General features: G+C 42.5%; 3 protein-coding genes and 1 long non-coding RNA gene across 11 annotated transcripts; 3 read left to right on the top strand and 1 right to left on the bottom strand.

Moving 5' to 3' along the window:
* The first annotated feature begins 4253 nt into the window (after window positions 1–4253).
* On the top strand, window positions 4254–42633 carry OTUD6B (OTU deubiquitinase 6B). Of its 5 annotated transcripts, XR_006278725.1 has the most exons (8): window positions 4318–4486; window positions 6589–6743; window positions 11557–11652; window positions 14057–14369; window positions 17969–18030; window positions 24387–26631; window positions 28817–28823; window positions 42620–42633. XR_006278725.1 is itself a non-coding variant. In XM_038392039.2 (7 exons), the coding sequence occupies exons 1-7, from the start codon at window positions 4396–4398 to the stop codon at window positions 20072–20074; spliced, it is 909 nt and encodes a 302-aa protein (XP_038247967.1). In that variant the 5' UTR covers window positions 4254–4395; the 3' UTR covers window positions 20075–22828. The 5 variants fall into 5 exon arrangements, 4 of the variants coding, with proteins under 4 accessions (XP_038247967.1, XP_043363564.1, XP_043363565.1 ...); XM_038392039.2 differs by lacking the exons at window positions 24387–26631; window positions 28817–28823; window positions 42620–42633 and adding exons at window positions 18883–18989; window positions 19990–22828 and having other exon boundaries at window positions 4254–4486; XM_043507629.1 differs by lacking the exons at window positions 28817–28823; window positions 42620–42633 and adding an exon at window positions 26987–27042 and having other exon boundaries at window positions 24387–24576.
* Window positions 23202–24393, bottom strand: LOC122458633. Its single transcript, XR_006278727.1, has 2 exons — window positions 24290–24393; window positions 23202–23312 (listed from the first exon to the last, which is right to left on the bottom strand). It is a non-coding gene; the product is annotated as an uncharacterized LOC122458633 (long non-coding RNA).
* On the top strand, window positions 31674–89581 carry LRRC69 (leucine rich repeat containing 69). 4 transcript variants are annotated; one of them, XM_038391102.2, is made up of 8 exons: window positions 31674–31888; window positions 35974–36100; window positions 43991–44063; window positions 49132–49327; window positions 54550–54621; window positions 63124–63225; window positions 71640–71819; window positions 89212–89581. In XM_038391102.2, the coding sequence occupies exons 1-8, from the start codon at window positions 31706–31708 to the stop codon at window positions 89320–89322; spliced, it is 1044 nt and encodes a 347-aa protein (XP_038247030.1). In that variant the 5' UTR covers window positions 31674–31705; the 3' UTR covers window positions 89323–89581. The 4 variants fall into 4 exon arrangements, with proteins under 4 accessions (XP_038247030.1, XP_043363562.1, XP_038247032.1 ...); XM_043507627.1 differs by lacking the exon at window positions 89212–89581 and adding an exon at window positions 73216–74210; XM_038391104.2 differs by lacking the exon at window positions 54550–54621.
* Window positions 89582–92971: 3390 nt separating this feature from the next.
* On the top strand, window positions 92972–240776 carry SLC26A7 (solute carrier family 26 member 7). Its single transcript, XM_038391099.2, has 20 exons — window positions 92972–93095; window positions 97553–97678; window positions 114314–114609; window positions 135102–135212; window positions 145137–145309; window positions 158144–158308; window positions 170625–170777; window positions 177950–178032; window positions 179830–179977; window positions 182446–182559; window positions 192846–192923; window positions 194395–194490; window positions 210034–210140; window positions 212941–213007; window positions 225181–225318; window positions 226819–226867; window positions 235415–235518; window positions 236559–236613; window positions 236701–236804; window positions 239988–240776. Exons 3-20 carry the CDS (start codon window positions 114417–114419, stop codon window positions 240021–240023), a joined length of 1974 nt encoding a protein of 657 aa, XP_038247027.1. The 5' UTR covers window positions 92972–93095; window positions 97553–97678; window positions 114314–114416; the 3' UTR covers window positions 240024–240776.
* Window positions 240777–243793: the final 3017 nt, after the last annotated feature.

Genomic DNA, 243793 nt, shown 5'->3' with positions numbered 1-243793 from the left:
CTCACACTTCATGCTCTGTTTCAGAGTAGCAGCCGTGTTAGTCTGTATTCGCAAAAAGAAAAGGAGTACTTGTGGCACCTTAGAGACTAACAAATTTATTTGAGCATAAGCTTTCGTGAGCTACAGCTCACTTCATCAGGGAACAGCAACAATTCCTGCATCAGCAGGATATCTCTGTGGCCCCTAAGCCTGATTCTCCGCTCCTAGACACGGAGCACTCACTGCTTGAACAGCAGCTCTCACCACCTTACCTGGATACTTTCACTGATAGTGAGAACGGCACACAGCAGCAGGCAGAGTTCTCCCTGCCTCAGTTTCCCTACTTTGTGCCCCAGTGGCCGGGACCCAACTTTTTCCTACCTGGTGCCCTGGCCTCAGTGGTACCCAGGGTTGGCTCCTGCCACCGCTCCTCCTTGCACCCCTTCTACTGGACCACAAGCTCGTACTACGCCTATATCCCCAGCTCTATCAACATCTAGAGCTCCTGAACCCCCTCCTGAAGACATGGGATATGAACCCTTCCTGGTTTTACCAGCTCCTGCCTCACCATCAGCCGCAGAAGTCGCCCTCATGTCTCCATCTCACAAAACGTGGACGACTTTAAGCAATTCCAAGAACTGTATGACACTGGGAAAAACCGCAACAGACCTCCTAGGAACAGGCAAAACCAGGTGAAACCAACTACTTCCCACCATCAGGTAACAAACAATTTTGAAGTGCTGGTCGGAGGTCTGCGCGACCACCCCTTGACTCCGCCGCCTATTTCCCCATTTGGCTACCGCCTCCAAGCTTTCCAGCATGTCTGGCAACAGATCACACAGGACCGCTGGGAAATAGCTCAATCAGGTTACTCCATCCCTTTCCTATCTTCCCACACCCACCCTACCTCTTCCCCTTCAGGACACTTCTCATGAGCACCTTCTCTACGTGGAGGTGGCTCATCTTCTCCACCTAAGGGCAGTCGAACATGTATCGATGCAACATCGGGGAAAAGGATTCTACTCCCACTACTTTCTAACCCAAAAGAAAGACAGGGATTAGAGACATATATTGGATCTACGCTGACTGAACAAGTTTGTACATGTACAAAAATTCAAGATGGTCACATTGGACACAATAATACCCATGCTGGAACAAGGGCACTGGTTCACAGACCTCGTCCTATAAGACGCCTATTTCCATATATCCATTCATCCAACCCAGCAGACATAGTTTCTGCATAACACTGACTCCGCCACCGAACGTATTGGGCTCCTACATTGGTGGAAAAAACCAGAGAACCTATACACAGGTGTTCCCCTCCATCCACACTCTCCAGTACTCATGCTCAATACGGACGCTTCCCAGATCGAAGTGCGCACTGCAATCTGAGACCACAAGGCATGGGGCCACTGGTCCCTATCAGAGACGCGTCTGCACATCAATCTCCTAGAACTCAGAGGTGTCAGGCACGGAAGGCACAATGTCACTCCCTATACACAGCAGCCATTAAACTATGGAATTGGTGCATACAACACCACATAAAAGTCACCTACTTGCCCGCGTGTCACAATACTACCACCGACACACTCAGCAGACACTTCTCGGAGGAACACGAATGGGAATTACATCCCACGATACTCCGACAGCTCTCCTCCCACTGGGGCACTCTGTTGATAGACCTGTTTGCCACTCCTCAAAACTGCAAATGCCATCTATTTCACTCCAGAGCGGGACTCAGAAACGCATCTCTAGAGGATGCATTCCTTGAAACAACTCCCTCATGTACGCTTTTTCACTGATTCCACTCATACACAGGGTTCTACACAACAGTGGACAAGGCCCATACTTATTGCCTCAGCTTGGCCCACGCAGACATGGTATCCTTACCTGCTATGCATGTCCATCCGTCCTCCCCGGACTCTCCCCAACAGACCAGATCTCCTCTCCCAGAACTGCGGTCGGCTTCTTCATCTGCAGCTCTGGAAACTCCATCTGACGGCGTGGTTCCTTCATGTTTTCAATCCCATGAATTAACCTGAACAGGTCCAACACGTCCTCCTGCACAGTAGAAAGGACTCTACTTCTAATACTTACCTGTAAAAGTGAAAACGCTTCTCCATCTGGAGCTTCCACAGAAGCCTAATATCCCAGACTGCAACCCTCCCTGACATCTTAGACTACCTTTTTGAACTAAACAGGACGGGCTTTCGCTCAGTTCTATCTATCAGAGTGCACCTCGCAGCCCTTACCACCTTCCATGACACTCTGGACGACTATTCACTTTCACCCACCTCACCATGAAACGCTTCCTCACGGGTCTGCAAAATCTCTACCCTGAGATTCATTTACCAGTAGCCTCCTGGAGTCTCAATCTAGTTCTCTGCGCTCTTATGAAACCTCCTTTCGAGCCCCTGGCCACTTCATCCCTGCTCCACATGTCCACGAAAGTGACTTTCTTGGTTGTCATAACGTGAACGAGAAGGGTTGGTGAAATAAGTGCCCTGATGGCCTACCCTCCCTACAGTATTTTCTCTAAACACAAGCTTACTATACAAACCCGCTCCAAATTCCTCCCCATGGTGGAATCTACCTTCCACCTTAATCAGTCAATACACTTACCTGTATTCCATCCCAAGCCTCACACAATTCCACAGGAAGCTGCATTATATACCTTCAACGTCTGACAGGCTCTTGCATTCTATCTTGAGAGAACTAAACCATTTCGTGAATCCCCTAGGCTATTTGTTTCTACTACCGAGAGATCAAAGGGTGGTGCTATCTCTAAGCAAAGTCTCTCCAAGGGGACCGCAGTCTGCATCAGATCCTGCTAGCAGATTCAGAATGTTCAACCACCAGAGGGTGTTAGGACTCATTTTACTAGAGCAATGTCAACATCCATTGCCATAACGTATCTGTTACAGACATATGCAAGGTGGCCACGTGGACATCTGACCACACATTTGCCAAACATTGTGCTATCACACAGGATACCATGGCAGACACCATAGTTGGCCATACGGTACTGTCTACCGTTGTCCCTCATACAACTCCAAAATCCCACCAACCATAGTGGGTACTGCTTCACATTCACCTAGAGTGGAGCACCCACAGGGACAGCACTCGAAGAAGAAGAGAAAGTTACTCACCTTGCAATAACTGAGGTTCTTAGAGATATGTTCCCCTGTGGGTGCTCCACTCCCCATCCTCCACCCCTCTACTTTGGAGTACTAGTATGATTTCTCCACGGTAGAGAAGGAACTGAGGAGGGTGCAGGAGGCACACGCTCAGGAAGATTCCAGCGAGACAGGAGATACCAACTGAGCGCGGGTGTCCAGACCAGGCACCGCTACCGAAGATCTCAGATCAATGGCGCCAGGACGCACCGTCACCTAGAGTGGAGCACCCACAGGGACACCCATCTTGAAGAACCTCAGTTATTGCAAGGTGAGTAACTTTCTCTTCTTAACTGTTTCCTTTCGGAGTCCCCACGCCCCCCAACATCTATAAAAACTTCAGTTGTGTGGGCAAACTCCACCTGTGCCGCAACAACTTCTGTATAGCCAGTAGATTAAAAGCCAGGGCAGGAGTAGCAAGCAGGGAAATTGCCTGGGGCCTTGTTGCTCCGGCTTCGGTTTCAGGCCCCGGCCATGAGCCTTGGGCTTTCTGCCTGGGGCCCCAACGAGTCTAATGGTGGCCCTAATCTCTGGTTCATTTTGGTGGACCCCCTGAAGCGTGATCGCGGTCCCCCCAGAGCCCTGGCTGAGAACCGCCTTTCTAGAACTGGTTGAACCCTTACAAACAAAATGAAGGGCTTTTTTTTTTTTTTTTGGTTGTTTTTCCCCCAGAGAAAAACGGCCCTTGCGGGCAAACAGAAATTTTTTTTTTGGGGGGGAGGGGTTAATCGTGGCTCTGACACGTCCCAGCACTTGCTAGGGGCGTTGATTATAATGCGTGTCTCCCCCGCACCCCCGATATCAGCGGCCAGGGGGCGGCGGCGGAGGGGGGGGGGCAGACCCAACAAACCCCGACCGAGTCTCACTGGCCTGCCCAACAGAGGCGGGTCGGGTCGGGTCTCTCCCGCTCTGAGCGACCCATCCCAGGCTCCGCGCCCGGGCAGACCAAGCGGCACAGCCTGGCGCCAGGCGCGGCGGGAGGCCGATAGAGCCGCCCCCAGGGGCAAAGGCACCCCCGCTGCACTGAACCCCGGTATTCGGCGGCGCTAGGACCGCCTGGGAACGATCCCTGCCCGTGGCTCTCCCGGCCGCGCGTCCCACGGGCAGCCTCCGAACGCGTGAGAGGCGCGCGCAGGGAGGAGCGGGCTGCGCGCGCGCGGGGCGTGTCTCCCTCTGACGTCGGGTGCGGTGCCGGGGACTGGGGGTGCGGTGCGGCCCGGCCCGGCTCGAGCTCGGAGTCATGGAGGGGCCCCGGGGGGAGGAGCCGGCGGCGGCGGGCGACTTGGAGCTGCTCGTGAGGAATCAGCGCAGGGAGAAGCGGGAGCTGCAGGGTGAGACGCGGCCGTGGGGCTTGAGGAGAGGGAGGGCCCAATGGCAGGGGTGCGTGTGCGGGGCGCGGGGGCGCAGCGGTGTCTGTGCGGGGCGTGGGGACAGGGAGGGCCCAGGGGTCGGGTGACTGCAGGGCGTGGGGTTGCGGGAAGGGTGTGTGCGGGGTGTTGGGGCAGGGGCGGTAGAAGGGGGGGCTGGTGGTGGGGAGGGGCAGAGGGATGTGTGCCGGACACGGAGTGAGAGAGGGCAGATGAGAGCTCATGGTCTGGCCTGGGAAGGGTGGCGGGCAACGTTCCCTCTAATTTTTGACAGGCTATGTGTGCAACAAATCCTTTCTGTGCAAATTTTTCACAGGCCGTGTGCGCAAAAAATTTCTTCTGTGCAAGTTGTTATGGTTCTGCGCAAATGTTTGTGAGCATGGTGTTTTGCCGTGTTTGGGGGGTTTAGGATCCGTGTGCGTGTGCACACGTGCATAGCTTAGAGGGAACAGTGGGGGCGGGCACCACGTCTGTGCTGGGACTCTGGGCTGTGCTGCTGCCAGAGCTAGCTTTCTCCGCAAGTAGCAGTGCAGCATGTATGTCGCACTTCAAAGCAGTCGATGAGTGTTAACTAAACGTTAAGACCCTTCTGGGAAGTAGGAAATGCTTCTTTTTACAGACGAAGATAGGGAAGCAAAGTGGTGAAGTGATTTCCCCACTTGGTGGATCATTTTGAGAGACAGGGTTAGGGCCCAGGAATTTGTCTCCCAGTCCATATCTCTGTAGCTTTTTTACTGCATTATGGACAACACTTAACTTGAATAAAAGGTACAAAAACTACTGCTGGTGCAGTTATGAACAATGAAACCCACAAGTATCAGGCCCCAGGCAATTTCCCTGCTTGCTACCCCTGCCCTGCACTTCATTTCTGTTTTTAATTTTAAAAAAAGAGAAAGTGAAGATGTCTGGTCTTCTATGCTATTCTAGGGTAAAGGGAGTTACAAAAAAAGTTCTAATGTCCACTGGCAAACATGCCAATCTTAAAATCTTATTCCTGCAAAGTTAATCAATTTTAAAAGAGTTAAGTATTATAGGGTACTACATCTGTCAGTGATTTTTATAGTCATATCATATTGTGTGAAAGACCACCCAAACCAAAGAGGAAACTAGCTAGCTGACCATACACAAAGTACTGTCAAAGGATCAAAGTCAATACTTAAATAAACCCCCAAACAAACCAAAACTGTTCATTTATAGTAATTTATTGTTATACTAGGTAGATTAAAACAAATCACAGATGTGTGATTTTTCTAAGTTGATTTCCATTTAAATATTAATAATAGAGTGGCTCAGATAGTAGGATTCACATCTAGATTTCAGAACTCCAAGATTTGTTCAAAACCTCAGCCCCACTCATTATAGTGCTCTGAATCTATCTACATAATTTTAATTTTGCGCATCCTTGAAGTATGGGGGTAATGGAATGCAGGGTTTTGATTTGAGCCTATCTGTAGACCTTCAATCCCGCAAACATGCACATATTTTAAGTTCTGATTGGATTCAATGGGGCTTCTCAGATGTGTGATGTTGAATGGTCTGTATTTTCAGAATCAGACCCATAGTTCATTATCTTAAAAATACTGAACTAACTTCCATAAGTCTTGAATATTTATCTTCTTCAATAGAGATTGTAAAACAGTCCAAATTCAGAGTTTCTGGTTCTAGACAATTGAGTTATGCAAACAAATTTCAACAGACTTTTCACTAGCTTTTCAAAATAAACAGTTTGCTGAAGCAAAGTATGGAAAATTTTAGCCCCATATAATTTTGAGAAGGCTATGGCTGAGTTCCATATAGGTAGCAAATACTTTAATAATGATGTGGCTGGAATATTTTCTTGCTTTCCCTGGGGTTGATAATTGTATCTTTCAGAATGTATAGCTATTTTAAAAGGTAGTAATCATGCCAGGCAGTCTCATAACCTAACTGTTATGACATACTAGTATGTCAAAATCTTGATTACCTTATTTATATAGCCCAATTTTAATCACATTTGCACCAATAAATTTAGTATATTTCATTTATTAGAGGTAAACCATTGATCATTCTACTGGGTGTTCCAACAGCCAAAATTCAAGGTATGAAAAATGCTGTTCCCAAGAATGACAAAAAGAGAAGAAAACAGTTGATTGATGATGTTGCCAAACTGGAGGCAGAAATGGAACAGAAGCACAAGGAAGAACTGAAGCAACTAAAGGAAACTTTGCCTGAGCAGAATAAGGTACTAGTCATGTTTAGCCTTATTTGTAAGGTTTTGGGAGCACATATTAACCTCAATCAGCTTTCATTGAAATTGTGTAACTGTATATATATGTAACTGAGGATAGAACTATTAAAGGGTTTAATCATAGATTAATAGATTTCATGTCTGAACCCAGTCATAGTCGTCGTCGTTGTCGTCCCCCTGCCGCCCCCTCTCAGGATTATGGTGATAATAAAGCTTGTGTGGTGTTCAGATACTGAGGGTAATGAGTGCTATAGAAAAAAACATAACAACAAATTATTTTTGAGAGAGTTTTAAGAGAAAAATCATATGTCCAATTAAGAGCGTTAGCAGCTCATTCATGTCTGTCTTTGCTTTTAAAAAAAAAATTTAACTTTTAGCTCCCATAGTATGTCTTCATGCTAAATACCTAATCTAGTTGTGTGTCAGTTTATTGATGCTGCTTTTGTGAGAGGTTCAGTGATGTGGTTCTTATATTGTGATTCTTGTCAAGAATTTGTGCCTGAACTCTGAGTACTTCCTATATCAGGGTGGGCAAACTACGGACTGGGGGCCGCATCCGGCCCTTCAGACATTTTAATCTGGCCCTTGAGATTCTGCCAGGGAGCAGGGTCCGGGGCTTGCCCGCTCTGACTCTCCAGCCAGGGAGCAGGGTTGAGGGCTTACCCCACTCCATGCATGCTGTGGCTCTGCGCGGCTCCTGGAAGCAGCGGCATGTCCCCCCTCTGGTTCCTACATGTAGCGGCAGCCAGGGGGCTGCGCACGCTGCCCCTGCCCCAAGCGCCACGCCCGCAGCTCCAATTGGCCGGGAGCCACAACCAGTGGGAACCACAGGAGTGACGCCTGCAGGTGGGGCAGCGCACAGAGCCATGGGGCAGTGCGCAGAGCCACCTGGCTACGCCGCCGCATAGGAGCCAGATGGGGGACATGCCCCTGCTTCCGGGAGCTGCTTGGGGTAAGTGCCGCCAGGAGCCTGCATCCCTCCCGCCCTCCAAACCCTTCGGTCCCAGCTGGGAGTACCCTCTTGCACCCCCAGCCGGAGCCCTCACTCCCCTTCCCCTCAACTCCAACCTCCCACCCGGAGCCCCCTCCTGCACCCTGAACTCCTCATTTCTGGCCCCATTCCACAGCCTGCACCCCTAGCCAGAGCCCACACCCCAACCCCGAATTTCATGAGCATTTATGGCCCACCATACAATTTCCATTCCCAGCTGTGGCCCAAAAGTTTGCCCACCCCTGTCCTATATGTTCTGTACCAAAAACATGAAAATTCTGTACACAATATTTTAAAGTTCTGCAAAATTCTTCGTATTTTATCTGTCAAAATAACACAAAATAATCATGCCTGTTTCAATTATTTTGGTAATTTATTTCAAAATATCTGTCTGCAAGTACATCTGTAACAAAACAGACAACAAAAAAGATTCAGGAAATGTGTTTTGGCCAATAGATTTCTTACTAGGCATATTAATACTGAACTTTGAGTAATAATTCATTTAAACTGCAATACAGACGTGTATTTCTTACACCCCTGAGAAGCAGTGCAAAGGCTCAGGGGAGTCAGAGGTAGTGGAGGAGCTGAGGGAGAGGGAAGTAATTCCTGGGAAGACGGAGTGAACCTGGAGGGTTGTTGGGTATGGGTGGGATAAATTTGGGGTGTGTGTGAGGGATTGTTAGGGATTTGTGGGAGTCTCCCCCTCACTGACCCCTAGCCCCTCTCATTCATTCAGATTGACAGACACATCTGTCCCTGCGCATCCTCATCTGTCCCCTCACCCACTCTCATTTAGCCCCTGACCCAGTCTGTCCCTACCCACTTGGCCTTCTGAAACCCAGTCTGTGATCTCCCAGCAGCCCCATGTGCCACACTTTGTCCATCCCTCCAATATCCCAAGCCTCCTGACCTGGCCCCATGGACAGGGTGCTGTGAGGAACACAGTTTCTTCTCTGCCCTATCTGTACCAGGCTGCTCCCACCCAGGAGCAGCTGCCCTCTGTTTTGGCACTAAGGCAGTCCCTGGTGGGCAAAAGATGTAACTGTAGCACCTTTCTGTGGAGAAAAAAAATCTGTGAGGGACTTGAATTCTGCGCATGCATAGTGGTGCAGAATTCCCCCAGGAGTAATCCTATCAATTTTTCCATTTTATGACCTTTATTTGTATCTATTTAAACACTTCCTTTCTGCTATTAAAACAGTTACGTTTGCAGTCATATAATCTTTACAACCTGGTGGTATACTTCTGGTCTTTTCAAAAGTAATTATATATTTTTTTGAAAAATGTGGACCTGTAGGGCAATCTTTCTACAATTACAATCTTTTGTGCTCTGTAAATAATTAAGTAAGTGTGTAACACTTTATAATCAAGTAGAAAAACAAAGTCCCTGCACTGAGGAGCTTACAGTCTCTGTGGGTGCTGTGATGCTGGTAATTCAAGTGTCAGCTCTGGCCAAGGCTGTGTGTCATTAGCTAAGAACTGACAAGCTCATAGCTGGAAACCAAAGCAGCTCATCTGTATGTTAGTTTTGTTCAAAACAAGTATTAGTCTTATAAGAATGTATTTAGTGTTTAGACTCAATGAAATGCTAAATTACTGCGTGCATTAATCTCACTTGTAATGACTGTATTCCATGCTATAAGGAAATATGTAAGTTTTACTTTGACTTTGAAAATGTTTGCTCTGAATGTGTGAACCCAGGCATGGGAATCATCACCCTCAACCAGAAGGACGATCAAAAAAATAAGTGGGCCATAGTAAGATAAAAGTCTTGTTAATTGCCCCATCCACTCATGGATAAGAACCTGCAGAAGGCCTTATCCCATTTTTTGAATGCCAGAAGAGGGAAATAAAAGTAGTGGATGTGAAGGCCTTGTCTACATTACAAAGTTTTATCGTCAAAAACTGGCTTTTGCTGATAAAACGGGTAATGTGTGCTCTACAAAGCTATTTTTGACAGCAAAACTATGCTGTTTTGCTGACAAAACAAAACCACCTTAATGAGAGGCATAAAGCTTTTGTGGCAAAATTAAAGCAAAAAAACATCAGTGTAGATACTGCTGTTGGTTTTGTCAACATAACTGGCTTCCACCAGTATCCCACAACGCCTGCCATGACCACTGGACTCACTGTTTTGATCTCTGCTGCCCTGCAGGCATGCACATCTCCCTTCCTTTCATAGCTCCTGGAAGTATCTGACAGATGAGCATGCTCCTTTTGGAGAACAAAGAGCAAATCATTAACCTGGAATGCTCCTGTTCTGCCCTTCACTAGGAACACAGGGGCAGGCAGACTGCTGCTATAGGGGGTGTGTGCGCGTGCACGTGTGTGTGTGTGTGTGTGTGTGTGTGTGTGTGTGAGACTCCTGTGCTACTTTGACATTCCTCAGCACTGAGAGCTCACAGAGCAGCTCAGGATGCTGCTGCTCCTCACTTGCTGGGCTGTGGGAGAATTTGGAGGGGATCACAGAACCATAGGCAGCCAGAGTGGGCTGCTTCAGGAGAGACTGCTGTGCCGAGCAGAGCGGGATGCACAGTTGCCAACTTTCACGTGGTAAATAAGCCCCCCGACTTTCACAATAAGCAAAAATCAAGCTAATTCCATTTCAAAGCAAGCCAGTCCCTAAGAAACCTGACACTCTGTGACTAGATTCCCCTGGTATGCAGTCTGGGACTGTGGTGGGACCACTGTGCACCCCTGACTCTCTCCCCCTCTGCTTGTCCCCCCCTTGCCTCTGCTTGCCAGGAGCAGATAAAAAAAAAAAAAGCAACAAGCTACAAGCCAAAAACTAGCCAACAAGCAACGCACAAGCCAATTAGCTAAAAACAAGCCCAATTTTTTTTTTTTTTTTTTTTTTTTTTTTTTTTTTTGCGAGTTTGTCATGTCTGAGCTGGAGGCTGATGTGCAGGGGGGAGGAGGGTGTCCCTGCTCGCACTACCTAAGGGTAGGTCAGTCAGCCTGCTGTCTTTCCTGCCAGTTATTGGTCCAATAATGCCTCACTCAGCTTGTCTCTCTAATATCCTGGGACCAGCCTGGCTACCACAACACTGCATACAATACTGAAAAATTTAGCAATTGTGCAATAAATGAGGTAGGGCTGTAGAGAGAAGGTAAAGCCTGCACCTTTTAATATATACAGGGAATTAGCTCAGTTTAGAGGACCTTGCAAAGCGTGGCAAAAACATTACACTTCCATCTGGCTTAATATGTCGTAATGATGATTTTATTTAAAAGAGTCTTAAGAGACTATTGGATTGCATGGTTAACATTCAGGAAAGTTGGATGCATAACTTGTAACCCTATCTTTTTGTGACATTTGGCAGATTTAATTATGTTGACTAACTGTCTCAAATTCTAAAGTTTTATGATATTGGATTATAAGGTGTTCAATTCAGGTGATCAGGTAAAGACTCCATTTATGCCTTAAGACTGAGTCTACTGTTGGAGGTTGTCTTTAGTGTAATTTTCACTACACATTATGCTATATGGTTCTCAATCAAAGTGTTTAAGTGGATTTGCTTAGCATTCCTGATAGTAAAGAATAAAAGGTTGGCGGGGAGGGTGTCTAGGTCAAGGAGTAAATATGGTAAGTTAATAGATAATAGAATAAAGCATTGGCTGCCTTCCTACAAATAAAAGTAAGCTAAAATGTTTGTTTTTTCTCAAAATATTTTAAACATTGATAATACTGTTCAGTATTTAAAAGTGTAACCTGGTATTGATTGAAACATATTTAAGAGACATTTCCAAGGATCTGTTGTAATTCTCCATTCCATTCATATTAACTAAAATGTTTAAAATTTTGTTTCTCTCTAGCTAGATTCTGTGGCTGATAGTATTGCAAGTTTTCAGCTTGAGGAAAGAGAGGAACAGATACAGCAACCTCGAATATCAAAAGCACAGAAAAGGCGGGTATGTCGCCAGTTTCAATGTTTTCTGCAAAGAAGTGCTGGCGTTTTCACACCAGAGTATACATTTACTAACACGTGTCTAGGCTCAATATCTTCTAGTTCCATTAAGTTTACTTAAAATCTCTAAAGAAATGCAGGCATCTTCCCAGTAGGCTCTACCAAGTCTAACACAGCTTTGGTGGTAGAGCTGATTGAAACTTTAGTCAGAAAATTCCCCTCAGAAAATGCTAATTCAACAAACGCATCTTGGATTTGACAAACATTAATTGAACCACAAGTTGGTTTCCTGGCAGGCTGCTGGTTGACCCCAGTATTCTAGGGTGATTTAAGGGCATCTGTGTCAGGGACCCCAGCACATCCAGGGTCAGTGGTTCCAGGGCAGCTATGCCATGCCAGAGCTTCAAGGGTCCCTATGTTGGAGCTAGGTGTCTGGAAACCCTGAGGACCATTAGGGCTCCCAGTCTTACTACCATGGAGCTGGAAGCCCTGGCTCTAGCCAATCTGTACTTTGGTCTGTTGCAAAGAACAAGGAAGCCCTGAGAGCTTCTACTTGAGCCAGGACTCTCTGGGCTTCTCAGCTTCTGGTTCTGCAGTAGGGAGCCTGGAAGTCCTGGGAAATCCAGCTGATGACTCCTCAGTGGGGTCATGGGAGCCAGTTGGCAGCTGCTGACTGAAATGAACAATTCTTGTCAGTTTCAACCTGCCAGAGTCCCAGTGAACAGACTCTATTTCAGAAACACCACATTTTGATGTTTCTGAAATGAAATTTTTCAGAATTTCTGGTTTGTGGGAAACTTCGAAAAAATTTGTTTCATTCTGATTTGGAATGAAACTAAATATCAAAATTTCCCACAAACCAGAATTCCTGAGTTTTAGCCAACTCTAATTGGTAGGTTACCTACATAGTTCTCAAAGCTCAGTAGTTCTGGGTAAAGGAAGTACCCCACAAGAATGAGTATGCAGAGGCAACACTTGGGTAGCCAGTATATTATCTCTGGAATTGGCCAGGACACTGAAATTTATCCATCTTTCTTTTCACACACAAAATATTTTGAGATTTTTAAGGACTACCGGTATTCAGAGCTCCCATTTTATAACTCCTCCAAAAGATGAATGACTTAGGAGAGTGCTATCTACTGAATTGCCAGTGCTTCTTTTTGCACTTCTTCTGAAGGTCTTCCATCAAAGTACTAACTTCTGAACTCACTTAACTTGAGATCAGATGGTAAAATAAAAATCTTGGAAATACCACACACAAAAATAAGTCCTCTAGTGAAAACAAAGTGAAACGTGTTTCACAGTATTTGCTCTACAAAATTCTTATGTTCCCAATTTGACTTCATGAACTGATCATAGAATATCAGGGTTGGAAGGGACTTCAGGAGGTCATCTAGTCCAACCCCCTGCTCAAAGCATGACCAGTCCCCAACTAAATCATCCCAGCCAGGGCTTTGTCAAGCCTGACCTTAAAAACCTCAAAGGAAGAAGATTCCACCACCTCCCTAGGTAATGCACTCCAGTGTTTCACCACCCTCCTAGTGAAAAAGTTTTTCCTAATATCCAACCTAAACCTCCCCCACTGCAACTTGAGACCATTACTCCTTGTTCTGTCATCTGCTACCACTGAAAACAGTCTAGATCCATCCTCTTTGGAACCCCCTTTCAGGTAGTTGAAAGCAGCTATCAAATCCCCCCTAATTCTTCTCTTCTGCAGACTAAACAATCCCTGTTCCCTTAGCCTCTCCTTATAAGTCATGTGTTCTAGTCCCCTAATCATTTTTGTTGCCCTCCGCTGGACGTTTTCCAATTTTTCCACATCCTTCTTGTAGTGTGGGGCCCAAAACTGGACACAGTACACCGGATGAGGCCTCACCAATGTCGAAGAGAGGGGAATGATCACATCCCTCGATCTGCGGGCAATGCCCCTACTTATACATCCCAAAATGCCATTGGCCGCCTTGGCAACAATGGCACACTGTTGACTCATATCCATATGATGCTTCAGTATAGAATGGCTTCAAGATAAACTCATAGGCCATAATTTTCAAATGTATGCCTAAAGTTAGGCACCTATATAAATGAGATACCTAACTTTAGGCACCAGCTTGGAAAACGTTAGTCTCATTTGCTAATTCTACTGTACAAAGGTGGTTATTTCCTAAAGGGTGAATTTCAGTATATTTATTAACTGGAAAGATACTGACCTTCCTTCTGTGGCGCAGTAGTAATGAATGCACAGACCTAAATCTGAGCAACAAAATTCTGAATTTCATAGGTCTGAGCAGCAAATCAACAATTGCACAGACACTTGGGACCTCTTGTAATCTTGAACATTATTTTTCATACAACTTTCATTTGAAATCAACATCCTCTTGTAGCATTCTTTATTGTGCTTTCCATCCAAGGAAAAGAAAGCTGCATTGGAGAAGGAAAGAGAAGAAAGGATCGCTGAAGCTGAGATAGAAAATTTAACAGGAGCCAGACATCTTGAAAGTCAAAGGCTTGCCCATATATTGGCAACAAGGCAGTTGGAGATGAAACAGATTCCATCAGATGGCCACTGCATGTACCGAGCTATTGAAGACCAGCTCAAGAATCAGCAAAACTCCTGGACTGTTGCAACCCTGAGAAGTCAAACTGCAGAGTATATGCAAAGTCATGTTGATGATTTCCTGCCATTTCTAACAAATCCCAACACAGGAGACATGTATAGCCGAGGTAAGAATTATAGTTTAATAAATGGTTCTTAAAAAGTGTCTTTTTACAAATGTTACCAGTAGTTCTGGAGCTTATCAGTATTGGTTATAGCTGACTTGTGACCAGTTACAGCATGGGTGTCCCCTGATCTGTATGTCATGCTTCTGTTTGGTAGTGTAGACAGGATCGTAATCTCCTCTGTAACTAAGCAAATGTCTTGAAGATATTTGTCTACATGTAGGAAAAGTAACTTCAGCCTGGTTATGTAACACAGTTAATCTCATCTATGATACAAAACGGAACTCTGTTACACCTTGACCAGGTAACAACGGTGCGGTAATCATGTTCCATGAGTGAGCTGAAATTGTAATGTAGATAGGACTGCTAAGGATAATCTTGTTTACAGTTGAAATCCTGCAGGGATCAAAGTTACTATTCTCTCTGTTGAATCTTGTTTTGGAAAAAAATATGCCTTTGATTAAACTGTCCGGGAGACATACACTGTAAATTGACTTTGGCATGAAATAATGAAGAAGATTTAGTTGGACAATGGCTTTCAAGTCATCTATGCCTCAAAAGCAAAATCGCTCTTCTTTAAAGATGCTCAGTGGTACTGTTCGTATCCTGTATCTAGAATAGGCATTTAGCAGAAGGGAGCCTTTAAGCATGTTTCAGTAGCCCCAACATTTTTTTCAATTAAAGCTTAAGCTTCTGTGGAACCATGATATAGGAAAGTGTGGTATGTTCTGCTGTTCCTGTTAACATGACAGTTAGTGAGTCCAGAGTCAAGTGTTGTTCACATAGTTACCACATGTACCGTAGAGCTGAATATTAGAACAGTATTTTGAAAGTTAGCTAGTCTTCATGTTCGCCTCTTGTGATGGCATCCTCATAGTCCCTGCCTCTTCATATTAGCTCCCTGAGAGAGAGACAATGTTACAGGTACTGCTGCAGTGTTATTAGGAGCACGGTAGCACTTCTGGCCGGCTCTGTCTTATCTTGTCTTGTCTTGTCTTAGGCAAAACTTCCTTTCTTAAATTTAAATTACCTTTCTAGTTTGAGGTCAATGGTAATTGGGACAAAATACAACAAAAGGTATTTTGTTGATTTTACAAAAGGTAGATCATGTCAAACCAACCTGATATACTTCTTTGAGAAGGTAACAGATTTTTTAGACAAAGGAAACACAGTGGATCTAATTTACCTCTATTTCAGTAAGGCATTTAATACAGTTCCACATGGAGAATTATTAGCTAAACTGGAAAAGATGGGGATCAATATGAAAATTGAAAGGTGGAAAAGAAACTGGTTAAAGGGGAGACTACAACGGGTCACATTGAAAGGTGAACTGTCAGGCTGAAAGGAGGTTACTAGTGGAGTTCCTCAGGGATCGGTTTTGGGACCAATCTTATTTAATCTTTCTATTACTGACCTTGGCACAAAAAGCGGGAATGTGCTAACAAAGTTTGTGGATGACACAAAGCTGGGAGGTATTGCCAATACAGAGAAGGACCCGGATATCGTACAGGAAGATCTGGATGACCTTTTAAACTGGAGAAATAGTAATAGGATGAAATTTAATAGTGAAAAGTGCAAGGTCATGCAATTAGGGATTAATAACAAGAATTTTTGTTATAAACTGGGGACGCAACATTTGGAAGTAACAGAGGAGGAGAAGGACCTCGGAGTATTGGTTGATCACAGGATGACTGAGCCGCCAAAGTGATATGGCTATGAAAAAAGCTAATGCAGTCTTGGGATGCATCAGGCGAGGTATTTCCAGTAAAGATAAGGAGGTGTTAGTACCGTTATACAAGGCAGTGGTGAGACCTCATCTGGAATATTGTGTGCAGTTTTGGTCTCCCATGTTTAAGAAAGATGAATTCAAACTGGAACAGGTACAGAGGAAGGCTACTAGGATGATCCAAGGAATGGAAAACCTTTCTTATGAAAGAAGACTCAAGGACCTTGGCTTGTTTAGCATAACCAAAAGAAGTTCTGAGGGGAGATATGATTGCTCTCTATAAGTATATCAGATGGACAAATACCATGGAGGGAGAAGAATTATTTAAGCTCAGTACCAGTGTGGACACAAGAACAAATGGATATAAACGGTCCATCAGGAAGTTTAGACTTGAAATTAGACGAAGGTTTCTAACCATCAGAGGAGTGAAGTTCTGGAACAGCTTTCCAAGGGAAGCAGTGGGGGCAAAAGACATATCTGGCTTCAGGACTAAGCTTGATAAGTTTATAGAAGGGATGATATGATGGGATAGCCTAATTTGGCAATTTAATTGATCTTCAACTATTAGCGATAGATATGCCCAATAGCTTGTGATGGATGGGATGTTAGATGGAGTGGGATCTGAGTTACTACAGAGAATTCTTTCCTGGGTGTCTGGCTGGTGAGTCTTGCCCACATGCTCAGGGTTTAGCTGATCACCATATTTGGGGTCGGGAAAGAATTTTCCTCCAGGACAGATTGGCAGAGGCCCTGGGAGGTTTTTCGACTTCCTCTGCAGTGTGGGGCACAGGTCACTTGCTGGAGGATTCTCTGCACCTCAAAGTCTTTAAACCATGATTTGCGGACTTCAATAGCTCAGACGTAGGTTAGAGGTTTGTTACAGGAGAAGGTGGGTGAGATTCTGTGGCCTGCATTATGGAGGAGGTCGGACTAGACGATCATAATGGTCCCTTCTGACCTTAAAGTCTATGATTCTATGATTTTATTGGTAGATTTATTTCCTGGGTATCAAAATAGATAAACCTTCAGTTTGCCTCATTAAATCTTTAACCATGATAGCCTTTTTGAAATCCAAACTGATTTTCTTTCATTTGTTGAGATGGGTGGTTTCTCCAAGAAATGCTTTTTGTCTTGGTGTATAATTTTGTTTAGTTTATTCTTCACACAGAACATATTTATTAGTGTTTTTTTATGAAGAGGTCAGCTAATTTTATTCTTTTAATTTATAAGAGCACAGATCTTCCTTGCAAGTAAGATTGGGGATTGCCTTAAAACTGTTTTCTGGAGACATGCGTAGAAGGGAATGTTCTCTGGATTCTAAATATTCCAGTTTACTGAGAAATAACAGTCAGTCTGGAGAAAAACATAGTAGAACTGCAGTTAGTTACAGGACCTGAAAAATTTATCTGACATCTATATTGCACAAGAGCCAAGCCTACTAATTAGATAGAAAGATACTTCCACTGCATGCTGTCTCCCAAAGCTATGACTCCTGCAGTTTAAAGCTATTATGTACCACTTATGGGGTACAGTATTTAATTAGATTATATTGTCCATAAAATTTATTCAAGAAGTACTTAAAATATAACTTGCTGTTTCCTGTATTTTTATTACACTATCTTTCCTGTCTTTGCTCTCCTTTTCCCTCTTTTCTTGTCAACAAGAGAACATACTATACTACTTCCTTTGTCGTAGGTGTCTGTTTGCTATTTGTTTTCTCTTTCACTGCACTTACATATTCGTATTCCCCTACATTATGTTCTACTTTTCCAGGCCAAAATTTATTTTTAATTTATCCCATCAATATCTTTCTCACCCACCCACATCCAGGAAAGAGATTTACTGAGAGGTTTACTCATTTATTTTTTTCCTGCAGGGGAGTTTGAAAAGTACTGTGATGATATAGTCAACACAGCTGCATGGGGTGGTCAGCTGGAAGTAAGTATGGTACTGTTTATTTCTGTTGATGAAACTCTGAAGTGATTGAAAACTAATGGATTTTTAGATACAAATTCTTAGAAATGCCCCTTCTCCACTTCAAAGAAGGGGATTTTCTGTAATAGAGAAATTTCTGGAGACCTAATCAAGCATGGTTGTAAAGAAATATAAAACTACCTAGTCTTATATAGTGTGTTTTATCAGTACATCTCAAAGCACTTTACAAAGAAAGTAAGTAAGTATCATTATTCCCATTTTTAACCTCTTGACAAACTTTACATTGTGGACATATGTTTTCTCAGAGCATTACCAGTTTTGTTTGTGTCTGTATTGCTCACAGCAGCTTAAGTCTTTAAAACTTGTAGAACAGGTGTTTCTAATATGATGGTTGACAACATGGAGGGAAAGAATAAAAAATAGAGACAGAAAGTTGGTTTATTTTCTTTGTTTAAACAGGGTCAACATACTTCACAGCACAGCAAGCTATCGTACAGCAAAGTGTAGTTAGAGAGTGAGATTTATAATTAAAACTGAAATAAAAAACTTTTTAGCACTTATGCTCTGTTTTTGCATTTCATTCCTCTTCAGCATTGAAAATAGACTAGTTGCTCTCTCAAGTTCTTGTAAACTAGTACTGTGCTGCATTGCTTTTATCAACAAAGCAAGAGATGATTCCTAGAAACTTTTCATAGGAATTTAAAAACTAACCACAGGAAGATTTTGTAAAATCTCACTTCTAAAAAAAACCCTAAATTTCAGGCCTAAACTGACCTAATGTTATGTGTATTAGAATTAAGTATTTTTCATGGTATTTAATTATACTTCTCAGTATATTGTTTTCCTGTCTTAAAGCTAAGGGCTCTATCACACATTTTGCAAAAACCAATTGAAGTAGTGCAAATGGATTCTCGTCCCATTATTGTTGGTGAAGAATATTCAAGCAAACCATTAATACTAGTGTAAGTAGATATTTTTATTCCTATGTTTTAATCATGTTTTTCCCACAGGAGAGTATTTAAGGACTGATAGTAAGTGATTGCAATAGTTCATCTAACTTATCTGACTAGAGAATGTTACAGAATGAGTTGGCTTGAAAATGCAAAATAGCCATCAATAAATCAGGTTAGGAAACTAAAGAAGCTTATTGTCAGTGTTCCCTCTAATTTTTTACATCCATGTGCAGAATGAATGTTATGTGCACCAATATGTAGGTGATGTGTGACAAAATTCATGTGATGGGGGTGGGACCGAAGAGTTTGAGGTGTGGGAGGGGGCTCAGGGCTGGGGCAGAGGGTTGGGGTGTGGGTTCTGGGGTAGGGCCGGGGATGACAGGTTTGGGGTGCAGGCTGTCTCGGGGTGCAGGCTCCCCCCAGCCCTCTCTCGCCACAGCAGCTCAGGGCTGAGGGAGGGCTCCTTTCCCCTGGCTGCAGCAAGTCCAGGGCAGGTCCATGCTGGGGCGGTGGAGAGGGACACCTCTCCCCCGGCCACGGCAAGTCTGTACTGGGGCCGGCGGGGAGCGGTGCCTCTCTTGGCTGCAGCCCTCAGCCCCTGTGTAGGGCTTAATAGGCAGCTGTAGGGCTATGCAGCTTAGAAGGAACTTAGATGTCCATCACTTTTCTGTCAGCTGACTGATTCATTAGCAGCCTTCCGTTATTCAACAAAAGCTATTTTAGTCACAATTATAAATGGATTTAACGTATTATTTTATATAAAAGCTCCATTAATGATGTGTTGGTTTTATCATTATTAGCAAAATTAAAGAAACACTCATGAAAACATGCAGTCAAACTTCCGTGGTTTCCAGGATAATACATTTTTCCATGCTGTCTTTAACTTTAATTGAATGTCTTTAAACTATCTGAGAGTAGAAAGTAGATATGTTTATACATGTGTATTATATATGTTTTAATTTTAGTTAAATATTAATTTTTTAAATGGCTTTTTTTGTTTTGTTTTTAGGTATATGAGACATGCATATGGATTAGGAGAGCATTATAATTCTGTAAAACTGCTAACAGACACTGCTACAGAAAATGGTAGCTAGTATACAAGTCATAAGTCCACATGGATAATCGGTGCCGCTTGACACTTTGGACTCTTCATCTGTGGACGGTTCCCAAGCAGACCTGGAAAACAAAAGTAACGGGAAGGAACTTTTAAGAGACGCAAAAGATTTGGCTACATATCAGAAATAGCAGTTTAAAACAGTACTTAGACTTTGCTGATTTAGATCATGTTTCAGAAAATATTCTATAAAATGTTGGCTATGTAAGCCAGAGTAACTTGCATAGTTTTGAGTATTTTGGTTTACATAGCATACTCTGCCACAGTGAAAAGATCAATAGTATATGTTTCAGGTAGCTTGTGGGTTTTTTTTTTTTTTTTTTTTTTAATTTCCTGCTTCTGTGCATTTCTACTGAAGAATTGACATGATTTGCAGGCTCTTTTAGGTCATTTCAAGTAGATTGTGATGATCATGGAGATTTTATTAAGGCATTTAAATGACTGTTGAATAATATTCTAGACTGGAGTGATGGTAAGATACTGCTTTAATAGTCCCAACAAGGCATAGCTAAAACATATTTAAACAATAGTAAGGACCCTCCTAATACTTCAGTTACATAAATACCAGAGGCAAAGCCAGTGATACTGAATATCTTATCCTTTTCTGACTCAAAACTTTCCAACCTAACTTCTGCTTTTATGGATTCTCCTCTTAATTTTTTAATCAGGTTTCGAAAACTGCCTTATCTTCTGCCACTGGCGTTTCTGCTTATGGCCATAGATGACAGAACAGGGGTGAGAATTGATAATGGGACTGCTGGTCCACATAGTCCCACCTGTAGAACAGGGGACATTCAACTTTTCGTTCTTTTGTAAGTTATTTTTCTTCATAATCGTTGTCATTTCAGATGAAGACTTAGTGAACTAGTCCAAACATACTGTTTATAGTACTGCCATTCCATCAGATCTGTGGTTTGAAATGCAGTTAACAATACTCTGATGTGGTCTGTACTTAAATTTAGGTCAATGTACTTATGGTGCTCAGCAGTGTGAAAAATCCACACTCCTGAGCACTGTAGCCATCCCGACCTGATCCCTGGTGTAGATGTAGCTAGATCGCTGGAAGAATGCTTCCATCAGCCTACTTATATCGTTTGGGGAGATGGTGTTCCTACAGCATTGGAAAAAACCCTTCTGTCGTAGGTTACATCTATGTTATGGGGTTATACCGGCAAAACTATGGCGCTGTAGTTAGGCCACTATAGTCCCTGTACTGTAGACGCTGCCTTATATAGCCATTTGAAAACAGTTGTAAAAATTGTGATCACTTAATTCTTGTAAGTAACTCTAAAGATGACCTGCAAAGAAATTTGGGTTTGCATTGTCTGCTTTGCTTCTTTATGACACACAGAGAAGACTTGAAATATATAAGGAAAGCCTGCTAATACCAGGAAATTATTTTTTTATATAGAATGTTTAAAACTTTTTTACACTGATTTTTTTTTTTTAACTGCCTACATAAACAGTTTGGGAGAAATGCAGTTGTTAAAGATGCAACAGTGCTGCCCCTCAGCTGAGGGCTGAGAGAGTTTATAGTCCACATCCAAGACAAATGAGTTGTACCGTAAAACCAGAAAACAAATGGACATTGATGGTATTTTTTCATACCTTCTTTATATATCTCAAAAAAGTAAGACACAAAACCAACTGTTTTTCTTCTGTGGGTCATTTAATGAAAGCACTTTGTGGTCTTGTGAAAGAGATGCAAATGAGGACTTCACAAATGCCATATTTATTTGTTTTATAGATAGTCTTCCCACAGAAAGAATGTTTGATTATGAATTTCACAGCATGGAGTCTGCCAGGCAAAACAGGTGTTAACTAAATATAACATCATGTGGCAATCTTTATTCGTTTGGTATTTATTGTAATAACTGGATGAACCCAATTGATGTCTTGATTGCAGGAGTCAGACTTTTTTTTTGCAATGCCTGTTACTAGAAATGGATGCATTAGTGAGAGAGAGTTAATAGAGAAATCTTCTTTACTGCCATAAAGATTTTCACCATAATATAATAATATACTGTTTTTAGTGTTACCGAAAATTGATGCATTTGGCAGTGCACTTGCTGATTTATGTAGCTGAATGGTGAATAATAGTCAGTTAATTGAGGCTTCATCAGAATTTATTCCTGGGTCACTAATTGAAAGGGGAAAAAGATTGATATTGGAATTCTGGAATATGTCTGTATCCAACAATTTGTCCAATTTAAGATGTTTTCAACTTGTACAAAGCAAAAGAATATTTAATTATAGTGAGCAAAGGACTTTGCTCGTGCTGTATGGGCCTTGAATTAAGAAGTTGGAAACTTATTTGTATTTATTGAATTAGATAAGATTTCCACTTATCAGTTTGTCCTGAAATAGATTATCTATCACAGAATTTCTCTGCAGTACTTCCTGTTCCCTCTGAAACTAGTGAATTTAATGATTTTCACGTTTGTCATGATCCTACAACATTGTCATGTCTTAGTCAACCACAAGTTCCATTCAAGAAGACAATTCTCTATTAAAGAAATAGAGATCCAAAAGCTCATTTTTCTCCTGTTTTTAAACCAATGTTATCTCTTAGCGTCACCAGTTGTACTTGCCATGGCCTTTTTCAGTAGCATCCACTCAGCGTATTATAGAATTTTCCCATCTTAAGTGAAATGTGGCCAGCTAGATACTACAAAAGCTCCCTGTTTCACTTTGCGTTTTAACATTTTGCTGCATATTAAAGCATGGCTTACATGATTTCCATTGACGCTTCTAAAATTATAGACCTCAACGCAGAACTTTCTTGCTATTCAGTTCAAATTTTTCATGTCTCAATTTTATCCCATTATTATAGTTATGTTCCTTGTGCCACAAAATATTCCTCCACTTTCTGATTGGTGTTTCACCCTTCAAATACTCATAGAAAGTTATCATATCTAGAACCCTATGCAGATATGCAATTTATAGCCGGCTCTGATCCGCGATGCCCAAAAATGGTCTGCGAATATCCATGGATTTGCAGGGCTCTAATCATGTCCCCTTTTTGCTATGTTTAGCCAAGCTGTAAACATTCACATAAATCAGTGCTTTTAGATTATTCCTGTTTTTTCCAGGCAAACATTTTTTTGCTTTTGATGAAGTAACAGAATTAGTGGCTGAAGGGATTGCCATACATCTGAACTTTAGTGAAGCATTTCAATGAAACATCGTATCAAACTTTCCCAGAATTAGTTCAGGCTCTCACTCCATCACTCTCACAGATCTTGGGAGACAGGCCAGTCCTTGCTTACAGACAGCCCCCCAATCTGAAGCAAATACTCACCAGCAACCACACACCACACAACAGAACACTAACCCAGGAACCTATCCTTGCAACAAAGCCCGTTGCCAACTCTGTCCACATATCTATTCAGGGGATACCATCATAGGGCCTAATCACATCAGCCACACTATCAGAGGCTCGTTCACCTGCACATCTACCAATGTGATATATGCCATCATGTGCCAGCAATGCTCCTCTGCCATGTACATTGGTCAAACTGGACAGTCTCTACGTAAAAGAATGAATGGACACAAATCAGACGTCAAGAATTATTCAAAAACCAGTTGGAGAACACTTCAATCTCTCTGGTCACTCGATCACAGACCTAAGAGTTTCAGAGTAGCAGCCGTGTTAGTCTGTATTCGCAAAAAGAAAAGACCTAAGAGTGGCTATCCTTCAACAAAAAAGCTTCAAAAACAGACTCCAACGAGAGACTGCTGAATTGGAATTAATTTGCAAACTGATACAATTAATTTAGGCTTGAATAGAGACTGGGAATGGATGAGTCATTACACAAAGTAAAACTATTTCCCCATGGTATTTCTCCCCCCCACCCCACCCCCCACTGTTCCTCAGATATTCTTGTTAACTGCTGGAAATAGCCTACCTTGCTTGTCACCATGAAAGGTTTTCCTCCTCCTCCCCCCCCCCCGCTGGTGATGGCTTATCTTAAGTGATCCCTCTCCTTACAAGTGTGTATGATAAAACCCATTGTTTCATGTTCTCTGTGTGTGAATATCAATCTCCCATCTGTATTTTCCACCAAATGCATCCGATGAAGTGAGCTGTAGCTCACGAAAGCTTATGCTCTAATAAATTTGTTAGTCTCTAAGGTGCCACAAATACTCCTTTTCTTTTTGCGAATACAGACTAACACGGCTGCTACTCTGAAACCTTGGTTCAGGCTGCACATTCATGTGTGTTGAAAACTGCAGCGGGGAGAGATGATCAGTGGGATACTAAACATGGGACATTAATCTCTTTATTACAGGTATTATCACTGAAAAACAGAGTGAACAGAACATTAATGAAATTCACAGTCAGCTCATCAAACAAGGCATTTCAATACTATCTGGCTCCAAACCTCCTCTTGCTACATTGTTGGCATGTTACCAATGACCTATGCTTCCTATTGCTGTTCATCTTTGTTACTTGATGCAAATAGGGTGACTTGACTATCGGTATGTAAAATGCTGTGATCATTACAGCCATGTTCTCTCTTTACATCGTATACTCTAAGGGGGCAGATCAAATATGAACTTCGGGTTTATAATGTTCTTAACCAAGGTGTAGGCCTTGGGTTATGTTTGAGAGTGCTCTGCCGAGATTAGGGCCCCATTGTCCTAGACACTGCACAACCAGGATCTGCTTGAGGAGTTTGTAGTCTGTATAGCGGAGTCACAATGGGTGGGACGGGGAATGTGTTTTGACACGAGCCTGATTCAGTTTACCTGGACTCTTAAACTTGCTGCTGTGTCCTCCCCCCCGCCTTGTAGACATACTCTGAGACGGACTGATGCACATGTGTGGCTGTTGATGCCCAAGATTTTAAGTGATGTTGGTTGCCCTCTGCTTTGGTTCTGCCAATGGGAGTGTGGGAGAGGTGGGGTCAGCCAAAGGCTCAGCAGCTAATGGCAGGATGGGGGTAGATTAGAAGTGCAGAGCTGAGATAGCACAAAGTCTTGCTAGCATGAGATAGAGGCAGGGGGTGTGAGTGGGTGGTGACCTTCACATACCAGCCATGCCCCATTTTCCACAGGCTGTGGCTGCAGCAGGGATCAAGGAACAGCCCCTTTTACCCCAGGACTCTGCAGCAGGGAGGGTTTGTGGAGCAGGCAGTGGGTTCATGCCCCATTCTCCCCCAACCTATGGGTGCAGTGGGAGAGTATTGCAGGGGGGGTAATGTGCCCGCTTCTGTCCTCAGACTTGGTGCATAAGGTAGATGGTGGGCCTGCATGGTTCTGTTCTGCAAACCACCTGCTGAGAGCAAATATTTTGTCTCTGCTTCCCCAGGTGGTGTTGCATCCCTATTTCCATAAATGCAAGCTTATCATAGCCCTGCTGGGTGGGGCCTAACCTCTGCTCTCCTTGTTAAGTGTTCTGTGGAGTACAAGGTGTGGAGGGTGAGCAGGGAGACTGAACTGGGTATTAGTGGGGGGGAAAGGGATGGCAGAAGACATGCTAAATCTGCAAAAAAAATCCCTGCAGAAATTGGGCTTGTTTTTGGCTTAATTGGCTTGTAAGTTGGCTAGTTTTTGGCTTGTAGCTTGTTGCTTCTTTTTTTGATCGGCTCATGGCAAGTAGGGGCAAGAGGTGGGGGAAGAGAATGAGGGGTTCACAGAGGGCCCACCACAGTCCCAGACTGCATGCCGGGGGGATCTAGTCACATAGAGTGTTGGGGTTCTTAGGGATTGGCATGTTTTGGCCTTGTTTTGAAATGGGATTAGCTTGATTTTTGGTTTATTGTGAAAGTCAGGGTGCTTATTTACCATGTGAAAGTTGACAACTGTGGATGGTAGTGGAGGTATTGGAGGGCAGTGGGGATGTTATGGGACTGGAGGGGGTGAGGTTTGTATTTGGGAATATTGGAGGAATATTGGGAAAATTACAGTAATTTGAAAACATTGGTCAGTATGGCTTTAAATATCCAGGGTGGTATGTGCACTTCACTTACTGGCTCAGCATGTCTCTTCTGCTTAACTTGTCATTAAGGTAACTCCATACAGCACCAGACCACCCTGTCACAGCCGCACATCGCTCACCTTCCCCTTAACTCTGCAACTCCTTACACTATCTTCAGTAGTAGCCAGCGTGGCACTGACTATCAGGCTCTGCTGCTCCCTCAGATGCACCCTTTTCCTTTGGGAGGTGGGGGCTCCTCCTGAGCCCCCAACTAGTGCTTCCCTGGCCACATCCATAGCATTGCACTGTGTGCACCATGTGCACATGGTCATGTGAGGGGTCTCCAAGGTCTGGGGCGGGGCTGGGTCCTGCCACTGTCTGCATGGTGAGGGGATCCCTGCCCAGCATAGTTACAAACTGCTATTGGCACAGTTTGCTAGTGGTAGCAGTTACTGACTTCTAGGTGTTCTCTTTTACTGGCCTGTCACAACTTACAGCCTCTCCCTTTCCCATTATCTAGTCCAGGGATAGTAAGTGGTGATGGTAGTGGATTCATCTGTCACAATTTACTATCTCTCATCGTTCCCAATCCTCTGATACAGGGGTAACAAATTGTGACAGATGGGGATCCATCTCACCACAGTTTGCTACCATTGTGAAATATCTCAGATTTGGACACAACGGTATTTTTGTAATCTAGAAAAACTTTCTACAGAGTTAAACCTCAGGCCTATTGTATGTAAAGCCCTGAATGAAAGTGTTGTTTCTTTTAGTCTTTCCATTGTATATTAGGCCATACTGTTTCTATAATAAACATTTAATGCACACAAGTGAAAATAATGTAAAACTTTAGAGCCTAAAAGTCCACTCAGTCTTACTTCTTGTTCAGTCAGTCATGCAGACAAACAAGTTTAATTACCTTTTCAGGAGAAGGTATTCAGGAGAATGCTGCCTGCTTCTTCTTTACAATGTCCTCCGGAACGGTGGCCAAAGTATGAAGGGGCATATGGATGTTTAGGAGACCTGGCATGTAAATACCTAACAATGCCAGCTACAACAATGCCATGCGAATACTTGTTCTCATTTTCAGGTGACATTGTAAATAAGAAGCGGGCAGTATTATTTCCCATAAATGTAAACAAACTTGTTTGTTTTAGTGGTTGTCTGAACAAGAAGTAGGACTGAGTGGATTTCTTGGGTCTTAAGTTTTACATTTTGTTTTTGAGTGCAATTATGTAACAATCTACATTTGTAAATTGCACTTTCATGATAGAGATTGCACGACAGTACTTGTATGAGGTGAACTGAAAAATACTATTTCTTTATCATTTTGACAGTGCAAATATTTAATGAAAAAATAAAGTGAGCACTATACACTTTGTATTCTGTTGTAAATTAAAATCAAATATTTTAGAATACAGAAAAATAACCCAAATATGTAATACATTTCAGTTGGTATTCTATTGTTTAACAGTGCGATTAAAGCTGTGATTAATCACAATTTTTTTTGTGTTAATCACATGAGTTAACTGCAATTAATCGACAGCCCTATTTTCAACACTAAATCTGTACTTTGGTGCGCGCGCACACACGTTCATTGCCCTCTGATTTTATTTCAGAAACATTGTCTCAGATCTCTTCCTGAGTGCTGAAACACAAGAGTTTCATCCTTACTGTATTTTTTACCTCAGAATAGCTCTTGCACCTTAGAAAAAGAGAAAAGGAGTACTTGTGGCACTTTAGAGACTAACAAATTTATTTGAGCATAAGCTTTCATGAGCTACAGCTCACTTCATCGGATGCAAGTGAGCTGTAGCTCACGAAAGCTTATGCTCTAATAAATTTGTTAGTCTCTAAGGTGCCACAAGTACTCCTTTTCTTTTTTGAATACAGACTAACACAGCTGCTATCTTGCACCTTAGTTATCCCACGGTTTTAAAAAAAAAAAATCACCATTTTAAGCTGTGAGGAAAAGCCCTAAAGGATAGATTTATAAAGAGACCTGGGCATTGTGATACTGAGCATCACAATGCCTTTTAGCTGCCTAGAAAGTCATAGGAATATCACTGTGATCCACAAAGCCTAAATTAGGTGCCTACGCTCCCTTTACAATGAATATATAAAGAAAAGTGCTTTAGAATGTGATCCACAAAAGCCTACATCCTTAGCGGGGAATTGCCTCAACTAATTAATGGGAGATGCCAACTAGAGCAGTGTCTTCAAAGTCCTGTCCCTCTTCAGAGTTCAGTGCCTAAATACCCGCTGCAGGTAGGTGCCTAGCGAACTCCTCCTGGAGTCAAATGGCATAGGTATGTAAGCTGTTTCTTGAGAGAAGGAGCTAGGCAGATGCCTGACTCCAAACAAAACAGCTGGATGAGATGTTCACTTTATAACTTCTAGCCCAGTATTAAAGCATTCACCTGGGATGTGGGAGACCCCTGTTCAAATCCCTTCTTTCCCTCTGCTTGTAGGGAGAATTGAATCTTAGTCTCCGACATGCCAAGCATCTGCTCTAATACTGGTTTGTAAAATGGTATTTATAAGGTGGATGATAACACTATATCCTCCTCTGGCCAGATTATGAATGGAACCCAATCCAGTCGGTGGCTTCTGAGCATGACTACCAGATCAAGCCCCACTTTCAAGATAGGCATTTGCCTGCATATTTTTCCTGGTTTGTGAATCACTCTGGGGCTTAGGTGGGAAACAGGCATTCAGGTTGTTAGAGTAAGGCAGGAGTACACATGCTCTGAGGCAGAAACTTAAGAGGCCTAAGGAGCTTTTACCCTGAAAGCATAGGTGCTGAGTTTAGGTGTCTAAAGCGTTTGGTGGGAGATTTGGAAATCACAGTGGAGACTATATCAGGGATTTAGGCACCTAAACCCAGACTTAGTTGCCTAAGTACCTTTGTGAATTTAGCCCCGAGTCTCTGTAATGTGGCCATAATATGTAGTGTACGTACCTGGCTTTGTTAGATCTTCATAAGAATGTCAGTGTTCTCCTTTTCAAAACATGTCTGTGTATTCTCAGCAAAATCATCCCTCACAGGAGCCACATGCCATGCTCTTGCGTTGATCGGCTACTGATGTAATACGTCTGTCTTCAGCAGATATATGTATAACGTTTTTCTCCTTGAGTTCCGATTGGTTCAGCTACCACGTGATGAAATAGGGAGCAACCTGCCAGGTCCCTGGCTTATAATGAAAACATCCTGTACAGCTTCAGAAACAAATACATAGCATGTGTAATAAATGCCACATCTTATTCCTGGATGTTTTTGGGCCAGGTGACCAACTTTGCATGTGTGCTGAGACACAACATTACAATGTTTTAAGTGAACTGAAAATGTTTTTGTTGCAACTTATCACACTGTGTCCTTGCAGCTTTGTGGACGTCAGAGTCGTGGACTCAATGATAATGCAAGAAAGATGTAAGAGACAATGTTGTGTTTGTAAGTTAAATTTTACTAGAGCATAGTTAGTAAAAGACTAGGTTTATATCACATGTGATTAGTGACTAGGTAGAAACTGAGTTCAAAGAGGGATCTTTACAGTTAAAGCACCAAAAATGTGGATCAGTTGGTTAATTATAATGGGAGAAGAGTGCCACTATTTTACATACATTGCTATACAGTGAGGCCACCATCCTCTAGCTGCACAGCAGGATCCACCATGACAGTCAGATTTTCATTCTCCTGCACACACACTGTGCAGCGGCAGTCAAAAAAAAAACAAACAAACGGGATGTTAGGAATCATTAAAACAGGGATAGAGAATAAGATGGAGAATATCTTATTGCCCTTATATAAATCTATGGTATGCCCACATCTTGAATACTGCATACAGATGTGGTCCCCTCAGCTCAAAAAAGATATACTGGCATTAGAAAAGGTTCAGAAAAGGGCAACTAAAATGATTAGGGATTAGGAATGGGTCCCATATGAGGAGAGATTAAAGAGGCTGGGACTTTTCAACTTGGAAAAGAAGAGACTAAGGGTAGATATGATAGAGGTATATAAAATCATGAGTGATGTGGAGAAAGTGAATAAGGAAAAGTTATTTACTTGTTCCCATAATATAAGAACTAGGGGCCACCAAATGAAATTAGTGGTTTAAAACAAATAAAAGGAAGTTCTTCAGTCAGCGTACAGTCAACCTGTGGAACTCCTTGCCTGAGGAGGTTGTGAAGGACTATAACAGGATTTAGAAGAGAACTGGATAAATTCATGGAGGTTAAGTCCATTAATGGCTATTAGCCAGGATGGGTAAGGAATGGTGGCCATAGCCTGTTTGTCAAGAGGGTGGAGATGGATGGCAGGAGAGAGATCACTTGATCATTACCTGTTAGGTTCACTCCCTCTGGGGCACCTGGTATTGGCCAATGTCGGTAGACCAGATCCTGGGCTGGCTGGACCTTTGGTCTGACCCAGTATGGCCATTCTTACTATCAGGAAATACGTCCTGAGTAGTGCAGGGCAGGGCAGAGAGAGAGAGCGAGCAAGATCACCTTAAATTTTAGGTCGCTAGTGGGATTTTCAAAAGCATCTAGCTGCTTTCAACCTTAAAAATCTGGCCTTTAGTTGAACCAAGTTGTACACAGATGTGGTGGTGTGAAAAAACACCAAGGTCCTGGGTAGAGAGGCAAAATAAGAGTTCACAAAGGCAATCCCCATTGGTGGATCAAAGGAAACTGGAGAAGTTTTGACCAGTCTAGGAAATCAGTCCTGAAGCCATGTAATCCCAATAAATTAAATTTATACACGAGAAAGAAACAAAAATTTAGAATTAAAAACTAATAGCCACACAAACAGGAAGTGTTATATTAGAAACATTGAGATGTGATTGCTGAAGCTACTAGCAACTATTATTTGCAATGATTATGTTATTAAAATGTAAATAGCGCAGTGAGAGCCCTCTGCACCCTGGTAATGGAGGTTAATGATAGAGTGCTAAGACTAGTGAAAATAACATTTTAAAAAGTAAATAATTTAAAGGCATGAAATTTGGATTACAAGAAAAAGTGTCCGATCCAGGCACTCAGAACAGCAGTCCGTTTGCAAGTTTATGAACAGCTGTGATGCTTCATGCAGACAAATAAATGGATAAGGGTTTGTTTTTAACCCTAAAAACGTGTCTGAGAATTATAATTTTTTTTGGGGGGGGGGGAAGAGGGAGGTCCAAATATTTCAGGGTCTCAAGTCTCCTGTGGCAGCTCAGTATATCTCCTCAGCCAGGGACGCGCTGCCTTGTATTGGGGATGCGGGGAGGGTCGTGCACGATGCCTTCGAGAACCCAGCCCGGGGAAGCGGGTGCGAAGAGATGCTGCCCTGCCAGGCGGGAGGACGCACAACTCTGCCCCCCTCACCCAATTTGTGCAGCCTCGGCCTCACCCTGTTTGGGGTCACCGGCCCCCTCCCCCACTGCCAGGCTGGGTCTCGACCCTGCTCTTCGCCCCGGCGCCTGCTCCCAGCCCGTGACTTCGCCCTTCTCCTTCCGATGCCTCCGGCTCGTGATCCGCCCGCGCACGCGCACTTTGGCCCCTGCGCCTCCCTCCGCCTTCGGCCCGGAGAGGGACCCGCTAAGTGGCGTGTTCGCCCGCCTGAGGGCAGCGGCTCGCCGTCCCGGAGCATGCGCGGCAGGGCGCTAGGTAACGGTCAAGCCGCGGTCGCCGCCGCCTGACGTTGGGGCCATGGCGGAGCGGCTGCTGCTGCGGGCGCGGCGCGGCGGTCCCGGGACCCGCGCGGTGTCGCTCCACGGGAGGCGGCTGCAGCGCGTACCCCGGGGCCTGGCGAGCCTCCCGGGGCTGCGGGCCCTGAGCCTGCGCGACAACGAGCTGCGCGGTCTGCCCGTGGAGCTGGGCGGCCTGAGCCGGGTGAGACCCCGCCGGCGGCTGCCGCCTGCCCGCCCTGGGCCCCAGCGTGTGGCCGGGTGGATGCGGCCCCAGGGCGGGCGGCGCTAGCAGGGGTCGCGGCCAGCTCGCTGGATGTACGGAGCGCTCCGGGCAAGGGCGCGCTTAGCCTCCTGCCGCCCCAGCCCGGTGTCTCAGGTGCGGAGGCTCCGCACAGCTCGCTCGGAGTCGCTCCTCGCCCGGACAGAGGCTGCCCCGCTGCGGTCCCGGAGGGCTGCAGTCACCCCCTCGAGCCCCAGGCGCGGCCTCTTAGCAGCTCCCATCGCTGCTGGCCTGCCCGGTGGTGCCTGTGCCGCTGCCCTTTCTCCTCTCTCCGCCCCACGCCTGCCGCGTCTCCCCATCGCATTGCTGATGCTGTGGTCCCTGGGCTGCTCCTCGCATTGGTGGCTCACGGGTAGAATTTTTGCCATGTGTGAGACCTGGCTTTGATTCCCTGCTCATAGAAAAGTTAGTTTTGAGGGCCATACTAGTTGATGATGTGGGGCCCCGTCCGGTTTTATAATCCATGCCCCTTTTTTGATCACTAAAAATGTCAAAAGCAGGGATGGGAGTTGTGGCAACTCCAGATGTGGAAAGAAGAGCTTATCTCAGACGTCAGGTGGTGCAGAGATCCTTTGACTGTAGCTGCTAGCTGACATCAAGGCCCCCCTCTATATGTACCCTATAAGAAAGAGCAGGACCTCTGGGGGGTCAGTCTTACTGCCATTTGCATCTCATTTTAATAAACTTTTTTCCTAACTTTAGCTGAAATAAGTGGTCAGTCCTGACAATATAACAGTAAGGTGCATACAGTTAGAAAAACATATTGTCTCAAAACCCTAGTTTTTAGTTGGTCATATTTTATTGTAGGTCCTCCTCGGTCTCTTTTTCCCTGATATTTCATTCAAAATTTTGAGCACCCTGGTTAATGGCAAATATCTATAATTAGTGACTGAATTGCCCAGTAATACCTGTCTAAGCTATCCAAAATTAATTGAGATGACATGTGGAGATGACCTGTATCTTTTTGCGGATACAGACCAACATGGCTGCAACTCTGAAACGTGGAAGCTGTATTTATAATACAAATGATTTGGTTCTTGAGGTTTGATCAGATTAAATAAGGACTAAATTAACCAGCTATTGAATCAAGTGGAAGGTGCAGAGTACAATGTATGTATATATGGTAGGAAATAGTCTCATACTGTTTATTACCTTATATGTAATTAGGGTGTGCCAACTTTTCCATTCTAAGATTGTGTTTTTAATGGATCGTAAACTCGATAGTAAAAAGAACGAGGAGTACTTGTGGCATTTTAGAGACTAATGAATTTATTTGAGCATAAGCTTTTGTGGGCTAAAACCCACTGTCTGATGAAGTGGGTTTTAGCCCATGAAAGCTTATGCTCAAATAAATTTGTTAGTCTCCAAGGTGCCACAGGTAGTCCTCGTTCTTTTTGCTCATACAGGCTAACATGGCTACCACTCTGAAACTTGATAGTGGAAGTTTGAATACAGGCTGAAATTTGGGTTTATCATGGTTCAGTGTGGGATTAATATACATTTCTTTAAACAAATTTCTTTTTTAACATTCTGGTAAAATTCAAACTACTTTATTTTAAAAATATTCAAAACCTGTAACTGTGGCAAGAAAACAAATGCATATATTTTCCCATTATTTTAAAAAGGATTTTTACTCTATACTGAGGGGACACAGGAAGTGCTGATCATCCCCCAGTGTAATCTGGAGATGTCCTGAGGCAGAGCCTTTGCTATTCAATGTGTGTGATTCTGGAAAAGTCTCTTCATTGTTGGGTTTATCTATGTCAGCCTCTGGATTTTAGATTTATTTTAGGGCTGTCAATCACAGTTAACTCACGTGATTAACTCAAAAAAATTAACTGTGATTAAAAAAATGAATCACGATTAATTGCACTGTTAATAGAATACCAATTGAAATGTATTAAATATTTTTGATGTTTTTCTACATTTTCAAATATATTGTTTTTTTTATTACAACACAGAATACAACGTGTACAGTGCTCACTTTATATTATTATTTTGATTACAAATATTTGCACTGTAAAAATAAACAGAAGCACCAAATGCATCCGATGAAGTGAGCTGTAGCTCACGAAAGCTTATGCTCTAATAAATTTGTTAGTCTCTAAGGTGCCACAAGTACTCCTTTTCTAAAAGCAATACTGTTCACCTCATACAAGTACTGTAGTGCAATGTCTGTCGGGAAAGTGCAATTTACAAATGAAGATTTTGTTACATAACTGCACTGAAAAACAAAACAAAATGTAAAACTTTAGAGCCTACAAGTCCACTGAGTCCTACTTCTTGTTCAGCCAATTGCTAAGACAAACAAGTTTGTTTAGATTTATGGGAGATACTGCTGACTGCTTCTTATTTACAATGTCACCTGAAAGTGAGAACAGGCGTTTGCATGGCACTTTTGTAGTCGGCATTGCAAGGTATTTACGTATCGATATGCTAAACATTCATATGCCCCTTCATGCTTTGGCAACCATTCCAGAGGATATGCTTCTATGCTGATGATGCTTGTTAAAAAAAAATGTGTTAATTAAATTTGTGACTGAACTTTTTGGGGAGAATTGTATGTCCCCTGCTCTGTTTTATCCATATTCTGCCATATATTTCATGTTATAGCAGTCTTGAATGATAACCCAGCACATGTTCATTTTAAGAACACTTTCACTGCAGATTTCACAAAACACAAAGAAGGTACCAGTGTGAGATTTCTAAAGATAGCTATGGCACTCGATCCAAGGTTTAAGAGTCTTCCAAAATCTGAGAGGGAAGAGGTGTGGAGCATGCTTTCAGAAGTCTTAAAAAGCAACACTCCAATGCGGAAACTACCACTAAACCCGAACTACTAAAAAAGAAAATCAACCTTCTGATGGTGGCATCTGACTCATGATGAAAATGAACATGCATCGATCCACTTTGCTTTGGATCATTATCAAGTAGAACCTGTCATCAGCATGGATGCATGTCTTCTGGAATGGTGGTTGAAGCATGAAGGAACACATGAATCTTTAGCTCATCTGGCACGTAAATATCTTGCGATGCCAGCTACAACAGTGCCATACAAAAACCTGTTCTCACTTTCAGGTGACATTGTAAACAAGCCGTGGGCAATATTATCTCCTGCAAAATGTAACCAAACTTGTTCGTCTGAGGGATTGGCTGAAGTAGGACTAAGTGGATTTGTAGGTTCTAAAGTTTTACATTGTTTTATTTTTTAATGCAGTTATTTTTTGTAAATTCAACTTTCATTATAAAGAGATTGCACTACAGTACTTGTATTAGGTTGTAATAAAAAAGAAATATGAGCACTGTACACTTTGTATTCTGTATTCTAATTGAAATAAATATATTTGAAAATGTAGAAAACATCCAAAATATTTAAATAAATGGTATTCTATTATTGTTTAACAGTGCGATTAATCACGATTAATTTTTTTAATCGCTTGACAGCCCTGATTTATTTATGTAATCTGTGTAAAATGTGTGAATTTTTCTGGGGTGTTGAGATTAGTTTTGAGTGTGCAAATATGTATGTGTACTAAATAAACTACACTAATTCCTAGATGTGATTGAGCATTCCTTCACCCTCATCCCTCCAGAAATTATTGAAATTCCAATGTAAAATTGTTCTTAGTTACACCAATAACTATTGATTTCAACAGAGTTATTCTGCATTTATATTTATGTAACAGGATCCAGCCCCTTTTCTTAGTATTGTTGGTTTGTTGTATATTTTGCTGGCAGTTTAATTAGTTATTTTATGTTAACTAGCTAGAAGAGTAAAATGGAATTTTCCTAAAACTAATCTTATGCTATATGAAATTTGTTTTATTATATGTACTTTGAATATATGCATTAATTTTCTGTAATATAGGGAGAATAGAAGGGAAATTTAATAAAGGTCTTAATTTCCTGGGCACTTGTGTTTAAAATGTGATCAGCTTATGTTTTTCAGTCTTTCTTTGCTAAGGAGGATACAATGTGAAAGAACATTTATAAATATCTCTTTATAGTTGAAGGAACTAAATTTGGGAAACAATATATTTGAGGAAGTTCCAGAACAGCTGAAATATCTCAGTTCACTGCAAAAGCTTCACTTGTTTGGAAATAAGATTACTACAATATCGCCCGCAATATTTGGTAAGTCAATGTCAAATCAAAACAGACAATTAAGTAATTAGTGTTTTTAGACTTAAACTATAATAATACTTTAGCTATTTTATATATTCAGACTGAACAGGATTGTTTGGTAAAGAGTGCAGTTTTTTTCATACCTGTTTTATAAACTTTTTATTACTCTGTATGGAAAATTGCAATGTTTGGAAGAAAAGGTTACATATTAATGAAGTATACAGTTTTCTTTATATGCCTTGTTAAATTAGTTATTTGACCAGTGGCAAGGGCGTCAGAGCTTTCCCAAAAGTGTGGGGGGGGCTGGGCCCCTGCCCAGGCTGGAAGTCGGAGCGGGGCTAGGAAGCCCCTCCCGGCCACGGTGGGGGTGGGGCCAAACCCGTCTGTGTCCTGGGCTCCCCACAGCTGCCCATGTGGCTCTCCCTGATCCAACTCTGTCCCGGGAGTGCCTTGGAACTGCAGCCTGGCCATGATAAGAGCCACGTGGGCAGCTGTGGAGAGCCATGACGGACCCTCCACCTGCCTGCGTATGGGGGGCCTGAGGAGAGCCGGTGGAGAATCCATTCCGCGGATCCCCACAGCTGCCCACGCGACCCTTACCACAGCTGGACTGCGGCTCTGAGGCAGGGTATTCCTCTCCCCCCTCCCCCCGCTGGAGCTAGGTTGGTGAGAGCCACGCAGGCAGCTGTGGGGAGCTGGTGGACCCTCCACCTCAATCTTCCCTGAGCCAGGCAGGGAGCCTGGTGAGCAGGAACATGGCCTGGTGGCTGCTTTCAGCCCCGCTGCACCATGGGCAGGTGGAGAGTCTGCGCAGCTCCCACAATTTGGCTGGGCTGGGCTCCATCGGCTGCTGGCCTGGCCGGGGGAGTGGGGTCTCAGGGGGGAGAGGAGGAGAAGGGGGCAGGGTTTGCCCTAGTGAGTGGGAGGGCCATGGCCCTCTGTTACCTGAAGTGGTAACAGTAAGCATTAGCAACAGTCTGACTAAATTCTCATTAACAACATTCTCTGTAATACCTACACACTTAAGCTTTTCCATCTCGGACAGAACTAGTGATGTTATGCCTTCAATAGTTGCCTATGGTAAATATTTCACAAGGAAGCAGAAATTTCCTGAAATGCAGCTACCTGGTTGTGCAGTATTGTATAATATGTGGGGGATTACCTCCTGCTTCTGCTTGAGATATTATTTTGGCATTTATAACTAAAAATATAAATGTGTTTGTTAATAAATGTTTCCAGCTTCTTTATTTTAAAAATCTGCCTGGTATTTGACTCCTTAACCAGACATCTGCTAAAAAAAATAACATTTATTTATTTATTAATTACCATATTTATTGCAGTAGCGCTTAGAGGCCCTTATCAGGATTGCAACCTTGTTGTGTTGGCTGATACAGAAACATTAACCATAGGAACAATTTACCAAGGACTGTGGTGGATTTTCCAACACTGGAAATTATTAAATCAAGATTGGCTATCTTTCTAAAAGATATGCTCTAGTTAAAATAAATTAATGTGGTGAAGTTCTCTGGTCTGTGTTATGCAGGAGGTTAGAGTAAATGATCACAGTGGTCCCTTCTTGGCTTATAACCTATGAAGGCAGAGCTGTACAACAAGTCAGAATGAAACCACCTATCATCATGGCAAGATTAAATAACTTCACAGCTCAGAAGTAAAGAAAATGTTCTCAAAAATCTGTGCAAAGCCAAAGTTTTCACACAGGTCTACATTATAGCTGAATGAATGAATGACAGCTATTATTAACCATTTGCAAAAAAAGCAAAAAAGAAACTAAGTCATAAAAAGAGGTACTTGCCATAAGTATGCTGTCTTTCTATGATGGAATAATTGCACCCCAAAGTCAGTATACTACATCAGTACCAGCATAAGTTATGAATGAGCAATGATTCATTATCCTTACCTTACCGTACCTTTCTTCAGAAAGAATATATATAAAAGAGTCAAATATTTATTTGTATCCAGTGGTGTTGTAGCCAAGTTTGTCCCAGGATGTGAGAGAGACAAGGGAGGTAAGGTAGTATCTTTTATTGGACCAGCTTCTGTTGGTGAAAGAGACAAGTATTCGTGCTACACAGAGCTTTTTTTCAGGTCTGGGAAAAGTATGCAAAGTGTCACAGCTAACAACAAGATGGAACAAATAGTTTAGTACACCTCTACCCCGATATAATGTGGTCCTCAGGAGACAAAAAATCTTGCCGCGTTATAGGTGAGACAGCATTATATTGAACTTGCTTTGCCCCCTCCACTCGCCCCCCCCGTTCCTTGTTCCCTGACTACCTCCTCCAGAGACCCCCATCCCTAATCACCCCCAGGACCCCACCCCCTGCTCCCTCTCCCCTGACTGCTCCGACCCCTATCCACACCCCGCCCCCTGACAGGCACTCACCGGCAGCGGCAGGAAGCGGAGCAACTTGGCCCCAGCTCACGCCACTCTGCCACCTCCCAGCCACGGTGCTCTGCTTCCTGCTGCCGGTGAGTGTGGGGAGGTTGGGGAAAGAACGCCCCCGCACTCACCTGCGTCGGGAAACGGAGTGCCGTGGCTGGGAGCTGGTGGAGTGGAGCGGGCTGGAGCCAGGCTGCTCTGCTTCCACCACTGCCGGTGAGTGCGGGGGGATCCCTTCCCCCAACCCCCCCCCCCGAGTGACACTGCTGGGGCCGGGGCAAGGGAAGCAGAGCGGGCTGCTCCTGGCCCCCAGCTAATCCCCTGGGCCACTCTGGGACTGTGGGGCCCCCAAAAGTGCCCCCTGCAGCTTCTGCCTCCCAGACCTTTGCAGGGGGGAGCTCCTGACTGCCCCTGAGACCCTCTGCCCCTTATCCAACCCCTCATCCCCATCCCTGCACCCTTAACATGCTGCTCAGGGCAGTGTGTCAGAGCTTTACTGCGTTGTATGCGAACCCGCATTATATCAGGGTAGAGATGTATAAGTAGTTAGTACATATTCTAAGGGACCATTCAGGGTGAAGTGGCCCGTTAACAGCTCTGTAGTCATAAAAGGGGGATTGCTGAGTTACGGATTGTTGCAATAGACCATAAATCCAGTGTCTTTATTAAGATCATGGTTTTTCAGATGTCTCGCAAAGTTATGAATTTAAGCTCCCAGGCTTATTTTTTGAAAGTGTTGGGCAAGTTTCCTTTAACGATGAGGACTGATAGGTCAGACAAAGTTATCACTTTGTGAAAAGTGTTCGCCCAGACATTATATGGTGTTTTTACCTTTAATCATTTTCTGGCGTGAGTTCATATGAGAGCATAGTGACTGTCCGGTTTTGCCCGCGTACTTGTTAATGAAGCATTTAGTGCACTGGATGAGGAACACCACATGTTGTGATAGGTATGTGTAGGACACAGGGATCTTGATAGGTGCATTGTGTGGGGTGTCATAACCATACAGCTAAGGATAGCCTAGTATTCCTCCTTACCTGTAAGGGGTTAAGAAACTCAGTTAACCTGGTTGGCACTTGACCAAAAGGACCATTGGGGAAAGAAGATGCTTTCAAATCTTGGGGGTGTGGGGAGAAGGCTTCGTATTGGTGTGTTCTCTTGGGAAGCAGAGAAGCATCAGGTCAGAAAACTCCTTCTTCTATAAACCATCCTCTGCTACCATGTCAGGGTTCCCTCCCCACTCTGAACTCTAGGGTACAGATGAGGGGACCTGCATGAAAAAACCCCAAGTTTATTTCTACCAGCTTAGGTTAAAATTTCCCCAAGGCACAAATTCTTTGCCCTGGGACAGTATGCTGCCACCACCAAGTGATTTAACAAAGAATCAGGGAAAGGACCACTTGGAGTTCCTATTCCCCCACAATATCCCCCCAAGTCCTTACACCCCCTTTCCTGGGGAGGCTTGAGAATAATATCCTAACCAGTTGCACTCCTGCTGTCACAGACGTTGGTATGGGGTCCGGTTCCACCACCTCAGTCTGGTCTCTGATTACACAGACTGGGCCCTTGTTGAAGGCTCAGGAACAGAGCTAGGTCTGACAGCTCGTTTAGCCTGGCTGCGGGTGACCATTCCCACCCTCTTGGCTAGCTGTATATGGTTGGCCAAGTCTTCCCCCGGCAGCATGGGAATGGGATAATTATCATAGACTGCAAAAGTCCACAATCCTGACCAGCCCTTGTACTGGACAGGCAACTCACCTGTAGGAAAGTTTAAAGATTTTGACATGAAGGGTTGAATCATCACTTGGGTCTCTGGGTTGATGAATTTGGGGTCCACTAAGGATTGGTGGATAGCTGATACGTGTGCTCCAGTGTCCCTTCACATGATAACCTTCTTCCCGCCCACACTCACAGTTTCCCTTTGCTCTGAGGGTACCTGGGAGGCATCTGAGCCTGAGGACCTTTGGTATGACTCCGATGTAATAAACTGCAGTCTGTTGGGTTTCTTGGGGCAGTTGGCCTTCACATGCCCCAGCTCATTACATTTAAAACATCGCCCAGCTGACTGGTCACTGGGTGAGGTGGGTTGCTGGAGACTGGTGTGGGGTGACAAGGTGTTTGGGTTTTTCCTTGGGAAGTAGGTGGGGCCCTGGGCTGCGCCCGGTGATAGGGTGTTGTCTTGGGTTACCCCTTCTAATTGCCACTCCAGCTGCTACTAGTTTTTTTCTTTTCCGCCACCTCAATCCATTTGGTTCCAATCTCCCCCGCCTCAATTACCGTTTTGGGCTTCCCATCTAGGATGTACCTTTCTATTTCTTCAGGAACACCCTCTAAGAACTGCTCCATTTGCATTAGGAAAGACACATCTTCCAGAGATTTTACGCTTGCTCCTGATATCCAGGCATTCAATTTTTCACAATGTGGTAGGCATGTAAGGAAAATGCCATGTCTGGTTTCCACTTTAAGGCTTTGAACCGCTGATGGGCATGCTCAGGTGTTAGCCCCATTCTGATTCTGGCCTGTTTTTTAAAAAGTTCATAACTGTTCATGTGTTCTTTAGGCATTTTAGCCGCCACCTCTGCTAAGGGTCCACTGAGCTGCAGCCTCAGCTCCACCATGTACTGGTCTGTAGAGATGATGTACCCAAGGCAGGCCCTTTCGAAATTTTCTAAGAAGGCCTCGGTATCATCACTTACCTTGTAGGTGGGGAATTTTCTGGGATGGGAAGCGGTACCTGGAGAAGGATTGCTATGGTTGTCTGGTATATTCTGCTTAACCTTTTCCATCTCTAAGCATTTTGTCTTTAACTCCAGTTCATGCTTCCTCTCTTTCTTTATCCTCCAGTTCATGCTTCCTCTCTTTTCCTCTCCTCCTGAGCATGCTTCTGGGCCTCCCACTGGCCTCCATAGCGCTCTCAATGGCAGCTTTTTCTGCCTCCATCCGTCTATCATGTTCTTTTTGTCTCTCATCAGCTTCGAATCTGGCTAATTCTAATTTCTTTTGGATGTCACTGTCTGTCATCCTAGCCTTTCTGTGTTTAATCTAGCCTACCCGTGAGCTAGAAAGAAAAAAGACTTGTGAATTCCCCTGCAAGAGGTTAACTACCTGCCCTCAGGCAGAGAAAAAAAACTCCAGCTGCTCACAGCTTAAAAATAAAAAAAATCCTAAAAAAAATAAAAACAAAAAACCCTCCCTGCTTTCCAAGCAGCCAAAAGGAAAAAAAAATTGTCCTTTTAAAATCTTATTGTGCTTTTGGTTCAAAATGATCCCACTGCGCTGCCACCACCAAGTGATTTAACAAAGAATCAGGGAAAGGACCCCTTGGAGTTCCTATTCCCCCAGAATATCCCCCCAAGACCTTATAGCCCATTTCCTGGGGAGTCTTGAGAATAATATCCTAACCAATTGGTTACAAAGTGATCACAAACCCAAACCCCTGGGTCTTAGGACAATAGAGAAATCAGTCAGGTTCTTTAAAAGAAGGATTTTATTTAAAAAAAAAAAGGTAAAAATCACCTCTATAAAATCAGGATGGTAAATAACTTTACAGGGTAGCAAAAGATTCAAAAACATAACAGAACTTCCTTTAGGCTTAGTTTCAAAATTACAAAAAACAGCAATAAACCTCCCTCCAGCAAAGGAAAAATTCATAAGAAAACAAAAGATAATTTAACACGCCTTGCCTGGCTTTTACTTACAATTATTGTAATATGAGAGACTTTTAGGGTGGTTTTATAGGAGAAGGAGTTTTCTGAGCTGATGCTTCTCTGCTTCCCAAGAGAACACACCAAAACAAAGTCTCCCCTGCCATCCCCCCCAAGATTTGAAAGTATCTTCTTTCCCCATTGGTTCTTTTAGTCAGGTGCCAACCAGGTTATTTGAGTTTCTTATTCCCTTACAGGTAAGGAGGAATTCTAGGCTACCTTTAGCTGTATGGTTGTGACAGGGATTGTTGATCATTATAGCAGTGGAAATATGTTTGCAGGTTTTGCATCTGTTCTCGCAGGGTCTGATGCTGCTTTGAGTTGGTGTGTCCTGGTCAGTGGGGAGCTTGTTTCTGATGATGATCTTGGAGAGATTGGGGCATTGTTTGAAGGCCAGAAGATGGGGTTCAGGAAAGATTTCAGGATGGGTCCCCATCGAGTATGGGTTGTAGATGTTTGTTGATACTAAGGATGACTTCCATTGTGGGGTGGTAAGTGACAGCTAGGGATGTGTGATCAGCAGGGGTTTCAGTTCTGTATTGAAGCAAGTTCTCTTGGGGTATTTGGGTGACCTGTTTCATGATGTCATCTACTTCTCTGGTGGAGTGTCCTTGTTTGGTGAAAGTGGTTTCGTGTGTGTTAAGATGTATATTCTGGGCTTTCTTCTTAGAGCATATTCTGTGGTATCTGAGTGTCTGGTTGTAGGTAAGGATTTCTTGGGTGTGTTTGGTATGGTTACTGGATCTATAAAGGTGTGTGAGGTGATCAGTGGCTTTCTTGTACATAGCTGTCTTCAGGGTTCTATTGCTGAAGCTGATTGTAGTATCCAGGTAGTTGATGTTAATGTGAAAGTGTTCTAGAGAGAGTTTAATGGATGGCTGGTGGTTGTTGAAGTTGTGGTGGAAATCTATGAGGGAGTTTAAATCTTTTGTTGAGAGGATGAAAATATTATCAGTGTGTCTCAGGTATATCATTGGTTTCATGGTACATTTGTCCAGAAATTCTTCTTCAAGGTGGCCCATGAGTGACCACTTTCAGTGTGACCTATGGATCACCACTCCTATCTTCGTAGATCCAGCAGTAACCACAAACACACCAAGAAAACTATTATTTACAGCCAAGCACTCAGATATCAGAGTATGCTCAAAGGATCTTGCATTTAGCTACAGCTCACTGTAGCTCACGAAAGCTTATGCTCAAATAAATTTGTTGGTCTCTAAGGTGCCACAAGTACCCCTTTTCTTTTTGCAAATACAGACTAACACGGCTGCTACTCTGAAACCTGTATTTAGCTGTGACACTGTGTATAGCTTTCCCAGACAGACCTGAAGAAGAGCTCTGTGTAGCTTGAAAGCTTCTCTCTCTCACTAATGGAAGTTGGTCCAATAAAAGATATTACCTCGCCTTCCCTTGTTTTTGTAATATTTTTTGTCATTCATACACCATAACAAAATCTTAATAATTTTACAATCCTTCCACATGCAAAGATCCCATTGACTTCAATATAAATTGTGCCTACTTGAAGTCTGCAGCATCTGTATGTTAATTTAGGGAAGTTAAACTTTACCTGTCAGATGATCTAGTAATTTGACAGGATATTCACCTGTTATAAATGCCTGCCTTTTAAGCAGTCTATAAGGCACAGAGGGGAAAGTAAAGAGAGCAGATTGTCAACCTGCCAGAGGAGGATCATTATGTGTGTGTCTAAGGAGAAAACCAAGAGAGAGTGAGTGTAAAGATGAATAAAAATTGTACATTTTATATTCATTTGGGTAAGAATGTATTTCTTAACAGATGGATTAGAAAAATTGATACTTCTCAATCTGAACAACAACAAGCTTAAATATCTTCCTCCAGAAATACACAGGTAATTTTGGTTATTATGTGGCTTACTCTGTGTTGGCTATATATTGTACATGTTATACTCGTGTACAGTTTTTGTGGACATTAGATGCAGTATTTTTCTATGGTTATCATTTTGACAAACAAGTAATTTCAACTGTTGGGAAAGCTTCTGCTACATTTTCATTTACAGTTGAGCACCAAGAAATAAAAACTGTATGTGTTTTTTGTTTTTAAAGTGCTCAGTTCCCTTTTATACTCACTCTTATACAGTCAGGTTACCTTTTTGATACTTTTCTTGAAAGGGATGCAATATGAAGTCCTCCTCATTCTCAGGAATGGAATATAATTGTCTCAAAATGCTTTTTTGTAAATCTTTTGAGAGTTGGGGTTCTGTCTTGGTTCCTACACACAGGTCTTCCAGCTAGCAATTCTGCTAAAGCCAATCTTTTTAATATTCTCTCTGAACAGTTTAGCTTTTGTGTGTTATCTTTTAAAATATGCTGAACTACAAAATCGGAACTTTGTACTGTTTCCTATTACCATATATATCTCATTTCTTGTGCTTTAGCGAATGAAACTACGTATAGCTATACTATTTCTTTCTAATTTTTATCCCAGTCTTTTTTTATAGCAAGGACTTTTCAAGAAAGCCTTAGCATGTAAAGTTGTTAATATTATTGCAAAAATTTAGCTTGTGAGATTAAAAAGCATAACCTGGGTTATGCTGCTATTGCGATTGTGCCACTTAGGCTAGATACTGCATAAGAGGACATCATGGTTTCTTCCCTGGAGTTTGCAGTCTTAACAAAAACAAAAGCCTGAAAATCCAGACTAAGGGTGGAAGTTCAGGTGGGCTGAACTCAATATAAAGAGTGGCCACAGGAGAAGAGTTGTGCAGGGTCTTAGTGGTAAGGACGAGAAGCTTGAATTTGATGTGATGTGGAAGGACAAACCAGCGCTTTAGGAAAGCAAAGATATGCTTTAGGAATTATTTTGGGGAAGTTATGAGGCCTGTGATATACAAGGGGTCAAGACTAGACGAACACAGTGGTCCTGTCTGGCCTTAGAATCTATGAGTCTTTGAAGTCGAGGGATTCAAGGACAGGGGATGACTTAGATGGGGCAAAGATGATGATTTAACTACGGTGGGGTTTTTTTATGCGCTTGAAGGATATTATGGATGTCAGAGAAGCTGGAGGGGATTAAGGAGGTCTTTTGTAGACAAAAAGTTAATCTCATAAATATTGTGGAGGATGAAGCCCCCTCTAGCCTCTAATTAGTCAAATTTTTCTGACCAAGAAGTTCATCCTGTCTGTTCTGTAGTTGGGTGAATATGTTGTGATCTTCCCAGTGTGGTGGTGTATATTTTCTTCAGTGCATTTTGAACAGAAGTTATTTTGCCAAGTAAGCACATCAAAAGTGTCTTAACTGCATAGAAGAAAATGTTCAGTATGTTCAAGCAGAATAACATTAAGTTGGAATGAAAAGTACAAAATCTTTACTAACATTTCAGTAATCTTAGCCTGTAAAAACATACCCTGTTTCAGACACACAGGCCCATGTTCATCCTTGGTTGTAATGCCATTGATTTCAATGTTGAATTTGGCTCATGATGTTTTCACATTGGAAAATGTTAAGAACCATTTTAGCACAAAAGCAGCAAATGATTTTAAAATAATCATGATTACATTCTGACATTTTTGTCTGATTTTCCTGTCCTCAGTTTCTTGGTTTGCTTTTTCTGACCCATACATGTAGTTTGTAATGAATGATTTTTGTACCTTCAAATGCAAAATGCTCCATGTTTTGTACTCAAAATGGGAAAAATCTACTGACAGAATATTTTTTTTTAAAATAAGTGGAAAGAGGAGTAAGAGGAAGAAAATATAAGTTTGGTTATATAAAGCTCTATGCACCGATAAGAACATAAGAATGGCCATATGGAGTCAGACCAAAGGTCCATCTAGCCCAGTATCCAGTCTTCTGACAGTGCCCAATGCCAGGTGCTCCAGAGGGAATGAACCCAACAGGGAATCATCAAGTGATCCATCCCCTGTCGCCCATTCCTAGCTTCTGGCAAACAGAGGCTATGGACACTGTACCTGCCTATTCTAGCTAATAGCCATTGATGGACCTATCCTCCATGAATTTATCTAGTTCTCTTTTGAACTCTGTTAAAGGCTTGGCCTTCACAACATCGTCTGGCAAGGAGTTCCACAGGTCGACTGTGCATTGTGTGAAAAAATACTTCCTTTTGTTTGTTTGAAACCTGCTGCATATTAATTTCATTTGGTAGCCCCTAGTTCTTGTGTTATGAGAAGGAGTAAATAACACTTCCTTATTTACTTTCTCCTCACAGTCATGATTTTATAGACCTCTATCATATCCTCCCTTAGGCATCTCTTTTGCAAGCTGAAAAGTCCCAGTCTTATTAATCTCTCCTCATACGGCAGCCGTTCCATAAATAAAATAGTAAATGGATGGTTAAACAGTAAGCATTAGTCTCACTGGTTAACTCCCCTAACTGTTAACCTTAGCTGTGCTGGCCAGCTGGTGGGCAGGCGGCCGGCCAGCCAGCCAGCCAGCCAGCCAGAGTGACCTCAGCCATGCTGATAGGCTGGCTGGAGCAACCCCAACTGGCCAGCTGGAGCAGCTCCAGTCTCAGACGTTAGCCGCTGGCTGGCGGTAGCAACCCCAGCCCCAGCCGCTGGTCAGCCGGTGGGAGTAGCCCTGGCTGCGCTGGCCCCCCAGAGCAACCCCGTCAGGCGGGTGGGCAGGAGCTGCCCCAGCCCCAGCTGCACCGGGCCAGCCGGCTGGCGGGAGCTGCCCCAGCCCCAGCTGCACCAGGCCAGCCGGCCGGAGCTGTCCCAGCCCCAGCCCGAGCTGCACCAGCTGGGGCTGGGGTTGCTCCCGCCAGCCAGTGGCTAACGTCTGGGACTGGAGCTTCTCCAGCTGGCTAGTTGGGGTTGCTCCAGCCAGCTTACCAGCATGGCTGAGGTCACTCTGGCTGGCTGGCATTCATGTACAAATTCATTGGAATGCATCCGATGAAGTGAGCTGAAGCTCACGAAAGCTTATGCTCAAATAAATTTGTTAGTCTCTAAGGTGCCACAAGTACTCCTTTCTTTTTTGTGAATACAGACTAACACGGCTGCTACTCTGAAACCTGTAGCACTTGTGTACTTTTCCATTGAGCATATGTTTTGTGCTACCTTTCAAATAGTGCTGAAGTCAACACAACAATTGACTGTGTGTTTCAGCATCCCATTTAATGTAGATCTGAGAAAATGTTTTTTCCTTTTTAAAAAAATGTTGATTTTGAGAGCGATGCCAGATGGACAGTACCAGAAAATTGAAACCCTTTACTTATAGAATAGATACACACAACAAGGAGCAGCAGTACAAGCTTTCTCTTACGGATTCTGCTGCAAAGTGTGTAAAAGCATGTTTTAGGAGGATCAGAGTTGAGAAAGGTACTTGACCTTCCTGTTGTGGCTGCTGATAAAGGTGCCATTTCACGTGATGCCCACCAAGACCATTAACTCATTTTTCATAGATCACCAGTTGTTGTAAGGACAATTTCTTGTTAGTATCCCAACACCCATACCCCATTGCAACCCCAGCTTGTCCCCAACGACTTGTTCATTGACTGCTGCAGGATGAGCATGTGTGTTTCGTGAACACACTAAGCCCTGGTCTACACAACAAATTTATGTTGGTATAACTACATCGCTCAGGGTGTGGATACTGACATAACTCCTAGTGTAGACAGCGCTATGTTGACAGGAGGGCTTCGTCCTTTGACATAGCTGCCGCCTCTTGGGGAGTTGGAGTACCTAAGCAGACAGGAGAAGCTCTCCCCTCGGCATAGGTAGTGTCTTCATTAAATGCTACAGCAGTACAGCTACAGCACTGTAAGTGTAGAAAAGCCCTAAATAGTTTATTTAATATGTATTAGTAGTATAGTGGATTTAAAAAATAATAAATGTTTGGAATTCAGACTGCAATTTCTTCTATGCTTTTAACATCTCTGGCCAATTCCTTTGTTTTTGGAGCCTTTAATAAAAGCAAGCAATTTGTGGTTAATCACTATATACATATGGATATTTTAAAAACATACTTAAAACATTTTGGGAAAGATGTGGACAAATGGAAGAAAGTCCAGAGAAGAGCAACAAAAATGATGAAAAGTCTAGAAAACATGACCTATGAGGAAAGATTGAAAAAATTGGGTTTGTTTAGTCTGCAGAAGAGAAGACTGTGTGGAGACATAACAGTTTTCAAGTACATAAAAGGTTGTTACAAGGAGGAGGGAGATAAATTGTTCTCCTTAACTTCTGAGGATAGGAAAAGAAACATTGGTCTTAAATTGCAGCAAAGGTTTAGGTTGAACATTAGGAAAAATGTCCTGTCAGGGTAGTTAAGCATTGGAATAAGTCACTTAGGGAGGTTGCGGAATCTCTGTGTTGGAGATTTTAAAGAGCAGATTAGACAAACATCTGTCAGGGATGGTCTAGATCAGTGGTTCTCAAAGCCGGTCCGCTGCTTGTTTAGGGAAAGCCCCTGCGGGCCTGGCCAGTTTACCTGCCACATCCACAAGTTCGGCCGATCGCGGCTCCTACTGGCTGCGGTTTGCCGCTCCAGGCCAATGGGGGCTGCAGGAAGGAGCGGTAAACCGCGGCCAGTGAGAGATGCAGTCAGCCGAACCTGCAGACACGGCAGGTAAACAAACCAGCCCGGCCCGCCATGGGCTTTTCCTGAACAAGCAGCAAACCAGCTTTGAGAACCACTGGTCTAGACAATACTTAGTCCTACCGTAAGTGCAGGACTAGATGACCTCTCGAGGTCCCTTCCAGTCCTATGATTCTGTGATTGTATGAAAACCCTTAACAATTATCCACTAGGGTTAGCTCTTAACAGTTGGCCAGCATAGAGTTCAGTTTATATAAATATGTTACTCAATATAAAAGTATATAATAAAAAACAGAAGTAATCCAGGTACAGCAAATTCTACAGTAAAAGTTAAAATAAATTGATACATATTGTAGGCTACCATGGCTGTACATTGAACTCCTTTATTAATTTTACAGGTTAGAAAATCTTAAAAACATGAATTTAAACAATAACCAGCTGGAAAGTATTCCCAAAGAGCTATGTTCCTTGCAAAAGCTCTCTGAACTCCATCTGTCTCACAATTGTCTCATCACAGTACCTGAAGAGATTGGATACATGACGAATCTCAGAATGCTGTGCCTGTCAAGAAATCAAATAGGAGTGCTCCCTGACGTGAGTAATGTTGTGCTTTCAAAGGTGATATTTTCTCTTTCAGTGAATATGGATATCTTAAGAAAGCATTTGAATAACGCATCTTTAAGGGTGGAATTTTCCAAAGTGGCTTAGTGATTTGGGTGCACATGTCGGACTTTTATGACTAAGGCAGATTTGATAATCCCATCCTTAGAGATATGTTGTTAAAATACTGTTTTCTTGAGGAATATGGAGATCTCAAATTTTATAAGGATTAATAGATTGGTTTTGTTATTACTCAAGATAGGACCAAAACCTCATTGGTTAAATTAGAAAAGTAGGGGTCAAATTTTCAAAGGACCCCAACTCGGCCTCTCTATCTTTGTGCACCTTGTGCAAGTTTTGGCCTTGCAACTTCGAGGAAATTCAAGAATTGAAATATTCATGCCCAGAGCAGGGGAATTAGTTGCTTGGCTGCCTTATTTATTCACACATGCCATGTGCATGTACCAATTTAGGTTTCATAAGCATGCAGAGTTAAACCATTTTTCAAAATTATCCTGTTAATTCTAGAAAATCTACAAAGAGGGCTATACTTTGAAACATACTAACTAGTGGCCTGCCGAGCAATGTGTGGTTGCTCCACTAATCTCATTTGAGAATCAAGAAGAGACACAGGTGTTTAGTGCCCTTGATATCTCAGGGCACATTTCTCTATAGTGGTCCTGGCTTGAATTGATAGAAAGGATTTGAAAGTAATTGTAAAAAAGAGTGAAATAGCATCCCTGACTGCAAGGAATCTCATTACATGAGTCTGAAGCAATAAAGAACCAGAAGCAACTTATAATGCAAATTCATTGTTTGCCTAGTATATCTCAAAAGACTTAAATAGACAATTTCGGCTTCATGATTCCTCAAAGTGACGCCTTTAAGAGAATATGTGGTAGCTCTGTCACAGCTGGAAAGGATTCTACATACACAGGTGGAGTATAAACACCTTCATAGTGTGTGTATTATAAAACAGAAACATAAATGAAAATACTGTTCTGCCTCTTAATGGGTCAAATACATACAACAGCATTTCTCTCAGTCACAGTTGGAAGGCTACGCTTGCTTTCAAATCTAAATAAAGGTCTAAAATGTGTTGGATATTAAATGACAGGTTTCAGAGTAGCAGCCGTGTTAGTCTGTATTCGCAAAAAGAAAAGGAGTACTTGTGGCACCTTAGAGACTAATAAATTTATTTGAGCATGAGCTTTAGTGAGCTACAGCTCACTTCATCAGATGCACTCAGTGGAAAATACAGTGGGGAGATTTCTGTTCACAAAGAACATGAAACAATGGGTGTTAACGTACACACTGTAAGGAGAGTGATCACTTAAGATGAGCTATTACCAGCAGGAGAGCGGGGGGGGGGACGGGGAGAAAACCTTTTGTAGCGATAATCAAGGTGGGCCATTTCCAGCAATTAACAAGAATGTCTGAGGAACGGTGGGGAATAAACATGGGGAAATAGTTCTTCTATGTGTAATGGCCCATCCACTCCCAGTCTCTATTCAAGCCTCAGTTAATTGTATCCAGTTTCCAAATTAATTCCAATTCAGCAGTCTCTCGTTGGAGTCTGTTTTTGAAGTTTTTTTTGTTGAAGAATTGCTGCTCTAAGGTCTGTAATAGAGTGACCAGAGAGATTGAAATGTTCTCCGACTGCCTTTTGAATGTTATAGTTCTTGACGTCTGATTTGTGTCCATTTATTTTTTTACGTAGAGACTGTCCAGTTTGACCAGTGTACATGGCAGAGGGGCATTGCTGGCACATGATGGCATATGTCACATTGGTAGATGTGCAGGTGAACGAGCCTCTGATAGTTTCGCTGATGTGATTAGGCCCTATGATGGTGTCCCCTGAATGGATATGTGGACAGAGTTGGCAACGGGCTTTGTTGCAAGGATAGGTTCCTGGGTTAGTGGTTCTGTTGTGTGGTGTGTGGTTGCTGGTGAGTATTTGCTTCAGGTTGGGGGGCTGTCTTATGGGTGAGGACAAAGTTCAAAATCCACACAGACACACACCCCTGGAATCCTGACCTGGGGTATTCTATTTGCTACCCAAGATCCATAAACCTGGAAATCCTGGATGCCCCATCATCTCAGGCATTGGCACCCTGACAGCAGGATTGTCTGGCTATGTAGACTTCCTCCTCAGGCCCTATGCTACCAACACTCCCAGCTCTCTTCAAGACACCACTGACTTCCTGAGGAAACTACAATCCATCAGCGATCTTCCTGAAAACACCATCCTAGCCACTGTGGATGTAGAAGCTCTCTACACCAACATTGCACACAAAGATGGACTACAGGCCATCAGGAACAGTATCCCTGATAATGTCACTGCAAACCTGGTGGCTGAACTTTGTGACTTTGTCCTCACCCATAACGATTTCACATTTGGGGACAATGTATACCTTCAAATCAGTGGCACTGTGATGGGTACCCGCATGGCCCAACAGTCTGCCAGCATTTTTATGGCTGACTTAGAACAAAGCTTCCTCAGCTCTCGTCCCCAATGCCCCTACTCTACTTGCGCTACATTGATGCCGTCTTCATCATCTGGACTCGTGGAAAAGAAGCCCTTGAGGAATTCCACCTTGATTTCAACAATTTCCATCCCACCATCAACCTCAGCCTGGACCAGTCCACTTCCTAGACACTATGGTGCTAATAAGCGATGGTCACATAAACACCATCCTATATCGGAAACCTACCTGACCGCTATTCCTACCTATATGCCTCCAGCTTTCATCCAGATCACACCACACGATGTATTGTCTACAGCCAAGCTCTGATGCAACTGCATTTGCTCCAACCCCTCAGACAGAGACAAACACCTACAAGATCTCTATCAAACATTCTTACAAGTACAATACCCACCTGCTGAAGTGAAGAAACAGATTGACAGAGCCAGAAGAGTACCCCGAAGTCACCTACTATAAGACAGGCCCAACAAAGAAAATAACAGAACGCCACTAGCCATCACCTTCAGCCTCGAACTAAAACCTCTCCAATCATCAAGGATCTACAATCTATCCTGAACGACAACCCATCACTCTCACAGATCTTGGGAGACAGGCCAGTCCTTGCTTACAGACAGCCCCCCAGTCTGAAGCAAATACTCACCAGCAACCACACACCAGAACCACTAACCCAGGAACCTATCCTTGCAACAAAGCCCGTTGCCAACTCTGTCCACATATCTATTCAGGGGACACCATCATAGGGCCTAATCACATCACAACATATCAGAGGCTCGTTCACCTGCACATCTACCAATGTGACATATGCCATCATGTGCCAGCAATGCCCCTCTGCCATGTACATTGGTCAAACTGGACAGTCTCTATGTAAAAGAGTAAATGGACACAAATCAGACGTCAAGAATTATAACATTCAAAAGCCAGTCGGAGAACACTTCAGTCTCTCTGGTCACTCGATTACAGACCTAAGAGTGGCAATTCTTCAACAAAAAAACTTTAAAAACAGACTCAAACAAGAGACTGCCGAATTGGAATTAATTTGGAAACTGGATACAATTAACTTAGGCTTGAATAGAGACTGGGAGTGGATGGGTCATTACACAAAGTAAAACTACTTCCCCATGTTTATTTTTCCCCCCCACCCTCACCCCCCACTGTTCCTCAGATGTTCTTGTCAACTGCTGGTAATGGCCCACCTTGATTATCACTACAAAAGGTTTCCCCCCGCCCCCCGCTCTCCTGCTGGTAATAGCTCATCTTAAGTGATCACTGTCCTTACAGTGTATACGGTAACACCCATTGTTTCATGTTCTCTGGGAATATAAATCTCCCCACTGTATTTTCCACTGAATGCATCCGATGAAGTGAGCTGTAGCTCACGAAAGCTTATGCTCAAATAAATTTGTTAGTCTCTAAGGTGCCACAAGTACTCCTTTTCTTTTTGTAGATATTAAATGTTAAAAGTCTAAACTCTGGCTCATTCTAGTCAGCTTCCACAGAAGAAAAGTAACCTCACATACTGGTTTTCCTCTTAACTCAAGCCCCCCTTTGCAGATACACTAAGCTCCATTGCCTTTTGAAAATTTGGCCCTAAATGCATATCCATTGAGAAATTTCATTTTGCACTTATTGTGCTTGTGCTCTAGCTTTCATTTGTCATCCTGTCAAGTTAGCAGAAAAGATAAAGGACATCTGTCAGTTTAAAATAATCAAAATAAATATGTTATAAATACATTTTTTGCCTAGCATTTTAATTACAAATTGCTGTATTATTTACGTCAGTAAGTGAGTGGTCTTCATTTTACATTCTCAGGAATATTGCATATACTAATCCTGCCTGTTTCTAGTAGATTGTTTTGTTTCTAATTGGAATTGTAAGACTTTTTCTATTACCCCTTGCTCAGCACCAGTGGACAATCAACAGTATGTGCATCAAGGAGGAGGAAATAAAATTTGGAACATTTAAAGCTTGTATGTGATGGAATTTGCTTTGTCTTGTTACAAAGAATACTGTAGTATTGGATGTACATTGCACAATGTTTGTCTTTGTATTCACTTTGTCATCTGTAAAAGCCAATCAATAAAATGAATTGAAGATGGCTGCCAGAAAAGAAAATGTTAAAAACATTTAATACCATTGTATCTTGGCAGCTGCTTTCAGCTACCGCTTAAGTTGACATTGAAAACACTTAAAAATACCAGCAGAAACTAAAATCTTATGTATTCACACAGATGCAAGCAATTATCTTAAGAAATGAAAATTGAGTTAGATATTGAGGGCTGGAAACCAATAGTAATTCTGAAAGTGAAGGAGCTCTATTTAAAAGTTTTTTTTTTTTAATTGGAGATAGGAGTCTGAGAAATGTGGATTCACATGCTGCTCAGTGTGGTAAACAGGAAAAGCCTTGATGTAGAGAAGATGATACTGGCATTATAAATAATTCAGAATGAGGTATGAGGGAGGATGTGTGGGAGGGGGATAAGAGATCCATGGGAATTTTGAATGATAAACGCAGGTGTTATTTTTATAATTCCAAAAGAATGGATACCTTCTTCCCTTTTGTAATTCATTTTCAGTTTTCCTCCTATTTTCTTTATCAGTCTCTCTTCGTCAGTACTGTTGCTTCCTGATACCTGAGACTGCTCTCTCGTCTCATGGGGATTTTAACTTCACATTCACTGTTGTTGATATTTTTTAATTTTTATTACGTTGTTTCCCCCCCTTCCATCTAGGGCCTTTGCAAATTGAGAAAACTAAGAATTCTAGATGTAGCAGGGAATAAAATTCAGATTTTCCCAATAGCAGTAAGTATTATTTTCTATATGTTATTCTCTAATATGAAATTTTGGCTGCAGATCTATTAAATGAATTATATTGGCAGCCTATGTAACTTGTAGGGATTGATAGCATGAGTTTCACAACACATTGAGTGAAAAGAAAAAAATATGTAGAGTAGTTGCATATAAACCAAACAAAATCCAGTTGGATCTAGCAAAGTTATGTAAACCACAGTAGCTGTGTCTTAAACATTCCATATAATAATAGCATTAATATAATTTTAATATTGCTAAATCAAGGAGCCAAAAGTTCCAAATTTAAAAATGTGCTTGGGAATGTCCAGTTGCTAAAGAATTTTTGTTTATGTCAAAATACAATCACACATTTCACCACAATTTGTAATAGTCTGCACAGTATTATGTTAGAAGTTTTACAAAAGGTCATGACTACAGTGTTTTGATTTTAATGTTGAGTGTATTTAATGTCATACCTGGACCAACTGGTCACTTAGAAAGGGGAATAAAGATTAATCTGTAACTAAAAAGATGTAGGAGAGTCCAAACAAAAATCCCACTGGGTTTGTAGACCACAATTTGTATGTTTTTTTTTTTTGTGTCCTTTGTTCTCTGAGAATTAAATAATTTGATATACTACTAACCAGTACATAAGCTCTTTCTGCTGCATTGCAATCTTTGTTTTTGGCATAGGAATCTTGTGTGTGTGCGTTCTTTCGTGGCTGTTTTGAGTCATGCTCTTCTTTAATAGTTTGGCTTCTGATTGTTCTGGCACTTATGAGATAGTGGGGGAATGAAATCCTTTGATTTCAACTACTCTAACTTTTCTAAGTTGCTTTACATTTTGTTATTGCTGTGTCTATAATATCTATTATTTGTGAGTGGTGACCTGTTTTCCAGAGGGCGTTGGAGAACATCTCCTTCCCACTAGTAGTCAAATTCTGTGCGTTGTCTACTGAAAGTTACTATGTTATATTGAAGTTATTGTAAATAAAGAAATTTTGCAAAAAACCAATAAATTTGGTAGTTTTTTTTCTTTTCAATTAATGTGTGTAGGTTTGAATGTACACATGCATTAACAGCAATAATCACTTAACGGCATGATTAAATTACTTTATTCTGCTCAGGCCACAAAGTAATTTAGGCGTACCCTCAGGTGATTATTATCAGAGGACCCATTTACAGCCTGGCACAGTTTTGAAACAGCAGGAAAGGTTATAACAAGAAACTGTGTTTTATACAGGACAAAACAAGATGGTTTGAGTTTATAAATTGGGGGCCTGATCCTGCAAACCCTCACATGAATTATTCTGTACTCATGCAGGAAGGCCTACTCATATATTGAATAAGCACTGCTTGTTTTGCAGCCAAGGCCAAAAATCATTTCAAAATTTTCCGAAAAAGCAATGCAAAGATGAGGGAGAAAAAGAATGGGGCACTGTAATAAATATGAGCCCTACTGTGGTTGTAGAATACTCCTGTTTCTAAGAGTGTAGCAGATTTAAATAGTAGCGTGCATTCTGTAACTAGGTGGTGCTTTATGTAACTATGTATATGTTCACTCTGGATGCTTATCTCAGACTGTACATAATTGTAGCTTAAATCTGCATCACTATAGTCTATTCTTACACATTTAATGCATATTTAGTGTTCAGTTGTGCCTGATAGTCACTGGCCCACTTTTTAGGCTAGGGTAGCGCCTACTCCAGAGGAAGTTCCAGGAGGGTTTGTACCTCAAGAACGCAAAATCAGAGCTCCCTGGCAAACAGGAGGGAGTGCGCTTAGTGCTATGCCCCTTTCAGGGATGCAGCCTATTCCACTCTACATTATCTGCCTAGGTTTCATTGGCCAGTGGTGTCGGGGTAGTTCAATAATCACAGTTCCTCCTTACCCTTTGGTGTGCTAGAACATTTCCTTTGTTTTAATCAGTTCATGGATTGCAGTTGTGCCTAACTGCTGCACAAGCGGGCAAGGAGGCTTCTCATACCTTTCCCCATATTTTGCTAACCTGCAGAGCAGCTGGGAACAATCTGGCGCTTTATCGACCTCTCTGGGTTGATTTTAATAGCAACCCTTTGGTAATCTGAATTTGTGAACATTTAGCAATCTAGCCTATCATCATGGATTTAGTTCTAGTTTTTGCTCTCTAGCTGATTTCTCTGCTGCAAGAATCGTTTAGATACTTCAGTATATTTTCCCACAACTCTCAGGTAATTTTCAGGGCTGCTGCACATTTTGCTGTTTCTGGAGTCTTGATTGATCCATCCAAGTTGAAGCTTGGCTAAGGACCTTTTGAAAAAACAGGGATGGAGCAAAGAGGGGAGAATGGAGTAAAAGGTTCAGGGTGGGGTTCTGTATTCTTAATTCAAAATGTAAATGTGATCCTCTTCAGTGGAAAAAATATCATTTTAAGGGAAATTATTTACTGACTATTTAAACTTAATTTTAAGAGTCTGAACAGTTTTAGTTTGGGTGACTATGATGCAACCATTTTTTTTATAGGACAGCACTAGTGCAGGAATCTCATTTCAGTTAGCATTTTCAGTACAGTATTCACAGACTAAATTACTTCTGCAACAAGGATAGCCCTCCTAGCAACAACAAGTAGCGCTCTTCCTCTATTACACGGATACAATTTATGTAACTGAACAAGGAATTCTGATAAAGCTGTAGCGTAAACATTAGCAGCAAAATTAATCTGGAATATATCAAGGCCTTTTTGTTTTCTTTTAAACTAAGTATATATAGGTATCAGAGTAGCAGCCGTGTTAGTCTGTATTCGCAAAAAGAAAAGGAGTACTTGTGGCACCTTAGAGACTAACAAATTTATTAGAGCATAAGCTTTCGTGAGCTACAGCTCACTTCATCGGATGCATTTGGTGGAAAAAACAGAGGAGAGATTTATATACACACACACAGAGAACACCATTGTTTCATGTTCTCTGTGTGTGTGTATATAAATCTCTCCTCTGTTTTTTCCACCAAATGCATCCGATGAAGTGAGCTGTAGCTCACGAAAGCTTATGCTCTAATAAATTTGTTAGTCTCTAAGGTGCCACAAGTACTCCTTTTCTTTTTATATATAGGTAGAAATCTTTAGTGTATAAACATTCATTTTGTGTGGCAATATCCATTTCAGAACTTTATGACAAGGATCTTTAGCAAAGTTCTTCAGCCACTGTAGTATACTTTCGTAACGAAATTGAGAAGCGATGTGTCAGAGGAAACAATAAGCCCATACTAGGAATTCTTAAAAAGGAGATGCTCTATATCAGAGGTTCTCAACCTTTTTCTTTCTGAAGTCCCCCCTCCCCATGCTATAAAAACTGCATGGCCCACCTGTGCCACAGTAACTGGTTTTCTGCATATAAAAGCCAGGGCCGGCGTTAAGGGGTAGCAAGCAGGGCAATTTCCTGGGGCCCCATGCCACAGGGGCCCCTACACAGCTACATTGCTCAGGCTTCAGCTTCAGCCCTGAGTGGTGGGGCTCAGGGTCCTGGACTTCAGCCCCATGTGGTGGGGCTTCAGCTTTCTGCCCTGGGCCCCAGTGAGTCTAATGCTGGGTCTGCTTGGAGGCCCCCCTGAAACCTGCTCGAGGCCCCCTTAGGGGCCCTGGACGTCTGGTTGAGAACTACTACTCTATATAACCTGAATCAGGATGGTTTGCTAGGCTCTATGGGACCATACGTGATCAGAGTATGCAGTTTATTTTAACAGATATACAGATGAGCTGTTCTTGTTTTCTCATGCCAAATTGAAATTTGAATGGCTCTAAAATCACCAAGAAAGAGCTGTTTCAGCTGTGCTTGTCAGAGTTCTATCCCTGGAATTCAAGAGGGATTCTCATTACGTCACGTGATATGAGATCAGACTTGGTGACATCTGTGTTCTGGTAGTTTAATTCTAGTGCAGCAAAATAAGATATAAAAGCTTTATTTATTAATGGAGCAAGTGGGAAAAAGGTAAAATAATAAGTATCTAATGATTGAAATGTTGATGAATTCCAGCAATTTTGAGGGAAGTCTTCTCTTTTTCTCATTATCCATGTTCAGTCTATATCTATTTCAAAATGCAACACAAGAGAGAGGTGAGTTTTCTGTAGAGCAGAACAGAAACCTGACAGCCTTTTGTTTACTCTGTAAGAATCATAGAATCATAGAATATCAGGGTTGGAAGGGACCCCAGAAGGTCATCTAGTCCAACCCCCTGCTCAAAGCAGGACCAAGTCCCAGTTAAATCATCCCAGCCAGGGCTTTGTCAAGCCTGACCTTAAAAACCTCTAAGGAAGGAGATTCTACCACCTCCCTAGGTAACGCATTCCAGTGTTTCACCACCCTCTTAGTGAAAAAGTTTTTCCTAATATCCAATCTAAACCTCCCCCATTGCAACTTGAGACCATTACTCCTCGTTCTGTCATCTGCCACCATTGAGAACAGTCTAGAGCCATCCTCTTTGAAACCCCCTTTCAGGTAGTTGAAAGCAGCTATCAAATCCCCCCTCATTCTTCTCTTCTGCAGACTAAACAATCCCAGCTCCCTCAGCCTCTCCTCATAAGTCATGTGCTCTAGACCCCTAATCATTTTCGTTGCCCTTCGTTGTACTCTTTCCAATTTATCCACATCCTTCCTGTAGTGTGGGGCCCAAAACTGGACACAGTACTCCAGATGAGGCCTCACCAGTGTCGAATAGAGGGGAACGATCACGTCCCTCGATCTGCTCGCTATGCCCCTACTTATACATCCCAAAATGCCATTGGCCTTCTTGGCAACAAGGGCACACTGCTGACTCATATCCAGCTTCTCGTCCACTGTCACCCCTAGGTCCTTTTCCGCAGAACTGCTGCCGAGCCATTCGGTCCCTAGTCTGTAGCGGTGCATTGGATTCTTCCATCCTAAGTGCAGGACCCTGCACTTATCCTTATTGAACCTCATTAGATTTCTTTTGGCCCAATCCTCCAATTTGTCTAGGTCCTTCTGTATCCTATCCCTCCCCTCCAGCGTATCTACCACTCCTCCCAGTTTAGTATCATCCGCAAATTTGCTGAGAGTGCAATCCACACCATCCTCCAGATCATTTATGAAGATATTGAACAAAACGGGCCCCAGGACCGACCCCTGGGGCACTCCACTTGACACCGGCTGCCAACTAGACATGGAGCCATTGATCACTACCCGTTGAGCCCGACAATCTAGCCAGCTTTCTACCCACCTTATAGTGCATTCATCCAGCCCATACTTCCTTAACTTGCTGACAAGAATGCTGTGGGAGACCGTGTCAAAAGCTTTGCTAAAGTCAAGAAACAATACATCCACTGCTTTCCCTTCATCCACAGAACCAGTAATCTCATCATAAAAGGCGATTAGATTAGTCAGGCATGACCTTCCCTTGGTGAATCCATGCTGACTGTTCCTGATCACTTTCCTCTCCTCTAAGTGCTTCAGGATTGATTCTTTGAGGACCTGCTCCATGATTTTTCCAGGGACTGAGGTGAGGCTGACTGGCCTGTAGTTCCCAGGATCCTCCTTCTTCCCTTTTTTAAAGATGGGCACTACATTAGCCTTTTTCCAGTCATCCGGGACTTCCCCCGTTCGCCACGAGTTTTCAAAGATAATGGCCAAGGGCTCTGCAATCACAGCCGCCAATTCCTTCAGCACTCTCGGATGCAATTCGTCCGGCCCCATGGACTTGTGCACGTCCAGCTTTTCTAAATAGTCCCTAACCACCTCTATCTCTACAGAGGGCTGGCCATCTCTTCCCCATTTTGTGTTGCCCAGCACAGCAGTCTGGGAGCTGACCTTGTTAGTGAAAACAGAGGCAAAAAAAGCATTGAGTACATTAGCTTTTTCCACATCCTCTGTCACTAGCTTGCCTCCCTCATTCAGTAAGGGGCCCACACTTTCCTTGGCTTTCTTCTTGTTGCCAACATACCTGAAGAAACCCTTCTTGTTACTCTTGACATCTCTTGCTAGCTGCAGCTCCAGGTGCGATTTGGCCCTCCTGATATCTTTCCTACATGCCCGAGCAATATTTTTATAGAAAACAAAGACAAAACTCTAGAAAGTGCCTTTTTCCCCCGCTGGGAGAAATGTTGAATCTTTTCTCTTCTATACGTTTATTTGGCTACAAAAACCCATTAAAAGAGTGTTTGCCCAGGAATAGTTTTGGCCAAGAGAGAGATTGTTTAGCTTTCCTCTAGGTTTACTTGGTGAGCCATAATTCTCATGTCAGTGTGTACCGTGTTTGTTAATGTAGGACATTTGCAACTTTCAGTATTTCAACTTTTCTAATTATCCTTTATATAGCAAGATAGTTCCAAAAGGGTTTATTGTCCAAAATCTAAGTATTTTCATAAATTTGTTCATGTTTTCATAATTGTCCTTCTCTGGATTTTTGTTCAGTAGTCACTGGAATAGAACTCAATTTTTCAGCTTTGTAGGACGTTTCTTCTAAAGTTTCTCTGACAATGATTATTGATTTTCATGAAATACGTAAACCAGCGGTTCTCAAACTTTAGCAACCCGAGGACCCCCATTTTGATTTAAATTTTTTCGAGGACCCCGCAAGCCCCTCACTCTGCCTCAGTCCCTGCCTCCACTCCACCCCTTCCCCCAAGGTCCCACCCCACCTCTTCCTGCCCCTGCTCCATTCCTGCCCCTCCTCTTCCCCACCTCTTTCTGCCTCCTCCCCTGAGCACGCCCCATCCCCACTCCTCACCCTCCCTCCCAGTGCTTCCTGTATATCGCTGAACAGCTGTTCCATGGCGTGCAGGAGGCACTGGGAGGGAGGGGAAGGAGTTGAGGGAGGGAGGAGTTGATCAAAGGAGCCCACGGACTCCAGTTTGAGAAATCCTGACCTAAACAATTTCAGCACCATTTTCGGTGGCTGCGTTTTTAGTAAGCTTTCTTTGTCCTGGGATATCTACAAATTGTCCAAATTAAGGCCCCTTGCAGACAACTTTTTCTTAAATGCCTGCACTTTATATGTAGGCTTGGCAGAATATTTTTTTTTCTTTAAAAAATTAATGGATCATATTGATTTTGATCAATTTCAATTTTCTCAGTTGCAGGAAAATAGGGGGTTCAGACATTTATTTACTGACAATAGACATTGAGATTAAAAAAGTTAAAGGCTTTATAAATTGTTAAAACACAAATTATCAACACCACGTATCAAAATATACAAAGTAAATATCCTTAAATCAGCAAATCATATCTGTTTTGACTATTCATTTGCTAGATCATTTGTAACAAGTCTTGTTCAAAATAAGGCTTGCCCTGAAATAAGGCTTTATATTTTTCTTAAAATAAAGTCATTACTCTTAGAAAAGGAAACAAGAATGAGTACCACTGATCTTATAATAGACTTTCAGATACTCTGTTAAATTGTCTTTGAAGCTATTAGCCGAGGGAACAGATTATGTGCATTATTCCAGTGTGCCTATTATATGTTCCAACTATGATTCAAGAAAAGTATTTGTGTATGCGCTGTTCTATTTTACTGGACAAAATGAATTAGAGAGATAAGAGCAGTACAATTTTAAAAAAAAAAATATAAGATTGGCAGATTGTTCCATTTTTGTTGGTGAGGGAGCCAGAAACAGAATCTTTAGTTTTACATGTTTTCTTTATACACAGTGAGTTAAATTATGTCATGCTTTTGTTGACCTCCATGCATTTTTCCACAGCACTGTATACTTCAGAAACAAGAATTTGTTAGGCATACCGTAAAACAATTGAACATTGAACTTAAGTTTTCATGTTTGATTAAGCCTATTTCACTTAGGCTTTCTTAGAATCCTAGACTACTTCTGAATAGTATATATGGGAGTGATTTGTCCAGTCTCATTTAATTTTTTAACAATTTATTTAGAATTTTTTAACAGATTTATAAATCTTGCCATATAAATAAATATCAAAGACCAAACAATAATCATTACAATAGCCAACTTGTGCTTAGAGAAACTTTATACAGATCTCTCTATTTAATAGGGAGTTACTTTATTTTAGAATGATCATCTTTACACTGTACGTGACCTCAGTCACATTCCAAGCAAAGGGCCTTTCACTTTCCTCCTTACCTTGATAGGGTATTCCATTGGGATTGTAGAGTTGAATACAGGAGCGTCAGAATTTAATGCATGTGGAGAAAATCATTCCTGTTTAACAATAGAGGACAGGTTTTTTAATCATTATTTTAATAGTTTCTACTGTGTTAAATGCAGAGATTTTGATAATCTGTAACTATCGTGTGATTTTAAATAATACTCTAGGCACAAGACCTCTCTTGTAGAACAACCAGTCTTGTCTGATTTACATTTTTATACTGTTTATTAGCAAGAATAATGGAATATGTGTTTCACTTAAATCTTGTATATTTTTTCCAGCAGATGCGTATATCTTCTGCTTTTTTTACATTCATATTTGTTAATTTGTTTTCCTTGTTTAAATAAAAATAGCATTTGAGATTTTTGTTATCTTTTCTGACATAATTACACTATTTATTTTATTCAAATAGATGGAGGACCTTATGCTGATGGAACTTTACTGTGAAGATAATCCATTGCTGCAGAAACAGCCTCTTTCTGCCATACAAGAGGAAGAAGTTTGGTCTCTTAAGGTGAGCAATGAGAGAATTCAACTAATAACTTCATAATTTTAAAAATTCAAGTTTTAAAATAAAAATCAAGATTGAATAGTATTCTTGTCAATCTAACAATTCTAAACAGTTTCTGAATCTTTGTTCAGGTTATTCCTTCATGAACTACATGGTTTGGTCAAATTTTCTTTTGCCTATAAGATTGTTTGATAATAGCTGATTATAACCATTGTGCTGAAGAATGTAGGAGAGGTGGAGGTGAAAAGTTTGAAGGAGAACAGATGAGGGCATCGGCATTTACTTAGCAACATTCCATTTACGTTTTTGTATTGCTAAAAAACAAAATTCTGCCCTGACCAAGGGTTTTATGATGGCAGCCTGGGAGTAGCAGTTTAGGCAGTAACAGTAGATGATCGTAATGGTCAGTTCTGGCCTTAAAAATCTGCTTCCAGTTTGCTGTTATATGATCCTTGGTTATTTGACTCAAATGCAGGCAAGGTACTGAGCTTTAATCCATAGCAGGTGTAACTCACTGTTTGACAGCATCATTCATCCTTTTTTTGTCAGCTTATTTTTTTCTTTGGAATTGTAAGGCTGCTGAAGAATGTTAAATGATAATATTGAAGCTGCTAATTCCACCAATTACCCAGATTCCGTTCCCTCCTCTCGGAAGAAAACTTGGCTGTAGTGATTCATGTGTTAATCATCTCAGATAAAAATTTTTATAAGCAACTTGGGCATAATTCATTTTCATTGAAAATGGGAATTAAGTTCCACTTAGGCACTTATGAACGTTTTACCGATCCAGGCGAAAGTACTGTAATTCTTTCTCAACATGGACATGAGAGTGACAAAAGTTGCGGGTAGTACACAATTTGATGGCTCTTCTCTGAAGTTTTATGTTACTAGCATTCTTCAGGAAATCACTCTCCATTTTACTACCACTGTTGCAGTTTCACCACTAGTAATTGGTATAAACAATCTGCAGGCATTTTTGTCACTCATTTCTACCTGCTCTGAGGTACACTGGAAGTAGTGCAATGGAATGAGATCTCTTGAAAAATCTGGTGTAGATGCAGCCAAAGGTCCTATGCCAGTGCTCCATAACCTGTCCTGGCACTCTGTGCACTACTGGGTCTAATTCATTGTTCTAATGTATAAAATCCTCAGTAGGCTACACCCAGGTTAACTCAGACTGCTTGTTGGTCAGGAACCCTACACTATAGCTACCCCTCACCAGTTATCAGAACGTTGATACAGATTTGAGAAAGTAAAAGGCAAAGCCTTCTTAACCTCGGGTTCAGGACTATAGGACACCCACTTAAAGGAGATCAGAGAATGCCAACTCCAGGTTACACTGCAAGGCACATCTCTTTGCAATATAACCCCTCTAAAACCAGAACAATAGAAAAGTTTGTGATGTACTCAAAACTAGCAGCTCAAGATCAAGCAGAACAGAGAGATGACATCATGCTCATGGGAGGAGGCTTGAGAACATCTAGTTTAAGTTGGAGTACTTATTGCCCCAGGCAGCTCTTAACTGCATTTTTAATACTTTTATGCTGCTTAGATAAGGCAGTGCTAAGCAGCTTATGAATGCTGGTAAATAACCCTGAGCCAGCTTCAATGTGTTGGTACTAAATCTAAGTCAGAGATGTTTGCTGTGACAAGTATCTTCTTGTTTTAAAAGCTATTTGTAAAATCTGTTTAAAATACAAGAACATATTAAAATAATTTTAATGAATTGTCAGTCTTTTTTGTTCTCAAGGATGGGGGAGGTTCTTACTTGGCATGTATTCCAACAAACTCCCATTGATATCAGTGAGAGTTTTGCTTTAGTAAGAACTGAATGAAAACAGAGCCAACACCTTGGGATTTGGCCCCAGTGGTACCTGTTACACAGCCAGGAGTTTGTTTTGGATGAAAGCACAATATGCTCAAGGCTAAAGCACGTACATGATTTACATCCATACTCTTCTTGTAGGTAAGATAAGATTAATTAGTTTTTACCTCCAACAAGAGCAGGTTCTTTGCAGTGGAACTGGTTAATAGAACTGTAGAGTTCTTTGGCTGTGTCACTGAGCAGCCAATCCTACATATTTTTCAATTTCTTAATTTAATTTCTATCTAAGTACAGTATGTAAAAGTTAATAATTTACTGTTTTATCAGGCAAACTGTGGTGGACCTGAGGTTTTTATGTAATAACTTGGGCTGTTGATTAATCGCAGTTAACTCACACGATTAACTCAAAAAAATTAATTGTGATTAATCGCAGTTTTATTCACACTGTTAAACAATAGAATACCAATTGAAATGTATTAAATATTTTGGATGTTTTTGTACATTTTCATATATATTGTATTCTATGTTGTAACTGAAATCAAAGTATATATTTGATTATAAATATTTGCACTGTAAAAATGATGATAAATAGTATTTTTCAGTTCCTCTCATATAAGTACTGTAGTGCAATCTGTCATGAAAATGCAGTTTACAAATGTAGATTATTTTTGTTACATGACTGCACTCAAAAAAAAAAACAATGTAAAACTTCAGAGCCTACAAGTTCACTCAGTCCTACTTGTTTTTCAGCCAATCAACAGAGACAAACAAGTTTGCTTACATTTACAGGAGATAATGCTGCCCTCTTCTTATTTACAGTGTCACCAGAAAGTGAGAACAGGCATTTGCTTGGCACTTTTGTAGCCAGCATTGCAAGGTATTTACGTGCCAGATATCCTAAACAGAAGTCTTAAAAGAGCAACACTCTGATGCAGAAACTACTGATCCCGAGCCACCAAAAAAGAAAAACAACCTTCTGCTGGTGACATCTGACTCAGATAATGAAAATGAACAGGCATCGGTCCGTACTGCTTTGGATTGTTATCAGGAAGAACCCGTCATCAGCATGGACCCATGTCCGCTGAAATGGTGGTTGAAGCATGAAGGGACATATGAATCTTTAGTGCATCTTGTGATGCTTGCTACAACAGTGCCATGCGAACACCTGTTCTCACTTTCAGGTGACATTGTAAACAAGAAGCGGGCAGCATTATCTCCTGCAAATGTAAACAAACTTGTTTGTCTGAGTGATTGGCTGAACAAGAAGTTGGACTGAATGGACTTGCAGCCTCTAAAATTTTACATTGTTTTGTTTTTAAGTGCAGTTTTTTTGGCACATAGTTCTATATTTGTAAGTTCAAATTTCATGATAAATCAGTTGCACTACTGTACTTGTAGTAAGTGAACTGAAAAATACTTTTTCTTTTGTTTTTTTTACAATGCAAAAACTTGTAATCAAAAATAAATATAAAGTGAGCACTGTACACTTTGTATTTTGTGTTGTAATTGAAATCAATATATTTGAAAATGTAGAAGACACCCCAAAATATTTAAGTAAATTGTATTCTATTAATGGTTGACCGTATGATTAATCAAACGATTAATCGTGATTAATTTTTTTAATCGCTTCACAGCCCTATTGATAATTGTATGATGTACATACAATAATGTGAAGTACTTAGTGAATGAGTCACTATATAGCTGTATTGGGTTGTTGAGTTTTCCCATATGAATGTATTGGTCTAGTTTAATAGAGGCCGTTGGAAAAAATGAGCAGGAAGTGTTAGAGAAGTAGCCTCAACAAACACTTGTGGGCTATTACAAGACAATGGTTGAGCTATTAGGACTGAAGTGGCTACTTTATGTCAAAATCACATGGCTGTTTTGCCAATGCTGGGAGCCTAGAGATCAAAGGAATATTACACATTTAGAAAACCTGGAAAAAGGGAAGGAGTTGTCAGTGAGCGACTCCTGCTGGGAACAGACTGACAGACAGGTCCTTGCAGGCATGTCTGAAGGCTTGGGGCCCTCCCAAGCTTCTAGGGAATGGTAAGCCTTAGGGAGACGCCATATGTATAGACTGTTTATTGTTTTAAGATCTTTTTCTCTGAAATGCTTTGGTTATAAATAAACAATACTTTGTTATAAGAAGGCTTTCTGGTCCCTGGGTGCCACTGATCATAGCTCCCAAGGAATAGAATCACAGAAGAGCAAGTCAGGCTTCCAGAGGTGGTAATGGTTTCACCACACAGGGAAGAGAAATAAAGCTTCAGTCATTAGTCTTTTAAGATCCTTTCCTCTGGGCATGTTTTATTGTCCACAAAACAATATCAACTGAGAAACACTGTGCAGTAATTCCCATAGGCTTTTTCTGCTTTAACCACCCAGGAGGAGAGAGGACACAACCTTCCAAGTTCCCCTTTGACCCAGTTTCTCCTTCCTGTTATACTCCCCTCCCCACTCCCTGCGGCCATATGCCAGCAGGAAGACTATAATATCATTGTCATTATGGCCTTTGCTCGATATGATATATTTGCATATTCTTTTTTTTGTACATGAGGTCTCCCTTGGTCTTAATAAGGAAATTTAGGAATATATTTAGTAATACAAATATTAATTGTTATATAAAGAAAGCATTGCAATGCACTAGCCAAAAAGAGTAATTGTTTATCTCTTGGAGACTTACTAAGTTTGCTTATGTGAAAATGTTAACTTTAAAAAAAAATCTAGTGGAGGATATATCAAGAATAAGCTGGGCTTCTGAGGTGCAACAGACAGATGACAACTGTTTTTTGTAGCTTTTATAAAATTGCTATTGTAAGCAGGGTCTGAATGAGCTCTCTTCTGACACCTAGTGATGAGCTTGGGGAAAAGACTTCAGGAACAGACTGTATTTGCATAAACACAACTACTCTGCCTAGATGTGCAACAGAGGGAACAGCTCTGCCAAAATGATCACTTGTGGCTGGTGTTGGGTTACAAATCACTTTTAGTACTGAGTGTAGGGGTAATGGAATATTGTTATCCTGATTGTTTGAGTAAGGGGCAGCAGAACTTTACTTAGCCTGCTCTGATTGAGGGGGTCACTCTCAACTAAACCTTACTAGCTAAGAACGGGATAGGGATGCCAAATCCCAGTTGAAGGTGTAGGCCTGTCTTGTCATAAGTAACTTGCCTCATTTCTTAGTAGGCTTGATAGTGAATCTGAATGGAAGTTGTAAATAGGGGCTAGACAAGCAGTATGCTGGAGTCAAAATGTCTGTTCTAGCTAAGATAAGCAGTAACAATCTGATAGGCATAATAATATACTTCCTGTAAAGTAACCAATCCAATCCAAAACGATGTGATGTAATGTATAGCAAATGCAATATCGTGTATAAATGTATATAAAGGAAGAGGTTTTCTGTTTAATTTTGGATGTGTGGTATGGCCTATACCCATCCCCCCTTATGCTTGAGTCTGATCAACTCAATCAATTTTGCTGTATGCCAAATAAAGTAACCTGAGTAACAAAATCTCGAGTTGAACTGAGAATTTTGGATCCCAGAGAACTGGATAAAGTGTTCTCCCGGAACTGGACAATGTGTTCTGGCTAAACCAAGTGGAAAAGGTCTTGGAGGGAATCCCAACAAAAGGTAGAATTGATTAGACTCAGTTGAGAGTTTTTGTTTTGTTAAGTGATTAGTAGACCTGAAATCACTGTTAATCAGGTCTAGCTGCTGAACCTTAGAGCTGCTGAGGGACAGTGTTTCGGTGAAAGAGACAACCCATCCTGCAGTGAGGTTCACCACTGCCTCCTGAAATCACTGAGAGCTGGGTTAACTGGTGGAACCAGTAAAGAATGGCAGCAGCAGTGACAGAGTGAATGGCAGCAACTGTGAGTCAGTGGCAGAGGCGGCAGCAGTAGCTCAGGCAACACTGGCCCCCGGGAGAGAGGTGAACTCACTCTCTGAACTCTGGGCCTTTGCTGACCACGGACAGCAACTGTGAGCAGGGTGCAGTGGAGGGAGAGTGCAATGGCAGATTAAAGGAAGATTTGTTGGACTTTTACACCACAAGGTGAGAAACTGAGGCAAAGGACACTGCCTAATATACTTTGGGGTGGGTGTTTGTTCATGGTCACGTGCTTTTGAATTGTGGATGTGGTGTTTTCCCAAATTAATGCCAAGTTCCTTTTCCCTTTTTATTAAAAGTTTTCTTTTGTTATACCCAGACTCAGTGTTTGCGAGAAGGGAAGTATTGCCTCTTAGAGGCATCCAGGGTGGTGGTAAATTTTCTCAGATTACAGAGTCTGGAGCCAGTTCTGTTTTGTATTGTTAAGAGGAACTGCTAGATATTGAACCCAGACCTTGGGACTGCCAACTCCACCCGACAGAAGAGTTACACTACAAATATATTAGCTTACCCTTTCAGTTTAGTAGCAAAATAATTTTCATCATCAAGGATTTCAAAGACTAACAGAACATTAACAAAGGCCTATAAATCAAAGTAATTAAGCTGCAATGATTAACTTCAGTAAAAGTTTCAAGGACTTGAACAATCTAGACTATTGAGTAGCTGTGCCACCCTTGCCCTGCAACCTTGGCTGCCTTATGATGCTTTGATGAAGGAATTCCCATGTGGGCTGCTCACGCACAGCCTTCCATCATGCAAGCCACACCCTGAGTGTTTGCGAGTAACTGCATCTTGCCAGCCACATTTAAATTACTCTCTGGCTCTCACCAGCCTTTGTTATACTGCAGTTGTCCCCAAACTTTTGAGGGTTGTGCCTCTCCTTACTCCTGTCGGTGCCGGCCAGGGCCGGGAGCAGGGCCGCAGCTCAGGGGCAAAGAGGCTGAGGCTGGGGCCATAACTGGGAGTGGGGCTGGGGACAGATCCAAGGGTGGGGATGGGAGCGGACCCACGCCGAGACTGGGGCGGGCCAGGAGCTGGGGATGTGAGAGCAAAACCGGAGCAGAGCTGGGGATGGGGAGGGGCTGGGTGGTACTTCCTCCCACCATCCATGGAGGCTAGCCCAGGACCTGCTGCGCACCTCCGAAGGTTTCTCTGAGTCCCACTAGGGGACCTGTGGTCTAAGGAAGTCTTAAGATAGTTTTAGTCCATTCATAAAATAACCATAATTTTCCAAAATCCTGCTTTCTCAAATACTAAATCTGAAACACAGGGAGGGAGGCCATGTATTCTCAGAATACATTATTTCTTGATAATGCTCATTTTGCTTTTCGATTATCAGGATTCTAATACTTGAATTGTACTTCCTCTTCATAATGACGGATTGAAATGCTCTTGTGTCCCTAAAATTCATGATTTTATGAGATGGTGCTGAAAAGGCATGTATGCCGTCCATTCAGTGGCACTAAGAATATTAATGATGCATGAATAGTTGGGAAATTATAAGTTACATTAAAATCAAGTTGTATAAGAATTTTATAGAAGTCTATTTCTTGGAAAATAAACAAGTGTACTTTTGTCTTAAAGGCACAGCTATAAAGAGAATGATCTTATGAGGACTGGCCAGTTAGACTTTCAAGTCCACATTAATATCTGCACAGGACAAATATGCTGTAGTTTTGGTCAGATTTCTTCTTTGATACACTTGTATATGAGTATCTAGAAAGTCCTTTTAGATTGAGCATTATATGAACAAAGTAATCATTTAAAGCTTGGTCTAGTATACTTTGCTCCACCAGAATCCCCACTGAAATTCAGTGAGAGTTCTGCCTATGTCCAGATTGCTGCATTAGTCTAAGAATGCAATACTTGAACAAAATTTATGAAGTATTTTAAGCATATAACATACCCATTACATTTAAGTTGAATATTAGGTGATGAATGTAGATAATAAAAAAATATAGTAAGTTAAGTGGTGATTTATACAGTGCCATAGATGTGCATGACCACATGTGGAACAATAAAACAGTCCTTGCCCAGAAAAATGTGCAATCTAAATTTTAAAATAATCATGATGACAAAGGGATTTGGGGGAAGGGAGGAAGCTAGGAAAAGAGAGGACAAGAGCAATGTGAATAAGATGAAGCAGTTGCTTGATGGCTTTGGTGGGAGTGTTTTTTGTAGATTTTCTTTGCTGTTTATAAACAATTTTTTTTAAATAATCATAGTAATTTTTTTAAAAATTCCTTAATTCCTTTTTGTGCAAAACTGAGTTGACTGTGCTAATGGAGGTGGAAGGGTCATGCATGTGAGAACACAGCAGGATGTAAGAGGGATTTGTGGTGTGGGAAAGAAGAAAAAGATGAAAAGGGGAGAGGGAGAAAGTGAGAAACGTGAAGACAAGTTCAGGTGGCAGCAAATTGACTGAGCAGCATAGAGTTAATGAACTGAATAGCAATGGCAAAGCTGCAGTGCAATAATGGCAATGACATTATGGACAGTGCAATTAATGGCAGCAGCAGTACATGTAGTTCACCATTGTTCTAACTGCTAATTGGTATTTAGGTGCATAACGTGATTTCCAGTGTTGGGATTAGTCATCATTCAGTTAGAGGTGGCAAAATAGTATTTATTTTGACCTTATACCACATATTGTGAATATATTTCAAGAGTTGTATTCTGTATCTGTTAAATTATCCAGGAAATAGTGGCAAGATTTATTTTCAGTCAGTTAACCAAAGAGGACTCCATTCTACATACTTCAGTAAAACAGAACTTGGAAGCATGCAATATACTTTCCAAAAAACAAGAGTGTGCTCAGTGTGGGCAAGGATTCCTGAATATATGGCTGGAATGTGTACGTTTTGTGAATGTCAGACAGGTAAATCACCTTTTTATGAATTTCTCCTAAAATTATAGTTTTTTTTCCTTCCTGAAGATGCATAGTAGCATAAAATAAACTCATGTGCAGTTGTTTCCTCTTCACTTGAAGATCTCTGAGCTGAAAAACATGTAAGAATGGGTTCACAAGCACAGGAAATGATCCCTTTACAAAGATGGTGTAGAGCTGCATATTTGTAGACAGCACTGAATTCATAGTCTAACACATTGCTCCGAAGGAATACATTGCTCCAAAGTGATTTGGTCATTTGAAGATAAGAGTCTTTGTGGATACTGTTATACATATAAAGGGAAGGGTAACTACCTTTATGTATGCAGTAACATAAAATCCCTCCTGGCCAGAGGTACAGATAGAGGTACAGACTCATTTTACATGTAAGGGATTAAGAAAATCAAATAACCTGGTTGGCACCTGACCAAAAGGACCAATAAGGAAAGAAGATACTTTCAAATCTGGGGGTGGGGAGAGGTTTTGTTTGTGCTCTCTTTGTTTTGTTCCCTCTCAGGACAAAGAGAGAGACCAAGCAGGTAAACCAGCTCCTAAAAAGATACCTGAAATGATGCATCTAAAATTACAGAAATTGTAAGTAAAGGCAAGGAAATGCGTTAGAGTATCTTTTGTTTTAACTTGTAAATTTTCCCTATGCTAAGAGGCAGTTTTATTCCTATTTTTTGGAACTGTGAAGTTGTGTCCAGAGGGGAGTCCTCTGTGTTTTAAATCTTTTATTACCCTGTAAAGTTACCTTCCATCCTGATTTTGCAGGTGTGATTCTTTTACTTTTTTTGGTATAATAAAGTTCTTCTTTTAAGAATCTGATTGATTTTAGTGTCCTAAAGATAAAGAGTCTAGTCTGTACTTTTATTAAAGGCAATTGGTTGGTATATTATTCTCAAGTCTCCCCAGGAAAGGGGGCGAAGGAGTTTGGGGGGATATTTTGGGGAAATAGGGACTCCAAGTGGTCTTTTTCCTGAATCTTTGTCTAAATCACTTGGTGGTGGCAGCAATACCATCCAAGGACAATGAAGAGATTTGTTCCTTGGAGAAGTTTTTAACCTAAGCTGGTACTTATAAGTTTAGGGGGTCTTTCATGCGGGTCCCCACATCTGTACCCCAGAGTTCAGAGTGGGGAGGGAACCCTGACATGGTGGCAGTGCAGTGGGATCATTTTGAACCAGAAGCACAGACCTCAGGATTTTAAAAAGGAAACATTTCTTTCCTTTTAGCTGCTTGAAAACCAGGGAGGTTTTTTTTTTTTAAAGGACACTTTTTTTTTTTTAAACTGAGAGTAGCAGGAGGTTTTTTTTTTCCTTTGCCTATAGGCAGAGGAGTTAAGCTACAGCAAGAGCATTCACAGGCTGTTTTTTTTCTTTTCTAGCTCTCGGGCTAGGCTGAGGTAAGGTCAGGAAGGTAGGCAAATATGACAGAAAGCGAGGTCCAGAAAAAACTGGAATTAGCCAGACTGGAAGCTGAGGAAAGAAAGAAGGAACATGAAAGACGTCTGGAATTCAAACGGATGGAAATTGTTGCACAAGTGGCCAGAGAAAAAGCTGCTAGGGAAGAGAGGGAAAGAGAGAGGTAGAATGAACTGGATGAGAAGGAAAGAGAGAGGCAGCATGCTCAGAAGGAGAGAGAAAGAGAGAGGAAGTATGAACTGGAGGTGATGGAGTGGAAATGACGGAACCCTTCAGCAGCTGGCTCCACTTCCCCAAAAATCCACAAATGAAAGCGACTATGTCCACAGTATAAGGAATCCAGTGATATTGCTGAATATTTCATCACCTTTGAGAGACTGTGCACCCACCATGCAATTCCTGAAGATCAAAAAATGACCACATTGACTGGGTACAGCAAAATTGACTGGAAGAGCTCTGGACATAGTCAACAAGATGCTATTGAAGATGCTTCTGACTATGGTAAATTTAAAGATTTGGTTTTAAAACAATTTCAAATTACACCTGAAACTTGCAGAGTAAAATTTAGAGCCCTTAAGAGGGACTTAGTAATGTGGCTTATGTAAACCAGATGAAAGATCTGTTAGATAAATGGATCAAAGGAAGGGGCGTAACTATCTTTGAAGGAATATGTGATTTGGTTGTACAGGAGCAGTTCCTGACTATGACCAATGATGATGTAAAACAGTGTTTATGGGATAAGAAAATGGACTCAGCAGAAAGTCTTGCTTCTTATGCTGATCAATACAAGAAGTCCCAGACCACCAGAGAGGCGGGGCAAATCGGAACAAAACGGGTAGAGGTAGCAGAGAGGAACAACCCTGGTTGCAGTTTGGGCGGATACCAGAAAGGACACCTTGAGACCATACAATACCACCAGGGGCAGCCCAAGGCCCCACCTACACTCCAAAGAAAATCCCAGACACCCTATCATCCCACCACACCATTCTTCAGCAACCCACCTCACCCCAGTGACCAGTCAGCTGGGTGATTTAGATGCAACGAGCTGGGGCATGTAAAGGCCAACTGCCCCAAGAACCCCAACAAATTGCAGTTCATTGCACCGGGGTCACACCAAAGGTCCTCAGACTCAGATGCCTCCCAGATACCCTCAGAGCGAAGGGAAACTGTGAGTGTGGGCGGGAAGAAGGTTATCGCATGAAGGGACACTGGAGCACAGGTGTCAGCTATCCACCAATCTTTAGAGGATCCCAAATTCATCAACCCAGAGACCAAAGTGACAATTCAACCCTTCAAGTCAAACTCTTTTGACTTGCCTACAGCCAAGTTGCCTGTCCAGTACAAGGGCTGGTCAGGAATATGGACTTTTGCAGTCTATGATGATTATCCCATTCCTATGCTGGGAGAAGACTTGGCCAGCCATGTGAAGCTAGCCAAGAGGGTGGGAATGGTCACCCACAACCAGGCTAAGCAAGCCTTCACACCTAGCTCTGTTCTTGAGCCTTCTACAAGGGCCTCGTCTGTGTTACCAGAGACCCAGACTGAGGTGGTGGAACTGGACCCCATGCCAATGTGTGTGACAGACGTAGCGGATCCAATCGCAGAGACCCAGCCAGAGCCTGTCCCAAAACCGGAATTGACAGAGCACCAGCACCAGAACCATTGCCGCACTGAATCCATCTCTTGCAACCCTGTCTGCCACCCCAACACCAGAGTGCACCACCGAGCCTGCACTGGCAGCAGCTGCTAAACCTGTGCGAGAGGCTCAGCCGGAGCCTAAATTACAACATAGCGCACCAGCGGAAAGCGGTTCACAGAGAACGGAAACAGCCCCATCCCCTGCATCGCTTCCAGAGGAGCCAAGCCCAGGTCCATAATCCAGTGAGGAACTGATATCTCCAGCATCAAGGGAACAGTTCCAGGCAGAGCAGGAATCAGATGAAAGCCTCCAGAGAGCTTGGATGGCGGGCTAGAGCAACCCACCGCCTCTCAGCTCTTCTAATTGATCCCGGTTTGTTGTAGAAAGAGGACTTTTATACAAGGAAACTCTTTCTGGTGGGCACCAGGAGGACTGGCATCCTCAAAGACAGTTGGTATTTCCAACTAAGTACTGGATAAAGCTCTTAAGCTTAGCCCACGATCATCCTAGTGACCATGCTGGGGTGAACAGGACCAAAGATGGTTTGGGGAGGTCATTTCACTGGGAGGGAATGGGCAAAGACGTTTCTTCCTATGTCTGCTCTTGTGAGGTGTGTCAAAGAGTGGGAAAACCCCAAGACCAGGTCAAAGCCCCTTTCCAGCCATTCCCCATAATGTAGGTTCCATTTCAGCGAGTAGCTGTGGATATTCTGGGTCCTTTCCTGAAAAAGACACCCAGAGGAAAGCAGTACTTACTGACTTTCATAGATTTTTGCCACCCGATGTCTGAAGCAGTAGCTCTAAGCAACATAGGGCTAAAAGTGTGTGTGAGGCATTAACAGACATTTTTGCTAGGGTAGTTTGGCCCTCTGACATCCTTATGGATTCAAGAACTCATTTCATGGCAGGGATCATGAAAAGCTTTTGGGAAGCTCATGCAGTGAACCACTTGGTTGCCACCCCTTACCACCATCAAACAAATGGTCAGGTGGAAAAGTTTAATGGAACTCTGGGGGCCATGATACATAAATTCATAAATGAGGACTCCAACGATTGGGACCTAGAGTTTCAGCAGTTGCTCTTTGCCTACAGGGCTGTATCACATCCCAGTTTAGGTTTTCACTATTTGAACTTGTGTATGGCCGCGAGGTTAAGGGGCCATTACAGTTGGTGAAGCAGCAATGGGAGGAGTTTATGCCTTCTCCAGGAACTAACATTCTGGACTTTGTAAGCAACCTGCAAAACACCCTCTGAGACTCTTTAGCCCTTGCTACAGAAAACCTAAAAGATGGTCAGGAAGAACAAAAGGCCTGGTATGTTAAACATGCCAGAGCGCGTTCCTTCAAAGGAGGGGGCCAGGTCATGGTCTTGAAGGCGCTCCAGGCCTTCGTGGTAAGGGCCATTCATGATCCAAGAGCGCCTGGGAGCTGTTAACTATCTCATAGCATCTTCCACCTAAAGCCTAAAGTGTACCCTGTTAATTCTCTAAAGCCCTTGAAAGTATTCCAGAAAGTTAAAGGTTCTTCAGTTTGCAGCCCAGGGAGGAGATGACGCTGAGTGACCTGAAGGTGTCTACTATGAAGGAAAAAGTGATGGTGATGTGGAAGAGGTGAACCTCTCCATGAACCTCGAACGTATGCAGCGACGGCAGATCAAGGAGCTGTGCACTAGCTTCTCACCGATTGTCTCAGCCACCCCAGGACGGACTAAACGGGCATACCACTCCATTGACACAGGTAATGCTCGCACAATTAGAGTCCAGCCTTACCGGGTGGCTCCTCAAGCGAAAACTGCTATAGAATGGGAGATCCAGAACATGTTACAGATGGGTGTAATCCACCCCTCTGAAAGTGCATGGGTATCTCCAGTGGTTCTAGTTCCCAAACCAGATGGGAAAATACACTTTTGTGTGGACTATCATAAGCTAAGTGCTGTAACTCGCCCAGACAACTATCCAATGCCACACACAGATGAGCTATGACAGGTACCATTTCAACTCTTACATTATGAGTATCATCCTTCAGTGTGCTAAGCACTGCCAGAAGAAGATGAAGGGGCTCAGAACCTTGCAGTGTCGGCTCTCTGTGAAATCTCTTTCACTGTAAACTTTTCTGCATTTCCTGATGCCGTAATGAACTCCCCCAACAACTACAGACCATCACAAACCTTGCTACTTTCCATTCCAAATGCAAGCAGCATTTGTTTGACGATGCGCCTTCTCTAATATAAACACAGAACAACTGGTATATTTATATTTAAAAAAAAACAAAAACAAAAAACCCAAACTAAAAAATAAAACCCGACTTACCAAACTAAAAGAGTCCACTGCATATGCATCTCCCTCTGGGGAGAGGACAACAGAACAAACAACATGTGACAGATGTGTAATGCGCTACTGGAAGGCACTCGGATCCTACAGTATGAGCATGGTATAAGAACCTGTATAGAATAGAATAGAAAATAGATACCAGGAAGAGACACGCTTTAGGGAAGACTGTGGTTAAATGAAAAAACCTGTAGATGTTTTATGACGCAACAATAGTATTCTAAGGGATTTGAGGTAATGTCTTCATTTTAATTAAAGATAATCCAGAATTCCAGATTTTCTCATTTGTTCTGATCTGGCAGTTCAAAGTGACCACGAAACCACCAAATCTGTTGGAGGATTCCCCCAACTGAAGTAGAATTGCTGTAGCTGGCTGCCATCCCCCCTTCTATTGCAAGTCCTGGTGAAGTGCAGGAGTATGTCCAGGGTTGTTCTCTTGTCCTTCAGTCCCTGGCTGCTGGATGGCCTTTGAGTTCCACAGTGACCCAGCATATATAGCCCCAGGAATATTCCCTTTTGTACTATATTCAGTAATACTTAATCAGCTCTGTGTTGATTCACTTTGAATATTTGAAAAGGCTTGTGTGTTCCATGCTTAACCTCTCTAATTCATTTCTTAGCAAAGATATAATATTTAGCTCTTTGAATCTTTGCACATAAATCATTTTACTGCAAAACATTTCCACTAATCTACAGCAGTTGGTTGTCTCGTGTCTGCACTGGACCTCGCGTCTGCATTCTCTGTCCATTCAGTCCTCAGCCTCTCTGCTTAGACTGCCTGCAAGAGTTACAACCATATGATTTTTTTTAAAAAATAGACCTTTTCCATTAGGAACAGGACTTGGACCAACAAACTGATTTCACATAGGCCAACACCTTCGTTGTAGTAACAGCTTTCAGTTATTACTGACTTTGGCCGTCATGAAGCTAGTGACTGAGAAGTAAAAGGTTTCAGAGTAGCAGCCGTGTTAGTCTGTATTTGCAAAAAGAAAAGGAGTACTTGTGGCACCTTAGAGACTAACAAATTTGATTGATACAGTGGAAAGCCAATTCTGGGCCTGGCAAACAAGCACAGACTGGTGGGACCGCATAGTGTTGCAGGTATGGGATGATTCACAGTGGCTGCAAAACTTTCGCATGCATAAGGCCACTTTCCTTGAACTTTGTGGGTTGCTTTCCCCTGCCTTGAAACACAGGAATAGCAAGATGAGAGGTGCTCTGACAGTTGAGAAGTGAGTAGCGATAGCTCAGTGAAAGCTTGCAACGCCTGACTGCTACCGGTCAGTCAGGAATCAATTTGGAGTGGGCAAATGTACTGAGGGGGCTGCTGTGATCGAAGTAGCCAGTGCAATCACTGACCTTCTGCTAGCAAGGATAGTGACTCTGGGAAATGTGCAGCTCATAGCTTTGCTGCAATGGGTTTCCCTAACTGTGGTGGGGCGATAGATGGAACGCATATCCCTATCTTGGCACCAGACCACCTTGCCAACAGTATAGAAACCGCAAAGGGTATTTCTCAATGGTGCTTCAAGCACTGGTGGATCGCAAGGGACATTTCACCGACATCAGTATGGGATGGCTCGGAAAGGTGCATGACGCTCGCATCTTTAGGAACTCCGTGCTGTTCGAGCAGCTGCAAGAAAGGACGTACTTCCCAGACCAGAAAATTACCCTTGGGATGAAGAAATGCCAATAGTTATCCTTGGGGACCCAGCCTAACCATGCTCCGATGGCTCATGAAGCCATACACAGGCAGCCTGGACTGTAGTAAGGAGCAGTTCAACTATAGGCTGAGCAAGTGCAGAATGGTGGTAGAATGTGCCTTTGGACGTTCAAAAGGTCGCTGACGCTGTTTACTGACTATGTTAAACCTCAGCGCAACCAACATTCCCATTGTTATTGTTGCTTGCTGTGTGATCCATAATATCTGTTAGAGTAAGGGGGAGACAGTTATGGTGGGGTGGGAGGTTGAGGCAAATCACTTGGTGGACGATTTTGAGCAGCCAGACACCAGGGTGATGAGAAGAGCACAGCTAGGCGCGCTGTGCATCAGAAAGGCTTTGAAAACCAGTTTTATGACTGACCAGGCTATGGTGTGACGGTTGTGTGTTTCTCCTTGTTGCAAACCCGCCCCCTTTGTTGATTTTAATTCCCTGTAAGCCAATCACCCTCCCCCCTTCGATCACAGGTGGCAAAGGAAATAAAGTAACTAACTATTATAAAGTAACTATTGTTTTGAAACCATGCATTCTTTCTTTATTAATTAAAAAAAAATGTGAGATAACTGACAAGGTAGCCTGGTTGGGTGGGGGAGGAGGGGAGGAGGGAAGGACAAGGCCACATTTTTGATTTGCAGCCACACTACAAATCAAAACTGTTTGAACAAAAGCCTTCTGTTGCTTGGGCCATCCTCTGGAGTGGCTCGGTGCCCGGAGCCTCCCGCCCCTCCCCCCCTGCCATATTGAAGAGCAAATTTATCAGTGCTTATTTGAGTGTCCCAGATATGGGATTTGGACATCTCATTAGGGCGTCCAGTTTTGAACAATGGAAAGATGTTTGAAATCAACAAGCACAATCTTCATGCTCATTAGGTTCCCACCAAAGAAATTCTTTGCATGTATAGGACTTCAGTCAAGATTTATTTAATTTTGCATTGAGAATAGTGGATTGTGAGAGATTTGCAAAAGTCACAAGGTTCATTGTAGACCTGAGATACTGTCTTCTTGTTTTCCTTGTTCTGGGATAATATTTTTATCTTGTGTACCATGATGCCAAAAAGATATGGTGTAACCTTTCTGTCTGAATAGCCATATTTTCAGATGCATATATCCAGATCTGGGAAATTAACTGTAATTCTGACTAATCTGACCCTAATTTGCATCTTTGGTGACCCTGCATTACTGTCATAGTGGTAGTTTGGAACTGGCACATTCAATAGTAATTCTCAAGCCAGGTTAAGATTCAGGACTTAGTAACTTTTCTTGTTTGCACCCAAGTTTATTATTCTATAGCTATCTGCGTTTGCCATCTCCCTGCAGTCCACACGTCACTAGCTTGTCCAGTGTAGCATACCATGTGATTTGTCACAAAGCCCAGTGATAGCCAGAGACCTCCATTTTAAAAGAAACCCTGGCACATAATGTTATCTTCTGATAATGAGTTAACTAAAGCATGCCACCACAGTATTTATATATTGTATCTGAACCTATTGTTCATTCCTTATTTGCAGTTCTTTATGTTGGAATAGCCATTCTTTCTTGAAAGCCTTACTTTCACGGCCATGTGGTTCTCCTTCCTTAAAAATAAGGAGGAGCTGGAGTCTGCATTCTTAATTACTTTTCAGTGTGAAGAAGTGCAATACAATAGTACTATTACCATTTGTTTCCTGCCTTTTGACTACTTTTTGAACCCAACGAATGTATTGTAACAAAGTTGAACCTGAAAAACTAAAATCAGTGAGCAAAATCAAACCATCCTCTCCTCTGTTTGTTAATAAAATGGTTGGAACTTTTATAATACCTTACATCTGAGGATTTCATGCTTAAGAGGGACTTATTAAACTTTATGACACCCTTCTGATGATATCCATTGCACAGATGGGTAAACTGAAATGTGCAGTTTGTCTGAAACCATAAAAAATCAGTGGCAGAGCCAGGAATAGAATCTAGGATTTCTGAGTCCTGGTGATCTGTCCTAACCACTAGACAGCACTGTCTCATTGTTTTCTAGGTAACATAGAAGGAATGAGAAACTACTTTTGGAAACTAAATGGACATAACAGGACAGAATTCAAAAACAAAACACAAAGGACTGAATTATACATACATTGTGCCCCTGCATATAGGGGTGTGAAAAGCACTGCCAGCAGCAGCAGCTCCCTGAGACAGGTGGAATTCCTCCTGGGATACTGGGTATGTGTCGGTCAAAGTGGCCCCCACGATAGCATTTCCAGAGTTCAGTGCGGACTCTGTTTGTGTGGGCCATCTCTGTTGAGCAGTGAGGAGGGGATGGGTTATGGCTCTTGTTTTTGCTGAATGCTAAGCAACTAAGGGTATGTCTACATTACAAAATTAGGTCGATTTTATAGAAGTCGATTTTTAGAAATTGATTTTATGCAGTCGATTGTGCATGTCCTCACTAAGCGCATTAAGTCGGCGGAGTGTGTCCTTAATACCATGGCTAGCATTGACATACGGAGCGGTGCACTGTGGGTAGCTGTCCCACAGTTCCCACAGTCTCCACTGCCCATTGGAATTCTGGGTTAAGCTCCCAATGCCTGATGGGGCAAAAGCATTCTTGAGGGTGGTTTTAGGTACATGTCTTCAGTCAACCCTCCCTCCGTGAAAGCAATGGCAGACAATTGTTTTGTTCCTTTTTTCCTGGGTTACCCATGTGGACGCCATACCACGGCAAGAATGGAGCCTGTTCAGCTCTCCGCTGCTGTTGTGAGCATTGTAAACACCTTGCACATTATCGTGGAGTATGTGCAGAACCAGGCTAAGAGACGCCAGCACGAGGAAGATTGTGATGAGGACATGGACACAGACGTTCCTGAAAGCATGGGCTGTGGCAACTTGGACATCATGGTGGCAGTGGGGCCGGTTCATACAGTGGAACACCAATTCTGGGCCTGGCAAACAAGCACAGACTGGTGGGACCGCATAGTGTTGCAGGTATGGGATGATTCACAGTGGCTGCAAAACTTTCGCATGCGTAAGGCCACTTTCCTTGAACTTCATGAGTTGCTTTCCCCTGCCCTGAAACACAGGAATACTAAGATGATAGGTGCCCTGACAGTGGAGAAGCGATTGGCGATAGCCCTGTGGAAGCTTGCAACACCTGATTGCTACCGGTCAGTTGGGAATCAACTTGTAGTGGGCAAGTCTATTGTGGGGACTGCTGTGATCCAAGTAGCCAATGCAATCACTGACATTCTGCCATCAAGGATAGTGATTCTGGCAAATGTGCAGCTCCTAGTGGATGGCTTTGCTACAATTGGGTTTCCTAATTGTGGTGGGACGATAGACGGAACACATATCCCTATCTTGGCACCGGACCACCTTTCCGACCAGTACGTAAACCACAAGGGGTACTTCTAAATGGTGCTGCAAGCACTGGTGGATCAAAAGGGATATTTCACCTACCATCAACATGGGATGGCTGGGAAAGGTGCATGACGCTCACATCTTTAGGAACTCCCGGCTGTTCGAGCAGTTGCAAGCAGGGACTTAATTCCCAGACCAGAAAATTACCGTTGGGGATGTTGAAATGCCAATAGTTATCCTTGGGGACCCAGTCTACCCCTTGCTCCCAAGGCTCATGAAGCCGTACACAGGCAGCCTGGACAGTAGTAAGGAGCAATTCAACTATAGACTGAGCAAGTGCAGAATGGTGGTAGAATGTGCCTTTGGACGTTTAAAAGCTCGCTGGCGCTGTTTGCTGAGTAGGTTAGACCTCAGTGCAACCAACATTCTCATTGTTACTGCTGCTTGCTGTATGCTCCATCTGTGAGAGTATGGGGGAGAAGTTTATGGTGGGGTGGGAAGTTGAGGCAAATCTCCTGGTGGTCGAGTTTGAGCAGCCAGACACCAGGGCGATTAGAAGAGCACAGCTAGGCGCGCTGCTCATCAGAAAGGCTTTGAAAACCAGTTTCACGACTGGCCAGGCTACGGTGTGACAGTTGTATGCGTTTCTTGTTGCTGCAAACCCGCCCCCTTTGTTGACTTTAATTCCCTGTAAGCCAACCACCCTCCCCCCTTCGATCACAGGTGGCAAAGGAAATAAAGTAACTATTGTTTTGAAACCATGCATTCTTTCTTTATTAATTAAAAAAAAGTGAGATAACTGACAAGGTAGTCTGGGTGCTGTGGGGTACAGGAGGAGGGAAGGACAAGGTCACATTGCTTATTGTCGCCACACTACAAATCAAAACTGTTTGAATGACAGCCTTCTCTTGCTTGTGCCGTTTTCTGGAGTGGAGAGGCTGGGTGCCCAGAGCCTCCCCAGCCCCACATTCTTGGGCATCTGGGTAGGAGGATATGGAACTTGGGGAGGAGGGCAAGTTATACAATGGATGCAGTGGGGGTTTGTGCTCTTGTTGGCTTTCCTGCAGCTCCAACAGACGCTTCATCATGTCAGTTTCTCCCCCATTAGCCTCAGCATCACCTCTTGCCTCTGCTCTTTGCACTTACTTAATGCTTTCCTGGCCTCTACCACTGAATGCCTCATGCATTAAGCTGTGTCCTGTCAGCGTGGGAGGACTGCATGAGCTCGGAAAACATGTCATTGCAAGTGAATTTTTTTTGCCTTCTTATCTGTGATAACTTCAGGGATGGAGATGATAAGGGGAGCATAGAAACATTTACACCTGGGGGAAAATAAAAAGGGAGAGTATAATTTAAGATGATACATTTCTGAGAACAAAAGGGAGACTCTTTCACAGTGAATCAAGCAATTAACAGCAGACAGCACATATACTTTAGGTACAAGGTCGCATTTTGCCTTTTATATTGAGCGCCTACCAGTATGGTGATACATCACAACTGGCTGGGCAACAGTATTTGGTTTCCAGGCAGCCATGGTAAGCCTTTTGGTACACGGGGTTGGTTAACATCTGGGAATGGTTTCAAACTGCAGCGCCATCCTTTCCCATAGTAAGCAATTCCGGTTGGGTTTCACGTTTAAAAGGAGGGGTTACAGTTTTCGGATGGATGTGCAGTACACACCTCTCCCCACCCCACCGCGTGATTGTTCTCTGCGATGATCCCTTCACCCCTCCTCCTGCTGCGTGGCTATTCTCCGGGATGATCCCTTTTAGCCAACCTCAAACCACCTAGCATGAACGTGGTCCTTTTACTGTTCCCTTACAAAAATTCCTCTATTTCAACCAGGTGACTGTGAATGATACCACTCTCCTGAGATTAACATAGAAAGATAAAGACCGAATGTTGCTTGAATGCGACCAAAACCCAGGACCATTCACTGCCATGCTTTGTGCTGCAATGATTCCAGACTACTTGTTACTGGCTTGGCATGGTAAAGTGTCCTACCGTGGAGGATGAAATAAGGCAGCCCTCCCCAGAAACCTTCTGCAAAGGCTTTCAGAGTACCTCCAGGAGAGCTTGATCGAGATGTCTCTGGAGGATTCCTGCTCCATCCCCAGACACTTTAACAGACTTTTCCAGTAGCTGTACTGGCTACGAATACATCCCAATTCTTCAGTGCAAATCAAACATTAAATACAATTGCTTTTAAATCCTGTAGTGTAGTTACAAATGTGCACTCACCAGAGGTGCCTTCTCTTGCTTCAGGGTCCAGAAACCCACCTTGGGAGGGCATTGGCTCCAGGATGATGAAAAGGTCCTGGCTGCTGGGGAGAACGGATTCACTGCTTGCCTGCTGCGCATTCTCCTCCTCCTTTTCCTCTTCCTCATCCACAAAATCCTCCTCCCTGTTGTGTGAGACTCCTCTCTTGCAGGTGTCCATGGACAGTGGTAGGGTCCCCCCCTAGAATTCCATGCAGCTGATCATAGAAGCGGCATGTACGGGGCTCTGACCCTGAGCAACTGTTTTCCTCCTTTGTCTTTTGGTAGGCTTTCCTGAGCTTCTTATCTTTGACGTGGCATTGTTGTGTGTCCCTGTTGTAGCCTCTCTCCACCATGCCCTGTGTGATTTTGGCAAATATATTGGCATTTCTTCTTTTTGATCAGAATTCGACCTGCACAGATTCTTCTCCCCGTACAGCAGTCAGATCCAATGTCTCTTCTTTTGTCCATATTGGAGCTTGTTTCCGATTCTAGGACTGCATGGTCACCTGTGCTGCTGAGCTCGACACGCTCAGGAAATGAAATTCAAAATTTCCTGGGGCTTTTCCTGTTTACATCAGAGTTCAAAGTGCTGTCCAGAATGGTCACATTGGAGTACCTTGGGATAGCTCCTGGAGGCCAATACCATCGAATTGCATCTGTACAACCCCAAATTCAACCCAGCAAAGTCTATTTTAGCGCTCCTCCCCTCAGTGGGGAAGAGTACAGCATTCAATTTTAAGAGCCCTTTAGGTACACGGAACGGGGTTGTTTGTGTAGACGCATTTGTTATAAAATCAACCTAACACAGCTAAATTCGACCTCGCCTCATAGTGTGGGCTAGGGCTAAGCCTTGTAAGTCTTTGGTAACTTCTCAAATACTCTGCTCTTCTGCTTTACATCTATTGGTCTTTTTAACTCTATTACCATTTTATTTTTCTAGTTTTCCTGGTCAGATGATAGTATTCATGGACATGTAAGAGATGGGATTCTGCTGTAGTATGAAAATCAACTTCTGTCACAATGTGCCTCTTTACCACAACAAGTATTATTCTAAATTGTCTCCTTACAAGATATTTATTACTTAAGAGGATAAGTTGTCTTTGTCTTGTCTTTTAGACCAAAATGAAGTCGTTTTATTACACCAGCAAACAGGAAGGACCCAGTGTGGTGTTCTCTTTGCTCTGCAGGATGTGATTTGTGCACTGTTAGTGCAGAAAATATATGCATGCTTGTTGATAGATTAAACTTCCTAAAGCAGACCCTTGTGAATGAGCAGCTGCATATAAGATGGGAATAGCAACTCAGATCTAAACTTTGGGGAAAAAAAGAATCCAGTTGACCTTTTAAAGGGATGTTGGTTGGCATGAATAGTATCCTAATGCAAATTTTCAAATGGAACTCTGTCTCTTAATTACACGAATGCAATCATTTGTGAGTGTGGTAGCATTTGAACCTAGAACTGATAGTGGAGATAGATGTAAGTATAAAGCCCCTATTTTGATAATTTGACCCTCTGTTTAGAAGCAAGCCTGCCAAGTATCATATGTCATCATCTTTTTATTCTTTATTTCTGAGTGAGGAATAACGTGTATGCCCATGTTCAAGCCTGATTGTCATAGCATGCTGTAAAAAATCCTTGAGATTTGTCCACACTAGCAGTTTAGGAATATGGGTACTAATTTTACTAGAGCAGATAAGTCCAGAAAGACTAGTCTGATGAGTTGTACTGGAGAAAGAGAGAATTGGGTTTCAGGAGGAACTAGAAGCTGGGGTGAGAGTGTAAGTCTGTATGTTGCTCCTGCATGTGGTATAGACAGAAACAGTAAAATCCTGAGCATGTTTTCTTGGAAACAGCTTTATTAAATGTACTGCTTTTCTGACAGCTCTTCCTCCTTGTTGCATCATGTATTGCTAATGAACCATTGTCTATATCAGGGGTGGGCAAACTTTTTGGCCCAATGGCCACATCGGGGTTCCGAAACTATATGGGATGCTGGACGTAGTGTATTAAATTGATCCCCGTAGGAATGAGCTACTTACCGTGTACTATTTAACGGTTGCCAGTCTTTGTGCTCTGAGCAGCGTGGTAAGGGGGCGGGGAGCAGGCGGGTTGGATAAGGGGCGGGGGTGTGGATAGGGGTCGGGGCTGACAGGGAGCAGGGGTTGGTGTCTTGGGGGGGTGGTTAGGGGCAGGAGGTCCTGGGAGGGGGCAGTAAGGGGACAAGGAGTAGGGGGGGTTGGACAGGTCTGGGATTCTGAGGGGGGCAGTCAGGGGATGAGAAGTGGAAGGGGGCGGATAGGGGGTGGCAGCCAGGCTGTTTCGGGAGGCACAGCTTTCCCTACGTGGGTGTAGTGTATTTAATTGCTCCGTGTAGGAATGTGCCACTTATGGTGTACTACTAATGGCTGTCAGTCCTGGTGCTCGGTAGGTCGCACGTTCCTATGGGGAGCAATTTAATATGCTACACCTGTCAGCTGATGCAACTGCACTGCCTTGCACGAGGTCGCAGCCCCGCCGCCCAGAGCGCTGGTGGCATGGCACACTGAGGCTGCAGGGGAGGGGTGAGGGGCTAGCTTCCCCGGCCGGGAGCTCGAGGGCTGGGCAGGACGGTCCCGCGGTCCATAGTTTGCCCACCTCTAGTCTAAAGTTACACAGCACATCACTGGCAATGATAGGGAAGGATATAGTCAGCTCACCAGATACCCAGTCCCTTGCTCAAAGCCACTAGAGCATACTGTCTCTGAACTCCTTGTTGGAGTTCAGATTTGGGATCCCATGAATACATATGGATTATTATGTATATGTAACTAAACTGCTGAGCTCTATTTGTTTGGGTTTTTGAATCCATTAAGCTTCCAGTCAAACTGTATGAAGGTAAAACTACAAGGACCAGATTTTTCGATTCATGCTTGATACAGTACTTGAACCTGCAGACCCCTGCATTTGTATTGGCAAACTGTTTCATTCATTCTGTTTGTTCCCTCTGGGTGACCTGACATTGGCCGCTGTCGGAAGACAGGAAGACTTGGGTCTGACCCAGTATGGCCATTCTTACGTTGGTTTACTTCCACACAGTTTAGTGTCTGATATGAAAATTTGGCCCTACAGATAAATTCAGACAGCACAAGTATATAGCTCTAAAAAAACTCAATTCCCCACAAAAAACTTAAGATTCTGGAATAGAGAAATAAAACTCATTTAGCTGGAGCGTTCATTATGGGCCTTATTAAAGTAGACATCGGGTTGGTTGGCTTCTTGTACAACTACCCAGGACAGGGTTGTTTAACCGATTTAAGGTACACTCTTTCATCTCATAATTTATTTAACTAATTTCTGTAGGAATGAACATGACTTGAAAAACTACAATAGAATTATTAGAATTTTATTAAGCTGCCAATTCAGAGCTGTCATGGCCATTTTACAAATAACTACACACTTTAGGATCCAAAAAGCTATTGAAGTCTATGAATGTATTAACTATTCTAAAGGGCAGGGGAAAAAAGGTTTACAATTAAAATGAATATTGCAAATGAAATAACGTTGTAAAATTAATTTAAATTTTTAAAAGAGAAACTCTTGTGCCCTGGATGGTCTTCCAATGGATGGGGCTATGGACTGGGACTCGGGAGGTTCTGCCACTGACCTGCTGTGTGACTTGGATAAGTCACTGTGCCTCAGTTTCCCCTCCTATCCGTTGTCTGTTTAGATTTGTATGCTGTTCCAAGCGGGGACTATATTTTACTTTGTGTACAGACAGTGCCTGGCACAGTGAGGTCCAATCTCATTGGGGGCCTCTATGTAATACTGTAATATGACACTTCAAGAAACATATTAGTAGTAAATCCCTGTATTTCTCAAGTTGTTGAACTTCCAGAGGTCTGCGGATAACCAGTATAGCTCCATTTCTTAAGTGCTTGCTTAATTTAGACAGGATGGAAGAGGCAAAGCTCTCAGTGTGTTTTATCACCTCATTTTCTTGGTGTAGTATCTTGATTTTCAAGTATATTTAAAAAACAAAACCAAAAAATCAGTAAATTTTCCACAGCCTCCTCCTTTTGATCCATTTTCATGCTAGATTATACATATTAGACTTGCATTAGCACCCAGTCTTGCTGTTTTTACACTGGCAAAACTCCTGTTCATTTGTTTTTATTAATGTGCTCAGTGCTGCATCAGGCACAAAAGATGGCCCCAAGGATATCTATTTTAATATTACTCTTCAAGCTAAAACTATAATGTGATTTTGCCTGTAGAAGGCCTGCAGTATCAGACCTTAGAAGAATTACTTACTTCATTTACAGGCAGAAAAGGAGTACTTGTGGCACCTTAGAGACTAACAAATTTATTTGAGCATAAGCTTTCGTGAACTATAGCTCACTTCATCGGATGCATTCAGTGGAGCTATAGCTCACGAAAGCTTATGCTCAAATAAATTTGTTAGTCTCTAAGGTGCCGCAAGTACTCCTTTTCTTTTTGCTAATACAGACTAACACGGCTGCTACTCTGAAACCTTAATTTACAGGGTGTTCAGAAAATTGGGGGTTATTAGTTTCTTATGAGACAACTTTATTGAGAGTAATATCAAACACCAATGTTACAGCTCTGTCTTAATTGTGTATGTAGTGTAGAAATATTTTCTATTTTTGCAATTTTTTACATTAAATTTTGTGTTTTTTTTTTTTAAAAGAAAATGAAGATAAGCAAAAACGTGCACCTCTTGCCTGTAAGGACATTGCTGTGCTCTTACAAATGCTTTAACCATCCTGGCCATGGAGTCTTTGGAATCGCTGTACCATAGAGCAGGCAAGGAATTCACTCAGTACATCAGTCAGATTGCCCTCTTTGGTATTGTTTACCCTTACCCGAGAGCTAGTTCTTAGAATTCAGTATTGTGTCTGTTCTCAATGTAAAATATATATTATGGAGAGATAATGAATTACAAAGAAATGAGCTCCATATACATAATTATTCCATTCAACTGTGTGATGCTGATGTTTTTTGGCAGACTTAACACAGCTTCTAAAAGTGGATGAATTAAACCAATGACATTGTTTAAATATGACGCAGAGTTTTATAGTGTAAATTGTAAACAGACATTGTATTGTGGCTTCGTTGACAGATGTCTTGTTATGTTCTAATGTGAAATTATTATGAAAATTTGTTTTTCTGAGAATTTAGGATCAAATTTTAAAGCTTCAAAGAAATATATGGAGAGGTGTCAAAGTGATTCTTTATATATTCTTTCATTGCCATTATACTTTTTAGAAACTTTTAGTAGTTTGTAACTTGGCACACAAATGTCTTAGCACAGGAGCAAATATGTATGAGTGCTTTAAAAATGTAAAAGAAAGATTACCAGTTTTAAGATTTTTTTTTGCATAAAACAATTTTAATTTTTAAAGAGGCACGTATACCTCATGGAAAACTTTGAGAGAACATTCTATACAGAAACAATTCTTAGATGTTTTATTTTTGTGGTTTCTTTTCTTCCCTGCTTTCTGATCCCTTTGGATGTTTTTAGATTGAAACAGGCATTTTTAAATCTTCCTCCCCTAAATTTATAATCCTCTGTTAAGGTCATAAACCTGTCCTTTGCAACTAATCATAATGTTACAAACAGGGACCCTTGTTCTGGAAAGTGCTCAAGCAATATAAGCACGAGCAGTCCTATTGATTTCAATGGGACTGTTCATGTGTTGAAAGTTAAGAATGTGGTTAAGTACCTTTCTGCATTGGATCCAGAATGATTTCAGGTAAGAATAATAAACAGGAACAGTCACATATTTAAAGAGCAAAGACTGTTTTAATACAATATGTTTCCTACCAGTAAAGAACAAGTTAACAAATGCCAAAAAACTCAAGCAGAATTTTCTCTAAATAGAATATTTTTGTGATTTTTACATTTCCATGAGGCATCAGTGGAGCACCAAAAAACATTGCTCAAGAACTTTATCTCATAATATGGTGTACTCACTTCAAGTGAAATTCATTGCAGACAGAGGGCGTGACATGGAACCAGTATGGTAATGCTGTGCAGATAGTAGTGGGTGCAGGCTCAGTGAAGAGGGGATTCACCATACCTCTCTAAAAGTACAGACAAGAAGGAGGGCATTGAGGATAGGCTAGGGAACAAACTACCAGTTCTGTGCATATGCAGATTCAGTGACTAGGAACCCCATACAGGGGGCATGGAGTAGAAGCTGCAAAAGGTCTCCATCCTCCACAGTTTCCAGGTAGGACAGTCTTATAGAATGTGACCACTCAAGCTGTGAGAGAATCCCACTTTTATTACATTATCAAAAATGAAGAAACAGATGTAGATGGAACATTGGATGCTGACATTCTGCTCTTTCACATGGATAGGACCATCTGCTTTGCATTGCACACACTTGGTATACATACTAAATATGTTCTAAATACACATTTACATCATAGGTCTCATTCAGGGCATTACATAACTAATGCCCTGAATGAATAACTGCCTGCATAATACAATCTTTCTGTTGTATTTTCTCAGTTAATAGGCACTTCAGAGAGACGTTTGGTTAGTTTGGTTTTAAAATAATTTGTTTTTAAAATAATTCAGTTTGACGCAAATTTTCTGAAGCAAGAAAAGTTAGATTCAAAGCTGCCTTAGCCGCCTCCTTTTATTGAGTGGAGTTATTTATACTTGGCTTCTAATACAATATGTGCTGCATTTTTTCCTTTTTGGCTAAGGTCCAGACTAATATTGATTTAATATCTGTAAACATCCTCTTTTGGGGAACACTACATAAAGTTTCCAACAGGATGGATTCAGTGAGCTAATAGATTTGTCCTGTCTTTAATTACAATGGTTGTATTGCCAAGGCATAAGAAGATGAGTTAAGCAGTATCAGCCTTAACTTTGAAAAGCCTTGCCTGTATCAGATGTGTCACAACCTGACTGTCACTCAGTGCCTTGTGTGTTAATTTCTTTGTGCAACTATCTGTGAAATACATAATAAGATGAACAGAACACTTCCACAACCTAGAAATGCCCTCCAGTGAAACTGCAGCTTCAAGAAACTAAAAATGCTGCATTTTTGGCCTCCCGTCATCTCCAGGGAGGGGAGTGAGACACCAGTGACCTTCATGAAGATCTTGTTTGGGTGTTAATGAGATTGCATAGTCCTTGGGAACACACTTTCCCTTTAGAGAGAGAAGGACTCCATTGGTGGTGTCCATTTGATTCATTGTGTAATCATGCTGCAGGGCAGAATCACTGACTGCTCCTGAACACCCTCTTCTGCTTAAATCAGCGTGACTAATACATGCTGTGCTTATGCTAATGTCTGTGATGTGTGGAATCACGCTCCATGCCACCAGATGAAACAGGAGAAGAATACTTTTGTGTATTTTTGTAAAGATTCATCTGAAGATGATGATAGTGACCATGACACAGAATATTCCATGGGGATTAATAGGATTTAGGGCCATCTACAACTCTCAGCTAGTCCTAGACTCCCAAATAGCATTTGTTATTACAGTGTCTGTCTCCCAGCAATGTTTTTGCCTGGAATATCTGTGGGTGTCACAAATCACAAACATCCTGCACAGTAGTGAGCTATCTGTTAAACTCCCATTTAAATCCAGTAAAAACTCCCTTGTATTCAGTGAGAGCAGGTTCTTCGTACCCAAGTCGTGAGTCCTGTGGAAGTAATATTTGCTTCCACCTTAACTCAAAAAGAAAAGGAGTACTTGTGGCACCTTAGAGACTAACAAATTTAGAATCTCAAACTACTACTATAGGTAAGTGAAATCCAGCAGGTCTGATGTAAACTGATGGGGAGTGTGAAAAATCACCTGATATTTAAGTTCCAAAGGGTATTTTACTTTCTTTGATGTTTTTCCCAGATGTCTTTCTGATATGCAGGCCTCATGTAGCACAGAAGGATTTTCAATAATCTTGCTGTTCCTGCTAGCAGGAATTAATAAAAAAGGAATGAACCAAGATGGATTACCATTGTTCTTTTCATTGTGCAGTTTATATGGCTAACTAATTATGCTTGTATACCAATGCCTGTGTGATGCTACTTATGTAACCTCCATGTTCCAACAGGCAAAGAAAATAAAAAAGTTGTAAATACCTAAGCACACTGAAGTGTCACCACTGTGATGTCATCAGAGGGCCCCTGGACATTGATCAAAGGGCCTTCATAGGACTATTAGTAAGAAGTATAGTTTCACATAATTACCAAGGAAGGACAGACTGAAAAGATTTTCAGAGTTAAATTTACATTAATCTATAATTGTGAACAAAATATTTATGCATAAATAAAATATTTGATATATGGATTTTTACAATACTAGCCTGAGTTGCAGCTTGAACACCCCTTAAAAAGGCTACTCTGCCACCGCAAAATTCTTCACATACGATACAGTCCCTGGAAGCTCCAGTGAAGTGATACCACTACAGCTGTGATATAGGCAGATGTTTGAAGACTTGGGAAACATGAAGACAGCCTGATAAGGAAGGTTGTGCAGGGGACGTAAAAACTCGGTCTATGGAGAACAAGGAAGGATCCATCCAAAGCAGATAATGGTAGTTGGGTGGGTACAGGGGTGATCTGAGTGAAGAAGCAGTAAATATCCAAGTCAATGAGGAAGAATGCCAGGCTGGTAATAGCTGGGTGGAAGGGAGATTGGTCACCAGGAATAAAGGGAGCCAATGGTAGTAAAAGAATCCCCCAAATATAAATTTGCTTCAATTTTAAATCAATCAATTGAATCTGTCATGCCTGTAGATTCTCTAATTCAAGTTGTTTACTGTATCTGGGATAGGTTGAAAAGGGACCCTATGCAAGGGGGATTTCAAGACAGCAGGCACAGAATGCTGTACTGTCTGAGCTCAGACCATGCTAGAACACTGGTGATACTTTAAAAATAGTTGATAATGTCTGACGTAACAATTGGTCACTTGAGAATGCCTTTAATGCATTTGAAGGTATGTACCAATTCTAAGGTTATAGAAATATGTTGTACTTGTATAGATTGTGACATATATTGCAGCCTATCTTTGGGACCATATGGTATTAAGTTCATGTATCACGGTGGGCCAGGGATTGTGTGCAGGTCCAGTGAGGACAGTTCCCACAGCTTCAGGAACAAAAAACAGTGGGGGTTGATTAAGGTGAATCAGCTAGGTTGTAAACACCTCCAGAGAGGAACCCTCCCAGGGAGGCTTGCGTATACTGGTTTAAACTGGGTTTTCCAGAAACTAACAGACAAAGAAAAGGGCTTTTATTGTTAAAAAAAGAAAAGAAAAGAAAAAAGCTGGGTTTAAATTGACTTGGGGCCATCTGTCTGACTCAGCAAATGGACAGGACATTCTGTCTCAGGGGTGGGGGTACTAACCCTTGAAGTGGGGTTGGAAAGACATTGGCTTTCTAGGGCCCCATAAGATTAATAGGTGACCTGTGGTAAGTATTTAGCATGAATGGACCCCAGTCAGACCTGCTGGGAAATAGCAGTGAAGTGCAGAGTGACAGCAAACCCAAATCTCTGGTCTGAAGGGAGAGAGATGTGGGTCTCTGCCCCCTAAGAGGTGATAGTTGAGAAGCCTAAACCTTGAGTGGGTACCCTCAAGGAAGAACAGGAGGGGGTCAGTTAAACCTGGAACTGTGACATACATAAGCACTTTTAAAACCAGAATATTAAAGCATTTTACAAATAATTAAACCACATAACATATATGTGAGGTAATGATGAATTAACCATTTCATTTGCACTGGGCCAAGACTGAAAATCTTGGCCCCAGCCCATAAGTCCTCCTAACAGAATTTCAAACTGTATATCCCAACATAAGTACATGTGATGGGATAGTGTGCGAAGGAGGCTAGTGGCTTCTATTGTCAGCCCACCCAGCCACCTGGTGTGGCCCTTTAAGGGCTTGGAAGGGTCCAGTAAATATACAGGGAGACCTTAGAGTCCCAGGAATGGATGATGCTTGAGGAAGGAATCTTGACACTGTATCTTTAAGGGCCTGAAGCCTTGCAGAGAGGGCAGGGCAAGGATCCTCTCACCCCATCAGTTGGGGAGGAGTCAGGAGAAGGGGACCAGTATAAAGGCTGCCTTCTCCCTCACAGCAGGGCCATGCTGTCCAGAGAAGGCGGCTGACTGACCCCTCCAGAGTGACAGGCTAACTGGAGAGAGTGTTCAGTTGAAGGGCGCTGGATAAAGCCTTGCAGCTGCCTATTCCAAGCCAGAGGCCTAAGTCACAAACCCCAGCTCAAAGAAGAGGGCTGAGGGGGAACTCCTGCCTGGAGCAGGGCGATATTGACTGCTGTAACGGTGTGAGACGAGGGACTGCTCACACACAGCCCAGCTGCTTCAGAGGAGGGCTGGGAATGGTCTTAGAGAAAGTACCTTCATGACTCAGTAAGGAGAAGCTATGAGGAATCGGCTCCAGGCAGGGATAGTAGAGACCTGGTGAAGACATCGTCAAGCCACGTGACAGTAGGGGCAGTTCAGGGAAGAAATAGAGGGATCAAAAACACCCACAGTCCTTATCTGTCTAAAACAGGGTCCTTGGGCTGGAACACAGAGGAGAAGGTGGGCTTGCATTCCCCTACCGCTCTCCCAGACCAGGAAGGGGTGAATGGGTGTTAAGAGTAAAAGGCCAAGAATGATAAGTTGCAGATAGATGCTGGAAGATGGGCTTGAAGGATTTAGATTTTGAATTTCCTATTTGGGGCTTTTTTGTTTATCCCTGCAAGGGAAATGGACTGAGCAGTGACCTGACTGGAGGGCTAAGCCAAGTATATCAACAGACCATTATTGCACAAGAACAACTAAAGAGGGTGCTAGACTGAGAGAACCCCTGCAATTGTGTACTTGGATGCTAGGAGGCACTCTGGAGGTCAGAGGTGCGATTACATACAGCTATGCCATTTAATAGACCTCTAATCAGAAAATCAGGAGCATCAAAAATTTAAAACCTCCCTCCTACATGAACAATTTCCCACCCTTACAATTCTCCATTTTCAAATGTGTGGGGGGAAAAGATGAGCTTTTCAGTATGTCATGAAGATCATCAGACTTGAGGTATTTTGGAACAAGGGAATGTATGAATTCCAAAGCCATGGGGTCCTCACAGAGTATCTGGCTGTCAGCATCTTTGCATTTAGAGCAATGGAACTTCAGCTCAAATGTTTCTGCTGATCTCATCCATGGCAGCGAGGCACAGAGAGAGTGAGAGAGGGTCTCTCAGGCAGGAAGGTCCTAAGCAATTACTTACTTAAAATGAAAATGTGTAAATGTAAAGCTAATAGATGGACTAATTTAGATACTAAATTGTTTGTAGCAAGCAAGAAATTGATTTAATGTAGCAAGGAATGATGGATCTTTGCAAAAACTGTTCTTCCCAAAAGAGTGTTAACAAGCGAGGGGTGAAAGAACTGAAGTGCATCTTTAAATATATATACCAAGGAAGAAAGCACTGGGAAGAAGTTTTACTTTGTTAGATGCACAATTACTTGTGCAAAATGCACACACAGTTCTGTGCCTATATTTGTACATGCAATTACAATGATTAAATGCACAAAAGATAATTTAGATAATTTGTGCATACTGTTAGCCTGTTGTGCAATAATTTTTTGTACAAATTAGGTATGTATTTTGACTGTGCATCTATTTTATGTGTAATCAGGCCATTTAAAAAAAATGGCTAAAATGTGAAAAAAGTTAATGCGGTTTTGGGATGCATCAGGAGAGGCATTTCCAGTAGGGATAAGGAGGTTTTAGTACCATTATACAAGGCACTGGTGAGACCTCACCTAGAATACTGTGTGCAGTTCTGGTCTCCCATGTTTAAAAAGGATGAATTCAAACTGGAGCAGGTACAGAGAAGGGCTACAAGGATGATCCGAGGAATGGAAAACTTGTCTTATGAAAGGAGACTTAAGGAGCTTGGCTTGTTTAGCCTAACTAAAAAGAAGGTTGAGGGGAGATATGATTGCTCTCTATAAATATATCAGAGGGATAAATACAGGAGAGGGAGAGGAATTATTTCAGCTCAGCACCAATGTGGACACAAGAACAAATGGGTATAAACTGGCCACCAGGAAGTTTAGACTTGAAATTAGACGAAGGTTTCTAACCATCAGAGGAGTGAAGTTTTGGAAGTTTCCCCTTCCAAGGGAAGCAGTGGGGGCAAAAGATCTATCTGGTTTTAAGATTCTACTTGATAAGTTTATGGAGGAGATGGTATGATGGGATAATGGGATTTTGGTAAGTAATTGATCTTTAAATATTCAGGGTAAATAAGACTAATCCCCTGAGATGGGATATTAGATGGATGAGATCTGAGTTACTATAGAAAATTCTTTCCTGGGTATCTGGCTGGTGAATCTTGCCCATATGCTCAGGGTTTAGCTGATCACCATATTTGGGGTCGGGAAGGAATTTTCCTCCAGGGCAGATTGGAGAGGCCCTGGAGGTTTTTCGCCTTCCTCTGTAGCATGGGGCATGGTTGACTTGAGGGAGGCTTCTCTGCTCCTTGAAGTCTTTAAACCATGATTTAAGGACTTCAATAGCTCAGACATAGGTGAGGTTTTTTGTAGGAGTGGGTGGGTGAGATTCTGTGGCCTGCTCTGTGCAGGAGGTTGGACTAGATGATCAGAATGGTCCCTTCTGACCTTAGTATCTATGAATCTATGAATAATGTTTAATCAAAAGATAATACTTTAGTTTTGAATCATTATACTTACAACATCCTAGAAATATGTAGCTCTTTCCTGATCAATTACAAAGGAAAATTTCAGTCAAATCTATAGGTAGATACTTTAATTATTTATCCTTTGAAAATACTTAAGATCAAGAGGGACGCTCCTATATAATCCATCAGTCTTGTGGTAAACAAAAGGAATGTGAAATAAGGGCTAGTGACAAAACTTAGGCATGTACAAAAGGCAGAAGATTTTTTTTAATGGGTGTTTTGATCAGAAATGCACAATCTTGTACAGATTTGGTCCTTTAATGAGCCATCTATTTTTTTATTTTTATGACAGACCAAGGATCTAGCACACTGATTGTATGTTCAGAGTTGCAGTGCACATTGGATTGTTTTAATTCCTGTTGCTGAGAGAGAAACAACTGGTGCAGTAAAAGCAAGATTCCTGATTGCAAAGTACTAGGCAAGTACACCATAAGTTTCTATTTGGATTGGTTTCTTTCTAGCGCAATGGAAGACTTGGAGGAAATAATTTACAAACAGCTGACTGATATGACCTACTTTAAAATGTTTTAAACCTGACATAATCATTTCATATGAGTCTATTTGATAAATAGAGGCTTCAGCCCTTTTGCATAAGTCATAATTTGAGGTTTCTGAGGTAAACAAAGGAGGCGCAGTCCAATTGTGTTAGATATATCCATTTCCTCAGATGATTTTCTTTTTCAATAGTATAGTTATTTAGAAAATCACTTACTCAAAACTATTTCTACCCTCCTATATTTATTTTTGAGAACCAATAAATGCTGTTATAGTTCAGGATACTATTAATAGTAGGTTTCAGAGTAGCAGCCATGTTAGTCTGTATTCACAAAAAGAAAAGGAGTACTTGTGGCACCTTAGAGACTCTAAGGTGCAACAAGTACTCCTTTTCTTTTTATTAATAGTACATTATTCCAACAGGACTCTTTATGTTTTAGTATTACTGATTTCTTAATGTCAGCAATAGCATAGCCTTGTGTACAGTATTTTTGATTTGCATTTTTATATGCTACTAATTAGCAATTCAGCAAAAAACATCTTCAGTAAGGAAAAGAGCGTGTAAGACTTGCTGAGCTCATGTTACAAAGTTAGCCTTGGATGCTTTATTTAGAGCATACTGTGAATTCTTCATTTTGAAAGATGGGTACGTTTCTGAAGTGTTTACTTTGCTCTACACAGTAGCAGTCTCAGAAATAAAGTTTCATATATTTATAGTTTACAATGGAAACAGAAAACTAAAATAAATGATTATTGTGCTTTGTTTAAATAACACATTTAGTTTAGACATTTTCAGTGATCCTTCTAATAGTTTATAGGTCTCTAGACTATATCTAGGCATTCTTCTTTGAATGCATTTGGCTGACAGACTGGAACTTCACTGGTTCCAGAAAGTAATCTAGAATAAAGGGTACTGGCTATATTATTACTAACTTAGACCTGTGGCCCATTACAAATTTTTCTTTTGAGTGGCTTTGTTTTCTGCCTCAATTATAAAAATAATCATCATTATTGTTTATATTACAATAGCATCCAGAGGCTTCAGTTCAGATTAGGGCCCCATTATGGTAGCCACTGTCCAAAGACGTAAACAAAAGATGGCTCCTGTTGTATAGAGCCAACAGTCTAAATAGACAAGACAGATAATGGGTGGTAGGGGAAAACAGAGGCACAGATGGGTGAAGTTCTTTGCCCTGTATCACACAACAGATCAGTGGTTGGGCTGGGAAATAGAACCAGGTTCTCTTGAGTCCTAGTCCAGCGTTTTATCCACAACTAGACTACACTGCTTTTCAGTGTGTCCAAACTATAGAATGTCCTTTCAGCTCTTTCTCTAGAGGAACTCCAATAGTACATAGAAATGAATTGGTTTATAACAGTACTGCACACTATTTTGTTGGAGAGCCAAAATGTGTATGTGAATGGCAATGGGAGTATAGTGTCATTAATGCTCTAAAACAGCAGAAATCCATAGGCAACACTATACTTGCTTTATTGCCACTATACTTGCCACTTAAGTTTGACACAATATTTTGTAAAACACCACAGCAGCAATATCCATCAGATAGAATCATAGAAAGCTGAGCTGGAATTGCCCAGTACATCAGTCACTCCATGTTTTTACCCCCCCCCCCCATACATATAGAATCCTGCGGAGCAATGACTTCGCAAAAAAATTCGTGGGTGGTGTTGGATAACCAGCTGAACATGAGCTCTTTGTTGGACTCTTTGGCCAAAAGAGCTAATGCCATCCTGGGATACACAAGCAGGGTAGGAGTAGAGAGTCTATTTTGCCTCTGTATTTGGCACTGGTGCAACTGCTGCTGGAATACTGTGGACCAGTTCTGGTGCCCACAATTCAAGAAGAATGTTGATAAATTGAAGAGGGTTCAGTGAATGATTAAAGGATTAGAAAACATGCCTTCTAGTGATAGACTCAAGGAGCTCAATCTGTTTAGTTTAACAAAGAGAAGGTTAAGGGGTGACTTGATCACACTCTATAAGTACCTACATGGGGAACAAATATTTAATAATGGGCTTTTCAGTCTATCGGAGAAAGGTATAGTATGATCTAATGGCTGGAAGTTGAAATGAGACAAAATCAGACTGGAAATAAGGCGTAAATTTTTGACAGTGAGAATAATTAAACCATTGGAACAGTTTATCAAGGGGCGTGATAAAATTTTTTCTATCATGTCAATTTTAAAATTAAGATTGGATTTTTTTCCTAAAAAGTATGCTCTAGGAATTATTTTGGGGAAGTTCTGTGGCCTGTGTTATATAGGAGGTCAGACTAGGTGATCAAAATGGTTCCTTTTGGCCTTGTAATCTATGCATCTTTCAACAGAATTGAAACTCTGAAACCCGGCAACAGAGGATCTGAAAATGACTTTCTGAATAGCATATACTCTTTTCAGTTAGTGCATACCTTAGGGGAGAAACGATAACCCTTCCCCATCGATGTTATGGCCACTGGTTATGCTGGGTAGCTCTCCTTTTGGAGCTCATCAGCACTGCGCCAGGAACCAATATAAGAGTTACTTTATCGTTAACATTCTATCTACTGTAACAGAGCACCAGGGTGATCCAAGCAGTGAGCAGAATTATGTTGGAAAATGAGAACAATTATGTTTTTCTCTTGAGAGAATTTCTTTAGCTTGTTTCTTTGTTTTGTTTTAATTTTTTTTTTGTAATACTCATTCCTGAGAAAGGTGTGTTTTAGGCTTTGGCTTTGTTTGGTATTTATCTAGGTATTTATATAGCTGCCATCACCATAGTATCTGAGTGCCAGCAAGAACAGGATTCTGCCAGTGAGAATGCTTAGAGTCTGGGAGTTCAAATTTGGGTCTCTATCTATTTTAGGGTATGTGGCCCCCATTATAGACTCATAGACTTTAAGGTCAGAAGGGACCATTATTATCATCTAGTCTGACCTCCTGCACAATGCAGGCCACAGAATCTCACCCACCCACTCCTATAATAAACCCCTAACCTATGTCTGAGCTATTGAAGTCCTCAAATCAGGGTTTAAAGACTTCAAGGTGCAGAGAATCCTCCAGCAAGTGATCCATGCCCCACGCTCCAGAGGAAGGTGAAAAACCCCCAGGGCCTCTGCCAATCTGCCCTGGAGGAAAATTCCTTCCCGACCCCAAATATGGCAATCAGCTAAACCCTGAGCATGTGGGCAAGACTCACCAGCCAGACACCCAGGAAAGAATTATCTGTAGTATCTCGGATTCCACCCCATCTAACATCCTGTTATAGGCCGTTGGGCATTTTTACTGCTAATAGTCAAAGATCAGTTAATTGCCAAAATTAGGCTATCCCATCATACCATTCCCTCCATAAACTTACCAAGCTTAGTCTTGAAGCCAGATATGTCTTTTGCCCCCACTGCGCCCCTTGGAAGGCTGTTCCAGAACTTCACTCCTCTGATGGTTAGAAACCTTCGTCTAATTTCAAGTCTAAACTTCCTGATGGACAGTTTATATTATGATAGTATCTGAGTGCCCGACAATACCACTGTTGCGATAATGAAATGCTATTATCCACATTTGACAGATGGGCAGCTCAGTCAGAGAGAAACTAAATTATTTGGCCAAGGTCACACAGGAAGTCTGTGTCAGAACAGGGAATTGAATCCACAACTCCTAAGTCCCAGGCTAGTGCCCCTAATCACTGGACTATCCTTCCTTCACAGCCCTGTGTGCTACAGATGTTTTAGGACATGGAGGGGGAAGTGGTCTCTGAGGTACCCATGTCCCAATTTGTTAAGGGTTTTGTATTTTAGGATTGGGATTTGGAAATTTGGTTAAGTGCATGGAAATTCAGTGGAGTTTGCAAAACCTATCTATGATGTGTCAGAGCTAGTCTTTATGTGCTGCTGAACGATGTACTAATTGCAGCCTTTTTGTGCTGGTCACTTTCAATGCTACGTAAATTGTACTGCAGCACTAATTTGGAATTCCTCAAGATTGAATGATCACTGTTGGCTAAAATGTCTTCTAAGAGAAGAGGGTGTGGGAGGTGTGGTTTTCTAGTTAAATGAAAATAGAAGGCATTTCTGGCTACCATGACAGTATTCATGTCCAAAAGCAGTAAAGAATCCAGTATGACCCTGAGGCATGGTACAACCATAACAATCTACTCTCTGATTCCTTCTGTCATTGTGGTTAGTGTGTTGGCAAGCTACTTAACATATTAGATTCCTGGGTACAATTGCAGAAACAGCCATGGACTAGCTCTGCAGCTGAGACTATGGGAGGATTCCTTTACTCTTACAGCTTTTCCTCTGTAGCAACACCCAATGCACAGCACAGAATTTGGATAGAGAGCATTTGAATCTTAAGAATAAATTGATGAAAATGGCAAGTCAGAGCTAAAATAGGAAATGGAAAGGAATTCAAGATCTCTTATTGGGCAGAACAACCTCCGTCAAAGTGAAGACTCTCCCAGAAGTGTTTGTTTTAGGTATAACCTCACCAGTAAGTCTTGTGGCCACAGAGCAGAAAGGGCTTATTTGAGAAATGTGGTAAGTCTTATCAAGCCCATTGTGAGAGATGTGCCTTCTCTGATAAACAGAATTATTTTTGGGTCCTAACAACTTGACTTCAAGGAAATGAAAATCAGTTGTAGGGACAGATATAGCTGGTGGAAAATATAGTGTTGCTGTTAAGATATTTGTTGTGGGTTGCCCAGGGTAGACATACAAATGGAGTTCTCTGGTCACACCCATTTTGGGGCTGACTAAAAGGATTTGGTGTACAGTTGCCAAGAAGTTAACAATGTTCACATCCCTCTTCTTCTATCAGGAGAAACCCGGGGCTTTTACCAAACGTGAACCAGTCCATAGCATTTGTGGAGCCAATGGACTAAGGTCAATGGAGCAGCTTTTTAGGAGAATCAAGAAAACACTTGAAAACACTGGTCTGGACCAGTGGCTTGCAAACCAGAGTGGTTTCTGGTTGAGATAGTCTAGACTAAAGGTTGGATAATTATTTTAGGGTGTGTTTCCCTTTTATTAGTCCTGTAGCACCTAGGAGCCCTAGTCATGGACCAGAATCCCATTGTGCTAGGCAGGAGTAACGTCATTATTAAACCACAACAAACAGAGAGCAAAAAATGGTCCCTGTACTGAAGAGTTTACAAGCTTAATAAACCAGACAGGGTGGGGGAAGAGACATAACACACAAGCAAAGTGAACGAGATGATAGCGACAAATGTCTGTCGTGCTAGTTCCAGGATTATTTTTGGTGGGTTCAGGTAAGAGGGGATCAGTTAAAGGGAAGAGAGAAGGGACACTGAATGGAAGGAGGCTGAGCGGGGCCAGGGCAGGGGAGAAAAGGGTGAGAGGAGTGAAGCTGAGGTGAAGAGAAAGAGACTGTGAAGGAGGGGGAAGGTTGGAGCAAATAGTTAATCAGCACAGGGCAGAGAAAGTCCAGCCAAATCTGTAGAAAGTTCTCTCAGTGTCCAGAGGTGCCTGCGTTGGCTGCTTCTGCCCTTACAGGCTGGCTGGAGTCTCTGGCTGACTCCTTTTTGCAGCTTTCTCCCAAGCCCACATGGCAGGGTAGAAGGGGCCACTCACCTGGATTTGGAAGGTAATTCTTTATCTAATGGACCCAAGGGGAACACTTTTGTTGTGTTTATTAAATAATGGCTGTTTTAAGATAATGGGCTAAATGGCGCAAACCTGACATAGGGAGCTCTAAAATACATCCCCAGAGTGCACTTTGCACCAACAAAACCTGATTAGTCAGCGGAGACATCCGCTTTTAGGGTTTCCAACTTTCTACTCGCACAAAACCAAACACCCTTGCCCTGCCCACTGCCCCACCCCTCCTCAGAGGCCTTGCCCCCACTTACTCCATCCCCCACATCACTCGCTCTCCCCACACTCACTCACTCACTCACTCACTTTCACTGGACTGGCTTGGGCTTGGGAATGGGAGGGGGTGAGGGCTCCGGCTGGAGGTGTGAGCTCCGGGGTTGGGCCAGAAATGAGGAGTTCAGGGTGAGGGCTAAGGCAGTGGGTTGGGATGCAGGAGGGGGTGAGGACTCTGGCTGGGGGTGTGGGCTCTGGGGTGGGGCCTGGAAGAGAAGTTTGGGTACAGGAGGTGGCTCCAGGCTGGGGGGGGTGTAGCCCGAGGGGTTCGGAGTATGGGAGGGGGCTCTGAGTTGAGGCAGGGGGTTGGGGCGTGGGAGTGGGTATGGGCTTTGGGATGGGGATGTGGGTTCCAGTGTGGTTCCAGAAATGAGGGGGTCAGGGGGCAGGAGGGGGCTCTGGGCTTGGGCTGAGGGGTTTGGAGTGTGGGAGGGGGCTCTGGGCTGGGGCAGAGGGTTTGGTTGCGGGGGGGTGAGAGCTTTGGCCGTGGGTGCGGGCTCCGAGTGGGGGTCCAGGCTCTGGGGGTGGTGCTGCAGATGAGTGGTTTGGGGTGTAGGAGGGTGTTCTGGGCTGGGGCAAGATGGTGTTCAGAGGGCGGGAGGGGAATCAGGGCTGGGGCAAGATGTTGGGGCATGGGTTGGGGTTAGGGGTGCAGGATCTCGGTGGTGCTTACCTCTGGAAACTCCAGGAAGCAGTGGCATGTTGCCCCCTCTGGCTCCTAGGCGGAGGTGCAGACAGATGGCTCTGCGCGCTCCCTCGTCCGTAGGTACCACCCCTGGAGCTCCCATTGGCTGTGGTTCTTAGCCAATGGGTGCTGCAGAACTGGCGCTTGGGGCGGAGGCAGTGCACAGAGCCCCCTGGCTACCCCCAAGTCTATGAGCTGGAGGTGGGACATCCCGCTGCTTCCGGGAGCTGCGCAGAGCCATGGCAGGCAGGGTGCCTGCCTTAGTGCTGCTGACTGAATTTTTAATGGCCTGGAGTCTTTTCAGGGTCCCTTTTCGACTGGGTGTTCCGATTGAAAATTGGACACCTGGCAACCCTATCCACTTCGGGCTGCGAGTGTTTTCATCTCTGCCTTGCCTCTGATTTATGCTACATGGGAGACGGGAGGGTTCAGCTTTAGTTTACACTAGGAACTGTTTACAGGTGGCTCACTAGTAGACATTTAAGGGAACAACTGCATCATCAGATTTTCTCTTTCCTGGTGTTTCAACGCCATATGGTTATGGGATCTACTGCCTTCTCAAAGGCTATAAGTAGAGTTGTAGCTGTTTTCCTGCTGCTCATTTTGGTCCAGTGGCAGAGTTCCTGTTACTGTGTATGAGATACTTAGCAGTGGCTGACAAAGGAGGTGCTGTCGTCATCATGAATAGGTCGGAATATGAACAAGAGGCTACTAGGCAGCACTCCAACACCACTTTCTACAAGCCATTACCCTCTGATCCCATTGAGGGTTACCAAAAGAAACTACACCATTTGCTCAAGAAACTCCCTGAAAAAGCACAAGAACAAATCCGCACAGACACACCCTGGAACCTCGACCTGTGGTATTCTATCTGCTACCCAAGATCCATAAACCTGGAAATCCTGGGCGCCCCATCATCTCAGGCATTGGCACCCTGACAGCAGGATTGTCTGGCTATGTAGACTCCCTCCTCAGGCCCTACGCTACAGCGCTCTCAGCTATCTTCGAGACACCACTGACTTCCTGAGGAAACTACAATCCATTGGCGATCTTCCTAAAAACACCATCCTAGCCATTATGGATATAGAAGCCCTCTACACCAGCATTCCACACAAAGATGGACTACAAGCCATCAGGAACAGTATCCCCGATAATGTCTCGGGTAACCTGGTGGCTGAACTTTGTGACTTTGTCCTCACACATAAATATTTCACATTTGGGGACAATGTATACCTTCAAATCAGCGGCACTGCGATGGGTACCCGCATGGCCCCACAGTATGCCAACATTTTTATGGCTGACTTAGAACAACGCTTCCTCAGCTCTCGTCCCCTAATGCCCCTACTCTACTTGCGCTACATTGATGACATCTTCATCATCTGGACCCATGGAAAAGAAGCCCTTGAGGAATTCCACCATGATTCAACAATTTCCATCCCACCATCAACCTCAACCTGGACCAGTCCACACAAGAGATCCACTTCCTGGACACTACGGTGCTAATAAGCGATGGTCACATAAACACCACCCTATATCAGAAACCTACTGACCGCTATTCCTACCTACATGCCTCTAGCTTTCATCCAGATCACACCACACGATCCATTGTCTACAGCTAAGCTCTACGATATAGCCGCATTTGCTCCAACCCCTCAGACAGAGACAAACACCTACAAGATCTCTATTATGCATTCTTAAAACTACAATACCCACCTGCTGAAGTGAAGAAACAGATTGCCAGAGCCAGAAGAGTACCCAGAAGTCACCTACTACAGGACAGGCCCAACAAAGAAAATAACAGAACGCCACTAGCCATCACCTTCAGCCCCCAATTAAAACCTCTCCAACGCATCATCAAGGATCTATAATCTATCCTGAAGGACGACCCATCACTCTCACAGATCTTGGGAGACAGGCCAGTCCTTGCTTACAGACAGCCCCCCAACCTGAAGCAAATACTCACCAGCAACCACACACCACACAACAGAACCACTAACCCAGGAACCTATCCTTGCAACAAAGCCCGTTGCCAACTCTGTCCACATATCTATTCAGGGGACACCATCATAGGGCCTAATCACATCAGCCACACTATCAGAGGCTCGTTCACCTGCGCATCTACCAATGTGATATATGCCATCGTGTGCCAGCAATGCCCCTCTGCCATGTACATTGGTCAAACTGGACAGTCTCTACGTAAACGAATAAATGGACACAAATCAGACGTCAAGAATTATAATATTCAAAAACCAGTCGGAGAACACTTCAGTCTCTCCGGTCACACGATTACAGACCTGAGAGTGGCTATCCTTCAACAAAAAAGCTTCAAAAACAGACTCCAACGAGAGACTGCTGAATTGGAATTAATTTGCAAACTGGATACAGTTAACTTAGGCTTGAATAGAGACTGGGAGTGGATGGGTCATTACATAAAATAAAACTATTTTCTCATGTTATTTCTCCCCCCACCCCACCCCAACTGTTCCTCAGACATTCTTGTTAACTGCTGGAAATGGCCCACCTTGATTATCACCACAAAAGGTTTTCCTCCTTCCCCGCCTCCTTCCTGCTGGTAATAGCTCATCTTAAGTGATCACTCTCCTTACAGTGTGTATGATAAAACCCATTGTTTCATGTTCTCTGTGTGTGTATATAAATCTCCCCACTGTATTTTCCACCAAATGCATCTGATGAAGTGAGCTGTAGCTCACGAAAGCTTATGCTCAAATAAATTTGTTACTCTCTAAGGTGCCACAAGTACTCCTTTTCTTTTTAGCAGTGAATGTGACTGATATCTTGCTAGTCTTACAGCAGGTCAGCTCTGTAACTATCTTTAATTTCTCTTGACTTGCTCAGCAATGAATGCATTTATAATATATTAAGTAAGTCTCTTTTAGCAAGTATCAAACTTCAGTTTCTACATACGATGCCGTTTAATTGTACAGCTAATATTGCCCAGTTTAGAAAACCTTGTTTATAGAGCCAACCACTGTGGACGCTGTCCTTGTGATCCTATTCATATAGCATGATCAACACTAATGTACCTAACAAACCACTGGATGTCACTGTTGCTTCATGCAGTGTTGTAGCTGTGTTGGTCCCAGGATATTAGAGACAAAAGGGGGTGATGTAATATCTATTACTGGACCAACTTCTGCTGGGGTGTGTGTGTGTGTGTGTGTGTGTGTGTGTGTGTGTGTGTGTGTGTGTGTGTGTGTGAGAGAGAGAGAGAGAGAGAGGCTTTCAAGCTTACTCAGAGCTCTTCTTTGGGGCCTGGAGGAGACAACCTGAAGAAGAGTTCTGTGTTAGCTTGAAAGCTTGTCTCTCTCACCAACAGAAGTTGGCCAATAAAAGATATTACCTCACTCATTGTTGCTTCACACAGTTATTGAAAAACGCAACATAATTAACCTAGCAATGTGGAAAATCTTGTTTAGAGACAAGCCTAGGGTGACCAGATAGCAAGTGTGAAAAATCAGGACGGGGGTGAAGGGTAATAGGCACCTCTGTAAGAAAAAGCCCAAATATTGTGACATTTGTTCACCCTAGACAAGGCTAAGCCATAAAGTCACATCAGGACTTGAACTTTTCCACAATCAGGCTGGTTGGATCTGGGTTTTTGTTGTGGGCTGTTCTCTAGGTTTCATAAGGTCTTGTGATAATTCTGACTGATGTGTATTAAATGAGCTATTAGTGTCAGACATGGCAGATCTTGAAGTATTATATGGTGAAGGGGCTGTTTTATCTTTCAATGAAATCTTTTCTTTCAGGGGTTTGGGATTTCATTAATTAGATACTGTTAGGGTCAAATTTAACAATGTATAATGTTTTGGTCCAGAGTATACATGTTATTAAAAACAGGTTTCATTTATTTTCTTAGAGTTGTCCAAATAAATAAATTTGGACGTTTTGGAGCTAATGGATTATGTAGGCTTTCAGTACACAGACATAAATAGAGAAATAGAAGACTGCATACAGTTTTTGATAGCAGCTATGAGCATGTGTAAATATCTGGAACTTCAGTTGTTTAGTTCAATGTTCTATATAGTACATGTGATCTATAACATTTTTTCCCTGCATGGACTTCAAGTTCATTCAGTAAATGTTTAATATTTTTAAAAGTACTAATTTTGTCATGGCTTTTCTGTTGCTCCATTTTTCAGCGTTCTGTTGTAAGCATGCCAATAGGTTGTGTAGTACTCTATCATATGCTTCATCCTTAATGCTGGGATTGTGCAAACTGTTTGACTTGAACTGGAAACGTATTTGATCAGCCTTGGCTGAATTCAGCTTTCATTCTCAAAACTGCCTGTGGTTGGTTAAACTTATGTTGTGTCTGCGAACTGTCCTTCAAAGCTTTTTTTAGAATTCTTTACCTTTGTCCATGAATATTGGTGGCTGCTGTTTGGTGAATATAGAGTACAAATTTTCTTCTTGGGAAAAGTTACAATGGGCAAGTCATGTTAATATCTAGCAAGTGACTCTTCCTACCTCTGGTGGTAATAAAATCTGTAAAGTACATTCAGACCAATGTGACTGAACATCAGCATGTAACAACCTGTTGAACTTGAACTTGCCTGTGAGATTGCACCCACATTCCACCATGGGTGAATCAAGTTAATTCAAACCCAAATTGTTTCAAGGGCCTGCAAACCAGTTTTGACACACAAGAGCTTCCTACACAAGTTATTCCCAAGTAGAGGAGTCACTTATAAGTCACTCTTTTCCTGGGATTCTTTTGTTGGGAGTGATGTGTTGGTTCTCCCATTCCATAACAGAGCCAGATTATCACTTCCCCTAAACCCATGTATCCTCCAGCCAAGAGATTTATGCAGATCTTGGGGATCAGCTGGAGGTAAGGGCCATCCTCACTGAAGTACTATGTCTCTCCAGTAAACCTCCAGATCCAGGTTTAAGTCCGTACTCCAAAGCAGACAAATCATGGATTTGAAGTATCTTGGTTTCTCAAATCTCAGGTGAGTGGTCTAATCACCACACTACTGGCTATTCTGGGGCTGGGGGGGGGGTCAGGCTCTGTATCTCCCCTCAGAAATGAAATTCCATCCTGGACCTGAGAAACCTTCCTGACAGAATTTTCATGAAAACTGATATGTTTCCATGAATTATTTTGGTTTCAATGGAAAAAAATTAGTTGAAATTTAGCTCTAGTCTGTGGAGAGGGCTCTGATATATTGCCATTCTTAGTATCATTCTTATTATTGCCTCTAATGAAAGAGGTACTTTAATGTGCTCAGGGTGACTAATAAGGACAGTATTGTTAGGATCAATCCTGATATAATCCATTTTCTACTCCTGAAATGTAAATCCCTGCAGTAAAATGCAGTTTCTATTAAAATTCCACATTTGTACTGGAACTCAAAATTCTTATGAAAAGAATCTATTTTCTCTCTTCTTGACCCAAGGAGTTCAGTCATCCTCTAGCCAACTATGTTTATGTTCCAGAATTAAATTCAACATTGTAGTTATGTTCCTGAAAAATGCTACTTTAAGCGAAATGATGTTAAGTGAATCCAATTTCCCCATAAGAATTAATGTAAATAGCGGGGATTAGGTTCCAGGGAAATTTTTTTCGCCAGACAAAAGACTATATTTTATATATATGTATATACACACACACATATACACAGTATAAGTTTTAAACAATTTAATACTGTACACAGCAATGATGATTGCGAAGCTTGATTGAGGTAGTGGAGTCAGAGGTTGGAAGAGGGTGGGGTATTTCCCAGGGAATGCCTTACTGCTAATTGATGAACTAGCACTCAGCTGAGCCCTTAAAGATTAACACATTGTTGTTAATGTAGCCTCATACTCTACAAGGCAGCACAAATGAAGGGAGGGGAGACAGCATGGCAGACAGAGACACACACTTTGTGAGTGAGAGAGAGAGAGAGGTGTTACCCCTTTAAGTATGCTGACTCTAAGTACATTGCCTTTTTAAGTAGATCAGCAAGCTGAGTCAGCAGCTGCTGCCAGCAAGCTCCCTCTGTCATGAACCTTGTTGTGTCCTCCCCTGCTCTTGGAGATAGGGTACAGGAGCGGGAGGAGACAATTAGCACCCCTCTCACATTAGCACCCCTCTTCCCCCCCGGCCCTGCACAGCAAGCAGGAGCTCCCAGGAGCAGCTCCAAGGCAGAGGGCTAGAGCAGCACTTGGCAGTGGGGGGAGGGACAGCTGAACTGCCCAGCAATTGATAGCCTGCTGGGTGGCTATGCACAGGGAACTATATATACACCTCTACCCCAAAATAACACGACCCGATATAACACGAATTCGGATATAATGCGGTAAAGCAGTGCTCCAGGGGGGCGGGGCTGCGTACTCTGGCGGATCAGCGCGTCACCGTGTCTGGCTCCGACATGCTGCTCTGAGCGGCGAATTAAGGGTGCCAGGCCTGGGCCGAGGGGTTGCATAAGGGGTAGAGGGTCTCGGGGGTGGTCAAGGAGCAGGGGGCATTGGATGGTTCTGGGGTTGGGGCGGTCAGGGGATGGGGAATGGTGGTGTTGGATAGGGTGTGAGAGTCCCGGGGGGCCTGTCAGGGGGTGGGTGTGTGGATAGGGGTTGGGGCAGTCAGGGAATAGGGAACAGGGTGGTTGGGGGGCATGGGGTCCTGGGGGTGATTAGGGACGGGGGGGTCTCTGGAAGGGGCATCAGGGGACAAGGAGCAGGGGGTCTTAGACAGGGGGTGGGGTCTTGGGAGGGGTGGTTAGGGGCGGGGGTGTCTCTGGAGCGGGTAGTCAGGGGACAAGGAGTGGGGGGGTTGGATGGATCAGGGGTTCTGAGGGGTCAGTCGGGGCGGGAAGTGACTATTAATAAGGGAAATGCTCGAGGCCAAATCAAGTTCGATATTATGCAGTTTCACCTATATCGTGGTAAGATTTTTTGGCTCCCGAGGACCGCGTTATATCGGGGTAGAGGTGTACATATATATATACACGCACACATATAGACAAACACCATTCCATGTTATTGATGATGGACAAAAGTTTGTTATTTGGTTAATGATACAAAAGATCAGATACATATCCAAACTAGCCAAATCTAATGGCTCTGCAAACATGAGACTGGAAAATCTCAAAAACTGGGTTTCTCAAAATGTTTCAGCACTTTGGTGTCAAAGGGTTAAGGAGTGGGAAGTGTGATCTTGATTTGAATTGGTTCTTCCACTCTCCAGAGCTTGTATGAGTGCTTCAAAATATCCGTGGGCACTGTTGAGTTACAACTATTTCTACATTTAGATTTTCATTCATATTTCTATGTGTATGAATAGATATATCTCTCTCACACACAGACACACAAATACTAGGGATTTTTTGCTTGTAAATGTTACAATTACATATGCTGAATCTTACATCAAAATTAAAGAACAATTGGGTGCCTCTAGCTGTGGATAGGAGGATTTCTACCTGCTTTTTACCATGTGAAAATAAGGAAAGGACTAGGTTGTGAATCTCTGACCTGACCTTTTAGATGAGTTAGTGAATGTAAAGACCTCAGTCCCAGAAGTCTTTGTATGGTATGAACAGGAAGCACAAAGTGGTTGTGCTCCAGTGCAACTGTGAGTAGATGCCATATGTGGGTGTAAGAACGGTTAATCGGTAAATGTCCACTGCACTGAGCAGAAATAACACTCATTTCTCATTGCACGATTATTCCCTTCCTCAGAAAGTATATAAAATAAAAAAGGGGCAGGGCAGAGAATGGGCATGTCTAGATTACCTTTAACATTGATTTTTCCATATGAATGAGGAATTAATTAAACACTCTCCTCCCTGATCTCACCCTTTCTCCTGGCAATAACTTTGAGGCTGTCCAGCTCAAGCTTGAGGCTCATTAGTGTAGGGTTGTGATTCCTTTCTTTCCTTTGTGCTCATTACTTTTTCCCTCCTGCTTTTAAATGTAAAGTACTCATGTGGAGTGTTGTCAGATGAAGTCCAAAGTTTGACAACCTTTTTTTTTTTTTTTTAAGTTTTGTGTGAAGAATCAACTGTTGTTTGAGCTTTTATATATGTATAATTTTACAGCTGGCCCTTGGATCTCCTAGGCTGACACAGCATTGCTGTAATATTTTGGTCATGGTACATATCGACACTGTGATTGAAAGACTATCATATAACAAAAAATCCAATTAGATTGCAGTTCAAATAAAAACATCATATACTACAAAATCTGAATTGTTATAGAATCTGGAAGTTTAGTACAGTGCTTAAGAGTGATAAAAATTAAACACACAGATGACAGAAACAGAGTGTGGCAGTGTGGGTTAAAGAAACAACTATATTAGTTTTATTTAGAAGATGAATGAAGCCACTTTTGGACCTCAGTCGTGCAAACACTTAAGTACATGCTTAATCTTATGCATATGAATAATATCATTGACTTTGACATCAAGCTCATGCTTAAATATTTGTAAGATCGGGGCTTTGGATTCCTGTGCACAATTCAGTATTGAAAGTATTTCAAGTGTTCAAAAATCATGAGTCAAGCCCCACAATATCATGAGATTGACTTAAAAATCAGGAGATTGTACAAGATAGTAAAATCGGTGTTCTTTTTGTTTGCTTTCTGTTTAAGTCTTTAGGGATCACTTTTTAAAGATTTTCTCCATAATCACGAGGCCTAGAAACCTACTTTTGCTTTTTTAAATTAAGGCTGAAATCTTCCCATACTAATATGATTCAAGGAGCTGGCGATTTAAGAAGAACATCAAATAGTGCAAAACTCAATCAAATCACAAGAGTTGGCAACACTGCAGTTTTGTTCCCCTTATTTTGAAAGCGCTGTCTAAAAAGAAGAGGAAAATATGTGTGTGAGATCATTTGGAATGCTACAGAGACTCCAGAATGAAGATTGAAAGAGCAGGCCTCATTGGTTATACACCTTGTACTCATACTTTGCTATTTAACTATTGCTTAATATATTGTATCTCTAGTTTGCACTACCTATACATGCAGAATGTATTTTTTTCATAGGAATGCCATTGTTTCCCTGCTCCAGTGGAGCCAGTGTAACGCACAAAACATTTAAATGTCTGGACACTTCTATTGCTATCTTGCTCATCACTGTGGTATCTGTGCACCTGAAACAAGGGGTATGAATTTATTGTAAGATAAGGTATTTTATGTACTGTCTCAGTAGAAAGTGTATGTGTCAAATAAACTGCCAGGAGCAGCAATAGAAGATAACCGAATGAATAGTTGTAAAAAGAAAAGGAGTACCGGTGGCACCTTAAAAGGAGCTGTAGACACAAGTATTATTGTCACTGTGCAACTGGAACTGATGATTTGCAAATCTTCCACAGTGCAGTATGAATTTTGTTATCCTACCTATCGCTGGTTTAATCTGACCCTTCAGTTTATTTTTAAGAACTGTGTGTTTCTTTTCAGAGCTAGTTTACAGTGACCAGAAGCTTAATGCTTAACTTTCTCTCTCTGAATGATTGCTTTGATTAAGGTATCATATCGCAGCAAACGTAAGAAATGAATACTGCAAAATTTACGCAACATGTTTGGTAACTTAAATGTAGTTAGCGCTTAATGCATGGCGAATACATGCCTCTGAATGCAAGGAGAAGGGTTTTGTGTGCATTTTCCTCACAAGAGAGCATAAAGCTGTTTCTGTGTGGTTGTCAGGGAGAGGCTTGTCTGGCTGGACGCTTCCTGGTTGTATTAGCATAACCCAGCCCACACTGAACATACGCCCAGTACTACCTCATTTTACCACTGGCCTGAGGCCAAAAGCAAAAGCACTACAGTGAATATAAGGGGGGAAATTACAGAGAAGAGAATCATAAACTTACCTAAGAGTAGACAAAATTTCCAAAAAGAGAAGAAAATGTTATGTTTAATATGAATAGTCTTTCCCTTTCTGATGGCTATTTACAAGATTAAAAGCAAACATACTTATCAAGTATATTGAATACAAGAGAACAGCTGCAGAATGTAAGTGCTTCTGTTCATCTCTTTCTATAGCTTTGAAACTGAAAGCTCTCAGAAGAAGAACTGAAGACTGGCACTGAACAGGATAATTTTGCAGTGATAATTTGTTAAGAAGAAACTTTGGGGGAAATAAAGCATGGCAGAGGCAAAAAGGAGAAAGAAAAGTGTAGTGTGGAGGAAGATCCATGCTCTTCGCTGTGAAGATATCAAACTGTGGTGTGTAAGAAGGCTGCCTATTTTGAAGTGGGCACCCAGTTACAATTTGAAGGAAAACTTGATTCCTGATACAGTCTCTGGGATGATGCTGACAATTCAACAGGTACCTCAAGGTACAGTAATACATCTGATTTTCACATTTTAAATAGCGTTAGTCAGACAATTGTCACTTTTCAGTAAAGTTTTTATTTCTTGCTTCTTAGTGTTACGATGAAGCATGTGTTAAAAAAAACTAGAAAAACAGAATTGTACATTTTAATTAGATCCAATCTAATGGGATGTGTAGGAGAGAGTTTTTTACATCCCTCACTTTTCATACATCGTAAACAAACATCTTTTCTTGTTTTTGACCAAGGTCTGTGAACAGGGGATTAATGTTACTATATACCTATCACTTTGACAGTAACACAAGACATATTGCAGAGTATGAGAGAGCAATGACACAAGGATGAATGCCTGTGTTATGCAATGTATTACCAGTGTAACTGGCCATCACTTCCCACTTTCAAATCAGGAACAAACAAAGAGCTACAAAATAACTTTGTGACTTGAAATGTTGTTTTGTTTTAGAAGTAAGCATCGGTATTACACAATTACCTGTAGGAGCCTTGAGAACTGCAGTAAACAAGTCATAAAACATTGCATACGTAAAAATGGCTCACTGCCAAAGCTATTATCTGCAGACAGGATCCTGTGTTCATGGAGAGCTTGTGATTTCAGCATGTATGTTGCTCTAATGAGATGTACTGTATCACATTACCTATTGCATCTCCCTTTCCAGCACTAATATAAATTAAGAGTGGAGCTGTAGTCTATTTTGGCAGCCATAGGTAAGTAATGCCAATCTGGATTTATCTGGTGATTTTACAGGTGAAAAGTACAAACTAATGAATTATTCCAGAGAAATAAAGTCTTCTGTGTATCTAACATCATTGTGCCCGGCCTTAGGTAACACTTTATACCTGTCTCTGGTAAATGCCATGTTAGTTTCTTGCCTGCCCAAAATGGACTCTCTAGCTACTTCTCTGATGCACAGTATAGATGTTATTTCTTTACAGTGTTGCAGAATGGCTAACCTTAACTATCATTCATGCTGCTCAATTATAAGCACTTTTTTAATTGAATTATTCTGTAGCTGGAACCAACCGGTTTGTGTAAGTATTTGTGCTTTTAGGGTAATTAGGAACATCTGCATTGGCATGATTTAACTTTAAGAACCTTAATACTGTAAAAGAACAGGAGTATTTGTACCATAAGTATCTAATTTCACTGGTATAGTCTTATACAATTGTAATTAAAATGCTGCTAATAACAATATGTTAAACTCCAAAAAAATATCAAATTAGGGACAATTATACATTACTAGTAGTTTTATTCAGCATTATCTTAATTGAATCTGGTTCCCAAAAATTGAATCTGGTTCCCTAATTTACAAAGTAAAACTTTAAAAAGCTCAGGTGATGCTGGAAAAATGCTGCATTTCCAGATTATTCCATCTTGATTGTTATGTAATCTAGAAAGAATGTGATACAACTTTAAATTAATCCTGTTGCTTAAAACCAACAAACAAAAAAACCTCAAACTCCATCCTCCCCATACAAAACAAAACAACTCACAAATAAAATTTGAGAATAAATTCCTTCTTTTTTGACATCAAAGGTGTCGATTTTGCTTGAAACTATTTTGTGTGTGTGTGTGTGTGTGTGTGTGTGTGTGTGAGAGAGAGAGAGAGAGAGAGAGAGAGAGAAATATATTTTCAGACTGTTTGCACCCAGTCTTCTCATAGCATTGCATCTCTCGTCTGGCACTGGGTCTAAACATTAACATTGATCAAAGATTAGGAATAGACAGAAAAAAGAACCAATCCAGTTTGCTGTATAGCATGAAGAAGAAGAGAATACAAATCTTGTAAGCCTTATGTGCATGGGGTTCTTTTCTTATAATACAAGAACAAAGAGTTATTTGGTGAAAATGAAAGCAGCAAATTTAAAATGGTTAAAAGCAACTAAATTTATAAACAACTGATAATTGACAGATGGAACTCACTGCCACAAGATATTGAGGCTAAATTAGTGCGTGATTCAAAAAAGGATGAGCTATTTATGTGGATATTGAGATTATCCTTCAGTTATTTTAGATGGGATAAAATATTTTTAAGGGTTAGATGCCCTCAAGTTTCAGGGCATAAATCAGCCACTAACTTGACAATTGTCCACAATGGGAATTTTTGCGCCTTTCTTCTAAATCATTGGATATGGCCTTGTTCAGAGACAAGATACTAGACTAGAGGGAGGACTGTTCTTATCTGGAGTGACTGTTCCTGAGTTCCTATGTCAGAAGAAAATGTCAGGCAACATGGCCATTATCTCTTGGTTGGGGGTAGGAGAATAAGAAGAAGGGAAGTCATTGTCCTTGCATCATATATTACGGCTCAAACCACAAAGATAATGCTCAGAGTTAAGGCTATGATTTAGTCATGGGTATTTATAGTATAAGTCATGAACGGGGCATGGGCATGGACAAAAATTCATGGCCCTGTGACCTGTCCATGACTTATACTATAAATACCCCTGACTAAATCTTGAGGGGGGGGAGTGCCAGGGGAACTGCTGGGGAACTGGGGGGCTGCTGCTGGGGGGGCCCCCAGGGACGGCAACACTAGCGGCTGGGGGCTGCTGAGCAGTGGCAGCTCTGGCCGCCCAGAAACGGCGGCCCAGGGCCACCTGAGCAGAGGCAGTCTGGCTGGCCCCGGAGCTGCTCCAGCAGCAGCTGGTGCATCTGGCTGCAGGGCTGCCCAAGCGGCTGGCTGCAGTGCCGCTCCAGCAAAGGCAGGTGTGGTTGTCCCTGGGGTCATCTGAGCAGTGGGCCCCAGAGCCAGCTGCTTGGGCAGACCTGGGGTCAGCCACCATTGGCAGCTGCAGAAGTCCATGATAGACGTGGAGCCCTACTTGTAGTTATTCTTCCTACAGTATTTTGAAACCATTTGGATAGAGTTGCAATTCAATAATAATTTTTGCTATTGCTATCTGCTTTATATAAAAGTAAAAACTTAGGAGCAAGGAAAGAGAGAGAACAACAATTAACAGGTGCAGATAATGTATTGTGTGTGCTTTGATAGCGGCCATTGTAGAGACAGTAAAATGTCCATCTCCGTGCATTTAATAGAAGACCAGAAGCAAAAAGACATTCCCCCACCCCCCCGCCAAAACAAACAAACAAACCAACAACAAAAAACCCAACTGACCCTTCAATCCATAGAGCAATCATCTTTCATGTCTTCTGTATATTTGTTGCTTTTTACTTTAGGTAGGATTTTAAGAGCTACAACCTAAATTTCAAACTGTCCAGTGATTTTTGAGTGTCTCATTTTTGGGTGCCCAAATGAACCTGCTTATAGGTGACTGATATTTAGAGGGCAGGTACCCTGCGTACTTTCCAAAGATCAGGCTGCGTTAAGGTGTGTGAAGCTGGGCACTTGAAAGTGAGGCACCAGGACTCGTAGATCACTTTGGAAAACTGTAGGCTTAAAATTTTCTCATAGACCATACTGATTGCACTGTGTGTGTTTGTGTTTATATAGGGAGTTATAGGGGTGATATGCAGAACTTAGAAAGAAATTACTTAGAGAAAGTTTTTTCCACTTAATATTTGGTTTGGTTCACATTTTCGTGCTTTGTGGAAGAGGTGAGTTTTAGGAGCAACTTAAATTCAGTGGGAGATGGCTTGGCAAATTGGGATAAGGAGAATGTTCTATACATAGGGGTGGCATCAAAAAAGGCACTAATAAGGTGTTGGGACTCATATCACTGACTTTACATTGCCTGCTCACTGGCTTCCTTTGGTTGGATGGGATTCATCAAAGGCAGAGCCAGAGCATATGTTCTGGCAGTTCTGGCCCAGTGGAATAGTTCCTAAGAGACTGTTCCAGATAGTATAAGTTCATGCATCCCTGAGGTGGCTTAGAGCCACCTTTGCCTCTCTGCTGCATCTCAGCACAAGTGAGGGTGGAGTTCAAAGTATCTTAAAATTAACCCCCCAAAATCAAGCTTGTTGTGTGCCCTCACAAACAGCTGTTGAAGTGAACTCAGCAAAAGGTCACTAGAAATCCCCCTGCTCAACCCTCACTGTGACAGAGCTGCAACATTTTGCGCTAGCTGTGGCCTTTTCGTTAAGTCATAGTAGAGAACATTGCAAAGTTCTGTCTTCAGTGTCACAAGACATGGAGCATGAAATCAGTTTGTGAAAGATGTGGCTGGAGTCCCGGGATGATACTGAAGATGATTTAGATTAGTTTTGATGCTTGGTTTTTCTGAAGTCAGCTTCTGCTTGAGAAATGTACCCAGAATGTAGACCACACCAGTAGGTGAACACTACTTTTTAAAAGTTTGAAGGCCTAGAGAAAGGCCTCTCATATCCTGTATTCTTTGTCTTGCTTAGGTTCAGATTCATTCTTAGATTTTCCTGATAAAAGTGCTGTCATAAATATAAAGGGAAGGGTAAACACCTTTAAATCCTTCCTGGCCAGAGGAAAAACCCTTTCACCTGTAAAGGGTTAAGAAGCTAAGATAACTTCGCTGGCACCTGACCAAAATGACCAATGAGGAGACAAGATACTTTAAAAGCTGGAGGGGGGGAGAAACAAAGGTTCTGTCTGTCTGTGTGTTGCCTTTGCCAGGACCAGAGCAGGAATGCAGGTCAGAACTCCTGGAAAGGGTTAATAAGCAATCTAGTTAGATATGCGTTAGGTTCTGTTTTGTTTAAATGGCTGATAACATAAGTTGTGCTGAATGGAATGTATATCCCTGTTTTTGTGTTTTTTTGTAACTTAAGGTTTTGCCTAGAGGGATTCTCTATGTTTTGAATCTGATTACCCTGTAAGGTATTTACCATCCTGATTTTACAGAGGTGATTCTTTTACTTTTTCTTCAATTAAAATTCTTCTATTAAGAACCTGATTGCTTTTTCATTGTTCTTAAGATCCAAGGGTTTGGGTCTGAGTTCACCTATGCAAATTGGTGAGGATTTTTATCAAACCTTCCCCAGGAAAGGGGGTGTAGGGTTTGGGAGGATTTTGGGGGGGAAAGACGTTTCCAAGCGGGCTCTTTCCCTGTTATATATTTGTTAGACGCTTGGTGGTGGCAGCAATAAAATCCAGGGGCAAAAGGTAAAATAGTTTGTACCTTGGGGAAGTTTTAACCTAAGCTGGTAAAAATAAGCTTAGGGGGTTTTTCATGCAGGTCCCCACATCTGTACCCTAGAGTTCAGAGTGGGGAAGGAACCTAGACAAGTGTGAAAACAACAAATATCACCCTTGTTGTCAAAGGAGATTGACATATGAGTGGATGTCTAATGGTGTTATCCCATCCGTATTCTCTCTCAAAGATCTCCAACAGGCAACATATAGAACTGAAAATCATCATACTCAAGACCTATCCTTAAGGGAATATGTTATCTCTGCAAAGAATTTATCATCTAAGCTTGTTGCTTCAAGTAATGTTGGAATCGGTTCAGAATATTTCCAGTCATGCTCAACAAATCTTCCAGCCGATGAAACAAAATCCATATGATCAGCAACTTTAAATGCCACTGTTAGACCCAGTACTGCCAGCAAGGACAGGTATCCTGTGGCTATTGTGGCATACATATTGATCATTAGTGGCTGAGGAGGGCCAACTCAGCATATATAATTTCCTGAAGACAGAGAGATTTTTATCCTATAGATCAGTGCTAGCCACAGGACACACTTGCCGTTCACTACCACCTTCCCTAGTATTGTGGTCCAAACTGCCAGATCTTAATTCACCACTTGCAGAATGAGAATTTTTAAGAACATAGGCTTCACCTTCGCTTTTTTCAGAGCATGGAATCATCTCTGTCTTATTCTGCTATCTCCACTATGGTTAAAAAAAATATAATTGCTTTTAAAATAAACTGTCAGGCAAGGATCTGAATCTCAGGCTGTGGGATGAAGCCCATCACCTTAGCTCTAAGTCTGAATTGACCTGAAATTCTCTCAGAAAGCCAAGGAACTTGAGATTTCATGATCTGGAAATAGGTCCTTAATTTGGCAATGTTTCTCAAAAATCTGGTACTCAAAATCTAGACAATAGATCATACTTCTCTGCCAATGTCATATCCACTGATTGCTGACAATCCAGCCGGCTAAAACTGTCAACAAAACTAAGGAGGGATGATAGATTATTCTTTGAATGTTTATTGTAATCTATTAGTCAGCCTGTATTATCTATCCCCTTTTGTACCCCCACCCACTACACACTGCGAGCCTGTTACAGCTCTCCCCTATAAAGCCCGCCTCTTTAACTCAGGTAATGCTTGCTGTTTCTGACAGTTTGTACCCTCATGTTCATCCTTTTTACAAGATTGTGACAAATTGTATACAAAGTATATCTTGAGAGGCGGTATCATTTGAAAACTCATAATCTGTTTAACATTTTTGTACTAGTAAAACATGTGTGCCCACATTGTATGTAAAGTTATAATATTCTACTCTATGACTTTACTGAGACGTGCTCCAAGTTTTGAAAAGCAGACACAGACTAGTTCCTTAGAGACAAAAGGCAAACTGATGCCTCAGCCAGGTGTCATATGGTCAAATGGACTATCAGCTGGTTAAGCGGCCATTCTTTGGAAGGAAGAAGAGTATAAGCAAGAAATTTACATTTTGGCAATGCAACAGCTAGAGTTTCCTGTGTAAACAGACTGGCTGTCACGGGAACTGCAGCTGGAGGTGATTCTCAAAGCGGAGGAAAAGATATAAAAATGAGGAACAGAGGCCCCAAATCACCTCTCTTCGCTCATCTCTATTCATTTGAAAGACAAAGGACGTACCATTGAACTGGGCGAGTGGTCCTGGCTGAAGGAATCTAGCCAGAATTCTGTGAGCAGGTGGTGAGAAAAATCTTTTTGCTCTAAGTTCACTTAGCTTGCTAAGTTAAGTATTAGTTTGCATTTTGTCTTTTATTTTTTGTAACCAATTGTGACTTATGCTTTGTTACTTGTAATCACTTAAAATCTATCTTTCTGTAGTTATTACATTTGTTTTATTGTTTTATCTAAAGCAGTGTGTGTTTGGATTGAAGTGCTTGGAAACCTCCATTTAAGATAACAGCATTTGTGCATATCATTTTCTATTAATGAAATGTTGGATTTTCTATGAGGTTGTTTTGTCCAGAAGGAAAGAGCTTGGCGGTTCAAGAATTTCTGGGGACAAGTCTGGCACTGGGAATTTGATGGTGTCACTCTGTAATATAATTCATGAGTGGCTGGCTAGAAGCACTCATATAATTCAGTTTGGAGTGATTTTCCATGCTAGAGGTTGTTTGTGAACAAGCCAGGAGTAGTTGTTCTTACTGTGAAGCAGTGTAAAAAGCACTCCAGGTTGGAGAATTGAGGGGACACAGCTGTTCAGCAGTCCAGATTGTACCCTGGGGAATGTCACAGTGTTGAAGATTATGTAAATGGGATGCCACTTAATAAGTTAATTTTGCAGAGATAGTGAGAAATATGCTCTATGAGCAATTTTGTCCTGCACATGATGCATCAGTCATCAGCAGCACCCTAATTCCTTATCCTCTTATTAAATTCAGAAGAGAGGATCAAAGTCATGGTTCTTTCTTGACCTTCTGGTGCTACCCCTGCCACACACAAAAAAAATAATAATAAACTTGGGAAGGGTGAGACTGGACTCTCATTAATTGAAATGGCTAGTTTTTTATTTTCTACTTCTCTTGGGGATATTGGATTACCCCATTAAACATGGTGGTTGTGAGTATAGCTCCAGTATTCATAATCTCAAAACCACATAGGATAAGCAATAATTCCTAGTATGTCTAAATTCAGAAGTTTAAGATTTAGCAAATGGCTCCTAATATATATGGCTTACAACAGCATTTTGAATGAGCTCCTGCTTTTGGTAAAGGTCTGATCTAACACAGGCCTGACCTCTTCCCATTTTCATTCTGATCTTGGATTATGATATGTAGAGGGACCAAATGAGACAATAGAGTCAAATCTTGGATGACATGTAGTCATGCAGCTGAGTTCACCCCCTTCTCCCTCCCCCAAACAAATTAGATCCTGAAGATATACCTATGCATTGCAATAAAAAAAAAATCCTGTGGCACCGAATCTCACAGTACTGGTTAGTTGGCTCATGTTCTGGGGCACAACATTGCAATATAGATGTTTGGGCTTGGGCTGGAGTCTGGGCTCTGAGACCCACCCTTCTTGTTGGGTTTTAGACTGTGGGCTCCAGCCTGAGCCTGAAAGTCTACACTTCAGTTTTGAGCATCAAAACCTGAACCCCACGAGCCCAAGTCAGCTGACTCGGGTCAGCTGCAACCATGCCCTGGGTCTTTTATTGCAGTGTAGAGATACCTAAATATCTCTTAAGGTTCTGATGACCATAATCTCCTGTTGGCACCCCTTAAAACTTGAGGCACTTCTGATTGAACATGCACATGTCAGACTCCTCCTTCCTGCTGCCTACTTAATAATACTTTTCACTTTCCATCTGAGGATGTTGAAGCTCTTTACAAGCATTCGGTCTAACAGTAGAATGGCAATGTGGTAAAGTATTATCCCCACTTTATAGTTGGGAAACCTGAAACATAGAAAGGTAAAGTGACTTGCATGAGGGTACACAGGTGGTTTTGCAGCAAAACCAAGAATAGAATCTATAGTCTGCCATTCCTAAGAGTTAGCCACATGACTACCCTTCCCCGTCAATACCCTTCCCTACAATAATTGGCAAATTCAGTGATATTAGTAACTGTTAAAGAGGGAAAATTACCTCAGAAGATGAATAGAAAACCAGTGATGCTTTATCTTTGGCTTCAGACTTTGTCTTGCCAAGATCATGACATTTTGTGGGATTCATAAGAAATATCACTTGTTTTGAGTATGGGTCTGTCCACATGGTATACTGTTTATATGCATAAGCACTAGGAAGACTTGTATGGCAACATGTAGGTACAATATTTGGAGGACATTCATTTACAAATAAATCAAAATTTGGTACTAGGAGAACATTTCCTGTTATGGTGACAGCATAAGGATAGATTTTCATGTGGAATTTACATGTAGCATTATATAGTTGTTGATTTTTCTGTGACCTTCTGTGGCCATGGAAGGTTGCAGATCAGCTTCTTGTGCCCAGTTAAAGCATTCATTATACACTTGTTGACTCTTCTGTGACCTTCTGTGGGCATGGAAGGTTGCAGATCAACTGCTTGTGCTCAGTTAAAGCATTCATACCAAACTGAAAAAAGCTCCTGACACATGAGTTATCTTTCCTCTTATATGTGTGTCTGCTGAGATGAGCAAAAAATGTAACTGAAGTCTATTCCTGGTTTTTTGTTAAATTTTTTAATTAAAGTTAATTTAATCTAGAGCTGGATTTACTGCTGAACAAATGAAATCACACAAACTGACTGGAGACTCTGCAGTTAAAAAGGAGCTATACCTGGTTTCATGCATTCCTGAACTCATGCTCCAGGTTTTGGAGGCATGGTGCCAGCATTAGTTTTTTTTCAGACTGCTGATGCAGGACCCTCAGCAATGTTGTTTCAAAGGGTGATCTGTTGCCTAGGTTTTGCAGGCTCTTTCCTTAAGCATTGACATAAATGTACGCAGAATGATTCACTTGAGTTAATCAGGTAAAATCATTGTATTCCAGCATGTGAGAATGGGGTGAGGGGAAGACTTGTCTTGTAGATGCACAACTACAGTATGTGCAGATGAAGATGAATACGCTTCCTTGGAAGCAGAGTTAAAGAAGCCTCCTATAGAAGAGTGTTACAGCCCAAGTGAGTATATTCCTTATGGAAGAAAAACTCTCACTTCTTACAAAGAGTAATGATCTGAGCCCAGAGTATGAATGGTAAGACATTGATATATATCTGTCTACTACAGAGATTCACATTCATACAGATTCTCAGTGGATGCCCAGGGATGTAAAGTTCCGAGTTCTAGTGAACTAACAAAGTATTCAAAGGCTTCATGTCAGAGGTTGCTTTTGGCATTCAGGCCCCGTATTGTGGTGACATGGCAACTTTGCTTCAGTTTCCTTCCTTCTTTGATGGACTTGTTGCTGTCTAGTCAGTTTTGGCTCTTTGTTACGACCGTGGCCCTTCAGCTGAGTCATTGGTAGTCTTCTCCCCTCTCTGTGCTAAAGAGTACAGTATGTCAGGAGATGAATTGCCCTAGATAAAGGGCTTAGAGTCCCTGGCCTCTTTGAGTGTGGCTCACTTGTTCAAGGTTTAACCAAAAAAAAAAACCCCTGCTGGGTTTGAAAGGGGAACCCAGGTCCACTAACTCCTCTGGATTCCAGGCTAGGGACTCTGTATGAAGTGGTTGGTACCAATTTCTCCCATCCCCTTCCTGTTTTCCTATCTTGCTTGCTACCATGCCTCTCTTACAGGCTGTTCTTCAGAGTCTCACCCTGTGGCCCTCTTCTCCTGGAAGTCCAGCTTCCTGGATGGCTTCTCACCAATCTGCAGCTGAAGACTCCCGCTCTCAGAAGCTCTTCAGCCTTTCTGATAGTCATACCCTGCCCTTTGCCCTGCAGCCTTTTTATCTCCACAGCTGTTGTGAGGCCACCAAAGAGCCCAGCTTGAGAAGGCAGTCAATTTCCCTGTGAATGCTTTTATGGCTGTGACTGGGTGGGGTCTATATGGCCCAGGACCTCCTGCATGACTCTGACTTCTTCAACTTTGACTTTAGGTAACATTGTTAAAAATGTGCACGTCCAGAGTGCCTCACATACCAGATATGTCATTCTGAAGCATTGCTCTTCCAACAGAACATCAGGGTGTGGTGGTTCAAGTGATGTGGCTGGTTCATGGAGCAACACTGGAGGTGCATCCAAGGAATACTACCATGTTCAGCAACAGTGGAAAAATTAATAATCAAGCTGGTTGGAAAATTCCATCAAAATGAAACTGACAAAAAATTGAAATAATTTTTTCAATCTTCCCCCTTCTTCCCCCCAACCCCCTGTTTTTTGATCAGTTCCATACCAAAAACAAAGAGGGAGGTAATTTTAGATGAAATGGACCATGAGACATAAAAACTCATTGTGTTATTGCAAGAAGGACACAAATGTGAGAACACACACCAACTAGTACAGTGGAGCCTGTTTTACCTTTTTGCTGCTTTTCCTAGTGAAAAGGGCACTCCCTGAAATTCTTGTTTCACTTGATATTGTTTTTTCTAATATCAGTTACAGGGGCACTCAGATAGTTTGGTGTAAAATGTAGGAGTGGGATGGAACAGAAACTTACAAAATGTAATATGAATAGAAATGTTTTCTATTTTTTATTTCAATGAAAATCATTGTATGTTGGGATTCAAACATTTTCTTTTACTGTTTGGAACTCAAACATTAATGTAGGATTATGGTGAGACAGGAGAATAAGGAAGTGAAACTGGCTCAACATAAACTTTAAACAAATCCAGCCACCTTTCACTGTCAACAACAAGCATGGCAAAATGCAAAAGCCAAATATCAGTCATCATTGATTCTGATCAATCCATAAATTACATTTTAAATTTTTTGTTTTGAACATCTAAGGTGATATGCATTGATAAGTAAACGTTTTTTAAAAACAAATCTGATTTTTAAATGGATATTGTTCCTTTATATTTTGGTTTGGTTTCTGTTCCCTTTTATACATTTTAATCAGCTTACATTCACCATCTTAGAGATGTTTGACAAACCAATGTATTGCCACAAAGTAGGTCTTGTGACTTATTTACAATAGAAAATATTACCATTGTTGTCATAACAATCCATGGTCACATATTATAGAAGCAGAGTCAACAGTTAATTATGTCATCATCAAGACAAAAATCTACATTTTTGCTTTCAAGTCACAGGCTTGTATGCTCAGTAATATAAAGGAGCAGCTCTGCTGATGAACAAGACAAACGTTGATGGAAAAACGAAGACAAAGTAGAGAACTAGTGCAGATTCTAAATTGCTCCCCAACTTGGCCCAGATCCGCCCAAACCTAATGATCTTCCCAGGATACTGCAAAAACCATTGACTTGGTAGGGTTCATTTTGGGAAGGATGAAGGTATGATTTGTGGTTGGGAGGATTTTCTGGAGTTTTTCCATTTTTATTTGGGCCATCCATGGTAAGTTGTTACGTAAAGTTGCTCGCTGGGAGAGTTAATTCATTTGTATGTTTGTCATAATGCTGCTGGGTGGATATTGTAACTCTAAGTATTAACAGTGTGCTCAGAGCTTTTCTATGTATTATTTTTAATGTTAAATCTAAATAAATGATTTTATGGTTTCATACTATTAATTTACATTAGAATGCTAAGTCCAAAATGTAATGATGATCCTTTGTTTCCTGCCTTGCTACAAGAGGAAAGTTAAGTTAAAATCAAGAGGCTTCTATTTGGGGTGAAATTCACCTCAGTGCAGAAGAGCCACTCTAATCCCTATTCTTCTCTTCAGCTCTGTTTTAAGGGCTTAAGTACAGTTTAAGAGACGTAGAGAGGTTTGTATTTGTCCTCTGCACTGGGGTGAATTTCATCCTAATGATGAAATGTTATAGAATCATAGGGTTAGAAGGGACAGAAAGAGACATCTAGTCGAACCCCCTGCCAAGGTGCAGGATTTGTTGTGGTTAAACCAGTATCGATGGCTATCCAGCCTCCTTTTAAAAACCTCCAGTGAAGGAGCTTCCACAACCTCCCTAGGCAGTCTACCTTTGTCCTACTCTTCTTATAGTTAGGAAATTTTTCCTGGGATTTGAATCTAAATCTGTTACGTTGTAGTTTGAACCTACTGCCTCTAGTCCTGCCTTCTGTGGCAAGAGAGAATAACTTTTCTTCATCTTTTCTATGGCAGCCTATCAAGTATTTGAAAACCACTGTCATGTCCCTCCTTAATCTCCTCTTTTGCAAACTATGTTTGTTTTTGCATTGTATTAGAGAGATGAGTATTTCATGGTGGGAACCCATTTTCAAATGTGGACACTTAAAGTATGTCATTTTGTTGTTCAAATCTGTACTTAGGCATTTCACGTGTCTAAGGGCCAAATTCTGTCCTTGGATATGTGTGTGAAACTCAGGAGGAGTTGTATGTTACCATATTGAAGGGCAAATTTATTAGTGCTTATTTGAGTGTCCCAGATATGGGATTTGGACATCTCATTAGGGCATCCAGATTTGAACAATGGAAAGATGTTTGAAATCAACAAGCACAATCTTCATGCTCATCAGGTTCCCACCAAGGAAGTTCTTTGAATGTATAAGACTTCAGGCAAGATTTATTTAATTTTGCATTGAGAATAGTGGATTGTGAGAGATTTGCAAAAGTCACAAGGTTCATTGTAGACCTGAGATACTGTCGTCTTGTTTTCCTTGTTCTGGGATAATATTTTTATCTTGTGTACCATGATGCCAAAAAGATATGGTGTAACCTTTCTGTCTGAATAGCCATATTTTCAGATGCATATATCCAGATCTGGGAAATTAACTGTAATTCTGACTATCTGACCCTAATTTGCATCTTTGGTGACCCTACATTACTGTCATAGTTGTAGTTTGGAACTGGCACATTCAATATTAATTCTCAAGCCAGGTTAAGATACAGGATTTAGCAGCTTTTCTTGTTCGCACCCAAGTTCATTATTCTATAGCTATCTGCGTTTGCCATCTCCCTGCAATGGTGCCACACGTCGCCAGCTTGTCCAGTGTAGCATACCATGTGATGTGTCATGAAGCCCAGTGATAGCCAGAGACCTCCATTTTAAAAGAAACCCTGGCACATAATGTTATCTTCTGATAATGAGTTAACTAAAGCATGCCACCACAGTATTTATATATTGTATCTGAACCTATTGTTCATTCCTTGTTTGCAGTTCTTCATGTTGGAATAGCCATTCTTTCTTGAAAGCCTTACTTTCACGGCCGTGGAGTTCTCCTTCTATAAAAATAAGGAGGAGCTGGAGTCTCCATTCTTAATTACTTTTCAGTGTGAAGAAGTGCAATACAGTAGTATTATTACCATCTGTTTCCTGCCTTTTGACTACTTTTTGAACCCAACGAATGTATTGTAACAAAGTTGAACCTGAAAAACTAAAATCAGTGAGCAAAATCAAACCATCCTCTCCTCTGTTTGTTAATAAAATGGTTGGAACTTTTATAATACCTTACATCTGAGGATTTCATGCTTAAGAGGGACTTATTAAGCTTTATGACACCCTTCTGATGATATCCATTGCACAGATGGGTAAACTGAAATGTGCAGTTTGTCTGAAACCATAAAAAATCAGTGGCAGAGCCAGGAATAGAATCTAGGATTACTGAGTCCTGGTGACCTAAATGGACATAACAGGACAGACTTTAAAAACAAAACACAAAGGGCTGAATTATACCTACATTGTGCTCCTGCATATAGGGGTGTGAAAAGCACTGTCCAGCAGCAGCAGTTACCTGAGACAGGCAGAATTCCTCCAGGGAAACTGGGGATGTGTGGGTCAAAGTGGCCCCCACGATAGCATTTCCAGAGTTCAGTGCGGACTCTGTTTGTGTGGGCCATCTCTGTTGAGCAGTGAAGAGGAGATGGGTTATGGCTCTTGTTTTTCCTGAATGCTAAACACCTAAGGGTATGTCTACACTACAAAATTAGGTCAATCTTATAGAAGTCGATTTTTAGAAATCGATTTTATGCAGTTGATTGTGTATGTCCCCACGAAGTGCATTAAGTCGGCGGAGTGTGTCCTCAATACCATGGCTAGCATCGACTTACGGAGCGGTGTACTGTAGGTAGCTGTACCACAGTTCCCACAGTCTCCGTTGCCCATTGGAATTCTGGGTTAAGCTCCCAATGCCTGATGGGGCAAAAACATTGTTGAGGGTGGTTTTGGGTACCTGTCGTGAGTCGACCCTCCCTCCCTCCCTCCCTCCGTGAAAACAACGGCAGACAATTGTTTTGCTCCTTTTTTCCTGGGTTACCCGTGCGGCAAGAATGGAGCCCGCTCAGCTCACCGCTGCTGTTGTGAGCATTGTAAACACCTCACACATTATCGTGGAGAACCAGGCTAAGAGATGCCAGCACAAGGACGATTGTGATGAGGACATAGACACAGGTGTTCCTGAAAGCACAGACTGTGGCAACTTGGACACCATGGTGGCAGTGGGACTGGTTCATACATTGGAACATCAGTTCTGGGCCCGGAAAACAAGCACAGACTGGTGGGACTGCATAGTGTTGCAGGTATGGGATGATTCACAGTGGCTGCGAAACTTCCGCATGCATAAGACCACTTTCATTGAACTTCGTGAGTTGCTTTCCCCTGCCCTGAAATGCAGGAATACCAAGATGAGAGCTGCCCTGACAGTTGAAAAGCAAGTGGCAATAGCCCTGTGGAAACTTGCAATGCCTGACTGCTACCGGTCAGTTGGGAATCAACTTGTAGTGGGCAAGTCTACTGTGGGGACTCCTGTGATCCAAGTAGCCAATGCAATCACTGACGTTCTACCATCAAGGGTAGTGACTTTGGCAAATGTGCAGCTCATAGTGGATGGCTTTGCTGCAATGGAGTTCCCTAATTGTGGTGGGACGATAGACGGAATACATATCCCTATCTTGGCACCGGACCACCTTTCCGACCAGTACGTAAACCACAAGGGGTACTTCTAAATGGTGCTGCAAGCACTGGTGGATCACAAGGGACGTTTCACCTACATCAACATGGGATGGCTGGGAAAGGTGCATGATGTTCACATCTTTGGGAACACCAGGCTGTTGGAGCATTTGGAAGAAGGAACTTACTTCCCAGACCAGAAAATTACCGTTGGGGATGTTGAAATGCCAATAGTTATCCATGGGGACACAGCCTACCCCTTGCTCCCATGGCTCATGAAGCCGTACACAGACAGCTTGGACAGTAGTAAGGAGCAATTCAACTATAGACTGAGCAAGTGCAGAATGGTGGTAGAATGTGCCTTTGGACGTTTAAAAGCTCGCTGGTGATGTTTGCTGAGTAGGCTAGACCTCAGTGCAACCAACATTCTCATTGTTACTGCTGCTTGCTGTATGCTCCATCTGTGAGATTAAGGGGGAGAAGTTTCTGGGTGGGAGGTTGAGGCAGATCGCCTAGTGGTCAGTTTTGAGCAGCCAGACACCAGGACGATTAGAAGAGCACAGCTAGGCGCGCTGCTCATCAGAAAGGCTTTGAAAACCAGTTTCACGACTGGCCAGGCTACGGTGTGACAGTTGTATGCGTTTCTCGTTGCTGCAAACCCGCCCCCTTTGTTGACTTTAATTCCCTGTAAGCCAACCACCCTCCCCCCTTCGATCACAGGTGGCAAAGGAAATAAAGTAACTATTGTTTTGAAACCATGCATTCTTTCTTTATTAATTAAAAAAAAGTGAGATAACTGACAAGGTAGTCTGGGTGCTGTGGGGTACAGGAGGAGGGAAGGACAAGGTCACATTGCTTATTGTCGCCACACTACAAATCAAAACTGTTTGAATGACAGCCTTCTCTTGCTTGGGCCGTTTTCTGGAGTGGAGAGGCTGGGTGCCCAGAGCCTCCCCAGCCCCACATTCTTGGGCATCTGGGTAGGAGGATATGGAACTTGGGGAGGAGGGCAAGTTATACAATGGATGCAGTGGGGGTTTGTGCTCTTGTTGGCTTTCCTGCAGCTCCAACAGACGCTTCATCATGTCAGTTTCTCCCCCATTAGCCTCAGCATCACCTCTTGCCTCTGCTCTTTGCACTTACTTAATGCTTTCCTGGCCTCTACCACTGAATGCCTCATGCATTAAGCTGTGTCCTGTCAGCGTGGGAGGACTGCATGAGCTCGGAAAACATGTCATTGCGAGTGAATTTTTTTTGCCTTCTAATCTGTGATAACCTCAGGGATGGAGATGATAGGGGGAAACATTTGTACCTGGGGGAAGATAAAAAGGGAGAGTGAAATTTAAGATGATACATTTCTGAGAACAAAAGGGAGACTTTCACAGTGAATCAAGCAATTCACAGCAGACAGCACATGTGCTTTAGGTACAAGGTCGCATTTTGCCTTTTATATTGAACGCCTACCAGTATGATGATACATCACAACTGGCTGGGCAACAGTATTTGGTTTCCAGGCAGCCATGGTAAGCCTTTTGGTACACGGGGTTGGCTTCATACACCTTCGTAACATGTGGGAATGGTTTCAAACTGCAGCACCAACTTTTCCCATAGCAAGCAATGCCGGTTGGGATTCACATTTAAAAGGAGAGGCTACGGTTTTCAGGTGGATGTGCAGCACACACCTCCCCCCAACCCACCGCGTGACTGTTCTCCGGGATGATCCCTTTTAGCCACGCGCAAACAACCCAGCATGAACGTGGTCATTTTACTGTTCCCTTACAAAAATTCCCCTATTTCAACCAGATGACCATGAATGATATCACTCTCCTGAGACTAACACAGAAAGATAAAGACTGAATGTTGCTTGAATGTGACCAAAACCCAGGACCATTCGCTGCCATGCTTTGTGCTGCAATGATTCCAGACCACTTGCGACTGGCTTGGCGTGGTAAAGTGTCCTACCGTGGAGGATGAAATAAGGCAGCCCTCCCCAGAAACCTTCTGCAAAGGCTTTCAGAGTACCTCCAGGAGAGCTTGATGGAGATGTCCCTGGAGGACTCCTGCTCCATCCCCAGACACGTTAACAGACTTTTTTCCAGTAGCTGTACTGGCCGTGAATGCATCCCAATTCTTCAGGGCAAATGAAACATTAAACACTTTTGCTTTTAAGCCCTGTACTGTACTTGCAAATGTACATTCACCAGAGCTGCCTTCTCCAGCTGCAGGGTCGGGGATCCCGTCATGGGAGGGTATTGGCTCCAGGGTGATGAAAAAGTCCTGGCTGCCGGGGAGGACGGATTCACTGCTTGCCTGCTGCGCATTCTCCTCCTCCTCCTTTTCCTCGTGCACAAAATCCTCCTTCCTGTTGCGTGAGACTCCCCCCTTGCAGGTGTCCACGGACAGTGGTGGGGTAGCGGTAGGGTCCCCCCCCAGAATACCATGCAGTGGATCATAGAAGCGGCATGAATGGGGGCTCTGACCCGGAGTGACCGTTTGCCTCCTTTGTCTTTTGGTAGGCTTGCCTGAGCTCCTTAACTTTCACGCACACTGCTGGGTTTCCCTGTTGTAGCCTCTCTCCACCATGCCCTGTGTGATTTTGGCAAATATATTGGCATTTCTTCTTTTTGATCGGAGTTTGGCCTGCACAGATTCTTCTTCCCATACAGCAATCAGATCCAGTGTCTCCCTTTCGGTCCATGCTGGAGCTGCTTTGCAATTCTGGGGGGACTTCATGGTCACCTGTGCTGCTGAGCTCTCCATGCTCAGAAAATGACATTCAAAATTTCCCGGAGCTTTTCCTGTGTACCTGGCTAGTGCATCGGAGTTCAAAGTGCTGTCCAGAACAGTCACATTGGAGCACTCTGGGATAGCTCCTGGAGGCCAATACCATCGAATTGCATCTGCACTACCCCGATTTGACCCAGCAAGGTCGATTTTGGCACTCCTCCCCTCACCGGGTAGGAGTACAGAAGTTGATTTTAAGAGCCCTTTATGTTGACAGAACGGGGTTGGTTGTGTAGATGCATTCATTTTAAAATCCACCTAACGCAGCTAAATTCGACCTAACCCCGTAGTGTAGACCAGGGCTAGGACTCCTTGTGCCCTGCACACATATTGTTCATGTGTGCTGGACCAAACACAGTCTGGCCACAGTAGTCACAAGTCTCAGATTCAAACCATTTTTGGAAACTGAAAAACAAAGTAAATGCTTGCAGAGTTATGAGAATCTGGTAAATCTGACATTTAACCCTAGATGGTGACAGCTTACTTCCCAGTAGTTAAAGCCTCATTTCCCTCATTAGCACTAAGAGGAAACAAAGTAATACTGTATTTAATCCCATATTGATTGGTAGCTGTGAGTAGCAAATATGTAAACGTCCTACAGCAGGAAGTTTCTTAACTTAGCTTGAGAGTCATTACAGTACACTCCACTAGCCATTACAATTCCTCAGTTAATCCCTCTTGAACTGAGTGATTAAAATCTATTTATTTAAGCATGTGAACACCTATTGAAGGTAAACTGCACAAATTTTGTTTAATCTTAAGACTGATTAATATCCCAAATCAGTAAGTGACTGTAAATGCAGAATAAAAACCAATACAAGGACTATCCCCCATCTGACTTTATACATTAAAATGTATATGTGAAAATTATTATGATTTAAATAGCAGGCCATATTCTGTACTTCCCCTGCAGGAAGGAACTGATAGTATCACAGACACTGAAAACAATACACGAGAACTAAATTCTGTAGAGCAATGTCGAGGTTACCAAAGTAGTTCAGAGTGTGCACTCCAAGCTCTGAAGTATTACTATTTTGTTTTTAAATGTAAATGTTCTGTATTTGTAATTGTCTAGTTTGCACGTGCATACTGTTTTAATGATATTGGATCTTAAACATAAGAAGTTTTGCAGTTCACCTTAGCCAGGATTTATGGACCCATTTCACACACACTGCTTAGAAAATGGACCTCTGATTCTAGCTGTTCAGTAAGGAGTCCATTGTCTATTTCCTTGGAGTTTATCTACACATAAAAGTTGTACCACTTTAACTATAGTGGTTTAGTTTAACCAGTACAACTTCTCTAGAGTGGATGAAGTTATACTGGTATAGTTAATTCCCAAACAGGAAAGGGGATAACCTGTACCTGAATAAAGCACCTTTATACCAGCACAACTGCATACGCAGTAGGAGTTGTACTGGTATAACTATCTTGATTCAAAAAATCACCCTCCTAATTGAAATAATTGTGCTGCTAGAACTTTCAAGCATAGATCAGACTTAAGTAGTCCTCTCCTCCTTCCCCATGCTCCCCTCTTCTTCCTGCCTGCCCCTTTAGACAGAGCAAGCTTTCCTCTTCTTCTGCCTCTTCTGGAGTTTCTGGTGTGTTTCTTTTCACCTCGTGCCTTCTCTTTTCTGTGGACTTTGACCTGCGAATCCTGTCCCGCTGTCCCCAACACGGACATATGAATTGCCATATGAGATCAGTGGCCTATATAGTCCAATATCCTATCTCTGATAGTGACTAATCCCAGATACTTTAGAGGAAGGTGCTGGATAAGGACTCAGGAGACATGGATTCCATTCCCAGCTCTGCTGCTCGCCTATTTAGTGACCTTAGGCAAGTCAGGTCCCTTCTCTGTGCCTCCATTTCCCTATCTGTAAAATGGGGGTAATGATACTGACCTCCTTTGTAAAGTGTTTTGAGATCTATGGATGAAAAGTGCTATATAAGAACTAGGTATTATTAATATATAATTATGGAGAAATCCACCCACAGCAGAAGATTCCTCCAAACCCCATTGCTTAGTGGTTGGTTTATGCCTTAGCTTTTTATAGATGTAATGATCATTGCAGGTAGTTTTAATCCTAGTGTTGAAGCTGTGGACTTTACCCCCGACCAAAACCAAATGTAAAGTAATTTGATATCTTGGTGCAATGTATTGTTTACTAATTCCCATTATCTTTCTCTATAGGGCTGGCCTTTGCTGTTCTGTCTTCAGTCCATCCAGTGTTTGGTTTATATGGATCTCTCTTTCCTGTCATCCTTTATGCTGTTTTTGGAATGGGACGCCATGTTGCAACAGGTAAGTGCCTGGAAACATTTAGGCTCCCATCGTGCAAGTTGCTGAGTGTGTTCTGTGAAATGAGGAGCTTCCTCATCAACTGGTGAGTTCATTGCAAGTTGAAGGTACTAAGTGTCACAGGATCAGTTGGGGGGGAGAGAAAGAGGGAAGTGTCTTAAAACAGATTAACCTGTTCACATTTCTTTGTGCCTTTTCTTTACAGCTACATCTTTTTCTGCTTAAGAAAAGTGTTTTTAAGAAAAAAAAAAGCCTTGTTAAGGTTATACTGGAGCCATTCCTACCACTATAACTGAATACTGCGTCAATACTTCCTTTATAAGTACAGTTCATCAGGGGCTTGTGCACTTTACTATATAAATTTGATGGAAGCTAAAAGTTTAATAGATGAGCTCAGCTAAAGAGAGCCTTTTTAAATAAAACAGGAACAACTAAAAGTTTGACTGTTCCTAAACTATAAAAACACCTCATTATTTCTCACATTGCTAAAACACAACCCCAGTACTTCTTACCAAAAAATACCCTCTCCTTACTACAAATACTTCAATAGAATTGGGATTACCCCTAATCAGATGCTTCTGCTGAGCTGAAGGGTGAAGATGCCCCATTACTTCCATTGTAGAAGCAAGGAACCACTAGGAGTTCCCTAGCTGCCATGCTCGTGATTATGTGGCCTCCTCACCACTGCTTTGAGCAGAGCTACCCACAGTGGCAGGAAGCGTTTCCAAGCTCCTGCTAGATTGACTGCTTTGTGCCCTGAGGGTATGTCTACACTACGAAATTAGCTCGAATTTATAGAAGTCGGTTTTGTAGAAAGCATTTTTATACAGTCGAGTGTGTGTGTCCCCACACAAATGCTCTAAGTGCATGTAGCCGGTGGACTATGTCCACAGTACCGAGGCAACAGTCAACTTCCGGAGCTTTGCACTGTGGGTAGCTATCCCACAGTTCCTGCAGTCTCCACCACCCATTTGAATTCTGGGTAGAAATCCCAGTACCTGATGGGGCTAAAACATTGTCGCGGGTAGTTCTGGGTACATATCATCAGGTTCCCGTTCCCTCCCTCCCTCCGTAAAAGCAAGGGCAGACAATTGTTTTGCACCTTTTTTCTTGAGTTACCTGTGCAGACGCCATACCACGGCAAGCATGGAGCCCGCTCAGCTAACTGTCACTGTCTGTCTCCTGGGTGCTGGCGGACATGGTACTGCATTGCTACACAGCAGCAGTTTATTGCCTTTTGGCAGCAGACAGTGCAGTATGACTGGTCGCCGTCGTCGACATAGTCCTGAGTGCTCTTTTAACTGGGCGCCTGGGCAAACATGGCAGTGACTCAGCCAGGTCATTTCCCTTGTTTCATCTCATGGCGAATGAGTCCTACCGGCAGTACACTGTCTTTTAATTTGCAGCCAGCAGAAGACGATGGCCAGTAGTCATACTGCACCGTCTTCTGCCGAGCACCCAGGAGGAGACGATGGCTAGCGGTCTTACTGCACAGTCTGCTGCCAGCATGAAGTATAAAGATAGATGAAGTGGCTCAAAACAAGAAATAGACCAGATTTGTTTTGTATTCATTTTCTCCTCCCTCCCTCCCTCTGTGAAATCGATGGCCTGCTAAACCCAGTTTTGAGTTCTTTCCTTGAGGTTTTGAGTTCTGTCCTTGAGGCGACCATTCAGTTTCTCGCAAAGCCACCCCCTTTGTTGATTTTAATTCCCTGTAAGCCAACCCTGTAAGCCATGTTGTCAGTCACCCCTCCCTCCGTCAGGGCAACAGCAGACAATCGTTCCATACCATTTTTCTGTGCAGACGCGATACCATGGCAAACATGGAGCCCGCTCAGATCACTTTGGCAATTAGGAGCACATTAAACACCACACGCATTATCCAGCAGTAATGCAGCACCAGAACCTGGCAAAGCGAAACCAGGCGAGTAGACGACATCAGTATGGTGACGAGAGTGATGAGTATATGGACACAGACTTCTCTCAAAGCACGAGCCCTGCCAATGTGGGTATCATGGTGCTAATGGGGCAGGTTCATGCGGTGGAATGCCGATTCTGGGCTCGGCAAACAAGCACAGACTGGTGGGACCGCATAGTGTTGCAGCTCTGGGATGATTCCCAGTGGCTGCGAAACTTTCGCATGCGTAAGGGCACTTTCATGGAACTTTGTGACTTGCTTTCCCCTGCCCTGAGGCGCAAGAATACCAAGATGAGAGCAGCCCTCACAGTTGAGAAGCGAGTGGCAATAGCCCTGTGGAAGCTTGCAACGCCAGACAGCTACCGGTCAGTCGGGAATCAATTTGGAGTGGGCAAATCTACTGTGGGGGCTGCTGTGATGCAAGTAGCCAACGCAATCAAAGATCTGCTGATATCAAGGGTAGTGACTCTGGCAAATGTGCAGGTCATAGTGGATGGCTTTGCTGCAATGGGAGTCCCTAACTGTGGTGGGGCCATAGATGGAACCCATATCCCTATCTTGGCACTGGAGCACCAAGCCAGCGAGCACATAAACCGCAAGGGGTACTTTTCAATAGTGCTGCAAGCACTGGTGGATCACAAGGGACGTTTCACCAACATCAACGTGGGGTGGCTGGGAAAGGTACATGACACTTGCATCTTCAGGAACTCTGGTCTGTTTCAAAATCTGCAGGAAGGGACTTTCTTCCCAGACCAGAAAATAACCGTTGGGGATGTTGAAATGCCTATAGTTATCCTTGGGGACCCAGCCTACCCCTTAATGCCATGGCTCATGAAGCCATACATAGGCAGCTTGGAGAGTAGTCAGGAGCTGTTCAACTACAGGCTGAGCAAGTACAGAATGGTGGTAGAATGTGCATTTGGATATTTAAAAGCATGCTGGCGCAGTTTACTGACTTGGTTAGACCTCAGCGAAACCAATATTCCCACTGTTATTACTGCTTGCTTTGTGTTCCACAATATCTGTGAGAGTAAGGGGGAGACGTTTATGGTGGGGTGGGAGGTTGAGGCAAATCTCCTGGCTGCTGGTTACGCACAGACAGACACCAGGGTGGTTAGAAGAGTACAGGAGTGTGCGGTGCGCATCAGAGAAGCTTTGAAAACCAGTTTCATGACTGGCCAGGCTACGGTGTGAAAGTTCTGTTTGTTTCTCCTTGATGAAATTCCCTACCCCTTGGTTCACTGTACTTCCCTGTAAACTAACCACCCTCCCCACCTCCCTTCGATCTCCACTTGCAGAGGCAATAAAGTCATTGTTGCTTCACATTCCTGCAGTCTTTATTAATTCATCACACAAATAGGGGGATAATTACCAAGCCCAGGAGGGGTGGTGGTGGAGGGAAGGACAAGGCCACACATCACTTCAAAAGTTTAAAACTTATTGAATGCCAGCCTTCTGTTACTTGGGCAATCCTCTGGGATGGAGTGGCTGGAGGCCCTCCCCCCCCCGCGTTCTTGGGCGTCTGGGTGAGGAGGCTATGGAACTTGGGAAGGAGGGCAGTTGGTTACACAGGGGCTGTAGTGGCGGTCTGTGCTCCTGCTGCCTTTCCTGCAGCTCAACCATATGCTGGAGCATATTAGTTTGATTCTGCAGCAGCCTCAGCATCGCATCCTGCCTCCTCTCATCACACTGCTGCCACCTTTCAGCTTCAGCCCTCTCTTCAGCCTGCCACCTCTCCTCCCCGTCATTTTGTGCTTTCCTGCACTCTGACATTGTCTGCCTCCATGCATTCGTCTGTGCTCTGTCAGTGTGGGAGGACAGCATGATCTCAGAGAACATTTCATCGCGAGTGTGTTTTTTTCGCCTTCTAATCTTCGCTAGCCTCTGGGAAGGACAAGATCCTGTGATCCTTGAAACACATGCAGCTGGTGGAGGGAAAAAAAAGGGACAGTGGTATTTAAAAAGACACATTTTTATAGAACAATGGGTATACTCTCTTTCACGGTAAACCTTGCTGTTAACATTACATACATAGCACATGTGCTTTCATTACAAGGTCGCATTTTGCCTCCCCCCCCCACCGCGTGGCTAACAGCGGGGAACATTTCTGTTCAGCCATAGGCAAACAGCCCAGCAGGAATGGGCACCTCTGAATGTCCCCTTAAGAAAAGCACCTATTTCAACCAGGTGACCATGAATGATTTCACTCTCCTGAGGATAACACAGGGAGATAAAGAACGGATTTTGTTTGAACGCCAGCAAACATACACTGCAATGCTTTGTTCTACAATGATTCCTGAGTACATGCTACTGGCCTGGAGTGGTAAAGTGTCCTACCATGGTGGATGGAATAAGGCTGCCTTCCCCAAAAATCTTTTGCAAAGGCTTTGGGAGTATATCCAGGAGAGCCACGAATGCCAGGGCAAATTAATCATTAAACATGCTGGCTTTTAAACCTGGTATAGTATTTTAAAAGGTACACTCACCAGAGGTCCCTTCTCTGCCTGGTGGGTCCGGGAGGCAGCCTTGGGTGAGTTTGGGGGGTGGCTCCAGGTCCAGGGTGAGAAACGGTTCCTGGCTGTCGGGAAAACCAGTTTCTCGGCTTGTTTGCTGTGAGCTATCTACAGCCTCCTCCTCATAGTCTTCCTCGTCCCCAAAACCTGCTTCCGTGTTGCCTCCATCTCCATTGAAGGAGTCAAACAACACGGCTGAGGTAGTGGTGGCTGAACCCCCTAAAATGGCATGCAGCTCATCATAGAAGCGGCATGTTTGGGGCTCTGACCTGGAGCTGCCTCTCTGGTTTTCTGGTAGGCTTGCCTCAGCTCCTTAAGTTTCACACGGCACTGCTTTGGGTCCCTGTTATGGCCTCTGTCCTTCATGCCCTGGGAGATTTTAACAAATGTTTTGGCATTTCAAAAAATGGAACGTAGTTCTGATAGCATGGATTCCTCTCCCCATACACCGATTAGATCCCGTACCTCCCGTTCGGTCCATGCTGGAGCTCTTTTGCGATTCTGGGACTCCATCATGGTCACCTCTGCTGATGAGCTCTGCATGTCACCTCTGCTGATGAGCTCTGCATGGTCACCTGCAGCTTGCCACACTGGCCAAACAGGAAATTGAAATTCAAAAGTTCACAGGCCTTTTCCTGTCTACCTGGCCAGTGCATCTGAGTTGAGAGTGCTGTCCAGAGCGATCACAATGGAGCACTCTGGGATAGCTCCCGGCGGCCAATACCATCTAATTGCGTCCACAGTACCCCAAATTCGACCCAGCAAAACCAATTTCAGCGCTAATCCCCTTGTCGGGGGTGGAGTAAGGAAATCGATTTTAAGAGCCCTTTAAGTCGAAAAAAAGGGCTTCGTCATGTGGATGGGTGCAGGGTTGCATTGATTTAACGCTGCTAAATTCGACCTCAACGCCTAGTGTAGACCAGGGCTAAGAAAGCCTGTTATGAACTGAGGAAGGGAATTGTATTCATCAGGTTGGACCACCATGAAACTCCACTGTGGGAATGGTGGCCTCCCAGTGACCCTCGGAGACCGGGGAAGTATAGAGACAGGCACTTGATTCCAGTAGGTGAGTACAATGAGCTTAAATGCAGGGCAGTAGCCCCTCTTCCCAGTCATAGAATCATAGAATCATAGAATATCAGGGTTGGAAGGGACCCCAGAAGGTCATCTAGTCCAACCCCCTGCTCAAAGCAGGACCAAGTCCCAGTTAAATCATCCCAGCCAGGGCTTTGTCAAGCCTGACCTTAAAAACCTCTAAGGAAGGAGATTCTACCACCTCCCTAGGTAACGCATTCCAGTGTTTCACCACCCTCTTAGTGAAAAAGTTTTTCCTAATATCCAATCTAAACCTCCCCCATTGCAACTTGAGACCATTACTCCTCGTTCTGTCATCTGCTACCATTGAGAACAGTCTAGAGCCATCCTCTTTGAAACCCCCTTTCAGGTAGTTGAAAGCAGCTATCAAATCCCCCCTCATTCTTCTCTTCTGCAGACTAAACAATCCCAGCTCCCTCAGCCTCTCCTCATAAGTCATGTGCTCTAGACCCCTAATCATTTTCGTTGCCCTTCGTTGCACTCTTTCCAATTTATCCACATCCTTCCTGTAGTGTGGGGCCCAAAACTGGACACAGTACTCCAGATGAGGCCTCACCAGTGTCGAATAGAGGGGAACGATCACGTCCCTCGATCTGCTCGCTATGCCCCTACTTATACATCCCAAAATGCCATTGGCCTTCTTGGCAACAAGGGCACACTGCTGACTCATATCCAGCTTCTCGTCCACTGTCACCCCTAGGTCCTTTTCCGCAGAACTGCTGCCGAGCCATTCGGTCCCTAGTCTGTAGCGGTGCATTGGATTCTTCCATCCTAAGTGCAGGACCCTGCATTTATCCTTATTGAACCTCATTAGATTTCTTTTGGCCCAATCCTCCAATTTGTCTAGGTCCTTCTGTATCCTATCCCTCCCCTCCAGCGTATCTACCACTCCTCCCAGTTTAGTATCATCCGCAAATTTGCTGAGAGTGCAATCCACACCATCCTCCAGATCATTTATGAAGATATTGAACAAAACGGGCCCCAGGACCGACCCCTGGGGCACTCCACTTGACACCGGCTGCCAACTAGACATGGAGCCATTGATCACTACCCGTTGAGCCCGACAATCTAGCCAGCTTTCTACCCACCTTATAGTGCATTCATCCAGCCCATACTTCCTTAACTTGCTGACAAGAATGCTGTGGGAGACCGTGTCAAAAGCTTTGCTAAAGTCAAGAAACAATACATCCACTGCTTTCCCTTCATCCACAGAACCAGTAATCTCATCATAAAAGGCGATTAGATTAGTCAGGCATGACCTTCCCTTGGTGAATCCATGTTGACTGTTCCTGATCACTTTCCTCTCCTCTAAGTGCTTCAGGATTGATTCTTTGAGGACCTGCTCCATGATTTTTCCAGGGACTGAGGTGAGGCTGACCGGCCTGTAGTTCCCAGGATCCTCCTTCTTCCCTTTTTTAAAGATGGGCACTACATTAGCCTTTTTCCAGTCATCCGGGACTTCCCCCGTTCGCCACGAGTTTTCAAAGATAATGGCCAAGGGCTCTGCAATCACAGCCGCCAATTCCTTCAGCACTCTCGGATGCAATTCGTCCGGCCCCATGGACTTGTGCACGTCCAGCTTTTCTAAATAGTCCCTAACCACCTCTATCTCTACAGAGGGCTGGCCATCTCTTCCCCATTTTGTGTTGCCCAGCACAGCAGTCTGGGAGCTGACCTTGTTAGTGAAAACAGAGGCAAAAAAAGCATTGAGTACATTAGCTTTTTCCACATCCTCTGTCACTAGCTTGCCTCCCTCATTCAGTAAGGGGCCCACACTTTCCTTGGCTTTCTTCTTGTTGCCAACATACCTGAAGAAACCCTTCTTGTTACTCTTGACATCTCTTGCTAGCTGCAGCTCCAGGTGCGATTTGGCCCTCCTGATATCTTTCCTACATGCCCGAGCAATATTTTTATACTCTTCCCTGGTCATATGTCCAACCTTCCACTTCTTGTAAGCTTCTTTTTTATGTTTAAGATCCGCTAGGATTTCACCATTACAGTCAACCAAAGATAAAATGTGAAAGGGGTATCCTGCATCTTAGGGGAAAGGGAATGGCTGTGGGAGCCTTTTGAGAAGAGGGAAGATGGTTCTGGAAATTTGGAACCATGTGCAACCACACACAAAGCACACCCTGCAGGGCTCACATAGCTCAACTGCATACATTTCCACTCTGGCTAATATGTTTTCTAAGAAGCAAACACTGTCTTTTGAATAACTAGATGGTTTTGAAATCGATACTGTTAACAGCTCCGTAAGAGCTATGTGGTCTACTGGGAAACCAATATACATTCCAAAGTATATAGAATTTGTATCCCAACATATGTATGTTATATTGTCAAACCTCCAGATAATTTACAGCAAACAGGACATGAATTCTGTGTCAAGATCCTTGGGTTTTGTTGCTCTGATGTAGCAAACTAGAAATTCTGCAAAGCTTATTTTTGAAAAAAAAAGTTGTTTTAATCAATGAACTATTCACATGAATAACATTGTTACAGTATCCCTTGTATTATGCATTCTAATATTAAATTCAATTTGTCTAAAGCTGTCCTCCACACAAAAATTGTCGGGAGGAAGTCTCTGGGACCTTTGATACATAGGGAGGCAGTTTGGGATTGTGGGACAAACTCATTAGATGGATGCTTCTGCTAAAATGATCAGTATACTCAATTCACAGGACAGCAAGAAACTTTCTTTTAAATGAAAGCTTAGATTTTGGAGAATAATTCTGTGGCAGGAGCTAGGGTAAAGGTAGGTTACTATATAGACTTATAGTTCCTTTATTTGTCTTTTTCATTAAAAAAGGTGAACTTATGAGGCTATATAAGCAAAACTGTTTCAAAATAGACAATGTTTACAAATTTCTCCATGAGCAGTTGATTTTTAAACGAAAGGTCACTAAGGGAAAAAAGTACCTCACTCATCATCTTACATAGCACCCTTAATATCCAGAAAAAATATCTGGTGGTAATAAACTCTTGTTATGTAACATGAAGGTGGTGAAATGGACAAAGGGCAGGACTTCAGGACTGACACAGTATCCATGGGGTGAAATGGAGCAAATGTCATTCAGCCCAGGATTTGTGGAGTATACTCAAGGCCCTGTATCCTACAATTCTATGGCTTTGGATTTGCTGTAGAATTCACCTCTTGGACTCCAGCCGTTGCTACAGAATTGTGCTTCAGAATCTAAGCTGTCATACAGAAATGTTTCTGTCTCTCATGGTTGTGAAGAAAATATTATAAATATGAACACAATGTATTTTCATGTTAACCATTTTAGCAGAAGTATGCCGCTATTGCACATATCCCATCATCCCAAAGGCCCTGATTCAGGAAAGCACGTAAGCATGTGCTGAAGATTCATTGTTTAAAGTTAAACGTGCTTAATTCCGATCCCAAATAAAGATGCTTTCCTGAATCACGGCTAAACCATGTACTACAGCTCCCCATGTGCCAATGCCCCATATATTGTTTACTCAGAGGTGACAATCTCCTTCTCCTGTAATAACTTCTGTGAAGTCAGTGGAACTCTGTTTAAGTAAAGGATGAAGGATTGGGACCTGTTTTTAGTCAGACTTTTTGCATGAAAAGTGGAGTTCATCTGTGGCCTGGTCCTGTAAACTTTTGCCTACTTGACTAATTCTTATTCATAAATAGTCCCTGGTACCTCACTTAGTCTAGTCTTGTGGAAAAGATTATTCATCTGAGCAATAAGTTACTAGAATTGAGCTTATTATTGAAATTATTCTGGCTGCTTTTTCTCCATTTGAACTCAGGAGCCTAATGTATTTGGGATACCATAATAGAAATTATGATTTCAGGTGGAGCTAATATATGCAAAACATTTTCCAAACAGTATGTTTTTCAAAGCTTTCCATGACGCTTTAATGCCTTTAACATATTGAATTATCCTTCTTTAGCTGAATGTGATTAAAAATTTCAAAAGGGCTTCAACCGTGTCTCTATTTGTCTGTGTGCACATTATTTTGCATCCGATGAAGTGAGCTGTAGCTCACGAAAGCTTATGCTGAAATAAATTTGTTAGTCTCTAAGGTGCCACAGTCTTTTCTTTTTGCGAATACAGACTAACACGGCTGCTACTCTGAAACCTATTATTATTTGGTTGCGCATTTTTTGAGCACCATTATTTTCAGGCACACAGAAGAGAGCTTGCACACAAAAAAACATTTGCACTCAGTTTATCTGCTCATATGGCCTATTATACATAGAAATTTGCACCCAACAAGTGCAAGTGCTTTAAAAAACACACCTGAAGTGTGTGAGTGTGCAAATTTCACATTCCTGGATAGAGGCTGTACTTTGAAAAATTAATGTTAGTGACTCTAACAAATATTGAGTTACTTATGGGTAACTGATATGTGACTTTTCTTTTACAGGAACTTTTGCTTTAACATCCTTGATATCTGCCAATGCAGTTGAGCGTCTTGTTTCTCCAGCAAGCAACAATTTCACTACAAGCAATAAGTCGGGAGTCTTAGGTTTATCGGAGTTTGAAATGCAGAGGATTGGAGTTGCTGCAGCGGTTTCATTTTTAGGAGGAATTATTCAAGTAGGTATTCTAAATGGTTAATGAACATTTATTTTAATAGACGTAAGAGGTACACTATAGCTAAGCCTTTGTCTGTCACAGCTTTGACTTTGGTGATGAAAAACATGACTTAGTTTTATTTCATAACAAATCCAGCTCTTTGAACCTTGGCCAGTTGGCTGTTGAGCAGGGTTCTACCATGGTTTTTTACAAATTTGGCTCTATATTTGTCCAGTGCTTTGGAGTCTGCAAATATGATTTGACTTTTGAGTTTCAAATAATTTACTTGCAAAATAAAGGGTGATCTTGCTTATAATAAAGTTGATCCTGTGACATTTTAAATTTATTTTAGCCAGAATTAAATTACTCCTGCATTTTTTGGGTGCCAAAGTCATGTCCTATCCCATTTTATGTCAAGACAAACAATCAGTTCTTAATTATGCTTGTGCTATGGTGGCCATGAAGGGATAAATCCCTCTCCCAATAAAGTAAATGGGAGTTTTGCATATGACTTCACTAGAACCAAGAACAGGGCCTAATGGGTACATCCCCTTCTATTTTTATTTTTATTTGCCTTATGCAGCTAGCCCACAACTTTTATTATTATTAGTTATAGTAATACTTAGCAGTTGCTCACATAGAAATTGCCATATTTGTCGTGCTTCTGACAGTGGCCAGTACCAGATGCTTCAGTGGAAGGTATAAGTCCTTGTGTAAGGGCTGCCATTTTGGCAGATACACCAGAGATAAAAGCATGAGTTGCTATAGCTTTTACTCATATCCTCTGTGTATTGGGACAGTGGGAGACATGTTATACACAGGTTTCCAACGGGTTTCATGTGTATAAGTGCTTTTCATCATAAAAGCATTTAACAAACTGTATGATAATCTCATTTACCTTTTGTTCAGACAAATCATTCAACCCAAAAGAAAACTAATAGCAGATTAAGTTGTTTATTGTTGTTGTTATTATTATTACTGTTATTATTATTACTATTATTAATATTTTTGAGATCAAAATGTTATTTATCTTCTCATATGACCAGTTGATCTTTCTCCCAAATTCACTTTAGTTCTATACTTGTTTCTGCAAGAGATTCAATAAAAAACATCTTTGCCTATGTTCCCCATTAGCAAGATGAACATGCCTTCTTTCATTCTTTTCAGGATATATGATGAAATACTGAATAAAAATACTTTTTCCAAATACATTCACATTTATAATAGCACCTTTCATTTTCAAATATTGACTTATTAATCTTCGCAGCACCCTCCTTTGTGGGAGGTAGAGATATTTCTGCCCCCATTTCAAAGATGGAAAAATGGAGCTAGAAAGGTTATGACTAGAGCTGACTGGGAATTTTTTGACAAACCATCTTTTTGTTGTCAAAAAATGCCAGTTTGTCAAAACTGAAACTCTTCATGAAACAGGGTTGCCGTTGATGAATTTCCTAACTCAAAAAAAGAGTAAAGAAAAAAGATCTGAAGTTGTTCAAACACAGTTTTTCACTTTTCTAGTTTGAAATGACCTGTTGTTTAGAAACTTAAGCTAAGAGGCTAAAATGTTTTTTTATTGATTTGTTTTTTTAAGAGAGAAAGCTCGCAATCGAAATGAAGTGTTACAGAATTATTTTGACAAAACGTTTTGATTGACTTGACTTTGATTGACTAAAAAATCTGTTCATTTGGTTTGTCAATATTTTCAAAAGGTAGACTTTTCATCCAGATTCAATATGGGACAATTTTCAAACTCTTGAAAATATTCACTAAATAGGAATCCTATTTCCCACCCAATTCTAGTGCAGATTTACTTGAAACCATGGAGGGTGTAAAAGCCTAGATTAGAATGCAGGACTCTGGTTCCCACCTGAGAGTTGAGACTCCTAAGCAATAACTCTCTCCTTGTAGAAGTACAATTTTTCCAAATTGAGTTTTCAGTTAAATTTTTAGTTGAAAAATGATTTAACTGATTAAATGTTCTATTGAAAATTTGATTTTTGACAGAGAAAGGGCCCTGAAAATTTTCAACACAGATTTTTGTTAAAAAAAATGTTCATTTTGTCAAAAATTTGAAAAATCAATTAAACATTTTGAAATGTTCCTATGCAATTTTTTATTACCTTTTCTACCAGTTCTACTCCCTCTATACTTCTCACATGATTTTTTCTGTGTTGGTTTATATGGGTATATTTCGTAGCCTCTATCATATGCTTGCACTCTGAGATACAAATTTAATTTGGCATTCCCTGTGTAAGAATAAGTAATCTGTTATCTGAATAAGCATTTGTTAATGGATCAGATACAGATAAATTGCTTCAAGGTTTGGATTGTGTTTTGTTTTTCTTGAAAAATCTGCATTTTTACAATGGAAGTATTTTAGTCTTTAAAATCTAAAATGGTTGTGGCATTATTTGAAAATCAGTTCCTATTGATGGGCACTAACTTCTTTCCTAATATTTCATAACTCTTTGGATTAACATTGTAACAGATGTAACCTAGCTCTCATATTCATAAATCTTGGCATATAAGTTATGTATTTATAATGGCTCTCTATAAGCTGTACTACTCATTTATTAATGTGATATCAGAAATTTCTGTTGCTATTTCAATGCTATTGATTGATAACAAATCCTCATAGTAGTGCTAACAGAATGGAATATGGTATTTTAAAACTTGAATCTAGTAAGAATGATCACTGGACTACCATAGATCCAATAAAATGTTGCTTCTTCCTACAAAATTTAACTAGTAAATAACTGTTCATTCGCTCAATGCAAAACAGGGAAGGAACTTTAACAATAACATATGTGAGTGTGTAGTAGACAATTGTGTCAGAATACTCAAATTAGTAGTACAGGACTGTACAGAGCCCTAATTTAAGTTTTCTGTCACATCTTTTATCCATCCTGGTAAATGTTTTAACAAAGTTCCTTCCCTGTTTTGCATTGAGTGTACAGAAATTTATGTGCTAGTAAAATGTTGTAGGTAGAAGCAGCCATTTGTTGGATCTTAGATGGGAGTTAGGTGGGAATTTCCAGCTGGTAGGGGGGCAGAAGCAGCCAAAGCAGGGACTGCTTCACTTGTGGGGTGGGGAGAGGTTGGAGGAGGAGAGCGGGGGGAAAATGCGGCCCAGCCAGGGCCAACCCTCTCCCCAGCATTTCACTGGACTCAGAACTGTGCAGGAGAGACACCCTCTTCCCCCAGGCTGGGGGCTCTAGGAATGAGACCATGCCTCCCTACATCTTTCTCACTCCCTTCCCCTCCCTCTCCACCCACCATGTTGACTTGGGAGTAAGCTGCAGAGAGGAACCTGCTAGAGTCTCCATCTGGTAATGGCAGAAGCAGGCAAAGCAAGGACTGTTTGTTCTTAGAAAACTTTCTGCAGTTTTGTCTGGAGTTTCTCTTCTTCTTTGAGTGCTTGCTCGTGTCGATTCTGTTCTAGATGTCTGTATTCCCATGTGCACAGTTCATTGGAGATTTGTGCCTTAGCGGTATCTGTAGGGTTGGCTGTGGTGCCCTCTTGAATGCCGCGCTCATGTGTTGGCATATTAGGCACTGCTGGCCCTACGCCTTCTCAGTTCCTTCTTACCACCCATGACAGTTGGTTGGAGCGCCTTGTCTTGCATTCTTGCGGTTCTTAACAGCCCTTTGTTTACCTTCTTTGTATATCATTCTCTAGATACTTATTTAGCCATTAGATTAAGTGTTAGTTGTTAGTTTAGTAGTTAGAGTCCTGGCTGGGATTTTGCTGCAGAGTGGGGCATGCCTTGTTCCCCGGGCTTCACACCGTGTTCGTCATGCAACAGGCATCAGCCTGTTAGTGATTCCTCTGCAGCTGTTTAAAGTGCTTGGGGGAGTCCCATATAAAGGGTAAGAGCAGGATTTGCAAGAGCTTTCCCCAGAAGGAGTGGGATATCCGCTTGCGGGCCCTCCTCATGGAGGCTGTGCTTCATCTGGCATCAAGAACCCTCCCAGTTGGACTCCGCTTCCAGTACCATGGTGTTGGTGTGGAGTGCACTGCTGCCACTGGACTCTGCCCGGCAGTTTCAACCCTGCCAGTGCTTAAGAAGCAGAAGAAGAAAAAGGGCTCTCCGGCACCATCTAAGGAGGGGAATGGGGCTTTGGGCAAAGGACCAGTTCAGGCCATGTGCCTGCCCCGGAGCTTCAAGGGGGACTGCTATGGTTGGACCCCCTAGCCCAGCCAGGGAGCCTCCTCTGACTCCCGGAAACAGCGGGGGACCCCGGCTTCTCCTAGGGCTTTCGTTGTCCAAAGCGGCCCAGGCAACTAAAGACCTAGTGGGCCTGCCAGCACCGCAGGCGCTGCCGCGCCAGGCACTGGATTTAGCTAAAGCCCTGCAATCCAAGCGCAAGCCAGTCATAGGACTGCCCCAAAGGGCAGTGGGGCTCCATTGGTCCCCGGATCACAGGTGTATATCCCCATCTCCACAGCCTAGGACCCTGGACCTGCAACCTCTGTCTCTGGCCAGAAGACCCAGGTCCCCAGCACCGCGCTCTCCTTCTATGAGGCATGGAACGCTGGAATCAAGACACAAGTCTCAGTATGCTTGGTACCTGTGAGCCTCCTGCTAGAGATTTGCCCCGGCACAGGTCACTATCGCCTAGATGATCTCCCAGGTGTTGGTCCCCACCCAACCTGCCCCTCCCTCAGCGATGCACTTGTCATTTTCATCACCGGACAAAGTGGTGGCAGGGTGCTCCCTGACTGGCAGTCCCACCAACGACTTTAAAGAGCACCAGGCTCTCCTTAAAAGGGCGGCTGCCAACTTAAACCTGGAAATTGAGGAGTTGGTGGAGCAACTGGATGACCTTTTCAGTGTCAGATCTTCCACCACTCCGGCCCATATCACGCTGCCTGTCCACCCAGGATCCTTAAGATTGCAAAAATGCTGTGGCAGACCCCCTCTTTCATTCCGCCCACTTTTAAAAAGGAAGAAAAGAAGTATTACATTATTATCAAAGGGGTTTAAATACTTCCATATGCACCCACAGTTAATGAGAGGGCCAGGTGAGCAGCACACCAAAGAATAAAGATGCCAAGAAACTGGATTTATTTGGCAGAAAGATTTATTCGACGGCCAGTCTGAAATTTCAGGTGTCTAACTGCCAGGCCCTGATGGGCAGGTACAATTTTAATCTGTGAGACTCCTTTGGTAAATTTAAGCAGGCCTTCCCTCAGGACCGTGCCCAGGAGTTTGCCGCTTTAGTGGAGGGCAAAGCAGTGGCAAAAGTGCCCTCCAGATGGCCTGGGACGCAACGGACTTGGTGGCCATGGTTGTTGCCTCTGCGGTGGTAATGAGGCACAGCTCTTGGCTGTAATCCTCGGGGTTATCCCAATAAATGCAGTCCACTCTCCAGTTACCTCCTGTTTTGAGGGAGCAGGACTCTTCTCCGAGCTCACAGACACAAGGCAGCATGGCCTTAAAGACTTCTCTGCCACACTTCGCTCCCTGGGCCTTCATACCCCTCAGCAGGCTAGGAAGCAGTTCCATTCTCCACCTCCTCCGCCTAGTCTTGGGGACCTCCCTCGCGGAGCACCTGTAGAAAAAGAACAGAGAGAAGGGGTTTAAACAACAATGCCCCTCGTCCTCCCGTTCGCTTGCTCAGCCCAGCCCTACGAGTCACCAGGGAAGCCAGAGACAGGCATTTTGAGGGTGCGCTCGAGGATGGTGCCCCTGTCACATCCCAAGGTCAACCTTCTTACTCTTTCCTCAACTGTCTGTGCCCCTCCCAGTCAGCCTGGTCTGGCTAACCTGAGCCTGTTGGGTGCTCAGTATAATCTCTTTGGGCTACACCCTCCAGTTCTTGGCCACCCGTCCCTCCTATCCCCCTTCCCCATCCCTCTTCAGGGACTTTTCTCATGAGTAATTCCTTGTCCAGGAGGTCGACAGCCTCTTCAGCATGGGCAGAGACAGATTAAGGTTTCGTGGGGCCAGAGCAAGTGGGGGGGCCCTCCCCCCCTTCCGTCTGCAGTCCCACCCCCATTCTGCCCCTTCTGCCTACGGCCCTGCCCACAGCCCCACCCCATTCTGTCCCTTCCCCCCACCACTCTGCCTGTTTCACACACAGTCAGCCTCATTCTGCCCCCTTACTGCAGCACCGCGGCCTTGCTCCTTTCTCCCCACTGCACTACGGCCCCAAGACCGGAGAAGCTCTGTTCCCCTCCCTCCCCCAGTCCTGAGGCCGCAGCAGGGAGCTAGAACTTCTCCAGTCCTGGGGCCATAGGTGTAGTTTGACTGCTATATTTTGGGGGACAAAGCATGCCCATGCACGCATGCACACATGCATGCTGAAGCCAGGCCCCTTGGTTCACTGGCTCTCTCCCCCTGCCTGCACCGATACTTGGGCTGCTGGTGCTGGGGTAGACGGGACGACATACTGGGGGAGCCCCAGCTGCTACTGGCAACCATTCCGACACCAGCTGCTACAGTGATGTCGCTGCTCGGGTGCTGCTGCAGTTGCTTCCCTGCTGTGGCTGCTGCTGCCCAGGGAATGCTACATGCTGGGCTCCTACTTCCCCCCACCCATTCCCGAATGCTTTTCTCTTTCCCATCCCCTTCCTCTTCCCCTCCCCTTCTTTTCTCCTCACCCCAACTCCCTCGCCTGCACCCCCACCCTGCACTCATGGTGGTAGAGGAAACAGGCGGGCACTAGGATCCAGGAGACGGCTTCCAGCTGCTGAGGCAGGACCCACAGTGCAAGGGAAAACTGCTCCATCCGGCTCTGTCCGCTCCCCATGAGCTGAAACGTGTGGGGGAAGGGGTGGGGCGGGAGAGAGACACAGCATGGGAATAACAAAGCCCCTTCCCCGCCACCCCCAGGCTGAGCAGAGTCAGGGAGCAGGGTGAGGGCACTGGGTGCCTATTTTTCCAGGGTCCCCCAATTGGCTGGGGCCCCTGGCCACAGGCCCTGTCAGTCCAATGGTTAATCCACCATTGAACATTGGGACCGTAGAGGAGGTCCCTTGGGAAATGAAGGGAAAAGGAGTATACTCCCGTTATTTCTTAATCCCGAAAGCAAAAGGGGCCCAGAGAGCCATCTTGAACCTGTGATGCCTCAACGAGCTCCTCAAAATGTTGAAGTTCTGCATGGTTTCCCTGACCTCCATCATCCCCTCCCTGGATTCAGGAGACTGGTACGCTGCCCTTGACTTGAAGGATGCATATTTCCATATCTTCCAAGGGCACAGATGGTGTGTCTGTTTTGTGTTTGGCCAGTGCCAAATTCAAGGGTGCTACCCTTCGGTCTCTCGTCATCCCCAAGAGTGTTCACAAAGTGCATGGCACCAGTGGCTGCTTACCTGTACCTCGACAACTTGCTAATCAAGGGCCAGTCCCAGGATCTGGTTCGCTGCACCTGTCATGATCTAGGGCTGTTGATAAACAAGAAAAAATTGACACATGGCTCCATCTCAGGCCCCTATAGGCATAGCTGGCGTCAGTCTACGGCCCCAGCAGACACAATGTTAACCATGTAGTCAGAGTACCGGACCACATATTGTCATCACAGTGGAGGAATCCCATATTGGTGGTGGAGAGAGTTTCCTTTGCAGCCCCATCCCCGTCGGTCATCCTAGTCTCCGATGTCTCGGATCTTGGGTGGGGAGCCCACCTGGGTGATCTCAGCACACAAAGTCGTTGGTTGAGGTCATAAGGTCACAATTGCTCCCTACACATAAACATCAGAGAGCTCAGCGCAGTACGCTTGGACAATACCACCACAAAGTTCTATATCAATAGGCAAGGCAGAGCCCGATTATCAGCCCTTTGCCAAGAAGCTCTAAGGCTCTGGAACTTCTGTGATCAGCATGCCAAAGTATTCCCTGCACACTTCCCCAGGAACGCTTTGGCAGATCACATCAGCAGGACCTTCTCATCTCACCACGAGTGGTCACTCCATCCAGAGATGGTCAGCATCATCTTTCTGAGGTGGGGGACTCCCCAGGTGGACCTGTTTGTATCAGGCAGAACAGAAAGTGCCACATTTTCTGCTCAATTCAGGGGATTGACAGAGGCTCCCCGTCGGACGCTTTTCTGCTCCTGTGGTTGGGGACCCTCATGTATGCCTTCCCTCCAGTGTCATTAATTCACAGGGTCCTCATGGTGATCAAGCGGGACAGGGCAAAAATGATCCTCATAGAGCTGGCATGGCGCCAACGTTGGTTCAGTATGCTGCTGGACCTCTCGGTGGCCGGCCATTCCCAACAGTTGACAAGAAGGTGTGAGTATCAGCAAAGAGAAAATTACTTTTTGTCGTGACCAGCCACTCCCAGCCTTTATTCAGGCCTAATTTGATGGTGTTCAGTTTTCAAATTAATTCTAGTTCTGCAGTTTCTCGTTGAAGTCTGTTTTTAAAGTTTTTTTTGTTGAAGAATTACTCACACATTCTTGTCAAATGTTATACTACAGATTATAAACTGAGTTGTTTATAAGACATAGCATAAATTCAGTGACAGTATGTTTAATACACCTGTCCTTTTCTAATAGCTTCAGATTCTGTATTTTAAACAGTTGCAGGAGAACAACAAGAGGCTTCTAGGTTATGGGCTCAGTCAAACAGAAATGTGTGTCTCTGGCTATTGGCCCTCAGAACTCCCATAATCTCTGCAGCCTCCTATTCTGTGATACCAGTTGCAGAATGCTAAATTAGACATTCACAATATATGCTGCTTCCTTTCCAGAAGTGTTCTCTGTGGTTTTGACCTAGCTTGATTGGCATATGTGGTAGATGATCTCTAGGGAGAGTCACCAAATACACTTTGTTGGTCCCTTGAGGTTCTAACATAGGAGCACCCTCCAATGACTGGAAGAGTGCTGTCCAAGGGCTTTTAAAATTAGTTCTCCCATACTCCTATCCATCTCTATGCAGCGGAATTACAATAGTCCCAGAGCTCATGACTCCCACCTGCTCTGTGCCTGTGGATAGAGAGTTTGAGGAGTGTGGCAAGTATCTGGCTGGCTGAAAAGGCTGATTGACAATCCAACCACCCTTGTATAGCCAAAGTGATTAACCAGGGCACCTGCCATAAAGGTGTGTGTGATATTTTGGGAGTGGCCAAGAGTACAGTTTTGGTATGGGTTGGGTTGATGTACATACAGTAGAAGCACTTGTGGCACCTTAGAGACTAACAAATTTATTAGAGCATAAGCTTTCGTGAGCTACAGCTCACTTCATCGGATGCATTTGGTGCATTTTTCCACCAAATGCATCCGATGAAGTGAGCTGTAGCTCACGAAAGCTTATGCTCTAATAAATTTGTTAGTCTCTAAGGTGCCACAAGTACTCCTTTTCTTTTTGCGAATACAGACTAACACGGCTGCTACTCTGATACAGTAGAAGGTTTCTGCAGCTTGGAGTCACCTCTCCCTTTCCTCACCCAAGCAATCACTCACTCTCCTCTCCCCTTTGTCAGAATAAACTTGTGAAGGGTAGCTGGGAGAAAGCAGCATTTACCCCTCTGCCGCCTCTTTATCATTTCTCCCACTCCCAACAACTGACTGTATTTTCTACTCTTTATCTGCAGGCTTAGCACCTCTTTAAATCACAGAATGTCAGAATGTCAAAAATGTCAGAATCCTACATAATTATTACGGTAATATAAATAATAAATAATCATTAATAATTGACTATATTCTCCAGCAGAATTACACTGTGATTGGTTGCCAATGTCTTATCCCTCAGCCTCCCCAATAGTGTTCAGTAAGGGTAGGTTCCCAAGGAACTGCTTGACCTTTGAATTTCACTGAGATGGTGCTGGGTTTTTAGATATTTATTCTTTACTGGGGGAGTTTTCACAGCAAAAGTTTATCAGTTTAAAGGTTGTTTCATAGGGATTTACTTTATTCATTCTCTACACTTCTGGTTCTTGTTTTGTGACTGCAGCCCTCTTCCTAGGGGATGTGGAGTGATGATCTTTGATATGCCCAATGGCCCCATCCTGAAGGCTCTTTAATAAGCTCTTTGGGTCAGGAGCCACCTTTGTATGCTGTGTCTGTGCAGCTCATAGCACAATCAGGTCTTAGTCTCTGACTAGGGCTTCTAGGCACTATAGTAATACAAATTAATAATAATAATATTCACCATAAGTTTATCAGCAATTGTCCTTAGTAGGATCCAGTATTGGGTAGCATGCTCTCAGTTCTTATGGCGCTGAGCAATTTGCCAGCTATTTAAGGGCAGTATAGAGAAATAATTTCAAATGAGGTTCCTTACTCTCAGATGGAGTAGGAAGAGTGCTCACTAGAACTTTAGAGAGGAAGGTGGGTGAGGTAATATCTTTCGTTGGACCAACTTCCGTTGGTGAGAGAGACAAGCTTTTGAGTTTACACAGAGCTCTTCTTCATAGACCTGAAGTCTATGTCTGAGCTCAAAAGCTTGTCTCTCACCAGCAAAAGTTGGTCTAATAAAAATATTACCTCATCCACCTTATCTCTCTAATATCCTGGGACCAGCACGGTTACAACACTGCATGCACTAGAGATTTGTCAGGTAAACAAAAAGCCAGCTATTCTGGGGGTTTCAATACAGATGCACCGATACAATGACTACTCGTGTATGCAGGTGAAATGTTTAGTGAAAAATTAAATGATACTTGTGTGCAAAGAGCAATAATATATGCAAGTAATTGCTTTAGATTAGTCAGTACTAAGGAGCCTGTAAGGAACCCCAGAAGGATGTAATTCAACATGGATAAGCACAAGTTAATCCTCATAGAAATTAACAATTTTGCCTACTCATACATAACAGATTTGAGAGTTTTCAGGGAGAGGACCAAGGTGTCATTGTATACGCTTCAGTTAGGACGTCTGCTGTATCTGCTGGAATGGGGAAACATGCTAATAAGGGTTTGGGGTGTATTTACAGAGGGACAGAGTGTAGTAAAAATATTAAAGTGTCAGTTGTATTACACTGGTATAACTTACTTTGAATACTGCACTCAGCTTTGGGCAGTCCCTCACACAAATTCCATACTGTATTAGAAACAGTCAAAAGAAAGGCAGTGAAAGTTATTAGAGGCATGGGGGGTTTCTATACTATGATAATTTTAAAAGATGAGCATTAATTAGGTGAAAAGGAAGAAGTGATAAATGTATCATAACAAATTGTAGAGAGGTGGTCAGCTGCTCATCTCTTTTTTTAATCTGTGCAGTAATTCAAAAATACATGGACATACACAATGTAAAGGGAAAAAAATTAAAACAGATAAAAGGGGAAGCTTTTTTTACCCAACGTACAATGTGTGGAACCCGCTGTTTGTAGCAGGTTATAACTAAGGCAGAGAGTTCAGTATGATTCAGAAAAGGGTTAGACATTACGTGATTAATAATAGCATCCATAGTTACACTCACTGCTAGAAGAAAATTACTAGGGCTATCAAACTGATCACATTATAGTATTATAGTATTCTGTACATTTGGAGGTGATGGTGGTTTATTCCTCTGAAGCATCTGGTGTGACAGCAACTTATGTGAACAGGATTTTGGATTAGCTAGGTCATTGTTCTGTCTCAATATGTCAATTGCTGTGTTTCTATACAAGTTTCTAAAAAATGTGAAATGGCACTATTGTGGGAATAAAACTACACAGATCTGGGTCTTAGTCATTTGTGATTTCAGATACTTTAATCAAATATTGCATGTGAATTCTCTGACCTTATGCTACCCTGATGAGTAGATGATTTTTACATTGTTTACTGTGTTCATATATTACAACAGGGGAGAATAACAAGTACAGCCAATATTTAGAGAAGTCATTGTGTGAACATACTTTGACTGACCCAGCTGTTGTAACTAATCTCATTTTAGAGCCTGGTAAACTAGTGATGTTAGTGAGATAGTATAAAATAAATTGTGACAAAGTTCCTCCTCTGCCTTGGTGGGCCCTGTGCTTATTGGCAGATTTGCTCGCCTCAGAGGTTCACGGCAGCCCTCAATTTGGCCACTTTCATGGCTCAAATCTGCCGTTCACTCAGTTAGCCTCCTCACTGGCCAGCATGGGGAAAAAGAAGAACAATCCCTGCAGTTTCTGCTGATCCACCTAGTGCATCGGGGAACAGGCCAGAGACCTTCCCCTCTGGTGGAACCCACAGTCCAGGTCAACTCCTCCAGTATCAAGTAGGGAGTTAGGGGGATGAGGGGAACCCAGGCCCGCCCTCTACTCCGGGTTCCAGCCCAGGGCCCTGTGGATTGCAGCTGTCTACAGTGGCTTCGGTAACAGCTGTGTGAGAGCTACAACTCCCTGGGCTACTTCCCCATGGCCTCCTCCCAACACCTTCTTTATTCTCACCACAGGACCTTCCTCCTGAAGTCTGATAATGCTTGTACTTCTCAGTCCTCAGCCTTCTCACTCTCAGCTTCTTGCCCCTCTTCCTCCCAGCTCCTCGCACGCATACCACAAACTGAAATGAGCTCCTTTTTAAAACCCAGGTGCCCTGATTAGCCTATCTTAATTGATTCTAGCAGCTTCTTGATTGACTGCGGGTGTTCTAATCAGCCTGTCTGCCTTAATTGTTTTCAGAAAGTTCCTGATTGTTCTGAAACCTTCCCTGTTACCTTACCCAGGGAAAAGGGACCTACTTAACCTGGGGCTAATATATCTTCCTTCTATCACTCTCCTGTAGCCATCTGGCCTGACCCTGTCACAAAACTTACAAAAAGATTTAATGTGTTTCACTTTAAGCTATATTCATGTTTCACAGCATGCATCTGAAACTTCTTCTTTTTATTTGCTAACACAGCCATTTATCTCCTGGTTTATTAAAAGGGTATCTCTCATTGCATTAACACTGGGAAACCTGAATTTTAATGTAATCACTGATATATATCTTTGGTTTCTTAGGTAGCAATGTTTGTGCTGCACTTGGGCAGTGCCACGTTCTTGTTGACGGAACCGGTGATAAGCGCAATGACAACAGGAGCAGCTACGCATGTTGTGACTTCACAAGTCAAGTATCTGCTGGGAATGAAAATGCCATATATATCTGGGCCCCTGGGATTCTTTTATGTGAGTTCACGAGCAGAGATATCACATTGGTTTGCTAACATTCTGTTTAACATCTATAGTTTTTGGAAAGGGAGATGTAGAGGTAAGGACATGATCGTATGAACCATCATGTTAGCTGTCCCATTCAAATCAGTAGGATTTGTTAATAGGGATTATTTGAGTGAGTAAGAACTAGCAGGATTAGGCCCTAGATTGATCCTTTGTGTTTTCTGGTTTAAAAATAAGTGGTCAAGTTTTGCAGCTTTGTCAATCGTTCTAATTATTAGATACACAAATTAAAAATATTTCATAATTTTTCATTCAACCGAGGCTAAACAATACCCAGTTTACAGGGTGATACAGGGAGTGTTAACCTTTGTTGAATATCCGGTCTGAGGAATACCACAGCATTTCAGATTTCATTCCAGACATGTTTCATATCACATTTTCTTGAATATTAGTGAGGTGAAAGAAATATGATACATGACTTGTGGATGTCCTGTGCAAGAGTTATCTTGGGTATGCTGCTGCTATTTTATGACACATTCTTATCACAAACACACGTCAAGTTTATCACTTTATGTTAATCACCGTATCATGCGTGCAGCATGCCTCATAAAGCTGCAGTCCTTTGGGAATTTAAACTCTGAAGGTAAACATGATTGCATGGAGCCTTCCATGGCAAAGTTACATGGCTTTACATGAGAAACACAATTCTGAGAACACATTCAAATGCAGTTGTATCATAGAGCTTGGCTGTAGACAGTGGATCGTGTGGTGTGATCTGGATGAAAGCTAGAGGCATGTAGGTAGGAATAGCGGTCAGTAGGTTTCCGATATAGGGTGGTGTTTATGTGATTATTGCTTATTAGCACCGAAGTGTCCAGGAAGTGGATCTCTTGTGTGGACTGGTCCAAGCTGAGGTTGATGGTGAGATGGAAATTGTTGAAATCATGGTGGAATTTCTCAATGGCTTCTTTTCCATGGGTCCAGATGATGAAGATGTCATCAATGTAGTGCAAGTAGAGTAGGGGCATTAGGGGACGAGAGCTGAGGAAGTGTTGTTCTACGTCAGCCATAAAAATGTTGGCATATTGTGGGGCCATGCGGGTGCCCATCACAGTGCCGCTGATTTGAAAGTATACATTGTCCCCAAATGTGAAATCGTTATGGGTGAGGACAAAGTCACAAAATTCAGCCAACAGATTAGCTGTGACGTTATCAAGGATACTGTTCCTGATGGCTTGTAGTCCATCTTTGTGTGGAATGTTGGTGTAGAGGGCTTCTACATCCATAGTGGCTAGGATGGTGTTTTTAGGAAGATCATCGATGGAATGTAGTTTCCTCAGGAAGTCAGAGGTGTCTCGAAGATAGCTGGGAGTGCTGGTAGTGTAGAGCCTGAGGAGGGAGTCTACGTAGCCAGACAATCCTGCTGTCAGGGTGATGATGGGGCATCCAGGATTTCCAGGTTTATGGATCTTGGGTAGCAGATAGAATACCCCAGGTCGGGGTTCCAGGGTGTGTCTGTGCAGATTTGTTCTTGTGCTTTTTCAGGGAGTTTCTTGAGCAAATGGTGTAGTTTCTTTTGGTAACCCTCAGTGGGATCAGAGGGTAATGGCTCATAGAAAGTGGTGTTGGAGAGCTGCCTAGTAGCCTCTTGTTCATATTCTGACCTATTCATGATAACGACAGCATCTCCTTTGTCAGCCTTTTTGATTATGATGTCAGAGTTGTTTCTGAGGCTATGCCAGCAATGCCCCTCTGCCATGTACATTGGTCAAACTGGACAGTCTCTACATAAAAGAATAAATGGAAACAAATCAGACGTCAAGAATTATAACATTCAAAAACCAGTTGGAGAACACTTCAGTCTCTCCGGTCACTCGATTACAGACCTGAGAGTGGCTATCCTTCAACAAAAAAAACTTCAAAAACAGACTCCAATGAGAGACTGCTAAATTGGAATAAATTTGCAAACTGGATACAATTAACTTAGGCTTGAATAGAGACTGGGAGTGGATGGATCATTACACAAAGTAAAACTATTTCCCCATGTTATTTCTCCCCCCCACCCTACCCCCCATTCTTCCTCAGACGTTCTTGTTAACTGCTGGAAATGGCCCACCTTGATTATCACCAAAAAGGGTTTCCTCCTTCCTTCCAAAACCAGTCCAACCCCCTGCTCAAAGCAGGACCAACACCAGTTAAATCATCCCAGCCAGGGCATTGGCAAACTGGGCCTTAAAAACCTCTAAGGATGAAGATTCCACCACCTCCCTAGGTAACCCATTCCAGTGCTTCACCACCCTACTAGTGAAATAGTTTTTCCTAATATCCAACCTAGACCTCCCACACTACAACTTCTTTAACTTGCTGGCAAGAATACTGTGGGAGACTGTATCAAAAGCTTTGCTAAAGTCAAGGTATATCACATCCACCGCTTTCCCCGTATCCACAGAGCCAGTTATCTCATCATAGAAGCCAATCAGGTTGGTCAGGTATGACTTGCCTTTGGTGAATCCATGTTGACTGTTTTTGGTCACCGTCCTTTCCTCCAAGTGCTTCAAAATGGATTCCTTGAGGACCTGCTCCATGATTTTTCCAGGGAATGAGGTGAGGCTGACCAGTCTGTAGTTCTCTGGATTCTCCACCTTCCCTTTTTTTAAAGATGGGCACTATATTTGCCTTTTTCCAATCATCTGGACCTCCCCTGATTGCCATGAGTTTTCAGAGATAATGGCCAATAGCTCTGTAATCACATCAGCCAACTCCCTCAGGACCATTGGATGCATTGCACCTGGCCCCGTGGACTTGTGCATGTCCAGCTTTTCTAAATAGTCCTTAACCTGTTCTTTCACCACTGAGGGCTGCTCAGCTCTTCCCCATACTGTGCTGCCCACTGCAGCAGTCTGGGAGCTGATCTTGTCTGTGAAAATTGAGAGGAAAAAAGCATTGAGTACTTCAGCTTTTTCCACATCATCTGTCACTAGGTTGCTCCCCCATTCAGTAAGGGGCCCACACTTTCCCTGACCTTGTTTTTGTTGCTAACATACCTGTAGAAACCCTTCTTGTTACCCTTCACATCCCTTGATAGCTACAACTCCAATTGTGCTTTGGCCTTCCTGATTACACCTCTTCATGCTTAAACAATATTTTTATACTCCCCCCAGTCATCTTTCCAAGTTTCCACTTCTTGTAAACTTCCTTTTTGTGTTTTAGCTCACCGAAGATTTCTCTGCTAAGTCAAGCTGGTCGCCTGCCATATTTGCTATTCTTTCTGCACATCGGGATGGTTTGCTTCTGTGCCCTCAATAAGGCTTCTTTAAAATACAGACAGGTCTCCTGGACTCCTTTCCCCCTCTTATTAGTCTCCCAGGGGATCCTGCCCATCAGTTCCCTGAGGGAGTCAAAGTCTGCTTTTCTGAATTCCAGGGTCTGTATTCTGCTGCTCTCCTTTCTTCCTTTTGTCAGGATCCTGAACTCGACCATCTCATGGTCACTGCTGCCTAGGTTGCCACCAACTTCTACTTCCTCTATCAATTCTTCCCTGTTTGTGAGCAGCAGGTCAAGAGGAGCATGGCCCCTAGTTGGTTCCTCCAGCACTTGCACCTGGAAGTTGACCCCAGCACTCTCCTTCCTGGATTGTCTGTGCACTGCTGTGTTGGTCTCCCAGCAGTTGTCAGGGTGATTGAAGTTCCCCATTAGAACCAGGGTCTGTGATCTGGAAACTTCTGTTAATTGTCTGAAGAAAGCCTTATCTACCTTATCCTCCTGATCTGGCGGTCTATAGCAGACACCCACCACAACATCACCCTTGTTGCTCTTGCCTCTAAACTTAACCTAAAAACTCTCAACAGGCTTTTCTGTAGTTTCATACTGGAGCTCTGAGCAATCATACTGCTCTCTTACATACAGTGCAACTCCTCCACCTTTTCTCCCCCACCTGTCCTTCCTGAACAGTTTATACCCATCCATGACAGTGCTCCAGTCATGCGAGTTACCCCCCCAAGCCTCTGTTATTCCAATCACATCATAGTTCCTTGACTGTGCCAGGACCTCCAATTCTTCCTGCTTGTTTCCTAGGCTTTTTTCGTTTGTGTACAGGCACCTAAGACAACTAGCTGATTGCCCTACGTTCTCAGTATGAATCAGGAGGCCTCCCCAGTTGCACCACTGTGAAACAAAGAAATGTCTGTTTATTTGAAGGCATGGTTTTGCTTTAAAGGCACTATAAAAACTAGAAAAATTCCTTGGACATATTAGCACATATGGGTTGGTTTGAGAAGGCACCAGTATCTCAGTCAGAAGCACCATGCAATAAAATTGGCAACATTAGATGCCATGATATTAGTTTTATATGAGAACTATATTAAATAATTATGTACAATTGTGCACGTGACCAGAGAGTAAAAGTCGAGTTTGCCAACTATTTTTTGAACATGTACTTGTATTTTCATGAAAACTCACATAATCTGAATACTGCTGCGTAGCCTCTTTTTTTTCTTCATTGCACTCAGACCTCCCTCCCACCTACTTTAGGATGTTTTCTGACTCAGATACCCCTCAGGGCTGTAAAGCAGGAATCAAGAATGTTAATGAAGTGGGATAGGAAAGTCAAAAGGAAAACAAGGCAATGAAACATTTTCTTTTAATGAGAATGAACTCGCAATTAAATATGTACAAATGAGATTTATATGTGGAGAACAAATCTAGTTTGAAGACCCAGGGCCTGTGGGATTTCTGAGTAAAGAACACACTTTTGTGATTTATGAGATATTATTTTCTTGTATACACTCTCACATTGGCCTTAACATGTTCCCTAACTAAATTGTTCAGATTTTAGACTTAAATCATCTACAGCAGCTGCCAGTAGATTTATTTTCAATGTGGGTTGCATTTGCTGACCAAACAATGGAAAGAAACACTTAAAAAAAATTAATGGGTTCTTTTTGCCAGTTAAGTTGTATTGATTAGAGACCAGATGTCACTCTTTTGACTAATTTGTTGTTTTTAATCTCTTATTTTATTTGTTTTAACATCTGAACCCGTTTTTGAAGCTAATATTCATGGTTTTAATTTAACCTCTTTAAAATAGGCAGAGGAACTCACTAATGTTTCACAGTACACAGTCTTTCTATACTATGCACAGTTAAGGTTGATGACTTTCTACTCGCACAAAACCAAACACTCTTGCCCCGCTCCTCCTCTAATGCGCTGCCCCTTCTCTGAGGCCCTTCCTCACTCGCTCGCTCATTTTCACGGGGCTGGCTTAGTGGGTTGGGGTGTGGGAGGGGTTGAGGACACCGGCTGGGGATATGGGCTCTGGGATGGGACTGGGGATGAGGGACTAGGGGTGCAGGAGGGGCTCCGGGCTGGGGGGTGGAGCTGAGGAGTTCGGAGTATGGGAGGGGGCTCTGGGCTGAGGCAGGGGGTTGGGGTGTGGGAGGCGGTATAGGCTCTGGGCTGGGGGTTAGGTTCCAGGATGGGGCCAGAAATGAGGGGTTTAGGATGTGGGAGGGGACTCCAGGCTGGGGCAGAGGGTTGGGGTGCGGGGGGCAGTGAGGCTCTGTCTCAGGGTGTGGGGTCTGGTGTGGGGCCGGGGATGAGGGATTTGGGGTGCAGGAGAGGGCTCTGAGCTGGGGCTGAGGGGTTTGGAGTGAAGGAGGGGGATCAGGGCTGGGGCTGGGGCATGGGGTGGGTGTGAGGGCTCCGGCTGGGGGTGCAGGATCTGGGATGGGGCTGCAGGGTTTGGGGTGCAGGAGAGTGTTCCAGGCTGGGATTGAGGGTTGCGAAGAGTGGGAGAAGATCAGGATTGCGGGAAGGGGTTGGGGAACAGGAGGAGGTCAGGGGTGCAGGCTGCAGGCTGCACTTACCTCAGGCAGCTAGCAGAAGCAGTGGCATGTCCCCTATCTGTCTCCTATGTGGAGGCGCGGCCAGGAGGTTCTGCGTACTGCCCCATCCACAGGTACCACCGCTGCAGCTCCCATTGGCCGCAGTTCCCAGCCAGTGGGTACTGCAGAACTGGCACTCGCGGTGGGGAAAGTGCGCAGAGCCCTGTGACTGGTTCTAAATCTAGGAGCCAGAGGGGAACATGATGCTGCTTCTGGAGCCGCACGGAGCCATGGCAGGCAGGAAGTCTGCCTTAGCCCTGCTGTGACGCCAACCGGAATTTTAATAGCCCGTTCTGGTTGAAAACTGGACACCCGGCAACTCCATGCACAGTTGCCTTATATACAGTGTGCATATAGTTAAGGTCACCTAAAAGTGTTGTTACTCTGCAAGGCCAGTGCATAATTTTTAAAGAAATTCAATGGTGCTCAAGGTAATTCTCCCTGCAGGCCAGTAATTTTCCAACAGAGTAGTAACACTTCAGGTGATTTTTACTCTATATGTTTACTTGTGTGTGAAGGTCGCCTGAAGTTTTACTTACTGCTCTGCTGGGAAATTACTGGACTTCAAGGGGAATTACCTTGAATATCACTGAATTCCTGCAAAAATATGCAAGGCTTCTTATAAGACATTAAGATTTTGGGTACAATCTTGACTAAATATACACTGTGTATATAGTAAAATTTTGCAGAAAGTTACATCAACCTAATTTTAACTTTCATGGATCCTCAGATTTATTTTTGGGAGGGGGGATGAACTCGTAAATTTCAAAATACTTTTTTTAAAATTTGGAAGGAGGTAAGACTCCTGAAATAATTAATGTAATCCACAATATTACTATGCCTCTTTCTAGTACAAAAAAATCTGACATGCAAAAAAGAAGAAGATAGGAAACAACTAGTTATTATAATTACCATAAATATCTGATTACCCTTATAGTTCATATATTCTGTTAATGATAATATTGTAATAACATCCTTAACTATGGTACACTGAGTACATATTTATGAGATCTTTCAGTATATACATCACCAGTATATGTATATATTTAAATATGTAATTCATGATGTGTTTGTTGAAAATGTTTATATATATGTTTTATGGGTCAGACATCAGTGTTATCACAGACCTGTAATATAAAAATGCTCAGCGTTAACTCTATAAAACATTTTGAGCTTACTGATTGACTGTACTGTATAGAGTAATATGTGGTTAAATACTTTAATACTAAGAGGTATATTATATATTTTGCAAAGGGCATGCACATAGTTTAATAAAAAATAAGATGCTGATTCTGCTATTCTGATATCATTTCAATGAAATGGATAAACCCAGGCTTTCCGAGGCATGGCTTCATATGTGTGCACTAATTGATGGAAGCACTTTAATATGACCCATCTCTGTCACCTTTGTTTCAGTGTACTGCAGATTAAACCTACAAAAAGGTTTGGACCTTTTTGAACAGTGACTGTCCATAATACTGAACTTAGCAGTAGTTTTGTAATGTGAGTAATGAAGTATATTTTAACTTATTATCTGATCTAAGGCCCGGATCCTGCAAATACTTATTCACTTGCTTAACTTTTAAGCGTGTGAAAAGTACAGTTGCAATCAGTAGGTCTAGAGGTGAAAAAACTAATGTACTATCCTACCTTGACCTTGGTAAGTAAATAAATCTCTGGATAAACCTACACTAGCTTGCATTTTAAGTTCTTAAAAGGGCAATGTTTCCTCTCTAAGCATGGCTGTGGATTTCATTAACAGGTATCTTTTAACATTTAGTTATTTATAAATCTTAATTAGAAGTTTTCAAATATCCAAGTTAAGATCTTAAGCTAAAAAGTAAAGAACAGCACTGGTGAGTTGTTTGAAAAGTTGCAGTTAGTAGGGTAATTTTTTAAAAAAGGCAGGTTGAACTCGTATATCATGGGAATTAAATCAGTCAGGAAGTACAGCATTCTGTGGTCATCACTACCATGAAGGAGGACCATTTTTAGCTGGTTGAATTTGAGATTAAGGGTAGATCCCATTGTGTACAGAGTAAATACATGATGGTGTGGGGGTAGTATGGCATAAAGGTGTCATCAGTCTAAATTTGGTTTGATCACATTACTAATTAATGGTAAAGCCAAAGTAAGTAATCCAGGTTATCTCAAATGCAGAGCTGGCACATTATCCTTTACATATACTGTAAATTCCCTGGTACATTTTTGGGTGATGTAAAAATTAATTAATAACAATAATTTTCTGTATATGTCACATTTTTAGAGAAAAATTAGTTTAAAAATATTATTAATATAATTCCTTCCTATGAAAAGCCAGGATCTCTCTTTCAATGATTCCCACTGTACATGCCTCAAAACCTTTTAAAATTACCTAAAATAACTTTTCTATACATAATGTCACTATTTGAATGTTTTGAGATGGTGGACCAACGGGGGCCAGAAGCAATGCTTTTATCCCATGGAATACTGGGAATTCTTCATTTGTAATAGTAATAAGCTGCATTTTTTTGGCCCATGAGCCTTCCCCTGTATGGTGTAATTGCAAGGGGGAGGTTTTGGAATTCCAGATTTAAAGGGGAAAAGTGAACCATTAGTTTGGGAAGTTAGGGATTTTTTAAAATGGCATTTATTTGAAGCTGCTCAAGGGGCTGGAGTGTTAGATATAGCTAGAGATCAATAAAGTGATGTGATTGAAGGTGCATAGTAAATGCAGTTCATTACATAGCTTTGCAGTTGATCCCATAGACCTTGTCCAGGCTAAGGTGTAAAGGTGTGATGTAGATCCAGTAGCTATCTCAATCTAATAACACCTTCTAGTCAACTCTAGAACCTCTAGCCAAGAGACAACAATAGTACTTACCGTGTTCTAAGGTATAGTTGCTTTGTCTTGATTAGAGCTTTATAAGATGTTAATTAAATGAAGCTCGCTAACTCTATCTAACATTGTCTTTAAATCCTAGTCTAGACAGAGTCTCCACCATGCAAGTGGGGAATTTGTGTGTGTATATGTATTTACACATGTAGATGAATATACAAAGAGATTAAAGTTTTATGGTTCTTGGAAATACTATGGACACAGATTATTATTGTCATAGAATGTAATAAAAATTTCCTGCAGAAATGTTTGTTACAGATACGGATCTATAACTGCCATGGACATCTGGAAGCCTTGGCTATAACTTCAGTGGAAGTATTTTAAATATTAGATGGCAGACACAGTAGCATCTATATTCTTCATAGAAGAATCACTACAGGGAATGTCTAAGTGTAAGAATATTCCATGTTCTGATTTGTACATTAGATTGTGACTCTCCTGCGTACTTATAAACCTTCTATTTGATGGAGATCCTTGATTAAACATTACAGTGATTCCCTCAAGTTCATGGAAATGAATTTTTTATCTGCTTTTAAAAATTTCTACTACAGAGGAAAGACATAAAAATTATCTTTGGACAGTGTAGATAGACATCTCTGATTTGTCTAAATTAAATACATCCAGGATGTCTCAGTTCATCTAGTAAATACTTAAATTCATTGTTGCTACACATGGATCATCAAATGCTTACACTTCAGCAGAAACTGGTCATTTGAGATAAGCTTGCAGCTCTTTAATTTCTGAAAATGGGAATCAGTCTAGCTCTTCTCTTTCCTTTTCAACTTTATTTTAGATATGGATATGTACTTTCATAGTTTCTGAGCCAAGGATGACTTTGTAGACACTTTGACACAGCTTTCCAAATTTTTCTTTTGTCCTAATTGATCCCAGCTTCATGTGGGGCACAGAGGCAATGTCCCATGCTGCCTATAATGTACATTTTTGGGCAGTGATGATATATTAATAGCCAAGTCTCAAACCATTCAGTATAACATCCTCCTTGATGCATTACACAAGGACACCGTGTGGTTAGATTGTGGTTTTTTTAGTCATCGTTCACTTATTACGTATTGCTCTTATAAAATAACGTTATTTACAAAGGTTAGACAGTGACTGAATAAGATGACTTTAAAATTTGAGGTTTCAGAGTAGCAGCCGTGTTAGTCTGTATTCGCAAAAAGAAAAGGAGTACTTGTGGCACCTTAGAGACTAACAAATTTATTAGAGCATAAGAAGTGAGCTGTAGCTCACGAAAGCTTATGCTCTAATAAATTTGTTAGTCTCTAAGGTGCCACAAGTACTCCTTTTCTTTTTTTAAAATTTGAGTTTTTTTTCCAGGCTCTGAGAAACATTCCCACTGAAATATGCTTGTTGTTATTCTGGCCTGGGTTTCAGTATTTTTTCCCCTTGTGAACTATCAACAGGTTTCTTTTCTTTCTCATTGTCATATTTTTCTTATGATTGTTTTCCATAATGGAAAACTGAAATATTCCTAAAATCTAACAAACATTGGAGCTTTTTAACTTGCTCATTTAAAAAAAAGTATCATAGTCCTATCTAAGAATGACAGAATCATAGAAATTAGAATAGAAAAGTCCTCTATGGTGGTTTAATCAACTCCCCTGCCAAGGTAGAATTGTTCCTTGAGATTAGTTTTGTAGTGCTTTGTCCAGTCCAGTTTTAAATGTCTTTGTTTAATCCCCGAACTGTCAAGAAGTCCTCTTACCATCATAAGTACATTTGAAAATGAATTCATTAATCATCTTTCTAACAAAGTGGAGGTTTCTCTCTTCATTTATTTTAGTTATATTTTTAGTTGCCCTTAGAATAGACACCCTGACTTTTCATAGCTGAGCTTCAGATCGCTTTATTTTATTGTCTTGCGTTTTATAGCATATAAATAAGAGATTATTTATGTTGCAGCCTAGATCTGTAGAGTCCTGGATTTCTTCTTCTGTATAGGCTTTCTGGATTCCTTTTGGAGACTTTTCTTTCAAAGAAACAGAAAATACTTTAGCTTTGTCAGTCATCTAAATCTCTGTTACCTATTGTTATCTTTTTCCTATTTTCTCATAATGGACCAATGAATTTTCTGGATTTTTGAATGGCTTTCTTCCAGACATGTTTGTAATTCATCCTGTAATACAGATATATGTGGAATAAGAGTGACATGAAATAGAAATTTTTAAAGCAACTTGGTTGGGTGTTCAACTTATATTTCTTCCATATTCTCTCCTTTCATTTCTTTCTCTCTCCCACAAGATGTATGTGTCAAAGAATAATGGGGGCTTCTTGTTAGATATACATTCAGAGTCATTAGCCTTAGACAAATGGTATTTTCCATACAAACTATCCAGGACTTTTGACTCCCTTCAGAGCAGTGAAACACACCCCTCCTCTCAACTGCTTTCTATATTCAGTTTACAGTTCAGCCTACATGGCTGTTGGGAAAAATCAGAATTCAGGTGGAGGCCTAACTTGTTCTTCTTAAGGCTTCAGAAGGGATGTGTACTATATATGCTCCTATCACTTTTGTTCCTCTAGCAAGTAGGTTGTTACACATCAGAGGCATGAAGAACTTGACTGCAGATTTTCTTTCTTTCTCTATTTTTCTGGACAGGATCCTGTAGAAGTTATCTCTGTCTTTCCTCAGATCTTCTAACCGCTTCAATGGATTTGGAAATTTCTTCATCAACTTTAATCGCAGAGGTGTCTCTCTTCTGGATCCTCAAATTTGGAACAGGTTAGGGCTGCATACCTCTTCAGTTTATCCTGTTATTCTCAGGATGCAATTAGAGATATTCTAAATCAGGCGTAATCAATGATTTCAGAGTTAGTGGATCAGAGATCTGGTTCTATCCATTTCACAGTAGCTTAAATACAGTATTTATGGCAGATAATCACCCATTCACTACTGTGAGTGGATGGATGCTTTCATGGTACCAGTGAGCCATTCCGAATACACGATAGGCAACATGAAATTATTTGATACGGCAATTGTATTTTTCCTTTAGATATCATTAAAATGGATTAATCACATTTACTGGTTGTGCCTGAATTAAGGAAAATTTTCATTCTTGTGAAGCATATTGCATATATATATGTACTGACAGGACTGAAATATTTAATTAATGATCCTGGAGTCAAATATGAAGGCGTTACTCAGTTTTTATACAGTCATTCTCTGACTGAATTCAATGGGAGTAAGGACATCAAAATTTGCTCTATCATACTTCCAGGATAATTTTGCTTTATTAAGTGTGTTTTTGTTAGTGGAAATTTATAGTATTGTTTGTATTAAAAAGTTATTGTAAAGCTATTCACATCTTTCAGAACTGTTTCAAGCAGAAGTCCTTTTGTAATGGTAGATCCATGAATTTTTTCCCTCCAAAATGTTGAGTGAATACCACTATGTCAGATTGCTTAACTGCTATAGCATTGATTCAGCTTTTAAGAATAGTTCTGTACATCTGAGAAGGTATTAGGTTGCATCCTAGCATGTGGTATTTTGTCACGTATACAATTCTATTGTCATCTCAGTTTTGTTTTTTGTTTTTTATCACTGTAGATTTATGCCTACATATTTGAAAACATCAAATCAGTTCAATTAGAAGCATTGCTTCTGTCCTTGGTAAGCCTGGTGGTGCTCGTTCTGGTTAAAGAACTGAATGAAAAATTTAAAAGAAAAATTAAAGTAGTTCTTCCCATCGATTTAATCCTGGTAAGTATGAAATCAGGTATCAGACTTATTGACTTTCAAAGCTTGCAGTTGTTTAACTAAACTCCTAAAGCTTACTGTGTTGTCGATTGCTACCCAGGTCCACACCTGCCACTTGTTAAATAGAGAGCTAATTTGCATGGCTGTATGTTAATGTATGAACAGGAAATAGTTTGGATAAATAATTAAAAATAGAAGTGACATATGTTTTCAATTTATAAAACATTTTTCATATGTTTACTGTTTCTTACGTATATACAAGAACATGAGGCCTAAAATGTTAATATGAGCAATTTTAAGTATAAAAACAAAAATGTAATTGGTAAGTTTTTGCTCTGAAGCTGTAAGAGATGAGTGCTGTTTAGCTGTAGTCAAACACTGTTTTTTACATTTATTTATGAGAAAATCAGTACCTGAACTATCATTTTCTATAACTTCCAGTTTTCTTTTCATGTGGTGTAGGTTAAATAGAAATTAGCTACAGTGCTGTGAGTGCTCTACATTCAGACATCAAGTGGTAATTCAGACATTTCCCTGTACCCAGAGCTGGGATTCTGTTTTCCTCAGAACCTTTTACAGAAAGCAAACAGATTTTGAGAGAAGAATTCTGAAGTCCATGTGCTCTTCACAGTGTACCAACCTCGTACTTTTGCTTTCTTTGGACTCTCTTATACAAAAGGAGACATTTTCTAAGGAAGCAAAATGCTGAAGCACAATAAATTGATGTTGCATAGGTCATTATAACAAACTATTTGGGGCATTTTTTCATAAAGAACTGGGGCCAATTTGGAATCACATTGAATTAATTACTAACTATTCTGTATGCTGCTGAATTGACTGGATTTTTTGCAAACTATCTCTGCAATGACATGGCATCTAGAAAACTGTAGAATAATTGTGCTTCTATTTATGCACAAAACTGTCTGATTTCAAACTATGCCAGACATGTGACCTATTTTGTTTACTGTTAGTTCCCAGTTACTTGGTAGTATGTACTTCTCTGTATGTCTGATGATTATGGAATCACCCAATTTCATTTGCTTAGTCTCAAAAATACAAAGGATATAGAATCATAGAAATGTAGGGCTGGGAAGAACCTTGAAAGGTCATCCATTCCCTGCACTGAGGCAGGACCATGTATCCCTAGACCAACTGTGACTTTAACCTGTTCTTAAAACTTCCAATAATGGGGACTCAACCACCTATTTGGTAACCTATTCCAGTACTTAACTGTCCTTATATTAGAAAACTTATCCTACTAACTAACCTAAATCTCCCTTGCTGCAGATTAAGCCAATTAATTCTTGTCCTGCCTTCTGTGAACATGAAGAACAATTGATCACTGTCCTCTTTATAACATCCCTTAACATATTTGAAGACTTTTACCAGGTCCCCCCTCAGTCTTCTTTCCTCAAGACTACACATGCCCAATTTCTTTAACCTTTCCTCCTGAGTAAGGTTTACTAAACCTTTTATATATTATATATTTGTTGCTCTCCTCTGAACTCTTTCCAGTTTGTCTCCATCTTTCTTAAAGTGTGGTACCCAAAACTGAACACAGTACTACAGCTGAGTCCTTACTAGGGTTGAGTTGAGCAGGACAATTACCTCCTATGTCTTGGGGCCTGTCTTCACTGTCGTGCCACATCGGTGCAGCTGCATCGATGCATCTGCGCCAATGTAATGTGTCTGGTGAAGACTTACTATGTCGACAGAAGAGCACTCTCCTACTGACATAATTATTCCACCTCAACCACAGGTGGAAGCTAAGTTGGTGGGAAAGTGTCTCCCATCGACATAGTGTCGTGTAGACACCATTTTACGTTGATGTAACTTATGTTGCTCAGGGAGTGGCTTTTACGCCCCCTTGAGTGACGTATGTTACATCGACTTAATCGGTAGTATAGACAAGCCCTTAGATGCAACATTCCTGTTAATAAACCCCAGAACGATGTTAACCTTTTACACAACTGCATCGCACTGGTGACATGTATTCAATTTGTTATCCACTGAAACTCCTAGATCTTTTTTAGCAGTACTACTGCCTAGCCATTTATTCTCCATTTTTATTTGTTTCAGAGTAGCAGCCGTGTTAGTCTGTATTTGCAAAAAGAAAAGGAGTACTTGTGGCACCTTAGAGACTAACAAATTTGTTAGTCTCTAAGGTGCCACAAGTACTCCTTTTATTTTTATTTGTGTATTTGTACTTTATTTTGCACTTGTCTTTACTGAATTTCATCTTAATGATTTTAGAAATATTCTGCAATATATCAAGGTCAATTTTGAATTCTAATCCTGTCCTTCAAAGTGCTAGCAACCCCTCCCAGCTTGGTGCCATGTTCAGATTTTATAAACATGGTCTTCAGTCCATTATTCAAGTAATTAATGAAAACATTGAATAGTACTGACCCAGTACTGAATCCTGTGATACGTCCTGCTAGTTTGACAATGAATGATTGTTAACTACTCTTTGTATATGATTTTTTAACAAGTTTTGTGCCCCCTTTAAAGTAGTTTTATTTACACCAGTGGTTCTCAACGAGGGTACACGTACACAGAGGTGTTCCAGGGGCTACATCAACTCATCTAGATATTTGCCTAGTTTTACAACTTGCCACATAACAAGCACTAGCAAAGTCAGTACAAATTAAAATTTCATACAGACAATGACTTGTGTATGCTGCTTTATATACTATACACTGAAATGTAAGTATAATACTTAAATTCCAATTGATTTATAATTATATGGTAAAAATGAGAAAGTAAGCAATTTTTAATTAATAGTGTGCTGTGACATTTTTGTGTTATGTCTCATTTTGTAAACAAGTTGTTTTTAAGTGAGGTAAAATGTGGGGCATGCAAGAAAAGTCAGACTCCTGAAAGGGGTATAATAATCTGGAAAGGTTGAGATTTAGACAACATTTCCCTAGTTTGCTTATGAGACTGTCATGTGGGAATGTGTCAAAAGCTTTGACTATAATCAAGATAATTCATGTCTACTGCTTCCCTCTTGTCCACTATGCCTGTAACCCTGTCAAAGAAGGAAATTAGGTTGTTTTGTCATTATTTGTTTTTGACAAATCCATGCTGGCTATTCCTTATAACCCTGTTATCCTCCCGGTGCTTACAAATTGATTGTTTAATAGTTTGTTCCAGTAACTTCCTAGGTATCAAAATTAGGCTGACTGGTCTATAATTCCCTGAGTCCTCTTTCTCCTCTTTTTAAAAATAGGTATTATGTTTGTCCTTCTCCAGTCTTCTGGAACCTCCCCTGTCCTCCAGGAGTTCTCAACAGTAATCACTAATGGTTCTGAGATTGCTTCAGCAAGTTCCTCAAGTACCCTAGGGTGAATTTCATCAGGCCCCGCTGACTTGAATACACCTAACTTATCTAAATATTCTTTAATTTGCTCTCTCCCTATTCTGGCTTGTGTTCCTTTCCCCTTGTTAATATTAACTGTGTTTAGTATCTGGTCACAATTAATTTTTTAGTGAAGACTTACACAAAATAGTCATTAAACACCTCAGCATTCTTGATGTCTGTTATTAGCTCTCCTTCCCCACTACACCTACATTTTCCTTTGGCTTTCTCTTCCTCTTAATATATTTCTAGAACCTCTTCTTATTGGCGTTTGTGTCCTTTGCTAGGTGTTATGTTCATCAGGCAGATGGAGTTGCAGTACTTAGAGCTGGATGAAACTTTTTTTTTTTTTTTTGCTAAATAATGCAGGTTTCGGTGAACCAAAACATTTTGTGAATTTGTGTCAATTTTGCCAAAATGTCAGTTGGATAAAAACCCCCTAAAACAATTCTGAAAAAAATCAAATAATTTCATTTCAACAATTTCAAAATAAAACATTTCAATGTTTCATTTAAAAATGATTTTTCATTTTGAAATGTATTATTTATTAACAAAATTTAAAAATGTTTTAAAAAAGTTTGAAAACAAAACTGTTTCATTCAATCTGAAATAAAATTTCTGTTCAGGCCCAAACGATTTTTTTCTGACTCTTTGGTTTGCCAAAACATTTTCATTTTGGGTTGATCTGAAATGAATTTTTGTTTTGATTTTTCAGAAAGGCTAGTGGACAGAAAAGTCAGTTATTCTCACAGCTGTGCCCAGATATCCTTTTGTGTAGATTAACTATTTAAGCCACAGTCCTTGAGACAAATGTAGACTGTACGTTCACTTTGCTTTCATAATTTTAAAATATTGTTTCTAGAAAGAAGTGACACTTTTTTTCTCCATATTGCTAAGTGGCTTCTTGTAAGATCCTATTGAAGTTTGGAAGTGCTTTTCAAAATTAATATGAAAATGGACTCTGTCCTTTGAATATTCTGCTATAGTTGACTGGAGAGATAATTAGAATACTGTATCCATGGGTGGTGGGTTTCCCTAGGGGAGGCTAGCTCCCTGCCCCGCATCTTCCATCCTTGGCCCTGCCCAGACTCCACCCCTGCCTTGCCTCTACTTGGCTCCCTCCCCACTCAGCCCCCCGATGCCAAGATCCTCCTTACCCTGTCCCTGCCCGCTGCATCCTTCCTCACGGCTCCCGCGCCGCAAGACCCCCTTGCCTGCCGCTGTCCTCACCGCCCCGTCTGCTGCTTGCCTCCTCACTCCCCCAGCAGAGACTCCCCGCCCGCCATAAAACCCCCGCACACCTTCTGCTCACCTCTTCACCCCTGCACCTGCCTGCCACTCATCTCCTCACCCCCTGCCAGTCCTCCCCTGCCTGCTGCAAGACCCTCCCGAGTCCACTGCTCGCCTCCTCACCCCCCCTGCCTGCCCACCACTCACCTCCTCACCCCCTTGCCCGCAGCAAGACCCCTGCTGCTGGCTTCCTCACTCCCCTGCCCATCCACCCGCTGCTTGCCTCCTCACTCCCCTGCCAGCCATGGCTTGCCACATTCCTCCTCACTCCCTTGCTCCCTCAGGGAAGGGAAGTGAGGAGGGATGCTGCGAGCGGCTGGGACCTCCAGAGAGGGGGGTGGAGTGGAGGAGAGGAGGAAGACTTACCAGGCAGGCAGCTGGTGGGGTCCTTGGGGAAGGGGCACAGGAGGGAAAGAGGTGGGGCCACCACCGCCCAGGTGTCTGGTGGTGGGTCAGCAGCGGCTGTGCCAGGGAAGGCTTAGTCTTCCTTGGCCTATTATACCGACTGCCCTGACAGTATCTCTTAGCTGTGTGCTTAAGAATGCAGATTGGATAGAATTTAATATTTTTTCTCTTAGCCGCATATGTAAACCCTTTGAGAGGCGCAAACTTAGTTTAGAAGTTTGATCAAGAAACATAGCAGCTTGTAAGGCCAGAGACTTTTGGTGTTAGAACACCTGAGACTCTAGCATGGTTTAGAAATATTGTTACAACATAGCTTGGCCCCATGTACACTGAAAGACCTAACTATTTGTTGAGGAATTACTATGTTGTGGCACATGCCCCCAAAATAGCAGGAAGTACACAATAGACAAGGTCTAAGCTAGAAGCAATTTCATGTCTGAGCAGGAAAGGATGAGTTATTATTCAGTCAGAAAAGTGTTTGTATAGCATGTCCCAGGAACCATGAGAGGCCTAGTCAGATACTTGTGAAAATACTGTGAGGAAGGGAGTCAGACAGAGGGGAAGTCAGGGGGAATTGTGGAAATGCACAGTCAATAAACCCACTAAACCTAAACCACCACAGCCTAAGGGAGTTGCTATTGTTCAAGGTAAGATACACAACCTGTCAGGTTACAGTGGAATTCTTCAGCCACTTTGCAACTGATTAAAAAAAACAAACCTGAAAAGGACATGAATGGGCTGAAAAACTCACAGAAAAATATATGCGGGGGAGTGAAAACTCTGAAGATCATTTTGCTGAGTTTCTCCTAGCATCACTGTGCAGAGACCCACCAACTCGTGTAGATCCCATGCCCAAAGAACAACATGTGCTGGTCCTGAGAGGGTGAGAATTATGATGCTGCTCCCTACTAGTAGCCACATGCATGGATTGTCCCCTTGGTGTGCAGATTTGAAGGGGGACAGTCACATTTGGATAAGAAAACTTATAGAGCATAGGGTATACGTAGTACAAATAATAGTTTGCACACGTGTTTTCCAGTTCTCTGAAACACAAAACATGAGGTGGAGCCAAGAGGAAAGCAACCTAAACAGCACTGTGCAGGAGGTCAAAGTAGATGATCATGATGGTCCTTTCTGATCTGAAAGTCTATGAGCGTGTTGCTACTTCAAAACACTAGAATTTGTTAAAAAAGACTTTGGCATTGACAGGCTGCATATTAACATGCACTTGGAAGGATACAGTTTTGTGCTTCATTTTGTTAGTGGGTCGGTGGACACAAATTGAACATCTATAACTGGTGTGGGTATGGGCGCAGCAGTTCATGTTTGGCAGATGGGTACTTAAATAAGCACATTCTCCTTTAATCTCCAATACCATAAACATTCATGTTCCCGTACAAAAATATTGTAATATTCTACAATAATTGCTCAACACATTGCAGATGTACTCTTTTTGGACCAGTTCTGCAAAACTTTTTAATATTTATTGGATTTTAGTGACGTATGAGATTTTCTCAACATAATCCCTACAGATTCTGGTTCTATGCATTGATTTTCTTAGCTATGCCCTTAGTGGGTTGCAGCAACATGTTTTGGCTCTATATACTATGGCATCTTGTAGTAACAAAATGTAACATCTTGTAACTTACAATATACATATTTTTTGGAATAGTTTTCCATGAATATGGCCATCATCCTTTCTAAACGGAATATTGTACTTAATGCTTAAAAAAAGGTATTTTTATTAACTAGTATGCAAATTTCAAGACTTTAGAGTGGAATCTTTAGGAAGGAATATTTAGAGAGGCATCTTTCAGGACTCTAGTAGGCAACTTTAGGAAGGAAGAATGGTCCAGTGGCTGGGTGTTAGCTTGGGACTTCAGAGATCTAGTTTCAATTCTCTGCTTTGCCACAGACTTCCTGTGTGATATTGGGCAAGTCACTAGACCGCTCTGTGTCTCAGTTCTCTTTCTGTACAATGAGGATAATAGCATGTCCCTACTCCACATGGATATCGTGAAGATAAATACATTAAATACTGTGAAGCACTCAGATATTGCAGCAATATGAGTACCTAATAAATGGAACATTAACATAATTTCTGTACTGAATTAAATAGATCATTGCTACATCCATTGGCTGCTACTGTGCTGATATGGAGTACACCTATGGCCTAGCAGTTGTGGGACATATTCCAAAAGGGTAATGTGTTCTTTATTTGCTTATGGTTTTTAAATGTATGTATGTTTAGAGAACAGTCCATGAAAAGATCAAATAAAATGAAAATGGAGAGTACTGCAATACTCAAGTTTCAGCCCTCAAATATAGCCCCTCACTGGAGAAGTTTGTTGATAACATCCTGAGCAATGCAGAAGTTCAGGTGCCTATGGCGACTGTTTCATTATTTTATAGGACAAATGATGCCCTAAGATGTCCAGTGGATATAAGAAAGGTTGGTGGTAAAACACTCTCCCCTACTACAACACAACCTGCCAGGCCTCCTTCTCCAGTACACCTACCAAAATAATTCTCTCTGTGCTGCCACAGACCAGGTGTTATGGAGGATCTTGCTATGGGCAGAGGGTGGGTAGTTAGCATCCTCCTTCTGCAGCAATGTTTCTACACCTTTTCACTTTATTTATTTTTTCTTTTTATTTCTAAACTGGGATATTGAGCCATTCTCCCCCCACTTTCCCAAGTAATCTATTGATGTCTAATAGGACATTTCTTAAGAAATCATTTTCTTTACAGGAATATGTTACCAAAGGATGTATTTTTGAATAGTATTTTAACAAATATAGAAGCACCATAGTTATTATGGTGAGGAACATATTATAGATAGAGAGAACCTACTTCATTGGGGTCCATGATCCCAGAATACCGCCTGCTCCTCATGATCATTATCAGTTGATAAGGTTTAAAAATGGGGCTTAGAAGTTCACCTGTTAGTATTCCAACCACTTCTAGGGTTTCCCCATGTGACATAGGTCCAGTGCATTCTGGGAAGCCCAGGAGACAGTGTGTCTATTGGGAACTTGCAGCAATAGGAGGAAGATACTGGGATCTGTTGAGATAGCCAATTATATGAGCTGTTTGGGGCAAATTAGGCATCACATATCTAAACTCAGGGTTTGGACAAGGCTAAATGGTCTCTTTAATATGTATTATGAAGAGTTAAGATTTATTTGTGCAGCTTTAATTAAAAGAAGCTTATTGTGTGCTACATAACACATAAAGACTTGCTGCAGAAACTGTTGAAGAATGCAAATGCAGCCTGTAACCTCCAAAAAACAGTAAATGCTTTGAGAGGCTTAAATTAAATTGTTGTATGTTACAAAATCAGGAAACAAGATTTCAGGGGCTGAGCTGATTTATGTGGACCCATTAGCAGTTCACTAGTTCATTGTTTTACACATGGCAAATTTCATTTGAGATAGTTTCATTCAGGCTGCAGATTCAAATGGATATGGTATTCTTTCTCTCCTAAATTGTTGTGAAGTGTTACTTTATTATTATTATTAGTAGTAGTCATCCCGTTCTCCTATCTCCCATATATTAAGGCAGCAAAATACATATTTTGGGGCATAAATTTCTTATTTAACACTGATGTATATTTCAGATGGGGGCACTGTGGCTAACACCCACTGTCAACAGAAGGAGCACTAATGTTGTCAAGGTGACAGGCTACCATTGGCGTTTTAAACACCGTGTACTTTAAAGGAGGTCTACTCAACATGGTTCTCAAAATGCTAGTGGCTGCCAGCATCCTTTTTACACTAGTGCTCCTGCTGTTGTTACCACTGTTTGATGCAACTGAAAAAGTGGTAGCAATGATGTGACATTTAGGGCAAAAATCCTCAGTGTCTACAAGCCCTGTGTCTCTGTGAACTTGTATGCATTCCAATTAAATATAACTTTGGTTCAGGATTTATCACACATGTATCACACAAGTCCAATATCACACAAGTCCAATAAAAAGGATTGTATTTACCTTTACAGGATACCAGCACCGAAAGCCCCATCCATGAACATCCTCTCTGAAGTAGTTACTGAAGCTTTTGGAGTAGCATTAGTTGGTTATGTAGCATCACTAGCCCTGGCTCAAGGCTCTGCTAAACAGTTCAAATACTCTGTGGATGATAACCAGGTAAAGCATTTTCTTTTCAGTGCCAGCAGATCATAAAATGACTGTGATGTTTTGGGAACACGCAGTAGTCAGGAGCTTAGCAGGTGATTGAGGCATTTCATATGTTATCATGAGGACTTTAGAAGATAGTAGTAAACACCCAGTGCAGTCCAAATGAGCTCTGCAAAGCCTCCTAGTCTGTGGAGGATGCTACTAATTCTAAGGGGACACAAGCCTCAGTAGCAGCCATGGAATGCTGCATTAGGCACCAACAGTGGCCAACTTGGGTTTCAATGTGTTCTTCAGTGACGTAACACGAGGAAGCTTCTTCCAAGGCAACTCAGTGAGAGAAGAATTTTACAGGGGCCACAGACTGAAGAAATAGAGCAGTAACTGGAGTGAGCTAGAAATTTACAGCCCCATAGGCTCACCTGATCTTCTTACAAAATGAGGCTTGTGCAAAGTATGAGTTCCATTTCAAGTAAAGGATGATTCTTTATAAGAAGTGGAAGCAGTCCTGAAGACACTATAAAGGATGTTCTTCATAAGAAGTAGAAGACAACGCTGCCAAACCCTCGGCTGCAGAGGCTGCCAGTCCTGAGGGTTCCACTCCTCAAGGGACAGGCTGAAGTGTCAGAGGACTGTTTACTGCTTATGTCACTCTGCTGCTGGGTGTGGCATAGGAGCTACGTCAGGTTGGCTGAGTGCTCTGGGAAGATAATAACTTAAGCAGTTGGCGGGAAATGCATGTACTTAGGGACAAGTTCTCTATTGGATATGGTCCCATAGGTAGAGCTGATGGGGAATTTTTCAGCTAATCCTTTTTCATCAAAAAAGTCCATTACTCAAAACCAAAATTGTTCATGAAACACAAAGTCAGTTTAGCTGAATATCCTAACACCAAAAAATGTTGAAAAACATTTAAAAATTGTCTAAATATTCCATTTTGACCTTTTCAAAACAAAAACGTTCAGTTTTCCAGTTCAGACTGACTTTTTGTTTTGAAATGTAAGCTAAATAGACTGAAAAAAGGTTAAAAGAAAAAAGGTCAGAATCAAAACAAAACATTTTGAACTTATCAAAAGAAAATGTTTTGATTGACCCAAAGTGGGGGAAAAATGTTCAGCTTGCTAACTATTTTGAGATTTTGGCTTTTCATCGTGAGTCAAGACTGTAAAAATGTTTGAACTCTATAAAATACTAACAGGATGGGAAAACTGTTCCCTTCCCAGTTCTGTCTGTCTGTGAGACTGAAATGCCACTCCTGCCTTCCTGCTCCATTGTGGAGCAGTTTGAGGTGGATGAACATGGCTGAACAGTGACTGACTGGCCTTGTAAATGGAGACTTATTTGAATGTCTTTGCAGGACACCCCAGTTTTGCTTGGACCAGCCCATGTCTTTTGGAAACTCTGACATCAGTACATCATTGAGACATGGATGTGTGAATGTCTTCTTTGCTCATGTTTTAAAAATATTTCTGTGCACAATCTTCCATTAGTTCTGACTTATGTCACAAAGCCATGTTTTGTGGGGAAGGGAGAAAGAAGATGGATGGCCTGAGTGATGGCAGGCATAGCTGCAAATGGCAGCAATAAGATAATGCCTCCAGGAGCACTTAGTCTGCAACCCTTGCTGTGTCTTTAGTAAATGTGTAGCATACACATGCACAGCTGAGCCCTCCAGCAGCTTGCTGGTCTGCAGGTGGGAGGATACGTGATCAGGCGGGTGGCTGGATATGCCACCTATGGTGTAGTGAGTACTGCCAGCGCCATTAGTGGTCTCAGTGTTTGGGGAAGAGGAAAAAGGTCTCCCTAGGCTCTCTCCCTGACTCAGTGCACTAATGCTGAAGAACCATAATCAGATACTGTATTAGAACACAAAGTTCACCTCAGTATGCAGCTTGCAAGATCTTGGATGGCTTCCTCGCCTCAACTAGGCTTTTCATGTCTAAGTCTTTGCTCAGAGGTAGCTGCGTTTCAGTCCTGGGTGAGGAATAAAGCACATTAGTCATGAAAGATATCATATAAATGCAAGTTACCATTTCTACTACTCTCTCTCAAACTTGCTCTCAAAGAAGGTAATTAACCATTCTTTTTCAACATTTCTTATTGAAAGTGGAGATTGGCCTGAGCATACTTCAGAGCTAAACACCCCCAAACTTTGTGCTGTTCAAAATGGATCTGGATGTAAATGTTGTGGTTGGAGCCAATCTCTAATAACTAGGAATGCCATTTATTCTCCAAACACAATATAACTCCCTGATCTGCCTTCGAATCTAGCTAAGCATTTGGATCATTCAGGTTATAACAGAGTCATGAGAAAGCATACAGTGCTGGAAGATCTATTACACTGTATGTTACAGTTTTTCCCTAAAAGTTTGTTCTTTATAATTGCTAATATTTACATAAAGAATTCCCGTGTTGGCAAGAAATGTTGAAATGACAGAACAATAGAATAAAACAATGTATTCTTTTTAAAAACTTTGCAGGAGCTTTTGGCTCATGGCCTCAGCAATGTGATTCCTTCATTTTTCTTTTGCATACCAAGCGCTGCGGCGATGGGACGTACTGCACTTTTATATAGCACCGGAGCAAAAACACAGGTAACTCATTTGATTTAAATTGGTAAGAAAGCTGAGATTATTGTTCTGCTTATCATATATTATACTGATTGTATCCACTATATTTTCTTGTTCTCCATTTACCTGTAATGTGGAGGTCTCAGGAACCAACTTCTGAAGCCATTATCAATATCATTCCTTCAAACTTCAGATTAACTCAGTTAGTGACAGGAGGATGCCCCTCATTCCTCCCAGCAACCAAGCATGTCTCACCATTACACTATTTCAGTTTAATAACTCAGGTGGGGAGAGGCATTAATCTGATCTTTAACTTTAATAATCTGTGTGGCATCACAGTTATGTGCTACAGCCATGCTAAAAAAGCAAATGGGTTGATTTATTAATTAATCTACTTAGATTTTAATTCATTATGAGCTTTCAAGTCTGGTAAACAGAACTCCAGACCTTGTGTTCCTCTCTTGTATGGATACACTGAAGAAACTACACTTACACTCTTGCATTTTTATTTGCATTGTCATCATCATGACTAAAGGGCCCTCTAGTGGTGTGTGAGGGATTTCACTTTATATGTTGAGCTGGTTTTTAGTTTTAGTTTGATAGGATTTAAATAAATAAATCAGATTGTGACTAAAATTAATTAAATCCAACTTTTCCAGTTTTATTTTCTCTTTATTTTGACAATCAACCTTGAAAGCCACTCCTAAAAAGTTATAATCTGCCCACTGAAGATCTGTGTCACTGTGTGCTTATATTGTTCTGTACATATCAAGCCTGTGGAAATGACATGTTCAGCTTTTCCAGGGTAGATACTAGCTGTTTCAGTTTTTGACAAAGCAATTCAGATAACAGGAACTAAATCTGAGATTGATCAGAACTACAGTTTTAAAAGTATAACTTTTCTAATTGTGCTCATCATGTTAACTCAACCATACGAACACCATTTTGGGGCAAAGCTATGCTTGTCCCTAATGGCAGTTCATGACCTAAATGAGGGTAAATTATTACCCATGGTGTACGCTTATAGATTATGCTGAACCCTTCAGATCATATCATGTTTGTTTTATACAAGTTGTCATAATACCTAGAAGTTATTTAGGTCTTTATATTTCCAAAACAATGTTCAGGTATTTATTGATAACTCACACAGTACCCTGTGAGCTAGGTAAATTATACTGAATAATTTAAACAATAAACATCTTTAAAAAGCATTAATATTCAAAGAAAGTTCTAACGCTGTTTATTGAATGTTTCAAGTAATGGAGTCTGACAACATATAATGCTTTGCCATCCTTGTGCAGCATCATTTTCCATTATCCACCCAGATCCATTGTATCCATGCTTCAGACCCATAGTTCACTGTAGAATTCATTTTAGTTCCTGCATATAAGAACGGCCACACTGGGTCAGACCAATAGTGCATCTAGCCCAGTATCCTGTCTTCCCACATTGGCCAATGCCAGGTGCCCCAGAGGGAATGAACAGAACAGGAAATCATCAAGTGATCCATCCCCTGTCGCCCATTCCCAGCTTCTGGCAAACAGATGCTAGGGTCACCATCCCTGCCTATCCTGGCTAATAGTCATTGATTGACTTATCCTCCATGAATGTATCTAGTTTGTTTTTTTTTTAACTTGTTATAGTCTTGACCTTCACAACATCCTCTGGCAAGGGGTTCCACAGACTGACCGTGTGTTGTGTGAAAAAAATGCTTCATTTGTGTGTTTTAAACCTGCTACCTATTAATTTCATTTGGTGACCCCTAGTTTTTATGTTATGAGAAGGAGTTATGATTTTATAGACCTTGATCATATCCTCCCTTAGTCGTCTCTTTTCCAAGCTGAAAAGTCCCAATCTTATTAATCTCTCCTCATACAGAAGCCATTCCATACCCCTAATCCTTTTTGTTGCCCTTTTCTGAACCTTTTCCAATTCCAATATATCTTTTTTGGGATGGGGCGACCACATCTGCACGCAGTATTCAAGATGTGGGTGTACCATGGATTTATATAGAAGTCAATATGATATTTTCTGTCCTATTATCTAGCCCTTTCTTAATGATTCCCAACATTCTGTTAGCTTTTTTGACTGCCGCTGCACATTGAGTGGATATTTTCAGAGAACTATCCACAATGACTCCAAGATCTCTTTCTTGAGTGGTAACAGCTGATTTAGACCCCATCATTTTATATATATAGTTGGGATTATGTTTTCCAATGTGCATTTATCAGCATTGAATTTCATCTGCCATTTTGTTGCCCAGTCACCCAGTTTGTGAGATCCCTTTGTAACTCTTTGCAGTCTGCTTTGGACTTAACTATCTTGTGTAGTTTTGTATCATCTGCAAATTTTGCCACTTCATTGTTTACCCCTTTTCACAGATCATTTATGAATATGTTGACTAGTACTGGTCCCAGTACAGCCCTTAGGGGACACCACTATTTACCTCTCTCCATTCTGAAAACTGACCATTTATTTCAATCCTCTGTTTCCTATTCTTTAATCAGTTACTGATACACGTGAGGACCTTCCCTCTTATCCAGCCATCTTCTAGGAAGTTGTAGAGGCCTGTATGGTTGAAGGGAAGTATAAAGAGAATGAAATCATGATGTTTCCCATGGACTTGATTGGTTACGACTCCTTGGGTTTGTCTGGTGGCATAACGATGCCAAAATCCATCTGTAAGTCACCTGCAGAGAGCTCCCTGGCAAGCCCTACCCCCACAAGGTAGGAACAGTGAACTGGAGCTTTGCTTCGCTCTGCCAGTGGCATAACTTAAAAGTACCAAGGAGCCAGAGGCACCAACTTTTCAAAGTGCTGGAGTGCTCGACCCCTGGCTCTGACCCAGGCCCCGCCTCCACTCCACCCCTTCTCCTAGGCTCTGCCCCCTCTTTGCTCCGTCCCACCCAGTTCTGCTCCCTCCCCAGAGCATGCCATGTCCTTTCTCCTCCTCCTCCTCTCCCAGCCTCCTGCACACCACAAAACACCTGTTCATGGTGGGCAAGAGGCATGAGGAGAAAAGTAGAGACGTGATCTATGAGCTCCGCCAGCAGGTGGGAGGCGATGAGGGTGGGCGGGCAGTGAGCTAATAGGGAGCTGCAGGTGGGTGGTCCACACCCACCATTTTTTCCCAGTGGGTGCTCCATTCCAAGCAGGTGTGTGCGTGCTGCGTGCATGTCAGCTGGAAGATTTTTCCCCTAGCAGCGTCCCTAGGGTCAGCCTGGGCGCCCCCTGGAGTGGTGCCTTCATGGCGCCCAATATTGGGCCCTGCTGACCCCGCACCTCCTCAGTTCCTTCTTATTGCTTGTGACGGCTAGCTGGAACTTTGCTCGCTCTTACAGCAAGCGCCTTAGTAGTGTCTGTCTTCTTACTGTACATAGTTATTCTCTAGAGTTATACTTTTTCATATAGTTAGTAGTGGTTTGTTAGATAGTTCGTTTCCCCTTCGGTGGTATGCCCGGGTCTCCGGGATTTAAACTCTGTGAGTCCTGTGGAAAGTTTATGCCCAAGAGTGATCCTCACTCGTCTTGCCTGGGGTGCCTTGGTGAGACTCACCAAAAGGACAAGTGTCGCATTTGCAAGGGTTTCGCCCAAGAACCCTTAACGACAGAGAGCAGAGACTAAAACTCCTGCTCATGGAGGCGGCTCTGAGACTGCAATCCGACTTGGGACCCAACGACCCGGCGCCGAGCACGTCCTCTTCGATGTGCAGTGCTCCTGTGTCAATGGTGCATGAAACGGGCCTGGATAAGGACTCTAAAGCCCACCGGCATCGCCACTACTCGCGCCACAGGGCGTCGGCCTCAGTTTGGCACCATTCTCCATCTCTGGTGCCGGTAAAGAAGAAGAGGCCGGTGAGGGACCGATCACTGCCCTTGAAACCTAAAGGGCCAGCGCTGTCCGCGATTGGCTCGGGACAGTTTGCCTCGCTTCTGCCCAGGGTTTCGTCAACTCCTGCCCCAGTTGGGGTCCAGTTGAGTCCGAACCCTCCTTAGTCCCCGGACCATCTGGTGGACATACAACCACCATCGACGCAGGCGGCTTTCGAAGCAGCAACGGACCTGATGCGCCTCTCGGTGCCATCCTCCCCAGAAAGGAGGGACAAATCTCCGGCAACCACACATCCCCTCTTCTGCTCCAGGGGTAAGCCAACCACGATGGCCCGTCAGTCTCCATCTCCGGCACCGCCTGCACAGATGCAGGAAGTGCACTACTCCCCGGAATCGAGTCGTCGTTCGTTGATGACTCAGGGGTCTGCTCCTCCATGGTCTTCTTATTCGGAGGTGGACTCAGCTCGATCTAGCAGATCGCAGAGCAAAAGGTCCAGGTCCCAGTGCAGTCACCAACCATACCCAGCACGGTGGCAGTGACAGTGGCAACCACCTGCTCAATGGCCCTTCTGGACACCCTGGGAGTACCATCAGAGCCAGGGTCAAGTCCATGGTCCATGCTCCAGAATGGTGTTGGCGTCATTCGTGCCACAGTCAGTGCCGACACCGCCTATGATGGTGGTGCCCTTGGGTGGAGTGGCCCCGCCGACCCACATAGTTTCGGCACCGATACCTCAGCCAGCTCTGGCAGCGGCTCTCCAGGTGACGGCACCGGTGGAAGCCTCAGCTCTGTCCCTACTGATCCCGACGGTCTTGGTCCCGCCGGATTTATTTGCCCTGGCACCAGCTGCGGCGCAGAGTTCTTCCTCGGTACTGGCTCCAAATCCCGAATATTTGTGCTGATGGACCCCGGGGGGGCCGAAGGCAGTGAACTGGGCCCCCCCCTTCCTTGTCCTCACCCGATGAAGCAGTCGTGGGGACTTCGATGGCCCCAGCTTTGGAGGACAACGGGGTTCTTCAACAGCTTTTGAGGCAGGCCTCCCAAAGCCTGGGGATTCAGGCAGAGGAGGTGGAAGAGGATTTAGACTCTTTCATAGACATCCTGGATCCCTCCAGCCCATCCAGGGTTGCATTGCCATTTATCAAGTCGATAACCGAAACATCTAAGAACTGGTGGCAAACTCCTCCTTCTCTGGCACCTACGGCCAAGAAATCCGAGCACCACTACTTTGTTCCCTCTAGAGGGTATGAACATCTTTTCACCCACCCTCCTCCGGACTCTTTGGTGGTCGACGCGGCCAATCGGAGAGAACGTTTGGCCGGAAGGTCTATTCGACAGGAGGCCTGCAACTTCGTATAGACAACCAGCAGGCCATAGTAAGCTGCTACGGGCATAACACCTGCTCGTCTATGGCTAAGTTTACAGAATGTCTGCCCCAAGAAGCTCGGGGGGGAATTCTCTGCGCTCGTGGAGGAGGGGAAACTGGTCTCCCGAGCGTCTTTGTAAGTGGCCTTGGATACAGCAGATGCAGCGTCCCACGCTTTGGCCACAGGGGTAGTTATGAGGAGAGGCTCCTGGCTACAGGTCTCTGGTCTTCTCCACGAGGTCCAGCAGACCATTCAAGACCTTCCCTTTGAGGGTGTAGCTCTCTTCTCTGAGAAGATGGATAAGAGACTTCACAGCTTGAAGGACTTGAGGACTACCCTTCTTTCGCTGGGGCTTCACATGCCTGCTACCCAGCACAGATATTTTAGGCCTCAACCTGCCCCTCGTCCTTACCAACCCCAAAACTGCCAGGACACTCAGCGTAGGCAGAACAGTAGCACTCGGAGGAGGCAACGCCCTCCCTCTGGACAAAGCTCAGGCCAGCCCAGGGCCCCACCGGGCTCTAGACCACCCCTTTGAGGGTATGGTCGAGGACGGCTTCCAGTACGACCTATGGATCCTTCCCATCTTACTTTCTCATCCCGTCTATCCCCTTTCTACTGTGCCTGGTCTCGAATTACTTCAGACTGATGGGTGCTCTGCACTGTAGGGACGGGATATTCCATCCAATACTGTACCCTCCCACCCCGCAACCCCCTTCCCCATCCCTTTTCAGGGACCCCTCTCATGAGCAACTTCTAATTCAAGAGGTGCAGTCCCTCCTCTCGGTAGGGGCAGTGGAGGAGGTTCCTCAGGAGCTAAGGGGCAAGGGTTTCTACTCCCAGTATTTCCTCATACCGAAGGCCAAGGGGGGCCTCAGACCCATACTGGACCTGCGACAGCTCAACAAATACGAAAAGAAACTCAAGTTTCGCATGGCCTCACTAACCTCCATTATCCCCTCACTGGATCCAGGAGACTGGTACGCTGCCCTCGACGCTGCCCTATTTTCATATCGCAATAGTCCCACATCACAGATGCTACTTTAGGTTCATGGTGAACAGAGGCCACTACCAGTTTGCCTTCCTCCCATTCGGACTGTTGGCTGCCCCCCGAGTATTCACAAAATGCATGGCAGTCATCGCGGCGTTCCTGCGCAAGCGCCAGATACACATCTTACCATACCTCAACGATTGGCTGATCAAAGGTCTCTCGAGAGCCCAGGTGGAGGCTCAGGTCGAGTTTATAAGGAGGATCTTCCTCGACTTAGGTCTTCTCCTGAATGAAGAGAAATCTACTCTGTCCCTGGTGCAGAGGACAGGGTTCATAGGCGCGGTTCTGGACTCTACCCAAGCCAGCGTGTACCTCCCAGAGGCCAGGTTTCACTCATTTCAGGACATCATACAGAGCCTCAGATGGTTCCCCACGATGTCGGCAAGACACTGTCTAAAGCTACTGGGAGACATGGCCTCCTGCACATACGTGGTGCAGCATGCCAGGCTCAGGCTGCGCCCACTCCAGTCTTGGCTGGCGTCGGTGTTCTGACCAGCCAGAGATGCGTTGGACAGGGTCATAACCCTGCCCCGCCTGGTACTGGACTCCCTCCTATGGTGGCTAGACCCTCGAATGGTTTGCGCAGGGGTGCCTTTTGCCAGCCGTCACTCACCTTGGTGTCAGACGCCTCGGATCTGGGTTGGGGGGCTCACCTAGGGGACCTCAAGACCCAAGGCCTCTGATCTCCAGTGAACCTCGCTCTTCACATCAATGTCAAAGAGCTGAGGGCAGTGCATCTGGCATGCTACGCTTTCAAAACGCACATAATGGGCAGATATGTTTCAATCCTCATGGACAACACCTTGTCGATGTTTTATATCAACAAATGGGGGTGCACGCTTCTCTCCCCTATGCCGAGAAGCCCTTGTGCTTTGGGACTTCTGCATAGAGCATTCAAACCACCTACCGGCTTCATACCTCCCAGGGGTGCGAAACACGCTGGCAGACAGCCTCAGCCAGACCTTCAATGGCCAGGAGTGGTCCCTTTGGCCAGACGCGATGAGCTCAATCTTCTAGTTCTGGGGCTATCCCCAGGTAGACCTGTTCGCCACTCCGGGCACCAGGAAATGTCAGACATTTTGTTCCCTCGGGAGCCACGCCTCGGGGTACGTCAGGGAGACCTTCCTCCTCTCATGGGAGAGCTGTCTGATATATGCTTTCCCACCAATCCCCCAGTCTACAGGGTGCTCCTCAAGATCTGCAGGGATCGGTCCCAAGTCATACTAATAGTGCCGGTGTGGCCGCATCAGCACTGGTTCACCTCGCTCCTGGAAATATCTATGGTGGCCCAACTGACATTACTGCTGGTCCCCGACCTGACCACGCAGGCCCAGGGCCGACTCCGGCACCCGAATCCGGAGTCGCTCCACCTTATGGCCTGGATGCTCAATGGCTAAGTGCCACAGAGCTGTCTTGTTCGGACCAGGTCAGACAAGTCCTCCTGGGTAGTAGAAAGCCCTCCACCAGGGCTACTTATCTGGCCAAGTGGAAAAGGTTTTCCATCTGGGCGGAGCAATGTAGTCAGTCACCGCTCCTCACCTCCATACTGTTTATACTGGACTACGTCCTTCACCTAAAGCATCAAGACTTGTCCCGGTCATCAATAAGGGTCGACTTGACCGCTATCTTTGCCTTCTATCCGGGCTCAGATGGTCTCTCGGTCTTTGCAAAGCTTATGGCCAGTCATTTTCTCAAGGGTTTGGACAGGCTCTTCCCACACACGAGTCAGCCTGTCCCTGCCTGGGACCTCAATTTAATCCTCTCCAGGCTTACAGGCCTGCCATTTGAACCTCTGGCCACTTGCTCCCTGTTATATCTCTCATTCATGGTCGCGTTCCTCGTGGCAATGACCTCAGCTCGACGACTTTTGGAGCTCAGGGCCCTCATGTCTGAGTCCCCTTACACAGTTTTTCATAAGGATAAGGTCCAACTCAGGCCTCATCCAGCTTTTCTCCCGAAGGTCGTCTCCCATTTTCATATGACCCAGGACATCTTCCTTCCAGTGTTTTATCCCAAGCCACACTCCTCCAGTAGGGAGAGCAGGCTGCACTCACTGTACGTATGTAGGGCCTTAGCCTTCTACATAGAGAGAACTAAGTCGCAGACAGAATGAAGGGCCTCCCAGTATCCTCTCAGTGCATATTGTCATGGATAACGTCCTGCATTAGGGAGTGCTATACCCTGGCAAAGGAGCCAACTCTGCAGATAACCGCTCACTCTACCAGGGCCCAGGCCTCCTCTGCGGCATTCCTGGCACAAGTCCCTATTCAGGAAATTTGCAGGGCAGCTACGTGGTCCTCAATACATACATTTACGTCGAACTGTGCAATTACACAACAGTCCAGGGATGATGCGGCTTTTGGGCGAGCCGTGCTCTTTTCTATGGATAACTCTGACCTCACCTGAGCTCTAGCTTGTGAATCACCTGCTTGGAATAGACATGAACAATCACTCGAAGAAGAAAAGACGGTTACTCACTTTCTCATAACTGTTGTTCTTCAAGATGTGTTGTTCATGTCCATTCCAATACCCATCCTCCTATCCCTCTGTCGGAATAGTCAGCAAGAAGGAACTGGGGGGGTGAAGGGTCGGCGGGGCCCGATATTGGGCGCCGTAAAGGCGCCACTCCAGGGGGCGCCCAGGCCGACCTTATGGACACTGCTAGAGGGAAAATGTTCTGGCTGGCATGCACGCGACACACACACAACTGCTTGGAATGGACATGAACAACACATCTCGAAGAACAGTTATAAGAAAGTGAGTAACCATTTTTTTCTTGGTCCATATAGGTGGAGTAGCAAGCACAGGCTTATCACAAACAAGTGTTGATGACAACAAGCAGAGCAGAGGCAGGGGGTGTTCTAAATGCATAGAAGTCAGTGGACTTGGTCGTATATCATGAGAGAGATACAAGGAGCCCCACAAGGACTAGTACCAGCCCTATTTGAATCTATAGTAGACTTCATGAAACCATGTTTTCCAAGAATCTCTACTTGGACTTAGTAGGATCCTAAGCATTTTCCTCTCATGATACCTTAATCTAGCAACTGCAGGCAGTGAGACCTGGATCCCAGGCTTCATAAGTATTCCCTCAAGTGATATTGGCATCTGTCTTTTACCTCTCTTTTCCCTGACATTTTATTTTTGGTGAAATCATCTCTTAAAGTGTACCCTGATAACTCTATTAAAAACACAGTCAGTATCATAATAAAGCAAGCAGGCATATATTTATCACCAAAACCTGGAGAGGATTTGATTGAGATCTCGAGTACATTTTGAGGTTTTATTCCTACTGTTAAAATATTCCTACTGTTAAAAAAGGATTATTTTGTTTTGTAATTTTCCACCAGATAGATTCCACCTATGTGATAATACATGCATTTATCTAGATTCATGTTTCCTGCATAAACCATTAACTTTCTGATATTGGGGATTATGATTTACTGATGCATCAACCAAAGGTAAAATACTTCAGTGATAATACAGGAATCTTTGTTGATACCTGATTGTACAAGCGAAATGTTTTCTCCTAATAAAGAAAGAAAAGAGCTCCTCCTATTCAAAAAACAACTGACAGATCTAGAGTTCTTCAAATATCACTGTTGCATTGTTCAATGTAGGGATAAACTGTTGTGAAATGACACAATATGAAGGGCATGTTACCATAAATACAAGTACAGAATGGGCATACATTACTGCAGATCTTGTGAAGTTACTGCACACACATGCGCCATTTCAGTAGCTGATTTTAGAGGTCATGTAGTGGTTTGTGCCTATGTATCTGACATCAAGATCTAGTCCATTGTTGATATCTGATACAGATATTCTTGCATTTAGTGGCTAGAGGAAATCCACCAGAGGTGAAAATTTAAATTATCCACACATGGTTCCAATCCACAGATTTGATAACCAAAATCTCTAGCCTGTCTCCTTTATCTTTTGTGTTTATAATGTTCTGTCATTCTGACCATTTCTGACAAACCCAGCATATTCAACTGACTTTCAATTGGCTATAAATATTGAATAACATTATTGTGCTTTCCCTGTGTTTTTGTTTTTAGGTGGCTTGCCTTATATCTTGTATTTTGATACTTGTGGTGATCTATGCAATAGGACCAATGCTATACTGGCTGCCCATGGTACAGTACTTGTTTTTATTTTTTAGAAGTTTCATTGCATATTTCCAAACAACATATACATGTCTTTCATAGAAGATGGTTCTCCTTTTGAAATGAATACATAGCTCCCATAAACACTAGTGTTAATGACATAATAGAGGAGAATACACCTCTGAAAGCCTTAAAATACCTAAATTACCCCCAAATTCCTTTGTGTTGGGAAATATTTTCTTTTAACTTAATTTTGATCTGTAATCAGTCTAAATATATGGGGCCAGATTCTAGCTCACGTAAATTGGCATAGCTCCACTGAAGTCAAAGTAGTTGCACAAGTTTACTGCAGCAGAGAATGTTCATGATTTTGCTTTACAAATAAATTTGTCCCACACTGAAGCTAGTAGCCAGTGATCTAACCTTTATTACAGAAAGTTATGAACTGTTCTTGGTTTGCTGCACAAGGAATTATGGATAAATCTGCACTGAGAGGTGGATAGTCCAAATAGAGTTTACCATATAAAATATCTAGCCATAAAATTAACACCAAATCATTACTAGAGAAAGGCCAAAGCCACGAAAATTCAGATCCAAACTTCTCCAAAGTTTGAGGGTGTTCATATTGGGTATTTGGGGTCAGCCATGTCTTACTTTTACTATGTTTTATTGTTGATATAGTACCATAGGTGTGCAAGGTGCTTTCCACATATGGGGTCCAGACCTGAAATAGATTACAGTCTAATTACATAATTTGCATTCTGAGCCACTGGATAAGGGATGCACCATGTGGCTTTGTTTTAATCCTTTCCTGGTTTTCTTTGTGTGTGTAGTTTGTATTTTAACTTTTGCCTGTTTTCCTGTTTGTGGTGGTTTTCTTTTGGCGTTTTGCTATTTTCCTTTTTTATTTAACTCTATCCTATTACCCTTATTTTGAATCTTTCTTATTCCTCCTTTCCTACCTCCATGTTTAGAGTCTATCCCTTCCTATTTCTGTTTTGATTCAGTCTTCCTCCTTCCTGCTCTGAGGCCCATAAATTAAAAAGACTAATGCAGGGTTGGCCTGGTATCTCTACTCTGCCTGCTAAGTCTCTGGATTCTCCACTCCAGGACTCTTCTGCAGAAGGTGGTGAGGAGTGGGATTGCTGCTTAATAGGGCAGGAATCATATAAGTGCTTGTAAGTTACTAGCTCCTTTGCTCTGGAGACCCTCCCCAGATAGCAATAGAATGTGGGCCTGATGCTACTAAGGCAGATGGGCCTGGTATTTCTCTTCAGAAGTTCCTGTCTTCTTCAGTCCAGGGCCTCTCCTATATGGTCTGTTAAGGTGAGGAGAGTGGGTCTGGTGCTGTGCTCTTGATATCTGTACTCATTACATTTTTGAAACATTTTCCTTGGTATTTCTAGGATTAAGTTATAATATCAAGTACTAATTTGGGGAAAATGCCAATTTTGCTATCTAGCAATTCCCTAATAGCCTTTTCCCTTTTCTTCTTTTTCAGTGTGTTCTAGCAAGTATCATTGTTGTAGGTCTAAAGGGAATGCTAATGCAGTTCCGTGATTTAAAAAAATATTGGAATGTGGATAAAATAGATTGGGTAAGTGAAATGTAACCTAAGGATGTTTTCCAGATGGAGGCTTAAACACATGCTTGCTAAACAAAACCTTAATACTGCTTTAGGCTGAGAACAGATATGTCAATGCAAGCCAGTTTTTTATATACTGCCAGCTTATTTTCTCAATCACAAAATAGCAGCATTTGACATTTTAATTGCCTTTATAAGAAACAGGAATGGAATTTTGGAAAATTATTAAGGATAAAGCATAATTTAAGATGAAAAAAGTTTATGCAGTCAGACCTGGTTAATCGGAATGGATTTAGAATGTCCAATTTTGTATGTATACAAATCCCTAGGTTAGCTAGTCAGCACAGTTTTGCTGGTATGGAAGTGTAAAAAAATCTGGTATTCACCCTGGTACGTAGAATGAAAACTATACAGGACATATAGAAATAAAAGTACAAAAGATGTGGAAATAGATATTGTATGCTTCTAATGATGTTGCATAGATCTTAATCCAGATGAAAATAGTATTAGATATGGTAGATGCTTTCCTGTTCGCAGAGTAAAACAGATTTTGTTTGGTTAAAATAAAAGACTCCATAGAAAGGAATGTGAAATGGAGCTAGGGTGACCAGATGTCCCTATTTTATAGGGACAGACATTTGGGGCTTTTTCTTATATAAGTGCCTATTACTCCCCACTCGGTCTCGATTTTTCACACTTGCTGTATGGTCACCCTAAATGGAGCAGATTGGTGAAACAAAAAGTAATGCAGTCATACTCTAATAGAAATCAGAACAGGACACTAGTATTCACAGCAAAGAATCCCTATTAAATATTCAAAGCAAATATGGCTGACATACAATCAACTGGTGGTGGTGGTCTGATTATCACATGTTTCAGGAGGGCCAATAGATTTCCCTTTCTGAGGGAGACATTGAATATCTTTGCCCAGCTGTGGAACTGCAGTTCCTTACAAGGCTCTATGTTATAGCTATTGGTTTGGATATCTCTTGAAAAGTTTCAAAAGTCTGTTTGTGATCACTGTATGTAATTCTGTTAAAGAGTGTTAATGGTTGCATCCTTCTGTTCTGTTTATAGGAGCCATCTTAGATTCTTCTGGTCTCTTCGGGGAAATAGAATCTCAGGTGGCATAGCAGGAGCTGTTCAAAGGAGTTGCATTAAAAGTCTGGACTGATAACTTTTAGGGACAGTTCAGCTGGGTGATAATTTTCAGACTAACAGAGGAGGAGGAGAATAGCTGGGTCTCATCCACAGGTGTGGCTTAGTCTTTTATGAATTCTGTGTGCTGCAAGTGGTAAAGTTCTGGGCCTGTGTTGTGCGACCTACATTCTAGTCTGTCCTTTATATACTTGATACTGGTTGCCAGAGATCCCAAGTGATCTGTGTGGATGTTGTGGAGAGAGGTTGTATTTCTGGACAAGTAAATTGATGTCAGTCGGTAGGAGACTGTATAACTATTCCATCAGCACGTTATTCTAATGACTAGATGGTGTTATTGACCAGAATATTCTGGAAGCTCACCCATTTCATAATCTTTCAGAGGCAGACTAGCCTGGTTGATTCTTTTTCCCTTGTGGCAAGGTTAGAAATCTTTGATATCTGTTTAGATGAAAGAAGAAAAGGAGGACTTGTGGCACCTTAGAGACTAACAAATTTATTTGAGCATAAGTTTTTGTGAGCTACAGCTCACTTAAAGCTTATGCTCAAATAAATTTGTTAGTCTCTAAGGCGCCACAAGTCCTCCTTTTCTTTTTGCAGATACAGATTAAGATGGCTGCTACTCTGAAACCTGTTTAGATGAAGTGAAGGCTACGAGCATGGTTATTACACCCAGGTTATCTATCACTAATGTTAAGATAAAATCAAGAGTGTATTCAGCTGTGTGAATATGCCTGGAATGTAACTTGGAGAATCTCAAGCTTACCATTGTGGACATGAGGTCCTGAGCTATTGGGATGTGGGTGTTATCAGCATAGGTGTTGAAGTCTCCTAGGAGAATAATTTAGGTTATTCCAGTGCCAGGCTTGTCATTAGTTCTGTTAGCTCCTAAAGGAACCAGGAAGGCTTGTGTATGGGACAGTATAATTTCCATGCTGATTCCATCTCTGGATTCTTGTTTGTTGAATATATTAGAACAATAATTCATCTTTGTCTAGCTGTATCACCACCTCTGTTCAGTCTTTATAATGAAATGGTAAAAAATATTGCTCTAGATAGTATAATTCAAATTGAAAGATTGTCTTCTTTTGTAAATGGAAGTGCTGATCTTATATAATAGAATTGTTTGAGGTGACCCACCAAGACCAAGTAATATAAGTGACAACAATTAGTGCCGAGTTTGGAATGTTTTGGATCCCAGCAGCAATTTACAGTATATTGGAAATGAAAACAGTCTATTGCCTAGGTTTTTAAGTGTTTTGAAGATAGGAACTATACTAAAAACATTTAGAAATAATTAGCAACTGTCCTTTTGGAACAGATGTGAATAAAGAGCATTTAAAAGGGTGTGTTTCATGTAACATAGAAGTCAAGATTGTTATGCTCATTGGTTTGGCAAATGCAGTATCTGGAAATAGAATATTAGATATTATGTCAGTATTAGATATTATGTCAAATTATTATCTTTCTCTTTCATAAAAAGGGGAATAAAGAAGACCCTGGAGAATTATAGACAGGTCAGACTAATTTTGTTACCTGGAAAGATACTAGAACAAATGATTAAACAATCAGTTGTAAGCACCTAGAAGATAATAGGAGATAGCTAGCATGGATTTGTCAAAAACAAATCATGCCAAACCAGCCTAATTTTCTTCTTTGACATTGTTACTGGGATAGTGGATAAGGGAAAAGCAGTAGACATGATCTATCTTGATTTTAGTAAGGCTTTTGATACAGTCCCACGTGACATTCTCGTAAGTAAACTAGGGAAATGTGGTCTAGATGAAGTTACTGTAACATAGGTGCACACCTGGTTGAAAGACTGTACTCAAAGAGTAGCTATCAATGGTTCACTGTCAAACTAGGAGGATGTATCTAGTGGGAACCCACAGGAGTCAGTCCTGGGTCCAGTACTATTCAATATTTTCATTAATGACTTGGATAATGGGGTGAAGCATATGCTTATAACATTTGCAAATGACACCAAAACAAACTTGATGATTAGTCTGAAATCAACAAGATGAAATTCAGTAAAGACAAGTGCAAAATATTTCACTTATGAAGGAAAAACAAATGCAGAACTGAAAAATGGGGAATAACTGGCGAGGTGTAGAACCACTGAAAAGGACTTGGGGAAGTGGATCGCAAATTGGATACAAATCAACAATGTCATGCAGTTGTGAAAAAGGCTAATATCATTCTGGGGTGTATTAATAAAAGTGTTGTGTGTAAAACACGAGAGGTAATTAACCCCCTCTCTTAGCACTGGTGAGGCCTCAGTTGGAATACTACGTCAAGTTCTGGGCTCCACACTTCAGGAAAGATGGGAACAAAGTGGAGAGAGTCCAGAGGAGAGCAACAAAGATGATAGAAGGTTTAGAAAACCTGACTGATGAGGAAAGGTGAAAAAAACTGGGCATGCTTAGACTTGAGAAAAGAAGGCTGAGGGGGGTTCTTCAAACATATTAAGGGCTCTTGAGGATCAATTGTTCTCCCTGTCCACTGAAGGTAGGAGAAGAAGTAATGGCTTTATCATCTGTAGCAGCCCACCAGTCACAGGGAGGAAAGGAAAGGGGGATCCCCTCTTCTGGCCTTCAAACATCCCCCCCAACCTCTCCAAGCTCATCATCAGAAGCAAGCTTCCTCCCCGTAGACCGGGAGCAACTGACCAACTCAAAGTGGCACCAGACCCTGCCAGACCAACAGATGCAAAACCTGCCGACATATTTCCACTGCTACAATGATCAGCACCCCTCACAACACACCTTTCAAGATCCATGTATCCTGCACATGTCTATCACAATACATGGTTTACTTCAAACCAGTGCACTAAATGCCCCAATAGCAACTATGTGGATGAAACCAGATAATCACTATGCACTTGAATGAACTCACACAGGAAAATGGTAAAAGACAAAAACACCACGTCACCTCTGGGTGAACGCTTTTCACGAGGAGTCATACATCTCATTTGCAGATGATACAAAACTGGGAGGTATTGCCAATTCGGAGAAGGATCGGGATATTATACAGGAGGATCTGGATGACCTTGTAAACTGGAGTAATAGTAATAGGATGAAATTTAATAGTGAGAAGTGTAAGGTTATGCATTTAGGGATTAATAACAAGAATTTTAGTTATAAATTGGGGACGCATCAATTAGAAGTAACAGAAGAGGAGAAGGACCTTGGAGTATTGGTTGATCATAGGATGACTATGAGCTGCCAATGTGATATGGCTGTGAAAAAAGCTAATGCGGTTTTGGGATGCATCAGGAGAGGCATTTCCAGTAGGGATAAGGAGGTTTTAGTACCATTATACAAGGCACTGGTGAGACCTCACCTAGAATACTGTGTGCAGTTCTGGTCTCCCATGTTTAAAAAGGATGAATTCAAACTGGAGCAGGTACAGAGAAGGGCTACTAGGATGATCCGAGGAATGGAAAACTTGTCTTATGAAAGGAGACTTAAGGAGCTTGGCTTGTTTAACCTAACTAAAAAGAAGGTTGAGGGGAGATATGATTGCTCTCTATAAATATATCAGAGAGATAAATAAAGGAGAGGGAGAGGAATTATTTCAGCTCAGCACCAATGTGGACACAAGAACAAATGGGTATAAACTGGCCACCAGGAAGTTTAGACTTGAAATCAGATGAAGGTTTTTAACCATCAGAGGAGTGAAGTTTTGGAATAGCCTTCCAAGGGAAGCAGTGGGGGCAAAAGATCTATCTGGTTTTAAGATTCTACTTGATAAGTTTATGGAGGAGATGGTATGATGGGATAATGGGATTTTGGTAAGTAATTGATCTTTAAATATTCAGGGTAAATAGGACTAATCCCCTGAGATGGGATATTAGATGGATGGGATCTGAGTTACCCAGGAAAGAATTTTCTGTAGTATCTAGCTGGTGAATCTTGCCCATATGCTCAGGGTTTAGCTGATTGCCATATTTGGGGTTGGGAAGGAATTTCCTCCAGGGCAGATTGGAGAGGCCCTGGAGGTTTTTCGCCTTCCTCTGTAGCATGGGGCATGGTTGACTTGAGGGAGGCTTCTCTGCTCCTTGAAGTCTTTGAACCATGATTTAAGGACTTCAATAGCTCAGACATAGGTAAGGTTTTTCATAGGAGTGGGTGGGTGAGATTCTGTGGCCTGTGCTGTGCAGGAGGTCGGACTAGATGATCAGAATGGTCCCTTCTGACCTTCGTATCTATGAATCTATGAATCTGATCTGTCAGTCCCAATCTTCAAAAGAAACCTGCACGACATTTTCAAAAGATGAGCCTAGGAGCATAAATTCATAACTTAGCTAGATACTAAAAATCAAGGATTGAACAGAAACACTGTATTTATGGCTTATTACAACAATTTGCTGCAACCCACTAATAATGCCCTCTTCCCCACCAGCTACTTCCCCTCTGCCCTTCCTTTCCTCCTTATGACTGGATGGGTGTTAATGGGCCACTTCATCTTAAATGGTCCCTTGAAATATGTGTTAACTACTAAGGTAAACAATCTATTCCACCTTGTATTTAGCAGTGACACTGAGTTAGTTTCCCAGAGCTGCAGAAGAGTTCCATGTAAGCTCAAAAGCTTCTCTCTCCCACCAGCAGAAGTTGGTCCAATAAAATATATTACCTCACTATTGGCAATGCATATGGGGGACGTGAGAGTCCAGTGCCTCCCACCCCAGATTTCTGCTCAGCCTGCAGGGGAAGGGAGAGGGCTAGAGGGCTCTTTCCTTCTCTCACCACACCTGCCCCCCCCAGCACATTTGGCCCTGTCCCTGGAAGCCGAGCCTGGGTAGGGAGCAGAAGGTGTGGGACCAGCTGCTCCTCATACCAGCTGAGGATGGCCACTGCTGTGTGCAATGTGGCGATTGCCTGTGAACCTGGCTGGTGAGGCGGCAGCAGCCCACCCCCTCCATTTCCCGCCCAGGCCTGGTTGCCGGGGACAGGCCGAGCAAGACAAAGCTATGTCCTGGCATGTTTCTGGCTTGCTTGACCCCTGTCCCTGGCAGCCAGGCCTGGGCAGGGAGTGGAGAGGGCGGGCCGCCACCGTCTCCCCTCTGGGCTGTCTCTCAGACAGCTGCCACACTGTGCCGAGTCAGCAACCCGGAGTGGCCGCCTTCAGCCGGCATGAGAAGTGGCTCCATCCTGCTCCCTGCCAGGGCCCAGCTGCCATAGAGAGCAGTCAAGCAAGCTTAGGGGAAGGGAAGGTATAGTGGGAGAAGGACAGAGCCCCCTAGAGGTACCTCTGGTGGGGTGGGGAGAGCGCTGAGGTCCCAGGCTGGGAGTAGGGTTGGGGGTTGCTGGGGAAAGCACCTGGAGCAGGGTCCCTAGCCTCTGCTCAGCCAGAGGTAAGGGCATTGTCTGCACCCTGTACCTCCCCTACTGAGGTGTCCGCAAGCTCTGGGGGGAGCTATGAGTCTCCCCAGGCTGGGGCTGGGCCCAGACGCATCTGCTTCCCACTCCTATGGCCCCAGCCCCCAAGGAGCTGGCGGATTGGCTGCCCTGGCCCAGTGGGGTGGGGCTTGAAGTTCTTCCCAGAGACAACACAAGAGGGGGTCACATGACCTCCCCTTTTTTTTGTGTCCCCCAGTATCAGGAGGCACAAGACTCTAATATCCTGGGACCAACATGGCTACAACAACACTCCATGAAACAATGGAAGATATCAAATTCTGCCATCTGAAATGAAAACTCCACAACATGAAGAAAAAGGAAACAAAACTTAACAGTGACATCTACTTCCTGAACAAATGCAAGAAACAAAACATAATTCCCAGAGGTCTCATCGTCTGTAACCCTCTGACCACTACATACAACTCCAAATATACTGAACAGCTCTCCAGATGAATTTCAGAAAAACTGAGGAACCACTTACTGCACTTCACATACTCTGGAAGGGACCACCTTGAACAAGAAATCATGACATGTTCCCACACACCAGAAGAAAAAAATTCAGGAAAGTTACCTGGAAATCATACAAGAAATCCAAAACAACTATATATTAAAAAATCCCTGATGAGAGACATCCAACACAAAAACAAAAAAATTGAACCAACTACAACTACTCCACAACACACAGAACACCAACTTCCAGGAGAAACTATGGCATCAGTACCCATTATGTGGACATTACACGAAACCTGAACCTCATCAGTTTATCAATACTACCCCTAACTGGAGGTGAATTATCTGTACTCTCTAAGGGACTGAACATCTGCCCCATCACAGAACCTGATTCCATACTAGCATGTGGAAAACTAGAAGAATTCTTCCCCTGGCTCCACCTGAAAGAATTCTTGCACAACAATGACGACACTACTCACAATTACCATGTCCCATCGACAATCATAAGAAAAAAGAATCATACATAGGCACCAACTTACTCAGATCCTGGGGAGTGCTCGACCCCCACTCTGCCCCAGGCTCTGCTCCCATTTCACCCCATCCCCCAAGCCCTCACCCTGCCTCTTCTCGTTCCCTCCCCCCACTCCTGAACAGCTGATCACGGCGGGAGGGGGAGGCACTGATCCATGGGCTGCCGATGGGTGCTGAGCACCCACTTTTTTTTCCATGGGTGCTCCAGGGCTAGAACACCCAGAGAGTTGGTGCCTATGGAATCATCTGATTGGACAACAAATAGTGGATGAAACCATGCTCTTGATCATTATATTGATTGCTTCAGGAAGAAAATTGACTGAAATTCTTAACAAAAAACACATCTACCACAATCTCTCCACCACCACTGAGCTATACAGTCCCTGAAATCCAACTACCAGATAGTGATCCAACCAGCACCCAAAGAGGTTGCCATCGTAATCCTCAACTGTGATTACTATATTTACGAGATCAACCGACAACACTCTGACACTACCACCTACTTTAAAGAACTCAAAGAAGACCCTTCACCACAATTTACCCAGGAATTTAAGGATATCTTCAAATTAGTTCCCAAACAACTCCAAGAGAAACTCTACAAACTCATCCCCCAGGAACACACTCCAGGGACCTTTTACATGCTTCCCAAGATACACAAACAAGGGAACCCAGGCAGACCCATCGTATCTGGCCCTGGCACTCTTACTGAAACAATATCAGGACTCATAGAAACCATCCTCAAACCACAAACCACACAAAGGGTCAGATTCCTCCAGGACACAACTGACTTTCTCCACAAACCTTGCAACATTAACAGCCTCTCTCAGAACACCATCCTTTACACCATGGATGTCATCTTCCTTTACACCAACGTCCCTCACAAAGTCGGCATAGCTGCTTGCCTCAAATATTTATAAGACAATAGACAACCCTCAGATATCTGCCCCAAACACATCACCAAACTCATTCCTTTAATCCTCGCCCATAACAATTTTACATTCCCCAATGAATACTTTGTCCAAACCATGGGAACAGGCATGGGTATTAGGATTGCTCCTCAATATGCCAACCTCTTCATGGGCCACCTTGAAGAAGAATGTCTTGACAAATATACCACTTACCAACAATATACCTGAGATACATCGATGATATTTCGATTGTCTGGACAGATGACTTAAATGCCCTCATAGATTTCCACCTCAATGTCAACAACCACTATCCATCCATTTAAACTCTCACTGGAACATTCCCAGTGTCAACTTCATGAACACCATGATTAGCTTCAACAGTGGAACCCTACAGATAACCATATACAAGAAACGCATGGATCACCACATCTATTTTCATAGATCCAGTAACCACCCCAAACACACCAAGAAATCTGTTATCTACAGCCAGGCACAGAATATGCTCTGAGGAGAAAGTCTGAGATTTACACCTTAACACACTCAAACCCGTGTTGACCAAACAAGGACACTCCACTAGAGAAGTAGATCACAACATGAAACAGGCAACCCAAATACCCCAAGAGAACCTACATCAATACAGAAATAAAACCCTCTCCAACCGCATACTTCTAGATGTCACCTACCACTCCACACTGGAATCCATACAATCATCAAACAATTGCAGTGTATATTCAATGGGGACTCAAAAGCTTGTCTCTCTGATCAGCAGAAGTTGGTCCAATAAAAGATATTACCTCACCCACTTTGCCTCTCTAATATCCTGGTAATAACACGGCTACAACGACACCGCATACGTGGAATGTGTTATTGTTAAGGTTTGAAGAATGCTGTATTTAAATTATAAGCCTCTGCTATCTCTCTCAAAGTGGCTTGCCAAAGAAATCTTTAAGGTTTCTATGTTTTCTTTGTTGAACCTTGCAACAATCCATAAATTAGAATGTCCAGCAGATTATCAACAAAATTGCTTTTCTAAGAGTCTGGGTGCTACCCAGACTAACAAAGTACTGACTCATGGCCAACATAAACCTTGGAAAGGGTGATTGACATGTGAGAGGATGATTGCTTTGGCTCATCCACTCCACCTTTCTGTGTCGCTTGTTACAACTAAGATGAAGAATGTAAGTCTGTCAAAGGAGGGTTCTGAGTGCACTCACCAACTTTCCTAAAATCAAATACTGCTTTTATTCCTTCCACTGTCTTTTAGATTGCTCTATCTCTAACATCCTCAGTAGCAGGAGGCTTTGGTGTGAGTTTATATATTGACTTCCTATCAAATAGAGGGTCTAGCAAAAAGATTCAGAGAATCCGTTGACATCACTAGTGGAGAAAGACATTTAAAGTATCTTAATTATTTATTACCTAGTATTACTTTAGTCCCCGGAGGCCCCAGTCAGGATTGGACCCCCACTGCATATGGTTCTGTACCAAGAGAGAAATAGATATTGGTCCCTTTCCTGAAGACCTGGGGATTACAGTGGATGAGAAGCTGGATACGAGTCAGCAGTGTACAGACAATCCAGGAAGTTTTTGGAAAGTGTAGGGGACAATTTTCTGGTGCAAGTGCTGGAGGAACCAACTAGGGGCAGAGCTCTTCTTGACCTGCTGCTCACAAACCGGGAAGAATTAGTAGGGGAAGCAAAAGTGGATGGGAACCTGGGAGGCAGTAAACATGAGATGGTCGAGTTCAGGATCCTGACACAAGGAAGAAAGGAAAGCAGCAGAATACAGATGCTGGACTTCAGAAAACCAGACTTTGACTCCCTCAGGGAACTGATGGGCAGGATCCCCTGGAAGAATAACATGAGGGGGAAAGGAGTCCAGGAGAGCTGGCTGTATTTTAAAGAATCCTTATTGAGGTTACAGGGACAAACCATCCCGATGTGTAGAAAGAATAGTAAATATGGCCGGTGACCAGCTTGGCTTAACAGTGAAATCCTTGCTTATCTTAAACACAAAAAAGAAGCTTACAAGAAGTGGAAGATTGGACAGATGACCATGGCGGAGTGAAATCAGGAAGGCCAAATCACACTTGGAGTAGCAGCTAGCAAGAGATGTTAAGAGTAACAAGAAGGGTTTCTTCAGGTATGTTAGCAACAAGAAGAAAGTCAAGGAAAGTGTGGGCCCCTTACTGAATGAGACAGGGAACTTAGTGACAGAGGATGTGGAAAAAGCAAATATACTCTGCTTTTTTTGCCTCTGTCTTCACGAACAAGGTCAGCTCCCAGACTACTGCACTGGGCAGCACAGCCTGGGGAGGAGGTGACCAGCCCTCTGTGGAGAAAGAAGTGTTTCAGGACTATTTAAAAAAGCTGGATGAGTACAAGTCCCTGGGGCCGGATGTGCTGCATCCGAGAGTGCTAAAGGAGTTGGCGGATGTGATTGCAGAGCCATTGGCCATTATCTTTGAAAACTCATGGCGATCGGGGGAGGTACTGGACGACTGGAAAAAGGCTAATGTAGTGCCCATCTTTAAAAAAAGGGAAGAAGGAGGATCCAGGGAACTACAGGCCAGTCAGCCTCACCTCAGTCCCTGGAAAAATCATGGAGCAGGTCCTCAAGGAATCAATTCTGAAGCACTTAGAGGAGAGGAAAGTGATCAGGAACAGTCAGCATGGATTCACCAAGGGCAAGTCATGCCTGACTAATCTAATTGCCTTCTATGACGAGATAACTGGCTCTGTGGATGAGGGGAAAGCAGTGGACGTGTTATTACTTGACTTTAGCAAAGCTTTTGACACAGTCTACCACACTATTTCTGCCAGCAAGTTAAAGAAGTATGGGCTGGATGAATGGACTGTAAGGTGAATAGAAAGCTGGCTAGATTGTCGGGCTCAGTGGGTAGTGATCAATGGCTCCATGTCTAGTTGGCAGCCGGTATCAAGTGGAGAGCCCCAAGGGTTGGTCCTGTGGCCAGCTTTGTTCAGTATCTTCATTAATGATCTGGAGGATGGCGTGGATTGCACCCTCAGCAAGTTAGGAGATGACACTAAACTGGGAGGAGAGGTAGATATGCTGGAGGGTAGGGATAGGATACAGAGGGCCCTACACAAATTAGAGGATTGGCCCAAAAGAAATCTGACGAAGTTCAACAAGGAGAAGTGCAGAGTCCTGCACTTAGGACGGAAGAATCCCATGCACCGCTACAGACTAGGGACTGAATGGCTATGCAGAAGTTCTGCAGAAAAGGACCTAGGGGTTACAGTGGACGAGAAGCTGGATACGAGTCAATAGTGTGCCCTTGTTGCCAAGAAGGCTAATGGCATTTTGGGATGTATAAGTAGGTGCATTGCCAGCAGATCGAGGGACGTGATCGTTCCCCTCTCTTCGACATTGGTGAGGCCTCATCTGGAGTACTGTGTCCAGTTTTGGGCCCCACACTACAAGACAGATGTGGTAAAATTGGAAAACGTCCAGCGGAGGGCAACAAAAATGATTAGGAGAGTGGAACACATTACTTATGAGGAGAGGCTGAGGGAACTGGGATTGTTTAGTCTGCAGAAGAGAAGGATGAGGTGGGATTTGATAGCTGCTTTCAACTACCTGAAAGGGGGTTCCAAAGAGGATGGATTTAGACTGTTTTCAGTGGTAGTAGACGACAGAACGAGGAGTAATTCTCTCAAGTTGCAGTGGGGGAGGTTTAGGTTGGATATTAAGAAAAACTTTTTCACTAGGAGGATGGTGAAGCACTGGAATGCATTACCTAGGGAGGTGGTGGAATCTCCTTCTTTTGAAGTTTTTAGGGTCAGGCTTGACAAAGCCATGGCTGGGATGTTTTAGTTGGGGATTGGTCGTGCTTTGAGCAGGGGGTTGGACTAGATGACCTCCTAAGGTCCCTTCCAACCGTGATATTCTATGACTCTATCAGTCCCTCAATAAGCTTGGGCTTCCTTAATTCTCAGCCCCCCCCCACCTTCAGTTGCCTGGGGAACTCTCCTTTCCTCCTGACTTGGGTGCTGTTGACTAGGGGCTTATACAGTTTCTCCTATGGACTCAGTGCTTTCTCTTATGAACGTAGAATGTGTCCATGGGGATAGTAGCTCCCGAAATCATACAGTGAGGCTTTGCCATCTCCCTCTGGACAAGGGAGCAAGCCGAGGCTGTATCCACAAGGCCACTCTGGAGTTTCTACCTAGTCCCAGCCCAGCCACAAAACTCAGCAAAACCACAGTCCATATACAGGCAGTCCCTTTTTGTGTGTCCCTGTCACCCACACTAATAGCATGTAATGGGTTGAGCCCCAGCCGGAACTCATTGGGGTTCTTCTTTCTTGCTCTCTACACCCCTTCCTGCTGTGGGTTCTCCAGTCTTCCTCCCAAGCTCTAGACCCTTATACAGTTGTTCCTCTTTGCCAGAAAAGTCTGTCTCTGTGTATTCCTCAGTCAATTTCACAGCCGCATCCACTGTACCTGGTCGATGCTGTCTAACCTACACTGATAGGTTCTTGGGGAGGACGTGAAGAAACTGTTCTAGCACTAGAGTATCCATTACTTCTCCCACTGTTTTGGTGTCTGGTCTCAACCAGCAGGTGGCCAGTCCATCAAGCCTTGGGTGAATGCCTGGGCCTGTAAGCGCCCAGTCCACCTTGTGGATCAGAACTTTTGGTGGTACTTCTCAGTGGACAGACCACCTGATCCAGGATGGTTGCCCTCATCACCTCATAATTCCTGGCCTGCTCCTCACTCATAGTCATATAGGCCGCTTGGGCTTCCTTTGCCAGATAGAAAAGGAGTACTTGTGGCACCTTAGAGACTACCAGATAGGGAGCCAGCCAGAGAGCCCAGGTTGCCCTGTCCCAACCTGCACCCATAGTGATCCTATCCAAAGTGCCAAAGAATGCATCAGGGTCATCTGCAGGGCCAGTCTTATGTAATCCTAGGCCCTGTGTCCAGGCACCATCCCCCACCATGGGACTCACCACCTTCTATAGGAGCTGCTGCTGCATATTAGTTTGTTCCCTTATGAAATCTTGCAAGCTATTCTGTTGCTCTGCCTGCCAGGTAAGCAAAGCTTGTCTTTCCATGTTGGTGGGATTGTTCAAATCTTTGCAGGGTCTTCTGCATTTCTTCTTACTGTTTTACCAGCCATTGCAGGGTCTCCTCCATCATCCAGGCCACCAAACCCTTGTGCTGGCGAAGATCCCAGACAAGCCCCCACATGTCACAGGCTCACTTGCTCCTGCCTCTGCTCAAGTCCACAAACCTCTCAGAGACCTTCATGCTGATAAAACACCCAGTGCAGTTTATTTACAATGTTGATTCCACCACCCTTGTACACCATTCAGCCTTATTCCCACAGACTTTGGGAGCCTTCAGCCCCAGAGGTAAGTGTGGAAGATCAATCTCTCTCTCTCTCTCTCTCTCTCTCTCTCTCTACTTCCTTTTTTTGCCTAATGTCTTAATTAGCCTCCCAGCTCTCCTCCACCCCCTTTCCTCCCTGCCCTACCCCCCCCCATTAGGTAGGTACAGCTCTTCTTCTGTTCTGCAGTGTTTAATTGAAGCTCAGTGACCAGAAAGCTGGCTCAGCTATTATTGCCCAGCATTCTCTCCCACCCTCTTCCCTGAGGGCCTATCCTTTCTTTAAAATTTTGTTTATTTCATCCCAAACTGGGCACTATTCTTCCTCGCTGAGGGTCTGTCTTCCTGCTCTCTTGTCACTTCTTCCCTGGAGTTTGGCCTTTTCCACAGGCTTCCTTTCTGATGCTTGTTAGCTCTTGGCCCTGAAGGAACCTTCTTATTCCCTGCAGTATCTGCAGGTATCGGCTTAGCCCACCTACAGCTGTCCTCCCCTTTATAAGTTCCTGCTGCCTTTCCTTGAGCCCAGTTGGGTAGCAGGTAACCAGTCCAGATGCCCTTTGACTCTGCTCCCTTTATTGAAGGAACCAGTTACATGTGGTAACAGTTTTGCATACCAGTGAAATATACTTTTTAAAAAGATGTTAACAATCTCTGACCACTCCTGGCTTGATCCATGCTCCAGCAAACTTCTAGAGTAATTGTGTCATGAGCAGCATAATACTTTCAGGGGTTTCATAACAGAGCAGAGCTGTTGGACCTACATTAAGAATGAAAACAAAGTCAGTTCCGAGGTGCAAATCTTTAGCCTGGGCCTCTACTTCTGAGGGTGTAAAATTCCTTGTTGACATTATTGTGCCTCTGTAAATATGTATATGCACTCTTGAACAATATTTACACTTGCATGCACACGAATGAATTCTGTTGCAATTTCTAACACTTGGGTACTGTCTAGTGTGCATGTGTAACTGACAGGATAGTCTGACTCCTTTTAAGAGTACCAGTGTAGGAGTTTTTAAAGTGTGTTTGTACCTGTGAATCTGTGTGTGCATGTGCTCACTTGGTAGTTACTGAGAGGCCTGGTTGAAAAATGTGGCCTTTAATACATAATGTGCTGAATCTCTCTCTTAGTCTGCCTATTAGAAGTTTCCAACATATATTGCAATAGATGAGTAAGTTTTGTCAAAAGTTTTACAAATGAGCTTTAATTATTAGGAGCAATCATGTTTACACGTTCTACTGATAGTTAAACCAGTTATAGAGTAGGATAAGTGTTAATTTATAATTCCTTTCCTACTTCACTGTGAAAAAGAACCCCTACTTCATACTGCATGTGGCATTGTGTAAAAGGAGACAAGTTTTTTAAATGTGTGCAGTGAACAAGTTGTCATTAACTTGCCAACTTGGAAAGTGAAATGAATGGAGCCTTGGCAAACCAAGTTATGTTCAGCCTAAATAACATTGCTACTGTAGCAATGTGTATCATTACAAGAGCTTCAGAAATGGACTTCCATGACCCCTAAACTTGTTAGAGTGTCAGATCACTTGTGTTCTCAGAGGGAGAGGTAAAATTTTAATGGATAATTCAGTCTTCCTCATTTGTCAGTTCAGAGATGTCTGGCTGCAATCTCTAGTTATCATTCTAATTTAAGCCTCTTGCTGGTAACTTTAAACATATTTATTTCCAATTAAAAATAATTATACAGCTTTATGGAGAGCTTAAACTAACTGTGTCTTTTGTTTCCTTCGTTGAAGAGCATATGGGTTAGTACCTATGTATTTACAGTATGCTTTGCTGCTAACGTGGGACTATTGTATGGAGTTGTCTGCACTATAGTTATAGTGATTTTCCGCTTCCAAAGGTGAGACATCATTTGTTCTTGAAATGTTGTAGAAGCAAATCATTGTGACATATATTGCTCCACTCTCAGTATAGATGTACAATACACTGGGTTAAATAATAAAACCTCATTTTTTGTAACTAACAGAAAATTGTAGGTATAGGGACACTAAAAATGAGTGATTATTTTTATAATGCCCTAACTACTAAGTACAATAATGGTCTTGAAATGCACTGCGTGGAGTTCACTTAATGCTCTTATAAAAAGGAATTTAGACTTACAAATAAAAAGAAAACCAATCAGACTGGTACATTTACTGGACATTAAAGAATTCTAAAACAGTTTCATAACATGAAATTATTTTATGATTTTTTAAAAATAATTACAAATCTTAATGACACATAAATCAAAGCTAGGGTAAATCAATAATAAGATCAATACAAATTTCCTTCCATTAGAGCCTTTTTTTGTTCACTGAAAAGTGCAGGATATCTGTCAAGCCTTAGTTACTGAGTGTTATTGTAAACCTCTAGCTACTGTACTGAAGGAGATGCCAGCTGACATTCTACACATTTTAAAATGTTATAATAAAAACAAATAGGAAAACCATTCCAGTGTCTAAAGAAAAAAAACGCACACTGAAAATTCTGTGTACAAGTTCCAAAAAATAAACAATGGGAAAAAAACTACAAATAGCACATATTAATATGTATTATTTTCACGCAACTAAATAACTATGCTTACGTTTTGAATAAAGAAAAATATTCTTTGAGGTCAGTGATCCTCCCAGTGCTGGTAAACCAATGATCTTGTAAGTTACCTACCCCATGTGACAGGTTGCCTGCATGCATGCAGAACTTTATTGAAGTACAGTATAGAGGGCCTGATTCAATGCACGTTGAACTAATGGGGCTCCTGCTGGGTATAGGGTCTGTCCTTCCAGAATGATTTGCATGATGCAGGATTAGGGTGAAAATAGATTAAAAATGCTCAGTGATTATAATTACAGTAGATGACTTCTGATTGAATTCATCAGTGCAGTTTTGGCAGCTTCCTGTTTGAGATCCACTGATGACCAGCACTGCATAAGAGCTAGAAATTACTTATTAATGAACAAAATGTACATGTTTGGAAAGTCCTGTTAGTAAGGAAAAGACTAAATTCTGATTTCAGTTACACCTTTTGACTGGGTGTTTGGTTTTCCACAGGGGGAATTTGGCCCAAAGTTTGGCCATAAGTCTGAACCAACACCAATGGGAGTCTTTTGAATCAGGTCTCATGTGATCATCATTGTAATAAGGATGATGAAAGGCATAAGGTCCCCGAGCCCTGAGGGACGACTGGTGCCTCCCATACTGACCAGGGCATGATCTAAAGGGGAGGTCACGTGACCCCCACCTGCCAACCCCACCCCGGGGCCACCACACACTCCCACCCCACATTACCTGCAGGGGTACGCTCTGTCCTCCCACTGCACCTAGCGCCCCCCGCCCCCAGCATGTTCCGCCTTGCTTCCTAGCGGGCAGGAGCCCAGGCGGGGAGCAGGAGGGACTCGCTTCTAATGCTGGCTTCTCCTGGTCGCTGCTCTGCAGCCCAGCAGCTGCCTGAGAGAGCCTGGTTGAGGAGACAGCTTCTGCTCCCTGCCTGGGCTCGGCTGCCGGGAACCACGGCTAAGTGAGCCAGAAATGTGCTTTGGGGAGGGAGTCTCTAGCTCGCTCACCCCCCCAGGCACCTGAAGCTGGGTGGTGTGTGGGAGCCACTTCCCCAGCCAGGCCCTCTCAGGCAGCCGCCAGCCCGCCACACTGCACAGCAGTCTCCGAGTGGCCAGAAGGAGCTGGTCCTGTCCCTTCCACTCCTGGCCTCCATGCCCCTTCCACTCCCTGACATCTGGGGCGCTTGCCCTGGGCCCCCCACCCCACCTTTTCCTGTCCCTGCTCCACCCCCACCCCACTGCTTCCCACCCTGTTCAGGCCGCCCCCACTGCCTCCTGTCCTCCCCCTCCAGCACCTCGTGCACATCGCTGAACAGCTGTTCTGCAGCAGGCGGGAGACACTGTGGGGGAGGAGATGCGCTGATCGGCAGGGCCCACTGCTGGCAGGAGGGGGAGCAGTGGCTTAGCCATGTGGAAAAAACAGGGGGAGTGGAGATTAAAAAAAAAAAAAAAAGGGCACCACCCCCTTGTACTCACCCGGCGGTACTCCAGGTCTTCAGCAGCATTTTCGCGTGGGGTCCTTCACTGGCTCCCTCACACTGTAAAAGGCACCAAAGAATTAAAAAGGTGCCACTTCGGCTCGGTGAGGGCCTAGCTACGCTACAGGGGAGGAGGGCCCCACCAGTGGGTGCTGAGCACCCACTATTTTTTTCTGGGGGTGCTCCAGCCCCAAAGCACCCATGGAATCAGTGCCTATTAATATAGTATCAGAGGCATAACAGGAGTAACATTTACATAATTGAAGATTAATATTATTTTTCAAAAAAAGTCCCATTTTTCTTACTTTAAATTGAAAAATAAAGCTACAGAAATTTTAAAGTAATATACTATAACAACTTTTCAGAATTTAAAGAGGCTACAGAACCAACCTAAGCCTATCTAGCATTTGTACACTTGAAGGATATTTTTCCTAGTAACTGGCTGTCCTGATTTTTATAGAGAGTGATTACAATATGAAATGTACTTTAAACATGCAAAAATATATATAGCAATTCTATTGTTAGAACACTGTAGCTCTCTATGTTATATTTTAAGCCTGTATCTCTACCTACCCATATTCAAGATTACTGATGATCTGCTTTACAACTTTTCTCCACGTATTGATTACAGAGCAAAGACACTGAGTTTGAAAAATATGAAAGAAGTGGAATGTGAATTCAAAACAGAAGCTGATCGTGTAAGTGTACTCTTCCTCAATTCTTCTATCCCTTATTAATCTATAGCTTTTTTATCTCCCATAGTTTGTTACAAAGGTTATAAGAGTAAGTGCACTCAAAAATTACAATTACATGGCCATTTCTAAAACTAGTGGAAATATATGCCATGGAAATCTTGTGCTTTGTGTCTCTTTATGGGTTTCTATTATGTATGAAGAATATAAAGTTTTTGTAAAAAAATTTAAGGGTTCTAGTCAATGGTTATCTTTGGTTCCATGGATATGAAATTCTGTGAATTTCAATTTATGGAAGTTCATCTTCTGTTGGAGTTTGCCTTTCATGGGAAAAGCTGCCTGAGTCCCACAGGTTTTGGGGGATCTACTAGTGACCAGTGGTTTCCAAACAGTTATTACTTGTCTGTTTCCTTCTGTTTGATTTCCTATTTCTCTGCAACCCTTTGGCACTCTGTATGTGCATGAGTCCCTTCCCAGCCACGATTCAGTCCCATCTGCTCATCTTGAACCTGATTTTTCACAGTGCATCCACATGTGGTAGGGAAAGGGAGGTGGATTGCATGGAGCTGGCACAGACTACTTTAACCACTTCTCAGCCAAGATCACCTTGGTCAGGATGCACTTGAGAAGTAGATGGAATGATCCTACCTCAAGAGACTGTTTTCTGAACTTGCATTCTCACCTGTCTTTTATCCTCCCAATCACAAATTGCAAATTTTTTGCTTATTTTCCATTATAGTTATAATTACTTTGTATTACAATAGTACCTGTGGGCTCCAGGTGAGATCAGGGCTCCATTGTGCCAGGTACATACAAAATCAGAAACACCCTGCTCAAATAGACAGACCAAAAGTTAGATGGGAAACTGAGGTGCAGTTAGGGGTTCTATAACAGTTTTTATAGTGTCAGTGCTTTGAGCCATTGATCCAAACTGTAAAGCCTGTATATAATGAAAACCACTTCAAGCCAGAGGATGTGGCAGCACTCCTTTCCCCCTTGCTTCTCCAGTTCAAGCACCTCTGGATGCAGTGACTTGCCCAAAATCAAACAGCACGTCAGTGGCTGTGCTAGAAACAGAACCCACCTCTCTGGATTCCTAGTCCAATGCCATATCTAATAAACCATTCTGCCTCTCAGTTTCTGCTGTGTCCACATGACTTTTCAAGTATGCATGCATCCAGCCTTCTTAATAGTTCAGTTAGCAACATGCCTGACAGTTATTACCTCATTAGTTTCAGAGTAGCTGCCATGTTAGCCTGTATCCGCAAAAAAAAAGGAGGACTTGTGGCACCTTAGAGATTAACAAATTTATTTGAGCATAAGCTTTCGTGAGCTACAGCTCACTTCATCAGATGCATTCAGTGGAAAATATTTTGGAGGGAAAGACGTTTCCAAGTGGAAACGTTCTTTGTGTAACACTGGTGGTGGCAGCATAAGGTCCAAAGACAAAAGGTAAAAGTTTGTACCTTGGGGGAGTTTTAACCTAAGCTGGTAAAAATAAGCTTAGGGAGTCTTTCATGCAGGTCCCCACATCTGTACCTGAATGCATCTGATGAAGTGAGCTGTAGCTCACGAAAGCTTATGCTCAAATAAATTTGTTAGTCTCTAAGGTACCACAAGTCCTCCTTTTCTTTTTACCTCATTAGAGAGACTCTCCCATCCAAATCATTCATTTTTTGATATCTGAATTGTGTCTTGAATCTGGGTTATCTTGGACTCAAAAGTTGAGAGTTTGACCAAGAGGGTTTACTATTTGGCACGCTGAAACATTTTGAGTGACAAGGCTGAAAACAATGGTAAGCGAGAGGGGGGAGGATTCTAAAACACTAATTAAAAACAATGTTGTGACACCTGTCCCAGTTGTTGATTATTAGATCAAATTTCAGTATTAAGAAAAAAAAGTTAAAGGAACTTTGTTAGAGTTACATGACCCAAAATTTGATCTATATTTCTTTCTCTTGAAAAATATTTTTAAAAATTCCTTATATCTCTTTTCTCCAAGTGTCTGCTTTAGCTCTCTTTTTTCCTAAATCACCAAGAAAGATCAATGCCTGAGAACATACAACAACAAACTAGCATACACACAGTGAAGGGAATAAAGTTTTAGTATGGAAACAGATTTCTCAAGAGTTTATTACAAAAAACAAAGAGGAAAAACATTTTCAAGATTAAGAAATCTGCCTTGGCACATGCCTTTTAACTTAATTTAGAACTGCTGGGTTGCAGTTGTTTACAGTGAGTTTTTAAATGTGTGAATGCTAGAGTTGTTGAGGCTCCCCTTGAAAATGACAACTTAGAGATAAACAGGATACTTAAACATGAAAATATGCAAATTTAATCATCTGTCATACTATCAAGGTACTGTGGATTTATAGGGGTTTATTCCATCAATAAGCAAACAGAAACTTCAATATGGAAAAAAGATTGAGAGAATGCTTCTCAAAAAACATATGTGAAACATTTCATATCACAGACACGGTTAAGATCAAACTCTTGCCAAAATGTATCTGGTGCTGAGTAATGGATGCAGCAGCTGTGGATGTCCTTAGGAAACTAGTGAATAGGCTGCTTCAAACAGTTTTCTTTCCTCGGGAAGGATACATTGTAAAGGAGCTCAGTTTTTCTCAGAATGATAGAGATCAAATTTTGAAATGCATCCAGAATGCGGATAGAACTAAACCAAATCTGAATTTGTCATAGTTCCCCTCAGCCATGTCCTGAGGAAAAGTTTGATTTTGACAGGGTCTCCTGGTTGGTATTCTTGGACTGGGAGGGTTTTGGCTGTAATGAAATGCTAAAATGTATTATACTGTTCAGCCACTAGTTAGTGCTGTGTGTAACATATCTTATTTAAGCTAACCTCAGCCTCTTAGGTTTCAGAGTAGAAGCCGTGTTAGTCTGTATCCGCAGAAAGAACAGGAGTACTTGTGGCACCTTAGAGACTAACAAATTTATTAGAGCATAAGCTTTGGTGGGCTACAGCCCACTTCATTGGATGTATAGAATGGAACATATAGTAAGAAGATATATCTATATATACATTCAGAGAAGGTGCCATACAAACTGTAAGAGTCTAATTAATTAAGATGAGCTATTATCAGCAGGAGAAAAAAACTTTTGTAGTGATAATCAAGATGGCCCATTTAGATAGTTGACAAGAAGGTGTGAGGATACTTAACATGGGGAAATAGATTCAATATGTTTAATGACCCAGCCACTCCGTCTCTATCAAACCCAAGTTAATAGTATCTAGTTTGCATATTAATTCAAGCTCAGCAGTTTCTCGTTGGAGTCTGTTTTTGAAGCTTTTCTGTTGCAAAATTGCCACCCTTAAGTCTTTTACTGAGTGGCCAGAGAGGTTGAAGTGTTCTCCTACCGGTTTTTGAATGTTATGATTCCTGATGTCAGATTTGTGTCCATTTATTCTTTTGCAAAGAGACTGTCTGGTTTGGCCAATGTAGATAGCAGAGGGGCATTGCTGGCACATGATGGCATATATCCCATTGGTAGATGTGCAGGTGAATGAGCCCCTGATGGCGTGGCTAATGTGATTAGGTCCTATGATGGTGTCATTTGAATAAATATGTGGATAGAGTTGGCATCGGACTTTGTTGCAAGGATAGGTTCCTGGGTTAGTGTTTTTGTTGTGTGGTTGCTGGTGAGTATTTGCTTCTGGTTGGGGGGCTGTCTGTAAGCGAGGACTTGTCTGTCTCCCAAGATCTGTGAGAGTGAGAGATCATTAAGGAAATTATCTCAACATTATCTGATTCTCAAGTATTATGATGTGAACAAACGCACAGTGGCCAAGGTGGATGCAAGCAGCTATGGCCTAGGTGGTGTATTGTTGCAATAACATGGATATGGGTAGAAGCCAGTTGAAAGTTGTTCACACACACTAACAGAAGCAGAAAAACTATGTGCACAGATTGAAAAGGAGTGCCTAGCAAGTGTATGGGCATTTGAGAACTTTTACAGATATCTGTGCAGATTGGATTAATTTACACTTACAACAGATCATAAACCACTGATCAGCAGAAAAGAACTGGATTAAGTGCTGTTGAGATGCCACCATATATTGAAAAGGTCAATTCAGTTTAACACAATTACTAAATATGTTTCTGGGAGAAATCTGATAGTAGCAGAGACTCTTTCATAGAGCCCAGTATTGTACTCAATTACTCATGAGCTCAAAAATTATGTGAAGGATGTGGATGCTATCGACTCATGCAGACCAGTGTCAGAAAAGTACACCTGCTATAATAAGTGACCTTGACTGACACACAACTTCAAGAAGTTCTAAGTTACATCAGGGCTGGCTGGTCCAAGTGTTTAAGGGACACTAAGGAGATGAAGTGAGCTGTAGCTCACAAAAGCTTATGCTTATGCTTCAGAAAAGAGGAAATATACCTCTCCCAACTGGGAAGTAAAGAACAGGGCAGATCATCGCACATGACCCACTCTCGGGAGACCTCTCGTCCTTGTAAGGGTACAGTAGAGACTCTGAGTGAGTTCGGTAGTGAGGTATTGGTACTGAGAAAGAAGCTCCACTTGCATGTGCCTACCACAAGAAGAACTAGTGCAGTGGCACCATCTGCTCCCTGGCAGCATAGTGAGACACGCAGGGCTACCATTCATGCCAGTATTGGTATTTTGCTGTACCTCTGAAAGAGAGAGGACACTATAATAATCTTGTACTGCAGCAGCCTCTATCTCACCACCTCATACTGACTCTAACTTCGGGTGAAGACATCAGAGCTCTCAGCATCTTTCCAGGTTTCTTTTTTCAGAGGATCCCATTGCTGATGAACCTGAATTACCAATTATGGGGGGATCTGCCAGCACTGTCTCCAAGCTACTGCTACAAAAGCAGCATGTTGGGACTGATTTAAACGTCCAGCCTTCAGTACCAATAGGGACATTGGAGCTCCCCCCCCGCCCTCTTTAGTTCAGGGAAAGACTGCTCAGGCTCAGATTTCTGTACATGGATTCCACTACCCCCATGAGCCCTTTGCATGAAGATAAGCCTGGAGAATCTACCAGACATCATAGGTCCAGAGATTATAATTGTCATTGGGGTTCTTTCCATTATCCCCTTCAGTTACAGGACCCGTGAGGCCACTATGGCAACCAGCTTCATCAGATATCTAAGAGAAAGCACCAGTATCCACCAGTAGTGTACCAGCTACCAGCTTCTACAAATCATCCTATAGTACAGCACACATCAGCACTGTGGAGCTTAGTACCCAACACTTCTCCAGTACTGGAAGATATACAAGAGGAACCGGAGTCTCTGACAGAGAAGATTTCACCTTCTGGAAGGTCCTCTTCATTTCCAGATGAAGTGGTAATACCACCACTGCCCTCCTATGCAAAAGATTTCAAGACCTTCCAGGAGAGCATTCTGGTTCCAATCCTCAGGACTTCCAAGAGAAGGTCATAACATGGTGGAACATCTCCTATTTGAATGACCTAAGGTCTTTAGCGAGCATATAGACTCCTCTGTCCACACAGTCAAGGATTCCAGGGCAATGCTGCTATTACTGGGAATTTATGTGCCTGCAATGAGAAGACAGTTTAGGAGATCCCAAACTGCTCAAATATCGAGACCATTCTGCTACCATCAGTACACTTTTCCTAAGACTCAGAACACCTTCAGGAGTTCATTGGAAGAGGGTTCTATTCCAATTACTTTCTGGTTCCCCAGAAAGGAGAATGGTGGAGACCAATTCTTGATCTTGGGAACCAGCACAACTGCGTCCTGGCCCAACACTTCAGAATGGTGACACTAGCCATCATAATTCTATCCTTAGATCCAGGAGACTGGTTCACTACCCTCAATCTGCAGGACACCTCTTCCATGTAGCCATACACCTGTCACACAAGCATTTCCTAAGATTTGTGGTAGGGGAAGATCACTATCTATATCAAGTTTCAGAGTAGCAGCTGTGTTAGTCTGTATTCACAAAAAGAAAAGGAGTACTTGTGGTTTCTTAGAGACTAACAAATTTATTTGAGCATAAGCTTTCGTGAGCTATTGCTCACTTCATTGGATGAAGTGAGCAGTAGCTCATGAAAGCTTATGCTGAAATAAATTTGTTAGTCTCTAAGGTGCCACAAGTACTCCTTTTCTTTTATCTATATCAAGTACTTCCTTTTGGCCTCTCCATGTCCCCAAGAGTGTTCACAAAGATTCTCTCAGCAGCCCTACGTCAGTAGGGAATATAGATTTTTCCCATATCTGGTGACCGGCTTCTCAGGGACCTGTGTCATGGATCCACAAGATTGGTGCTACATCCCTAGCTTTGGAGCAGTTTCTTGGAGGAACCACTTCAGTGTGCCAGACCTCAAGTGATCTCATTCTTTCTCCAGGTTAAGCCACATGGCTTTGCTACTTTCTGAGACTGAACTTCTGGGGCTTCAGCACTCCTGCTTAACATTGTGAACTCTGTTCAGTGAGTCCAACTGAGAGAGATTCCAGGTAGAGACTTATGCACTCTTCAGGGATTAATGCAGCTCACCAAGCATTTGCAATGACATAAACAGCATCGTCAAAATGGTAGGGTTTAATAGTCAGCAGGAACACATCATAGGAAGTCCTTAGGTTAGCAAATGAATATTAAAGCATAGACCAATTTGGTTAGCCCAGAGCCAAGCCAAGCTGTAGTGAACCCCATTGTTCAAGCTGTGTCTGTCTCTCAATCTGACCTTCTTGGTCAGATCCCAGGTGAGAGTCCCCAACTCCTTTCAGCAGCCAACTCTCATCCCCCATCCAAGACCTTCCCAGTCCTTTGTTTTCAAGCTGGAAAATACAGCTCAGTTTTCCTGCTGTGAGGTGGGAAACCTCTCTCCCTGTGATTCATTGGTTGCTAGGTGTCAGTGTCCTGATATTAGGGTTTCTATTGTCTTCTCGGATTCTCCATTGATATGGGGTCAACCTCAGCTATTTCTTTTTAATGACCCATCCCAGCTCAGACAGCTAAATGACATTCATACCTATCTCTCTTAGCCTGCCCTGAGAACAAACAGTCCTTTCCCACTCACTGGGTAATAATGCAGTATATAGGGAAAATTGAGGAACACACAGGTGTAATAAAAATATTATATAAAATTTCCACTTTGTCATAGTCTGTCACTCCAAGAGGCCCAGGAGGCAACATCCAGAGCATTAATTTTATTCCAGTTTCTCCTTATCAACCACAAAGAAACCCCATACCATCTTCAGTTCAGAGAATAGACTTTACAGGAGCTACTCTAGACTCCACAACAGCAAGAACCTGCCTACTCTAGGAGAGGTTCTTCACCCTATCCACCCTAATCTCAACATTACAGTGCAGTCTCCATACAACAGTGAGGACTTGCCTAGTATTTTGGGCCACATGTTGTCCTCTATGTATGTGACTCTCCATGTGAAGATGCCTCGAAGATGCCTCCAGACATGAGTAAGAACAGCATATACTCCAAACAAACAGCCTATCCAAACATATCACTGTGCAATATCATATACTTGCCAGCACTTTCTTTGTACCATACAAGGTCTCTTAGAGTAATCCTAGACAACAGGACAGCAATGTATTATATCAGCTGACAAGGCAGAGCAAGTCCCCAGGCCTTATGTGCAGAGTTGCTAAGGCTTTGGTGCATCGCTCATCAGATAGAAATGTCAGCAATCTACCAGGCTTCCAGAGTACAAGTGCAGACTCCCTGAGCAGACACTTTTGGCAGGATCACAAATGGGATCTCAAGGACTCTGTCTTCTGCAGCATCTGCCAGACCTAGAGTATACTGGAATAGATCTCTTTGACACCCTGAACAATGCAAAATGTTATCTGTTCTGCTTTAAGGGAGGTCACAGTCATGGTTCTCTAGAGGGATGCCCTGGTAACACCATGGTCCATTATCCTTCTTTATGCATACCCACATATACCATTAATGCTCAAGAGCCTTCTCAAGCTGCATCGAGAAGGAGTGAGAGTTATTATCATAGCACCTGCTTGGCTGAGGCAAGTGTGGTACTCAAACCACATCCACTACTCAGAGGTAATACCCCTCAGAATTCCTATCACAAAGGATTTGTTGATACAGAGTTCAGGGTTACTTGTTCATCCCAACTCCTCCTCAGTGAATCTGAGAGCATGGCTCGTCAGTAGCTCTCAAGCATGGAATTGACCTTTTTCCCCATATCCAATATAACGCCCAGTACTCCCAAGACTTACCTACAAAAGTGGAAGTTCTTCCAGTTCTGGTGGTCTTTCCCATCTTCTCAAGCATCAGAAGTTCCGCTTTCCAAGATCCTGATCTACCTGTTAGTTATTTGGGGTCAGGAAGGAATTTTCCCCTGGCTCAGACTGTCAGAGATCCGGGGTTTGGGGGTTTATTTTCCCCTTCTTCTGCAGCATGAGGTATGGATCACTTGCAGGTTTAAACTAGTATAAATGGTGAATTCTCTGTAACCTGAAGTTTTTTAACCATGATTTGAGGACTTCAGTAACTCAGTCAAGGGTAAGGGTCTATTAGAGGAGTGAGTGGGTGAGGTTTTGTGGCCTGCAGTGTGATTTTGACTGGACTAGATGATTATGATAATCCTTTCTGGCCTAAAAGATTATGAGTCTTTGAGTTAAATACAGGGTCTCTCAATGAGCTCTATCAGAATACACAGCCTTTCACTCATCCAGCCAGGGCTACTCAGTCTTTGCCCATTTTACAGTAGCCAAATTTCTTAAGGGCCTGTGCAACTTATTTCTTCCTGTTCAACAACCAGTTCCCCAATGGTACCTCAACCTGGTTTTGAATGCCCTGAGGAACCATCTCCATCTCTCCTTCATAATTTCTTTTCTAATTGCGAACACCCCAGCGAAGTGAATGAGGGAGCTGGGAGTGCTTATGGTGGACCTCCCATACACGACCTTATACAAAAGCAAGGTTATATTACATCTCCAGCCTCATTTTCTCCCAAAGGTCTCCTCAGAACATAACCTGAACCAGGAAATTCACCTACCAGTTTTCTACCCAAAACCTCATGCCTCCAGAGAAGATCAAGCCTTCATTTTTGGATGTCAGGAAGGTCCTTGCCTTGTATCTGGACAGGACTAAACTATTCCATGCCCCTCTCAGACTGTTTGTGTTGATTGTGGATAGGATGAACAACCAACTGATTTCCACACAAAGACTGTCTGAGCGGGTTTCAGGTTGCATCAAGACCTGTTATGAGAATGCATGGGTACAGCCCTCTCATGGAGTGACTGTAAATTCTACTAGAGCTCAGACTCCATCTATAGCTCTACTGATAGACATTCCCATAGCAGAGATTTGTTAGTCTTCTATCCATACCTTTGCCAAACACTATGCCATCTTACCAGCTTCCAGAGACGATACTAGCTTTGGTAATGCGGTCCTTTGAACTGACCTGGACTTACTTCCTCAGCACCCTCTTCCTCATTGAGTTAGTGCTTGGGGGTCTCCTATGGTGGAGCCTCCTTAGGGACATATACTCAGAGAAGAAGGAGAGGCTACTTACATTACAGAAACTTTAGTTCTTCAAGATGTTTTATCCCTATGGGTGCTTTACCTCCTGCCTCCTTCCCTTCTTCTGAACTGTTAGGCTTTGCAATTGAGAAGGAACTGACTGGCAACATGCCTGGGCCTCCTTGTGTGCGCTGGTTGCAGTCTCTGGTCAAGAGGGCATGGACGTGTGGACCTTCTATGGTGGAGCACCCATAGGGACAAAACACCTTGAAGAACTCAAGTAACCTCTCCTTATTTAAGTTAACCTCAGCCATCCTGGGAGAGCATTAAAGGATCTTATGGAAGACACATGTCTGGTGTGTGTGTGTGTGTGTCTCTCTCTCTCTCTCTCTCTCTCTCTCTCTGAGAAAGAAGCTCTGTAGTTGGCATATTGGATACAGAAGCCTGACCTGCTAGTAGCAGCACTGCAACCTACTGTGTACAAGAAGTACATGACATTAGCTTCTCAGTCATAATAGGTTTTGGCCTTTGCAGGTCTTTTTTCCTCTTTGCATGTTACACTGTCCACTGCTGCCAGTTATAGTAATGCTGGGATGATAGGGACCAGGGTACATGTTCGTCTGAACATCAAGCATTGTACTGGGCTGCTGTTAAAGCCTCCTGTGGGAGTGTTTCTCCATTCAAGAATGCCTTGCCCTATATTTTTTTTCCTTTCAGCTTTCTTTAATGCCGTATTAGTGTTTTTAACTGCCATTTCAGGTTTTCTGTTCAGTTGGCTATGATATGGTGATGAAGTGAAATGATAGAACTGAATTCCCATTCCTGGGTAAATTGCACAAATGCTCTGCAAGTAAACTAGACTAGTTGTCTGAAACTAAACAATTTGGGATACTGTGCCTGCTGAAATGTGAAATGCTTCATGGCTTTGTCTATGGTGATGGTCGCCGCAGTACTGTCTGACAATTTGACTAGTTCCCAGAGGTCTGAAAAGTAGTCTACAGTAACTAGGTATCAGAGTAGCAGCCGTGTTAGTCTGTATTCACAAAAAAGAAAAAGAGTACTTGTGGCACCTTAGAGACTAACAAATTTATTTCAGTATAAGCTTTCGTGAGCTACAGCTCACTTCATCGGATGCATTCGGTGGACTACTGAGTACACCGAATGCATCCGATGAAGTGAGCTGTAGCTCACGAAAGCTTATGCTCAAATAAATTTATTAGTCTCTAAGGTGCCACAAGTACTCCTTTTCTTTTTTTTTAGTACTAGGTAGTTTGTGTGGTTTGCAGTGAAAAAGTCCATTGCCATTTTGTTCCAGGGTCTATTGGGAATGTGCTGTGTATTTTCATTGTACACAGTAGGTTTCATTCATGCTTTCCCTGTGCTACTTGGTGAATTATCTTTGTGTTTGCTCCACTTATTCTCCGCAATTTACCGGAAGTTTGTTCACTAGCTTTGCACACCTATGATTCTTGCTAGAGTTAGAGTGGGCTCTCTGAGTGTTCTCATTCCAGTTCCTGCATCTATTGTCCCAATTACTAACCTAGTACAAATTAGATCTTTCAAGATTTAGTAATTTCACGAGTCAGCTATTTCGTACAGTCTGGCAATATACTGATCTTTTGTTTCTCCAGATTCTTGATTATCCTTGTTGAAAAGATGCCTTTTGTATGTGACTTTTTTTGTGGGTTGAAAACGTTTTTGAAGCACTTCTAGGTTGGGTCCCCCTGCTGTGCTGTTAACATGTCCAGAGGCTGAGCATGAGGCAGTCTTTCCTAATTACAGCTAATAGTGTGGTTGCTCTTACTTTGTTTTCTTTTTTATCCAGCTCTATTGACATTTTTTTCATAGCTTTCCCCCTGTGATCTAAAAAATATACAGTTGCTAAACACATTCTATTTCATGTCCATCTGCTCAGGGACAGGAATTTGGTACGTTGCCATGATTACTGTTTTCTCTCGGTTTGGTTTGTAATAGGTGAAATCAGAATTTAAGACTATCTGTGTAGGAGATGACTCACTTCTGACACAAGGTTCTACGTGCAAGCATAAAGAGAGAGAGAGAGAGAGAGAGAAAACTGAGACAGTGCAACATGCAGGCTATACTCCTTGCTCCACATCTCCAGTGTTCTCGCCTCAATTGCTTCCTGAAAGTAGAATTCTCTCAGGTCCTAGAAACAATCATACAATAACACCCCCAATAGGAAGCTGTTTATCATACCATTAGGGATGTGTCTGGAAGGCACAATTAAGCTCATATTACTTTGGGACACTTGGAGTTGGCTCTAACTTGTGTTATTCTGGTTAGTTGACAGTGGTTCTAGCTTTATGCCTGTAGTTGAGGATAATATTGGGAAGATCAAAAATGGCTTCTGCAGTTCACAGATGATTCAACCTTGCTTCAGAGTAGCTCAGCCTACTTCTTCATCTGTTAGAGCTTTAGATGCACAAAAAGCTCAGTAATTTTATCTACTGGGTGGAAATTCTTTAGGTGACACTCAGTAAATACCTTTAAATACTCTTTTAATTTTACTTATATTTTCTCCTCAATTTAAGATAGAATCATGTGTGAAGACTGATCAAATTAGTAATCTGTTAAAGCATCATGGTAACTCATAATTTTGTCACAGGATTGTTGTTTGGTATTATCTAGGGTTTTTAAAGAAATTTCCCCTTTTTAAATCTTAAGGAACTAAGTCTTTTGTTTATTTCATCCCAAAGGAATCTTTACAACAGGTAAAGATAGTTTCAGTGAACAACCCACTAGTATTTCTGAATGCCAAGAAGTTCCATCGTGACCTAATAAGGATAATTCAGAAGGACAGTGCAAGCACCCAGCCACATGATGATCTAAACAAGGTAGATTATACTGCATGCATTAGTAATGATGAGACTTACTTGCATTTCTCTTGTGCATTCCATCAGAAGATTTCATAGCATTTAATTAGATAATGCAGTAGAAAAATCAGATTATACTATAAATTAGTTGTTTACCATGAAATAAAATTCAAATCTAAACTTCAGGAGATTAAATATATTTAGTTTTTCCTATTATTTGAAAGAATATCTCTAATATATTTGTTTATGTGATTCAGTGAAAGATGCTAATGCACTGATCCAAAGTCTATGGGATGCTTTCCATTAACTTTAGTGAACTAATGATCAGGATTTAAAGGCCTGATTTTCAAAAGAAATGATTACCTACTCTTCAGCTGTAGTCAATGGCTACTGCAAGTGCTCAACATCTCTGGAAATTGAACTCTCAGTTTCCAATTCTCCTCCCATGCTACTGTAAATCAGGAGCAACTCATTTGGAATCAGTAGGGAGTTAGATTGGTAAAACTGCTGAGAATCAGACCCTAAAGTAATAACTCTGCTTAATTTTCTGCACTGTTAATATTTTTGGGGAAAATAGAGTATTTGAAAAAAAATGCATATAAATGTGGTTCTAGGGAGTGTCACCAAAGGCATCCTGCTATTCCAATTTACCCACTCATACCTATTCCAGTTTTAGGGGAGTGAGAGAGTTTTACTGTTTCTGATGCTTTTTCTTTTAATACTGGGAAGATACTGCAAAATTATAGTGAGAGGAGCCATATAAATACCTAAATAGAGAGAAATGCATTTGATTTGTGTCTGAAATTAGTTTAGAGGTTCCTTGGTGCAGGGATTTAGTCTGTTCTCTGTACTAAAAAGAGCTTAACACTGGAACTGGCTGAAATTTTTTGCACAGTTTTTTGTAGAAAATTAGCCTTTTTTCAAAAGATAAAACTTTTTGCAAAAAATTATCAGCATTGATTTTTTCCATTTTTGTGAAATTTTTGCTGAAATATTTATTATAAATGTTATATATCAAAAGTATTAACAGTTTTTGTTGATCTTTTTAGTAAATTGTATTTTTGGTAAATGAAGAATTTAGAAAATGGTTTCAATAGAATTGAATTGAAAATATTGCAGAAAATTTTACAGAAAATGGGTCCATTTTGAATCTTGTGAAATGGAAACAACTTTGAAATACTGAAATTTTTCAAAAAATTATTTTCCTGTCTTTTGACCAGCCCTGTTTAGCATCCTTTGAAGAGTCATTAAAATAATACATCTGCTGAACCCAGATTCAGGTTGGTGGTTGGCTCAGGTGAAAGTCAGCTGCAATAATAAACAGGTTGAGATAACTGGGAAATGCTTGCTTCCTTTATTCCACAAATACAATGGATCCACAACATTGAGTTACAGAAAGACAATTTTGATATTTTTTCTGGACTCTTAATTCTGTTTCTCAGTAAGGAAATCAACAAAGGAGGCATGAGACCTGATTACCATCCCCCCCAGCACTTACATTGTTCATTGCTTTTGTTTCAGTGTGAACAGAACACGTTGCTCAATCCAGTATCCAATGGAAATTGTCATGGTGAGTTTATCATGTAAGATACAAGTTGAAAGTAAGAGGGGGTTTCAAGTGTATCAGATGGTTCCAAATTTTTCCATTTATTTGTAAATGAATTTTCATTCCATAGATACACACCAAGTAAAGCATAGAACCATGTAGGGCTGTAAGGGACCTTAAGAGATCATCAAATCCAGTCCCCTGCACTGTGGCAGGACCAAGTAAATCTAGACCAGGTGTTTGTCCAACTTGTTTTTAAGAGCTTCCAATGATAGGGACTCCACAACCACACTTGGAAGACTATTTCAGAGCTTAACTACCTTTATAGTTAGAAAGATTTTTCCTAATATCCAACCTAAATCTCCCTTGCTGCGGATTAAGCCCACTACTTCTTGTCCTCCCTGCAGTGGGTATGGAGGACAATTGATCACCATCCTCTTCATAACAGCCCTTAACATATTGAAAGACTTATCAGGTCCCGTCAGTCTTCTTTTCTCAAGAATAAACATGGCTGGGTTTTTTAACCTTTCCTCATAGGACAGGTTTTCTAAATCTTTTTATAATTTTTGTTGCTCTTCTCTGGACTCTTTCCAGTTTGTCCACATCTTTCCTAAATTGTGGTGCTCAGAACTGGACACAGTGCTCAAGCTGGGGCCTCACCAGAGCCAAGCAGAGCAGAACAATTACTTCCTGTGTCTTACATACAACACGCCTGTTAATACATCCCGGAATCATAGTAACCTTTTTTGTAGCTGCAGCACATTGATGACTCATATTCCGTTTGTGATCCACTATAACTCCCAGGTCTTTTTCAGCAGTACTACCACCGAGCCAGTTATTCCCCATTTTGTAGTTGTGCATTTGATTTTGCCTTCATAAATGAAGTACTTTTTTTTTCTTTACTTGTTTTTATTGAATTTCATCTTGTCAAATTCAGACCAATTCTCCAATTTGTCAAGTCATTTTGAATTTTAAATCTGTGCTCCAAAGTGCTTGCAACCCCTTTCAGCTTGGTGTCATCTGCAGATTTTATAAGCATACTCTCTACTTTAACCAAATCATTAATGAACTAACATCGCATGAGCACTAACAGTGCCATTTTCCCCACAATACCCTGTCAATCTTCCTTAACTTTAATCTGGACAGCTCCTTGTAGAGATGAGAACACCCATTTAGTTCTACACCCACTTAGTTCTTGAGCTCCTTTCTGATATTGCTAATAAAGGATCCAGCAGAGATCCTTCTCTAGATCTCTTCTCTAGACAGGACTCTGAGGTGTGACTGCTGCACATGTAGTCATATCTGAGCAAACTTTGATCTAGCCAGGGCCGGCCCACAATATTTTTGCACCTGAGGCGGGGAGCTCAAATGACGCCCCCATGCCCCTCGCTTGGGCTAAAACTTTGAAAGGTCTCAATTCTGCCTTCTTCCTGTTCTACTCCTCTCATGGTACTGCTCTTACCTACCCCAATAAAAGGAGAACTAACAACTTAAAATGCCTTGTTCAAAAATGTTAAGTAACATTTAACTTTCAAACGCCTGAACAGCAAATGTAACTTTTCTTGTCTGCATAGTAAACACTGGCATTTTTGTCTGTTTGAATAATCAAAATGGTGCTTTCTGTGCCTTCTTGGTTGCAAAGATTTGAACTGCTTCCTGCTGAAGGTCCATAGTCTGGGCCAGCTCATGCTCTGTTGAGATGGTTGCAAGGCCGACCAGCCTCTCCTGTATCATTGTGGAGCGTGGATGTGCTTTTATTAACTTCAGCTTGGAGAAGCTGCGTTCTCCACTGGAGTTGTTGCAGGAAGCGTTAGAAGTATGCACAGAGCAACAGAAGCATTTGGAAAGAGGGTGGTCATCTTATTTGTGTACATATATTCCAGAACAGCCTTTGGAGTTGATCCTGCTGAAATGTATCTTGAAAGGGGATTCAGTTCATCACCTAAATCACTCGCATCAATATCGCTCATGTCATCATGTGTCAACACTGTCTCTAGTGCCCTGCATTGCTGGTGTAGGTCTTCTTCAGGTATAGTGAGGAGTTTTGGAATATCATGCAACATCCCAAATATGTTGCTGTGTTCCTTGAGCTGCATGAAACGTTCAGCTGACTGTATTGCATAATCTAGCACCTGGTTAAAGAATTCAACTTTGAATTGTTGTTTGGGGTCTCTTATGGGATTATCCCATGCCTCGTAATCAAAATGTCATCTTCTTCGGTGACTCTTGAATGTCTGAGAAAATAGCTTCAGTGTGAAGTTCCTCTTCCAACTTCTGTGCACTCTTCAGAACGTTTTGAAATCCTTCATCTGACTGGTAAAACTGTAGGTAGGACTTTGCTTTGCTTTGTCTAATTGTTCCATTGCTCCAGATATAACAAGGTCAACACCTTGGAGTCTCTTGCTTACAACATTTATTTCAAATAGTATGTCATGCCACAACACTAAGCCACACAGAAATTTGAAGTTGTGTATGTTTCTGGTGATTCCATTTCCCTCTGCCACTGTTCTCCCACAAACATAGCAATCCTGTCATAGCATTATCCTCCATAATGGCAACTATGGCATCATCTATCTTCCCAATTTGGTGTTTGATAGGCTTTATTGCCTCCGCTCAACTTTCCCATTGTGTGGCACTCAGTGGTTTCAGTGTCAGAGAGGATGTTGCTTCAAAATTTGCCATCGATGAGTTGATGCAGAGAAAAATACATAGATGCTTTGAATTACATTAAAAAATTCAGCAGCCTCATTAGAAGCTAACGCTGCATCACTGACCACCAAGTTCAATGAATGAGAACTGCATGGGACAAAAAAAGCTTGGGGTTTAACTCTTGGATCCATTTCTGCACTCCTCTGTTCTTTCCTCTTATGTTGGCACCATTATCGTAGCCCTGACCTCTCATGTTAGCTATCGCAATTCCCATATCTTCCAACTTTTTAAGAAGCACATTTGTCATACCAGCTCCTATATTATCATCGATGTCAATAAATTCTAGAAAATGCGCTCTGACAGTCACCATTGCAGGGACATTTTCACTAGTTTCTGTTTTTGTTACAAAACACACCATTAAAGTTAGTTGTTCTGTATGGCTGATGTCAGGTATGCAGTCCAGAATAACAGAGTAATATGTTGCTGACTTCAGATCTGCCACAATCTTCTGTTTGACTTTTGCCAGTAACTGTATGATCTCATTTTGAATTGTTTTTCCAAGGTAGTGGTGTGTGTACATTTCTTGGGTGATGACTCTTCTTAGATGCTCCTGGAGTACAGCATCAAACTCAGCCATCAGCTCCACAATTTTAAGGAAGTTTCCATGGTTTGGCACATACAGCTGATCTGAAGTGCCATGCAGTGCTAGGTTTTGGGTAGCAAACGTTCTCACAATGGCAATGAGCCTTTTCAGAACGTTTTGCCAGTAAAGAGACTCTGATGCAATCTTCTCTTGATGCTGATCATCTATGGTGGCCTTTAACCCTAGTCTCATCTCAAGCTCTTTTCACCTATAGAATGCTCTCTGGTGATTTGCTGCCTTCTCCTGGCATGCCAGATTTTTCCAGTCCTTTATTCCTGTAGAACCCAGTGTGGCTGGAACATTAGACTGGAAGAGTTTGCAACAAAAACAGTATGCAGCATTCTGGGTTTCTGAGTACATAAGCCATGGCCTCTCTACTTTGTCACCATTGGGGAGTTCACGCCAGTAATGTGTTGGATGGAAACTTCTATTTTCATTGTCTTTGGGGAACATGAAGTTTTTCACTTGCTCTGCCCCATGCAGTACAAGGAAGTCCCTCAAGCTACTGCTCAAGTGGGTCCACAATCATCTAGACTTAAGAAACTAAACTCAGCAGCAGCTGTTTCTTGTGCCTCCACCACACTCTTCTCTGATCTAACTTTTCTTCAGGAATGTGCATGGTTACATCCATTTGAGATGGAGATAATATGGATGCTGCAGTAGTTGCCAGGTCACCTGCACTCTGACTAACTAGAAGATCAGGCATCTCCTCACCACTCATATCCTTGCTGGGGCCGGAAGGCTCATCGTGAACATTTGTGTCTATGTGTCTCAGGAGAGGTCCTTCCTGCTTAGATAGAAAAGCTTTCTTTGCTTTCTTTCTTTTTCTGAATGCTGCCCCAGAGGGGCGTTATCTTTTTTCGCTCATGACTGCTGTTCTGTGCCAGCTATAGTGGCTCTCAACACTCGGTTGAAGGGGACAAATAAGCAGGCTGGTAGCAGGGCCTGAGTGAGGGAAGATACCCGCATCTTAAGGGCCTAACTGGCTTCTACTATTTCAATTGATTGCCTGTTCTCCTCAAGTGGGTTCAGGGAAGTAGCAGGAAACAGGAAGCTCCCTGAGAAGCTGGTGTTAATCAGTCTGGGCTCCTGGGGGTGCTAGAGAGGTACATAAGAGGCTCCTCCTCCTCTCTCTCCCTGCAGCTCCTACTGCTTTCTGTTATTCCCTTTCACCTTTTCTCCTGCCTGCCTGTTATGTCTCTTGTGCCCTCCTTCCTTAAGTACAGCACTCCACCTCTCTGTACATCTAGAGCAGAGAGGATACATATGCACCAGCAGCAGACACAATTTTCTACACTCTGGGTCCTAGTGGTGCCCCTCCCCTGCCCCCACAGTCTGGCACCTGAGATGGTCGCCTCAGTTTGCCTCATGGTAAGGCCAGCCCTGGATTTAGCTAGCTGGAATAACAAGAGCAGTGAGGCTGTGGCAGCATGGCCTGTAAGAGCCAGCCTGGAGCCCTGGCTATGTGCTCGAGAGGCTAGCTTGTGCTGCCACCTGTACTGCTGCGAGTTCACTGCTATTGTGATTCAAGCTGGCTAGATGAAAGCTAGCTGGGGTATGTCTTTGTGTGCTGCAGTCACACGTCTGATCCAGTGTAGACATAAACTGGCAATTGCTGAGTATTTCACAAAAATTACCATGAAACCATCACAGGGTTCTATGAACCCAATCACAGGGTGATTTAAATTATTACTGCTCTGGTCCAGATTTGATCTAGTGAGCTGAATTACTTCAGCCTTTCAACCATAGGCGCTGACAAAGTGGGTGCTCCTGGGCTGGAGCACCCACCGAAAAAAATGATAGGTGCTCAGCCCTCACTGGTGGGCCGCTCCTCCTCCTTTTCCTGGCGGGGGGCCCCACCAATCAGCTCTTCCCCCTCTCCCAAGTACCTCCTGTCCCCCCAAGGATCAGCTGTTCAGCAGTGTGCCTGAGGCGCTGGGAGGGAGGGGGAGAAATGGGGGGTGGCTGGAAGAGGTGGGGAGAGGGGGCAGAACGGGGAGGGAAGAGGCAGGGCTGGGCAACAGCAGGGGGACTTCCCTACATGCCAGGGAGTGGAAGGGGCAGGACCAGCCCCTTCCAGCCACTGGGACCCTTCTTTGCAGTGTGGCGGGCTGGCAGCTCCTGAGAGAGCCTGGCTGGGGAAGAGGCAGCTTCCACTTCCTGCCCGTGCTTGGGGACCGGGGCCGAGCGAGCCAGAGTCCCCCTCCCACCTGCGTGTTTCTTGCTTGCTCAGCTGTGGTCCCCAGCAGCCGAGCCCAGGCAGGGAGTGGAAGCCACCTCTTTTCCAACCAGGCTCTCAGGCAGCTGCCAGTCTGCAGACCAGCGACCAGGAGGGGCTGACATTGGAAGCGGCTCCCTCCCGCTCCCTGCCTGGGCTCCCTCCTGCCAGGGAGAGTGGTGGAACATGCTGGGAGGCAAGTGGGGGGAGGTTGGTGCATGGAGACACGTGACCTCCCCTTTAGATCATGCCACCCAAATATGGGAGCACCAGTCCTGAGCGTGCTCGGGGGAAGGGGTGGAGTGGAGGTAAGGCCTGGGACAGAGGGGTGGGAAGCACCCCTCAGGAAATCAGAAAGTCGGTGCCTATTCTCTCAACACAAAAATCAAATGTGCAGCGTTTGCTGGTAAAATGAGGAAATAACACAGTTGCATGCCCTGATCATGCAACAAGATCTGCATCAAGTGGGCCCCCTGTGCCTATTCAGAGTTCACTGCAGGATTGGAGCCTTAGTTAGTACAAGTTTGAAAAGTACAAAAGGATTAAAACCATGTTAAAACTTTATGGCTTTTAAAACCATTTACACTAAAAGCAAAGAAAATGGAGATTGAAATTAACAGTGGTACCTTACCTCAGCATATGGAACAAACTAAAGGTTTGTTTTTATTTAAGACTTAAATACATAAACCTCCCTCATACTACACCTCATAAAATGTCAGAACATAGTGCGTACATTCATACAGGCTAAGCAAAATTGCAGGCTCTTCTTTATATTGGTGACCTCAAGCATGGAAGGAGTTCAGCGATTATGTCTATTGAAAAAGCTGGTTAGCATTCAGGCTATGGAGGAAAACTTGAATTTGGGCTATTATTTGACTTATTAATTATTAACCTTTATTAACTATGTTTATGATGTTTATATTGCATTAGATTGTTTTATTTGGGGCAACTGAGTGCATGGCTATAGCTGTAAAGCACAGCAACGTAAGAACTTCTAGTAAAGACTATAAAATACTGTACCAGCATTTCCCCAAAAGCTCAGAAATGGAGTGCAGATTTCATTTGGATGAACTGATTCTACACAGTGTGTAAACTGTGTGTCCATGCTGAAAGCTAGCATAAGACCTGTACTACTTAGATCACACTTAAGCCCTATTGTGAGGATTTAAGTGGTGCTCAATCTCTGCACAGCAGTGAATTTCATTTGGGTTCATTTAAATGAGAAAGAGAAGAAAAGGTGGACTTCCACTTCTAGAAACCAACATAGTAGTAGAGTTTCTAGCAGCATGAGAATAAGCACCAACAAATAGTCCTGAAGTTCTTCAAAAGAGAGAGATGTCTGGAATATAGTTGTGGATGTTTGTGGTTATACCAGTAACCTACGGTCTACATTTTGATTTTAGACTCTGAGCATCGCTCCAAGAGTAGCCCTGGAAGAAAGACACATTTTCACTGTCTCAGTTCTTCCCCTGATCCCTTTTTGCTCTAGAGGAGTAGTAAATTACCATTGGCCTATACCAACAGCAAATTGAGACATCAGTGTGCCTACTTAGTTGTGCTAGCTAGTGAACAGGGGAAGAAAATGAAACCAAGGATCAAGCCTTACCCCTCCCCACCCATGGCCTCCTCACTTACTCTGAAAGGGACTAAGTATGTGCTGTATGCCCAGACCCAAATCTGGGTGGCCCATATCAGGGTGGAAGGCTGAGGAATTCTTACTTATTCTTCCTCCTTCACTCCCTTGTGTAGGCATGGAGCCTAAGTCCCAGTGTAGTGCTATATAAATATATGTTTATAATGTCTGGCATGGGATTGGTTTAATGAATACAAAATAAACCTTAACTTTGTTCCACATTACACACCCTGAGCTAAATTCAGCTCTGGCGTAAGCAGCTGTAGAGGATGCTGCCATAGCAATAAGGCATTCTTGGCTTTGATTACCTGTGGGTCTTAGACTACTCACAGGATAGAATTAGTGCCAATATAAATCCACACCATTCTGGATCTCTTAATCCCCTCAAGAATTTTAAATCTCTTTATCTATTCTGTCACAATTATTTAACTTAACCCATCTTTATATTTAAGCTCCCATCTTTTCTGAAGTGCTTTGTATGTTGTGGTAATTAGCTTTAAAGTTAACATTTATTCACAGTATGGTATCAATAAATATATTTTGTTTCCTACTTTCCTCCATGACGAAAGCCCTAAAATACTTGGTCCAATCCCCAATCCAACAAAGCAGTTAAATATGTCCTTAGGTCTAAATATGTGTGTCATCCTTTTGATTCCAATGGGATCCTAAGGGTATGTCTACACAGGGCTAAAAATCCTGCAGAAGAGCCATGACTGGCCCATGTCAGCTGACTCAGGCTCATGGTTCTTGGGCTCTGAGGCCCTGCAAGGCTGGAAGGTCCCAGCACTCAGGTTCTAGTCCAAGCTCAAATGTCTACACTGCAATTTTTAACCCCACAGCCTGAGCCCCATGAGCCCGAGTCAGTTGGGCCAGCCATGCCTTTTTTATTCCTGTGTATCCATACTTAATAGGCTTAAACTCAGGCATTTGCTGGACTGGGGCCTTAATCATAGACTGATTAATGTTTATTTGCATCTTTGAATATGTACAGTGCTATATAAATGCTAATCATTCTTATTACAGTGGACAAGAACTAATAAATGATTCAGTCCATCTCCTTGCCACTGTAGGCTCATTCCGTACATCTGCTAGAATATTGACCAGGCTAGTTTTGAAATTCATGACCAAAGAGGCTTCCCCCATTTCCCTAGGGAGACTATTCTACTGTCTAATATTTCTCACTAGCAAGACATTCCCTGATATCCAGACTAATTTCCCCCTTTCTTAATTTCATCCCATTATCCCACTGATACTGCTTCACACCAATTTTTCTACTGTGCACTTGAACTGAGCCATTCCCATGCTTCTCACTATAACAGAAAGTTTTGTAACATGGTATTTTCCATTTATTTACAGAAAAATGTTCATATTCCTATGGAGATTCCAGTAGGCATTTCACACTTAACAATATTTCTGTCAAATCTATAGGTGAGCTGTCATTACAGCCATGCCCCAACGAGAGATGTGCTTTAATATTAGACTGCAGTGGACTGACTTTCTTTGACTATACCGGAATCTCTGTGCTTCTTCAGGTATTTATATACATTTTATATATACAAAACTGGAGCCAAAGCCATGTTCTTTTCACTCACGCAAGTAGATCCAATAGGATTCCTTGTGTGAGAGAGGTGATTGTAGATTTGGTCTTTAAACTGAAATGTGTTTACATTGAAAATTAATGTTTAATTGTTTGGGGCCAGATCTTCTGCAATCGCTCCCCTCAAACCTCTTCCTTTTTTCATCTAAAATAGATTTAGGGCCAATAAATGACTTCAGTGGAGTGTCATATACTTACAAGAAGCCTAAATGTGGACCTTAGGCTTTTGGCTTTTATTTATGTGAAAATATTGCTTTCTAGCTAATCCATTGGAGTTAGGTTTTAGTGATCACCACATTTTGTTCACATCTGTGTAAGTACAGTGCTTAGAATGGTGGAGTTCTGGCCCAGGAACAGTCCCCTTTGTGCTACTACAGTACAAAAAATAAATCTAATAATAATAGTGATCATTCAGCTATATACAGTAGTTCAGAAATTACTTTCCAAAATCTAATTCCTGTTCGTGCTGTTGGGATTGAATTTAGCAGAAGATGTTTACTGGGAAATGACTAAATTAGGATGGCACAAGCTGGCCCTAAATAACTTTTGCTCTTCAGTCTGACCTGCCAATCCTTGATCCGTCAAGTTCTGGTTGTAGCTTCCAAGCTGCCCAATTGTAATGTAGAATGGATATGGGTGGCTGTAGAACAGATCCAATTTCATGGAAATTTCCAAATGAGAATAAAGCTGCTGAACATATAAATGAATAGCTGGAATAATCCTAAAAGGGAATGAAGGACTGTTCTTCTGTTGTATTGAACAGTGTCATGCCATACTGGGGAAATTATTGTACCAATAGCTTTGTATTGTTAATATTATAGAATGGCTCCCTCTGGTGTCAGATTTTGATAAAACTTGAATCAATTACTGCATGTTCCTTGTTTTGTTTTGAATATCTAAATTATTTTGAGTATTTTATTCACAGTCGATGCTTCAAACAATTTTGTAAAATCTTTTTTGTTGTCACTCCTTTAGATTTACATGGATTTTAAAAACAGAAGTATCGACGTGTTACTAGCACATTGTAAAGGCAAGTATCAGGCCACAGACAAATTTTTAACAGTAGTTTAAATGCTTACATTATCTTTTTAATGTTCATGTATGTGTCTTATTACAGCTCCCTTGGTAAAAGCAATGCAGTACAGTGGAAATCTAGGATCTGAAAATCCTATCTTCTTTGAATCCATTTCTTCTGCAATTGGTGCCATTCATTTAAACAGGGTGAGTTTTAAAGCAGTGATAGGTGACATCCAAAAGGTTCAAAGGCTTGGTTTGGGTGCTTATAAAAATTCATCGCAGTGTAGAAGTCCCATACATCCAATGAGTCCTTTGGACACAAACCTACCTTTCTACTCACGCTCTCCCACCAAACAACTCACTCCCATTATTAATGATTCTCTCCTCACACCAGTCCCTCCCCTTGCTTTAGTGATAACTTATGGATCTTGGCAACTTTTGGTACTATGCTTTGGTGTGAAATACTGTCTAGGTTACACCAAAACAGAATTACACAGGTGCTACTGAGTTCCTCAGCTTGAATTTAAAAGAGCGCCGGAAAGGATGAAAGGAGGAACCTTAGGGAAGGAAGGCATTTTGGTGAGAGTCTTCAGATGAGAGAACAGACTATTCTTGAAAGGCAACAGAGAGAGCTATGTGGGTGCGGAGGGTGGCTTGGTTCAGGAAACAAGGGTTGAAGTTTGAACTAGTTTTTATTTGGTAAAAACCAGTTCTTGTATTTCTTGTAAAAAGAAGTATAAAAACTGCTCTGTGCTCATAATATAAACAATATAAACCTTTTTCGTTGTAATGCCTTTTTAACTGAATGTACACTGTAAACAGTGTGCTTTCCCATTGCTTGACTCAGCAATACAGAGATGACAAGAAGCCTATTTAGAGCTGCCTCCAAGAAAGATTAAACTAATCAATGATCTGGGTATTCTCTGTTGATGTAAACAGGCACATTCTGTTATTTAGGTTATAAATGCCTCCTCTTCTCCACCAACAAAATCCCTCTTCATTGATTCACCCAGTTAAGATGCATTGGTGATATTAGTGTAGTGGATTATAGAATGAGAGAAATATGCTCAGTTCACTTTGTTTCCCACCTTCTACACTCAGAACTACAACAAGTATTAGTGAAACAGGGAACTGGGGGGCAAAAACAATGAACCTCAATGTTGCTGACTGGGCAATTACTTGTTGTTTTGTCAGGTTTTGCATTTAATAAGAGTGTTATAAGAACATAAGAATAGCCATACTGGGTCAGAACAATGGTCCATCTATCTCAGTATCCTGTCTTCTAGCAGTAGTCAGTGCCACATGCTTCAGAGGGAGTGAACAGAACAGGCGGTTATTGAGTGGTCCATTCCCTGGCAACCGGTCCCAGCTTTTGGCAGTCAGAGCCTTTGACAAGATCCCTTAGCAAAGGTGCTTAAGCAGAGTAAGCAGTCATGGGATAAAAGGGAAGGTCCTCTCATGGATCAGGACTGGTTAAAAGATAGGAAACAAAGGGTATGAATAAAAGGTCTCCTTTTCACAGTTGGATCCACCAAGGATCTGTATTGGACCAGTGTTGTTCAACATATTCATAAATGATCTGAAAAAAGCGATAAACAGTGAGGTGGCAGAGCTTTCAGATGATATAAAATTACTGAAGATGGTTAAGTCCAAAGCTGGCTAAGAGGAGTTACAAAGGGATGATTGGGCAACAAAATGGCAGATGAAATTCACTGTTGAAAAATGCAAAGTAATGTACATTGGAAAACATAATCCCAATTGACTTGTTCAAAACCACAGAGGCAGTTGGTGGCAAGCTGTGAATAGAATCCTGATGTCCAGTGCCACCTTTCTCTAGTGATGCTGCAAAATGCAAACATTTCAGAGGTGACTTAAAAAGCTTGTATGGACCCCCCAAAAGATGGATCCTGGACCAAGTTCCCAATCTGAACCAGGAATTGATTTTTGTTATCTACCTCCACCACTATATCTGGGCTGCTGCTGACCACTCATTTGTCCTCCCTATAATAGGGATTATCTCCCTAAAGCGATTGATAAAATTTGCCCAGATGTTCACCTTCTAGCTCTTCTCTTCTCCTGATCTCCTGCTTACTCTTTATTTGTTAGAATTCCACAGACCCTAGTGCTATCTGCTCCAACCAACCACACCCTTCTCTATCTTGAGCCAGTTGCACTGTGGACATTAGAGCTACTGTTAAAAACTCAGTGTTTGCCAGATAGATCCTATGTAGTTACTACAGAGTTATTTCCTGTTTTGTGTCAGGGAAAACTGTGGTATCTACTGATAACTGTTGGCAAACTCAAACTTTTTAATGGCAACTATTGCATTTTGTAATATTTCCTACATTTAAATGTACTTCATGGTACATTGCATGCCTAGGAGCTACCCCGAGGTATGTAAGATCACAGTACAGCATGGTGGTATTCATCACAGTCAGGTATTCATCATGGCAGGAGGAAGGAAATAGGATGGAATACTTGAGGAAAGGAATATAGGGGTGTAGAGCGACAGGAAGGACACATACTAGGCAGTTAGATATGTTGAAAAGGTATTAGATTAGCTTGTCCCTTATGCATTAGTCAAGGAGTCTTCACCTTCCTTCTTCCACCCATCTTCCTGAGCAAGAAACAGGGCCAATTAAAAATTACCCAAACGAGCCAAGGAATTGTGAAAGGACTCAGAAAAGGATCAACCCTCTTGAGGCACAATCTGTCCCCATGATCCTCCAGAATGTTGCAGCTCCACATACACACATCCACAACCCAGGCCACTGGCTAAATGGTTCGGTTGGCCTGTTATACTTAACTTGTGTGAAGGAATTGCAAACCTCAACAGAGAGCATTCAATTTACTGGAATTAGGTGTCTTGATATGTTCCTTGTTCTCATTACTCCTGGGGATTGGAGAAGAGCAGAGAAGCAGTACGGGGGAAGGGGTGATGATGAAGACACCACTGGAAATGGAGTAGAAGGAGCTCCTACTGATAGAAAGTTTTTGTGGTGTTCTATTTTACACGTGAGCCTCTGCAGGAGAGACTAGTCTTGCATTGGTAGGGAGGTGGACAGGCTGGCATAATGGTTACCTCCCACATCAAACTCTATCATTCCGAAATATCAAGGCTCTTCCACATATATCTGGTTTCCAGCGGTAACGTCATACTGTCTGAATTTCATTAATCATGCCAAGAGGCTTGTGGCTCATCTGCTTTGTTTATAATGAGGAGGAGCTGTATAGCCTTTGGATATATCTCTCTTTGCAGTGCTTGATGTAGATTTTTAAATTAGGTACTTGCTTTCCTACTGTTTCATGTGCTGTGCACTCACAATGTGGATGATAATTTGGTAATACATGATAATAAGGCGAACCTTTCTGTTTCTTCAATTTTAGAATTTCAGCAAACACAGTGATCATGATGAAGTGTGAACTCGACATGACACAGGGTGGCTATTTTGATCTGCTAACATACAGAATGAACTACACCATTGCTTTTCCTTACATCTTTCTTTGTGAGATCATGTAGGTAGTATTTTGTATGCCAAATATGTTTAATAGACAATCAGTGCTACCAAAGATTTCTCCTCAGCTACTGCTGCTGAGAAAGTGTTCATACAATGGATTGTTCTGTTGTGGAGATATATATATAGTATTTTTGTATTCTTTTAGATACAAAATATTAGAAAGCAGACATGGGATAGCAACCTTTTATTAAAGTGATTTATATTGTTTTAGCTCATTCTATAGTAACTTAATTTGTAATGCACAACTATAGTTTTGTGCATGGAAGAATAAGACATTATGAACTTTTGCAAATGATCTGTCGTGACTGGTGCGGTATATGCAGCATACCATATACAAAACCCAATTTTGTTTCAAATGTCTGCTTTAATCCTTTTCTTCTTAAAACCAAACACATGCAATAGCAACATCATATTGTATAACCCTTTGCACTCACCCCAGTCCTGCATTTCTTGCACACTTAATCCTTCTTTACTAATTAATGCCCAATGGGAGGTCAGTGGGCATTTTGGGTGTGCAAAGAATATACTGGCTTATTATATGTTATCATGTCTCCCTCCAGAGACCAGTGCCAGTGACTATTACAGCTTGCTATTTTGTTAAACCAAAGGAGTTCTTTAGTTCAAGTGGAAGAAGAGGCTTTTACTTTTGGTTCTAAAGGTCCCAGGTTTGATTCTCACTGATGCATATGGAGTTTGCATATGTATGTGACTCTGGCGCAATACACAATCTCAGACCCAAGAATATTATGGGCCACATTCTCAATTTGTATAAATCCACATAGCTCCATTGACTTTAACAGAACTGCACAAATTTACGCCACTTGAGGATCTAGCCAAAACATCATATCATGGAATAGATTTCCAAAAGTGCACCTAAAATTGCACATGCAGGACATACATTTTAGTGGGCAAATGAGCAATTTCCCACTACGCAGTGGGATAATGATGTTCAGCTGCCCACATGTAAATGTGGATCTTGTACATAGAAGCAGATGCATGAACATTTTCAGAGCAGCAATTTGAAAGTTTGGCCTTGTAAATTCTGGGCCAGATTTACCAGAGTAAATCTGTGTGTGCTGAGTGGGGAAGTGTACAGCTTAATCTGTCCCTCTGTAAAATTGATAAATTGGCCTAATTTATAATTAATCTTATGATTAAAAAATGAAGTGATTACTAGAGTGCACTGATAGCTGCGTATTATCTAGTTCCTTCTTTCTAAAGGTAAATATTAGTGTAGTTAAATTAAGCCCCCAAAGCATTGCAAAAATGACTTTTTGTAGCTAGTCTGAGGTACCTTCAATGCTTTATTTAAACTTTACTGATTTTCTATTTAGTCAGAAGTACTGAAGTCTGTCTCTCCCAAGAGATTATGGGTTCCATATCACAGAGATAGCACCCACTGTTTAATTTTCAGGTAGTTCATTTATATTGTAATATGCTGGATAGTGTGTATGTATATGACTGTTCCTTTACTGGATGGAATCACAGCTGCTCCACTGTTTGTTATTGGTGCTAACCTGTTAACAGTTAAAGGAAATTCTCTTTTAGTTCAAGTGCTACTGCTTGTTAGGAATCTGTCCTTCTGGAGCAGAATCATCTGAGTTCTCTCAGTGTTCCAAATGACCATGATATGCAGCATAGTGACAACCAGGAGAAGGGAAGAAGAGGACAACAGGTATGGATGATCACAGGACCTCAAGGGGTAGGCATCTCATGTCGAGGAAAAGGTAGCCCCACTGGGGGACTAGTCGCTCAAACCTCAGAAGAGGCACACCAAAAGGTTTATGAACCTGTCAGAGAACTAAGTTTGAGATTTGTACTGGCTTTGAGTTTCATCACAAAAGGTTTGAGATTTTAACTTAATTTTTCATCAAATTTTTAAAATTTGCTAGGAAAAATTTGGCAACATTTTTGCCAGAATGGTTTGTTGTTTCAACCAGCCCAAAGTTGCCCTACTAGTTTGAGGTCTGACTTGAGTTTCATTAACATTTGCAAGATGTTATAGATTGTTGTAAGCTGCTGTGACAGTCAAGACCATAACACGCAAGTCACATTACAACTGAAAACAATGTGCAATACAGAGTAAGATTATTCCAAAAACATTTACAACATACAGTGCTGCTATGAATTTGTTTATCTGTGATATACACAGAATGCAAGAGAAATGCGCTTACATTAAAGGGTTCAAGAAACCACAGTTCAAATATGTATCTTGAAATATATTGGATAATGTTTATGGTTATAGGTATTGTGTGGTATTTGTTTATCTGTGAAACAACTGCAGTAAAAAGTGAGGGTCAAGTAAGTTATATAGCCCACCTTACTTAAAAAAGAGAAAGCAAGAGGAAACAGGGCATATTTTCCCCACTATCACTCTCCCAGCCTCACTCCAAGCTGTGAATTCCTTCCCCCACTGATTTAAAGAGGTAGGGAGGGTGAAAGGAAAGTGAGCAGGACACATTACTTCTAAGAGTCATTTTGGCAACACAGAGAGAATGGTAGTGTCAGGCTGTCCTGTTCAGATGGAAGGGAACAGGCAAGATCAAAGTCCAGGCAGCCAGTTCCTGGCAGCAGAATCTAGTTAGACTTTCCCTGCTACACCAACCCCAACCAGCTATCTCCAGCAGATGTGTGTATTGCAGGAGTCTAGGAAGCCTGCAAGGAGCCTATCAGTGCTTCCCAACCCTCTGCATGTCTATGCCAAGGATGGCTTTTCCCTCATGTTTGTTCTGTCCCTTTGCCTGATTAATAAAGATTTTGGGGAATGGAGGTGTATAATTCTGTATTTCACAGGATGTAGGGGAATCCTGGAGTTGTTTCCCTCACTGCCTTGCAGATGGTCAGAAGTTTCTTAGTCAGACTTCATTAAGGTTGCATTTATAAATGTTTTGTAAAGGGTTGATTAATAAATGTTAAAAGCATGTTACAGGCATGAATAGTATGTTCTACAGGTAGTTGTAAGTACATCAGTGTTCTAGATGGTTGCAAGCAACCTGTTGCCTGTTGAACTCTAACAGTCTGTAACAATTGATTAATCATTTACTAAAACAGCTATTAATTTATTAACTCTTTGTAAACTATTATTAAATGTACCCTTAATTGTGGAAGCACCACTTGTAGTTCTGTAGTTAAGTTTTGCATATAAATGATCCCCTTCTTTATCTATGAAAGATGCAGCATCTCCTCCCCAAAACTACAGCATTTACTCTTTGAGTCAGGGGGTGTATTTTCTGAGAACTTTAAAATAAATTGATTAATGAATTTAACTTAGAAGATAATTTAAAAAGAGGGTTATTTAAGAAATTCAGCACTCAGGATCAGACCATTTTTTGTCTTGAAGTACCTTAATAATGGAACAACAAACGTGCTTCAAACTTCCCTTATTGTTAAAACTCACTGAAATCTTCTGCATAAGCTTCATTTGAAAACATTTAGTAGGATTAATGGTCATTTCTCCTTGTTATTCTTCATAGCTAAAAGATCCTCTTACAACAGGTGCCAACAAATAATATTCTACTACAGAGAATTCAACACAGAACTACCCTCTTCCAAATAGTTTCCATTTCATTTATTTTCAGTGAGAATGAGGTAATGCCTTGCTGTGTGCAGTGTTGTTGTAGCTCTGTTGATCCCACGATATTAGACAGATAAGGTGGGTGAGGTAATTCTTTATTA

The sequence above is a fragment of the Dermochelys coriacea genome, chromosome 2, assembly GCF_009764565.3.
Source record: "Dermochelys coriacea isolate rDerCor1 chromosome 2, rDerCor1.pri.v4, whole genome shotgun sequence".
In the NCBI taxonomy this organism is placed as follows: Eukaryota; Metazoa; Chordata; order Testudines; family Dermochelyidae; genus Dermochelys; species Dermochelys coriacea.
This window is presented reverse-complemented; position numbering and strand designations above follow the sequence as displayed.

Excerpts from the sequence above, each read along its gene's own strand:
- OTUD6B (XM_038392039.2), top strand. The coding sequence starts at position 4,396 with ATGGAGGGGCCCCGGGGGGAGGAGCCGGCGGCGGCGGGCGACTTGGAG. Across the intron at positions 6,744-11,556 it reads CTTTGCCTGAGCAGAATAAG|CTAGATTCTGTGGCTGATAG; the intron begins GTACTAGTCATG and ends GTTTCTCTCTAG. Across the intron at positions 18,990-19,989 it reads AGCAAACCATTAATACTAGT|GTATATGAGACATGCATATG; the intron begins GTAAGTAGATAT and ends TTTTGTTTTTAG.
- LRRC69 (XM_038391102.2), top strand. The coding sequence starts at position 31,706 with ATGGCGGAGCGGCTGCTGCTGCGGGCGCGGCGCGGCGGTCCCGGGACC. Across the intron at positions 54,622-63,123 it reads TTCAGATTTTCCCAATAGCA|ATGGAGGACCTTATGCTGAT; the intron begins GTAAGTATTATT and ends TTATTCAAATAG. Across the intron at positions 71,820-89,211 it reads GTTTTGTGAATGTCAGACAG|AAAATGAAGATAAGCAAAAA; the intron begins GTAAATCACCTT and ends TTTTTTTAAAAG.
- SLC26A7 (XM_038391099.2), top strand. The coding sequence starts at position 114,417 with ATGGCAGAGGCAAAAAGGAGAAAGAAAAGTGTAGTGTGGAGGAAGATC. Across the intron at positions 135,213-145,136 it reads GGGACGCCATGTTGCAACAG|GAACTTTTGCTTTAACATCC; the intron begins GTAAGTGCCTGG and ends TTTCTTTTACAG. Across the intron at positions 236,614-236,700 it reads GTTACTAGCACATTGTAAAG|CTCCCTTGGTAAAAGCAATG; the intron begins GCAAGTATCAGG and ends GTCTTATTACAG.